Source organism: Echeneis naucrates, chromosome 10 (assembly GCF_900963305.1).
Source record: "Echeneis naucrates chromosome 10, fEcheNa1.1, whole genome shotgun sequence".
In the NCBI taxonomy this organism is placed as follows: Eukaryota; Metazoa; Chordata; class Actinopteri; order Carangiformes; family Echeneidae; genus Echeneis; species Echeneis naucrates.
The window spans coordinates 14,530,361-14,792,392 of record NC_042520.1 but is presented as its reverse complement, the minus strand read 5'-3'; the positions used below and the strand labels follow the sequence as shown (position 1 = coordinate 14,792,392).

Here is a 262,032-nt window from a genome sequence, read left to right as displayed (position 1 = left end):
CAATGTAGGGGAATTCTACTAATGAGTTTATCATCTCAGTCTCTTTTGAGTCTTCATCAATAAAACAATGTTGGTTTATAAGATAAAATAAGGGACGTATTAAGGTGCGGCAAGCACGACAGTCTCTACCAGCCTGACAATCAGATTAGAGCTCTGGACAGGTCACATTCACCCCTTCCCCTCCTCAGCGCCGTCTGAAATTCCAAATTTAGTGTTTCAAAATACCAGCATATGCTGCCGAGGGGATCCCTCCATTACCAGTGAGACACTAGTCATTTTCCCATCTCCATGTCTCTATACAGAAAGATCAAGTAGCTTTTTGAAAATCCAGATGCAATTTCTGTGTCTGGGGCTGTGGTGACTTTTTTGGGGGGTTCAGCAGCTAGAGCATCAAGATGGTAACCTACACAAAAAAACAACCCCAAAATGAAACATTCATAGACAACAGAGGTGAATGTGCAGGACACATACCACCAGTGAAGGTCAATTGTGCCAGAGCTAATATCCCAAGTTAGCACAGAGTTTCTCAAACTTTCAGGAAGATTAAACCCTGTATTATCAAATGAAGCTTGTTTTATCTTACTTGTCACTGTTATTCTTTAAAAATCTATTCTCCACTCTTGCTGTAATATGTCATTTCAGTGTATTCACTACGATGCCCATATCATATCCTTCATGTTCCAAATATTATGTAGGCCAATCAAAGTGTAAAGAGGGGGAGATCCAAGATGATACGAAAGTATTAAAAGAAAACTTAATTGTTAGAAGTATTTTGTCATGATAACCTCAGTTCAGAACTTGCAAAAAAAGTTTCTCATCCAAGGACTGCCTCTGCATTTAGTTTTTTTTTTTTTCCTTGGGGTAAACTACTCTCCATTACATTACTTTACAGACACTTTTATTTGCTTTTTTCACTTCATGTCAAACCATACCTTCTTTCTGTCACACTATGGACTCTGCGATGAATGCTGTGACAGCTGCAGCAATGTTTTTTAATTTTTTTTCAGTACAAACAAGAAAACTCCCGACAACCGTATCAAATTGTGCTGCTGTTTTTGGTCTGAACGCATTTCCACCTTGGTCCACACAGCAGAGTGTCATTTTTCTCTTGTGTTTTCCTCATTTATAAATTCTATTGCTAAAACTGGAGCAGAAAAGGCAACCCCTGTAACGCTTTGGGGCTTCATGCTTTATGGTAATTAAGTCTCAAATAACTCTACAGGTACTTTTCTTCAAGCTCAAACAAGTTCAAAATAGGAAAGTTTTCATAAATCAGCCAAAAAATAGAGATGCAGCAAAATCGTATAAAAAATGTGAAGTGAGGCTTTAAGGTCCGGGTTAGTAGTTTTAGTGTACACAGTATTTGTTATGAAAAGAACACTTCGAAAAAAGTGAACATCTCAAGACTTTTAAATAAAAAGGGGATAAACTTTTGTTTTTTTCTGTCATATGTTTAGTAGGTATATATAGACCATATATTGGGTGAATGGGGGTAACAATATTGATGTTGCAATGAAATATCTTATTGTATAATTTTGATGAAGATCATATAATCTTTAAAAATAGAGTAGTCTTTAATGTTGAGGATCTCTCTTGTCGCATGGAACAGGGAGTAGAGAAGTAGCTTTGTGGGCCAATGTAAAATCCATCAAAATAATTCAATTGATGTCAAAGAAAAACCTTGAGGAGTTTTTATGCTTCATCATATCAAATCAGAAAACCCAAACATCGATTTGTTGTTTGGACTGTGATACCGCAAAAAGGAAAGCAATCACAAACAAATTCAGTGTTCAGTTTTGGCTTTTCAAAACCTGCATAAATAATTCAAATTTAAGGGTATCAAACAAAGAATCTCAAAAATAGTTTATTGCTTTTTCAGCATAATTACTCTGTAATTAAGTGATGTTTGTTTTTTGTTATCAAGAATTCAGGTTAAGATATGGTATTAATATAGTTAATAGTATAATTACGGCACAAAACCAGTACAATCTGCAAAGAAAATATACTATGTGTATATTCATTCATATAAAAAATGAAGTGGTTTGCTAACTCCTCCTGATATCCTTATGATCCATAATGGTATTTCAAGTCATTTAGGTTACTGAGGATTGGTGCAATAATTTGCCAAAACATTAAAGCAGATTTTAAGATATATATTTTCTCGTATTTCTTTTCCATACAATTTTTTATTTGGTCCCTTATTATGACATAAATATTGTGAAAGGAAAAACAGACTCTGGCTGCTGCCATCTGTGTATCACTTCAATGATTTTACACTTAGGCATCATTTCCCCTATAAACACGTTTCCGGCAAATTTTTTACATGTCTTTCTGTGTATCTAGCAGTTAATCTGCCAGTGGTTCAAGAACAAGATCTTTACATTGTAATTTTCAGGCTGTAGCTTGAAATTTTGTGTTATTGTTTTTGTGGTTGATGTATAAATAACCACTGAAAAAAAATCCAAACCTGATCTTGGTTGTGAATTTACATGCAACCATGGCTTCACCATGACAACTGTGGATTAAAAAAAGCAAAAAACATTTTGTGCTATTGGAAATGCCTTGATGCTCATGAGATCTCAGAATGTGTTTGCTTTCTTGCACACTAACACTGGTCTAAGACACGGATACACACAGATACACAAACCTTGACAAATCCAAAGTTGTGTCAGTGTTGACCTTGCCAGAGAGGATCAAGCAGCGTCTCACTTGGGGAAAGTGTTGATTTTGATCGTAAGTCTTGGAAGGTCTTTGATCTCTGCAGCATGAGGGCTAACCACTCAATTAACCATTTGAGCCCTTCTGATCCCTGAGCTTTACAATGCTGTGCAGCTGATATAATGTATGCTGTACATCGTATACAATACATCCACGCCTCACTGCAAGATAGTGGCTCCATCATCATCTTCATTGGTCATATTTGCCCTGCAGATTTATGTATACAGAGGGTGATCTTCATCCTCATTATTTTCTGAGGTCAGGTGTTATACAGCCTGGCAAAGACAGTTCAGTGCATTTATTGGATTTCATGAGTGGCTGAGTGATGAAAAAAAAAAAAAAGCTGAAATAAGACACTTGCTGAGCTGACATGACACCCAACTGCATATGCGAATGGAACACTGAATGACAGCTTTGATTATGTGTAGACAAATGCATAAGTCAGCATATACAAAACACATGTATTTTTCCCACCATAGATGTAAAGGGGAACATTTGTTAGATAAAAAACTACATTTGAAAGGCTTGCTGATTTTCACCTAATTATGTAATTCTGTACATCAAAAAGCTCCTTTATTTTCCTCTCATTTCTAAAGGAAGTTTTGCGCTTTGCTTGTTAAATGTGAGGTTCCGCTCCTACATTTCTACAGTAAATGTGTGACGGGCGCTGCCTTTAAACCTTGTTAATAACTGCAGTAACAAAATAAATCATCCAGTAAAACTGGTGATTTATTACATATACACTACCAGACAAACCTTTGACTGGTAGTGTATTACTTAAGATTAAAAAAGAAGAAAGCAAAGAAAGCTGGGGATGTCGTTGTAAATGTTCGTTCATCTAGTACCGCTTTTCCAATTCAAGGTTGTGGGGGTGCCGGAGCCAATCCCAGCCCACCCTGGGAGAGGGCAGGGTACATCCTGGACAGGTCGCCAGTCCATCACAGGACCAACACAGAGACAGACAAAGACCAACAACCAGGGGTGCCACTAGGAATTTTTTGCATCATGAAATGAATTTATATAAATTATAATTTAATTAGCGGCCTCTCTGGGCCCCTCTTAATCATGGGCCCATAGATTTTTTGTCAGTACTGGGGGGGCAGAACGCGGTGAGCGTGTTGCGGGTGGGACCCAGATGCAGGAGCCTGAAAACCAGGTAGGTGGAAAAAAGGACTTTACTCACGAACTGACAGAGCAAAAAATCTACAGGGCATGGGCAAGACAACTAGGCAGGGCATGGACAAGGCATGGACAAAATGACACTTGGCAAGGCATGGGCAATGCAACAACACGGCGACGCGACAACCGACAACGACAATGATCCAACAAGGACAAGACTGAAAACAGGACTTAAATACACAGTGGTAAACAAGACACAGGTGATCCACATCAGGGGAGGGAAGACAATCAACATGGGACACAACCAGGAAGTAACATAACCGGGAAGTAACATGGACAGAACACTAACACCAGATTTAACCCAAAACCTGACAGCATGTCTTTAGATGACAGGAGGAAATTGGAGTAACTTTCTTATTATGGGGCAGCAGCACTAACCACTATGCCACTGTGCTGCCCTGTTGTACATGTTCTCCTTTATAAAGAGCAACTGTGGGATTTCAGTTGAGTTGGGTGCCAACCTGTGATCTCAAGTTGTTTTCACCAGACAATAACACTCTATTGGTTATTTAGGGTGAGGGTACAGAAAGTTTACAAAGGGAGAAAAATTATATGCTGTGCTGAGGCAAGCTGTATCTAACTGGGTTTGATACAGTTTTACACTTACACTACCCACCAAATCTCAACATGTCCGAAAGAACAACCATATTGTGGTTTCTGTGTGTGTGCACCAGTTTTAGGTTAACCAAGTATGTTGCAGTGGAGCAGCATACCTAAAAGAAAGACTCCCTCCTTGCTGCCCACTTTAACATACAACACATGAAATCTCTTCCTATAGGTCTTGTACCAGCACAACAAAGACTCGGCTGTTTTTATGTCATGGGAATGAGTCTAAAATTGCATCTGGGGCTCCAAATAACAAGGGAGCAACAAATTACACAGAAAAAAGACAAAGCAGGAATCCATGTTAGTACAGAACTTTGGGCTCCGGGCTCCGGACCTGTATGAGTCCCCGATCAATTTGAGCGTATCTTATGAATCTACACCAAATAAGCCACCAGCCTTCCCTTTTGTGAAGACAACATGAGGTCTGTTTATTACTGATTACAACTGGCACTCATGTAGAGTTGCAAGCTCTCTTGGTAGCCTGACAAATGAAAGCTAAACATCCTGTTGGAGGATGAATGAACAGCAGGAGTGTGACAAATGATGATTCACAGTTTGACAGACCATAGGAGGAGCTGTGCCCCCCCGATAGTGGCCCAGCGAAAATTACTCCTCTGATTACTGTACGTGATAAGAAAGATGATCCTTTTTTAATGTGAAGTCACTTTTTTATGTTTATATTCCTTCTCTTTAAGCTTAGCTTTCATTGGCCGCAATTTCCATTTTAAATTGTACTTTCTTTTTTTTTTTTTTTTACAAAATGCAATGTTGTTGCTAAAAATAAATTCTGATGGTTTTCCTGAAGATCAAAAATTAAAAAATTTAATCTGACGGGGGAAAAAATCCTCTCGGTGAAATCACAAATTGTGATTCTGTTTCACAAAACTACTGCTTAAACATCCAGTTAACAGACATCCAAGTCATGTTTCAGTAAGATAGCAATGACCTCAGCAAAGCCATTGTTCCACATGCTTTTTCAATCTTCTAATCTCAAGATCCTGCCTTAATTATCTAGTTATCTCCTGATAAAAAATTAATGGCTTTTCAAGGTCACACCTTCAGCCTAATTGTTGTTACTTTCATGAAAGCCAAGTGTAGAAGACCTGATAGTGGAACCACACTGTCGTCAAATTGTAGTGCAAATGTCACAGTGACAAATCAGGATCGTGATAATTGCATTATATTTTCCATTAATTAATTTTTGATAATTAGATTGACGCGACAATTAATTAAAAATTAACTGATGGGCTCAAGAAAAACATTTTGTTTCATAAAGGTAGCAGTATAATTAAAATATGGTCACAAGTATGCAAAATTTGACTTCATGAAATGGGGAGTCTGGTGACCCAGTCCCTGTATTTTGCAGGCTTCTTAATTGAGTTCAAAGCAATGCACATACACTTGGCAGTAACCTGACATGTACATGACAATGCAGTAAATGTATGAAAAAACACAGAAAGGCTGTGCAGATGACTTCAAAAATGCAGTATATTCATCTCCTTAATGTAAAAATGCCAGAGGAAGCCTTCAATTTAAAGTGTCAATAGCACAGGATCAAATAAGTACAGGTAATGACAGCATTTAGTGCCTTTAGTTCACAGAAATTGTCTAATAATATCTAAAAAAAAATCAAATAATTTAAAAGGCTGAAGGCAAACTTGAAAATAGTCACCACATAGGGCTTTGAACACAATTCTAAATTCTAAATGAACAGGACTCCCTCGTTTTGTCAAAAATAATACAGGAGCTTCATTTTTCTGGTTCTATTTTATTATTAGTTTAAACGCTGATAACATTTTTACAGTTTTACAACACCATTTGTTTCAGGTACAATGTTTGCTATAATGTGAATTTCAAATGTTTGTGTTGACCCATCCTGCCGAGACAAAAAAAACAAAGCACTCTAGGTAAGAGTACAACAGGCACAGTCACAGTTCTTCAGCCTCCAGCACCTTCAGTCAGTCTAAGCCCCTATGTGTTGAACCATCTGTCTGGGTTAGCTGGGACCATCACTGTTTACGCCAGGGCTCTACGCTCTACGCCAGGGTTATGTCACTTGATCTTTATTACTGTGTAAGAATCTGAATGTAAAAAAATGGGAATAACTTTTTAATGAGGAGGTTTTTGTTCTGGGAAGATACATTATTATTATTATTATTATAACAACAACAACACAGTTGCCAAGACACAATCTTCTCCATTCTCCATTTATTTTTTTTTAATAAATCATTGAGATGTCTTATGGGATCTCTTAGGACTGTGTAAGCTAATGTTCCAATTGCTTTATTAAAAATAAATGCCTGGCATTAGTTTTTTACAGCCTCCGTACGTCATCACTCGCCACCAGAGTCGCGTCGCTGTTACGTGTGACGTACCTCGTAGGCCTCGTCCGTGATGGCGGACATTTTGGATGGCGGTCTGATCACACTGAAAAAATCCAGACCGGCTTCGGGCGTCCAGTGAACACCGACACTGTATTTGTAACACAACTACGACATAACGGAAATGCCCCGGACAAAGTGGGGAAGCTCAACTCAACGGATAAAATGGCGGCGCTGTTTACCCGAGTTTGAGTTAGCTAATGCTATGATCGAATCAACTCTCCCAGGAAAGTTAGCCAGCTAGCTTAGCAGGTACACCTTTGACTCGGCCGTTTCCAAAGTGGACTACATGAACTGGATGAGTTATTTTATCTGTGTGAGGAGCGTGTGATGTGTGCGTCTATGCAGAGGAACACCTGATCTAAGGTAAGACCCCTACCTGACCAGGAAATAAGTATCCTGAGTTATTGTAGTCAGGTTTCTGTAAAAATCCGCGCAGGTGTATGTTCCAGAACCGACTCTGTGGTGACGTCAGGACGTCCCGCATACAAAATGGAGGCAGACAGCCTGCAGATTTGTTTATGTTTTAAATTGATTTTGGGACCTTTAAAATCGATTGTGAATCGTAGCAAATGAGAATCGCCACTCTGATATGAACCTTTTTGGGCACACCCCTAGTATTTATGTGTATCATCTATTGCTATTTGAAAAGCTGAGTTTTTTATTCATTAACCAGGTGAAGAAACCTGTTTATTATTTATTCATTTGATTTTGCAACTGTTCACTGAAGTAGCTGGTTTCAATAAAACTATTTGTGGCATGTCATATTTGGCTTTGACTGAACATTTGCTCTGAATTAGCGAAAAAATATAGGGGTATATATCGTATATCGATATTCAGCCTAAATATATCAGGATATATGACCCAGCCCTACCATCGCCTGATATTTCATGGTGGACAGATGAGGTGGGAGGAAGTGTATTGTCATCTGTTCCAATCCTGGAACAATTACACTCCTTTCACTTCTGCGTTTTTTTTTTTTTCTTACAGTATTTTCACTCCACTCACAATTATCCTGTTGTATCCTCACATCCTCTTCCTCTTCTCTACTCATTAGCTGTAGAGACGGCAGTAATTAAGTGTAAGAAGTTAAACATTTTGTGTACATGTTATTAAAACTGAGTTTGTTTGTGTGTGTCTGATTACATGCATGTGTTATTCCCTAGTGCCTGGGTCTGTTTGCCAGTATCTTGAGAAGCAACTCATTAGTGTGTCCACAGCTGGTTCAGGGCACATTAGGCCAATGATGCTCTCCCCCTCTAATGGAGCAGAATGACCAGGCCAGTACTGAGCTTCTACTGTTTGCTCTCTGATTAATTATCGTTCCCCAAGTTAACTTATGGATGCCAAGGCTTTGTAAAACTTTCTTTAACATTTGCAACAGTGCCTATGCAATCCTCTGACTGTTGAACTATTTCTACTGATGTTTTCAGTGGAAGTTACCTTGTGAGGCTACATGATGTGCACAGAATGAGTGTGGACTGTTGTGTGCGGCAGGGTTGAGACATGTTCTGTGGTTTAATTTCTAAAAATTTCTTATTCATTCTGCTGAGCTATTTGAGTGTCCATTTTTGTGGTAAACATTTGTCATAGTCAAACAATTTTTGTCTTGAATTTTGCATATAAAATCTGTTTAATTGATCTGAAAATGACATATTTGAGATATCAGCTTGGAACAAACTATCATATTGGCACCTGAAGATCCTAGTCAGTTCCCTCTACCACCACCAGGCAGGTAGGTTTGCTTGACAACTGGATTACTTGAGATAAGATGAGACAGTACTTTATTTATCCTACGGATAGGAAATTTGTCATTACAGCAGCAACCACGGGTACAGAAAATAAAGAAATAAAGAATAGAAACAAGGAGTAGAAGTATGAGAAAAATATTAAGATTAAAAAAATAAAGTGGCAGTGACAATAAGAAAAACATTCAAGTAGTGCAAAAAAAATAATGTAAATGCAGTTGTTCTAGCATTAGTATTAGATAGGAAACCAATGCGTGAGCTTGGCACTACATTTACGCAAAGTCTATTGTCTACCAGTTGTGAAAATGTCATAAGGCCTTAATTCAGTGACATGAAAGAGTGTCAATTGAAAAGATTAATTTACAGTCCTTGATGCCCTTCAGTAACTTCTGACTTTGGATAGGTTTGAGGTATTTCACCAGATCCCTCTCCTTCTCCAAGGCCAGATCTTCAATAGACTCAACCCCGAGCTCATCAAGCATGGTGGTAAGAAGGTCCTCAGGGAGACTAGGCCTAAGTATGACCATACTGCCTCCTTGACCTAGTCTCATTAAGTAGTGAATCATGAAACACCATTAGTGATGTTAACAGTTAATCCATGCACAGGATTTGCACCATTTTAGAGCCTATTAAATATTGTCAGTTAACGGACAATTAACCAATTAATGCTGCCAGTTTAACAAAATTAAAAATTTTTGCCATCCATACACTGTATGCACACTTCCTATGATAGTCTGTTCAATCAACAAAGCAAATTAAACACAAAATCAGCTTTCTTCAAGGCTACCAAAAATTTACTTTGTTTGCTATGACTACATAGCCTGCTCTACTACTCATGTCTTTCCTCACGTATCCTGTATCCCCACTTTCCTCCCTGCTTATGCTACCTCTGGAAAAGAATGGTGTAGAGCAATAAGGGACTGATCAAACAAGAGGATAGTAGTCCAGTAGGTCTTCCTGCTTAATGCACACGTAATTGTCTTGGGCCACTCCTAGGTCACAGTGCACACCTATGTCAATTGACTTTACAAAAGTATGTTTCTCCGAAACAAAATAGACCGAATTATGAACAAAAAGAATTAACATAATCTTCCCCATGAGAAACCCTTCATTACTGTTCTCTAGTAAAATGTACACCCCCCTTCTGTAATCTGTGCCTTTGACTGTAACATAGTTACAAGCCACTTCTGGACTGGGCGCGCTCGCTGATGGGGCAAATCCAATTAACTATCTGCCAGTCATTACAAGGAGCGGCACCAAGAAGGTGGGGTCTATTGATGACAGTAGGCTAGTCAGTCAATCACTGAGAAGTGCGGAAATAGCCCGCCCGGGAAACGGCAATGTTTTCCGAGAACCGCAAATATTTTGGTGATTGGTTATATACAATTGACGAACATTTCCGAATTCACAAGTGTTGTTATTAAATTCCTGAAAGTTTTTGTGAACACTTGTTCAATTGTAGCTTGTAAACATGGCAAAATACCCTTCTGAAATATTTCACCAAGCTGTCAACCAGTAAAGAAGACAACGCGGAAACAGTTGATCCTACTGCAAGTCTTGGCAAGGGAAAGGACAAGGGGCAGCGGCGGAGTCTGACGCGGACACCGGGGAAATGGTGTCGCTGGACTCTGAGGACCCACCCAAAGCCATGCGCAAGCTGTATATAAATATGTTAAAGAAGAATGGTGCAAGAATCGGCCGTGTCCGTGGCTGGAACAAGTTGTTGAAAGTGGAACTGGCGACAGCAACAGGACAAGAGGAATCCTGCAGACTCAAAAATCTGCAGTTTGTGATGTTTCTGAAGTTTCTGCTGTACATCATTAAATACGTGTCATCTCTCAGTAGCTGCTTCCAGCAGCGGGAAGTCACTATGGAGATAGTGGAGAAAAGTGCAGAATGTGAAGGCAAAGATGGAGGAGCTAACTGAGGACAAGAGGAAGCTGAGGAAGATTATGACTAAAGGAATACAGACTGATGATGATGATGAGAAACCTGCAATATACCAAACAGTGTGTTTGACACATCTAAGGGGAAGGGGAAAGGAAGAGTCTTTTATAGACGTGGCAGAGTCCGTTCCGTCGTCTGTTATCTTTCATCTGGCTGGTAGATTCAAAGACACACTACTTAACAAAACAGTCCTACATGCAGCGGGGTATTTGACCCCACACAGTGGCCACCAGCTGGTAAAGAGTTAGAAGGGTATGGAGAGGAAGAAGTAGCCACCATTTTTGCCCGAAGCCCTGGAGGGGAAAGGACACTCCCTGGAAAACTGTCTTCTGCAGTGGGTTGAGTTAAAGAGGGTGGTGAAGAGGCCTCTAGACATATCAAGTACCTTGACCTGTGGCAAGAAGTCATGACGGACCACATGGAATTGGACAGGTTCAAGGACATCTTTGTGCTTGTACAGATAATCTTGCTCTTCCCACCGTCAACTGCAAAATGTGAAAGAGGGTTCAGTCTGATGAAGGTAACCAAGTCTGACTGGTGGCACAGCCTTAGGTCAGACACTCTCTCTGCCTTAATGGCAATATCACTGTAACTTGTGACGTTTGACAACTTTTGCCCAGACAATGCCATTGCCCGGTGGTTGTCTGCTGGTAAGACAACCAGAAGACCAAGGACCAGACCATACGGAAGGAGGGCCAGGGACAGGCCTGCTGAGTCTGAGTGGAGAAGCAGTAGTTATTCAGGCTCAGAGTCTGAAGAGATGTGAAGGTAGCATTTTTGAATAAAAGATGCTGTTTGAGAGCTTTTCTGTTTACTACATTATGACATAAGTAGTTAATTAGAAGAAAAGATAATGGTTAATAGTATTGATTTGAAGAAATCGATAACTTGGAAGTGGGGCAACCTGGCTGAAAAAAGTATTTCGAGCACTGAGCAATCGCTCCCTCAAATAGTCATGGCCTAGACATGGCGGTAGGCCAGATGGGCAAACTTGTGTTACTTGCGTATGATTGAGCTGTTCTTGTGTTACCACACGATAGAAGATTAGTGTGCTTTTTTTTTTTTTCCCTGAGCCCAAGGGGTTGACAACCTCAAATGACTCCTGGTACAATATCAAACCAAGTGAGGAAGGGTCAGCTTTCAACATTGGATTACTTTGAAATCCTTCTCCATCCTTGACATCCTGATAGACAGCATCAGTAGATGGCTGCAAACGTATGGAGGTATACTGTTTACGTAGAGACTCATTTTTGAACAGTCACCAATGTGTGATGTATAGGCACATACTGAGCAAAACATTCTTTGTCATTTTCATCATTGCCCAAGAACAAAGGTATGGGATGAACTTAGTTAAAACACTGTAAAAGTAGCCTTCCTCTTTGCATCTGTACTGAGCCTTACCGTTATAAAGTGAGAGTAGATCATCTCTGTTGCTTATAGTGGTCTGAGGGATTCCGAGTTCCTTCAATTTCTCACCCAGAAGGTTAAGTGAATTAGACAGGCCAAGTTCATGAATACCTTGAAAGCCATCAATAACACTTTGTATCGTGCTTGCCGGTAAGAGTGACTTAGATTGCAATTTCAAGTAGAAAAATGTGTCAGGTTCTGTAAAAACAGGTTTTCGTCTACAGCTAGTGGCATTCCTGGTTCATCACCACCACCAGCAGCTTCTGAATATGACTGATTGGGTCCTGGAAATGGCTCTGTACTAATAGGCTTGTCTAGAACAAAGTCATTTAAAACTGAATCCTCTGCATACATATGTTTCCTGGTGTGTGTGATACGTGTGTGAACCTGCAATCACAACCTCTAAATGGACATCTAGTTTCCATTCCTCCCCTGATGTGTGTTTTTTAAATGCTTAATAAGAGAGGCTAAAGTGTCATTTAAATGCACAAGCCTCTCAAGCACACATTTTAAAGATGTGTCCAGTGGTGGAGCTGATAGGACCTATGCAACCTATTCATATGAATTTGTAGTCCTGTGTGTTTTCTGTACCTCCGTGAGCAGTCAGGAACTCCACTCTGGTAATGATAACTGGGGGCATTACTATGCAGCTTTGTGTGCTGAACAAAGTTAAAACTAAAAATTCTCAGACACATGCTCACATCCAACCATTTTACAGTGGAACATTGTGGTGGTTTTTACCTAGTCACCTACCCAGACTATTTCTCCTCACTCTTAGCCTGACACTGAACAGGATGATTAGCCTGCCTCATACTGAACAGGATGGTTAGCCTCGTCCTATGATGACCTAGAAAGAAAAGAAAAAAGGAAAAATCACACAAAGGCAACCAACAGTACAAATTTCAGTTTGAATGCAGATTATGATCATGAGCGTATTGTAAAAAACATTAAATCTGTACATATTTGCTGTCTATCGCTTGGTAGCTACCATTCACCAATTAATCCTACATACAGTACTCAAGGCCTTGTCGCATCTCCAGTAGCTAGCTAGCTAGGCTAGTTGATTGGATAGCTAAAAAAGACAGCTATCACTATTAGCAAATGCTGTGAAAGAACGTTCGACAATTTCGGGCACTTGCTAACAAAATATGAACTGTTCCATGCGATAAATGTTCATTTGAAAGTAAATATTAATATCATTTAAAATAACATGGGTGTAATCTTTGTATCAACCAGGTGTGTTCCCACTTCCTCTTACATGCGCTTTCAATTAATGTCATGTCATGTCTGCATAATAAGAAAATATAAAGCCTGGATCCTGTCCATTCCTTCTGACTGCAATAATCCGACAATTTACATGATCCCGAAATCAAAAATAAAAAGAGCTATATGGAGAATTTTTTATTTTAGCATTCATTTCCTTTGGAGCAGACTCCCTGAAGGGATAAAAGGGGGAGTAGTTTGTCGGGGTTTGTGTCATCTTCCCCCAGTTTTTTTTTTTTTTTTCTTTTTTTCTTTTTTTCTTTCTCATAACTGTATGTGTTTGTTTTGAGTGGGTACAACTACTTTGTGTAAGAGTGCTTTTCCAACTCTTTCATATTTCACATTCTATGTGTAGCTAAGTAGCATCATCATCCTTTGTGACTCTGACTCTTTATCTTCATCTCTGGTTATTGGTTAGAGTTTGTTTTATGCCGTTTTTCTGTCATTTTCATAATCATCTTGATGAAAATGACATTGGCAATGGGGGTCATGTTCGCATCCCATCAGCTCTTTTGAAAAATGTTTTAAATGAAATAGTCATTTTATGCTGTTTCATTTTGCTGTAATCTCCCCGCACCTCCATTCAGTCACAAGTTTCTCTTAAGCTTTGCAAATTTTTCTGTCAACAAAGTGCAGTAATATGATCGGAATCTGAAAAATATGCAACACATGCGCACAAGGTTAAATTGCATTCAGACTCTGGGGTCTGTTATGAATGAAAATAAGCCTACTGTTTGGAGAGTGGTACGACTGGTCTGTCATATGCCTAACTGACTGAAAACAAGCTGCAGATTCATCTGTGACTGTACAGATTAAAAAAGAGCTCAATACTTTTAGCATATAACTCTTAACCTTAGCCTTAACCATCTTAAGAGATGCAAACCAACAAAGGGGCCTTTCGTCATCTATATGGAGATATTGTGAGACTGTTACAAACAATTTTGTAATTTTTTTTTTTCCCCTTTAATTTTTTTCTGAATTTTCCTTATCAGTGGATTTTTGGGCAATCAGCTGCCAATAAGGACCCATGCAAAACTCAATTTCAAATGAGGATACTTTTCCCCACGCAAACTAATTCTTGTTTTTTTTTTCTTTCTTTCTTATTGTTCATGATGTCATGCATCGCTTGATTGATTCATTAACTGTTAATCTTGAATGGAGGACAAAAATGTCTTTCCCAGTTACAGTTCAGTTTGGTGTAGCACAGTATGGTTCAGAATGGTACAACCTGAACTGGCTTTTTTTCCCCAGCTCCTAACAGTACCCTTACTTGGTAGGTGGGGTGCATGCTGGATGGCAATAGCTGCATCAGTAGCAGAATGACATATCTGTGTGACAACAAATTCGACAACAACAATGGCGAGACATCATGCGGCTTATTTGGTTTCTGCTTGGCTATGGATGTTAATTTCAACAAGATGTCAAGCTTTGTTTGAGAAAAGACAGCAGGCTGCTCACTGGCATGATTCCTCTTTTCTTTGCATAGTATAAATATTTTTAGAGTCTGTTGACCAATCAACGAACTGCAAGGGTCCAGCTCCACCCATACTGTACCATTATGCAGAAAACGGTATGCTATGGGTTAGTTGTTCTTGTACTGTTGTTGTACATTCACAACTTGCTGTACTAAGCAGAACTGTACCAATTAGTGAAAACATGTTTTATGATAATTACTACATAAGCTTCTTTTTTTACAAAAGGCCCACATAATTACTGTTGTATCAAAGTTTATTAGATACAATATATAAAAATAAAAAACAGCAGCGCTTTTGATAGCTTAATGTGTGTTTCTTAATCAGGGAATAGATCCTCCTCTCTGTGTTCTTCTAGCGGGAGAAGGAGACATTGATTCATTTTTCATGTAGCTATTTGATTTGCCTTTCAAGGATTCTCTGACATGTGAAAACCCAGAGTATATTGCAGCAAGGGAAAGCTGAGCATGAATAAGTCAACAGTGTCAAAATATTTATTCATTTATGAAGCTCTCCTCCCCAGTGTGTCTGAGTAGCATCCCTCAGTGGCTCAGCAACATATTGTGACCTTCCTAAAATTATGGCGGAAGTCATTTTTTGACATGATTTTTTTGCCTATAACATTTCATGATGCTGGCCACCTATGGTAAAATTGCCTACATCATCAGTTGAACAGATCATGTGATTCTACCCCTGTAGTATAATGGTCTATGTCAAGAGTGTCATTTAGGCCATTTTATTTTGCTGAAGTCAAAAGACAGTATGACTTACGCAATTTAAACTTTTCAAGATGGCGGCTGCTTCAAAGCAAACGAAAGTCCACCTAACGACTGAAGTTATTTTCAATGATTCAGGCTCAGTCCCTTACTAATAAGTGATGAGGCTTACAGTCAGGCAAAAGTGGGGGGTATAAAACAATGAGTCAGTGAAGGTGGGGGTGTCGCATAGCCCCATCCCCCAAGGGTTTGATGTACCTGCAACCACTCACACTCAGACCTAATTTAGAGTCGCCATTTAACTCAAACATGATGTCTTTGGACGTTCAGAAGACACGCACACAGACATGGGGAGAACATGCAAACTTCGCACAGAAAGGGCCTTCCTATTGTGGGGCAACAGCTCTAACCACTATGCCATATTGCTGCCTGATTTGATTTAAATCTTCTGTAAATAAACAGCAATGGATATCTATAGCTATTTCTATAATGGTCCAATGACTCTGCAGGACCCAGACTCACTATTGTTATTCTTCAAGTTTCTATTTTTTATTATTAATCCTCTTCTGATAAGATTAGTCACTTATCCTAGGGCTTTGGAAAAAAAGAAACAGCAAATTATAAAAAACATAAACATTTCCATTTAAAATTTTGAAACAACATCTTGACTATTCGTCACAGTTTCAGCTATTTCATATCTTTTATACTTTTTGAGCAGCAAATGTTGAAGTATCATGCTAATTTCTGACAGGTTTTAAGAGTGTGTATGGCACAGAATGTTCAGCGTTAGAGTGGTGTGTAGTTTGGCTTGAGTAGAGTCGAGGTGAAAATTATCTGAAAAAATATCCTCACGGGCACATAGTTTGGCCTAACTACAGCATTTTTTCCTGCCTCAGACAATGTGTCTACTTCAACTGTTAGTCAAATAGATTTTGATCTGTGAGCCTCCGAAGGGCCTCCGTCTGTTTCTCCAATTCGCTCCAATACAATTTTTCAGGAGAAAAGCAGAACTCTCTGTTTTTTACATTGCTGTCTAGAAACAACAAAAACCACACACTGCTTCAGGAAATTGTTGTAGCGGTCACTGTCCGGTCAGTTCTCTAATAGGAGTTACCATTTTGTCGTTTGAAGGCTTCAATGAGCCAAGAATCAGCTTGCTTTGGGTTCTCTGCCTCTGCTCTTAGACACACACACACACACAGACATACAATAAAAGAGAGATGCATATATACACAGATACGCAGATGTTCATACACAGACAGACAGACAGACACACATACGCAAAGGGTTAAATTCAATGTTGTTGACTTTATTCAGAGATGACTGAAAAGACTTGAAACACACATATTTATAGAGAGAGAGAATGACAGAATGCTTTAAAGTCCACGTTGTTCACTTTGTTCATATATTACTGTGGGAGAGAGACACACAGACACAGCCTATCCCTGACAACAGCCCCCCTGAGATGCTGTCTAATTTTCTGTGAAGAAATTTTCTACTATTGAAATTTTGTGCAGTGTAATGTTTGCTTATGTGTTTATGCTTGTGCCAGCATCAAGTGTGTGTTTCTGTTGTAAACAGGGAGAGGCTCTGTGACTCTGTGCTTTCTTTCTGCCAACACAACTGTTTACAGCGCTGTGCTGATAATTGGATCAAACTATGCTTATTAGCGCTGGATTGCAAGTGGTGACATATTTCCAAAGACATTCAGCATGATATATAAAAAAACAAGTCAATGTTTTGTTTGCCATCATGAGCTGAGTCCTGGGTCTAAAATGCTGTTGTGTTGCCATGAATGAACAGAGATATACTTATATACTTATGTTTCTGAGACACAGATTTGGAGGGGAAAAAACTTTGAGAAGCCTGAACCTCAGAGACCAATATCTATCACATTATCTCTTTTCTGCTCTCCCTGCAGGCAGTACCCAGTAGCTCTGCTTTTAGTGTCTTGGCAGCTTAATCAAAGACATCAAGTCCACAGTGGGTTTAGAAATGTGCAGGCGGGAACAGACAGCACAGCACACTTATTCTTACACTTGACTGTTGTGCCTGACTTGATGAACCAAACTTTTGTCAAAACCCCCTCCCCTAAACATCAATTTTAGTTTTTACTTTACCACAAAGACAAACAAAACCCACATAAAATCGCCAATCATAACATCTGAGAGGCAACATCTTAAGGCCTTGTGGATAAAGCCAGTGAAGGTGGATGATATGCTGAATGTCTCTCATGGCAAAGCTGGAGGCTTTCTTTTTTCAAGGCAGGGCAATGTGCCATTCTAAGGAATGGCTATGAAGTGAAAGGCAGTGGTGTCTGTATAGTATGAGGCAGCTGTTCGTCCCAGCTGAGTGCCAACATCACACCCATTCTTGCTTGAACTCAAACTGATGGGCCAAGCTCATTCTCGATCAAGATACCAATTTCCCTGGTACTTGCAAAAAGAAAATATACTAATATTCCCATGATAAGCCACTGCACATGTAAGCATTTAAGTTTGGCTGGTCTACCTAATGAGGCGCAAGTTGTCAAGAATAGTTCACCTTGTTATTTATTGTGGGGATGTTGACATTCTAGCAGTTCACGCTTGAAGTTGGAAAGATTAATCATGTGGCTTAATTTAAATAAAAGTTACAAGTTCATTTTAATTTTAGCCTGGTTTGTGTACCGGTTATGAAACAGCTGCAAGTTCACACTTGTTAAAATCTTACACGACTGAATAGCTCTTCTTTTATGTGTGATCCTCAATGAACAGCAGGTGGGTAAAGTATCCTATGTAGTCTGCAAACAGCTTACCATGAAGATATTTGAATTTCTATTCCTTCACCTTCCATTGATGGCTACAATTCCCCCTTTTTTCCAAACAGTCCAGTTTTCTACATCTGAACAAATTAGATTGAAGGCGCTTGCTCACAGAGGCCTTTTTTTAAAAAAGCAGTGTAAAACGAATTATGTGTTGGCTAATGGATAATTGTGATATTTGCCAGCAGCACCACAATTTTGCAGCATCCTTTTAGTATTTCATTCTTGCATTTATCATCTAAATAATTCAGGGTCTTACAGCATAGATGAAAGGATACAGGATATTACTTGAAAGGTGAGCCCTTCATTTTAACAGAGTGCAGATACTTCCATGGTAATGATTACAGGTGTTTGTTTCATTTAACCCACAGGTCTACTTTAGGAAACAAGGGAATACTACACAACGACATCCAAATTAAATCTCTTGCACTAGTTAATTACAGAATGTATTTTCCATTCTTCCAAACCCTCCTTGAACTTAATCACTGTTTTTTCTTTTTTTTCCTCCACTGGGAATAGTGCTACTTTCTGGGAAATTCAATTATCTGTAAATGGAAGATACAGTTCTTTAACTACATATGTGGCTGTGCCCGATTCAATTTATTCATACCTTTCTCTGCACCAAGATATTTCTATATTTCCCCTCCTTCTAGGCTGTCTCATATGAATTAAATCCTGATATTAAACAATACAATTAACTGGAACTGGAAGATAATTTGATATCAGCATATGTCTCAGAAAAAAATACATTAAATATAACAATAAAATACGTATATATAACAATGATATGGTTTTGAAACACATTTCCAAGATGTTGATATACATTATTTACAGCATCTGTCAGCATATGTCAAGAGCAGAACATAACAGGCTGCACTGGTGTGTCATAATGTCACCACAGGCACGCAGCCATGCTATTCTCTGAACTGCAAAACATCGGCTGCTAAATGTGTACCTCTGATCCCAATACAAGTGTGACTGAACATCCTTTCACAGTTCACAAAAAAGCTGATATAATAGCTGCCAGCAGAGAAGAGACTAATTCAGCGGTGCAGAAGAAATTCGGCTATCAAAGATCAGATAAATGCCATGTCTCAGTGTGCTGCTAAATGCCCAGATGAGGAGCTGTGTAGGAGCGGGAACACATCAAATCTGTCCGAGGTCTGAAGCAGTTTTCTTCCATAGAATATTTGGAGAGCCTGACGATGAGGCACCACATAGGCGTTTATGCCAGCTTGTCCCTAAAACATCACCACCCCACCTGTATTTTTATTGTTGCTCACCTTTTCTCTGAGTTGTGTAGAAACTCAGAGCACTTTCATATTGTTTGTTGTAGCTGAAGCAGTTTTGTTAAAATCTATTAGCACGAGAAGGGGTTAGAAAAGAGAAGACAGTATTTTCTTGTTTAAACTTAAAGATATTGACATTGACAAAGCTGAGTTTTTGTTTATTTGACAGTGATGTTATGTTTCTCATTTGTATATGATGGCTGAATACAAATGAAAGATGAACACTTTATTTACTATCTAAGGTGTATAGACACATGCAAGCATGGCATGACAGTTTATTTTGTGACTTTTATCATGTCCATATCAGTATCAGAATTATATTCTGTTGACTGAAAATATTAATAATATTGCAATATAAATTTTGGCCCTTTCATAAATAACCTTTAGCCATTTCATAATATCATATTTCTCATAGTGTTTGTCTTGTAAACAGTAATTGAAAAAATGCTGTCTTTTGAAATGAAGCAGAATCTGAGATGGGCTGGTGGAAAGAGCCTTTTGCAGGCTTGGGCAAGGGAGAAAGGAAGCTTTAGAGAAAACCACTTAGAGCTAAAAAGACAGAAACAGAGATTATAAGAGTCTCCTTTGCCTTTAATCTTGAAACTCATAAAGAGGAAGAAACAGTACAGTTCCATACTTCTGCATCGATCCTTTATGATCCAAAACAGAAACCTGCCCACACAAACATAAATGCAAATACGGACATGTTGATTGCATAAAACACAAGAAGGGCTCCAAACCAAAGCAAACCTGTCATCATCTAATATCTATATCTAATTTTCACTATACAATACTTCTGGGTTTAGGCTAAGAGGCAAAATGATACAGGAAACAATCTGGAGCGACAAAAACAAATGTAGTAAATGATGATGGTAATCCTTATAAATGCTTGCGTTGTAGCTTGTGTTATTATTGTAGTTTATATTTATCAATTTGATTAACATCAGTCTTCTTTTCAGTGATTTGGAATTACCACACCACTGCAATTATTTTGATCACTAGTCAAGTTGTGCTCAATATAATAATCTTCCAAATAGGAAAGATGAAGGGAAAATCATCAAATACATTTTTTGGAACCAAATGCCAAGATATTGAATGAACTGCATCACACACAGCACAGGAGCTGTAAATTTGAAAAGTAAAGGTTGGTGTTTTGTTTTTTTTGCTTCAAAAAACATGTTTTCTTACGGTTTCTAGAGAGAAGCATCCTGACAATGTCAAAGTACAGTGTATGAGATACTTCAAATACAATACACACTGTAGGTACTTAAGCCATCAGTCTTCCTCCCTGAATGTAACAGAACACCAGCTTCATCACCGGCAAATAAAAGCTGCCAGGCAGTGTAATGGCATAATAAAGTTTCCTTCTAACAGCTTCCCTTGCTGCTATGATCTTTGATGCTTTTGACCTTCCTCATAACTCAGATAATGGCTTTTGATTGAATAACCCTGGGAATGTGTAGGCAGGTATTTCTGTATGTGTGCATATGTGTGAATGTTTGTGTGTGTGCATGTATGCATGCACTGGGGAGTGTGATGTAAAAAGTATGTTACAGACTTTGACATTCACTCTATCAGCTGTGAATTGTGGAACTACATAGATCGTTGCAACAACTTTATTGTGTCCTGCCAGGCATAGCTGGGGAGGAAAATAACAGAGATAACATTGCTCGTTTCTCATGAGAGCGTACTTCTGTCTGTTTCCCTGCCTCCGCTTTAGGCTGTGCATATGAACTGTCGTGTGTGCATGTGCACGGGATGTGCTGTTTGTGTTGATTGGACGTATGCTAATAGCCATTGGTTCAGAAGCAATAACAGACAGATAACACACAGATGAAGCTGGTGTGTCTGTTTGCAGGAGATTTAGCATGTTGAATATGTTTTCAACTGTAAACATCTGATTACTGTCAGGTATGAAGGGTGTGAAATGTGACATTAGCACACATGTAACCACACACACTTACCAAAGGCTTTTACTGTACTGCAGTGTGAGAAGGTAATGGTGCAATATGTTAACAAAAGAGATCCTCAAGGTTAAGTGTTTGCATTTCTGTGCGCTTTACCCAATCAGCCCAGGCTGATGAGAACTGAAGATTTCCCACACTATTAGCCTTTTTTCTGTGCAGACCTTTGGAAGATTGTGAAGTAGTACTGACCACGTGCAAGCTTCAGGGGAGTGAGTGATTAGAAAATGTCTTATATAAACTAACAGACTGTAGAGTACCTGGTGTTGGAGCTTTGAGCTGACAATATATTTTGAGTAATGTGGAGCCCTGGCACAAAAGAGGCTCAATAAACCTTTGCAATTGGCTGAATGAAAATGAATGTTTTCATAGAAATGGGAATTGTAATGAATGAACACCGACACATTTATTCCCCAGCCTGACTTACAATGCCTGAACCTCTCTTGCCTGTTTCTCTTTTGTTTGTTCTTATTCCTATTTAATGTTGTACTTCCAGTTTCAACTTTCTGCAACCTTCCATTTTCTTCACACTGCCTTTCAAGGCAAAGCTCTCATCTTTCAGTGCTCCTTTCTTATTTTAACTTCTGCTCTCATTGTTCTATTGTTCCCTCCATGTTTTTCTTCTCGTCTCGACAACTGCTCTTCAGCCTTCCCTCCTGAGCCTAAAAGGAGGCTAATTTCACTGCAGGCTCATTTGTCAGGTGAGAACACAAGACAGTGAAGGACACATGGCAGGCTTTTGACACTAATGGGATTATGAGGTGATGATTGAATATTAAAACAACAGAGGGAAGATACAAAATGTCAGTGGACATCTGAATAAAAGACAAGCAACACTTTACCTGAGCTAGGAGTCTTGTCTACACATCGCAGACACAGACACCTACTGTGATTGATGCATGAAAAGATGGAGAAAATGTTCTTGTTCTCACATGCAGGTCGACAAAAATAGCCATTACATTTTCCTAAATTTTCTGTCTCGACTTTAATGTAGATTGCTCCTAATACGGGCCTCTACACAGTTTCATTTAAAAGTTTACACACTTGCCCGTGAACTATTGGCAGAGGGAAGTTTAGATTCAATGTTTTCTGCAATGTAGAAAGTTGGAAGGTGTGTTGAGCACATCAAAGCCTTTGTGACAAACATTGGGTGAGACTCTGTTATGGTAAATGGACAGCACATGTGTAGCTCTGATCTAGGCCTATGGTTCACTCAAAGTGTTTTTCAGTGGAAGCCACATTTTCTTCATTAAAAGACAATATAATATTTCCCTACCCTGAACCTAACTTTGAGTGCTCGAGGCAGTTATATACTTTACTTGCTGTCCATTCCAACCACCTCCCAAAGCCTGCAATATCCTGAATAAATGTCTTGTTTCATTCAAAAATACATTGCCTCTGCATGATGAAATGTCACACGAAGTGGTCTTGACCACACAACTTGGAAACCTGAGCATGTTGTAGATGCATTGGACAACACTTTTCATCAAAAACAAGCTTTCTGTATGAACATGAACATAAATTACTGCTGTAATGCCAGCCATGTGTTCCTGTGTTTGTGAATTTGAAGCATGCTGGCATGTTTACTCAGCAAGGCTTGATCTGAAACAAGCAGGCCTGTTAGTTTAACCTTGTGCCCTGCATGCATGCCCAGCAGATAATAGGCTCGGCTGGCAGGAGCAAGTTAAAGTCCTCTGACTTTGCAGTTGCCATGTGGTCTGGTTAAGCATTATACCAATTTCTGGAGAGGCAGGCTGAGTCATCTTCAAAGTGATTTAATTGACACTTCTGCATCTCTGTTTTAACACCTTGCCAGTTGTCCTGCATGTGTTGGTTGATGTGGTCTTGATTGTGATTGCCTTACTCTTATTGCAGTTTTTACAGGATCAGATAATACCTTTTAGGTATTGGTGCCACCCTGCAGCAGCAGGGTGGCACCATGAACAGCAAGCGGCTGTTGTTTAATCAAAGGCACCAGGCTCAAGCTGCTGTCGGGTCCTTTAGTAAGACACAGAATCCCTAATCCCTGAGGGGAAGGTATCTGACTGACTTCTTGGTTTCTCCAGGTGACTGCTATGATGAGATCCCTGGTATCACTGTAGATAAAATATTCTTTGGAAATGACAATGTCTGCCCTTGCTATGTGTTATGGGTTACTCATAGAGCAGTAATATCTTACTTACATGTGAACCGTCTTTTGCAGTAAGAATAGATTCACAGAAACACAATAGAAGCATATGGGAGCAATAAATTAATAAATAAATAACCGTATAAGATGGCTGCCAAAAAAACCTTAGTAGGTTTCATGTAGTGGTGATATATTTATTTTGTTTTGTAAAAGTCTAAATGAATAATTTCTTGCAATATCTGATTTTAAGTAAATTGTGTTCAATGAATCGTTGAAACTGATCATTTTATGGGTGGTTTTCAAACATTTCTTCTTACTTTTGCATGTGATGTAAGAGTGACAATTTTGAAGCAACAACAATGGTTGCAGGAGTACGGGCATCCAGAGCCGTTTTTCCCCTATAATTTATTTTCTTTACAAGGACATATAAAGCAACAGAGATGTATTTTTTCCCCAGTAAATACCCTGAAAAGACATTGCACTGTTAAGTTTTAATTTAAGTCAGAAAGGTGGCATTTTTCAATGCTATGTTTTTCTGGTGTTGACGTGAGTATGAAACCGAGGTCAGGGAGGTTGACAATTAGTGAAAGAACCAACACACAAGTCCAAGTTCGATTCCAATTAGTCGAACAAAGTTAGTCCGCTATGATCTTAATCCAGTGTTAGCTAGTATAGATTACATTTTATTGATCGTTCAAACAAATCCCAATTCAGGTTGAGATGCTGTTTCAGTTACAAACAATGCTTAGTCATTAATACTTTATTAGCCCTGCATTTTGTAGTGAGATTCCTAACTGCGCTCGCGCGCACACACACTTTCACTTACTTCACTGAGCCTATGCTGGAGGCTGACTTGCAGGGCTCTATGATGTGAAATAATAAAAAGACATTTTCAGTGATTAATACGCTTCCCTTTCAGCCTGTGGAAAAGTGATGGCTATGCTCAATCATGTACTGAATCTATTAGAAGTTATTGATTTTTTTTTTTTGAGGCAAGACAGGGAAGACAGAGAAGAAGTGAGAGAGAGGTAAAGATAGAAATGACAGATATCGGTTATTACTGACCGATAAAGACAAACAAGACATCTTCAATTAGGGCTGGATGATAGGGTAAAAATATATATAGCAATATAGTTCTTAATTTGGATTAATAAGATATAATTACTATATAGATATGAACACTTAGAATGTCCTAAATGGATGTCTGTACCTACAAACATCTGAAAAGTGAAGTCTGTGAAACCTTCTCATATAAAACTATGTAATATTTTAGATCTAAAAACAGTACAAGTAAATCAGTGTTAACATTTTATTTGTATTCACCCTTCATATGCGAACAAGACACCAAACATCACCAATCAAAAATACAAAACACCTCAGCTTTGTCAATATTAATATATTTAATCTAATTTTAAACAAAAAAAATGTCAGTTTTATTCTTGTGCTAATATACTGTAGCAAAAGTTCTTCAGGCTACAACAAACAATATGAAAACAGAACACAGAGAAAGACTGAGAAAAAATAAAAATACAGATGCGGTGGTGATGTTTTAGGGACAGAATCCCTTAAACTCCAATGGCTCTCTTCAGGCTCTCTGAATATTGCATGGAGGTGACCTGCTTCAGATGGTGGACAGATTTAATTTGTTTCCACTTCTAGTCGGCTCCACACCAGCCGATAACCGAATTTTATCTGATCTTTGATAGGTGAACCATTTCCACTTCACTGAATTAGTATTTTCTCTCTTATCAACTGTTTCATCTGCTATGATGTATGACTTGCAGATGCTCGTTCAGTCACATTAGCAGCTAAAAATCACACCATTGGAGCTGAGCTTACTACTCCTGAGCAGTGGCTGTGTGCGTGTGATGCTATCATGACGTACTGACAGCCTGAAGTGTTCACCCATTTTTTCCTGCCCTGAATGCAATGACGTGATGGCAGCACCTGGTAATGAACCAGTGCTGTAAATAATGAAAATTGAAATATTCGAGATGTTTTTAAAAACCATATCAACACTATTCAGTCATTTTTATCACAATATTTATTGGTGTATAATTATTGTTCAGCCCTAAGTTATAATTTTTCATTGGTAATTTGAAAATAGAATAGTGGCGGAAAATATGTGTCTACCTTTTTTTTTTTTTTTTTTTTTTAAAGGTTTTTTAATTACACTGACAAGTTTGGAAGAAGTTTGAGAAGAAATGCAGTGTAGTTCTCACAGTGCATCTGGCCACATCTCTGTGACCCTTTATCGTTAGTTGTCGACTCTGCCCTGTCTGTTGTGACAGTGACTGATGTGTAGAAACGAGCGCACAGTGGTGAGAGTTTCAAGGCAATGCCATTCAGTGAACCTAACGACAAAAGGATTAGTCAGAAGCCATTGTGTTCAAAGCCTGACAGATCTTTCTTTAGAAAGTCAGACCATGTCCGAAATGTTTTTTTTTTTTTGTAGGGAGGGCTGAACCATATATATAGAGTATAGCATAGTGGTGCCTGCATGGGTTTCCTCCCACCAACCAAAGACATCATGTTTAGGTTGATTGGTGACTCTGAATTGTCAGCAGGTCTGAGTGTGAGGCTGAGTGGTTGTTTGTCTCTGTGTGTTGGCCTGCGATGGGCTAGTTACCTGTCCTGATCACACAGTTCACTTTTACTCATTAATTATTACTAGCTAATTGGGATTTTTATTTATTTATTTTGTTACATGACCGGCTTAAGAGGGACCAGTAGACAGCACATACCTTATATAGAGTTAGTGTGCTCATCTTGATGGAAACTGAATGATTTTCTCATTTGATCACATTAAACACACGCCTGACCTGTTCAAAAGTAAATGTTGAATAAATGTAAACAAAATAATTTTGCACACATCTTTGTAACAGCCAAGGTAATTGCACACTGATTCAGGGTACATCAGAACATTGTTTTTTGATCATGCTTTATTAGGTTTTTAAAAATGTTTGTATCTTTAATATTTTTGTTGAAAATAATTAAATGAGAATTAAATGAGAATTAAATGATAATGATAGCTTGGCTCCTCAATAAAATGTAAAATCTACTTTTGAGAAATATTTTAGACCGAGAGACATTTGACCAAGAACTATTCAAATTCTCTATATAATGCGATGCACTGAGTCTAAGTGAAGTAACTGGCTTGTTTGATATCTCCTACAGGGGTGCAAACCTCTCACCTTTTTGCAAAAATCGCTGTTTTCTTCTTGAAATCAGTCATTCACATGAATGGTGGGGGTTGGACTGTAAGTACCGTATAATGCATGTACCATTGTTCGTACCGTGGTGTGGTTGCTTGGTTGTCAACTTTTCACCCTTGACATAGTTGTACCCCTGCTCGAAGGCATATTTGCAAAGCAGAGAAATAACTCTCTGCAATCCCTGTGTCAAGAGGAACAGGAAGATAATAGCTGAAAATCTGACTGTATTTAACCTGAGGCCAATACCAACAATGTGGATGAGCTAACATCAACCTAATCAATACCATTTAGATTATAATAATACATTGTAGTTCTGCTCTTCATCATTCAATTAAGTACAGTCTCATTATAAGTGTTCCCAATAAGTCTATTCAGACGTACTCTTAAAATTAGTAAACAAATATATCAAAAATATCACAAAAAATTCCTAATCAAAGATGATGAGTCTATAGAACCAATTGCAGCCAATTGAGAAATAATGGTCAGTGTATTTTTCCTAAGTATGTCTTTTAAGTGAAGTCAAGGCAGTAACACCTTTTAGCTTTCATTAAGAGAGGATTGCAATGAACACAGATGCCATGCTCCATTCTCCCTCTTTTTGGTTTAATGTCATCTACTTTAATTAGCCTCCCGGGTTGGAATCAGCTAACTGTTTTGTGCCATCTAACCTGGTGTCTAGAACAGAGACCAGATGTTTCCCACAGTATGATTGCATAACTGATTTCTCAGTCTACAGGTGGAGTTTACAGTTACACAGTAAACAATTTAGTTCAGTTAAACTCTCATAATTGGAAATTTTGAAAAATAGCTCCAATTTTATTTAATTATGCTCATGGTATAATTTTAGACCATTTGGATATATTGTGGTTAACCGTTGGTCTTCCAGTGACTACAATTCCTAATTTTAATGTCCAGCAAGGCGGCAGGTTATCATCCTGGACATACAGAGCCTGGATCTGTACGCTTGTATATGTGTATATATATATATATATATATATATATATATTCTCCTTCATCATCCCTTGATCTGTTCTCTACAGAAGTAGATACAGATATACTTGTTTTTCTGTTTTTCCCTTTGAGGGAATTTTGTACAGTACAATAGGATTAATGCATGCCTGAAGGGACACTCACTCTTTTCCTCTCTGTTCGTTAGATTGTAGTTTATATTGTAGTTGATGGTTTGAATGTTGGATGTGGTTTATGCTTATGCAGAGATAATCCCATATATTTGTTATTCCAGTGTGTGGACAGGTCATAATCACTGACATTTATTTATTAGCATTCAAAAACATCTGAGCGTAGGGTCACATAACATATTTATTATGGGTGGGAATCTTTTACTATCTCACGATTCTATTTGATTCAGATTTTTGGGGCTACAATTCAGTTAAAAAATTGTTTTTCGATTCGAAACGATTTGATTCATAATGATTTCTGCTTCAACCTATAGGTGTGCAAAGGATCCTCATGATCTACTCCAGTCTGCTTTGCACGACAGCATGACAAATGGAGACATTAAAGTGTCTTTTTCACATTTATTAAGTTTTAAACACTTATCCATGCTTAAATGGAATTGTTGCAACTGACTAACTGACTGTTTCATAGTGATGAAATTGCATCTAATGTGTTCTTGTTGCATAAAAGTAATAAAAAAAGCATTGCTTTAGGTAACAAAAATAGTGTCTCTTTAGAAAAAAAAAAGTGCGGTTAAACATGGGTTCTTAATTCATTTTGCAAACCTTGCACGCTGTGAAGCTCAAGTCAAGCTCGGTCTTCTTGGGCATTCGGTGAAAAGGGCCCTGTAAAATACACGATCATGGATTAATTAGACATTAAAAACGGAATTCATTATAAACATGGAATAACACAGAACTGGCCGATATTTTCCATAAAATTTTTTTTTTTGTTGTAGTAGTTTTTTTTTGTTTTTTTTTTCCCGGAATAACAAGGAGTGTATCTGTAGGGAAAATGCTCCAAGAGGGGTCACTAATAATGCACGCCCCGCTACCCATGAATGAATGTGGCAACTTGAGCATAGTGGCTGCAGTTCGATTCCCAGTGACCTGAGCGGCATGGTGGCCTAGTGGTTAACGCTGTCGCCCCGCAATAAGAAGCGTGCGGTCCGATTCCCAGTTGGGGTCCTGAACATGTCTAGGTTAATTGGTAATGAGTGATGGACTGGGCTACAGCAAGGAATGGTAACCAGACTAGGCGAGAGACCAGACCCCTGCAGAGAGTTAGAGAATAGACCAGATTAGACAAGGCACTGGACCCCCCAGAGACTAGACCAGACCAGAGAACGGACCAGACTAGACTACACAAGACGCCAGACCTCGCCTCCATAGAACCTCCAAAAATTTAAACGGAATTTGGGTAAAGAAAAACGATTTTATAGGGCTCTAGGTAAATACCAAAATGAGTCCAAATCTTTGCCTTCAAAGAGTACGGGGCCGGTTGAATCCTTTCCTCTTTCCTTTATTATAGTTTCCTCCTTGTTTTGGTGCTTACTGCAAATGTATGTTCCAGAACCGGCTCCCTGGTGACATCAGGACGTCCTACATACAAAATGGAGGTAGACAGATTTGCAGATTTACTGCAGATTTGTTTTATTTTTAAATTGATTTTGGGACATTTTAAATCAATTCTGAATCATAGGAAATGAGAATCGCGATTCTTATATGAATTGATTTTTTTGGCATACTCCTAATATTTATAAATAAATATTTTCATAGTATTTATTTATAGAGAAATCCCTAAATTTAAAATTACATTCACTGCTAAAGGTTAAGTTGTAAAAGTTCTCACAATATGAAGGAGATCTTTGCAGAGTATAATTTTTGCCACAGGGTGTAAACTATAAGAAACCATAACATCTTCAGTATTTGATACCAATTACTGCGATTGATTTCAATTACTGTCTGCATCAAAATGATATCTTCCTCACACTCAGATGTGCTTGACACTGAAGAGCTGTGAAGATGATGTTGGTGATCTGTTCAAAACAAATATCAAGACTTTTCAGTCCTTTTAGATCTATATTCCTCCATGGCCCTTGTGTTGTGTTTGATGGATTTTTCAGAAGAGTAACTGTCAGAGCCAAACGGTGTGTGTGGGCTTGTATGTGATTATGTTTGACTGCATTGTTGTATGTTTTAAGCAGAATAAAACAGGTGTGCCTGCGAATTAACAGTCATCAACATGTATATGAAAGTCACATTTAAAAGGAGTGAACCGCTCTAAAATGCTCTTCTTCCTTCGCATCCCCTCCCTTTCTTTTCTCTTTGTTAACAGCTCTCCTGGTGTGTAAATACCAGCTTGATGATTAATGATAGGATGTAAGTCCTGTTGTTACTACGCCATATCATCTATCATACAGCCCACGATGACCAATAGAAATGACAAGATGAATGGGCCTGATAAGACAGGTCTGCTGGCCTGTTGCATAGCTGGCTAAAACTGTTCACCTCAATGACTGCGTCTCTTCAGCTAGTGGTAGATTACTGCACAACTCCAGCTAGAAAACATGTGACTCCCAACCACAACGGATGGGCTCTGTTTTTTAACACACTATTCCTCATACATTCAATTCGTAATACGTTGTTTGTTGTCCTTTACTGACAGGGTTAACTTCAATACCTTGATACAGTTATTACACCTTTGCTTCGGTACGTAGTGTATTTAGGCAGGTGTTGATTTGTTCCAATGGTATTGATTGGACCTGTCAAACTGAACAAACCTAGAGAAGTAAGCATTCAGTGGTGTGATTAACCGTTGTGAATGTGGCCTCAGGGCAACCAAGCACAGTGTAATCAGAGCCAGCACATCACATCTGGAGCTGAATCCAGAGTTCAGGGTTATACCTTGCCCTTTTTAAGAGGCTGCACTTTGCCTTTTCCGCATAATGGGGCTCTTGGTGTTCACCTCCACAGGTCAAGCCTGGTCATCACCTGGATTCTAGGGACAGACTGCCAATTATACATCAATTTCTATTGTGTGCAATATACTTTCATTTATTCATCCATTTATTATGTGCAATAACAATTTCATCTCTGGTATATTAATCAGTACCAACATTTCTTGCATAAATAATCAGTCAGTTATTCCTTTTATTTTTATTTTTTATTTTATCAATCATGGATATTTGTAGTACCTATCATTTATTGTACATATTCTTCTTTTTATTCTGCTATTCTATTAGCTGTGCACTCTCTGCTGAAACAATGTAAATTTCCCTATTGTAGGACAAATAAAGGAATATCTTATCTTATCACTAGTCAGAGAGCAGGGTTGCATCCTTTTCTGAATCCTCCCATCAGCTGCCTAACTGACTGTTTCATAGTGATGAAATTGCATCTAATGTGTTCTTGTACTGAATCTAAGCAAAATTACAGTATTATTTACTGTTTACAGATACATTTTTTAAATCTCAATGATCTGATTTACTTTCTATAACCCCTTGTTATAGGACTTGTTCATTTCAGGATTAGTCAAATAATATACTGTGATCTAATATGTTACATGCCTTCATATAAATGGATTATATTGTTATTGATTTGCTTACCTAAGTACAGTCTACTGTTGGACTCACTGTCACTCTCTCAGGTAAACCCACATAAGGTAAATTCATTTCCCTCATTTCTAATACATTAAGCAATTTAATTGGAGAAGCCTGTATGGTATAGTGTGTGAGGAAAATTGCCAGTGCCAGGAGCATTGAGTGTCATCCCACAGCTTAGAGATTTATATCAAAATATCCTACTCAAATTGGACTTGTATTACCTTCTTCTTCCTCTGAGTTTTAATAATGTGTGGTCTTAACCTCTTGTAACTTGCTATGTTTTAAAATTATTAAAAAAGCATTCTGTAGGAAGCACACAACATATTTAACAAAACACAGCTTTCCCCAGAACTTGAAAGGCTCTTGTGAAAATCATTAATGAGGGCGCTGAAAGGATTTTCATTTCGAATTCAGGATTCACAGCAGATCCTCAGGTAATTCTGGTCAAATCTGAACATCAGAATCCACTGCTTCAAGGTATCTCCAAGGGTTTTCCAAGGGTGGAAATTATAGCTCTGTGCTTCTGTGCTTGACATAAAAAAAAGTATCTTTCCATTTACACTTTAGAACACCAGGACAAATTTTCTTAATTTAGGATGATGAATTTCCTGTTTAATCAAAATGGCGTTTTCATGGTTCAAATTTAATATGTGGATAGAATCAGTCATAGCTTATGAGTCATGTGCTGCTCTTCGCAATGCATCTTCTAAAAAAATGCTGCTTGTCTACACACAGCACACACTTTTTATATACACACTCTTTTTACATACACACTCTATGGCTTTCTTTGCTGTTTACTTAATCAGTTGAGTCATGTCTCTGTCTTAGAGAGCCACCCTGCCAATTTCCTTCTCATTTCATAATAATCTCTGCAATTATACCTTTCCATTTGCACACACAAAAACCCCTGAACCTTTCACTGAAGCCCCCCCAACATACACACACACACACACACACTCAGACTAAAACACAGAGTAGAACCCCATTTCCACTGAGATGTTAGCTTGCACAAAGCTTGACCATTCTTGCTATTACCTCAATGCCGAAATAATTTGAGTGCCACATGTTTCGTCAGTAAGCGTAGATTAGTCACTCAAAGTCATAGGCCACAGAGTTCAGACAGGTGTTGCAGTAGGATTGTTAAATATAGGCCCTGTATGAAAATGACAGTGGTGATGGGGGAGATCTGGCCTGGAAAATGAGGCCTGTGACTTATGATTGTACAGATCAGCTTTTTACAATGTGATGTGTTATTTTAAGATTACAGCAAAGTCCTATTATCCCTGCTAATGACCTAATCATTCAATGTGAACAAGTTTTATTATCTTCCCTCCAGATTCACAGAACAAAGAACTAAACTAGGAAAAAAGCTGAGTGTTTTGTTAGTTTTCTGTCGGCTCCGTATAAACAAAAATATTGAGCATGCCCCGATCCTCCACAGGTGCTATTGAACAGGTGTTCTTTCTCAGTTTGCCTGAGCTGTTATATAGGAGTGGAAAGGAAGCTTCATGAATGGGAACATAAGAAAATTGCTACTTTGGCAAAAGCTCCTTTTGGGCAAAATTTCTTGACAAGAAGCATAAAAATTTGGATTTAAAAATGGAAACTATTGTGCTAGCATTCTTTCTTGTGATTGCAGTTAGTTTGCCAGATGGGTAACACTACTGGGGCAAGTGGTTTGGAACCAAAGATTTAATTAATCAAATGAATAATGGATTCTAACCCTGGTTTGGTATAAAGGAAACAATACAGAAATTTACAATATCGTTCTAGACAGGATACATTTTTAGTAAAATCAACAGTTGTGCACATTTACAATCTTTTTCACTGACAAGTGCATTAAGCACTCAGCAATCCAACAACAGGCTCCATCAGCTGTTGGCTCAGCATGATGTAAAGGAGGAAAAAAAAGCCTACAGTATCTGATTAGAGTGACTGACACCACAACACAGGTTAGCCAACACACCAGGGACAGCTTGTTTACAAAACTCCAGCTGCAGCAGTGTATCCTCACTATAGCAACATTACAGTCAGCCAGAACAATGATCTCAGGCAGCTTGGAGGGTATCAATATTTAACCAAGTACGCTGGCTGACAAAAAGCTTGCCCTGGTTTATCTCTCCCAAGGGGTCAGGCACTCCAGCAGACTAATTGCATTACACTACCATGCAAGGGTATAATTTACACCTTATTCCTTTGATAGTACCCACAGAATATGGAGGAAAGGGCGTATGTGCCCAGACATGCCTTTTGAACCATCAGAGGTGGCAAAGTGAACTCTACTTAGTTAACACCAAACTCCCAAGTGTGTATTATAAAAAGTATGTAAAGCTCTGTAATTGCTGATGGATTGTGGATGAATAGTCTATGGATTCACAGTGCTGCGCAGTGTTCACGGACCTTGAAATCAGGATGCAGAAGAAGTGTGTAATAGACACAATTTGCACCTGTAATATTTTATGATCAATAGCTGAAATGTTTACTTTTCAAATGGATTTTAAAATGCAAAATCATTGATTGTGCTAAGATGCTGACTCTTGGTGTTTGCTGAGATGAACTACTCAAAAGCGGATCTCTGGTAAATGTCAGTGAAAAAGACTGGAACAATGTAATCGCTGTTAGTCTTTTTTCCACTTGCATCACAGAGGAGCTTAATTGACAACGCACTGGCTGGTAGATATAAATATGACAGTGGAATGAATTTGTGCATGTACTTTTTCTGTAATTGGATTTCCTTTGGTGTGTAAAGGAAAATGGTCTGCATAAAAAACGTGAGGCATGTTCAGTGTTCAGACGCATCCTGACATATTCAAGTGAGCTCACAGATTTGAAGTAGGGCCGGGTGACAAATCGATTTAAGTGATTCATTTGAATTTGTAGTGTAGGATGATTTGCTGTGAATGAAAATCACTTTTCTTTTTAACCTCCACCACTGATGCTCTTCTCTGGCTCCTGTAATTAAGAATGAGTTGAGCTTGTCGTTATGCAGTGATGCACAGTCAGGCTCGCCATCTTGGACAGCTATGTGCCGCAGCTCCACTTGGACAAAAATGGCACCAGACTCAATCGTGATATGTGAAAAAACACGGATTAAGAAATCCCAAAAGGGAAAATTCAAACAAATAATGAAGCCAATACTCCCAATCCAACCATAAACCCCTCCAAACTGGCGCTCCCTTTGTACATCATTTTCATTCTAAATGTTCTACCTTTTTTCCAAATAACTGCTTTAATTTTGAATTGCTCTTATTGTGCACTACAACCTGCTTTCTGATTTTGAGAGTTAGGAAGAAAATACCAAATACCACCTGCTGTATGTCAGGTTATTTTGAAAAAAAAAAAAAAAGCTGTGGGTGGATCTATTTATCTATTTAAGTCTCAGCAAGAAAAGCAGTGTCCTCATCCATCAAGAATATCTGTTTTGTTATCCAGTCACATTTCTGTAGTTTGCAGAGACTTGTACATCTATTGGAGCGAATTTAAACAGTTTCCTCCAGTGATACAGAAAGTTGAGGAAATATAGCAGAGGACCAGACTGGCTATCAGTACTGAGGCTGACATGAGAGAACATCACCTGAAATACAATACTTTATAATAACTCCAGTTGGCACAGAATGAGGTGCATGTTCAGAGGGATAGAGCAGAATGAGTCAGACAGATGACAAACGCACAGAGGAAGAGATTATTCAATGAGAGAAACTGTGACCAAAAATGTAAACAACCATGCTGTCTGTTTTCTGCCTCATTCTGAATGCAGACATAGACCCAAGCCATCTGTGTTTATATGCAGACGCTGTATTTAGGGAGATGCCAGAAGGGAAGTCACACAGTTTCAGATTCCGGTTGTGCAGAGGAAGTCTTAGATAGGCTTAAATGGGCCGGTAGGACCACGGCCATAGGTCAGTCCCCCTATTAATAAAACAGTAGGTGGGATTCATACTAACAGTGTGCATGTCCAGTAATACTGCATGTGGGAATAAAAGTGTATGCAAACATACTGACAGGCAATGGTCCCTATTCATCACATTCAACTTGAACGTTGACACATGACTCAACCTCACATCCTCCCTCTCCATATCCCCACTTTTAAGTATAAATGGTCGTGCCAAATAGGGGTGAACAATTAATCGAATTTTAATCAAAATCAAAGTTTAATTTACAAATTGTAAAAGGCTGCAATGCAGAAAATAATTTACACAGAAAGTCAGACCCAGAGATAAACTGGCTTTCCCCCTTGTGAGACATTCATACTAAGTAATGGAGTGAGCATACCTCCGTGCTCCCCAATCAGAAGGGGCCTCAGCAAACTGATATGTGCTCTGTTGGGAGGTGATGATGGCTTGCATGTGTTCATGACACCAACATGAAGACAGGTTGATGTGGAGATTGAGGAAGTGTAGCTTTGAAGCTTTGAAGTGAAAGTTCCTGCAGCTTTCTTTGAAGTATTACAATGATTTGGCCAAACCTCCCAGAGGAAATGAATGGTCTCATTGTCTGTTGGGCACACTTTTTTGTTCACTATGAATTTAGTGGCCCATGTAGTGTCTAACAGGCTACACAGATGGGTGAGATGTCATTTTATCTCTGCCTACCCTTATGATTGTATAGCCATCAAACCTGATGTCCATGCTGTTCTCATGGTGCCATGTCTCAGTAAAGCAGATATGGTGAAGCTTTTGAAAATCCACCTTATGTCTGAGATGCGCTACAAACTTGTCCACTTCATTATTCATTGATCTGATGTTTGCACAACATTGGGGGAAAAACAGCAAACCAAGCACTTGGAAATGTATACATTTATTAAAAACTGTTCATTAATTGTTTCAAATGTAATAAAAACCTGCACACATAATTTTGTTTTTGCAAAATACTTGTAGTAAGAAGTGTGACCCCATCGTCACTCAAAATATACCACATGATGTCATGAGGAGTCAAATCGTGGGGAAACCAAATGGACCAAATACATCAAAACCTCCACCAGTGGTTGGAAAAGCACACAATTAAATCCCAAATCAAATTGTGTGATGCATATAAAGAAGGTTGAGTATATGTATTCAATGTATAGCATACCATGTTGATCGATGGGTTTTTTGGTTAAATCATGGGAACTAGCAAGAGGAACTATATTTTCACAGAAATCAATGTGCTTTTGCCACAAAATAGAATAAGTGGAAAAAACATGGATTCCAAGAATTGGGGGCATTATTTTTTATGATCAATAGTTAAAGAGCAGGTAGGACATCATGTCAAGTCAAGAAAAACGGTGGCATGAAATAATGAATTGCCCCATTTTGGCAATTCAATCTAAAGTCTTAGCTGGCTGTGACTTCAAAATCACCACTGAGTTAAAAGGAAATGCACGGAGCAGTGTTTGTGTGCGGTGAAAACACAAAATACTTCAGGTCCACTTTGTGTAATACAACTTTGAGTTTACCGGCTTATCAGATGCTAAAACATACCAGAGTTATTTACAATATGAGACAGCATTTCATAACTCTCCAAAGGAACAACAGTTTTATAGTGTTATGGATGGTGTGGAAAACAGAAAAGGTGCATGTTACTAATCTGTTGATCATCCAATAATCACAGAGAACTGCCATATGGAGGAATGCATTGCTATTTGTCTGACTCCCATCTCAGAGTGGATGTAAAAGCACTATCTAATGCTCAACCAGGATAGGAAGAGTTTCTGTTATATCAGGGGAATGGGTCACCCAGCCCTGCCCATGACCACAAAGCCTTGTGGTGGCCTCAGCTCAGACAGTGAGGGGGAACTGGGATGGAAGACAGTTGTCTTGAGAAAAGATTCCTCCTCTTCAAGCATCCTTCTACACCCCAGCGTCAGCCCAGGCGCTCATCAAGGCTCTTGTCACTCATCACTTGGGCCAAGGAGATCTCCCACTTGCACATCTTTCATCAATAGTTCAGAATGCCATTTCCCTTCTGATGTTTTACATACACCAATCTTGCACCTGCTGCATTTTGCCTTTTGTGTGTGTGTGTGTGTGTGTGTTTGTCTTTTTTCTGGCCTACAGGCAGTTTGAGGAGCTGATCCTTAAGCCATGGTGAAACCCTATCCATCAGCCTGATGATTTCGTTCCTCTGCTTCTGGTTATGTAGCTGTCCTGTCACTCAGTGGACCATATAGTTGCTCATCTGAGTCAAGGCTCTCTCCTATTCTGGCTCCACAGTGGTGATATGGACTTTCCACCTCAGTCAGGACACCAGAGCCATTCTCCTAATCACAGCAGGCTCAAAATCAACTAGAATCTCATTGATAGTATATACTTGTGTCTCAGAAAATTCAAGCACTTCTCCTGTTGCACTGAGCACACTCCAAACTTTAGAAGATCTATAAATCTTGTTTCTCCATTGTTGTCAAAGCACCTTGGTTTTCTACAGATATAACATGATAGTTAATGAATTTTGAGGCATAGGTAATTGGTTTTTGTTATTTCTTTGTTATCCTGACTAGTTTCGTATTGAATTTACCTCAAATATATTCCAAGTCAACCTATACACATCATACAATAAACACTATTGTAAGGTTCAATTCATTGTTTACATTTGCAATGGCACACATTGTTGATACCAACCAATGAAATCTTCGTCTAGTATATTGACTCATTGTCTACGAACATAAACCCAAAATTTAGTTAGACTCCACCTCCCCCCACACTTGTCCTCATTCTTCTATCACTATTACAGGAAAGCATATGGATATACAGCAGTCTGTTGGAAGATAACATCTCCTTTCTTAATCCTGCCTGCAGAGCTCTGATTGGTTAATTGTTCTCTCCAACCAGGGAGAACACCCTCTGTGGGCACAGCAACAGAACAATTTGAATCACAGAACAAATCTGAGATCTAGGCAGCAATTCAAAGGTCTGGAATCACGTTATGTATTTTCAGAAATCTAGCAGAATATTATGCTTTTATTTGTGTTTTGCACCAGCACTGCTTCGTTAGAGGGTGTTGAATCAGGTTGAGTTGAATGCAAAAATTGAACTTGGCTCAGCTCAGCTTTGCTGTGCCAATGCATGAGCATCTTTGAAATTATTAAGGACATAGTGTTTTTGAAAGTGTTTCTCTCAGTCTGAACGCAGCTTTTAGTTCTGTCTGTGTACTATGTGTTGAACCAGCCAAAGGGAGGAAAAGAAGCTTTAGCATCAAAGGGGTGTATATTCTTTGAAAATCCACATAGAACAACAGTACTGCTTGCACTTGTCATACTTTTGTCTGGAATCTTTTGGCAGTGTTTTGGTAGTTTCTTTCAGACAGGTTGAACACAGGGCCCAAGTATCCTGCATGGAGAATGATTCAGTGAAAGTAAAAAAAAATCTTCTTTCCAAACTGGACACAGATTGTCTTTGCACTGATACTTTCATCTTTTTACATGGTGCCCAAAGCTTTTCCTGGAATACAGGGTACAGTGCATTCTCTCACAAACACACACATTTATACCCCCATTCACAGTTACTATATTTTTCTACTTATAAAATTGTAGAACTAAACCAAGCTACTATTCAACTAGTAATAAAATAACACAACACAGCCCAACAAAAATTCTTGATTTATTTCCTCCTATGACTGTAAATAATCAGGCCTTCATATGTGTTTGTCAATAAGTTATCATAATTTAAAATTTGGGAAATGCGCTATTTGGATTTTGTATTTTAAATCAGTTGTCAGTATTTAGAGTTTGTAACATTTTTGCAATTGGAAAATTGACAGTAAATGAAAAGTCCTCACCTCACCTCCTTTCGTATCCAAAAAATTTCCTCTAAGCAAGCACTGACTGAACAAGACAATGATTCAAGAAATAAAGTCAACTTGGTGTTTTAATTAATGGATGAGTGAAATTTGGGCAGTCATTTTTAATACCAATCCAATCAACATACTCCCCTGTGAGGCTTCAAGTAGGCTACATTAAGTGGAACATGGAATTAATACACCTCAATGACTAATTTAGTCTGCACTACAGGACTGTGTCAATAAAAAAAAAAATCTCACATCTTACTTTTTGTTTACTTCTTTTCTACGAAGTGGTAACAGTTGGTCCATGACCCTCTTTTTTGGTCTGAAATAAGTTTGTCACATCAAAACAAATTGAGTAGTAGGATAGAAAAACATTTTAAGTTCAGCCAGCGTTCTGTATACTTAGGTGTTAATTCAGCTCTACTAAGCAGCACTGCTTAGGAGGAGAAAATCTGCATGTACACATTAGTGTGAGAGAATGGATTCCAAGAAGAACGACTTTCCATCACTTACTGAAGCAGTCTTTTCCCAGTGAGATGGTTTCCAAGGTGAATGGTCACGTTAAGACTGTCATCACTCCACCCAAGACATGCAGTGTAGTGAGAGGTCTCTTCTCAGCTGTCACTCCAGTCCAGACTGCCATAGGGGCTGCAGTCATAAATTAGCAACTGCACACAGTCCAAGCTTAGCTGGAGAACTGACTAATTCATTGGATGATAATGAAAAAGGTCAGTATAATGTCGTCATCAAAAGAAAGCTGTTTTCATTCATTGTCCCCAATATTGCTCATGATGGTTAGCCATATTTTTTAATCAAGATGTAATGGGTGCATTTGGATTTTATGATGCTATTTTTTCAACACTGCAAGGAAAAGCAGGTATACATAAAAATCAGCCAGGCGTGTGTGCACGTATGTGTGTGTGTAGTTATTATACCAATGTGCAGTTGTGCAATTGACTCTCATCTGCTTGTTGATTACGTTTTAACACGGGTCCTTTGGCTTTTGTACATTCCATGTTATTACATGTGATTTAATGCTGCTGCAGTGTCTTCCAGCTGTGTGTGTAGTGGGTTTATCAGGCTGTGCAGTGCTTACTGCCATGCATTATAACATTGTTTGTTTTTATGCCTCTGCACTAGTGAAATTATCAGCAGAAGGCAATATGATCTCAGCCTTCTTTCCAATTTTGTGATTGGGTCAAGGGTCACAGAGACAGGGCAGGGTGGGCACCCTTTATCCATAACTCTTTATACATACATATATTATACATATTATGTCTGCATAATCCGGTTGGGAACCTGAACCTAGTAGAGTGGTGGAAGCATATACTGTATTTATGAAATCATATTTCAAGTTTTAAGTTGTTCTGGCTGCAGGTGCAAGGTTATATCTGCTGTTTTAGGTCAATAGCAATATTAGTATTGCGTATTGAGTCCTCAAATCCCATAAAGAACCATAATTGCTTAGAATGTGTTATTGACTGGTCAACGTATAAAAGTCTATACCAATGAGGCTTTAATATCGCTGATTATAAGAATTGTGCATATTTTATTTGTATCCCGCAAATTAAGAATCCACTGAAGGACTTTCCCACCGGTAATCACTGCAGTGCTCATGGTGAAACGACTGGCCAGAGTCCAGTTTGAAGGACCGTCGTTCATAGAGCACACTCATCTCCCAGGCTCATCAGGCTCCAACAAGGCTCCTCCCCTTCCTTTCTCCTCCAGTCCATGCAAACCTAGCTTCTTTGCAGTTGTGCACCATGGCAAAAAAGTTAATGATGCTAACTCAACAAAAGTATTTAAATGGACTGTTGGCTGAAACCTAAGCTGAGCCCATTGAGAGGGGACCTGCTCATAGACAGACATTGGGTTCTTGGTTGAGCTGTTCCACTGCCAATAATAATCGTAATGGAACATCTGGTTCTATAAATAGATGACAACAAAACCGACTTGTGAGATGTTTTTGTTGTCAATATTAGCAATGTTGGCTATCCGCCGGCTCCTCAAACAGACAGTTCAAAATTAATATAGTATTAATATTTATTATAATATTATATTTTTTAATGAGTGAGAAGTCTAAATTGGACTGGAGGTGATAGTTGTTTTGTATTTCCTTTCATATGTACTTAGGCAGTAAGCAGGACAGGCATGACAGGAGGACACTTATTCAGCTCAAAGAGATGACCAGAAGGAGACACTGTGGCAATAACTGGGCAGTATATATAGTTTAAACTATGTCAAGTGCTGAGCATGTCATGTCAGCAGTTATTTTCCATATTAAATGTTCTATGCAGGCATTATCCAGTGTGCTGAACCAATTTTATTGTTTTGCAAAAAGTTGAATTGAAGTAAATACAAGACACTGCAAGTAAAAACATCTAGACAAGGATGTCACATAAGAGAGACTATAGTCCAATGTTAGTATCTTGTCTATAATATGCATGAGAAAGAAAAAGCTAGGACAAAGTTAGAACCCCTTAAAATGGTCCAGAGTGACAAAATACAATGTGAAATGGGAATCAAATGATGTAAGAGTTGGGTTAGGGTCCCCCACAAGAGGCATGTAAGTGGGGAATTCACCCTCATTTTAATTTCAAGGCCTGATCAATAAAAAGAAATTCAAAATTTGGTCTGACCTCATTTATGATCAATTTATCAATATAATACCATATTATATCAATAAAATGTACTGCAAGGAATGTGTGTATGACACAAAACCACAATTCATTAGTTTGGCTGGTAAAAAATATTCTTGGCCAGTGGGTTTTTTCATCTACTTAGCCGCTTTGGCTGGAGTGTCAGTTTTGGACCCTGTGTGAACATTAACTGAAACTAGGAATGTATTTATTGTACTTCTGCGACGTTCTGATCATTTGATCAGACACCTCAATGAATAAGTTGACGGGGCTGAGTTGGATGACTTCAGGCTGCAGCAGTGACTCACCCAACATGATATTTGATACAGTACAGACAGTGATTACCTGAGGTATGAGTGTGCACTCTCCTCTGTGAATCTCTTGATTTGTGTAATTTAAATTTATCTGATTCAGCCAACAGCATGAACAATTATTCATAACTTTATTTTTGAAGGCAGCCTAAAAAGTTGCTCTTGCCTCTAACTGCACCCATAAATCAAAGAAAAGCTTTTAAGTTTCATTATGGGATGGAGGCATGATCCATCTTTAAAGTGCTTTCTTTCTCTCTCAAAGTGTTAAGTAATGATAATGAAGCATTTTTACTTTTAAATTCCTCTAGGGTGGATCAACAAGTTCTCATTTGTCGCAGAAATTATTTTAACATAAATTTTGTATGCAGTTCATTTAAGTTAAATATTCATACAATTCAAATACAAATACAAGTAAATACAATTCTGTCATCACTAAGTAAGGCAGTGGGGAAATAATTCCCACTCTGTACATGGCACTAGATCACTGGGCTAAAAAGCAACTCTATGGTCAGATGTCATCCAAAGGTACTTTTGCACTAAACGTGTTTGGTCCCTTGGTTTGGTACGTTTGTGTTGGTGTGAATGTGCACCAAATCAGCCAGACAGCTCCATCCCCCTAACTTTGGTGCGGTGCCTCTGGTGTGAAAGCAACTGAAACAAACTGGACCAAAATGGTCTAGTTTTAATGCATTTTGGGTAAAAGTATTCATTTTATTTCACGTTGACCCATTTGTTTATTCATTGCCAGCTAATGGTGAAATTGTCATTCAGGAGGAGGGCACATCTCTTCTCACTTAAGTGGCGTTGTTTTCAAGTTGCAGCTGAGATTCTTGTTCGAACTGAATTGTTTGCAGAAAATTACCGACACATACAATGTAATAGGCGACGATCAGCCCAAGGAGCACAACACAAAGCTGTTACTCCAGATTAACTTATTAAAAGTGGCACGTTTTTCCTTTGAGGAAGTTGTCTTGGCAGTCTATTTTGGTTCATTTAGAAGTATGCATACATGAGACTGAACCGTAACATTGTCTGTTTGCTACATTGTAAAATTTTTCTGCCTGGTGCGGACCAAAGCAATCGAACTATATGTCTGACAGCACCCTATGTCAGGTCTTATACTCATTAATTCCTTTTGCTGTCTAAAAAGTGATCAGACCTGTAAAATGGTCCAAAATAAATGTTTAATTCATTATAAGATCTTGAGCTTTGTTCGAGGTTTTAATGGTACCTTCAGACTCTGCTAGGGTTTTTCTTTCGCTTTGATCTTTATCTCTCCAGGTACTAAGTAGCATGTTCAAAAATCCTTGTCCTTCACAGAGAGTTTCCAGTAAAAGTGCTTTGTTTATAATATATCAAAGGTAGCTTAACACGCCATCAATCATTCATTCAAAGCGTTAATCATCCAAGCCCACAAGTCCATTAAGGTTTAAATTACTTTTCAACTTCACTGGTATTGTAGATCTGACAAGCCGTAACGCTTGGCTCTGCTTTACAGTTTAGTCATGAGGAGCAAACAATCTTTTCAGAGCTTCCGTTTTACACAAAATAGTATCCTATTTAGATACTTATAGATTTTTCATATCTATACATCGTATTTGCTTCTTTGAGGTTAAAGTTTTGTTTTTCTCTTTGTCATTTTGTAATTGGGTCTTAGCACAAATGCAACCAATAGATAGATAGCTTCAGTCGATCAACTTCTACCTTTACCTACTACCTTTAATCTTTATATAATGTACAATAACCATTTAAAAGCTCTCAAGTTATGTTAGTAGATATATGTCTGCTACAAGTGAAACTGTGCATAATTTAAGGCATGAAAACATTAATTTTGATTGTTTTCACACATGGCAGCAATTCTCTGGTTTTCCTGTTGTGCTCTGATAACACACATTGCCATTAATCAGCCAGGCAGGAATTAAAAATTGAGCTTTACAATAATTAACAAGTGTTTTTTTTTTTTTTTCAATACAGACTTTGTTAGCTTGTTTTAATGACCCTAAATGCATCATTAACATTAATATCTGTTTAGTATGAATCTGTCATTAAGCTTAATTGATTGCTAACATCAGTAAACTCATAGAGTGATAAATGTTAGCCACACATGTAGTAATGTACCTCCTTCTCCAGACCCCATCAATGAGTTATAATGCTCTTTTAATGGAGGTGAAAGAGTCTGACACTGAGGACCATTATCAGACATTATCAGAGACACCAGTTTCTTTCTGAAACCAAGTAAAAGGAGCACAAAAAAGTGACAGGGTGCTGAGAGAAGATAAGGTGCATTCTCACTCTCACTCCAATTTACAGGCCTTTGAAATCAAAGGGAGGCTGTGGCTGTGATATTGAAGGTTTAAAAATGGAGTGGGGGTTTTTTTTTCTTTTCCCCCAGACCTCATTTTATCTCCTCTCATCCTGATGGTGCAATTGGTTTCAAGTAAAAACGTGTCCTTGCCCTCACTCCACTGCATTTCTTTTGTCAAATTATGCATGTGTGTATGCCTTTTTGTATTTCTAGTGCTCAAAGTGTGTGTATGTAGGCATAATATCAGTATCTTTGTAACTAAGCTTTTTGTGTGTTGTTTATTAGTCCTAGAAGCCCCTTATAAGGTTTGATACAAGAATAATCACTGTAACACTATAGGGTCAAATGGGATGCTTTCTTTCAGCGAGGTCACTGAAGTATAAAGTGTATAGGAGAATGAGAACATTGGGTTGGATCTGCTAATGCTTTAAAGGGAAAGAAAGTTAGAGATTGGAGACAGAACGGTTGTCATAAATATGTCTGGTGGTTGAGCTAAAGACACTCTATCTTCAGGTTTAGTATGAGAGAGCATGCTTCTGGTGAGAGGTGACATTTTATTGATCTGCTAAGCAGGACATGAGTGAGGTAGCATTACGTGATTGGATGCCTAAATTGTGACAGTGATGGACTTTTTCCCCTTGGATCTTCATCCCTTCTTAAATAACTGCCTAACTTTTCCCTTGTTCTCTCCTTTCTTGCCTTCCTTTATCATAATAATTGGAGCAGATGTCTCAAAATCTCCAAAGTCCAAATGAGGCAGGAGACAAAATTGAGCAGCATTAGGCAATTTAATGGAATCCTTGAATACTCTGGATCACTTCTGAGCCCACAGGTCCACTGTATTAGTTTCATTCAGATGTAATGTTGTCTCTTTCTCTTTCTCTCTCTCACACACGCACGCATGCATAGACACACAGAAAAGAAGAAAGGTGTCCTCTTCTCACTCAGAGGCAGGGACCTTGAGACAGCCACTGTAATTGGCAGAAAAACAATGAAGCACTTTTCGTCCCCTATTGAAGAGGCGTTGCCAGGCAGCAGGAGCATGACGTCGTTATCCAGCGGTAGTAGCTGCAGGGGGCGTGTCGATGGAGAGAGAAGATGTGTGTTGGCGTGTATACAGTATGAGAGGAAATGCATGTTAGGGATTTGGTGGTCATGTTCATAGGAGGATCTCTCTCAGAGTCGCTGTGCATGAGAGTGTGTTGTGGCTAATACTTGGATTTTTGTCCTCCCTGGAGTCTGGCATCATTGCTTTTAATAAGCACTTGAGTCCCAACCTGGATTCCATTCTAGAAATGGCTATTGATTTCAGACTGCAGACAGTGAGAGTAAGGGCAAATAATATACTTTTTATAAATAAGGATATGTTGAATGGTGTGCAAAGGATCCTCATGATCTACTCCAGTCTGCTTTGCAAGACAGAATGACAAATGGAGACATTAAAGTGTCTTTTTCACATTTATTAAGTTTTAAACATTTATCCATATGGAATTGTTGCAACTGTTTCATATCACATAATGCTTAAGGAGCAAAAATAAAAGTGTCTCTTTATAAAAGAAAATAGTGCAGTTAAACACAAGTTCTTAATCCTCATTTTGCAAATCTTGCACACTGTGAAGTTCATGTCAAACTCGGTCTTCCTGGGCATTCGGAAAATAGGGCCCTATAAAATACATGATCATGGAATCACAGAATTAGACATTAAAAATGGAATTAATTCTAAACACGGAATAACACGTAACTGACCGACATTTTACAGAAAAGTTTTGAGGTTTTTTTCCGGAATAAAAAGGAACGTATCTGTTGAGAAAATGCTCTGAGGGGGTCACAAATAATACACACCCCCTACCCATGAATGAATTAGTGAATAAATAAATGAATGAACGAATGAATGTGGTGACTGGAGCATAGTAGGCACAGTTCGATTCCCGATGGGGGCACCTGAGCATGTCTAGGTTAATTGGTAAATGTATGTGGTGATCTAAGCAGCATGGTGGTGTAGTGGTTCGTGATGTTGCCCTGGAATAAGAAGGGTGAGGTTTGATTCCCGGTGGGGACTTAAATAGCATGAAAGTAAAAAACATGTTATTGTAGCTAATATTTTCTCTGAAACAATACCAATTAATTTTACAGGGTTTTTTTTTTATAGATCAAAGGATTAAATAGAGAAAGACATCCCATTTTAAATCTGAGTGTAAAAGGCCCGGGAAAATGAGCAAGAGATTACAGTTCATCCTGAGGACGATACGATCATCCATCAAATATCATAATGAGACGTCTGTGCAATATTGGACCAAAAACTGGCTAACATAGACATCAGTAGAGAAACCTTTAAGGATAGCTAAAATATGTTGGTTTGTTGTTAATGTCAAATTGAACATTTTTATCAGTTATGCACAGCTATACTTAAACATATAGATCAGGGTTTGGTAACCTTAAACACTCAAAGAGGCACTTACGGCCATTATAGACAAATGCTGAGCTTTTGTAAACACATAGCAACACATGACCACACACCATCCTAATCTCATCATCAATAATCCAGTCTGTTTTTCAGGTTTTATGTGTTTATTGGTGCAGTTGATAATTGTATTGGGGCTGTCAGATACTCAATAAGGGTCTGTGACTCACCTCTAAGTGGAGTAACAGCAGCAGTAACACTTCAATAATCCTTCAACTCCTCATTGGCTTCCTTACTCTTTAATAAATCTCCTGTATATTTATTACATATAGCTTTTATCACTCACATCACTAATTCCATATAGCAGTTATTGGCCTGTGGAGCAAAACCAATTTTGTAGATTTGGAGTTATTGCCTTTTAGCTACAGTTCACTATGGAAGGAAAGGCTGACAATGACACTGGACTGCAGTAATAAGAAGACTAAACGAGAATTGAGAGAAACGAAGACCGACAGAAATCATAAAGAAATGATGGAAGGAAAGGATTAACATAATAAATACAAGTTTTACGTAAATTCTTATTCTGAAAACTGTATACCTCCAGTGACAGTGCAATTATAGCTGCCTCAATCTTATACGCTCAACATTCTCATCTTGTTTGGTGTCTTACAAATCATACAATTTGTGTTCCTTCTTCCTTGAAAATTGGCTATGAGCCATCGAAAGTAAAATTTGCAGTGCAGTGTGATATTCCTTTTTTCTTTAATTCACATTATTTTTCATAGATGATAACATTTGCATTGCATTATTGAAATGTGCATAATTTTTGAAATTCCTGTATACATCAAGTTACTCATACAATCATTCACCCCCCCCCCCCCCCCCCCCAACCACCATGTTCTGTATCCCATGAGGTAGTTCTACTGGAATATGGCTGTAAAGTGCAGCGTAATTAAGCTCCCAAAACTGGCACAATAACATCAACCATAAATGTCACATGCCAATGGCTGATTTGATCAACTGCAACCATTTTTCAGGTTTCATGATCACTGCATTGCTGATCTATACAAAGTTAAGTATAGGCAGGGGGAATTTAGACTTGTAGTGTGCCATTCAGTGATGAGTGCTCTTTAGTTATGTGCTTTTATTAAGGTATTGGATCGATGTTTTAGGAAAAGGCATCTTGTATTATGAGCTTATACATTGAGTGAGAATAATTACAACAGATGCTTAGTGATTCACAGGTGTGCCCAGAGTCTATGTTCCCCTGCAGCTTTGCCTTATGTCACTGAGAATTTCTACTTTGTTGTTGTTCATGGTTTATGGTTCAGGATTCATTTCCACATTTTTGACTTGTTCTGCTAGTAAATATATTTTAGTCTGTGCAGCTTAATCTGAGACATGAAAATATGTCATATGTGCATATGTTTTACATAAGGGTGATAAGTGTTCTGTCAAAAATTTATTATAGAATGCTGATTGTATTTGTTCAGTTTCAAGTGACTGGAGAGATTTGTTTGAGATGAGTGTGAATGCAAACTGTAAGCGGAACACTCTCTTTATTTTTAAGAAATACCACCTTCTAAAGCTGTAATTTGGTTATTTTAGGTTTCCCACACAATTTGGTTGTTTTAGGATTTCCTCAAAGTTGATATCTGTGTCCTCCAGAAAAAGCTTTTGCATGGTGGACATATAACATTTTTGTACATTTATAGGCCGCACTTGTTTAAAAGCCACAGGTGTCGGAAATATGGGAGGAATTATGTTGCACAGATCAATTGACTTTAACTTGAATGCTGCATCATATGCATTGCTTCGTGTGTTTTCATGATAAGGGTGTGTGCATGAAGCGCAAAAGATGAGTGAAAACTTAGTGTGGGTGCGTTTAATTTAATTCCAACAGTTTCATTGGTCCACTGTGACCTGTTGGGTAATTTCATTGGTCTGATGTGTCGCTAAATGTTTTGGCGGCATGAAGCTTGTTACCCATAAATATCCATAAATTAGCCGCATAGTTGTTTAAGCTGCAGGGTTCAAAGCGTGTGAAAAAAGCAGCGGTTTATAATCCGGAAATTACGGTATATGTTTCCCTACCTTACTCCAACTAACACATTTACATATTGTAAGCCTGTATGTTTGAGGACTCACTCCAATCTGACCATTGTCACCCTTTTTGCCTAATTATTTGTATATGTGTATTTTCCTTCCCTTTACTTAGTTTATCCTTGACTAGAATTCAATTTCGGCAGTATTCTCTAAGTCTCTGCTTTTCTCACAAGACCTTGGTTTCCCTAGCAACAGAAGATAAAAGTGTCTCTAGATCAGTCATAAGTGTCTTCAGATCAGTCATAGAAACAACTTAATAATAAACTATAATATAACGCTCTGGAAATCTTTTTGACCTGAACTGTAGGCATAAGTGAGGCCTAGTAAAACTGAGAAGAACACTGGATATAAGGAATGTTGGGGAAAAGCTCTCTGTAAAAAAAAATAGGGCCAAGTCATCTCCAATTTGTTTAGAACTTCCTCTGTTGGTGGAACCTGTGGTACCAGACTCATCTCTTTCGTGTAAAGAGGTGCTACGGAATAGACATGGACTGATAGTAGATTTTAAAAGGCTGATACAATAATGATGCTTTGGATCACAGACACCCAATTAATAATGTCATACTATAACCAACTCATACTTTATGAATAAAGCTGTCTAACAAGTTCTTTTAATTTAAATGCAAACATATTTTTTCATTTGCATATAAATGATCTCACTGATGCAGCATAGTAATTTATGCCCATGTCTACCTAGTAGGGGCAGTGAAGCCATAGGCAAAAATTTGGGCACTCTGTTGGCACAGATTAATCAGCCAACTGATTAATTTGGCTGAAATTCAGTACAAAGATATATCGTCTGTCTTCCGATGTGTGCTCTTGACTGTCACATTCCATGAGCAGTAATAGGGAAACTCCATAAACATGAGGGTTTTCATTTAATATCTACATTCCCCTTGGTGAACTATTTGACAATCGTGGGCTTCACCTCATTAGAAGGAAGATTCATCTCTGATTCATCCATGTGAAAGCTTCTCTAGGACTGATGTTTCCTCAGTGCAGGTGCTCTTTTTTATCTCAAGAAATGTAAAATAGTTTTTGATTACTATAGCTTGGAAAAATAGTTTTATTGGAAACCACCTTGCAAGGAAAAATCTCAGCTGAAGAAAATACTGGTAATAAATCTACTAAAACCCACTCAGACAGGTTTAGTTAGTGGTGACTCTTGCAGAATATAAATGTCTTGGATGAGAGGGCAAACTGCTTTTTTTTTTCTTTTCTTTCCTTTGTCTTTTCTTTTTTTTTTTTTTGAGTAAACAAAGGTAATTCATCCTCTTTTGTTGAGTGTCTGTAAAAACTGCAGTGTTCCGGAGTCACTGATACACAATAACATTGTTAATCAAAGTAAGTATAATCTTAATGAGTCAGTCATATTGAGCAGTTCCTCTTCATCCAGTATAAAAGCTGTCATTTAATAATCCTAATTCGATAAAATGTTCTTGATCCAAAGGAATTACTAAATTATCATTTAGAATTACTTTCAAGTTCATGAAGATTCAACACTTAAATGTAGAAGTGGTGTTGTAGTGTGCAACCAAAATGGTCTTGGATACTTTTTGAATCACCTTTTGAAAAAGCTTTTAGAAAGCTGGTGTCATGTTCTTCCCCCTGTGACTGAGAAACCTTGACTCAAAGCTGTTCCTCTCTGCAGCACATCACAGACTCCCTCTGGTCGCTCCCACCACTCCGCTGTAACCACATGCTCTACTGCCCCCCAAATGTGAATACTCTCAATCCCTTTGTACTGCTGATAAGTGTTTGTGTCTATGTGTGTTTAGTTGATACATCTGTGTCCTTGTCGTCTGAGCCTGTCTACATGAATGGACAGATGTGTTTATGTACTGTTTTCTCTCTTTCCCCTTCAAGTAGATATGTTCTCACAGAATTTCATTAGGACCAATTTCCCTGGAAATTTTACTGTTTCTGACATCTTTCCAAATTCTAGGGGTGTGTGTGCGTGCATGTGTGTGTCTCTCTCATTAGGACAGCACAGGGGACAGCGGGACTGATTATCAGACAATTTGGATTGCTTCCAATCCGATTTATAGCAATACCTTGCTTCTTCCCCTCTAGGCTTGGTTGACATTTAATTTCTCTATCCTGGTGACCAATGCATAAAAGAAAAGGTCCTGTTCCAATTACTGCCAAGGTCGGTGCGGTAGACTGTAGTGTACTGTGATGTTAAGATGTTGAATGGGAGCTTTTACGGCATAACTACTCTGTTGTGCATATACACACATGCTAGTATGCTCAGTATGCGCTAAAAGCAAAAAGCTTTCTTCATATTCTTCTTCAAACAAAGACATTAATATCTCACAGAAATATATTGCAGAGGCCAGAATGCTCGTAGAAATTATAAATGTAATTCAGCATTTCCTCTATATCACTCAGGATGTTGGGATATTTAATTTAATCCTTTTATAGCTATTTCAGTCAACTGGCATGGAAGCCATGCATGTCATGAATTGAAACTAATGGTTTTAACATTATGATTTGGTTTTACTCTGTCAGCATGATAAATATGTTGGACTCCATGTTCATTAATATACTTGTCAGTCAAGGAAGAATGGCACCACTGTGGTCCCTGAAGTATACATTCAAGTCCACCAAAAATGGCCTAAACACACGAAACCCAAGACATGCAGTTAATCTACACAGACGTAGTCATGTGCAGATATGAAGACAATCACACATATCTGTGCAGTCATTGTTCCATCTATCTCCAGCATGGTCATCAGCACAATCTCTCTTGGTGTGCAGATGCTGTTTCAGTCTCTAATCCTACCAAAGAGTTGCATACTAGCTTAACACCTCAACACCTGTCCAAGTGAAGCAGTAGCACAACGCCTCATTGTAACTATAACTGTAGTTCTGTCCAGCCAATATCATTTCAATCTTTGTCTTCCCTTCCAACTCCTCTTATCTTCTTCTCCTCTCCTTTCAATTTGTTCCCTGCTAGAAGCTCATTTAGTACTTAGATTGGACCCATGTCTAGCCAAAGACATGTTGCTGGTCAAACTGAAAGTGATCAAAGCAATGAGGTGTAGTGGCATTGAAAGGCCACTGTGGGGTGTTAGTGTGCTACAAAGTATTCACCGTCCAAACTTGAATTCTAAGCATTGCTCCATTGCTCAAAATGCCCCCTAAACTGTATCATCTGACTCCGATTTCAGGAATTGAAAAATCCTATCTGAAAAGCATATTATAAGGTATTTTCTTGCACAAACATGTTTTACCTGACCTGACAGTCAACCTCGCGCACCACGCACCTGAAACGTGACAGTAAGTGAGAGAGGAGAAATGCAATAATAAAATCTATGTGATATAACATAGGGAGTAAGGAAGTTGGAGGAATTGAGCAGATAGTAGACAGATGGAGGCGGGAGGGCAGAGAAGAGAGACAGGAGAAAGGTCAGGAACGTGGGTGAATCCATCAGTGTCTTTCCAGTGTGGCATGAGTGAGCGCTGGACAGCTCGATGGATGTCTGTAAGTGTGCTCGCTGAGGGGGCAGAGCAGCTGGCTGTTTAGGGCTGTCTTTTGTTGGATTCACCTGGTTGCCCCATTGACACACAACACTGACACAGTGGAGGTACTACATACACACACGCACATACATATTCATCAACCCACGTACTTGTACTTAATATTCACAGTAGTCCTACAAATAGAAAATAAAGTGAGAGCACAGAAAAGCAGACTATCACAGCCTTGTTTACAATTGGGCTAATATCAATGCAGTGCCAGGTAGTTTCAGGATCTCAAATGGGAGTTATTATCATCTGGAGCTTTTTCATAGCAGTAGTCACTCTGGAAGAAAGCCCATTGGGTGGAACCTGGGTGAATACACAATGATAATAACACTCTGGTGGGTGGCAGAGTGGATGAAGAGCCAGAGGGAGATAAGTTGGTGAAGTAGTCAAATGCTGAACAGGTCCCGCCTGAGGCTTGTGAGCCAATATCCGTCACTGTGGCATTAATTATTTTCTTTATTCATTACAACACACACGAGGGACCGTGGTTATTAGACACAGCCCAATTAGGCCTGCAGTGAGCTAATGATGCCGGGAAGGGACGAGGGACACTGGGATGAACAAGGAAAGCAAGAGGGTTGCAGCAGAGCCTCCATCACCCTCATTTCTGGGAGTGGGAGGACACAGAGCAGATGAAAAGGGATGATGTAAGAGGAAATGTAATCTTACAACCCATATCCTGAAGGACATCTGTTTTTTGTGTTACTGTCTTTGAGTGTACGATGGAAGAAATCAGTAGGGTTTATCTTCTGGAGAATGTTCCAGTGAAATAAGGCCTGCTTCATAGGATAAGAAGAAACTAAATCAGGGAGAATCAGTTTCCCATGCTGACACTGGTATTTGTACCAGGAATGAGACAATAGCATAGCAACATATTGTGAAAGCAGGTTCGGTGATTTTCATAGGTTTTCCTTGTACTGAGTCCCTGTGACCCACAGGTAGTGATTTGAGTGGGTCCCTGAGAGATGAAATGGGTTCAGCATGAATCTTTTATTTCTGATCTGTCAATTGATATATTTATTTATGTTCAAAGTGTATCTGAAATTAAATAAACGAGATTCCATGCCTGAAAAGTTGGTGGGAAAATCAGCAGTCACAGCAGCATGACAAACAAAATTTAAAAAAAGTAGATTTGAAGCAATATAAATAGCTCTAAAAGAAATGATAAAAATTTAAATGAAACCAAAATTATGTCTGTAGTAACAAAAAAAAAAAAAAAAAAAGTGTGAACAAAACAGCTATGGCTAAAAACATCTATTGAATGGTGGCCACCAGTCTCCAAGTACACTGTCTTTATTTCACAGCAGCACGTACCCTGTACACTAACACTTCCACATGAGTGAACAGGATAATGAGTGGTTACGTCATTGACAGCTTTGAAGTTCATATTGTTAATCGTAGACATGAAATTTACTGTAGCAGCTCAACTAGCATGTCATGAGATTGTACACACGGGATTTTGTCTGCGTTGAGAGTTGAAATAGTGCTTTAATGGTCTCTACGTTAACGTAATCAGTCAACATTCATTGACCTGTACAGAAAGGTAATGACTCATAATGGCTCAACCTACAATAAGCGAAGAGGAAGCCAATAAGTAAAGTGAAAACATCTATAATAACTGATAAATACACAAAGTAACTCTTATTGTGACATGGGTAGCTTAAATAAGCACTGGGCTCTGTAAGTCTTGTAGCATGTCTATGTAACACATTACACTACACAAAGGAGTCCCTCCAATGGCCACTAGCTCCTCTTTCTGTTATGTCAGTTGTAGAGCTTATGTTAGTTGCCCTTATGTTTCTTTTTTCCCCCCATCTTGCTGAATGGCCTCAGTGCCATCAGCTGGTCTCTGGTGTCAGCAATGTGACCCTGGAGTTTCTGCTCGGTGGCATTCTTGACAAATGCAAAAACACACCAGTACGTTCACTTCAAACTAATGCCACGTTGAGAAAAACAGACTAGAATGCTTCAGAAATTGCTTTTACTGCAAAAAGGAAGCTGATTTGGAAAAGTTACTGTCCCATGAAAGACAATGACATCTTCTATTGCTCATTTTTACAGTTGAGACTGTAAATGAAGTAGAAGTGAGACAGAACCCAAGTATGAAGGAGATAATACTTCATCTTTATGATTTGGTGAGGAACTTCCAAATCTAGATGGGCATTAGTAGATGGAGGGAAGTTTATAGTCAGCACTGCTGCCTGGCAGTGAAACTTTTTTAACTACAGTATTACGGCATATTTTATGAAAACGGTACACATTCAGGCACCAGATTGAATGGGAGATTTGGATCTATTCTATTCTGTTTTGATTTCAGAACATAGTACTGTTCAAACATATTGCTTTTCCAGTACTGGCTATCTTCCATTTGCTGCTCAATATCTTTTCCTTCTGAGGTGTTCTTTTTCTCTGTCATGAGGACGTTTGCCTGCATGTGACTGCTCTTTATCAGGTAAAGCAGATAGCTGGAGGTGAGGCGAATCAGCGTATCAGCACTTTTTTGATGCAGGGCCTGTTTCCCTATAGTGTGTCTTTGGTTGATTAAACGCATCGACTGGCCTGTCAGCAGGGTGGAGGGATGGCCTGCTGCACTCTGAGTGCTCCACAATCCTTAAGCCTTAGCTGGAGGCTAAGACAGAGAAGCAACCATGGGTTTTTTTTGATGATGTCAGTACAATTCTTTTGACAACTCAGGAAACTATGTCTTCATCTTTACTATTGTTTTTCCATCTTCTCAGGAAACTTTAATCCTTCTCATCAAGATCCTAAGCAACAACAGTCTCACTAACAGTGGCAATAACAGTCTATTTGAATGTTAAATAGATGATCTTACTCTGTAATTGCTTCAGCCTGCTTTCTGTCCATTACTGTCTGAATCATTTCAGACTTACGTCTTTCACTCTCCTTTTCTTCCCATCTCTGAGTGTCACTCCTTCAGAGTTTCTCTCCTTCTCTCTCCTTCTAACTATTTCTGCCTCTCTTTAGGGCGAGCTGATGAGATGATATCAATGTCTCCCTGACTATGGTGCATCCATGGGCTGATTATGCACTTTTCCATCCAATCTAATCCAGCTAATGATCCAGAGATCTCATATTTATTATGCAGCACACCACCATTTATCATTTCCCGGCTCTCAACATAAATAGTCATATTGGCTTTGAGTAGATGAGAAGCAGGCCAAGGCAGAAACTGGCTGCCTGGAACCAGGGCAGGATAATACCCCCATTTACTACAGTATAAAAGGACCGAAGAAGGTGTTTGTGTCACAGAAACATTTTCTGATTCCCTGCTGAAAAGAACCAAGTTTAAAGTTTTGAGGTATCACTCAAAGAACCATGGTGCAGGTCTATGTGCATCTCTAGCAAACACGTGTAAGTGACTTGAAAATGTTGTCAACTCCTCTGCTCCTCCTGGAAACATCAAGTGCTGAAAGACAGCACTTTTAGCATTTTATTGGTAAGGCAAATATAAACCAAATTATTTGTCCAAGGGTTCTTTGCTCAGCCTTTGGAAACAGTTACACAATTCTTCCTCAAGAGCTTTGTCATGTGTGAGAAAATAACCTCTAATGATTTAATCCTGGTGATGGCGGATTAGTTTTCAAGACTACAGTTTTATATGAAAAGGACATGAACAAAGCTTTGAAAGATGTCCTAAAGAAAAATCCTATTAAAGTTGCATTAAAGAAAAATTTAGGATTCAATGTGGTAGTTGGAAAGTTTTTGAAATGTTCCTAAATGGATTAAATGACCTGGAAGTATCTAAACAGCATCCAAACCAGGAGATGTTAGGGTTTTTAAAATAAGTATGGGAGCATTTATACGTATACAACAGCATTTAAACCCAGTCTAAAACTTGGTAATGGTGTAGGAGCCTATCTAAGTAGCTACCATAATGTATTTCATCAAACATACCACAAGGTATCATGCTTTAGATTTTTGTTCCTGCTCACAGTCTGGTCTCTTTTTTGAGCACAAATCGAGCAAAGCCATTTCCACTGCAAACTTCATGGTTGCCGCAATGCCCACTCTCAGCACAAATGAAAGAGTGTAAAGACTGTAGCTGCATGGCATTTTTAATCTAAGGTGGCCTGAACAGTCATTGGTCTACATTGTTCAGAAAATGGAAAAAAACAAAAACAAAACACAATTATTGTGGGGACATATAATTAAAGCTTGATAGCACATTCATCATGCGTGCAATAGATTAATCTAGTACTACAGTGCTACTATGGCTGGATGGTACATGACCTATAAATCCAATAGCACTGCTGAACTGATAAATAAGGGTATTTCTATTCAGACATATTCAATTTCAATCTGTTGATTACAAATTTGCCCACCATACAGAATTACGACATTAGCTCTCAACTGAAAATAAAAACTAATGAATTATGAATTGAGCATTCTGTTGCCATTGACCATATGATTTTTAGAAGCTGGCATTTGTACTATTAACCAGTTCAGACAATTTTTTTTTTTTTTTTTTTTTGGGGGGGGGGTTTAGGGTTAGGGTTAGGCCAGTAATGGGAAATAATTTTCCTTTTTCACTCTGCACACCAGATGCTGATCTTCAAAATACTCCCATGTGCCTTTCCAAACACACACACACATTGAAGAAACACACTGGATTAAAGATGGTTTTGATATAGTGTTTAGTTTCAGTTGGGCCCTATGTTAATTGATTTTATTGATTCTGTCAGGCTGATCCAGAGCCTGCAGACTCACAGCTATCCCACCCCTTTCAGCACACATCCCACAGACCTCAGTTTATATTTCTTAGCCAACACACACGGATACATAGACCTTTCCAATAATGCAAGGTGCAGTTTACAACTACATCTTACACACGTCATGGAACTTCTACTTTCTTACTCATACCCCATAATGACCACAGACTGACCTCAAACGACCGAAAATGGGAATTTCTGTCATCCCAGCAATTATGAATTGTTCTGTGTGTTTAATTCAGTAAATATGGCATGTCATATTAGCAACCTTACACTGCTGCTGGAGACATTACCTCTACAGAAACAGAACAATAAGTTAAGGGAGTGTTTATTGACATGGCCAGTGAGAAGAAGCCAGCAGCTCTTCAGGATCAATCAGCCTGGTTGTTCATCAAGTCACCTCCAGTGATCAGCACGCTGACTGACTGCCTCTTGGCTGATCAGGGCTTGAAAATAATTTTTCAAAATGAGGGAGAATCCCCCCTTTATATGCCTCTCATGGGGATAAATGGATGGATTAGAATTTAAGGGCAGGGTAATATTAACTGTGAGTTTAACTAAGTCTTTTTTCATCTGATTCTAATCTCAGATTGCTTTTTTTCACTCTGCACCAATTTATAGGGTTTTAACTTCGCTCTGCAGTCGCTGTCTCTTTCTCTTTCTTGCATTAACGTTTGACTTCCAACCAACGTTGGACTACAGTCTTTCTTTTGTGCTGTCCTCGTTTGGATGATCTTGGCTTGTAAATTCTTGTCTTTTCTACTTAATTTTAACATTGTACAGAAAAATAAAGTTAGTTTAGCACACTGGTTAATGCCTCCATAGAACATTTAATATAGAAAATAACATGCTCAGCACTTGGCAATATTGTACACTGATGTACTTCTATACACACAATACAGAACTCAAAAATTCAATATATTCAGACTTTCATTCCATACATTCTGTAAACTTCATAATGTATATAAATTGTTTCCCAAATGGCAAGCTATTTTTATATTTATACATTCATTCATCTTCTACTGCTTATCTTTTCCTCGGTCACGGGGGTTGCTGGAGCCAATCCCAGCTCACACTGGTTGAGGGCGGGGGAAAACCTGGACAGGTCACCAGCCCATCACAGAGCCAATACGGAGACAGACAGAGACCAACAACCACTCACACCTACAGACAGTTTAGTCACCAATTAACCCAAACATGATGTGTTTGAATGGCGGGAGGAAACCCATGCAGGCACAGGGAGAATGTGCAAACCCTACACAGGAACCGAACCCATGACCTTATTGTTGTGGGGTGACAGGATTAACCATTATGCAACCATGCTGTCCGCTATTTATAGATATATATAATATACTATTATTATTAATTAGTTATTATTAATATATACTATTATTTGCAAATGCAACTGCAAAAATAACAATTAATTTGTATCGATACCGAAGAGCATTACATCCAGATACAGTGTTTTAGTATCAATACTAATTTGTATATGGATACTGTTGTTAACCCTGAGGCGGTTACCTGTGTGGTGGGTTTGACATTACATTTCATCTAGTGGCCCATTTTAACACTTTGGTAGTGTTAGCATCATTAACTTTATTCTCAAACCATGTTAACTGAAAGCTACGTTTACATGGAGCGGAGAAGGCTTCTAGGAGCCAGAGCTAGGAGAGGAGAGTGCTCTACGAAAGGCAGACTCAAACAGTGCTCCAGCCCGTCGTTTTGGCATTAACACTGATTACAGTATAACATCTCAGTAATTCCTGGTGGGAAAGTTCTGCTTTATGGCTGCTTAATTTGTGGCATGCAAATAAAATATGCGGATTATCGCCTGACGGTAGTTTACATTCAAACAGTCAATACCAGATGGCAGCTCAGTTCACTGTGCCAAGGATGAACCTCAAACATGTTGTTCAAACTAAAGGCTGAAATTACAGTGTGGTGTCATGTATAAATGTGCAACATTGTGTGGGCATATTAGAATGTGTGAATATATTAGAAACATGTCAGCAGAGCAAACATGTTTTGCAGTATGTGAAGAGTGAATAGGGTGAAATATACAGCATGGGACTAAATACTAAATGGCCAACAGTTCATTTTTAACCCGGCCTTTGCTATGACATGTAACCAGGAACTCATATGGTTTGCATGTTCCTTACAATCCATCTGTCTCTCCCAAAAGGCGACTCTGGATCAAAGACGATGCACAGATTAGGGTGGAGGCAGATGTGGGAAATTAAATCTTTCAGATGCAGCCTGCTGTGATATTACATTGGCTGCCCTCACAGTTACACCCATACCCTTTTGTCATAAACACACTACACATTTATGTGTTGATGGATGTTTGTGTGCCTTTGGACCATAGTCCCTCTGCATCTTCTTATCAGTGTGATGGGCAGAGCTCAGCACCATACTCCAATTAAATGAAAAGAGACGCACTATTTCACTGTAATTCTCAAGTTGCACTGTAATTGCAATTCACAGTGCAAGAGGAAGAGCGTGGTGCTGCTCTCTCTTATGGTCGCTTTTACTTTCTACAGCTGATGAATAAGGGTCATAACCTCCCAGTAATGGTTCAGGGCAGATATGCAAAGTGTTTGGCATTCATCCTTCTTTCCCAATGGAGAAATTGAAAAGAAGGAGGGAAGGACAAAAAAAGGGCAGAAGACGGCAATGAAAGAAGAATGGCATGATTGATGAAAGGGAACGGAGGACATGTAGATTGAAGTAAACCTGAGATTTAGATTACACACAGAGATGGTGATGAGCCTGGCTAAACTACAGATTTAAATTAACCAGATTAGATTTACTCATCAATATAACAATATAATGGAGACAGTGAACTGAAGCTTTGATGCACTTTATTGTGTCATGGCCTGGAAGAGAAGAGCCATGTTCAAAGATTGTCTCTAATGAGCTCACCCATGTTGAAGTGCAAAGTAGGGTGACATTAATTCTTAATGGGAGCATTAAAAGCTTAGTTAATGGAGAAGAGTGAGCATTTGTGATTAACTGGTCAAATTAATTGCAAGTGTCAGAGTAAAACTTCGCTGAACCGACTGTCTGCTGATTTGCAACACAGGGCTTCTAATATTGAATTAGCAGAGAATCATTGTAAAAAAAAAAAAAAAAACAGAAGAACACAGGCCAAACGCAAAGGCCTTACAGGATAAAGCTGCTTTTCTTCCACTTTTTTGCTATGTCAGCATTAAAATTCATACAGCAGGCTTACTCAATACTTTCTGTGGGGCCTTTCCCCAAGCTCCTATTATCCCAACCGGTCAAACAGGTCGCAAATATGTGATTTTATTTCTGAGGTAATACTTAATCAAAATAGTTGCACATGGTAGTTTTTAGCAGTTTTTTCTCAAATGGGAATAAAGCCTAAGACTCACAATCAGAAGGTTCAACAAAGAAAAAAAAATCCATTTAGCAGAACCTGACATATTATTTTTTTTACTCTACACTGTCAATCCTGTGAATCAAAACTTGACGCCTACATTACGCACAACCACCAAAATTTCTTAGATAGAGCATCGTGTTTGCAGCGCCCTCTGGAGCCATCAAAGTCTAAGTACATTTATTTTTCCCATACAGTATGCATTAGTACTCCCTAACGCCATTTGAATTAGTTCCCCTTCAAGCCTCGTATATCATTCATGTCTCTGTTTACTTTAATACTGGATCGGTAGTTGAGCCCTGAAGTTATCATGTTAATAAGTAGTGAAGCCATAGCTGATCCCTTTTTGTTGCCCTTGTGTCCACCAGCATGTCAAGACTTAAAGCTTTCTCTGTAACTGTCTCTTTGTCATTTTCACATCTATAAATCCAAAGTGTATGAATCTTGTGCTGCGGCCAAGCTTTTTAAAAGATGTGAGCTGCATCTCATTGTAGGTGATCAATATCAATTTAGAAGGTTTGTATTCTTTCTCTGTACTATTTTCTATCTTTGTATGACCTTGCCCACTATTTCTTCTGCTGTTACTGCTTCCAAGTGTAGAAAATTTTCATGAAACAATGCTGAGGATCCCTCACCTTACACATGAAAATATCAAAGCAGGTAAATTCTGTTCGCTGTTCATGAGCTTCTATCTTCATAAAAACAGGACAAGGTTGTTACATTGTGTAAATCTCTGTGTGTATGTGAAGGTTTGGCTTGAACAATCTGGCCAAATGATCATTTGACAATCTTTACAGGCAAAATCTCAAACCACGATCTGAATCACAGGTGTTATGACTGGTGTATGATAAGTTATGCATTTCAGCTCAAGAATAACAAGGATCAACTCACAAAACTCTGCATGTTCATTTCTCTCTGATATTATGCAGAAAGCCTGGACTGGAGATTGTCATTCTTATCTTTCGATTACTTTGGCATAACGTTGTGGCGTTTTACTGATTTGTTTTCCTGCTTACAAATTGTCACACTTTTGGCCTTGTTCACAGGAAATACTTGTTTGGACAGTGATCATCCCACCTTGTGTTTCCATTTAATTGTCCCCTCTTGTCCTGTCGACAGACTGTCTCTTCTGTCCTGGACTGCAGGTGGTGACAGAGGCTCTGGTTCTGCTCCAGTGGAAAAGTGATACCTGTGCTAGTAAGGCAGCAAACCAGAACAAGGACTGGTGATCCCAGCTAACTAGCAGCTTAGCAGCTAACGGGCTGGTAACAGGGAGATTGAACTACGACAATTAAATAGCTAACCATACGCGATCATTGTGTTCACCTGAGAAGTGGAACATATGCCGAAGAAAGACCATCCATGTTGATATCTAAACTGTCCAACCGTAGTGTAAGTGAATCTAACTTTGGATTCATGCTCCTCTCCATAGGTGTCACTTCCCTTTGTGGTAAGCCATGGTAACAATGGGCACTGTTGAGCTTTAACAAAAATTCTCTGGCCAACACTTCCACCCTCACGCTCACCCACAGTCACACAGTCCAGGCAAATATTCACCACTGGACTTTTCTTTTTTTTTTTTTCATACTTTTCAGTCGGAACAAACAAAGATAAACTAAACACAGATGCCAAACTTTGAATAGTTAGTTAAATTCAATCATCAAACCCGCTGAGTCAGCTAAACTGTTGCTGCTGGGTGACTAGGCAGGTGAAACAATTGTTTTAGTTATTGAGTCTACAGACAGCTCAGCTGTTAAATAGGCTTATTTGGTGCAGTTTCCGAGCTATTGAAGAGTTTCTGTATGTTCAGGAACATAGAGCAGCAGTACTCCTTTTTGTGGGACACCCTATTCTGCTCCGGTATCTCCTGTTTGACTAAAAATCAATCCCCCCATAGAGCAGCAGCCCATTTGTCCTTGACTTCGACAGAAGCACGGGTCAATAAAGGCACTGCATCGCTACTTCCTTGCTGGGCCTCCCAGCAAAGCCTCTGCTTGGCACAGCAATACACTGACTGGCGTCCATGATAGATGGCACAGTCATGTGAATGCAATCACTGGACCAGATCAGACCTGCTGGGCATCGTTAACACATTTTGTTGCCTCTTTTGCTTTTATCTCATGGTGGTGCATGAGATAGCAAAATGACAGCAACTTGGACTTCGCCCTCTGGATACCACAGTACATAACATCACTCCATTCAAACCCCTGATTTATTTTTTGCACTTGTCTAAAATCTGTTTTCAATGATGTGATGTCTAAGTTGAATAGTGCCATGGTCAGTAATATAAAAGGTGAAGAGTGTTTATTCCCATCCATCCACCCATCTTCTACCACTTTTCAGTTTCCAGGTTGGGGGGTGCTGGAGCCAATCCCAGCTCAGACTGGGTTAGGGCGGGGTCACCCTGGACAGGTCACCAGTCCATCACAGGGCAGACAGACGAGCCACCACTCACACCTCAGACAGTTTAGTCACCAGTTAACCTAGACATGCATGTCTTTGGATGGTGGGAGGAAACCCACGCACACACGGGGAGAAGAAAGAAAGAGAGATGAAAACTCTGCCCCAATCCCAGGAATCAAACCCACAACAGCACTAACCACTACACCTCTGTGCTACCTGTGTTTATTCCCATGTTGTGCAAAACATTGTCGTGTCATGTCTATTAAACTCCAAGTCTATTAAATTCTAAATCCTTTGATTACAAACCAAAAATAAAACATTGGGTATGACGTTACTCAAACTGAATACGCGTATACTAATGTCAGCTGAACTCTTCACAATGACACTGACCACTGTGCTAATGAGGAGTATGTTGTCATGTTCTTACTTTAGTCTTCTTTTCCCATTGTGTAGGTATCTCATTTTTCAGGACAGGCTATATTATCATTTTCAGTGTTAGAATGTACAACAGTATATATATTTTTATATACTGCAGCTTTTGTCTTTTTCAGACATGAGCCAAAGTGGCCTTGAATCTATTGAACTCAGTCGGTGGAGGAGAACGTGTAGAGAACGAAATTGGCAAATTAATTCTCTACGGTTAATAAAAGATATCCTGGCCTCACTAAGGGGAACATAATTAACAAAAATCCTTTCATTTACTTGATTGTCCCTTGGATGAACATGTGATTTACTAATTAACCTGTTGCTGCCCACTTCCCTCAGTCACAGTAATGAGCTGAACAGTGAATACAATCAGCTTGACCCTTTCATTATTTGTCATGAATAAATGTATGTGCTGCCGTTATTATCAACTACACATCCTGCAATATATAATCAGGTGGAAATTATGCACAACTATTCAGCTCCCCTCCTCTCAGAGCTTTCCTGAGTTGCTCATTTAAAAAGAGAAGACACAATAACTTTGCTAACAGGAAACAGTTTCCAAGTACACAGCCATAAACACACACTCATACAGACCTTTATTACCCCTGAATGGAGTTTCCCAGACTCTCCAAATTATGTCAAAACTAAACACCATAACCCCTCAGTATTAATTACTGTATCGCAGTTTAAGATACAGTAGTTTAAACAACTCACCTCAGAGGGACAGGCCCTCTTTAACATAAAGCTGAAACAGATTGATTGTGTCACTTCCTATTCTCTAAATGTCGCATCATGTGGCTCGTGGTCTTGGCAACTTCCTCTTTTGCTACGTATCAGAGCAGACGACAGTATTTACACCACATGCTTAGTAGAGGATTTCTGACAACCCGCTTCAGCTGCTGTGTACAGTGGAGCCTTCATTTTGCCCCAATCTGAATGAAGATTTGATCAATCATGGATGGAGAAGTCCTGTCTTTGTCATCTTCCTCATCATTATCATCCTCACCAGCGGCAGCAGAAACACAGAAAGATACTTCAACCAAGATTGAAAGCAGCCTCCCTCAGAGCCAACAGAAGCACAAATCAGCTGAAGAGTTATGGTATGTATGTTGTCATTTCTATAAATAAACAGGGCACAAAAACAGGAACACCTGATATTATAATGTGCACTAATATGATGTAAAATGCTGCCAAGTCAATACCTCTCTGTGACAACACATACTGTACAGTAATTATAGTAAGTTTAGCTTGATTGTAGAAATATTGCTTCCTATAATGAAATCTAGCCCATGTTACCTGGATATACAGTTTGAGATTACTCATTATTTGTAGTTTGGGAAAACATTTGAAATTTCTGGCATTGCTAAAAATGTATTTTTTACTAAGTTTCTTTAGGAAGTAATAAAGTGAGAGGAAGCATAAAAAGTTGCTGCGGAGTTTCCAGTGAGGTCATAAAGATGTAGGCTTCAGTTCCAAATTTCGCAGAACTGATGTGCCATTGAGTTGACAACAATAAGTTATTTCTATTGTGTACTGTAACTTATCGCATATTTAGGTGACGAATAGTAACAGTTTTTAAATGTGAGAACACTTACACTGCACAATCCCCACAAACAATTGGGATTGGTGTGCCTTAAAATATCCTTGTTGAATAGTGAAACTCCAAACTTCCCTTCTGTGGAGGTGGATCTGACTGTTGCTATCAACAGTCTCACACAAATCTATCCAGAGTGAAATTTGTCAGAGTTGCAAATCAACAAGAAGGAAAGATAGTATCTCTGTCTCTATCATATGCTATGACAGTGAATTAGCATACTGCTGAGGAAGTGGCATTTTGGTGTCCTTCCAAGACGGCCTAAATTGAAAAGTTTGTGAAACTGGGTCACTCACTGTATATCGGCTGTCAGAGGAGCCTAGAGAGAAGAAGCTTTGGATCGGACATTGAGCATGGTTTGGTCCCAACAGGATGGCTGAATACATAGTCCTGACCTGCCAAGATGGTATTGGACATGAGTATGTTCACAGTTTGTGTTCATACTGGCCACAAGCGTTAGACTCTATTTCATTTTAGCTTGTGCCTTCCTCCTACACCGCAGACCCTGTTGGTTCAGCGTGGATGATTTACTCAGAAACAACCTTCATTAATGCCTTGCTGAATCCAGAGGGATGACATATGGTTCAGACTGTTTATATGGACAAATATTTGGACCCTGGATCAGCTCTTCAGCTCTTCTGTGTAATGAACCTTTTTGCTGATGTTAGTTTCACACAAACAGATATAATTCATGCTGAACATATGTTCTAGGAAGATGTAGTTTATGAAAATGTCCATTTTGATCTTGGAAACACATTTTAAATTAAATGGTTCAACATTCTATGAGAAGTTTTTGAGAATTTTTTCAATGTCTTTCTGAGAAAACAGAAGATTGATACCGCTCAAGTTTGTAGGCTATTCAAATATTAAGCTTTAGTGAACACCTGGTGAGATTAGTTCAACAAGGAGACAAGGAACACTCTCTGCTAGTACTCTTAACATGAATAAAAGGAAAACAAGAAGTCACATTTTTACAAGGGGGTCATCAATGTGACACTGTTGGGCACCCAGTGGAAACTCCAGAAAGTTACAGGGCCCAGTCAAGAATTAATCCCAAACGCAGCCCCCTGTAAAACTGAAACTAGTTGGGGTTTTTTTTTTTATTCTTTTTCTTATAATTGCTATCTCTGGACCGAAAAAGTCAAGGTGTCTCCCCGTTTCCTGTCTCTTTTCTAAGATAAGATAACCGACTGTTAGCTATAAATGTGGCGCATAGAATGACCGAATACCTTTAAATTTAAGATTAAACATTTCTTATCTCATATACAAGCTTCTGAAGAATATGTGTTATAAAACTGTAAAATAAATAAATGTCATGTAGCCTGAAATAGAACTACAGCTGAATATATCTCTTAAATGATTGTGTAACACCAGTTTTCACATAGAAGGACACTACGTGAGTGGATGAAAGCATGTGTTTGCTGGGGAGTTTCGCTTTAGGGATTGATTCTTTGTGGCACTTTGCTCTCTGAGGTTACAGCAGTCCTACGGTGTGTGTGTGTGCAGCTTTGTGAGTTCCTCTCTGATTACATTCCCCCTGGATTCTCTGCTGCCTTTCTGTCAACTATTCCTTTTGGATAAGACCTCACAGCAGGGCTTGTAGAGAGGAAACTGGTTCGACTGATTAATCTTTGCAATTAAGTTTCCTTTTCCCCAAGTTATTCATTCACTTCTATCGCTTATCTGTTTCCATATCCCAGCTCACATTGGGCGAAGGGGGGTACACCCTGAACAGGTCGGCAACATACAGAGACAGACAGAAACTAACAACCACTCACACTCACAGTCAGACCTACAGGCAATTTAGAGTCATCAATTGACATGCATGTCTTTGGACGGTGGGAGGAAACCCACGCAGGCATGAGGAGAACGTGCAAACCAGGCCCGGGAACCCAATCTGTGACCTTCTTGTCATGGGACAACAGTGCCAACCACTATGCCGCCGTGCTGCCCCTTTTCTGCGAGTATTTAATATATATACACAATTCCCAGGTTTAATTTCACTTTTTTTCTAGAGGCTATCAATATGCAGAAAACTTTTAGCATTTAACAAAAATTTGGATTGACTGGTAGACCAAATGTAGAAAAATGCTCCCACTCTGTGTGAGTGTCTTGAGTATATTATGTGACTGTGCATGCACGCGTGTGTGTGTGGGAGTGCATAATAACGCCAATTGTATTATCAGTGAGTGCACTCCATGTGAGTGGGTGTTCAAAAGTACCCTGACATCCTTGTGTGCATACATGTGTTTGCTTATTATTGGAAACCCATTGCTAATGTTCACCGTCATTACTTTATTTATGGCACATCCTTGTATCTGTATATAAATTTTGCCGGTGTGTGTGTGTGTGTGTGTAGGACAGAGGATGTGACTCCCGTGGGAGACAGGCTGCTGTCCACAGAGGAGCAGGTCACTCTGATCACAGAGAGTATGTCTGTCACGTCCACTGACCAGGAGAAACTGCTGCTGCTGAACAAGAACACTGAGCTCCGCAGAGTCAACAAAGAGGTACATCACCTAAATACCAATGCTGGCTATGAATACCAGATGAGGGCTCTGGGCGTTGTGTGAAAACTGCTGCTAAACATGTACATATGTTGACACCATTAGACAGACTTGGATTCCTGTTTAAATTAGCTGCTTTTTCACATAATAGAAGCAACTGAAACCAATTTTATCATCTGATGTAAACTGTCAAAGCTTTAGCGAGTGTAGACTCTTGCCATGGTTGCACTTCAGTGACCTGAATTCACTTCCTGATGCACACGCTGAGAGGGCAGACTGACACTGACGTCAGTAATGAAGGAATTAACAATGCTTTGAGTGTCTGAAGTGGTGGTGATGATGATGATGACGGTGGTGTGTTACAGCTGATGAAACTGAATGAGGACTGGGATCAGGTGTACCGCAGTGCCACACTGGGCCTCCAACACAGACTGGAGGCTTTAGAGCTGGAGAACACTGCTGTCAAACAGCTCAACAGCAGACTGCTGCTCAGGGTAGAGCACCAACAGGTAAGCACACACCCCTGCAGTGGGGCGCTGATGTATCATATGTGGGGGAATTCAAATGAGATATGATCTATTGGACTGAGGTTGTGTTAGGTTTGTGACCTGCAGGTGTGCTATTTACTATTTCCCTTTGGACTGCAGAGTGCAAAGGAGTACTACGAGCAGGCTCTGATGCAGGAGCTGAAGAAGAACCAGGAGCTGCAGGAATATATCAGGCTGCTGGAGAGCAGGATGCAGGACCCAGAGAGACCCTGCACAGCTGCTAAACAGGTATTAGAGCTTGTAGGTCTCTACACTTGATCAGTGTGTGCATTTAAATTTCTACCATCATTTGCTTATCATTACTCTATTGTTTGTTTTGACTAAAGGGCAACTTCAGCTCAGGGGTAAGCAGTCCTGTGTTGTGCCCAAACAGCAGTTCACTATCCAGAGATTCTGACCTGCCAAACAGCCACTTATCTGGATACAACCCTTCATCCTCCTTTTCCCAAACCTCCTCAAGCCCAGAGGCAGGCTGGCGAGGAAAAAGCCAGAGCAGCAGTAACGCAGTTGGAGCACTGGGAGACTCCCAGCAAGAAATGCAGGATCTAAAAGAGCAGCTGGAGGCACTAAGATGTCAGGTGGGCTGTCTCTCCAGCACAGCTTTGAAAAATGTTCCCATTTCTGTTGAGACGAGAGCAGACCTGATGTCAACTCACTGTTGCCAGGGAGAGATCTGCCTATAGCTAAGGAAGAGCAATCAGACGGCAAACTGCGCCACCAAGTGGCAGCTCTGTACTGCTTGGAAGCGTGCCAACAAATATCTGCAGCTCACAATCAAAGCCTTATCCTTTGGTACTGTCTCACTGCCACATTCATGTCATGTATCAACAGACCCAGATTTATGAGGCAGAATATCAGACGGAGCATAATGACCACAAACACACACTGCAGGAGAACCACAGGCTGAGGAGGAAGAGGGAGGAGATGCGTCAACAGGTGGCACTACTGCAAGAGCAGGTAGGTTTTTCATTGTCCTGTGCATGCACTGATAGTACACATGCATTTACACAAACATAATTGTGACAAATTAGAGTCTACCATGTTGAACTGATTAACTATAGCTAAATATGTGGCATATAGAAAGTGCAGTGGCTGTTGAAGCAGTATATTAATCATATTGTCTAAAAAAAGCTTACACAAAAAAAAACCCCACTTAAAAACCATTTACATATTTTCACGGCTCCATAACTCATAATGAGAATTCACAATGTGTTTTAGCTGTTATTTTACTGATTCGGTCTGGTGTTGTGACATCGGTGCAGCTCAAGATTTATGAGGATGACTTCCGCCGGGAGCGGTCTGACAAACAGATGCTGCAGCGGCTGCTGCTAAAGAAAACCCCTCCAAACAGGGACCCTGTCCTTATCCACCGCTGCAACAACGAGGAGCAGCCACAAGGGGGGGACAAGAGGACACAAAGCCGAGAGAAAAGAAAACACCACCACCCACTCTGCCCCAAGCACAGGAACAGGGAGAAAGAGTCAGACTGAGCCCCAGAGGGAGAGAAAGTGATGGCCATGCACACACAGTACTTTAAGTTTAACAGCGTGAGTTTGAATCTTGAAAATGAAAATTGTGAATATGTCAACATTTGTACTGACTCTTATATGGAAAAGCAGCACAGTGATATAAAAAATGCAGCAGTAAGGCTACTCCATTAGGAGGACTGTGCTGCATTTTCAAAGGGAATATGAATGTCTGATTAATGCTGATTGTAAAGAACTAAGTCAAGGTTTATGGACCTAATTTACTCGTTCCTCAAGGTTTCTCTTTGGAGGGTTTCGTGAAAATAATGCAACATTTAAGTTCAATTGTCGTTTACAATTTACTAGTTTATTTCATCGTGTTTAGGTGCCTATATATATATATATAGGCTATTTAATGTATCTAATACAATGTCTTACTAATATATATATTTTATTCAGAACTTGGATTTATGTATTTACTCCATTGTTTATATTAAGTTTTTATATTTTCAAAACTGTACCAAAATATGAAAATATATGGTCAAATATTTCTAATTGTGCTTGTAGTTTGTTTCTTCCTTCAACAGGAATACGCTCCCCATTTTTATCTTACTTTATAATGTTTGCTTTATTACTTTGACTTCTGTGAAATATTTTCCTCTCAGGTTCCTTGTCTCATTAAAACACACAACAAATGTGTTGACAGCAGAAACAGATGTGGGTTAGGGTTAGGGTTAGAGTTAATGATTATTCTTTCACAGAAGGAAGCTTAAAAGCTTAAAACCCTCTTGATGACCCATTCAGTGAAATTACTGACACACATCATCACACAGCTGAATAACTGTGTGATCAGGGGTTTCCCACTGTCATTCCTCAGCGTTCTTGTAAACCTCAGAGACCGTAAAGGAAAAAAAAAAGAAAAAGAAAAAAAAACTTTAACCTGTACTTTCCCTTCGCTGTTCCCGCTGACATGCTGTGCCTATTAAACACTTCTAGTAATATTTAGTTATCGTTTTTATTAATTTGGTTGATTTGAACATTTATTGCCTCAGTATAGAGAATAGCAAGATTTGGACACAGCTGAATGTCTGAATGAACAAAAGAGCTCCAGGATTAATAATATTTGTGTTTTGTTTTGGGTTTTTTTTGTAGGAAAATTAAAATGTGGAGGCTTCTGTTTTTTGCCACTCTAGTATCTGTTTTAGGAAAAACCTTTTCTTTTTTCTCGTTTGTAACGTGAAAGAAATACACAAAGTGAGCAAATAAGAGGCAGGCACATTGTTCATTCAAAATAAAACATTCTTACCCCAAAAACGGAGTATAAAACAAAAGATAAGTGTAATAAGTGAAAGCCCACTAATAGGAAAGGGGACCATTAGAATTTTACCCTCCCCGAGAGACTCAGCCATCCTCTCACACTCATCACAGAATATGAAACTGTCTTAGCCCTGTGATCAGTCATCGTTCCTTCACTAAAGCTGAATATGAGGCTGTAATGACTGCGTAAGTTCATCTGACAGAATAATGAGTTTCTCTTTGAACAAAGGTATCAGTCAAATCAGACTGGACCAATGTAAAAATAAAGGGCATCACCAGAAATAGCCACCCTGTCCATGAATTTGTCTCTTTCAGGTGGGGAAATGTGGCATGAGTCATGTGTGGAAGTTACAGCAGCCCTGAATGTGACATCCAACCCCTTTTCATTTGAATTTAACTATTCAATGCCTTGGAATGCCTCACAATGCCTACAGCATTATTACTGTACGTCATGCACTCATACGTTCCTTGTTATACCGTGAATTTCTTCAACATATGCGTTACAGGTATGTTTCAACTTGAATTACGAGTTCAGTGACATCTTTTCTTAGGAAAAACATGGGGGCAGTCAAGTGGGTGTTCTGTGCAGTATATAATCCCAACTGCACAATGAGAGAGAGTGTGCAAGTGAAGCTGATCAGCGGACAGGTAGACCAGCAACTCTTACTCTGATTCTTCTCAGACAAATTGACTTGGCACAGATGGGTGTTGGTGTTGTCAGAGGGTTATATTTGGTGTTTGCTGTGTTTGGATGTTTTTCTCACCAGGCTTGCTGGATAGGGCATGCTTTCTTTAAATGTCTCTATAATTATCTAAAGTTAAAATTTTCTCAAAAACAAGATGGAAAACAGGATAAATATTCAGTTCTTTTTCTTACCTAAACTTCTCTTACCCTTTCTGCCCACCCTTACCTTTCCTACCAACTCCAAAGAGTTTCTGCCTTCTACATTTTGGAAGCAGCTGAGGCATCAGAAGAGCAACAGTCTAATAACAATGGCATCTAAACTGCAAGAGACCTACAAACAGCAGGGCTTTCTCACAGACCTGCCTGTGTTAGACGAGGTGGAGCTGAGGGCAGCCAGAAATGCCTTCGCTGAACTGGAGAAAGAATTTGGTAAGTATCATTGGAAGATCTAGAGGTCGGTCAAATAAAAGAGCCATTATTTTCAGTAATTGTCTCTGTAATCCGATCATTTTCGACAGAAGAAAGCTATGATTGGACTTGAGTGTTATACTATATATGTGCTCATCCTCAGGGGAGGACTACACCCAGTACAGCCTCCACAATGTCCACCTTCAGTACCCGTGGGTGATGGGCCTGACCAAACACCCTAAACTCATGGAAGTGATCAAAACCATCCTTGGCCCTCATGTCATCCTGCTGGACTCCCGCTTCATCTGCAAATACCCAGCGCTCAGGCCAGCCAACATCCAGGAGAATGAAGGAGAAACCAAACCTGAAAAGAAAACTGGCCAGAGTGGACTGCCATACGTGGCCTGGCATCAGGATATGAGGTAGATATCAGATACTACAAAAACACTGAACGCTTTTGTGTCATTTTATTTTGTCTCACCAATAACGTTGTGTTGACAGGTACTGGGGAATCACTGGTGGCCCTGTTGTCTCTGTTTGGCTCGCTTTAGATGATTCACTGAAGGAGAATGGAGCCCTTCGCGTCATCCCAGGTACCCCAGCTGCTTCTGCCTTTTCACCCGTTACCACTGACCTGACCAGCTAAAACAATGAATTAATCAACTTTTCTCAACTTTCATCAGAAATGATAAAGACAACATTTACTCCAAATAAAATGTATTCTATAAAATCTGCATCCTGATCACATAACTTAACTTCTCTCCTCCTGTAGGCAGCCACTGTTCAGGTATGTTTCCCCATCGTCAGGCCACCCAATCTGGAAACATGCTGTCAGTCAACCAGGAAATCCCAGACGAGTTGGTGCAAGTCGATGAAGCTGTTCTTTGCCCTCTGTTGGCAGGAAGCATGTCTGTGAGTTCATTTTGTTAATAATTACATCATTACAGTTATAAATAGGTTTGAGTATTTTTCAAAATGAATTCATTTGCATTTTGGACTTGTTTAAGATCCATGATGGATTCCTGGTCCATGCCAGTGATCCCAACACATCCCAGAGAAGACGCTGTGGGTTTGTAATCCGTTATGTTCCCACGTGTGCGTACCCCATACAGGTGAGACAAACACAGGTGTTCTTGCATCCCATGCAGGTTATCATTTCACAGACTTGCACTGTTTATTTACCCTGACTCTCTCTGTTGTTCCTGATAGGATCCTGATCGTCCCAGGAAATTTCCTGCTGCAAAGTTGATCTCTGGAACAGATCAATTCAACCATTTCTCAGACAAAAGCACATGAATGCCTCCTGGATTCCTGCTCTTACAAGAAACTTAGCCTCTACTCACTGGCAATATTTAATAGTTAAAGCAAATTTCTATTGCAGCATATATCAGGAAATCTTATTTCTATGGTTAGCTTACTGTGTAGTATGTGTCAACTGTGAAGAGACTTTGAAGTAATTGTTCTATTATTCAGAGAAATATATATTTTGTTGTACCACATAGGAATTTAACTTGGGTGTTGACTACCATAAAATAAAAGTGAAAATAACCTAAAATGATTATGTTTTAGTTGTGCTCTTTTTTTAACAATCATAAATTGTGTTTTCATTGAAAACCCTAAGACCCTGTCAGGGTATATTCCTGTCATTCCATTTGGTGATATAAAATGGAGAACACTTGACTGCATCAATTCACAAAAACAGAAATCCCTGAAATATCCACAGATGAAGCCAAAGTTTCTTATTGCTCACCAATGTCATGTAATTTTAACCTCAGTCTTACAAAACGTTATTTTATTGTCTGAAACCTTAAACCTTCTACATTAACATCATTAATGCATCAAATTAGAAAATGGAAGACTGTGTGCTGTTGATATTCAAGAATTCCATGCTTCCATCATAGCAGCCCAAAACAAAAAAAGTTATGATCAATCGGTGTGGACAAAACACCTCAACCACAAAATATATACCACATTGTTTCATTTGTCATCTATGTGTAATACATTTGTATTTGTGGAGTATAATATTTTATACTCAAGATATAATATTGAATTGAATTGTTCAATGCCAGGTTTCCCCCTGGGATCTTTCAGTGGTTAAATTCAAAATGGTGCTGGAACCATCCTCTCCTATCAGACGTTGGACTTCTTTGCACAAACAGAATAGGATAACCTGGTTGCTGATTCCTGCTTTGCTGAAGTTCTGGTTTGATTAGAGATGTTGAAATGAAGAGGAAGGACAGAATATCTTTTCATGCAGCCATCACGTTCTCTTTCACATTCAGTCTGATCATGTTGGGTTCCTCAGAGAACAGAGCAGAGTCAGCATGTGATTCTGTTTGCTGCTCCACTCTACCTGTTGCCTACGTGCCTCCTTTCCTGCTCACCTGATCTTTAGCTAATGGTCTCCATAGGGATTGTCCTTAGTTACCTGGTTAAAACAGGGAGTCTGGTGAGAAACACCTCTCACCACCACCTCTCTTCTTGGTAATCAAAGAAGTTAACCTGTATGAAGGTGGCACCCCTGAATACGCTGATCCAAAGTTTCTCTTTGCTGCGTACTTGTGTCTGTCTTTCCTCAGGCCCTCAGGGTTTTGTAGTGGATTGTATTCACATGTTCATGTTCAAATTGACTGGTAGTCTGAAGACCAATGCTGTTCCAACGTATAAAGCACATAAACATTAAAACATTAAAACCATGCAGGGATTTGGTGAGGATGGATGTTTTCTACCCCTTCACATACATCTCATGGTTGTTCTATTGTTGACCCCTCACCTCTCTTGTTCAGTCCGTTATTTATATACATACAGATGCTCAATGATTTCCAAAGTTTTATTATTCTGAAGGAAAAATAATCTTACAAGAAACAGGAATTTGTAAAGTAGCTTTTATTATTAACGACACACTGATAACATAAGAGAAATCAGAAGAGAGAGATAGTGCAACAAGTTTATTTTGAACACAGTGCCTGTATAGAAAGCCACAAACATTTGCTTTTAAGTAAATTAAAGCCAGTTAAGCCAGTTTCAGAGTCTCTTTAACTAAGACACCAATTCCATCAAAAATCTGATGAAAGGAGGCATTACACATGAAGGCACAGGTGGTGACCAGTTTGTTTTTGACATCCACATGAGCCTCTCCCACATCCTTGTTCACATGTTTGCAGCCCATCTCCTTCAGCACACCTGCTGTCTTAGCGTACGGGAACCTATAAAAACATCAGAGGGAAAAACGCAGCATTATTATTGTTATTATACTTGATTTTTTGTATGTATATATCCATAAATATCTGGTGACTACAAAGCATTTCTCTCACTTTTCGCACTCTTCGTCCTGTCCCACAGTAACCTCACAGCCAGGCAGCAGTTTGACAGCAAGGATGGGGGAGATGCAGCACATGCCCAGCGGCTTTCCAGCCTTGTGGAAAGCCTTGATGATCTTCTCCAGCTGAGGCAGGACGGTGCAGTCCTTATTTTTCACTGCCCAGTCACTCAGGTTCTTAGCCACACCAAAACCACCTGAAATAGAGAACACACAACATATTAAAAACACAAAAGGTGAAAAATAAAGTATAACTTATTCAAAAATAGTTTACTTAACAATGCGTTCTCACCGGGGATGATGACAGCATCAAATGCTGAAACATCCAACTTGGCCATATCAGCCACGTCACCCCTTGCAATACGGGCACTTTCCTGCAGGATGTTTCTTTTCTCCTCTGTAGGTTTCCCCTCACAGTGATTTACAACATGCATCTGATCGGCATTTGGAGCAAACATCTGCACCTGAAATGGAGTAATAACATTTTATATCAGATCTTTTTAGAGTTGGTATTAAAGCCAACTATATCTCCAGTGGTCAAGATTGTGACAGGTCTTGGAAAACTAGATAAAGTAATCCATTGCCACTTTAGGTGGGACAGAAGTCTAAAATAAAATTAAAAAAATGCAGTAATAATAAGTATTCTCTCTTCTTGCGTTGCCCTTACTTTTGCTCCAGCACGGCTCAGGTGGACGAGGACAGCGGAGGCCTCATGGATCTCTGTCCCATCATAAACGCCACAGCCTGAGAGAATAACTGCCACACGCTTTGCCATGATTCCTGCAAAACAGACGCATAGAGCACATATAGACTCATATAGAAAATATATCGTCTATCCTCACTTTATAACTTTGCATTCATCAAGTATTTATCCCCCCTTTTTTTATTCCCTGAATACAAGAACCGAAAAACATTTGATTCATTCATCATTGTGCCCCAACTACCTGTTGCGCATGTTTACATAAAAATTTCAACACACCAGGTGAGTAAAGAGCCTCAGGGTGTGTTGCTGGTGCTAGGCAACACACCTGACACCAGTAAACTAGAGTTACAGGATCTCTGCCGTAGGAAATACACACAATACGTTGTAAAGATACATATGTAGGAGACACATTTCACCGTTTCTCTGAATCAACTCCAATCAACCTGTTGTTCACATATTATTCTGTGGAAAGCAGGAGGATTTTACAGCAGAGAGCAGCCCAGATACAGCAGATCTCACCTTCTGTGCAGAGTCTGTCCTGTCGCTGAGAGCTGGATCTGTTGGCTGCACACTGGAGCTGACCTTTTATAGCCAGCCTCTGCTGGCTCCTCCCACACCAATAAATGCTGACATCATGCACCTTTCAGCAGACCAGGAACACTTTCTGCTTTTCTAACCGTGGGAAGGAAATGCTGAATCATTCCCCACGATGCTTTAAGTCAAGGACAGGGATGATGAGCAGTTCTTTTTCAGGGTTCGGTTGACAGCTTTTGTTCAAGTAACCTTATAAATTGAACCGATCGCGGGATGCTGGAGTCAATCAACACACAATTTATCATTAATTATAACTTTTGAGTAGACTCATCATTATTATTCATATTATTGTTATTCTAAAGAAATGATCAAACCGCTGGTTGAAATGTTATCACTTCGCAGTTACTTTAACCCTGATGGGTTTTTATGCTTTACTTTGTTCATTTCTTTGTGGTTAATGTATCATGCCACAGTAAACAGTCTGTCAGCGTCGGCTTCAGCCACTCGGGCCATGACGTCACTCACGTACGTATAAAGCGCAGATTCACGCGCCCGCGGATATCAGTCCCACTATGGCTCAGCGCGGCTCCCTTCACGTGTCCGTGGGAATCCTGGGAATCTCCGCAGGTAAGACTTTGCCATTGTTAGTCAGTCAGGGTTTGTTTCTGTCTTTCGTTATCAATTCTCTCTCTGCGGTTATATTTACATTAAGAAGAGTTTCAGTCACTTATGTTCAACATCCTACTGCTTTTTGGAATCAACATGTTGTATAAAGTTAGAATTTTTAGTTTAAAGTTGAAAATAATGAAGTATGTTGGCACGATATGCCAAAAAATTAGATACATTAGTTAGTTAGTGTAACATCGAATTAAAAGGCAGGGATCTCAAGTTGGGGACTACATTGTCAGCTTTATTCTTGACAACAGTCCACCCAATGGGGATAATAATTGTTGTCAGTATTAATTGCTACCATAAAATAGAACTATGATAGAAAATTAAAAAGAATAAAACCCCCTGTAATCACATCTGTTTTAACTAACATCTAAAAGTATATACATAAAACATTGTTGTCACTTATATTTAATTTTTGAAGAAAGAAAGACATTTTCTTGGATATTCTGGATAATGGCTTCTGTTAAAACCTTCAGGGTCTCTCCTGCTCTTGGTGAACGACTATGGCAGCTCTCCAGAAAATAACTTGATCCCCCAAACAGCTCTGGGGATTCTGCTCCTCATCATTTCGGCCCTCTTAGCTTATGCAGGTTGGTTTTCATGACTGAATATCAGAAACCCTATTTTTGCATTCTTGTGTAATAATGTAAATCCTCTTCCTGGTCCCTCTGTTCCCTCTCTGTCTCTCAGGTGTCCGTCGCAGTCTGTCCCACGCCCAGCTGTTTTCATCTGTGTGTCTGACTGTCTCTGCTCTGTGGTGTGGTTCAGGTCTAGTGTACATCCTGGTGGGGCAGGGAGTTGTTCAGCCCACAGAGCTGAGAGCCGCCCTGGTCCCCGGTCTGGCAGCGTTCACTTTAGCTCTGTTCATCATCGGCAGTGTTGCCCTCATTTTGAGGAAAGCAGTTCTGGCTTTCCTGGCTATTGGTATTAGTTTAGCGTGCGCCCATCAGATTGCAGGTCTGTCAGCTGGCGGTTTCGGTCAGTCTGCCACGGCGGCTAACTACCTCCTCGTCTCTCTGGTGGGCGGTTACTTTAGTGTTGGCCGTCTGCTGTCCGTTATCACTGACGGTAAACTTCAACCTCCAGGAACAGGCATTCAGAAAAAATCAGAGCTGCAGACAGAGCAGAATCAGGGATGCAGTGATGCGCTGTCAGTGGGTTTGGTGATGAACCTGTTGTCTGCCTCAGTGTTGGCCTGTCCCCTGTTAGGTGTCGTCCCCCAGCTCTTCACTGGTCATGTCCCCTGGCTGTGGACCGCTGGAGTCTTCCAGCTTGGCATGTGTGTTCTGTTTTACCGAGCGATGGACACACTAGCTGCCACTTTTTCTGGCTTCACTGCTCTGTTGAAATTTGCAGAAGGTTACAGTGCTCTGTTATCGTTTTACTCAATCCAGCCTTTCTCCCCGGTCCCCTTCCCGGTCGTCTTCTCTGTGCTTTTCTTCATCTTGGCTGTGTTCAGTTTTCAGAAGAGTTTGCTGGAGGGGCTCTACCAGTTCTTCTTTGTGGCCTACTGTATTGCCATTGCAGCTCAGCCTCAGGGTTTCTTCCAAGGCGGCACTCAGGGCGTACAGGCAGCTATCTTCATAGTCTCTGCGTTCATGCTTTTAATTGCCACATTCAATATGGTTTCCAGCACCATGATTCCCACAGGGCAGGGCCATTTCAAGGCTTTAGTAACGAAGATGCAGGGACTCGCCCTCAGAGCGCACGATAAAGAGTTTCATACTCCTCACCTGGGCTACTCCAAATATGCAGATGCAGAGGTTTTAGGCCATGCCTGCAATGTGTTGGCTGCTTTTGCTTTGACAGCCACAATTGGTGACAGAAATCCTCTTCATGTGCTGGTTTTGCCCTGGGTGGTGGTGGCTGGTGGGGCACTCCAGCTGCTCTGTGGCTCAGTGGCTTTCGCTCGGGGGAAAACATTTGAGAGCACAGTTTTCATTTTCTATGGCATGATGTGGACAATGTGGGGGCTGACACGATATGGCGGCTTGTACGGTGAAACGAGAAGCTTTCATTTGTCTGTGGGGATCATTAGCTTCATGCTGTTTAACGTTTTAGTGACAGCCGCGGCACTGTTTCTAAATGTCGCCTGGTTTGTCTACGCCTTCACTTTCCAACTGATCCTCATTAGCTTCCTACTGGATGCAGTCGGTGCTCTGCCTTTTGGTTATGACATCGGAGTCACCATAATCTTTGGGCTTGTCAGTTTTTATTTTTTCCTGAGCCACATTTTCAACAGCACCTTCCAGTCCCCTCAGATCCCCTTAGGGAACCCTTTAGTCAAGCTGAGTGGTGTTGGGGGAGGTGCACATGTTTGTCCACATGTGACAGCCCGCAAAGCCTCATCAGTCCAGCAGATAGCAGGTGAGATATCAAAGGCAACAGGGTCAGTTTCTAAAATATACATCTGTTTTTGTACTTTGATGTAAGAATATTTTATTTTCTGTTCTGCAGAAATCATGAAAAACGGCGGCATATGTGGAATGCCTACTGACACCGTCTATGTGCTGGTGGCAGCTTGCAATCGACCTGATGCAATAGTTAAAGCTTATAAGTGAGTTTTCACGAGCGGATCCTTATCCGTATTCACTGATGCTTTCGCTCTCATTACTCTCTGATTGTTTTGTTGGATTTCAGGGTGAAGAAGAAGGCGGAGGACAGACCCATGTCCATGTGGGTCTCCTCCATCAAGCAGCTGGAGCCGGTGCGTCACCTGCTGAGTCCTCTGCTGCTGGACTTCATGGAGGCTGCGTGGCCCTCCTCCATTAGCATGGTTATACCCAGAGGTGGGTGTGTGTTTGTGGATGTTTGTTCAAATGAAAATGTATGATTGTGTGTGTAGGAACCTCATGTGGGTCTCGCCTGAGCATCACATTAGTTCCTGCTCTCTCACAGGCCCATGGTTGGACTTCTACGGTTTGGGAGATGCTGCCAAACACATCGGGACCCCACAAAGCATAGCCATCAGAAACCCGGACTGTGCTGTGGCCACCCACCTGATTAGTCTGGTAAGTGCATGAGAAACACTTGAGGTTCTCGAGTGAAACTTGGGGCAGAGCTTGCAGGGAATGAAACTCCATCTTATCCCTGTAGGTGGGGCCCATTGCAGTAACGTCAGCCAACCCTACAGGCGAAGCAGACACAACTCACCACAACCAGGTTTATGCCAAACTATTAGACAAGGTGATGAGTTACTGATTTTATTTTATTCATTTTTTTCAAAGAGTACACAAGTTTTTACTCTTTTGCTGTAAGCTATCTGTACATTTCATTTGGCTCGGTTAGGTGGAAGGCGTTCTGTGTGATGGCCCCTCCCCAGAAAATATTGCATCTACTGTGGTTGACTGTACTAAGATTGAAACAGGACACATTGGTTTCTTCAGAGTGGGGCTCATTCCGAAATCCAAGGTAATGTAGATATATTGTTGTGTTCTGTCTGAGTACACATTGTACTGCACACTCACTCTAATGCTGGCTGCTGTGAAGGTTCTTCAGATCTTTGAGGAGGTTCAAAGACGACACAGACACGGACAGACCAATCCAGTTTTTGAGCCCGATCTGCATCCAACAGAGACACAACCAGACCTAAGTTCAGACGAAGACAGCACAATAGAGTCACAAAGAGAGACTGAAAACTCAACACCACCCACAGCTTCACCTGAGCAAAGCCCAGTCCTGGGAGATCGGTCTTAGGAGCAATACAGAGAAGAGGATTCTGTCAGCGGTGTCATGAATGTTATATTGTAACCTGATGAACAGTATTGTCTCATCAGTTGTGATTGTTAAACTATCTCAGAAACATACACAAACAGCTGCAGCTACACGAAAACGTTCAACACACTGATGTCAGGCATGTCTGTCAATGTTTCATGCAGGGCTCGATATACATGCTTGTGAAATTAGGATAGAAAGTGTACATATATATAATATTATATGACTTAATTTTTTATATATTCCACTGTGTGTACCTAAACGATCACTCTCTCACTCATCTTCATCTGCTTCATCCGTATCCGGGTCGCGGGGCTGCTGGAGCCAATCCCAGCTCACATTGGGCGAGGTCCACCCTGGACAGGTCGCCAGTCCATCGCAGGGCCAACGCACAAGGATAAACAGAGACAAACAACCAGTCACGCTCGCATTCACACCTACAGTCAATGTAACTTCGCCAGTTAACCTAGACATGCATGTCTTTGGACGGTGGGAGGAAACCCACGCAGACACGGGGAGAACATGCAAACTCTGCACAGAAAGGCCCCGGGCCGGAACCGAACCCGCAACCTTCTTATTGTGGGGGAATAGCATTGTGCCGCCCCCTAAACAATCAACTGCCCCCTGCCCCCTAATGAATTCTTAATTAAAGGAATTTCAATTATTTTTACAATGTTGTTTCAATATTTCATTGATCATATGTTTAATTTTATTGAATCATATTTACAGTTTTAGATCACTGTCCAATGCCACAATTACCTCATTGCACATTAATTGCACAATATCAAAATAATGTAGTTATGGTTAAAGAACCATTAGCACATAAAGTATGTATATGTATACATCATAGATTATAGAGTACATTAACACTATCCCTGCGCTATTTTTAGCATGTAAGATTTTTTTGGTTATAAAAAATATCTTTGTGGTATCTATATGATAAAATAAAAGTGTTTGGAGTTGCACATTATTACATTATGTCTGGTAATGATGGATGCATATGAAAAGTTCTTAACATTGACAAATATCATCAGTTCTGTTCTTTCTCTCAAAACTGATTCGTAGGCAACTGGACTTGTATTTGTCTATGAAGACATTTTGCCTCTCATCCAAGGGTCTTCATCATTTTGTGCTTGTTGGTCTATTAGTCCGCACTAGTCTGACCAAGACAGTGGAGAACGGCCCAGGTATTTAACCTCTGTGAGTGTGTTCATCAAAAGTACCTGTGAAAGTACTAATTTCACTTGACCATTGTTGTGGTCACACAAAAAGCAGTCACAATAACTGACCTCTAGGAGCACTTTAAGAAGCTTAAAGTGAAAGCCCCTGGAGAAGACACAGTGCATAACAGGCTTATCAAAGAAGCATCAGTCGAGTTTTTAACTATTCTTGCAGACCTCTATACCCTTTGCCTCAGTCAGCCCTGGTGTCTATGGTCCCCAAACCGCACAAAGACCCCCACCTGCCTGTCACTTACAGACTCATTAGCCTCCTAAGTAACCTTGGCAAACTTTTTGAGACAGTGCTGGCTGACAGGCTGCAAAAGACACTTTGATGCCCTAGGAGTGTTGGGGGTACACCATATCAGTGACATCTATTACCCGCCCAGAGGACAGGGTCAAGTTTCCCAGTGTGAGCCATGTGACCCACCCAGATCCCTCTGCAGCACCCCCCCGTCTGTACTGAGATCACACACATTGTATTTTATACAATGGTTTTAGGTACTATGACTATTTATTTGACTTATTTATTTGACTTTTTTAACTTTTAAAACTTTTTTTAAATTAAGAAAATTATGAGATTGGTGAGCGGTGATGGAGAACTAATGGCATAATAATGGTGAACTCGGTAACCTCTTTCCCCACCCCCTCCTCCAGCCCAGACCCACTACAACTGCAGAACAGGGACTGAAGAGGACTGTCAGTCCTGAGCTGTCCCCTAAAGAACCTGACTTTCTGCACTGCACTGCGCTGTCTTGGTCAGACAAGCATGAACTGATATTCATAGACAATATGTTCTGTCGTTCTCCAAAAATCTTTTAAATCACTGCTAAGATGCTCAGTACAATCTGAGATCAACAATCAGTATGTGATTATTGCAGTTAAATGAATCGTGGAAACACTTTTTTTTTTTTTTGATGTGCTGTTTCATATTCATTTTAAAGCCCTAACCCAACCAAATTCTGCACAGCCTTTACGAGCATTCATTTGAAGATCTTGACTTCATAAGGAATAATTCCGATGGCTTTGCCACCCAAAATGACTTAACATCTGTACAGTTTAACGTTCTGATCAGTTTTAATCACATGCTGTCCACTTCTTTTCTTCATGGACAGTTCATTAGATTTCTACTATTCAAAGCTGATTTTAAGTCCATCCTAGAGTCAAGTGAAGATTTAATTAAAAGCTTCTTATTGAATCATGTCATTACCCAACTAAAACAGAGACCAGCATTTGGTTTCCTCATTATATTGAATGACATTTGCTGAGAGCATTCATGTTTTTATTTAGTTAAATGCATTGTTCATTTGCTGTGCAGTATTACTTTTATGATCAGCATGAAACATGCATTCCAAATAAAACCTGATTGGACGTGGTCGGTAGAAAACCCAATAAAATACAAGGGGAGTTTTGTCCTTTGATAATCCACTGCTCCCAACTTCAGGAAAGACTTAGAATAAATACTGCTGTTTCCTGATTCTCTGTAAGTGCCGAGAACAATTTCCCCAATAATACTTCCTTATTGTTGATTGACTTAGTGAGTAACAAATGATTTATTGCCTAAAAAATAAGAAACTTTTCCCTGAAACCGGATTGAGAGAGTCATACCGGTAAAGGAAGGTCAGTGAATAAGGCTATCTGGATCCAAAACAGCAGCACTGTGTATTTTCCAGACACTGTTACCCACAGTGACTAATGACCTGTGCAGCAGGGCGAGATGGCATCCGCACCCAGAACCTCTGAGTATAAACTCCCAAAACAGAGATCCTTTCAAACTGTGTTTACATGTTGTTGTGTACATGTGTGAGCTTTTGTGTCTGTATCTTTTTTTAGTGTCTTAAATTTTTAGGCTGTGCAACAGTCTAAATAGCATGTTTGTGCCTGCAGCATCATTCCGTCAGAGAGCAGACAAAAAAGTTTCCTGACCTGAAATAGGGATGCTTCATGGACGTTTATGACATTGCTCTTTCAAAGTAATATGTTCTCTTGTACATCCTGATGATTCAATATGTCACCACGCCAATTCTAAATTGCTCTAAAGTTCATTCATTTGTAAAGTGTTTCCTGGTCATGAGTTACTGTCTAAGTCATTACAATTAGTTACTCCAACAGAAATGACTTATTATGAAAGCCATCACTGTAAGACACTGTTTAACTGTTTAAGTGACATAAATTAATGAGGAAAAGCCAGAGATAGGTTGCTTGATTTAAAATTGATGTGCTTTGAAACTAACATACAAAGAAAGATTTTCATTCCAATCAGAGAGTGCAAAAGCAAACTCCAGGGATAGTCCCTTCAACAGTACAAATCAAAAGTTTGGAAACACGTTCCCTTTTATTTAAATAGGAACATGTGTCCCAACCTTTGACTGGTACAATATATTATTCAAGTCTAAGTGACATATCAAAAAAATATAAATCTGCATGATTACAGCAAAGCAGCCTAATGAACATAATAACATCACACAGAAATCAAATAAAATAAGTGTATTAAAAGTTAAGTCCATTTTCATCAAGGTTGTCATGTAACAGGGATTGTATACATGTTGTGTACAGTGTAATTTTGGCAACTTGTGGAGATATGTTCCATCATTTTGTCCAGTTTGAGATGAAATGAAATGAAATTTGTTTCAACTATCCACAATGAATTTGAACAACTTTGGCAAACTTTTTATCTGGTGCCCCTGACTGGTTGAAGTTTGCATCAATGTGAAATATCTGTGTGATTGTGCAAGTTAGTTAGTTAGTAGAATTCATGTTCTAGTTAGCTTGAAAAGTAACACAATATGCTGGCTGATCATTTTCATCAAGCGTCATTTTCATTAAAATGTCAATCTTATTTGACAGTTGATGACCAAATATCTACAATGACATCTCAAGAGCTATAAATATTAGCATACAAACATGCAAAGAATAAGGAGGAAGGGCATGGTAAACTTTACACAAACTAAATATCAGTATATCAGCATTGGCTGTGGACGTGCTAAATATATCATTCAGCTTAAAGCATTGAGTCACTGAGCACAGCTTCCTCGCTGCTCTCATTGTAGTTTCTTCGAGATCACGCTGTGGTCCTGCTCATGTTACTCTGTGTCTCATAGCCTTGTGCCATTGTAATTATTTCTTGCTTTGCTTTACAAACGTCCTATCAAAGGAATAGTCCAAACACTTGGACAGTGTACTTCTTAGTGCCTGTTTGTAGTGTAATGTATTTTGCTGTTGGGACCCACAAATATTAAATAACAAGAGTCAAATTCACTGTTTATTATGACGGAATAATACAGTACAACACTGTGAGTTTTCTCTTCCAATGAAAATATATACATATGTAAAATTCATATCACCAGAGTATAATATAAATGTTAAAATAGATATTTACATAATTATCACAGTCCTTTCATGAAAACATTTTGACTTCGTGCTGGAATGACACAGTTGAGGAACTTTATCTTTCTCCACTCATGGTATACCAGCTGAGATTATGCTGAGAAAAATATATGCATATTTACATTGGATTATATTATAAATAATACATACATATATATATATTAAGCAGCTATACTCTATATACTCTCCCAAGGAATGTGGAATTCATATCAGGTGAAAAAAAACAGACTTAGTTGAGACTGAGGTGGAGTCTTTTGGAAAGGAGAGAAATTAAGTATTTTATCATTACACCATAATGCTTTTCACTCTGTCAAAGATCTGTCGAACCTTTACAGCAGGGACACAGCCTTCCCTCACAATGGTGATGGTCCCTGGGGAAGCAGTAAACCACAAGGGAGTTAGAAAAGGTCTGTCAAAGCCCACAAAGAAGACAAAGTAATGAGGATGCAATTACCTTCATCAACTCTCAGGCAGTTGACCACAGTAGAAGCAACAACTTCATTAGAGTTGCCATCACACAGAACTCCCTGGATCTTGTGTCCCAGTCGACTGTGGCAGAATAAAAGGCAGCAGATGTGGTAACTGTGCATGTGGTATCACATTGGTCAAATAATTAGTCTGCAGTACGAGCAGCCTATGAACTCTACAAACTGAAACATGGCAGGATGTGTATTGGGTCAGTGGAATAATAGACAAAGTATACATGAAACCCAAAGTTCTGTGTAAAAACACTGACTTGATGACCATGCTGTGGTGGGTGCTGTCTGCTTCTCCACTGGGGTTGGCTGAGGTAATGGCAAGAGGTCCAGTGATGTTACAGAGGTGGGCAGTGACAGTGTGGTCGGGGACGCGGATCATGATGCTGTCACGGGTACCAACGCGGTCATAAGCTGCTCCCACTCCTACATGAGATGATTTAAAAAGCGAGGCAAATATATCTTTCATTTATTGAAGCTGAATTAAGGGACAGGAGTTTATCTGCAGTCGCCAAGGGCAATTTACCGAGATTCAACAGCCAGTCCCCTTTGTTTACGATGCAGCTGATGCCTCCGGGATACACGTTCCTCATAAACTCCCAGAGCAGAGGACTGAAGGGAGGCTTGGCTAATACCAGCTGCTCCACACTAGAGATACAGATACAGATGGGCTTCTCTGCTGGTCTGTCCTGGAGCAAGTCACAGATAGAAGGTTGATGAGTTTAGCACAGTGAGGAAATATGATTCCACCAGATAGCACCTTATTTATCAGTCTTACTTTAATGTTGTAGATTTTCTCTATGGCCTCAGGATTCTTGCAGGAGGCAGCCAGGGCATAGACTGTGTCTGTGGGAATACCACAGACCCCACCTCTCTCCAGAAGGCCTGCAATCTTCAGGAGACCACTGGTATGTCGTGACGTTGCCAATGGACAGGGGGCCTCTGAAGAGGCTTCCTGTGTTACCTTCTCCTAAAAAAGGCCACAGAAGGAGGGACGCGTTGATAAAACGAACACAACAAATGCCACTGGAGCGTTAGAGGAGGAATTCAATGCAAGGGTCTGGTTAGGTACCTTTATTAATGCAGGGCCCAAAGGCAGCAGTCTCTGTGAGAAGACACAGTTGACCAGTGATGCCAGAACTCCATAAATGCAAATTATTGAAAACAGAGCAAGCATGGCCACTGTGAAGAGAAGGTTGTCGTGGTGTTTAGTTAACTACATGAATAGTTTTCGTAGGCAACACAGAGAGAAGACTCATCTTTTAAGATCTTATAAATGACTCTTACTTTCTAGTTGGTATGGCAGCCGCTGGAGTGTGGACAGCAGGAGACAGACCAGAACAACCTCCATGACTGTTGTTAGAAACAGCAAAACCAGGTTCTTGTAGGCAGCTGATATAAAGAATGAAAGGAATTAAAACTAGGAATGACGGTAACAATTCTTCTTCAGAAAAAAGCAATGATGTACCTCACCTATCAGCATGAGGAATGCATTAATGACAAGAAAAGCAATGGCTCCTGCTGCAAAGCCAAAGGAGGCTTCTGTGGAAATTTGCAGGAGCTCACCTGAAAAAAAGATTAGTGGTTAAAGTTTTGGGTTATTCACACACAACAAATCTCCATCTAATCACACATCTGTAGCAACATACCAGCAAACCTAAACCAGGTCCAGGTTGCCCACACTGCTACATAGAAGGACGAGATGACGGATCCGAAACGTCCCCCTCCTGTAACCTGCAGGCGGCTGACATAGATCTGGATGATGGCTCCAGAGATTAGGACCCAAGGGACAGTCAGATGGAGGAAGGAAGGATTTGTGCTCGAGACTTGCGCATGGAGGGCTGAGAGAGCTGCAACCCCATTCATAAGGTAGAACAGCGCATCTGTAGTCGGAAGCGCCTCCTGGTCTCCCTGATTAGACCTGTTGCACTTGAAAGCTTTCTGCAGCTGCTCAGTGGAGATGGGCTGTGGCCCAACAGGGATGAGAGACTTCTCTGCTATCGTGTTGATGAGCGATGAGAAGGTAGCATACAGGGAGGCTGCAGTGAACACCGAACAAGCCACACCAAAGAAGATGTAGTAACCCTGGAGGGGGATCTGGGGGACTGTTGAGACGGTGAGCAACACGAAGAGCATGTTGTGGATCAGTTCCAGGACGTTCATGTTCAGGCTTCCCACACAGAGCACCAAGGCTGCCGCCACAAAGAACCAGTCCCCCACCATTGGTTCCCTCCCTGAGGCCACTGCGCTCTCCTCTGCAATCAGAACCGAGACCACAAACTCTTCCCAAGCCTTGATCAGCCAATACGCAGCATGAAGACCAAACTTGGTGGTGTAGTAGCAATCTTGGCGCAGATGGGCATAGTAGCTGGAGAACAGCTGGGCAACTGAGACAATTGAAACCCACGCAACTCCCACACCGAAGGACTTCATATACCCAAAGCTGTAGAAAGCAAAGATAAATGGAGCAATGGTGTCAGAGAAGAAGCCCAAAGCCATGGGCTCAGCATATTTTGTGTTTTTCTTCTTCTCTTGGCCGATGCTTTGTGCACGTGCTGAGTTGGGGGTCCCCAGCAGCAGAACGTTAAAGAGAGGGGTACCAAAGCCTTTGAGCGCAAGACGTTGAGTCAGTCCTTTGACAAGCAGTGCAGCCGAGCCGTAGATGGCAAAAAGAAGAATGAGCAACTCGAGAACCCCAGAGACCACCAGAGCCCAGGAGCCCACTATGACGGCCACTGCTTCAAAAATTAAGGTGGCCGTGATGGCCCCGAAAACAAAAGGCATGATGTAGTTGACTGTGGCAGAGCAGAAGGCGAAGAGGAAGGACAGAAGGATGAAAGGGACCAGACCAGCAATCGCCGACTCTTTTACAGACAGAAATAATTGGCAAGTGTCTGAGGTGGAATTCTGACATGTGCTGTTTGTCACGTTGATGGACAAGGACATGTTGTTCATTGTTCTTAGAGCACTGTCTGAGGCACCAAAGTAGATTCGAGTGGCTCCAAAACTGCTCCAAAGAGCAGCATAGCCAATGAAGGCGGTGCCACTTAGATGATCATATTTTCTGAAGGAAAGCAGTCCAGCCACCAGTTGGCACAAACCACCGATTAGGATAAGATGGACACCTGTGAAAACCATGAAATTGAAATTAGATGAGCAATATACACCAATACATATATATACACATATATATATACCTTATTTTTGCTTAAATTTAATTAAATTTTCTTTTTACCTGCAAGTATGTTTTCCACTCCAACTGGGGCAATGCCAGTATGTGCTGTACTGAAGTTCTGCAGAAGTACAAGGAAGGCACTGATCCCATTGGACAGCATCCCCAACACACCTGGTTCACCATAGAAACTGGCTGGAAACCCATCTACGGTTGCCATAGCTTCAACCTGCAGCTTTACTGAAACAATAAAACGTGACTAAGAAAACATGTCCATGTATATAAATAGTATACGTGCTCTGAACATTTAATATATATAAAACAGTCTTTAATACTGAATGCGCAGGTTGAGAACACTGTCTTAATCTAGTTTGATTTGTTGGTTCATTTTATTCATCGATTTCTGATCATTTCATTGTGTTGTCTGAATATAGTACAGGCCAAAGGTTTGGACACACCTTCTCATTCAAATTAATGCAAACTTTTGGCCTGTACTGTATAGAAAGCAATACTTCCTTCAAATTACATGCAGCAACAGAAAGGTCACTGTTCTGTGCGATATGAAAGACAAATGAATTGAAAATACTCACAAACCTTCAGTGTAAAATAAAGAAAAAAATTGCACCGCTGGCAAACTCTTAATTCAGTTATGATAAATAATGCACTTCATTTAATTTTAAGTCAAACTTGAGCATTCTTCTCCTTCAGACTCTTTCCTGTCTTATCGCACCAAAGATTTTCAGAGATCTAAAAGTCCCTGGCTCAGCCCAGAGTGTTGACTCACTGTTTCAACATGACAGCAGCAAAAGACACAGAAGGGCCACTTTATTCACCTTCCCTGCTCTAATGACTGGAAAACCAAAAGTGTCCACATAAGTAATATCTTTAACACACTAATGTTTACCCCAAAGACAAGCACACCATGTATTCAAACACAGTTTTTTTTTTGTTACCGTTTAAAACCCCTGCTAAATAATAACTTTAATTTGTAATATTTTTTGTGCATGTAGCATCTGAAGAGTTATATATAATAAAGTCAAGAAAAGGAAAATGTAAAAGAAATCTCACCTGGTGATGATGCATAGACAGATGAACTGCTGAGTTGTTAGCAAGCAGGGATGAAGGTTTGTGATAAATAAGACTTTCTCATGTGGAGGAGGAGTTCCTGAAAATTCCCCTACACTATCCTATAGCCTTGTTGCTTGGCAGGTGACATCACTGTCTTACATCTTTGACAATATGATACCACACCTCTCCCCCTCTTCTTAGTGCTGGTTATGACGACGGAGGTAATGATTACTTTGGAAATTCCTCTTTTAAATCTGATAATGTTTTAATATATACTCGTCCTTCCCTGTTCCTCCTTGCCTGGTTTCAGGATCCATTGTGAGAAGTGGCCTATATAAGGCAGGTGCCCTCTCAGTCCAAAAAAGCATCAGCACCTGTTGACTTCAAAAAGCTACTGCGTCAGTACAGAAGGAAGAAATAAGTGGGAGAAACAGCTGGAACAATGATGTCAACACTGCAGGTAAAGCTTTGAAGATATTTTTCAAATATATTTTATAACATTTGTAGTAATGTTTGTTGTGTGTTGTATGTACAGCTACATTCAGTGTAGTGGAAGAGTTAAGGTAAAAGTTTCACAGAACTCTTTTAGCTTTCAGGGATAATATAACTGGGTTCTGCCGAATATTCAGCATATGCTGCTCCACACCTGTTACAACACCACCTCTCCACAGCAGCTCTTTCAAAAGAGGCACAGACATGATTTAATTACATCTGAGTTAGACAAAGAAAAGGCTTGAACACATTGCACATGTCATCAGCCTGTAATAGATCTGAGGTGTTAAAAAGATTATTACGTATTCATACAATTTTTGCTCTCCTTAGTGGTTTAGGGTTGTCTGTAAAGATATTGCATTTCTTGTTTTTATCCCACAGAGAACCATAAGACCAATGTGGGCAGTCAGTTTAATGCATAAGTCTGCAGTGGATGGTAATTTTTTTATACTTCACCACACCACACAATCTTTACAACTATCCCTTTGTTCATTTTCACTTATCTGAACTTAACATTCCTTGCTCTGGCCCTTCTGCAGTTTTGAAGCGTCCGGTCCCTGAGGAGACAGTCACTGGCAGCTTTGGGAAGTTCATCAGTGAAATAAAACCCCAGCAACTGTCCTCTGTTGTCCTCCACCGCAGCAAAAGGATGGTTCTGGACAGCATCGGGGTCGGTCTGATTGGGAGTACAACGGACGTGTTTGAACTGGCCCTGCAGCACTGTCAGGTAAAGCAGAGACCGGAGGGAAATTAAATTGAGACAAAGTAGCTTTTATCTGTTATGAGGCAATAACACAGATAAATCAAATGTTAATCTTATAAAACCAAACTTCCTTAGTCAGAACAAATGCTGTGAAATAAGATTTATTTACTTTGATAAAGATCATATAATGTCCTCGTCTGTGTGATGGCTGTAAAGTACAGTATTAAAAATACCCCAGTGACAACTTGGCATGTTTACCTGTCCCTGTCTTTTCCCCTCAGGACATGTATGCAGCTGATGACATCAGCTCTGTATACGGACGTAAGAATGCCAAACTTTCCCCAACACTGGCAGCTTTTGTTAATGGAGTGGCAGTGAGTATAAATAACTGGAACAGTTGCTAGAGTTGCAGTAGTGTGGCTGAAATTTTCCTGTTGATTAAACAGGAACATTTCAGACACACTACTGCAACTCAACTTTGGCTTTTTGTTTTGTTTTTGTACTCAGCTATGGTGCAATCTGGGCAGCTGGTCAGAGGACAGAATTATGACAATCCTAAATATACCTTTCAAATTCAATTTCCATCATTATGTCTGCAAACATAGCTTTGGCCAGTGTTCCTAAAAACTCCACCCGAATGCATTGCTCAATTTTGCATCCTGCATTTGTTTCTGATGGTTGAAGCATGTCACAGCATTACAGGAGATTTTCTAATTATAAAACACACTGTCCATGGAGAGCAGTTAGGGAGTGAATGTTGACCAAGAAATGTATTATCAAAGAAACTTTTATGTACAAGCATTTGATTATTAAAATCTTCTTCCTTCAGACTCACTCCATGGACTTTGATGATACATGGCACCCTGCCACTCATCCCTCAGGAGCAGTCCTTCCTGCTGTGTTAGCACTCGGTGACATGATGCCCACTAACAGAAAACCCAGTGGCTTGGACTTCCTGCTTGCTTTCAATGTCGGCATCGAGATCCAGGGACGTCTGATGAGGTTCTCTAATGAGGCCCACAACATCCCCAAGAGGTGAGAGAAAAGGTCCCATTGAAAATAGACATCCAAATTCATAGCAGCATGTGTTTTACTTACCTGAAGCGATCCAAGTTGAGGATTTTTTATCTACGTTCCACTGATTCAGACATTCATATACTCTGCTGACATCTGTGGTGTTGTTGACAAGGAGGCTGGTGCAGTATACTGTTCAGTCCCTTAGTCTGGTCAATGAGCTGTGAAGACGTTAGTGGCACAGCAGAGCCTCTGTGGGTCGCAGTTCCACAATTAGCCATGTGGAGGAGAATCGCACAGGACTTCGTTTGTTAAGCGCTCCCCTCAAGTCAAATGACCAGCCACATTATTTGCTTACTAAACAAGCACTGAAATGACAAAAATCACATCATTTCATGTCCCTAAAATATGCATTCTCAGCATGTGGAGAGGAGAGTCAGGCAAAAGAGAAGCTGTTTGTCCTAATAGACCCCTCGACTCTCGAGGAGTCTAAAGGAGCTCACAGCTCCTTTAGGCACAAAGCTGAATTGTTCCTAATAAACTTACCAAAGGCTCCTTTCTTTCTGTCACCAGGTTTCACCCTCCCACTGTAGTCGGGACAATGGGAAGTGCAGCTGCCTGTGCTCGCCTCTTGTCCTTGGATCACTCCCAGTGCAGTCATGCCTTAGCTATTGCTGCCTCTCTGTCTGGAGCTCCAATGGCTAATGCTGCCACTCAATCTAAACCGCTCCATATTGCCAATGCTGCACGCTTCGGGCTGGAGGCTGCTTTGCTGGCCTCACGAGGCCTCAAGGCAAGTCCTCAGGTCCTAGACACTGTCCCAGGAGTGGCCGGCTTCAATGCTTTTTATGAAGATTATGTGTCACGGCCTTTAGGGTCACCGAGTGATGACGGGCACATGTTCCTGCTGGAGGAGCAGGACATGGCTTTCAAGCGTTTCCCTGCCCATCTGGGGATGCACTGGGTGGCAGATGCTGCAGCCTCAGTCCATAAGCACCTTGTGGGCTTTGGCCACAGCACATTTTCCCCAGCTCAAATTCAGGACATCCAGCTCAGAGTCCCCAAATCAAAGTACATTAACAGGCCTTTCCCTGAGTCCGAGCATGAGGCCCGCCACTCCTTCCAATTCAATGCTTGCAGTGCTCTGTTGGATGGTGAGGTGACGGTGCAGTCCTTCACACCTGCTGCCATGAGCCGCCCGGAGCTGCTGGCTCTACTGAGCCGTGTTCACGTGGAGCATCCTGATGACAACCCAGCCAATTTCAACCGTATGTATGGCGAAGTCCAAGTGACACTTCTTGGAGGAGACATTCTGAGAGGACGCTGCGATACCTTCTACGGTCACTGGCGCAACCCACTGACTGATGACAGCCTGAGGAAGAAGTTCAGAAACAATGCCGGGATGGTGCTTTCTTCAGAAAAGATTGACAGGGTGATCGATGTGGTGGACCAGTTGGACAGAATTGAAAATTGCTCCTCTCTTCTGTCAGAGCTACAATGAACAATCTGCATGACACATTTGTGCTCCATGCTGAAGAACATCCAAATTAAAACACCTTTTACATTTACTAAATGTGTTGTAAATGAGGCAGCTGCAGGCCATTTCAAAGCACTTATTTTTTCTTACACTGGTCTCATTTAATAGTGTTGTATGTGATCAAAACATCTATTGAGCCAGTTCAGAACATATATATCTAATGTATATTGCAAAATTATTTTAGTGTATTGTTTTATTCTATGAAGAAAAGGATATTGTGGGCTATAAAATCTATTTACTTCACAAAAGGGTAATGATGGAAAGCTTGCATAGTCGCAAATAACCTTGTATATAGATTACTTTGCTTTATAACCTGTCGTCAGGGTAAACCTTTGAATGTCAACATTGTTGTTTCACATTAAAACATTTTATCACTTAAGTGTCATGTTGTGCAGTGTTCTTGTTTTCATAAATCTACTGAGTGCTTTCTTTGTATCACACAGAGAAGAATGTTTTGAGCACGTTTTAATCATTCTTTCTGGCTTATAAAAAAAAGCCCCTCCTATATCGTCTTTTAAGTGTTCAATGTTACTGTCAAGAAATCAACAAATGGTGAACCACATTAGAAAAAAAATGGTTACTCACTGAGACTGAATCATTTCGTGGATGTCTATTTTTTGTCCTTCAGTTGAAATAAGTAGGCAAATTTGCAAAAATTTGAGTATGAAAAGTTAATACATCATTGCCCTGCACTGCTGAGTGTATTTGGATTACAAACAAAAATAAACATCCGTTTTTGAAATGAAATAAGAGCTGTGGAAACAGTTAACCTCATTCATACCTCAAAAATCAAAGCATAATGTATAAGGCCAGATTTTGTAAACAAAGAACAAAGAACCTGGGCCCTTTTTTCAGCACATTTGGCACATACCCCATTTTGGCCAGTCATTTGAATTTGTTATCTCCATTTTCTATTTCCTGACGGTAAATGAGGGAATTTTCCAGGCATGGAAACTCTGTGTGTAAGTCACATCTTATCTTAAGGTTCTTGTCTTAAACATCTGATACCACTGAGAAAATGGATATACAATGGCAGTAGAGTAGCTTGCATCCCTTTTGTATTGTGGGAGTGCGGCAGTGGGTGGAGAGCATAGCTGAATCCCCATTTTCCTTTTTATTGACTGTGCCATAATACAAAAGAAGTGGTTATGTTACAGCAGAACATCTCAGCTGCAAAGGCTCTTTCCTCCTCATTTACCGGAACACAAAGATAAAAGAAGCAGTTTTCAGTGCAGGAAAATCCTTCCAGTAGTTTCAGTGTTAATGCGCCATTTCAACAATCTGTCATATCAATTATTTTTTCAATTTCCAGGTCTCAGGGGATGCTGGAGCTAATCTCAGCTCACACTGGGTGAGGGTGGGGTCACCCTCGACAGGTCACCAGTCCATCACAGAGCCAACGCACAGAGACAGATAGAGCAACAACCACTCACACTCACACTCAGACCTACGCACAGTTTAGAGTCAGCAGTTAACCCAAACATGATGTCTTTGGATGGTGGAAGGAAACCCACACAGGCACGGGGAGAACATGCCTTACCTTTGTACTCCTGAGGATTTTCTTTCTGTTGTTCTTTTTACTATATCAAACAATAGCCTAAGTATGCATAAATAAACACAACTGATGGTCAACCACTGCAGCTGAGATTTCCATGTGATATTCATTTAACCTGTATGAACGAAGATCTTCACATATTTGCTCTGAACCTCAATGTTCTTGCAACCCAACCCAGTGCACTACAGTACTTTGGACTCCTGCGGGAATCTATCAGTAGCTTTTACCCAAGATGAATAATGTGATCAAATTGAATGTAAATGACTTAATTGGACAGCTTAAGTTATTTTTGCCTGCCTCAGCTGTGCTAGTTTTCCCAGCAAGTAGAATATCTGCTAATATGTAGTTCAGTCAGAAAACTCGTTTCAATACAATAAATGCAAACATATATTGTATACATTATAAAACTTTATTTATTTTACTTCTCTGTGGGTGCGAAGGCCCTATCACACCTTCTGGGCTCCATCTGCCCTTAAAGCAGTGACTGTGCATCTGTGAGGAAGAACATAAAAACCAGACTGACTCAGTGTTCTCCAGCTCACCCTGGACCTCTGAGCATCTGGCTCCCCCTGGTTGTGGTTGAATTGCTTTATTTTGTTTTTGCATGATTCAACAGTTTCGCAAACGTGGCTCTCAATACATTCCTCACCTTCACAACACACAGCTGATAATTTCACAACCAAGGAGATAAATTGCTGTCATCATCCACATGAAAATAATAATTTGATAAAAGCTTACTGTGAGGTCCAACTTATTTGTAATGGCCTGAAGTGGGCAAAGATTATTCTACTTTGGTGTCTTATGATTATTGTATAAAAACATGATATAAACTGTCATTAAATAAACTGAGGCCAGTGATGAACACTGTGGTCTCTCTGTAGATCAACCTTTGTATAAGATCTATGGGATATACAAAAGTAGCAGAGAACATTAATATTGTTTGGAGCCCAAATACTTTCATAATTTTGTAATGTCAAATTTTGAAAATAATCGCCATGGACAAAACATTTTAGTTAAGCATATGGTTTTGTGTGTTACTAATCCCATATTTAGCTGTAAGCCAAAAGCAAATGGAAATATATCATTTGGTTTTTAGTGTGTATGTGTCAATGGATAAGTCATCAAATTCCCACTAGTAGGATACGTAATTTTTCAGATGAACACACACCCAGAGTTCTTCTGTGATTGTCATCTTAATAATAATTGTGTGCGTGGATGTATAGCTGTTACGATGTGTTTAGGCCTGTAGGGTTCTTCATATTTTACATGCTGCTCACTGAACAGACTCCAGGCAATCACTATGTGTTCCTGTGAATGTTTCTTCTGACATGAATCATACTCCAAAGTGTTTAATAGGAAATGTAAGCGAGAAATGTAACCCATAAGATCACCTGCCAAGCATTACCTCCCTCAGGTCTGCGCCATCTCCTCGACTTGGTCAGCTGCTTTCTGCTCCCAAGCCGGCCTCCCTTTCTACCACCACATGATCTAAACACCCGTATACTCTCATGGCTGCCAAAATGTGTATATGAAAGTTTCTGCTTAGAATGCATTTTTCTGGTGAAAATCTTAATCTTACCATCAGACTTGATGTTGAATCAAGTATGACAAGTTGAGTATGACTTGGTTTTTTGCCTGCAGCTATGAGAGGTATAGACAGTATGCAATTGCATTGACACACCCAAGTTCTACAGAAAAACGTGTGAGAATGGAACAACTGCAATAATACATATCAATGAATAATGCTAGTCTTCATATAATTTTTCATTAACATTTCAATGTTATGACTTTCTAACTGTGATTGTAAATTCTTTCTCCTCGTCATCCTCCTCCTCTTCTTCTTCTTCTTTTTTCCTTGTTATTATTATGATTATTACCAGAATATTAAACACACTATGGGGTCACACTGGACAGGTCACCAGTCCATCACAGGGCTATATTCATTATTGTTAGTGGTTTAATAATAACAGTAATCATTAGCAAAAAGAATAATTATTACAGTGATGACCATTTGATCATAACTGGGAAAATAGATCTTACAGAAATCCCAGACGAGTGGATGCAGGCTGATGAAGCTGTACTGTGGCCTCTGCTGGCTGGGGGGATGTTTGTGAGTCCATCTGTTTGCTAAAGAGCAGAAATACCAATATGCACATACAATTACACACATTGAGCATAAAACAATATGAATGACTTTTTCTTTTCTTTTCATGGTCCATGATGGATTCCTGGTCCATGCCAGTGATACTAACACGTCCCAGAGGAGACACTATGGGTTTCTGACCCATTATGTTCCCACATGTGCGAACTCCATACAGGTGAGACAAACACAGTTGTTCTTATATTCCACAAAAGAACATGAATACTGCATACAGGTGAGACAACCATGGGTACACATTGCTTCCTGCAGCTCAACAGGTTATAACTTAAAGTATCTAACTTGTGTAACCTGTTGATCCTGACCATCTTTCTCTTCCTGAGAGGATCCTGCCTGACCCAGAAAATTTCTTGTCACAATGTTGGTCTGTGGAACATTCAAGCGTTTCTCTGACAAGTAAAATATTGCCAGATGTGTTCTTCCTGCACCATCTTCCACATTTTAAAGCAAATTATTTCTATATGTTTCTATGTTCAACACATAGTGAAGACATATAATTCATTCAAATTTGACTTCATCCAAAGGTTTTTTTACATTAAAAATTTCATGACAGATGATGAACATTGAGGCAAAAGACGCAGTTTTTATAAACTGAGAATCCTAACCGATACAATTCAGTTTTCAAGTGACGTCACACCATTGAGGGAACGCCCCCCTGGAGGGCAAAACACACTACTTCCTCTGCCTGTCCTGCAGGCAGCTACTTTTTTTTTTTTTTTTTTTTTTTAACTAGTTTTGGCTAAACTTTGACCAAAACGCCGGATAGTTGCTGTGCAATTGGCTGCACAAATCGACAAGGAGACAAGCCTTGGTTGTGCTTTTACAGAATCCCATTTCCCCGGAACCTGCCATGCAGGTGCAGTGGCCAAATCTCACCAATCCAAGCTGTCAACTGTAGGAATGGTTTACCTGACATTAGGGAGGGAGAGCGTTTGGATCAGATTCACGTTATAAGGGACCGTGTCAACCTGACCAAAACATTAGCTAACGTTAGCTAACGTTAGCACTCACCTTTGCTTTGACAGTGGAGAGTTTCTTTTCCATCACTGTTGACCCATCCAGACTGAAAATCCGTACAGCTGTCCGTACTTTTGCTCTCATCCTGGCGGCAGTGTAAGAGGAGGGATTCTCCACCAGATACATGGAAACATCGCCAGCAGGGACTGAAATACGGCGGCGGGTACCGTGTATGGGTCGCAAGTGCCCAAACCGTAAAGTTTAATCTCATATCTTGTGTTTTCCTTTTTAGAGACATGATCTAAATATTTGTGTCTTGAAACTGTATGGAAATTGACGGGTTTGTGTCGTTGTTCTCTGGCATTTCCAGCGTTAGCCGCCATCTTGACCCGGTTTTTTTTTTGCCCTCCAGGTGTCAGCGCGAGTCACGTGACTGAAAACTGCATTCCAGGGAACAGTTAAAAGGACTGCCTCAAACTCAACAAACACCTGCAGGTACCGTTCCTGAATCTTAAAAACTGAGAAATAGTCTCTCTCCCCATATATATATATATATACATATATATGTATACTACAATAATTGAGGCATAATAAAGAATGTTCAGAATCTCTGAGAAGCCTATCTGAATTTCTGTCTTGGAGAGATATTATTTTGTAATATAACAAAATATTCTATCCATACATATCAACTTTAAATATATTAAAATTATAAGGAATCTTTGAGTAAACTGTGAATATAATTTAAGTAGGCTAGCTCATGGTTGGGGAGAGTGTCCTCTTTTTTGGAAATCAAAATATGGTCACCCTATTATAAATACAACCTGTAAGACAGTGAACCACAACATCCTCCTAGCTGTATATTGGGAAAAACCTTTCTTGGTTTGATTCCTACCCGCTGTCAGTGCATTTTGGCAAACAGAAATGTTGTTTTCTTATTTCCTTCCAAGAGAAATCTGGAGTGGTACTGGGACCCATCTTTGCAAAGAACTCAGCCTGACTTTCTAATTATTGCATGATTTTTGATATCACTGCAATGCTGGTGATCCTCAGCTATACTTGGGGTTGGTCCCAAGAGATGACCCCACTTTCTCTGTAAAGACCTCAGTCTGTCTCTCCAACATATTATTACTCAGATTTGAATAATGATATCCACATTTTGTTGGATATTGCAGCTGGTGTGATTTCATCAAAAGAGGGTTTCTAATGTTTTAATATTTAAATTTATTTGATATCATATTAAACAAAATAATTCTCCCTTGCAAACATAGATATCAAAATCACCAATCAATAAATGTTATAACTTTAAGAAACAAAAGAAATAAAATCAAAGACTATAACTAACAAAGGAGCAAGTGCATATGTGTTAGCGCAGTGCAGAGTTGAGCCTACAATCTAAAGACCTATGATCATTGATGTTTTAAATGTAAACCACTTAATGCAAAATTTGGTTACATGCTGCTTTGGTTTCCAATTTGTCTTGCCTCTCTGCACAAAGGCACTCCTGGCATACATGGATATATCAGCCACTTTAGAAATCTGCCAGCAGAATAAGCTTTTCATATTAGGTCCAAACAGAAAAACATGTCATGTGACAAGCCATTTCTACCATGTTTGTATTAGAGTTTATTTTGGTTCAATTTTAGTTCTTGTAAAACCAAAACAAACAAACAAACAAACAAAACAACAAACCAGAGTATAGTGCAGTACATTTGTTCACTGACTTTTATTAAACAATGACATTGGCAGTTTTACATCAGTGGAATGCTCAGTGAAGGTGAGTATCACCTAAATTTACATGATACCACAAATTTGTATTTAGTACATCTAAGATAGAATCAGAGAAATTTGGTTTTGAGGTCATTAAATACAAACCTCCTCCATGCAGTTAGGCTTTTTAAGCCAGTATCAGAGTCTCTTTAACTAAGACACCAATTCCATCAAAAATCTGATGAAAGGAGGCATTACACATGAAGGCACAGGTGGTGACCAGTTTGTTTTTGACATCCACATGAGCCTCTCCCACATCCTTGTTCACATGTTTGCAGCCCATCTCCTTCAGCACACCTGCTGTCTTAGCGTACGGGAACCTATAAAAACATCAGAGGGAAAAAACGCAGCATTATTATTGTTATTATACTTGATTTTTTGTATGTATATATCCATAAATATCTGGTGACTACAAAGCATTTCTCTCACTTTTCGCACTCTTCGTCCTGTCCCACAGTAACCTCACAGCCAGGCAGCAGTTTGACAGCAAGGATGGGGGAGATGCAGCACATGCCCAGCGGCTTTCCAGCCTTGTGGAAAGCCTTGATGATCTTCTCCAGCTGAGGCAGGACGGTGCAGTCCTTATTTTTCACTGCCCAGTCACTCAGGTTCTTAGCCACACCAAAACCACCTGAAATAGAGAACACACAACATATTAAGAACACAAAAGGTGAAAAATAAAGTATAACTTATTCAAAAATAGTTTACTTAACAATGCGTTCTCACCGGGGATGATGACAGCATCAAATGCTGAAACATCCAACTTGGCCATATCAGCCACGTCACCCCTTGCAATACGGGCACTTTCCTGCAGGATGTTTCTTTTCTCCTCTGTAGAAACACAGAAACAACATGCAGTGCTATATCCTGCATCAAAACGTCATGTATACATCAACAATTTAAACAGATAACCTGTAGCTGAGGCTCTGCGTCGCCCAACACGCCTCCCCCTGGGCTTGCTGTGCCCTTGCCTTGTCCTCCTAGACTTTGATAGAGTCTCTTCCAGAGCATGCCCGTTTCCTCATCTGAGCTGCTTTCGAAGCGTTGATAAAGGTTTTGTCAAACTGATGTGGTTAAAGGTACAAGAAGCAAAAACAGGTGACAAATCAAAGCAAACCCCAACATCTACTGAATTGAGGGATTTATTCACTATCTGACCCTTACCAAAAAATCCCCATTTGTAGTTAAGTACACTTACGTTGGAAAACCTGCTCTCCAATGTTTTGCATACATATTTCACAACTGCAGAAGCACTACAGTCATGAAAGGTCTGCCTGTGGCCTCAGTTTCTTCATTTGTTTACTGAAGTCTTCTCTCACTGCTGATATAAGCATTGTCAGTGTCAGCATCATCTGGGCCAACATTTCTAGACATGCCACAGAGCATGATTGGATGTTAAATACTTAACTGCCTTGTTTGATAAAACGGTATAAAATCTTCAGCACTTATATTTCCACACACAGTCAATAAGGTATATTGTCACCCACATGTATAGTCAAGTAAAGTATGATGTAATTACAAACCCTGGCTTCAGCAAGAATGCGGTCACACTTCAGGTCAATACTGTGAGGATTCTGGGGGGTCAAGGGTGTATCTGTTGTCCATTGCTATACAGATACAGACAAAAAAAACAGACAAACTGAAGAAACAGACAAGCAGGCGGACTAACAAACAGTCCCACAGATAGCTACCAAGCTGAGAGAGATATATAGAGAAAAAGAGAGACAGACAGATAGCAGATGGCTCTGAAAAGTGCCTTTGGGTTTATATGGATAGATGCAGGGTCAGTGTTCAGGAATGGAAACTAAAAAGAGAACAGAGACAAATATTTGTGTTGTAGGCTAGTTATAGTCTAACTGTGTTTCCATTTATACAGAAAGGCTTTAAAAAGTGTATGGAACTGCTTGAACCAAGATTGAACCATGAAGGCCAATTTAGATAAACTATATGAAATATGAAATACGAATATAAGAAGATAAGATAAGATAAGATACGATTAGCTGATGATTAATATTAAATTAAAAGGTTCAGAAGTGAAATAAAATCTAACCCCTTCTGTGCGCCGTGGCATATGACTATCGTGCTTGCACGCACGGAATGAACTTCCAATTGAAATACATTAGTTTGAAAAACGTTATGGCTAGCACGAAAAAACAAACAAACCGATGAAACAGATTAAAAAACGCGACAGTTTCACGATGTCCCGTGACACTGGGTTGTCCTCTCCTCTTCACGCGCAGCCAGATGTTTTCCCTCCTTCAAAATCTCCATCAGAAGCCACAAAAACACAAGAGAAGAGCTGCAGTCATTCAGCATTTAGAGACCACATGGACAGGAAATGCAAACAAAAACAAAGGGAACGAGGAAGTAAACGCTGCACTGCGAGGGATCGGGCGACAGTACTGTAGTTCTACAAAGTATTTCAGCCTGGAATCCCTTTTATTATTATTGTGTAGTTAAAAATATATTTCTGTACGAATCAAAATCCACAGAAAGTCTTGCAGATTTGGGAGGGATTGTAAAGTTCACATTTAACGTAATTAAAAGTTGCTATTTAGAAGCATAACATTAGTGAGGTCTTTTTCTACTCGTCTTTCAGTCTGATGGTTTGTCCGACCCGTCATCCTCCGGGAAGTCTCTTGCGTGATGACGTCACACGCAGCCGTATAAAGAGCAGCTGTGCGCTCAGAAGTTCAGTCCCACTATGGCGCACCTCAGTTCTCTACATTCCTCTGTGGGCGTACTGGGCATCTCTGCCGGTAAGCTGTTTCATATTTACTTGACTAACTCCAAGCATTAACAATCGTTAATCATAAAATCAAACTGAATTATTATGAAAACATACATTGTGCGTTATATACATGATACATGATACATGATATTTAAATTTAGGTTAATTCTACATTTAGGCAGGAAGTACAATCATATCTCCTTCTTCAGTAAGTTTTTAGAAATGACTTCTGTTAAAACCTTCAGGGTCTCTCCTGCTCTTGGTGAACGACTATGGCAGCTCTCCAGAAAATAACTTGATCCCCCAAACAGCTCTGGGGATTCTGCTCCTCATCATTTCGGCCCTCTTAGCTTATGCAGGTTGGTTTTCATGACTGAATATCAGAAACCCTATTTTTGCATTCTTGTGTAATAATGTAAATCCTCTTCCTGGTCCCTCTGTTCCCTCTCTGTCTCTCAGGTGTCCGTCGCAGTCTGTCCCACGCCCAGCTGTTTTCATCTGTGTGTCTGACTGTCTCTGCTCTGTGGTGTGGTTCAGGTCTAGTGTACATCCTGGTGGGGCAGGGAGTTGTTCAGCCCACAGAGCTGAGAGCCGCCCTGGTCCCCGGTCTGGCAGCGTTCACTTTAGCTCTGTTCATCATCGGCAGTGTTGCCCTCATTTTGAGGAAAGCAGTTCTGGCTTTCTTGGCTATTGGTATTAGTTTAGCGTGCGCCCATCAGATTGCAGGTCTGTCAGCTGGCGGTTTCGGTCAGTCTGCCACGGCGGCTAACTACCTCCTCGTCTCTCTGGTGGGCTTTTACTTTAGTGTTGGCCGTCTGCTGTCCGTTATCACTGACGGTAAACTTCAACCTCCAGGAACAGGCATTCAGAAAAAATCAGAGCTGCAGACAGAGCAGAATCAGGGATGCAGTGATGCGCTGTCAGTGGGTTTGGTGATGAACCTGTTGTCTGCCTCAGTGTTGGCCTGTCCCCTGTTAGGTGTCGTCCCCCAGCTCTTCACTGGTCATGTCCCCTGGCTGTGGACCGCTGGAGTCTTCCAGCTTGGCATGTGTGTTCTGTTTTACCGAGCGATGGACACACTAGCTGCCACTTTTTCTGGCTTCACTGCTCTGTTGAAATTTGCAGAAGGTTACAGTGCTCTGTTATCGTTTTACTCAATCCAGCCTTTCTCCCCGGTCCCCTTCCCGGTCGTCTTCTCTGTGCTTTTCTTCATCTTGGCTGTGTTCAGTTTTCAGAAGAGTTTGCTGGAGGGGCTCTACCAGTTCTTCTTTGTGGCCTACTGTATTGCCATTGCAGCTCAGCCTCAGGGTTTCTTCCAAGGCGGCACTCAGGGCGTACAGGCAGCAATCTTCATAGTCTCTGCGTTCATGCTTTTAATTGCCACATTCAATATGGTTTCCAGCACCATGATTCCCACAGGGCAGGGCCATTTCAAGGCTTTAGTAACGAAGATGCAGGGACTCGCCCTCAGAGCGCACGATAAAGAGTTTCATACTCCTCACCTGGGCTACTCCAAATATGCAGATGCAGAGGTTTTAGGCCATGCCTGCAATGTGTTGGCTGCTTTTGCTGTCACAGCCACAATTGGTGACAGAAATCCTCTTCATGTGCTGGTTTTGCCCTGGGTGGTGGTGGCTGGTGGGGCACTCCAGCTGCTCTGTGGCTCAGTGGCTTTCGCTCGGGGGAAAACATTTGAGAGCACAGTTTTCATTTTCTATGGCATGATGTGGACAATGTGGGGGCTGACACGATATGGCGGCTTGTACGGTGAAACGAGAAGCTTTCATTTGTCTGTGGGGATCATTAGCTTCATGCTGTTTAACGTTTTAGTGACAGCCGCGGCACTGTTTCTAAATGTCGCCTGGTTTGTCTACGCCTTCACTTTCCAACTGATCCTCATTAGCTTCCTACTGGATGCAGTCGGTGCTCTGCCTTTTGGTTATGACATCGGAGTCACCATAATCTTTGGGCTTGTCAGTTTTTATTTTTTCCTGAGCCACATTTTCAACAGCACCTTCCAGTCCCCTCAGATCCCCTTAGGGAACCCTTTAGTCAAGCTGAGTGGTGTTGGGGGAGGTGCACATGTTTGTCCACATGTGACAGCCCGCAAAGCCTCATCAGTCCAGCAGATAGCAGGTGAGATATCAAAGGCAACAGGGTCAGTTTCTAAAATATACATCTGTTTTTGTACTTTGATGTAAGAATATTTTATTTTCTGTTCTGCAGAAATCATGAAAAACGGCGGCATATGTGGAATGCCTACTGACACCGTCTATGTGCTGGTGGCAGCTTGCAATCGACCTGATGCAATAGTTAAAGCTTATAAGTGAGTTTTCACGAGCGGATCCTTATCCGTATTCACTGATGCTTTCGCTCTCATTACTCTCTGATTGTTTTGTTGGATTTCAGGGTGAAGAAGAAGGCGGAGGACAGACCCATGTCCATGTGGGTCTCCTCCATCAAGCAGCTGGAGCCGGTGCGTCACCTGCTGAGTCCTCTGCTGCTGGACTTCATGGAGGCTGCGTGGCCCTCCTCCATTAGCATGGTTATACCCAGAGGTGGGTGTGTGTTTGTGGATGTTTGTTCAAATGAAAATGTATGATTGTGTGTGTAGGAACCTCATGTGGGTCTAGCCTGAGCATCACATTAGTTCCTGCTCTCTCACAGGCCCATGGTTGGACTTCTACGGTTTGGGAGATGCTGCCAAACACATCGGGACCCCACAAAGCATAGCCATCAGAAACCCGGACTGTGCTGTGGCCACCCACCTGATTAGTCTGGTAAGTGCATGAGAAACACTTGAGGTTCTCGAGTGAAACTTGGGGCAGAGCTTGCAGGGAATGAAACTCCATCTTATCCCTGTAGGTGGGGCCCATTGCAGTAACGTCAGCCAACCCTACAGGCGAAGCAGACACAACTCACCACAACCAGGTTTATGCCAAACTATTAGACAAGGTGATGAGTTACTGATTTTATTTTATTCATTTTTTTCAAAGAGTACACAAGTTTTTACTCTTTTGCTGTAAGCTATCTGCGCATTTCATTTGGCTCGGTTAGGTGGAAGGCGTTCTGTGTGATGGCCCCTCCCCAGAAAATATTGCATCTACTGTGGTTGACTGTACTAAGATTGAAACAGGACACATTGGTTTCTTCAGAGTGGGGCTCATTCCGAAATCCAAGGTAATGTAGATATATTGTTGTGTTCTGTCTGAGTACACATTGTACTGCACACTCACTCTAATGCTGGCTGCTGTGAAGGTTCTTCAGATCTTTGAGGAGGTTCAAAGACGACACAGACACGGACAGACCAATCCAGTTTTTGAGCCCGATCTGCATCCAACAGAGACACAACCAGACCTAAGTTCAGACGAAGACAGCACAATAGAGTCACAAAGAGAGACTGAAAACTCAACACCACCCACAGCTTCACCTGAGCAAAGCCCAGTCCTGGGAGATCGGTCTTAGGAGCAATACAGAGAAGAGGATTCTGTCAGCGGTGTCATGAATGTTATATTGTAACCTGATGAACAGTATTGTCTCATCAGTTGTGATTGTTAAGCAAACTTTGCTAATGCACAAGTTCAGGTGCACAATCATTTGCTGTTGGAATGTATGTAGGAATTAATGTTTGTTATGTTAACTGATGTTAATATTGTAGCACCAAACAGCAAAAGTGCACTGTGTCAACTATTAGAGTACTGCATTAAAATACATCACATCAATACTCATAAAGTACACAAAAAATAAAATAAATAAATAAATAAATAAATAAAAATAAAAGACAGAGATAAGCTATATTAATGAGTTTAAATGATTAGTAAACAGGTTTACATACTAAGCTGTTTCAGCTGTTGTCATGAAATTGAGCTCATTGTCTCTTGAGCAATTATTTATTTCATATTTATATTGTTTTTTGTTATTTTTCTATGTCTGATTATGATTGAAAAAAGTGGCTAAAAGGTATTTTGTAATAAAATACGCCATTTTGAGACACATATGGATTATTCAGTCGTTCATTCATCTTCAACCACTTACCCGTTTCCGGGTCACGGGGTGCTGGAGCCAATCCCAGCTCACAGTGGGTGAGAGTCAGGTCCACCTTGGACAGGTCACCAGTCCATCACAGGGCCAACACACAGAGACAGACAGAGACCAACAACCACTCACGCTCACACAGACCTACAGACAGTTTGAATTCACCAGTTAACCTAAACATGATGTCTTTGGACTGTGAGAGGAAACATGTGCACAGAAAGGCCCCAGGCCATGAACCAAACCTGTGACCTTATTGTGGTGAAACAGCTCTAATCACTATGCCACCATGCTGCCCATATGAATTAATTCTGCATAATTTTATTTATATTGTTCTCACAGAAATCCAAACAAAAGTGCTTTGGGTTCATGTGATTTTTCAGAATATCTATGAATATGTTCAGTCTAGCTTTTTTCTATTACTTCAGGTGTCTGAGTATATGGGATTCATTTTAATCAAGACCATTTAATTTGAATGGTGACAACAAGGGAAAACACAGATGGCGGGTACTCATGAACTCAATATTTTGTCTTCTTTTGAAGAAATCAAGGAAATCATTCTTGACTGCACTAACTTGGAGTAAAAAGGTGTTTTTAGAGAGGTGATGAAGATGGAAGGAAATGGACGAAAGCCATTTATGCACTTACTTACATGGTTGTCCTTGATGGAGTTTTCAGATCCAAAAGGGAATGCACAGAATCTCTGTTAGTTATGCAGAAATAATGCCCCCTGACAACAGAGCAGACAGACAAGCTAGCTGCCATCAGGATACTGTGCGACAAGGGGGCACAGGCTTGATCCTGTTTTACAATAATAGCCAACCTGGAAATGATCTGATCAGCCATTCTCTTTTCATTTCTGAGAAAGGCACTTTTGTTCCTTGGTACTAATTGCGTTAAGGTGTGACTGGCATGCACTGAAACTCAGCATCATCCTATGTGAGTGTTGTCTCGTCATTTCTTCTTGTGTTTGGACATTCCTAAACTCTTAGCCGATGTAGAAACCAGCAGAGTCACCGTCCGTCCCCAAGATGGCCGTTTGTCTTGCGCCATTTGTTTCTGATTCTTTCGAAGCATTTGCTTGTGTCTTTTCTTCTACTTTTGCAATTCAGTTTGTTTCCCCGAAGAGTGACTTTGAGTTGAACCTTGTAACAATGCTCTGAAGCATTTGGGTTCAGAGTTTCCCGACTTGTAGCATTCCTTGTTCAGACTGTTTGTGACATTTTACATTGTAAAGTTTGAGTATTCCAGGAATGTTCACAAGAAATTTCCCGTACTATTGTGTCATTGATTGACATTTCCAATGATAAAGCAGGAAAGCTAAAATATAAAACCAACTCACCACATTTGCCTCCAGGTATTCTTTTCATCATCCAAACCCCCATTTATCATTACAGTAATTTCAAATTGTGTGCTTTGAAACGGATCCCATGTAGCAAAATTTATGTATTACCGTAATTTCCGGACTATAGAGCGCAGCTGAAAATAAGCCTCAGCAGCTAAACCTAAAGAGAAAAACAGTTTTGCACATATAGCCACCTAATTTTTCACGGAAGCACGGAGGCAAGACAGAACGCAGACAGCTTCCGGTTTTCTGTGCGACACTTCTGGTCCAGCACTCTTCACCACTGTGTAGCCATTAGGTAAATTGTGTCTACCACAGCTACAGAGAGATATTTGTGTGTTTGGTTTTTTTTTGTTAAGTAATGGCTTCAAGGACAACCCAGGTCTCTTGTGTAGTTAGGGGCTATAATAATAACTGGTATAAATGCAAAGTTTACCTAGAGGGGGAGTGTTTTGAACATCAGCCGCGTACAAGAGCTGATCTGATATGATCTGCATCCTCCGCCGAGACGATAAATCCCTTTGCCTGTGGTTCATCTATGAACTCCAAGGTTTCTAACAGTGGAGCTGGAAGCCAAACTAATGCCATCCAGACTGATTAAATAGAGTTTCTCTGAGGTGCAAGGGTTAAGTACAATAACTTCAGTTTTGTCTGAATGTAGAAGTAGAAAGTTACGGGTCATCCAGACTTTTATGTCTTCAAGACGTGTCTGCAGTCCGACTATCTGAGTAACTTCATTTGGCGTCATTGACAAATACAGTGTTGTCGGCGTAACAGTGAAAATTGATGCTGTGTTTCCTGATTATGTTGCCCAAAGAAAGCAGATATAAAGTGAAGAGGACTGGTCCAAGTATCAAGCCCTGTGGGGCCCCATAATTGGCTATAGTGTGTGATGAAAAGCTATTGTTAACATGAACAAACTGATGTATGTCTGATAAATAGGATTTGAACCAGCTTAGCTCAGTTCCTTTAATTCCAATTTCATGTTCCAGTCTCTGTAATAAAATGCTTTGGTCACTGGTGTCAAATACAGCACTGCATTATGGAGTCTGATTTCTTGTCTGAAGCCATTAGAATATCACTGGAGACTTTCACCAGTGCTGTTCTGTGCTATTATGAGCTCTAAATCCTGACTGAAACTCTTCGAGTAAATTATTCCTATGCAGATGGTCATACATTTGGTTTGCAACTGCTTTATGACACTTAATTTGATTCGATTTATGTGGATTTTGTACCTGATAGTAACCCTGATGAGAAACAAAAAAACAAAAACAGACAGCACAGATTACAAATAACAGATGTGCCAACAGCAGTGTGGAAGGAATGTTCCCCACACGGTAACCAGGGGATTTCCATAACCATACACTAACTTGATTAACTTCTCTTACAGCTCCGAGCTCAAAAACCCCACCAGAATGGTATTAATAGCCACCCTTCAATGTTGAGATGACAGCTGATTCATGATTAGTAAGGCTACACATGCAGGAGTGTGTGTATGTGATGATGGATGAATGATGAATGTATTCATTTTAGTTGGCCTTTTAATAAATCCTTTTCTTCCTGCTCTTGATAATAGTAATTCAAGTTTCTCTTTCTTCAAATGTGTCATGGTATTTTAAACATCATAAGACATTGACATAAGATATTGTTCAAACATCATCATGCTTTATTCACGCTCAAAAAGAAACTAGGATGTATCAGCACATGCATTCCACAGACCTGACCTGAAGTTGACATCCAGTAGCATCTTTTTCATCAAACAGATGAAAGATGACAAATCAATGCATGTTTCAGGATCAAAACAGAACCATACTGACATGTTCCTGTTTTCATTTGATGCTTTTCTAAAGCTGTGTTTTATTCTGACTATTCTAGAAATCCGTTCTAGCTCATCACACATCATCACTAAGTTTCTGCTTCATTTTGTCTCTTCACTGTTCCAAGAAAAATGCCTGAGATATTTTTTACCGTGTGTCACTGTTGATTCAGAAGTCAAAAGATAATCTCTTCTAAGTAGAAGACAATACGTCTTTTTTTTTTTCAAGTCATCTGTTGAATGTAATGACTTGAGGCTCTTCTCTGGGAGTACTGTGGCTATTCATTTGGGTTTATTTCACAATGCTAAATTTAAACAAAGCTGTTCGGGTGTGTCTTTGATAGAGGTCCAACTGCTTTTTTACTGTACTGTTGAGATTGACAGAGATCAATCAATCAATTATAATATTCATATTCTAGATAATGTCAAAATTTTTGCTTTGAAGAGTACCAAAAATATGACAATATATTCAACTAAATGTTTTCAGTTGAGGTGTTGGTGAATTACAGAGACATAAACAGCCAACTCTGGGCTATTGCAACTTACTGAATTATACGGTTAAATTGATTAGTAAACAAATATAAAAATTTGATGAATGTCTTTGTAATAATGTTTTAGGAATATAAGGGTGGGCTTTCACCCTTGAAATCATTGTTTGTTCAATGTTAACATAGTAATAAGAGCATTCTTCACATTACTGGAGGAATAATTGAACTCAGAAGGAAGTAACAGTGAATCAAATCAAGTTTCACCCTGTTTCTCCTGTCATTTTGCTGAGTAATGAACACCTGATTTTGTCTTATAACTGGCCATTTGTGACGATGAGTTCAATGCACTTTTGTTCCTTGGTACTAATTGCGTTAAGGTGTGACTGGCATGCACTGAAACTCAGCATCATCCTGTGTGAGTGTTGTCTCGTCATTTCTTCTTGTGTTTGGACATTCCTAAACTCTTAGCCGATGTAGAAACCAGCAGAGTCACCGTCCGTCCCCAAGATGGCCGTTTGTCTTGCGCCTTTTGTTTCTGATTCTTTCGAAGCATTTGCTTGTGTCTTTTCTTCTACTTTTGCGATTCAGTTTGTTTCCCCGAAGAGTGACTTTGAGTTGAACCTTGTAACAAACTTCTATTCATTTGCTACTTTGTCCTGCGAGTCGTGCACTTGGGTTCAGATTCGTACCGCTCTGTCAGTGACGAAATGCTGAATTAAAGAATGTGTTAAAATGACAGTAGCCGCAAAATTTAGTCAGTCAGTTTAATCAGTCCATCAGTTTGTATGCACGAGTTTCCCGACTTGTAGCATTCCTTGTTCAGACTGTTTGTGACATTTTACATTGTAAAGTTTGAGTATTCCAGGAATGTTCACAAGAAATTTCCCGTACTATTGTGTCATTGATTGACATTTCCAATGATAAAGCAGGATAAAATCTAAAATATGAAACCAACTCACCACATTTGCCTCCAGGTATTCTTTTCATCATCCAAACCCCCATTTATTACCCACGACCCTCTTGTAGGTCTGAGAGTGAGTGGTTGTTGGTCTCTGTCTGTCTCTGTGTGTTGGCCCTTTGATGGACTGCTGACCTGTCCCTTACCCAGTGTGAGCTGGGATTGGCTCCAGCATTTCCCACGCCTTGGACACAGAGAAGCAGTAGAAGATAAGCGATGTAACTCAGGTCTTTTCAAATTACTTGAATACAGTTTTTCTTAGTTTTTCTCTTAATTCCTCTTCATTTCATTTTAATGACCGCCCGGGGACGTAGCTCAGTGGTACAGCGCATGCCTTGTATCGAAGGTCAAACCTCAGCCACAGCCAGTGCTGGTGCTGATACCAAGCCTGGGCAAATGGGGAGGATTGCTGCAGGAAAGGCATCAACTGTACCAAGTAGCCTAATCAATGATGCAAGTCACAGAGATGACTTAGTGTGGCAACCCCGAACAGGGGAAAGCAAAAATAGAAAAAAGAGTTAATTTCTACTTTAATTTATATGTTTTTAACAATGCTCTGTGTCCTCCATTTTGTGAGGTAATTCTTTTGTCTTGCAGTATCATCATATTATCTATATGTATTTTACACGATATACTGAAAATGGTGTGCTGTGACATACAACAGTTCTGGCATATTATCTTTATTAATCAAGCCAAACAGGAAAATGCACATCATTTAAAATAATATATTTGAAGATTTATGCAACACAACAACAAAGATACCAGCTTTGCATTATTTGACACAATGTTTTACATTCTAATTGTCCCATCCCAAGATACTTCAAACCAAAACTTTTTTGGTTTCTCGATTTCATACTCATGTACAAAATACACCATTTGCTTTTTAGAGTAGTTTTTGTTTTGTTTTTGTAAAACACTCCTTGGAAGTACAGAGGCTGAAGAAGCAGAACTGGCAAGAAACCATTCATGATCCATCACACCATGGTGCTTTTTACTCTTTCAAAGATCTGCTGAACCTTTCCTGCAGGGACACAGCCTTCTCTTACGATGGTGATGGTCCCTGTAGAAAGAGTAAAGCAGGTTTGAATAAGAACAAACTAATGAGAGGAAAAATATTCAGAGGAATCAATTTAAGGGAGTTTCCATTCATACCTTCATCAATATTCAGACAGTTGACCACAGTAGAAGCAATGACTTCATTTGATTTCCCATCACACAAAACTCCTTGGATCTTGTGTCCCAGTCGACTGTGGAAAAAACATGGAGTCATCACTAAAAACAGTGAATCAAATTAAAGAAACAATGAGTGAACTTTGTGCTCTCCCAGTTCTATTCAGCAATTAGACATAAGTGATCTGGAGAAGTTGGTAATACTCTGGAAACTGAAACATGACATGATGTCGGTACACATGGGGACTTGAGTATGCAGAGCTATGTAAAAACACTGACTTGATGACCATGCTGTGGTGGGTGCTGTCTGCTTCTCCACTGGGGTTGGCTGAGGTAATGGCAAGAGGTCCAGTGATGTTACAGAGGTGGGCAGTGACAGTGTGGTCGGGGACGCGGATCATGATGCTGTCACGGGTACCAACGCGGTCATAAGCTGCTCCCACTCCTACATGAGATGATTTAAAAAGCGAGGTAAATATATCTTTCATTTATTGAAGCTGAATTAAGGGACAGGAGTTTATCTGCAGTCGCCAAGGGCAATTTACCGAGATTCAACAGCCAGTCCCCTTTGTTTACGATGCAGCTGATGCCTCCGGGATACACGTTCCTCATAAACTCCCAGAGCAGAGGACTGAAGGGAGGCTTGGCTAATACCAGCTGCTCCACACTAGAGATACAGATACAGATGGGCTTCTCTGCTGGTCTGTCCTGGAGCAAGTCACAGATAGAAGGTTGATGAGTTTAGCACAGTGAGGAAATATGATTCCACCAGATAGCACCTTATTTATCAGTCTTACTTTAATGTTGTAGATTTTCTCTATGGCCTCAGGATTCTTGCAGGAGGCAGCCAGGGCATAGACTGTGTCTGTGGGAATACCACAGACCCCACCTCTCTCCAGAAGGCCTGCAATCTTCAGGAGACCACTGGTATGTCGTGACGTTGCCAATGGACAGGGGGCCTCTGAAGAGGCTTCCTGTGTTACCTTCTCCTAAAAAAGGCCACAGAAGGAGGGACGCGTTGATAAAACGAACACAACAAATGCCACTGGAGGGTTAGAGGAGGAATTCAATGCAAGGGTCTGGTTAGGTACCTTTATTAATGCAGGGCCCAAAGGCAGCAGTCTCTGTGAGAAGACACAGTTGACCAGTGATGCCAGAACTCCATAAATGCAAATTATTGAAAGCAGAGCAAGCATGGCCACTGTGAAGAGAAGGTTGTCGTGGTGTTTAGTTAACTACATGAATAGTTTTCGTAGGCAACACAGAGAGAAGACTCATCTTTTAAGATCTTATAAATGACTCTTACTTTCTAGTTGGTATGGCAGCCGCTGGAGTGTGGACAGCAGGAGACAGACCAGAACAACCTCCATGACTGTTGTTAGAAACAGCAAAACCAGGTTCTTGTAGGCAGCTGATATAAAGAATGAAAGGAATTAAAACTAGGAATGACGGTAACAATTCTTCTTCAGAAAAAAGCAATGATGTACCTCACCTATCAGCATGAGGAATGCATTCATGACAAGAAAAGCAATGGCTCCTGCTGCAAAGCCAAAGGAGGCTTCTGTGGAAATTTGCAGGAGCTCACCTGAAAAAAAGATTAATGGTTAAAGTTTTGGGTTATTCACTCACAACAAATCTCCATCTAATCACACATCTGTAGCAACATACCAGCAAACCTAAACCAGGTCCAGGTTGCCCACACTGCTACATAGAAGGACGAGATGACAGATCCGAAACGTCCCCCTCCTGTAACCTGCAGGCGGCTGACATAGATCTGGATGATGGCTCCAGAGATTAGGACCCAAGGGACAGTCAGATGGAGGAAGGAAGGATTTGTGCTCGAGACTTGCGCATGGAGGGCTGAGAGAGCTGCAACCCCATTCATAAGGTAGAACAGCGCATCTGTAGTCGGAAGCGCCTCCTGGTCTCCCTGATTAGACCTGTTGCACTTGAAAGCTTTCTGCAGCTGCTCAGTGGAGATGGGCTGTGGCCCAACAGGGATGAGAGACTTCTCTGCTATCGTGTTGATGAGCGATGAGAAGGTAGCATACAGGGAGGCTGCAGTGAACACCGAACAAGCCACACCAAAGAAGATGTAGTAACCCTGGAGGGGGATCTGGGGGACTGTTGAGACGGTGAGCAACACGAAGAGCATGTTGTGGATCAGTTCCAGGACGTTCATGTTCAGACTTCCCACACAGAGCACCAAGGCTGCCGCCACAAAGAACCAGTCCCCCACCATTGGTTCCCTCCCTGAGGCCACTGCGCTCTCCTCTGCAATCAGAACCGAGACCACAAACTCTTCCCAAGCCTTGATCAGCCAATACGCAGCATGAAGACCAACTTGGTGGTGTAGTAGCAATCTTGGCGCAGATGGGCATAGTAGCTGGAGAACAGCTGGGCAACTGAGACAATTGAAACCCACGCAACTCCCACACCGAAGGACTTCATATACCCAAAGCTGTAGAAAGCAAAGATAAATGGAGCAATGGTGTCAGAGAAGAAGCCCAAAGCCATGGGCTCAGCATATTTTGTGTTTTTCTTCTTCTCTTGGCCGATGCTTTGTGCACGTGCTGAGTTGGGGGTCCCCAGCAGCAGAACGTTAAAGAGAGGGGTACCAAAGCCTTTGAGCGCAAGACGTTGAGTCAGTCCTTTGACAAGCAGTGCAGCCGAGCCGTAGATGGCAAAAAGAAGAATGAGCAACTCGAGAACCCCAGAGACCACCAGAGCCCAGGAGCCCACTATGACGGCCACTGCTTCAAAAATTAAGGTGGCCGTGATGGCCCCGAAAACAAAAGGCATGATGTAGTTGACTGTGGCAGAGCAGAAGGCGAAGAGGAAGGACAGAAGGATGAAAGGGACCAGACCAGCAATCGCCGACTCTTTTACAGACAGAAATAATTGGCAAGTGTCTGAGGTGGAATTCTGACATGTGCTGTTTGTCACGTTGATGGACAAGGACATGTTGTTCATTGTTCTTAGAGCACTGTCTGAGGCACCAAAGTAGATTCGAGTGGCTCCAAAACTGCTCCAAAGAGCAGCATAGCCAATGAAGGCGGTGCCACTTAGATGATCATATTTTCTGAAGGAAAGCAGTCCAGCCACCAGTTGGCACAAACCACCGATTAGGATAAGATGGACACCTGTGAAAGTTATTATAAATTTACATTTACATTTACATTAAAGTACATTTTATCTAGCACTTTTATTGTTATTCTTTTTTAATATGACATGCCAGCATAGTTAACATATCTCTTTGGAGCTTTTACCTGCAAGTATGTTTTCCACTCCAACTGGGGCAATGCCAGTATGTGCTGTACTGAAGTTCTGCAGAAGTACAAGGAAGGCACTGATCCCATTGGACAGCATCCCCAACACACCTGGTTCACCATAGAAACTGGCTGGAAACCCATCTACAGTTGCCATAATGTCTTTGTTGTCCACTAGATGTTTTTTCTGTAACAGCTAGTAAAGAATTAAAAAAGATGAGATATCTCTGAATTTATATTATTATTACCTCTGAGAAATATATTTACTGTACTGTACTGATGTAAAGTGTTTAAATGTATATATAAAAAAAAGAGGTATAGTTTTGTGAGCATCTTAAAAAACATGAAAGGACATGAGTAATAACTTCCAGGTGGGTTTTTCTCAAGAAGAACAGTAATGTAAATGACATAAGCAAGTCTCTCAGTTTATGCCATTGCACAAGACTAAGTTGGAATAGATGTGCTTTAGGGCACAGCCGAGGAGTTGGTCTCACAAATTAACAATCTCACTAGGGTATGGGCTGTAAATTGCAAGAAAAAGCATATTCAAGTAAAAGAAAATAAATAGCCTGAGGTAGATTTTATTTCAAGTCAAAGTCCGAGAGACATAGTCCCCTCATACATACGAAAATATACATATTTAATGCAAAAAGGCAAGGACAGCATATTCTAAAATATTGTGGATTCTTTTTCTATTCCAGTTATTCATGATAATCTCAAAAATGATATACAGTAAATGAGTAGTTTTAAACTAGACTGTGTAAATAAACATTATTATTATTATTATTTATGGAAATTAAGCCTTACTTGGTCAAGATGCTTGGGTAGAGCAGGTGCAGACTTGTCGTGAAGCAGGGATAAAGGTCTGACGCAAATAAGGTGTGCTTTGTGAAAGGAGAAGTTTTAGGAAAGCATCCTAACACAACCCACAATGACTCAAACGTCACCTGTCATATAAAAAAATCCCTTTGTCATCTTTCTCGTCTGACAAGATGATGCTGATAATGTTAATCAGTACAGTGGAAATTCCTTCCTTTGTGTGCCCACCCTTCCTTGCTCATTTTGATTAAGTGGCAACACTCAACTTCCGGCTTGGGCTTTATAAGGTATGCACCTCTCAACCAAGAATCAGCATAACTACTTGACTGCAAGCTATAGCATCCATCTATAAACGGGAGGGGAAACCTTGAACAGAAAGAAGTTTGGGGAAGGAAGGAAAACCTGCCTACTACTGAGACTCTACTGAAATTACACTGAAACTACGATGTTAAAGCTGCAGGTAAATATTCACATTGGTTTTACAGCATGTAAATTTTATTTTTTTCAAGTGTTTAACTTCATTTAGTCTGTTGAAAGATTGAAAAAAATTTTTTAAATAATTAAATAGCAAGCACTATGTACTCACCATCAATGCAAAAGCAGCAAAAGACAGATTAATATACATTGATGACACCAATGACAACTAAAAATTGATTTAAGATCTGTAACATTACCTGAAGTTGTACACTAAATATTCTCCAAAGTGTCTTTCCAGTGTTTTGACCTGTTTATACTTGTTCCACAGAAAATCATTATGCCAGTGTGTGCTGCAAGAGGAATGCATACCTCTGCAGAAGGTAAGACGGTTCCTGGTTGAGTATGGCCATGGGAAAAATAACAAGTTAAATTACAAATGATGTGACTGTGACAGAAAAATGTAGTTACACATCTTAAATGAATCTCCTCAGACCTCTGATACATTGTCACAGAAACACATTGCTTGTTGAGTTCAGGCTGAAACAATGAAAACAACAACAAAAAAAATTTAATTAAATCTAAATCTCTGTTTGAGAATAGCTTGATTATAAAGCTTTTAAAGTTAAAATTGAGTTTTCCTCTTTTAAGTTGTTCCTTTCTTCCCCAATAATGTTTTTTTTTTTTTTTTTCTTCCTACACATTGCTTCCTAGCAGTTTTGAAGCGTCCGGTCCCTGAGGAGACAGTCACTGGCAGCTTTGGGAAGTTCATCAGTGAAATAAAACCCCAGCAACTGTCCTCTGTTGTCCTCCACCGCAGCAAAAGGATGGTTCTGGACAGCATCGGGGTCGGTCTGATTGGGAGTACAACGGACGTGTTTAAACTGGCCCTGCAGCACTGTCAGGTAAAGCAGAGACCGGAGGGAAAAATATGAGAAAATTTGAAACGAAGATGAAGCAAGATGCCGACGTATGCATACTGTATATGTGCTGTTGCCATCAATCACACACTGTTCACTGATTGATGAGTTACTTGGAGATAACTTCAGTAACGGACACATATTTTTGTGTGTAATTCAATGTCCATAATTATGTACCTTTCTTTGATTGAGTAGAGGTGTTGGTAAAAACCTACTTTGAATGGGCATGTATATGTTTGTGTGTAGGTGTGTGACTCTGAATCACATTTTGTATGCTGCCAATGGGGAAAACTTACCTCAGCTACATGCCTGTCACTGTCTTTTCCCCTCAGGACATATATGCTGCTGATGACATCAGCTCTGTATACGGATGTAAAGGCACCAAACTTTCCCCAACACTGGCAGCTTTTGTTAATGGAGTGGCAGTGAGTATAAATAACTGGAAGAGTCACAGATTTCTGCATGCCTTAGCAACACAGACAGTGCCTAAAGCTATTAATGCATCACAGCAGCATATTCTTTCTAACTGCATACAAAACTAAGGAACAGTCAGTATTTTTATTTGAACCTGTTAACCTCAACCATTTGACTTGGTTTATGCTTAATTGCATGCTTTAACCAATATACAAACATGACATTGTTAAAAGATAATCTTCTTCCTTCAGACTCACTCCATGGACTTTGATGATACATGGCACCCTGCCACTCATCCCTCAGGAGCAGTCCTTCCTGCTGTGTTAGCACTCGGTGACATGATGCCCACTAACAGAAAACCCAGTGGCTTGGACTTCCTGCTTGCTTTCAATGTCGGCATCGAGATCCAGGGACGTCTGATGAGGTTCTCTAATGAGGCCCACAACATCCCCAAGAGGTGAGAGAAAAGGTCCCATTGAAAATAGACATCCAAATTCATAGCAGCATGTGTTTTACTTACCTGAAGCGATCCAAGTTGAGGATTTTTTATCTACGTTCCACTGATTCAGACATTCATATACTCTGCTGACATCTGTGGTGTTGTTGACAAGGAGGCTGGTGCAGTATACTGTTCAGTCCCTTAGTCTGGTCAATGAGCTGTGAAGGCGTTAGTGGCACAGCAGAGCCTCTGTGGGTCGCAGTTCCACAATTAGCCATGTGGAGGAGAATCGCACAGGACTTCGTTTGTTAAGCGCTCCCCTCAAGTCAAATGACCAGCCACATTATTTGCTTACTAAACAAGCACTGAAATGACAAAAATCACGTCATTTCATGTCCCTAAAATATGCATTCTCAGCATGTGGAGAGGAGAGTCAGGCAAAAGAGAAGCTGTTTGTCCTAATAGACCCCTCGACTCTCGAGGAGTCTAAAGGAGCTCACAGCTCCTTTAGGCACAAAGCTGAATTGTTCCTAATAAACTTACCAAAGGCTCCTTTCTTTCTGTCACCAGGTTTCACCCTCCCACTGTAGTCGGGACAATGGGAAGTGCAGCTGCCTGTGCTCGCCTCTTGTCCTTGGATCACTCCCAGTGCAGTCATGCCTTAGCTATTGCTGCCTCTCTGTCTGGAGCTCCAATGGCTAATGCTGCCACTCAATCTAAACCGCTCCATATTGCCAATGCTGCACGCTTCGGGCTGGAGGCTGCTTTGCTGGCCTCACGAGGCCTCAAGGCAAGTCCTCAGGTCCTAGACACTGTCCCAGGAGTGGCCGGCTTCAATGCTTTTTATGAAGATTATGTGTCACGGCCTTTAGGGTCACCCAGTGATGACGGGCACGTGTTCCTGCTGGAGGAGCAGGACATGGCTTTCAAGCGTTTCCCTGCCCATCTGGGGATGCACTGGGTGGCAGATGCTGCAGCCTCAGTCCATAAGCACCTTGTGGGCTTTGGCCACAGCACATTTTCCCCAGCTCAAATTCAGGACATCCAGCTCAGAGTCCCCAAATCAAAGTACATTAACAGGCCTTTCCCTGAGTCCGAGCATGAGGCCCGCCACTCCTTCCAATTCAATGCTTGCAGTGCTCTGTTGGATGGTGAGGTGACGGTGCAGTCCTTCACACCTGCTGCCATGAGCCGCCCGGAGCTGCTGGCTCTACTGAGCCGTGTTCACATGGAGCATCCTGATGACAACCCAGCCAATTTCAACCGCATGTATGGCGAAGTCCAAGTGACACTTCTTGGAGGAGACATTCTGAGAGGACGCTGCGATACCTTCTACGGTCACTGGCGCAACCCACTGACCGATGACAGCCTGAGGAAGAAGTTCAGAAACAATGCCGGGATGGTGCTTTCTTCAGAAAAGATTGACAGGGTGATCGATGTGGTGGACCAGTTGGACAGAATTGAAAATTGCTCCTCTCTTCTGTCAGAGCTACAATGAACATTTACATACAACAAGCACAAAAATTGCATTTAGCTACATGGAAATTGAAAGCTATCTGTTATGATCTGTATAAGATATATTTGCTGAAAGTCACTGCATTGGGGGCATTACAGGAAAATGCAGAGATTCAGATTTAGGGAATAAACTATTTATTTTTGTCCACACAGCTGGAAAATATCACATTGAACTTAGTATAACACTTTTATCTAATGGGCTACCCTGTACACTACTAACTACACAACTTCTACTGAATCATACAATACTTATGACTTTTTATTATGCTGTTTTCTCAACATGATTACAAAGTTTGTTTTGTTTGTTCTGACTCATAATAATATGAATCATAATAAAGATTTTTTCTATTTGAACTTATTTGCCTGTTTGTGAAATTATTAGGGTAAATATCACAATTGCCTTTGGTGCCCGAATCAAAATCACCCAATCATCATGAATATATTATAATTCTGAGCTTTTTGTTATAAATGACCAGACATTTACACACATAGTGCAATGAGAAAATACATTTTATGCCATTTTATTTGATTGAGTTTATGGGATTTTGGGACGTCCCACATGCTGTTCTGCTAACTTGATGAGATATTCGGCTATATATATAGAAATATTACATATTTATTTAAAACTATGTATTTGAGAGACAATCATCAAGGCCGGGGACATAGCTCAGTGGTAGAGTGCATGCAGAGGCCCTGGGTTCAAACTCCAGCCATAAGCAGTGCTTGTGACGGTCCCATCGGGGTCGGTCTGATTGGGAGTACAACGGACGTGTTTAAACTGGCCCTGCAGCACTGTCAGGTAAAGCAGAGACCGGAGGGAAAAATACGAGAAAATTTGAAACGAAGATGAAGCAAGATGCCGACGTATGCATACTGTATATGTGCTGTTGCCATCAATCACACGCTGTTCACTGATTGATGAGTTACTTGGAGATAACTTCAGTAACAGACACATATTTTTGTGTGTAATTCAATGTCCATAATTATGTACCTTTCTTTGATTGAGTAGAGGTGTTGGTAAAAACCTACTTTGAATGGGCATGTATATGTTTGTGTGTAGGTGTGTGACTGGTGGTAGATTCTCTGAATCACATTTTGTATGCTGCCAATGGGGAAAACTTACCTCAGCTACATGCCTGTCACTGTCTTTTCCCCTCAGGACATATATGCTGCTGATGACATCAGCTCTGTATACGGATGTAAAGGCACCAAACTTTCCCCAACACTGGCAGCTTTTGTTAATGGAGTGGCAGTGAGTATAAATAACTGGAAGAGAAGTGTTACAGATTTCTGCATGCCTTAGCAACACAGACAGTGCCTATGCATGTAGAGGCCCTGGGTTCAAACTCCAGCCATAAGCAGTGCTTGTGATGGTCCCAAGCCCGGATAAGTGGGGAAGGTTGCAAGAAGAAGGGCATCAAGCACAAAAAACTGTTGCGAAATCAAGCATGTAAGGGTTAGTAAGTCACAGAGCTGGGTTGCTGTGGCGACCCTGAACAGGGAAAAGCTGAAAAAATAAATATTGAAAGACAACCATCAGCTGTTTAACGTAACAGAACAAATATGTTGTGGGCAAGGTGTCAAGGGGAAAGCATTCAAAGGTTTCCCAAGAGAAAAATTAAAAACAGATAGAAATATTGCAGGCACAGCTGGCAAAGAGGAAAATTAAGTCAAATTCTTCAAAATCTAACCACTAACGCTAACTTTATTAGCCATGTTTCCCTGAAGTCTCTGTCTCTCCCAGTTCCTCATCCTGCAGGTGGTGACTCAACGCTATCCCATGTTCCTGCAACGCCTGCTGGTCCCATATCTTCATTAATTCTGTACTACAGCTATTCTCATCTCACCCCCCCGCCCCCCCCCCCAAATGCCTCTCTCACTTTCTCCCTCTCCCTCTCTCTCTCTCTCTCTCTCTCAACCCAACTGGTCGAGGCAGCTGGCTGGCCGCCCCCCCTGACCTTGGTTCTGCCCAAGGTTTCTGCCTCTTAAAGGAAGTTTTTCCTTGCCACTCTTGCCAAGTTCTTGCTCATCGGGGCATCTGTCGGGTCGGGTCTCTTTAAATAATTTTATAAAGAGTTTGGTCTAGACCTGCTCTATATGGCACTGCAGTTCATGATTTTATCTCCTCTAGTGTGTTTTGTTTGTGTATATAAGCAGTGTGTGAAACCTCACCAGGAAATGGCTTCTCTGTTGACTATTGTTGTGGCCTCTGTGTATTTAGCTGTGTGACATTATCAACACTAAGATCATATGTGAAGTAGAAAAGTTCCTTTAAATTTCCTGTTGTCATTCAAACTGTCAAAGCTGTAAAATACCTTAGGGACAAACTAAAAGCTGATAGAGATCTGACACTCATATCTTTCCATTTACGTGTTAACCTCAATAAGAAAAATAATAGCTCAGTATGTCACATGCAACTCAAAACATATTTAAGTTATTTCTAAGGCTTTCTGAGTGGACAGTTATTTTACTAACATCCATCCATCCATCTTCTACTGCCTTTCCATTTCTGGGTTGTGGGGTGCTGGAGCCAAGCCCAGCTAACGTTCCAGACAAGGGTTGGGGTACATTACAGGGCCAACACACAGAGACACACGGAGACAACCACTCACACTCGCAATTTAGAGTCACCTTGCATGTTTTTGGATGGTAGGAGGAAACCCATGCAGAGAACATGCAAACTCCGTACATAAAAGGCCCAGGTCGGGAACCGGACCTGTAACCTTCTCATTGTGGGGCGACAGCGCCAATCACTAGCTGTGCTACCCCTATTTTGCCAACATGACTACTGTAAATCATATAGTCTCAAGTGAACAATGACAGTAAAACAATTGACAGCACACCTGGAGCATTATTTCTAGATGGTGTTTATTGGATAAACATACAACAGTACATACATACTTTTGCTGTGTTACACCCCAGAGTCTTGAGTGGGGGGGGGGGGGGGGGTAGGGGGGGGACGGTATAGAATGAGCTGCTGCTCAATATCAGTCTTGTTTGCTATCCAGAACAGGTGTTCCATCAAGCAGCTTTTAAAAGAAATGTGATTAAAACAGGAAATAAACTGTTGATTTATGGGAATATGTATTCAGTACCCAAGACTAGATTTGAATGAAGGATGAGACACAAATTCACTTTTTTTTTTATCAGGTGCCCACACTTCATGTCTAGGTGGCTGAACAAGTTCTGCACATTACTTTCCTGCATTCCATCAGTAGTTGTAATTAGTTTCGCATATTTCTCCAGGTTTTCCTCCATGTAGTGTTTAACCCTTTGTTGTCTACATTAGGGTTCATTTATCATTTGCCAAGTCTCTTTTGTTCCTGTTCTAGTACTCCTTCCTTTCTTAAAATATATGTTGTAATTTTGCCTCTATGAATCATTCATTCATTCATCTTTTACTGCTTATTTGTTTCTGGGTCATACAGGGTGCTTAGAGCCAATACCAGCTCACACTGGGCAGAAGTACTGAAAGTATATCCAGCGAATGTAGCATAACTGATGCAATTTTCACACTGAGTCATCTTAAGTTGCAATGTGTTTTTATGTGTGATTTCATTATCAATGTGATGCTGCAGTGACAATGCCATTTGAATGTAAAAAACTGCTGAACAATTAGACTTTATGTAATACTGAGCACTGGAGAACTGAAAGTCATGTTGAGGCATGTCAGGCCTCAAATTGGTAAAGAAATAGAAGAGTGGGATAGAGATAGCCCAATTATAAATCAATGAATGCTTGTGGTTTCAAGATAAGCAGTTCAGTCATATTTTGACATGTAACAATTAGATTCCACCATCAAGAGCACAATTACAAGCAATGAAGCCAAACACTAGAGATTTAGTGAAAACTACAAAACTGTACAAAAAAAGGACAACATCTTACATATTCTTACAGCTATACATTCATTTATTACAACTCATATTTAAGATATGTCCATTTAATTAATTTAAACCCCCCCAAAAAACAAAAAAACAACAAAAAACCCTGCACAGTATTTAATAGGAAGAAAATACATTAAATAAAATTTTCTGTACTGCAGTTGTTGAAATGAATCAGTAAACTGCTGCAATAAAGAGTAAATACGAAAACGTACTTTGATTATTAAGTAAAGTGAAATAATTTTTGCTAATTTTTTCACAATTTACGCATTAGTATTTTTCATTATTTATTTTACATCACAAAATATTATTTGATTTGTTTCTGGTTGAACAGAGAATAAAAACTAAATCTTACCCAAGTATCTATTTGATAATATAGCTAAACTTCTGAAGGTTTCAAATTTTCTCACGAAAATACCCACATATTTAAACTACTAACTAATGATCAGCACAGTTAAACAAGAACAGTGTCTTCCCACAATCAAGAGGTGTTATTTTGGCCTGTCTAAATGTAGTGTTTGACTCATTTAGGTCTCAAAGAGTTTAGTTATATCATCAAATGTTTGGAAACAAGGCTGGAGTGGTTTTAGGAAGATTCCTCTGATGTTGTTGGGTGATAGTTTGACACTTCAATAAGATTGTGGTCTGGATCTCTGAAGTATAGTGAACTGATTGTCCCCACAGCCCCAGTCCTATGCACCGGACCATCTTCTATCTCAACTCCACAATCCTGCAGAAGAAGCCGCAAAAACTGAACCTCAACAACCGATGGCATCTTAAGAAATGTGACATACAGACTAGAAATTAAGCCATTTCAAAATGGTAGCCTATTACAGGTGTATATATATATATAATTTATACTAAAACAGTATGTGGAGATCAATTACCTTCAGATGGGCAATTAGTGTCGCCATGGGGGTTTTGGTAATGAGGCAAATATCTATAGAGCCAGAGGTTGGATATCTGGCTTTTGGCTCAAACTCCTTACCCATCTCGTGAAGATTAAATTTCTGACAACCAAAGCTCAGAGCCATACGACCTCCCTGCAAGATGCACAGATAGCATGAGTGGAGGAAAACTTGTTTCATAGGTCTCTCATAAGTGAATGGGTACCTTATTTTTAATCAAACACTGCCACCTGGTGGATCTCTGCTTACCTAAGAGCGCAAGAGTATTTCTTCTTACTTTATTCCTGTATTAGTAAGATGTTTATAATGATCAAAATTGTGCTTTTTTTTCTTAGTAACTCAAGTCTTAAAGTACGGCGTACATCTATATTATTATTTTCTATAGTATCTGTTATGGAGACCCGCTGGCACCTTGTTGATTAAGAACAAAGTTTGTATTAAATTAGCCACTATAATTAAACAAGTCATATATCTGACACAATCAATAAATAAATGTGTCTGGACCTGATGAATGAATACCTTGAAAGTGACAGCCTCCATGCCGAGGACTGTGGTGTAAAAGTGGATGGTGTCTGGAATACTTCTCACAGTGAGGACCAAGTGGTCCAGATGGGTCACTTGGACTGGACAAGTCCTCTTGAATCTGACATCTCCCAGTGTTGGAATGGAGAAAGCCTGAAGGAGGAGGAAAGAGCAAAGTTTGTGATTCACTCGTGAAATGTACCCTGCTGGTACATGTTTGCTGCCTTCTGAAGATCCCCTGGAAGGACAGCGTGGTAATATTTGTATTCTTGCGGATATACAGCAAACGGAAAGTCGAAGGGAAAAGTCAGAAATTAGGTTTGTTGCGGTTTCTCTAAGATCTGAGCTTCTGTCAGTCCTGACAGGCTCACGGGGAATAGTGAAAATTTTTGTGAAGTTATCTGTTGGATAACTTAAAAGAAATACCTTGAAACAGTTCCTGGGAAAATGTGAAAGACGGATACCGACAGCCCGCAGCGCCATCTTCCCGGAGGTTGGACCGTCACTTCCGTGTTTCTCCAGACTCCGCCTCCTGGCGCAGCGGCGCCTCACAGATCCGCTGTTTGTTTGAGTAAAACAAAAATCAGTAGTGCAATGGGCAGTCATGGGTCATTAATGGTGATGATGCTGGAAAACCAGAGGTCTTTTCCTGATACTCTCCCCACTCATGTACCTGAGTAGGACCAAATCAGCAAAGATTTTATATTCAGTGACATAGATTACAATGAGTGAGATCTAATTATACAACACAATATAACAGCAAGAAATAAAAGACTTTCACTAAACAGTCACAACAAAGATACATTTTAAATAAAACCAAATTTATATGACATATAGTTGATAACAGTGCACATCAGGATCACCACAAATTGGCGACACATCTGAGAACAAAATACATGAGAGCAATGCATTTTGTAGCATATTCACTTTAATTCAGCGGTTAGTTTCATTTAACACCCAGTTAACATACTGCACTGGGTGGGTCACGGAACAAGGCCAAGACTAAATCGTGGCCTGAGAGGGAACATACATTTCATTTACATGTTTATGGTTTTCAACAATGACAACATCTTGCATTCACACTTCCCATGAAGGGAGTAATAATTGTGATAAAGACACCAAACAGCGAAACAAGAAACATGACAGGATGGCATTAATAGTGATGCCCTTTTCCTCCCTCAGCCAGTGTTCCTGTTCATCAACAGTGCTATTAAAATCTACAGAACTTCTAAATAAAATAAAATGAACTTCAACACATTTTAAAAACATAAGTCTTCATTTAAGATTTTAACCATAAACAACAGTTTTTAAGAATAGTATACACTTATATCATAGTTTGTATTGCCCTACTTTCACTTTAGCATGTATTGCACACTGATATGGAGGATCTGCTCTTGACACTGAGGGAGAGCAGGGTGGGGGAGCATTCCCACTTTCTTCTTCCTGTATCATTATTAACACAGGAGAACAATGATGTGAAACAAACCTTCGTAATAATAACTTGTTAATTGTACATTGAGCAGGCCACATTTCAGTTTACCTTTTTATTCTGTTCATTTTATTCTAAGTCCATATCAGTTTAGAGAAATTAAATCCTCTATCAATTAATCAAGACAATTCATTATTCAGTGGCAAAACTTCATCAATCAGACCTGTGCCCAATAGATGCCAGCACAAAATGGTTGTTGTACATTAAAAAGTAAATGTCCTCTGACATATAGGGGGTAAAAAACGAAATTTTCCTTATTTAAATGTCATGCCTGTTAGTATAGCATTTTGAGTTTGAGAAATTCTGATGGCAACAACTTGATAATGACTCCAATATCTACAACCATTTTTGAGACATCCTCAGTACCTGGTATGAATACTACTAAATAAAATAATGAGTCCAAAATAAAATTGTGCTTCATATTATTTTACAACATATTTTAACAATTCAGCACACTGCAGATTTCCATGGTATATGCCACTCCAAAACAGTACTTTTGTTTCTTTTTGGTAAACAAAGAAGGCAAGTAAAAGTCACAATTTAAATGGCAAACCAATTAATTGTTGGCATTCTGTGAACATCACAATTTCTCTGCTGTATACACCGATATTTATTCAACGCCAAATTTAGAGATGCTATGACCCAAATTTTCATGACATCATTTACAGTCCAAAACCAATTTAATGATACAAATAGTATGATTCAAAATTATCTTTACAAGCTTATTTACAGCTACTACTTTGAGTTGGTGTGACTAGGAACTGTACCAACTATTAATAGAAAGGCGCCATTTTGGAGCTAATACAAAAGAGCAGATTTGAAGTGTCTGATCTACTTGCAGGTGTGCAGCATTTAAATACCAGGTCATTTTTTAGGAATTTCAGATCTGCTTGTGCACAGGGGTTGGCGCAGTGGGGGAAAAAAAAAACAAAACAAAAAAACAAAAACCTGCTTGGACACTACAAGTTGAATTGAACTGCATGCATTTGCTGTATGTAACTTGGGCAGCATTAATAAAATGTCTTACTAGAGTGAATAAGTCCCAATGTCACTGTATGGAGCACCCCATATTAAACCCCCAACTCCATTATGATCAAACTCACAAATGGTATGAAAAAATACATTTCAACAGTGGAGACAGTTTCCTCAAAAGCCTCTTATGGACTTGGAATATTAGATTATGTAAATTGAGACAAAAGGCCTGCAGTCTGTTAAGAACTACACCACACTTTCTCGATTGGCTGACACCAGGACAGCCCTTCGGCAGATAGGGCAAGTTGAGTTTTCAGAAAGCCAGCGATCAATGCAGTGCACATGGTACTCATGAGAACAGGGTAGTTTACGGAGCTTGTTTCCTTCTGCATATTCTGTTATGCAGACACTGCAAGTCTTCAAGGCATCACTTTCACCAAAGTTGCGCATGGAGAGGTTATCAATTTGCTCTTTTGTCAGCCCTTGGGGTTGGTCCTCGTCATCATCATTTAAAAGGAAGAAGTGGGCAAGCCGCAGGAAGGGCAATGAGCTGGGCTCCTCTAAACTGATTGGTGGTCTAGATCGAGCCCTTCCACCAGACGCAGGTGTACCAGTGGCAAGGCCCTCCACCATTTCAGTCTCAATTGTCCTCGCTCTCACTCCAGTGGCCACAGGTGGTTCATCAACATCAGCAGAAGGAGCAGGCGCAGGAGCAGGAGCAGCAGGAGTAACGTCTGGGTTGTTGAGGGCTTCATTTAGATCTGAAGGTGTGTTGGCTCCACGGTTTGAATCTGAAGAATCAGAGTCTGAATCCATGAGGTAGCCAAGTTCGCCAAAACCAGTCATAATCTGTCTAATCATAGATTGGAGAGCCATTGAGGTTGCCTCTCCCAAACCTGCATCAGAGATTCTTCGTATAGGGATGCGGATAGTGCTGACGTAGGTCCTCACACCAGCACGCTCAGAGCGTGAAAAAGTCCTACGAAATCCAGCACGCTCACTTTCATAAAGAAATGTGTTATTTGAGTTCTGGGAGCGTGAGCGGGTACGACTAGCAATGCTGTCTCTTTGCCGATATTCACCTGGACGCACACGACGCACCTGAAGATCTAGCATAATTGTAGGTGGACGGCGTCCGGCTGCCCCACCTTCTCCTCCCTCTCCACCTGCAGCTTCTCCTTCCTGAGATTCAACATTTTGGGCCTCTGGAGCTGTTTCTGCACCAGCCCTTGATGGCTGAACATCATTGTCAGGAGCGCTTTGCCTAGGTAGAACATGTTGTCGAGTTCGTGAACTGCCCTCCACTTGAGGAATGGGTGGAGCACTGGTGGCAGAGTTAGGATCTTGAGAACTGTGAGCTTCATGTGGATTGGCAAGACCATCTAGCTGATCCAAGCTGAGAGGGGAGCGACTTCTGGCTGTACGGGCCCTGGTCCTTCGCAACTCGGGACTACGACTCCGGGGCCTCCTTTGTCCTCTGCGTGGAGAAGGAGAAAGTCTGGGTTGCACTGGCAGGGCCACAGGAGAGCTGGGGGGTTCTCCTAAAATCTCCTGTGAAACAACCTCTTCTAATTCTTGCTCTGGTTCAACTATGACAGCTAATTCCTCTACAACTGGTTCTTCAACCACTTCTGTCTCCATGGGGACTTGTGGTTCAGCATTTGCCCCTGCTTCTTGACCCTCTGGAGACTCCTGTGGAGGCTCCTGCTCTCCTTCAGCAGTTGCCTGCTGCTCAGCCAGGTTCCGGTTCACACTGATTTCAAGGCTGAAGCGAAAATCCCCACTATTAGGGTTGGTCTGGCTGACAGCCCGCCATGACTGGTTTCCCCGATGACCAGTTCTGGTTGTGTTGCCTGTGCGTCTCACAGTGTTCAGCCAATCCAGGAGACTATCTCCGCCGGCAGGGTCTTCAGAGTTTTCTGGTTGTACTGAAAATCAGCAGAGTTAAAAAAGTTACAAATCATATAGAATTTTGACCATTAATGTTACAGTCCAAAAAGCAAATTGCAAACTTACCAACTGGATCTTCTCCAGTTTCAGCACTAGGTGTGGTATTCAGCTGTTCAGGACCATCTTTAATTTGCTGAAGTCTATTAAAGAGCTCATCCTCTGTTACTTCACCTGAGAGAAAAATTACAAAACACAAAAAGTTTGATATTAAAAAAAGGAAAACTCTTTGGTAATGAACACATGTCTTTCCTGAAGGCTATTAGGTGTTTACTTCCTCTCCCCAAGTCTGATAACCAGCATAACCGGTGAGAAAGATTTTGCAGGTGGTCGAGAGGAACTGACAAGTTTAAATTCTTACAAGAAAACTGTGATGTAAAAATGTGTCAGGAAAAAAAATAAAAAAATAAAAATAGAGAGAACTGGTGTTGAATGGTTATACTCTATTGGCCCAAACATTTGTTTGATTGTCTTTTAACACATCAACAGGACAATACTGAAAACCTCCAGACTTACCAGGGCATGTCAATCTCCATTCAATGCCCTCTCCTCGCAGGATGCTCCACTAAAGGACGTTCCAAACCTACATTCCCCCTCCCACTGTCCTGGGACAGAAACGGATTGGTGTCTTCAGTAGTCCGTAGGCTGTTGCATTTTGAGCAGATTGACAATTCCAAAACTAGAGGTGCTAGAAGCTTAACTTTTAGCATACCATCTCAGTCCAACAGGTAAGTAAGAAACTTGTGAGGATTGAGGAGAACATACATTTTTACCAACAAGTTCTCAGGTAATATGATGTTAATATCAAAACTGAAAACTTTCCTGCTCACTTTCTTTGAGGACAAAGAGCCACTAGCACTTTGAAGCACAATCAACACCAAATAAATACTTGCATATTTGGAAGTAATCTACAACATAAATATATTTTCTAATTTATCAGCCTACAACACTTGAACTGATAGGTTACAGTGTTGTTAACATGACACAACAAAGAATAACTGGTTTAATTAGTCATTAAGAATAATGAGCTTGTTGACTTTTTCCAGACCAGAGGAGCCTTAGCTGAAGGACAGCTTTTTTTAAATAGCCACTGTAGCCAAAATTTTAGCCCTTTAAATGTGCATTTAATTAGATGCACCACACATACAGCGCAAAAAAAAAAAACAAAAAAAAAAAAAAACACCACAGGTTGATGACCTAATAATAAATTAAATGTCAGTGTTAGGGTTAGACTAACCTTAACCTTAAACGCTTGCACACATCACTTTGTTTCACTTTAATTCACGGTAAATACCTGTAGCATATCAAGTATGCATACACAAACAAACCTGTTTTATAGTGTAGCTAATTCCACTCTGAAGTATTTAGAAATAAAACACATTTTGCCAGATTCAGTTTATTATAGTTATTTTTAGAAAAATAACGACTGGTGTAATTGAAGAACAAATGGATTACCTGGGGTGCCTAACAGGTTGTTGTCTCTCATGAGACGATAGTCCTCATCACTGAGATTGTTGACAAACTGGTAGAAGGCCTCCTCCCTGTCCAGTCGGTCCAGCTGCCTCCTGCGTTGAGACTCTGGCTGATCACTGCCACTCTGCTCTTGGCTGTCGGACCCTTCCATGCTTCAGAAGGGAGAGGTTTGAGGGGCGTTCTCCAATCTTTAGCAAGATCCAGTTGTGCTTCGAAAAAAAAAAAAAAAAGAAAAAAGTTAAGTTGTATATCCACAACAGATGGTGATACCCCGGAATTTACATTATGCCTACTTAAAAAGGGTCACGGTTATAAGTCTCCTCAGAGGCAGCCTAAATCTAATCTTACCACAGCACAGGGCTACTACTGAGACACCTTAATTTATTTCACACTGATCTATTTCCACTGTCATGAATACAATGGCTGGATTCGTCTATTACAATGATATAGGCCTCAGGAGAAAACCCTGGCCAAAACACAACATCACAACGAAACTCATTCAACATGTGAGACTGATTAAGCAGCTCATGTTAAAACTGTTTAAATCCACTGGCTGCAAAACAAACCCACAACCTATTATCCGCTCTTTGTAGTTCAGTAGCTTAGTTTAACATACATCGGACTTTTACTGAACATTTTAGCAAATGTGGGTGCTTGGGAACAGCAAATGAAATACGCATCTTGACGGTTTATCTGTTTCTAATTCTCACGGCAAAGCAGTATGTCAACCGAAGTCGGGCTAAAAACAAAATGGCATCATGTAACTTGGCTAACGCTGGTCAGGCTATTAGCTTTGGATACGGTTGCTAACACTGTCAACTTCAACCGCTGTTACACACTACAGAGACGCCGCACCGTCCCTGAAAATTTACAATAATGGAAAAATCGAAGGGCTACTGACTACATTCTGGGTGTGATATCTTTTGTAGAGAGGGCTAACATGCTAAAAACAAGCCTCTTAGACGGCCAAACAACTCTCACTACGTAAACGTTTGTTAGCTTTCGAGTTGGCTAGCTAAGCGGCTCGCAGCATTCACAAGTGCAAATCTATAAGGAGCTAATGCTAACTTAGCTAGTAACTTCGTGATACGTGTCCCCCCGTTACATTAACTTGACGCAAATACGGATTAAGTACATTTTTTTTTACTTATTTCAGCAAACACACAAAGAATTGGACATTTGTGATATTTCGGGATATTGAAATTTTACAAACATAGCAAGAGCGTGTCATCAAAAATACATTGACGCGAATGTTAGCATTAGCGCTAAGCTAACTAAGTAAACGATGTCAATCCTTGACGTTCTCAAACATCATCTAACCGGAGGAAACAAGCTAAAATTAACTAGCTGCTAAAAAAATAACACCAATCCCAATCCACAGACATTTGTGACATAAAATCGTGAGAACAGTACCTGTTCACTGACGGTAGTATCACAGGAATCGCAGAGGTCAGTTCTTCGGTCTTCTGGTACTCTCTGGAAAAAGCTCGGCTCTGTAGCTGAGTGAGATCTCAGGATTCCATTTTCTTTCTTTTGGGAAACCGACTCTGATGTTCCGGAAACTGAAGAAGCTGCCACCGTTTCCCCCGAGTTTAACCTTCCAGGCAGCCTCGGGCACCGCACTAACAGTGGGCCATAACACGGTCTAAACGGAGGAGGCGGGCGATCCTCGGCCGGCCCACTAAGTGTGGCTGCCTGGCAGACGGCGCTGAGGGCCACAGCCGCTCCGATGGCAGGACCAGAAACAGGATGTTTGTTTTGGACGCCGAGTCGCTGCTCAGCTGTAGCGTCACGATGCGGCTGTAAACGTAAATGCTCCTACCTTCTGCAAAATCCAGACTGGAGGAGAAATATCTGTGAACACACAACTGTCTTCAATGACCACTAGGATGTATAGCACCACTTGGAGTTTTGTTTTGTTTTAAATAAAAACAAAAAACATCTGTTTTTAATACATGTTTGGGATTGTTCCCGTAGCATTCAGGGATCTATGTTCCACTGTAATGTTTTAGCAAATAGCACATTCTTAAGGTACTCTAACTATTGTGTTGCTCTTACATTGACATTTTGAGTGTTTGTTTCTGCATGACGCTAAAATGGTAAAACATTCTCTTGTCGCCTAAAAAAAAGGGCCAAACAAATGGTCAAATTTTACTAAACGGGAATTACAAAGAAAAAAATAAAGAAATAATATTTGTTATCAAAAGGAAATTTAAACTATTAGAATTCTGCGTTCTTTTCTCTCTCTCTCTCTCTCTCTCTCTCTCTCTCGCTCTTTTTTTTTATTTTTTTAATCCCACAGTCTCCTGTGCTGTGATACAGCTGGCCCTGATGAGTGCATTTTTTCTGCTCTGTCATCAAAACAGATCCACATTCATGGTAGAGCATACTCACACTTATGGTCCCAACATAAACACAGAAAATAAACAAACGATCATTTATCAAGGCACATCCAAATATGAAAAAATAACAAAAATAACAGTAAGGTACTAACCTAAAAGGTTTGACTGAAATTCATTAGACAACCCAAAACCATGTATAAGATTTGCAGTGGCATTTGTGGATATAGAACATGGCAAAGCTAGTTATTTTATGTGGAGGAAATATTATGCTTTTAATTATATATCGCCATAAAATGAACAAAATTTGGCTATTGATGTGAATCTGCAAACAGCATTCCATATGTTTTATATAATTTTTAAACACATGAAACTACAAGGCAATAACATCCATCTTGTCTGTGGAATTCAAAACAAATATTGTACCAAATAAAACACAGAAACTGCTGTGTTGAATCATTAAATCATCTTGGAAAAAAATTAGGAGAAATATAGAATTGTATTTATTTATTTATTTGAGGAAGAAGCACCACAGGGCTATGGTAGACCCTAGACTTTTGTGTGGGTGGAGGTGGGACAGTATTGATACATCATCATACCAGTAGAGACACTTTGGTGACCCCTTGGCTGTGGGTGGCATCTACTTACAGGCCATTTTTAAACCAATGTGCAAAAAACTATCTATCACCCACAGTTGCAGCTACCATGGATACATCTTTAAGAAAATGCTATTATTCCGATTCTATTTGCATTTTCTCTAACACCCAGAAATATACAACTAACAGTGAAAGTAAAAAGGTTATCGGGCAATGGCTGAAAGCCTGAGTGTTCTGCTGGTGTTTGAACACACAAATGGATTTACCCATGATTAGGGCTTACTGAATTTAATACATCAGATTAATCTCTGAGGCTTTGTATGAAAATATGTTTCTTTCTCTCAGAAGAAATCTGCCAGATGTCTTTTAGGAGGCTAATCGCACTTTGTGTTGACTAAGTAACAAAGCATTGCCAAAATATAGGTATGAACTTATGCCTTTCCAATGTCACCTAATAATCTTCTCCATGAAGATAAAGAATCAAACACACCAACAATTGTCCTAATGAGAGAGCCACCTATGGCTGTCTATGTAATGTGAGCACACATTGACAAAACACAGAGGGTCTAATTTAATTACCACAGGTATATCTCAGCCATTGCATTAGATGATCCTTCTTATAATTTGTTTGCTCCCTTATCTGCTATGGGTGACTAAAGAACAAAAACACTGCTAATACAACCTGACAATTTTAGAGGCATACATCACAGGATCTGTTTACGGTCTGAGACACCATCTCCAGCTCCAATTAAGCATGCCAGAATGAGTTGCAGTGTGGACCACTCCAGCCCAGCACAGAGTTATGGATGAGCAGTCACTCTAGCAATGCCTGACCCTGACTGCTAATTAGATATGACATTAAAATAACATAAGACAAAGCCGGATTGTGCAGAAATTAAAATGCCTTTCACCTGAGGATCATCTAATGTAACAAATACGGACAGACTAATTGGAATTGTTAAGGCTTTATTTATATTTTTTCTTTTTTGGCAAAGACTACTGGGTCTGAAGGATTATATTCTTTGCTATTGCTATTATTGTAGTAGTACCACTTATGTGGGTGTTGCTACTTCACTCCTGACATCTCATTAGCTGTCTGTAATACTAACTGGGTTTTAATATAACCTTTTATAATTACTCTTTTTGATAGACTGAATTTGTTTGTAGAGAAGTTAATGGTATCAAGATTTTTTGTCTACTGTTTACACTGCAGTTACTGACTATAGCAAAGGGTGGGTGGTAAAAAATACAACCCAACTCTCTTCAGAAAGCAGCATTCAAAATCTTATTTTAATTTGTATATTTACTCCATAAACATTATTACAAAACTCAGCAAGTTACCAATATTACATTATCACCATACAGGCTTGATCACAAATATTTAAAACCTTTGCAACAGTTACAACAAAACAAAAAACAAAATAATACTCAAATAATTTACATGAAAATCTATAAAACAGCAAATTGTTCACAAATTATATTTTTTTCCAAGTTTTCATTTTTTTTCTTTGCTTATTTGTGTTTTGCACAGTAACACAACACTCTCACAACAAGATCATGGTCTTATTACAAAACTCCCAACAAAATGTAAATATTTCTAGTTTTCTGTTGATACTTTCATATTTTGGTTTTTAAAACCAGAAACTTGTCATTGTATATCCTTTCCACTGCCCATAGAGGCGCATAAAAGGTTACTCACACACACAAATACTTCACAGCACTTTCTAAGAAAAATATACACTTACAAAATATGTTACAAATTGGCACACAAAAAATATACAAGATTTTGTAGTGTCAAGAGTTCATTAAGATTCCTTCTGGTAACAACTCTAGACAGTATATATAAAGCTCGGTAATCTTTTAATGAAAAGAGCAAAAGTAATTCCAATCATTGTCAAAGAATCATGAAGTGAATACATCAAACATAACATTATAATATACATTCATAAAGAGGGTTAGGTACCTAATCTATTTTGCATTTCTTTTTTTGTTAACTCTGGGAAAACAAAGAAAAACAAAACCGAAAAAAGAAAAACTAAGAAAAGAAAACGACTGACAGCTTTCTTAGCACCATTAACATGAGGCAGCTCAACAGTGGCACATTTTAAAAACAAAAAGAAGAGAGAAAATGCAAAAAAGAAACATTAAAAAATAAAATAAAATAAAAAATGAACTCAGAGAAGTACATTCAATTTGACAATAGGCAGAAATGAGAGAAGGCAGACTAAATGGGCTTGGAGCCCATGTGGAGCTTCCCATCAGCAGCTTGTCTTGGTCCTAACCCTGATACACTGGAGAAAAGAAACAAAGGATCATGGCAGAGAGGAGAGAAAGAAGAGACAGAGAAAGATTGATTATGAATCTTGCCATATGCAAGCAGTCTATTACTATCACCTGTGTGTCAGAATTACCATATCCAGTGTGACAAGGTCTGTTTTTACATCAAGCTTCAATTTGTCCGCACATCTCCATGCAGTCTCACATAATTACTGCTGTGTTTAGAAATAAGATTAAATATCAAAAGGGATAAAATATAGGCCTATTGTTTGAATATATATACCTGTAAAAAATACTTGTGTAACCACATGATGGGGCTCTGCTTTCTGCTGAAATTCATTAATTTAATAAAAAAAAATATAATCAAGTTTTATAGCCAATTAAACATGATTGTAAGATCCATATTAAGGTGGGTTTATGTAAGATGGTGAATGATCCCAAAGTGATTGATATAAATGGCCTGGAACTACACTGGATTAGATTCTCGTGACAAATTTGTTTTTTCAATTTGTGGGCATAGTTGGCCTTGGTTTTGACTTTGTTTTCCACCAAAGTATTGACCCATTTCAACCGAGATGAAGAACATATAAAAGAAAGTGCCTTCATAAGAAAGAAGGTAAATGACGGCATTATGCAAACAATGACTAAACTAATTAAAGACTGAATACACCAGTGGTGCAACTTATGAAATATGGCAGTATGAAGAAATAAATTACATGAATGTGACAAGAAAAATTACTCTTTTACCATTTCAGGTAAGATAGAAGTAAGATTCCCATATACCTTAATTTACAAGATTACTGATTCCATTTGCACTTAAGACTGCTGTCCTGTTCACATTTATTCTAAACTGCAAAAATGTCCATTGACAACTGGTGCGTGCATCAGAATCTCGATGGTAATAAACCACCTTGAATTTCCAGTACCAACCAGCTATTCAGTGAGGCACAGCCTCTGACAAATGACAAATAATTTCCTTGCTTACCCTCAAACATCTGCACTACACTCTCCTTGGTCCAGAGAAAGCTCATTTGAACATATCTTTTTTTCATCTTCTTCCTCTACAGTAGCCTTCAGAGCAGATCTCCCCTTTGCCTCTCTTTCGTTGCTTCTCAGTGCTAGGCGATGTTGAGGTAAATTGAATTTGGCAAACAAAGTGGGGGAAACGAGGAGAATTCAGAGTCTTTCTGATTTGGTTTAGTGAGTGGTAGTGTACCACTGCCAGCTGTTGGTGCCTTTCATGAGAAGAGAGAGAAAAGTCCCAAATAAAGAATTCCTGTGGTGGCAAGTCTCTGTAAGTAGTCTCCAACCCGAGCAGCCAATATTCCAATGGATAGAAAAGAGGAACAGCCAATATTCACACATATATAAGAGGTCATTTACACAGCATTGTTACTTTTGGCACATTGATTTTAAGATTATAATTATCTTTTTTTTTGCAAATATTGCATGTCCCTGTACAACAACATTGACAAAAATACTCTGAGGGTGGAGCTTTTATGAATTTGCAAGGCGTAAAAATGTAAATTTAGATAATCAGTTCTCTACACTCCAGAAGAAAAAAAAAAAAAAAAGCTTGATAAAAGGAAATGGGTAGTCATTCCAACTTTGAGGGGAAAAAAAGACAATGTCTGATATGTCATCAATACAAAATGGTCCCATCTTGTGTTTTCAAGATGTCTTGGGCTTAAATAGGGCTCATTAACTGTAGGTTTCCCTCTTGAAATGAGCCAGGCAGTGTATGGAGGACAGCAACAACAGGACATCCACATTCTGCATACAAAAACAGATGAGGAGGAGGGGTGCGTAGATGTCACTCAATGCATTTGTGTATATAGCTACATCTTTAGGGAAAGAAGGGAATAAATACATAATTCAAGGGAGTTAGTTCTGTTGAGAAAATACAAAAACAAAGTTCCTCAAAAAGGCGACAGAACTGTTTTCAAGGCTTATTCTTTTTTTTTTCAGACAAAAGTAAAAGAAAAACGACTATAAGAAGAACAAACAAAGCAGAAACAACAGAAGCAAGAAAAATGCAGCCATGGTCGTTTCAAATCTCAATCAAGCTTGACACAATCACTCAATAGGTAGTTTGCAAAGTACAAGAAGTTTTTCATGCAGATATTAATTTCCTCTTCGGGGGGTTGGGGGTGGATGGGGGTTAAAAGGAAGTGGGAGTAGTCAGGGGGAACGTAGTACTCATGCAGCTCTGGCATAGCGTCAGTGTAGGTATGCTTGGGAGGGAGGGCTGAGCAAGTAGTGGGGGAAAGTGAGAAAGGGGTGCAACAGCAGCTGATAACAAAATATTACCTCAGTTTCTCAAAAGAGGTCATCAGTGCTATGTCCTTATTTTGGTCCCTCTCACCTCGCTTCCCCTTCAGTGTCTCAATCCGAGGGAACTTTGCACTGGTCTTGTGGCGGTACAGCTTTTTGTGTGCAGGACCGGGGTTAATAAAGTTGGGTTTATCAAACATGTTACAGCCCAGAGCTAGTTGAGGGAATAAGGGGTGAGAAGGGTTGAATTTGGCCTGGTTTTTTCCTCCCTTTCCCCCAGCCTTTCTGCCTCTCCCAGCCCCTGTTAACACGGCTCCTTTTTTCTTCAGGTCGGCCTCAGTGCCTGCCAAGATTTTGAGAGTCTTTAGGTTGAGGCTGTTGGCCTCTGAGGGCATACAGGACTCCGACATGGGATTCCACAGTGGCTCAATGGAGGCCATCATGAACCTTTGGACCTCAGCCATGCCAGAGACAATGTTGGACAGAATATTTGAGGGCTCCTCGAATTCTCTCTGGTCGTCCCCTACCAGACTGTTGCTCTCTGACCAGCCAATGCCAGACCAGTCCCCAGTGCTGCTACTGTCAGTCAGGCCTGCGCCACAACCACCTGCTTGGTTCTTTGCTGCCTTACCTTCTAACATGGCCTTTATCTTTTTGGTGGAACGCGAGTTCTGTTTAGGAGTCTTCACCTTTTCTGACTTAGGGGCTCTGGGAGCTCTGACTTTCTTTGGGCTCTGTCCTGTAGCTGTCTGTTTGCAATTGCCTTTCCTTTTTGACTTTATGCTTTTTCCACCAGGCAGTATCTCACCAGTCTGTTCATCAAATTCTGTAACTCCCAGCTCCTTTTTCTCCAAACCTAACACATCCTGACTGTTGAAGTTGTGCAGTGGAAACTGGCTTTCTTCCACCGTGTATGCATTTGCTGTGTGCTCTTGTTGCTGGATAACGTCACAGTTCCACTTCACCTCTCTATTGCAGTCCATCGTCATATCATTCACATCCTGGAATTCTCCAACATTGCCCGCTATCTTCATATCACGCCCCACCACCTGGGGGGAAAGGTTGGGAGTCTCAGGAGGGGAAAGCTCTGACAGTGATGAGTGTCTAAACTTGTCAGGGGTGAAGTTGGATATATCCAGCAGGTCTGAGGACTCCCTGAGAGGGGTAAGAGCATCTACACTCTGCTGAATCACCACTTTAGGACTGCAATGAGCTAAGAAGCTGTCTCGGCCCTCCTCCTCGCCCTCCCGCTCACAAGACTTGAGGCTAAGGGAGCTGTAATTGCTGGAGGAGGCTGACAGAGAGCCCACTGAGTCATAGCTGATGAGCCTGCCATTGTCTGTGCACAGGGACCCTCTCTGGTATTGCACCTGGCCCTCCACACAGACAGACTGACACACTTGCAGATCTGCCCCAGGCTGCAGCCCCGCCTCAGTCAGGTAGCTCTTCTCATAAAGCAGCCTATCAGCCTCAGGGCTCAGCTGGCTGTAAGTAGACACTGGCAGGCTGTCATTCAGGGGCACAGTACCTGGGAAGTTGTTGGGTAAGATGGGAGTCTCAGGGGTTTCTGGCCCAAAGCTCTGGGTGTGACTTGCGCAAAGCTGCGGGTGCCACATCTGGGGGAAGCTGGGGCAGTTCTGGGGAGACTGCTGGAGCTCGGACTCAGAGGGAGGTGAGAGGACGCAACTCTGGGCGAGTTGCAGGGAGGAAAACTGTTTCTCTTCTAGGGACAGCCCCAGAGGATACTGCTGTCTAGAGGGCTGCTGAGGGAAATAAGAGATAGTTGCTCCAGCAGAAGAATCTGTAGCATCTAACAGGGTCTGCAGGTAGCCCCCCGGGATGACGGGGACACCTGCCTCCACCTCCTCTGAGGAAGATGCTTTGTCAGGAGAGCAGGTGGACGAAACAAAGGGGAATTTATCCCCAGTTGTGTGAGCACTGGCGGCATTGTCAGAAAAATGGGGTTTGACTGTAGTTGAGCTCAGGCCTGCCTCTTCCAACCCAGCAGTTTGGTCTTCAATCTGTGCTGCAGCAACACAGGCATCCGTTTCATTTGTCACGCTCCTCCCCTCCTCTCCCTCTGCCGCTTTCATTTTCTTGCTCCTCAGCCTGGCTTCACTTTTGAATTTCCTTATCCTGACTGTTTTATTTCCTCCCAATCTCCTCCCCTCCCTCTCTTCCCTCTCCTGGGAGCGGCTCTTGGCTGTGACTGTGTGCGTGATGGAGTTTGTGTCTAATGTGACTGAGAGGCCTGGGGCTGCTATTATTCCCCCTACCAACGGAGTGGCCTCCTCTTTAGAGGCACCTCCCTGGCCCTGATCAGAGAGAGGGGAGCCCTGTGCTGTTGCTGATTGCTCCACAGCATGAATCCTCTGAACCTTAAGCCTGTTTGCAATCTTGTATTTCCTTTTGGGATGACTAGAATTAAAAGGGCGATGATGGCGACCGTTTAGATGAAAACCTCGTTGTTGTTTATCTCTGGCAGCCAGCTTAAGCTGTTCCTGTCTCTCTCTTTGCCTCTCCTGCCAGAAATCCTTCAAAGGAGCCAGTGTCTCATATTTGCTTACTGAGTCAGTGGTTAAGCTCACAGTAGCATCCACAGGGTCTAACTTGCCCAGTTTCACTGACATGAGTCTCTCTCCTTTAAACCTGTTGATGATGATGTACTTGATGACCACGGGTGGCTCTTTGCGACAAGATTTCCGACGTTTTTTGGGGCACCAGTCTACATCCTCCTCCTCTTTCTGACCAGCAGGAGCTTTCTCTTTTTTCTCCGCATTCTTCTCACTCTCGAGCGAGTCAACATCATATAAGTAATCATCACTATATCGAACCTTTCTCTTGGAACGTAAGCCATAGTTGAGAGGGTTGGAGGGACTTAGGAATCTCTTTGAGTGGCCCTTTTTAAATTTGCCCTCCTGCAGGGTGTCCGAGGAGGATCCCGTGCAGGAGCTGTCATCACTGAACTCTCCTGATTCTTCTGTGGAATTGAAGTCCATTAGGTAATTAACTTTGGGAGTGGACATGGGGGAGCCTTGGGAACCATCAAGGGGGCTCCTACTACTGCAGTCCCCAGCCTTTCCTTCCTGTCCCATCTCCAGGATGAGCTCATCAGCTTTAGGCTGAAGCTCATCAGCACTCCTCCTCAAAACTCCCACACCTTCCTCTTTCTTGGCACAGTTGGCCAGAACACTAGGGAAGAAGTTGAACTGTGTCTCCTCCTGGAGCACGTTTGTCTTTTCCCTCATGTTGTCCTGGAAAGATTCATAACGAATCTTCAGGGAACAGACATCGCTGCTTAAAGTTGAATCATCGTCTTCATCATCAAATAGATTGTCAACATCTTCTTCAGAGAAGAGGTTGACTGACAGTTCATTCTTCGAACAAAGGTCCAGCAGTTCCATTTTACTCTCGCTGATGAAAGACTCGAAATAGCCCCAATCCTGACCAGCATTGGCCAGCAGAACCTCCTCTCCGCTCACCTTGTCCAGTAACAGTCCTTCATACAAGTTCTTAGCTGTTGCATCATCTTCTGGGTCATCACAGTCCTCTGTTGCTTTGTTTCCGTCCACTCTTTTGCCCTCACCTGGGGCTTTTGGCAGAGGAAAGTTAAGTAGCTGGTCTGAGAGGAGTTGCTCTCCGTAGTGATTTACTGCCTCCCCTGCATGGCTCAGGCACTGGATGCTGATGTTGTTGATATCAGAAAAGTCCTCTCGGCTCACATCCCCAATCCTTACACTTAGCCCAGACTCTGTGTCTGGGTTGGTGTTAGGATCATGGGACGGGTTCTGGATGGAGTTAGGGTCAGTAGCATCGCGTGTTTCTATGAAGCAGCCAAGGCAGGTCCGTGAAGGCTGAAGAAGACACTCCTCAGTCAGGGCAGATACCGTGCCAGGCTCCATGATTGAAGCTGACAGAGGGAGGGCAATGGGTAGCGGAAGGGGAGTCTTCTGTGTGTCTCCTGTAGAACCCCAGGAGCTTAAAGATGGGGTGGGAAGTGATGTAGGGGTGTGATGAAGGTGGGGTACTACAGTTGGAGAGTCATCAGAGGGAGGGCAGGGGGCAGCTGTTAGGCCCAGAGAGGGATCGGTGCCAATGGGCAGGGAGAGGGATGGGGATGTCGGTGTGGTCCTCTGGAGCGTTGCAGTCGCTGCAGCAGGAGCAGGAGTAGGTGAGGATGGAGGAAGAGCAGCATCAACGAGCCCGCACAGACTCAGCTCACCACCCGGCTCACATACCCCTAAGAGAGAGAGAAAAAAAAGACGATTTCAGCTCTCTGAACCATAAGTCTGGAGTTAAATTACATTGTTCTTGCTCTGTAGTTACACTGACATTTCATCTGGGCTGCTGAAATGCAATTAGTGTCAATTAACCCCCTAGAGCTCAAAATGTCATTTGTGATGGCAGCCTTAAACATTAATTTTCAGTTTCAGCACTGGCTTCAGTAAGAAGCATTGGCAATGTTAGGTACCGCATTACTGCTTGACATTCAGATGTAAATGTCTAGACCAGACAAGACCTAACAAAACCCAACTACGTGTATAACTAATTCTCAGAATACAGACAGAAAAAGTAAAGAAAAAAAAAAAACCCTAGCAAACTCCTGGAGCCTGTTAAATTAACATGTGAACATAAAAGTGATAAGGAGCTACTAGAATCGCTGCTTACAGGAAATAGGTCCTCAGAAACAACTCTCTGAATGTCCTCTAAGTGGGTGTTGGTGATCAGTGGAATGAATTTTATATTTATGCAATTGTTTGTTGTTTGTAGATAATAGTGACTAACTTGTTTGCATTCGGTGTTAAGTATAGCCTTCATTTATAGGCAGAGTGGGAAAATTTTACATAAAATGTTGTAGAAAATAATCAAAAAAATCCTCCACTTTTGTGAAAACAGTGACAGTATTGCATGTCTTCCCTTTGCCATTCCCAGAGCAATGAACAAAACTGAAATAATGCAGGCATCTATACCTCCCCCTCCTTTTAGCATTTCATCTGAATAGATGCAGACTCAGTTTTACTCTGGAGTAACATGATACAACAAGATTACTCAAAAACAATTGCAGTAATGACTAAATAGAAAACAGAATTTGGTGATTTTCTACTGGTTGATTGTGACAATGTCTTAATCAGTTGAAGACATCCTTCTGATGAGTAACAATCAAAACCCACAGAAGCAGGATTGTAGCAGCAGGCGGATAGCTTCGCTTGCTCTGCATAATTAGATGACAGCAGAGGAGGCAGGTATGTACACGACAGTCCCATATGTTGGAGACTGTATAACCAGTGTCATTTACACCTGCCGCATTCTACAAGCCCAAGATGCTGCTCTACACACATATTCTTTAAAACTATGCTAGAAAAAAATGAAAATTGAAAAACATACCAGAGCAATTAATGTGTTTGCAGAGGTTAACTAGCAGCATCCCCCATTTTAGGATGGATGCACCTAATCATTATTGAGGTAGTGATAAATGCTTGAGGGGAAGACTGCTTAACAAATAGCATTCAACATGGCTGTAGTGGTGGTGAGTAAATCTTTGAATATGGATATGATTTGAGAGTGATTTAACGAGGTAATGAATTTTCTGAGAGATGGTCTCTCTGGGTCTGCGGCCTGCAGACACATTGGAGCAAGCAGAACGCCTACTAAAAGCATACAACTGTGCTACTGTCATCCTTAATGAAGAAAACCTCAGGAGAAATATGCATCTTCCATCTTCCTCTCAGAGTCAGAAAACTGTTATAGCAGCAACTTGTCCGAGGCTGCAGAAGCAACACAGCGAGGCGTTTGCCATCAGTTCCTTTCAATCTGTGAGCCAAAATGACCCCTGAGCAAAAGCATGTTACTGACACATCACCAGCCACATGGTATCATATGGCACTTATTATAGAGATGGGCGCAAGACTACAATTACATTTTTACAGGCGTGAACACAATTTGTTTGGATTTATTTGGTATTACATGCAGTCCCAGCACTTGAAATCCATAAACAAATTTTTCCACCATTAATAAAAATAGATACATAAAAAGTAGATGATTATTTATCTCTTTGATTAAACTCAAAAAAGCAAGGCCAAAGAAAGAAGGGAAATTACATAAAAGGGGACAAATGAACTACCTCACTTCCCCATGCTCCCATGCCACCTAATATCGCCAAAAGATTGTTCAGAATTGCTTTGAAACATTAAACTCATTTTGAGAAATGTGTTTCCTTGGGGTTCATAATCGATTAACAATCTATCCTATCCAATGTGTGCGTGGATGTGATTTTCTGGTGTGTGTGTGTGAGAGCGAGAGAAAGATAGCAAGAGTGTGTGTGCATGCATGGATGCATGTCTGTGTGATAGAGTGAGTATTGGCTTGGGGGTATAGTGTTATCGAGAGGCCATCTGTCTCCAGCTGGACCATTAGTTCTTCAGCTGTTCAGAATGTGCCACAGATCAGTCAGACAGACAGGTACACACACACACACACACACACACACAAGCTTACAAATATCACTGTAGCTGACAAATTGAGTTTGACATTGGAGGTCAAAAGGGGATCAGTAGCCTCATATTCACTGATATGATACAGTGTAACGTTAGTGTGCATCGAGACTGGCAAATGTAAACAAGATAAACATCCAAAATGCTCACTGCTGCCAGAATTCAATATCTAGCTTACAAAAAGAGCAGCTCATATCCTAATAAAAAACAAGCTTTGTGCACTCCGAGATCATTCTGACACAGTTGCAGTTTTATTACTCTGTTATTAGGAGAAGCGCTCCTTGAATAGAAGCTGAGGCTGGATGTGACACAGCTCATGCAAGCTGGCATTGACATTCACCACGGAACATATGGAAGAGCCCCGGCTGCTGGCAGGTGGCGGTGATCTTCTGATCCCAGCCTTGCCAATCCCAGCCATGCTAGACAGCGCAACCACCGCCAAACCAGCCCAGTCCAGTTACTCCAGATTCTCCCCCCTCACTTTCTCGCCATTGCAATTCAGGGCTTTATCCACCTGAGGTAAGGCCGAGCTAGCATTTGCCAGCATTTGCTCTTTGGAGAGACAAGCCCGTAGAGAGAGAGAGACATGGTAATGAACATGAGGAGAGAAACAAGTTGGCGTCTGTGGCTTCATCTATTAGTGTGTCAGATGCCACACATGCACTAACAGTCACACATAGACACATATGTACATCTTTTCCCCTCATTCCATAAACACTTTATTAACAATACAAATAAATTTCAATGTAATTAATATGATTAAGGGAATTATTATGATTTAATTCGTACAGCAAGTGCATTACAGTGCAAATGAAAATAGCTTTCTCCTTTTAATGGCCCTTTAAAATCATTCCACAGTCCCATCCCCCCGTTCCACCTCATCTTTCTCTCTTTTCTGCTCACTCTCTCCTTCCCTTCCAGCTTCGCTGCTCCTTATTCCTGTTATGTGTAGGCTTTTACAGCAGTAAAATGCCGAGTTAGCCGTTCTGCAGCTCAGCCACCTGGGGCGTTCTCTCATCCAGCTGGTAGGCCAGCCACACAAGCCGCTTTGCTACCTTTTGCTCCATCTCCACTAAATGACATTTTGTGAATGGTGGGGGGAAATCAATCCAGCCAGTACAGGATGTTCATAACAAGTGGTGAGTAACTGCAGCATGATTCATGGCCATCCTCCTAAGAGAGCTGCCCTACTCCTGCTCAATGGAGCAGCTTTCACCCTTTCCTCTACTACTCTTTTCCGACTCTCATTCTCCATCCTTTCTCCCTCTCTTTCTCTCTCGTACTCTCAGTGCCTCTCTAGGAACACACTGGTGCTGGGGATAATCTGTATGATTCTCACAGTGGGAACCGGTCAGTCCCTTGTGAGTCTCACCTGAACTGAAACACTCAGATAAACCTCATCAAAGGATCAGTGATTCTTGGTAGAGGTAAACTATAGGGGGCAGTAGGTGGCAGCTAAACGTGTTCTGGAAAATGCAGAACAATAGTAGGGCTCTTGGTTCATTGAGGGGGACAGACTGTACCTCAAATATAATTGGATGAACTTGAATTAAGTTTTTATAAAGCAGCTACACGGTGTAAGAATTATAATGATGCTTGGCTCATAAGAATTCACAGATAGCCAGAGGGTGAAACCTAAACACAACAACTAAACAAATAAATATATAAAACCTTTTTTTTTTTATCCTGGAACCTTAAGTTTTCCATGCTAATGAATGTGAATGAGTGTGAAAGAATGAATGTCTTCTCATTTTTCACATTTGCACTGTTTTATGCCAAAAGGTAGATGTCATATTTCTGAGCTGTGGAAGCATCAAGCGAGAGAGGATTAACAATAGTTTATGTCGCTTTGTTCAATGTTTCTTTTCCCCTTTTCATTTAAAAAAGGCAGGATGTGTTTCACCTTCCACATATCTTGTCAAACAGCTTAAAATTGAGGGTGAAAAGGTAATTCAAGAAAGTGAGTTCCATGGTATGTAGTAATACTAATTGTCTTTTCAAAGTTTTCAACTTGCTGTGAGAGAAACTATTATCATTAAACCTTCATTTATTCTACCAAATACTTGATTATTCTCAGGAAGATTAAAATTTCTTCTAGCATTTCAACAACCAAGTTTCTCAAAATGTTAAAAGCAAATTTTCCAAAACTCAAAAGGCAAAATTAACATTTTCATTTTCATTGCTCAGTTTAACAATATTTCACAAATAGTAACTGAATATTGTTTACAAGTAATAAATAAATAAATAACTAGTGAGTAGTATTCACCTGTATTCTCCAGTATGTTTGCATTCTCAGGTTCTGAAGTCTTCACAATCAATGTGAGACTGTTGTCTGTTAACACATCCATCAATACGACCCAATGCTGCACCTCCTACGCATCATTTTGACTGTCCCACCTGTTGAAAGGGAAAGCCAGAGAGAAACAGAGAAGACAGAGAGAAATAGAAAGAGTACAGAGAGAATCAATAAAGGGTGACTGCCACATCTGAAATGCAGAATAACGTGAACAGCAAAATATCAGATTTCATCACACACAAAAAAAAGACTGGCACAAGAAACTAGCAAGCACACATGATAGAGACATCAAAGAAGCCCTCAGGGCACCAAACAATCAGGCAATTCTTCTCCATATCACAGATTTGTGTCTAAAATTAATTTAAACTTTGCCAACCAAGAAAGTACACAAAGAATCACTGCTGGGATCACTATGGCAACTGTATGTCATACTATCCTATTTTAAGCTTCATTTAACATTTATAGCAGAGTTGTTAACCTATGCGAACCTTACATAGGCGGCTCTGAGCATATTTGTTTATTGTAATTAGCTGACTCTCTCTCTTATGTATGCCTCAGCATCAAGAAAACCAGCCCACCTCAGAGAGGAGAGACTAAAGAGATGTGACTGAGGTGGTGATGGGCAAACAGTGAGCGCTAACAATACTTTATACTGTAGCAAGAAATTGCAAGAGTGGGGGTGGGGATGGCTGAGTATATTTGTGGCTACACACAATATAATACAAAACAATACCTTAAAGGTGAAAAGACAGAAGAGAGGATGAAGTTTGTCAGCCTCTTGAAATTGGGTGGGGTGGAACGGAGAAGAAAAAGCATGTTAATAATCTAAAAAGAATAATGACAGCACAAGAGACTATGGACCAGTAAATGATGAGCGTTTGATGCTGTGGCCTCCTGCCTGGTTATATTGTATTTTTTCCAGTTGCTGCAGTCCTCCTCTAGAGGAGTGGTGCTGCAGGATGACAAATGAGCCAGGGGAGGGGATCTAATAACATGATCTCCTTGTGGTGTGAAAAGGGTGGCTGGGAGATTAAGACAGACGGCAGACAATAAGACAAAGGTACTGTGCAGCTGACTACAAACAACTGCCATCTCTTTCATCCTATTGCTTCTAAATGTCATTAGCTGTTCACTGACCTGAGCAGCGCAGTTACCTGAAGGGAACCCCCACTTCAGCTTATACTAGCAGACACACCGGCTCAGTGGGTAATTACTTCATGAGCCATCACATTTGCTCATGTGTGCAGCAGGTACAGGGACCCCGTAGGTCAACCCAGCCAGAACATTTGTCTCTTCATGGAGAAGTGCTATTACTGCTTAAGCTGAAGCTCAGCCAAAAGAAGGTTTTGACAGCAAATCAAAGCAAATAAATGCATCTTCTTTAACAAAGTGAAAAACAAAATGAATTGGAACTACTTAGCCCCTCCTGTACTGTCTGACCCACATCAACTAAGCCTAGCCCTATCAATGCAACAATCTCATGAACATTAAAAAAGGGAAGTCACAGAAGAAGTTTATTTTAAATAGGCTCTAGCCACCATGCAGCCTGTCTCTGAGTTGCAGTAACACAACATACAGCTGTGATGCTGGTCAGGCTACTTGCCAGAGTGCAGCACCTAGAGCTGCTTGTGAATGTGTAGCAAGGTCTCTACAAGTGTGTGTGTGTGTGTCTGTGTGTGTGTGTGTGTGTGTTTATGCACAATTCCTTGTGTGTTAGACAAAGCCCCAAGGCCAAGGATCCACAGCATCAGCATCCACTGGCAGAGGCTGCACATACAATAACACAAGGAGAGAAACAGAGAGAGAGAGAGAGACCCGGAGACAACACTCCCAACAACCCTTCTGGTAGAGCAGCTTCAGCGCCTCAGATGTGTTTATTTTCCACATTATTCATGATTCTCCTGTATGCTCCCTCTCTCTCCCTCCCCCTACCATCTCCACCACTCTGTCAAGACCTGACGAGAGGCCATTTCAATAATGAAGATGGACTAACTGCAATACGGAGTGCACATAAATTGGAGCTACAGCCAACAAGCATGTCCAATTTGCCAAGCGGTTAAGTCTGATGTCTGGGTGCAGCTTTAAGAGAGCGCCACGGCTACTGTCAACAGGTTTGAGCCAACCTGATTCATCCATCCACGTCATTAATACTTCACAGAGGGCACAACCATTTAACTCTGCAGTAGGAAACCGCTCTTTAAACACCACACATTAGGACACATAATAACTGTGCACTCATTTCTTGAGCATTCAGCAGCTGCAGGAAAATGGCTAGTGCTTCTGACCTCTCCATTGTTCTTGCGTGTGCGCCAGGGTTTTTGCATTGTGCAAAACAGAAATAGAGACAAAGAGCAGAAAGTAGGGAAAGCCACAGAGCATGATTAGGATTTGATTTATTCTTTTAAACCCTCCTCCACCTCCTCCACACACCATGTGTTAATGTGCAAGCTGGATAACAAGATAAGAACATGTTTACTTGTGCTATATAGAACTTATCAGCACCAAAATCAAGATCCTGCAAGCCTCTTCCCGTCTGCTTGTTTCAATGCATTTCTCCCTGATTTCATTGCATTCTCTCCAATGAAGCAGCAACAAGAGGAATGGCTGCAGTAGGATTGTGTATAATTGCCAAAAATACGAAGCAATATCCCACAGCAGTAGTACATGTCAGTACAAAGGGCTCGTTGTATCAACAAAGGGAGAGAGTCAGAGGCCAAGGAATAGATCCCCAACAGAGGAGCTCTCAAAGAGGGCACAGCGCCACAGGGAACACTGATCCAAACGGACAGCACTGAAATGGCGACTCCTCTTTTCAGCAAAGGTATACGGTTTCAGAACAGGTTCACCGGCTGGCTGCAGACAGGCTAAGTAACCTGCTTCACACGCAACTCACAGTAATACTCTCAAGTTTGAGATCTTGCAGCAGTATGCAGTTTTATAGAGAAAAGCAAAAATCCAGTAAAGGTACACGGTAAAAAGCAGATGTGCAGGTTAAAAATTGTACTCAAAGACACAAAGTTCCTCTAACAAGGCAGAAGTTTTATATCTGGGAAAAAACTAAATTCATTGAAAACGGACGTGTGGGAGTGTCTGTAGTGAGCATGTAGGCTCCTTTTTTATATGCGTAGACTCTTAAACACAGAGTACATTTTTTCACATGTCCAGGTCTCTGAACCTGCTGTCCAACTGTTGACTGTTGTGACGAGGACAACTACTCATCAAAACCCAGAGACAAGCTGCTGATTTTCCTTACTGAGGGAGAACGTGCAAACTCCACACAAACGGGCTTCTGTTGTGAGATCAGGTGACCTTGCTACCTCTGTCCTCTACCAAGTCGCAGGTGGACTGCCGATCCTGCATAGTCCTCTCCAGTTAATGTCTCTGTTCCTTTTGTTTCAGATGAGGCTGTGACTCTCCCTCCCGTTGCCGTGTCTCTCTGTCACATACAAGAGAATTGTTCTGTCAAAGGTCACATTTATCCTCACAACTGATATGTCAGAGCTCTCCAAGGGTCCTGACACACTAAGCCGATCTCAAAGAAGCAGCACTGCGAATGGCCATCAGATCAAACACTTTGCATCACCTCGCGTCAGTTTATCCACTACGCTAAACGCTTTGCTTGAACCCATTGAAAAGATCAGTTGTTTTTCTCCTTCAATATGCTATCACAATAAGGTATCTGTGAATACAGCAGAAGAACCAGACAGAATGCTACACATGGAAAAAGCTTAAAACTTCTTTAATGTGAAATCTTATCAATCAACTTGTGGAGCTGAAATGCTTTTAGCAAACAGTTGCATATTCATATCTCAAGCAGATACACACCAAGGGTAATATTTGTTTATTTTTGCTCTGTTTTGTTCTCTTTCTGACCCTTCTGCTGATTAATGCTCCACCAGCTATTCACTTTGACCTGACCACTTTCACTTTGACACTGTTTGATGCTGGGCAGGTAGCATACAGTGCAGTTTTTAGAGTTTTTTTTTTTTTTCTTTGCTGAATATAGACCTGCCTGCTGGATCGGGGAAACAGCAGAGACGAGGTTGTGAGACTGAATCAAAACATTAAAGATGCAGCCGCAAAACAAAAACAAGTTAATAAAGACTAGTGTATAAACTGCATGGAGGTGAGGGGAAATACAGAGTAGATTCATCATCATCACACACCCCTTTCAATTGACAAGTATTTCTTTATTCATTGTTTATACACAAATATTGATTATAGCAGCTTTAAATTTTTGTTTTCTAATTACAGTTTGCTCAGACACATAATCAATAATTTGCAATGGAATTAAATACAATTCCACCAACACAAAACAATGACTATAAATGAACAAAAATATTATATTGTATTATTTATAACCCTCTTTGTAATCCAGACACATTACAGAATCAGATGTAGAACAGAGCAACGCAGCAGCTACTGAATCTGGTGGCTTAGTGCGTCAGGCCATGACAAATCTACAGTACGGGGTGTAGGTGTCCTGAATCATGCCTGTTTTTTTTTTGTTTTTGTTTTTGTTTTTGTTTTTGTTTTAGTTGCCTCTCACCACAAAGCTTCAGTTGGATTACTGTCATGAAGATTGTTTGTCGGGTAATATCTGCGCCGAAGACAAATCTCAATGATTTTTTCTGCGACACATGTAGAGGGTGGGTGAGAAAAAAATCCCACTGTCTTGTCTTAATTCAGCTGTGCCAATTACATATGTCTCTGCCACCGGACGGCTTCTCTTCCAGGTGTTTGGTGCTGTATTTGATCAGACATCCAAACCTAAAAACCCCAGACATGGCCACGGCGATGGCAAAGATACAGTATCTGCTTGAGATAATCATCACCAATCACAGGCAGCTGAAGAGATCAGGAAGCGCCTGAGAGGTAGAGATTCAGTATGAATCAGGATTATAGAGCTGGATCTTTATCAGCACAGCACAACCTGCAGGGCCAGACCTGGACAATTGTGGCCACTCTTACCTCTAAGGGGTCTACCTGACTGAGAATAAAGGCGCAGATATGTAAGAATGTCACATTTTCTCTGGAGACTGCTCAGCCCATTCGTTTTTTTTTCTCCTCTTAATGAGATTGCAGGACTGCTGAGATATAGCGTGTGAGTGACACTTCTAGCAGGATTTAATCCTAGCTCAATATGTGGCTTCAGACAAAAGTGGATTTTAACTCTCTCATTTACTTTTAGCCTAAATTGCCTGAAATTTTAAGCTTAAAAGACCATTTCACATGGGAGCAATTCATTTGTGGAAGTCTTGTTGTGGCTATTGAACGAATAATAATAGTAAATATACACAATGCAAATATAGAATTTAGTTAATGTAATAACAAGAAAACAACCACAAAATGTTTATTTCCAAGGTAATAAAGGCTCAACCTCGATAATTCTATAGCACCTATGACTAAAGCCTATAAGAAAATTGAGATTGTAACCAAACTAAAATCCAGCTGTGATTGCTTTGAGGTTCTTTTACAGATACAGGTTGTTAAGTATTTTAAGGTAATATTTCCAAGTGCTAATTGGAATTTGCTATAACCTAATGTTAACTTAAGTTGCACCAGAAAGTCAAAGTTAGCCTCAGGGTGGACATAAAAACATGAACTCCTGTAAAATACGAGCCAACACAACACAGATTTCCGGAGAAAAGATTTCCTTTGCTATGCATACGATGCTGGAGACGTCTGTGGGGTTGACTACGTAATATAGTTCCATTTTCATTTAATTCTATCCACCCTGCATGAAATATTTGAACATTTTATTGTTTTGTATTGTATTTGTCTTTTATCCCACCCATTTATACAGTTACCACTGCATTAAAATTAATGATTTTATAATGCTATTCAGGTTTTCGTGTCATTGTGCCAATCATTATGTATTTTAATGGAGGAAAGTCATACATGGTAGTCTTTAAATTTTTGGGTTTGTTGTCTATTGAATATTTAACTCAATTTCCATTGCATACTGAATTTCTTCTTAATATAAGTATTATAATACATATTAATATATGATTTATTATTCTCAAAGTTAGCTTTACATGTACAATATTTGATGAATAATAATCTACTTAATTAGGGTTTGTATCCAGTGCCAAAAACAAGCACAGTGTATGCATGTAACCTTTGCAATGGCTATATTTTAACTTATATTAATTATGTCTTTTTTTATGCTTATTATTTGCATAACCTGAGCATTTCAACAATGAAAAGAATAAAGAGAGGACAGTTAAGAGATAAGGAGAGGAGAGAAATATGTGGAGATAGGAGCAAGTGTGAAGAGAGATCAGGGCATGCCTCCAGAGTCTGCTGCTGCATGTTTGTACAGTACTGGTTCATTCATACATATACCAATCATCAGTCAAAACAAAGCTCTCACTCAATATATACATATAAAAAAAAGCGATGGAGTCTAAATGTGGATGGGGCCCTGCCACCAAAGAAGAATGGCAATAAGGCAGTCAGTAGGCAAGGTGTTAAAAGTTGATTAGGTTGTTAAAGGTCACATAGTCAGGCCTCATCAGCTGTCCCACCGGAGCACAAGCAGCAGCACACAGCTGCTAATGAGACAGAGTCAATGCCCTCTTCAGTAACATATGGATATATCCTGCTACCATGTACAGCAATCTCCTTACGGTACATGAGAGTACACACCAGTAACCAGTTAATGTGATGACATTAACAAAAGCACATTTCAAAGTCTGAGGCTAATATAACCAGGCCTGCACAAGAACACACAGAAAAGAGGAAAACCAGATGAGGCATGTGAAAGGAAATTATTTGATCACAGAAATTGGAAATGCACTGCAGGTTTATCGCACATTCACATAAACACACATACACAGACTGACACACCATAAACTTTTGCATCAAAGATTCATTTGCTCATTTAAACAGATCTATGTTTGGTCCACCCACTGCTCGTGAAGGGTCAGCCTTATGAAGCGATTGCGTATTTAATGAGGCTCTGAATACAAGCAGCACCACACACAAGTTCACACACGCATTCACACGCACACACACACACACACATACATACACTTGCCCGTACACACTCACTTCATACACAGTGCTCCCACTCGATACAGTTAAAAAGATGCTGATGTATGACTAAGTGCTGATAAATACAGAAGATGCAGCCACCCCCCAGTTACTCTGTGCCAAAACTACTGATCATGACCAATCCTATGAACTCCTGACTGAAAGCTACACAGGTCTGCAGTACATGCACCAAGCAATTTTACTGCAATCATGGAAAAAAAAAAAAAACAAGATCAGCCATCAGAGATGCAATTATCATTTTCCAACAGGTGCATTTATCAGATCTACGGTTGGTTTCCTTTGCTGAATCTAAATCTGACCAGGAAGGGCTGGGGGCCATAAGAGCGCAGTGATCAGTGCTAATGCAGTGACATAATGTCCTGTAGGTTTACATGCTTGCAAAGGCACTCTGTCAATGCCTGTTTCTCCCACAACAATGCACGACGCATTACAGGTTGAAGTGATCAATATTTTTTTATTACCACCACTTTGTTCTACCTCGCTCACATACGCTTCAGAATAATTGACATTTATGCAATTTAGGACCACTGCCTTTCTTTTCTTCTTGTGTGTGGTGATAACTATAAATGAACATATGGCAGCGTTTGGCTCTGTGCTTGGCTGTTGATCTTTGTGTGTTTCTGTTTTCATTAAATGCCGTGCATATACTGTGTGTGTGTTGTTGGTGGAAGAACTTGAAGTTAGAGTCACTCAAAATGAGAAGCCCTTGAATGTGAGGCTGGATCACAGGGAAAGGGCATAAGAACAAGACGTGATGGTGGTCGCTATGGTGCCTGCTTCCAAGGTACCCTAATCACAGCTGAGAAAAGAAAGAGCACATGTGACCACACAGCCATACTGTATTCATTTTAATTCAACCACCGAAGGTAAAGTCCTGCCTAGGGCGGTGATGCTGGAAAAACAGCAAAATCACACTCGATATCAGTGTTGGCTACAACTGCTATCAATGGCTAATCAATGGAGCAGTGCACCTATGGGAGACATGTTCCATTAAGTTTGTGGGTCAATGTGTTTGCCAGCAGATAGCACTGGTTTATTTTCCCTAACGCCTGTCCCCAACCCTATACCCCACATGCTTGATTAGCTGCCCTGCTTGACTCCATTGATGTGTATTAGAGTCACCCGTGGAGCCTTATCAGCCAGGGACTCTTAGGATGAAAACATACGACCTCTGCCCCCTGACCCAGGGTGACCCCCAGCTAATTAGCTGTGTGGGTTTACCAAATATCTGCTCCGATTGCACCATTACTCTACTGTCTAAAATACTGAATTCCATTCAAAACACAGACACAAACAGTATTACTGTGTTATGACGCAGGGGTGGGCTAAATATCAAGTCAGATTAAAAAAAAAAAAAAAAAAAAAAAAAAGCAGACAAATACTGCAGCCAAGTTTCAACTATTCAGTATGTTACAGTATTGGCTGGTTTAAAGTAACTGTGAGAATGTGGGTTTAATTATTACATCAGTGGTCATTCGTCCTTCTTTCATCAGCAGAAAGCTCTTTTGTCAGCACGCACATGTCATCCCTTCACACACGGACAAACAGAATGTGAGAACACTCACGAAACACAAGAACTAGTAATTAATGAAATGACCTCTGAATGCAGCACCTACAGCAGCCACCTCTCATCACAGCTACACACACAGACACAGACCCCCCCCCCCCCCCCCCCCCCCCCAAACAGACACACAGGCGCACACACCAGAATGGCACGGCTGTCTGTAGCTGCTGGAACCTGCCAATTATTCTGTACTTTACTGGACCCTCGCTCCATCGGAGGTGTGATTGGAATAACAACCATCCTCTGAACAACGCAATTCTCCATTCCCTGTGGAGCAGCATTGAACCAGCAGGGAAGAAGGAAGGGAGCACGACGAGATTGTAGGAAGCGGATGTATAAGAGACGGAGGAAGTGGAGAGGGAAAGAAGGCAAAAAGCTCAGGATTACACGATGTGAGGGAGAAGAAGGGGAGGAGAGGGGAAGAAGTCAGAGCTGGGGCTCCTTGGCAACATGCAGAGGCAGAGGCAATGTGAGAGTGAGTGGTGCCTGAGTGACACTCACTCTCATATCCCCCCCTCTGGGGAAATAACCCCCTTAATCCAGCATGCTCTTTCAGATAGACAAGATCCCCCTTCTACTCCCAGCAAGGATATGTGACGCTCCCCCTTGTGATTCAAATACCAGAGATGAGGGCTGGAAATCGAATAGACAACAATGTGACGTGGCACAGTGAGAGAAAGACATCAATGTCCTTGTCTCCTCCTCTCTGGCAGCTGACTTGCTGCCACAGATGAAGGTACAAAGTCATTGGTTCACACCAAAGGAGGTGGCCTGCCATTGGCTCATTTGTTGGGAGGTGGCAAAACAGTGGTAGTAAGAGCCACAATAATAGATTGCCAGGTACCTTTTACAACCAGTGTCTTTTTTCCTCAGGAGAAAAAAAAAACCTCTCATTTGAACTTTTTTTTTTTTTCACATAAAAATTTGTATTTATGTTATGATACATTGTGCTCTTTGGTTTTAGCCTATTCGCCCACTAAATTCTTTGAGCTATTTTAATGCCTTGTCTCTCTTAGTTATGCGCTGTTTCATAAGCATACACAATGTGACAGTGTTAATTAACAGTTCACAGCAAAGGATGGACCAGGGAATCAGTAAAGTCAAGGCGGGCCCAGTCGCAGCAGGATCCACCAACCACGCAGCCTTTTCAATGTGAACCGAGGGAGGTCTTTTTCTCTCCATACTGGTAAATCACTCCACAGCCACCCTGCTTGGTGCACAGAGCAAACTGCAGAGCTAGGCCGACACAGTGTGATATTATATTAGCATTACAAAGGCTTTCCCACCATCTGTGACACACAGTGGAGAAAAAAAAATCACTTTTCTGTGTCCAAGCCCTGAGTGCTGATGTTTCCATAGGTTTCTGTGAGGAAGGGAGTGTGGCTGTGGATGACAAACAAAACACACAATCTATTGCAGCTTCTCTGACACACATGATTCACCTCCACTACAGTATATACAGTACACATCTCATGCTCAAAGCCCTGTGGTTTTTCTAAGTCTTTTAACTTCAGCTCAGAGTTAACAAATATGGCTATTACCAGCGATTATAAACCAACTAATGTAACAATACTGTACTTCTGCACTGTACTGTATTTCTACCCTGATTTCTAGCATAGACCATCATAAATAAACTCATGAAGTCCTATCCTCCTGTTCTACAGTGAAAGCAGACAGAGTTCTGTGCTTCACTCAGCGGCCTAAGGGAATGAATAGACTTGGCTCATCCACACAACTCTCCTTGCTTTCCACTGTAGCCTGTTGTCACTAGCCCCTGGTCGTAAGCCAGTCGCCTACTTGGCAGGGAGAGGTGCTGTACAAAGCAACTGGCAGGTCTGGTAAATAATGCTGATGGAGTGTGATAGAGAGAGAAGCATCTCCTTTATTCTGCATAGCTACTCTATCTGTTTCAGCGGGTGAGAGGAGAGAGGAGAGACAAATGCCGCCTGCTTTTTTTTTTTTTTTCCAATCTATTCCACTGAAGAAGCAGGGAAAAAAACCTGACCTACCTAGCTCCTCTTTGTGTTATCTTTCATGATGTTTGCCAGCTTAAGAAAAACCACTAGCCCTTAGCCAATGGCTTACCAGAATACCCAGCACTGCAGGAGCAGACAACCTGCCAACAGCTGGGATTTACAGTCGAAACTTCATGCATACAATTACACAGATGAAGGAGGGACAAGTGGACAATAGCAATGTAGCGTTGAGGGGAAACACTCATCCAAGCAATCATGCAAAGCCCTCTACTTAGTCAGTGAAACAGGAAAGAGGGAGAGTGAAAGAGAGATGTGATTATTACACACTGTATGACTGACTTCATAGTTCAAGTTTCAGCTTCAACTCAGAAAAATGATCACCCTCCTGTGGGAATGCATATTCTTCAACAATGCAGTCTGGATTGCAGGTACATAAATGAAAAAGGAACTTTAAAGTCTAGTTGCTGTTTAAAAAAGCTCTACACTTTGCTTATGTGATTTTAAGCATGCTGGAGTTTTTCAGGGCTGAAGCAGGACCAAAAACAGACCATTGTTCATTAGTCCCCTTTCACTAAATGTCCCTGTGACTATTGGTATCTCCTGTGTAAAGCCATGCAGAAAATACACAGCTTATCTGGGGATTTGTCTAATAGTCCACAGATTCAGCTTCAGGCAAAAGATGTACGAACACTTATCAGTGGAAAGAAAAAGCCAATAAATGACGACTCATGATCCCCTATAAAGGCTCTGTGACAACAGGCAATTCATATGTTGAATGAATACACTGGGACTCTGTCATCTGATGTGGATATTAACTGTGAATATTACTGCACATAAAGCCTGTATATTGCTCAGTGGCAGTATACAGAATCCCTCTCATCCCTGGGGAAGTGTAAAGGGTCAATGGGGTTTCCAGCCTGGTGTAATATTCCTGTCACTGAGCCTCATCCTGAAAACACCTGTAGATGTATTCAGCATCCTCCCTTTCACTAAGTGTAATATTGCATTAGCATATGGTTCACAATATCCAGCCTGGCAAGGCAGTCATGAAGACAGCCTGAGAGTGAGAGTGAAGGTAGCAGGGTTAGCTCTCTTGTCAAAACCAATATCCACCTCTTGAAGACTGGACTGGGGAGAGGCAGCCAAAATCATCTGCATAAAGGAGAGGCACTAAAATCACCTCTCATAAAATACGACAGGGGAGCCAGCTCACACTGGTTAAAGCATGATGAAAGGAATGGAATCCAGCACAGCTCCCTGTCTGTGGATAATCAAACAACCCTGGCGCTAAAAGCATGGCATTCAAATTCAATTGTGAAAGCTACTGCTGTCTGAGAAAAGAAAAAGACGTGAGAGAAAAATACATTCCTGTTGTTTTGAACTCTGTGGGAGCTTAAAAGACGTGTTTTATAATGCCTCCCATTAGAGGTAAACACACAAACCTTAAAACCAGACAAATAGTTGTAACAGTAGAATTGGCATACACTGAATAAAAAAATTTTTAAAAAAGAAAGAAAAAATGCAACAATAATTGCGTGAAATGATGATTGATTGGCAATACAATGAAAACAATAAAGATTCATTAAAGTGCAGGCAGCAGCGTGATCTCATGATATCTTCAAGCTGGAACATGACAGCCACATCTAATCCCCAAGGAAATAGCAGTACATATTAACCAGTAGATGACAATATATCACATGGATTATCACAACATGTCAACATGCCTGTGATGTCCTTGATGCTACAAACCAAATCACCTTGTACAGCTGCTGTGTCAGAGAACAGACAAAGGAATAAAAAAAAAATAAAATAAATAAGCAAAATAAATGCACGACAGTAGCAACTTTTAAAGGCAGCTGGTTAATATATAGTATGTATATTTCTACAGATGTAGATACATATCTGAAAGTACAGTATATCTATAGGGTAATGTAACATCAGCACACATTAAAGAGCTGCACACGTTCACTGATACAACAGCAGGCTTTTACACTTGGACTGCAATGTAGCGGTGCAGCAAAACAGCCGAGGCAACAGAGAGAGAGAGAGAGAGAGCGAGAGTATGAATGCCTTATTACAGTGTGCAAAGTGGAGCTGGGAGCTGGGAGGGAGAAGGGAATGTCTCAGTGACAGAGGCAGAGGCTGATGAAAGCCCTGCAGAGAGCAGTCGAAAGCGCAGACACATGACACAGCTCATAACTGCTCACCATCCAGAACAGGATCGCATTCATGTAGCCCTCTCCTTCATGTATATTTAAACACTCGCAAGTCCAGTTCAATTTCAGCTGAAAATGTTTGCTTCTTCAACACATATATAAGAAGAATCAGGGCGAGCCTCACATAGCAGTGAGCCACAGATGACCCCAAAATGGAAATATTTCTCTTGACGTCATTGTTTCATTTTAATAAACAGCAAAAATCGAGCAGGCTGTGGTGGCTCTGACACATTAAGGCTATGTGATCTTCACACATTGGTGTATCTTCAAGGCCCTCGCTGTGTTTGTGTATGGTTGTCAATGTGAGAAAGTGCGTGGGCGTACTTGACTATATCTTTGTGTAAAAGAAAAAGGGAATGACGTGATGATGAGGGTGACTGAGTGAGAGGAAGAGAAAGAATATGGACATGAGGTCTGGGAGTAAATTGGAGGCTGAGAAAACATGGTGGTTGAGACAGAGAGAGAGAGCGCGAAAGAGAAGCTGCATGCATGAGGTGGATGGGGGTGTCTTGTGTGACACCAGGGGGTTCCTAAGATTACACATGTACACACAATGTTCTGGAGCACAGGCCAAGGGCTGAATAGGAGTGTTGCTGTTTCTGCTTGCTGCAGCTCATTCAGTGCCTCCTTTTGCTCAGCACCCAGAGCAGCCATTCAGAGACGCTCCCCCAGCAGCAGCACACACAGACGCTCATATCCCAAATAACACAGATCCTGCAACATAACACTGTTGCTGATGAGTCCTTGGGAAAAAAAAAACAAAACTAAAAACACCCAGAGTAGAAAAAAAAAAAAAATTAAAGAAGAAGCCTCGTATTTTCCTTTAACGCGACATTATTTGTCATTAGCAGCAGGCCCTTCTGATCGCATTCCCAGCTGACTTTTCCTGTGGTTACATGTTTTTGTTATTACTACTATCTCTAATGTTAAAATGTAGGGCAGTAGGTAATTGCTCCTCCTTGGCCTCATTGTATTATAACCAAATTAAGGCACTGCTACAATTACCTCACCTGTCATGTAGACATCCAGGCTCATTCTCGTCAATTTACTGTAGAAATAATCCGATTAACCTGGATAACTTGCCAATCTTGTAAATTACTGTCACTTGTACAGATCTTAGTCTCACTTCTATTGCTGTTGTGATTCTGTACATGATCTTAAAGTGACTTTCTATACATGAGGACTGGCACGTGTATTGGCAGTTCTGTTTTGGGTTTTATTTGCTTGTTTTTCTGAGAAACACAGAAGAAAACCCTCAATTTACTGTCTCATAACGTCCAGCAATTCCTTGACCAAAGCTCATTGTCCCAAATAAAATTCTTGAGTAAACCTTACGATGTGGTGAAAAGTTTGAACTGATGAATAACCTTGGTTATTATGTGCGTGTAAATAGAGAAAATTTTCCTACTACTATTTGTATTTTGAAGAAATTCAGGAAATAGCAGCAGTGGTACGGTGTCAGACAGGTGCAACTGGGGTTGTGTCAGTTTGACAGTAATGTACTGTGTGGTGACAAAAAGACACAAATTCTGTGCAGTGTATTTTCAGGGAAGCAGCAGAAGGGGTGATAAAAATGTTTTATCTATGTTGCACTTGTAGAAACACTGCTGAAATATATCAAGCTGTTAATCTTTGTTAATTTCCTTTTATGAAACCTTTCATTCTTCTTTCTCCAACATCCATTTTGTTTACAATTTATCTGCCAAAAAGCTGTGGGAAAATGTTCACTGTTTCTTGAGCGCTGGCTCACTGACAGACATAAAAAAAAAAAAAAAAAAGAAAACGAAAAAAGAATGCTGCAAACTCATTACCCCAATGCAAATATCAACAGGTGAGAAAAAGTTGAAAACTACAGTAAAAAGGTCAAACAAAAAAACCTAACTAATTTCGTTGAAATGTTCAGTTGAAGCTTTATACAGTAAAAGTTTGGACACACTTTCCTATTAATTTGAATGAGAAGGTGTGTCCAAACTTTTGGCCTGTACTGTATGTCCCAATTGAGAATTGTATTTTGCACATTCCTTACTATTTTGGATTTGACCCCCTTTTTTTGTGTTTGTCAGTTTCCTAATTTACAAGCAAGTTTTTTTGCTTTTTCCTGTGACGTTTTGTGACACCTGTACTAGTTTATCTTCCCCAAAGCATCAATCTTAATATGTTGAAAGAAGTAACTGCATCATCAGCCGTGAGCTAGTGGATGAATAACGATGTCTATGGCGTTGTCAGTCACCTGTTATACTCAAAAATGGCAACTTACATTTTAAAGTTGCGTCTGGGAGGGGTTGTGTCAAATCAGACACAAAACATGGAGTTACAAACACAAACGCTATCATCAATTGCTTTGAAAAATAACAGATCCAGAGAAACGTCAGCACCCAGCTGTTAGCTTTACCCTGACTGACATCACAGGTCAGTGCTGAACAGAAAACATCAAGTCAGAGCTTTGATCAGTTAGCCTTAGCCCTGATGCCTAAAGCCCTTTTTGAGATCTTTTATTAAAGTGACTCATCTTCAGTGTGCAATATTGGTCACTATTCTGTCATTAAATCTTTTTTTGACCATTTTATTATGCTAACACACGGCTAAGGGCAATTTGGCATGAACTGGTGGATTGTTAGGGGAAGAACAAAAATGTTACCATGTTAACGGGCTTGCTTTCTTACAGGAAAAAGGTTCTATGAGTCAGCGAATGTTGTACTGTTAATGCCATTATGTAATTGTGTGTAAGTGTTGTTGATTTGCATTGTCACTATCTATGACTTGATCTGAGGAGTGGCTTCTGTAACCCTGCAGCCCTATAAGGAAATTAACACTCAAACAGGCAAAATATTAGGTATTTATATATATTAGTAATGACTGAATGCAGATTGGTTATAAATAATTTTACGTATCAAAAGTTACAAATGCATAATGCAAAATACATCATTATACATGGAAGGACATATCCTCTGTCTTCTGGTTTACATATTTTTAACAGGAAAAGCAAACCTGGGCTTTTCACAGGCCTTAAAGGAAAGTTATCATGTGCTTTTGAAAGAAATGAGAGGAGCTGATTTGATTGGGGGCAGAACGGCGGTGTAGTGTGGTTATTGCTGTTGCCCCACAATCAGATGGTCGCAGGTTCGGTGCCCTTTTGTGCAGAGTTTGCATGTTCTCCCTGTGTCTGTGTGGGTTTCCTCCGGGTTGGATGGTTTCCTGCCACCATCCAAAGACATCATGTTTTGGTTAATTGGTGACTCTAAATTGTCTGTAGGTCTGAGTGAGTGTGAGTGGTTGTTGGTCTCTGTCTGTCTCTGTGTGTTGGCCCTGTGATGGACAGGTAACCTGTCCAGGGTGACCCCGCCCTCGCCAGGAGTGAGCTGGGATCGGCTCCAGCACCCCATGACCCAGAAACGGAAAAGCGGTAGAAGATGGATTGATGGATGGATAAATTGATTGGCTTTTACTGAAACTACATCACTTATCACTTATTTCTAACACCAATGTATTCATCCTGTGGCAGTCCCTCTTCTTCAGACTGTGCAGTACTGGCCTCTGGTCACTAATGCTGTTAATATATTTGGGCCACATCCATAGACAGGCTTGCAGGGATGAATGTAGAGATTTCAGCACTCCTAGTTAGGTGTCTTTATGTTGTAGAGATGCTTGATTGTATGTTACAGTCGTTGGCATTTTCCATCTGCTGTGATGGACAGAAGAACCTCATAGACTGTGCTGACCTGTCATTCATCATTAATATTTATGAGAAATTGAAGAGAAAAGGCATCCATAATAATATCACACAAAACATTGGTGACCCTCAATTTAGTGTTTCAAAGCAGGAAACCTTGACCCAAATCCTCCCAGGTCAACGCACTGATGTTCATGTCAGCATGTCTATCTAAATTCACCTTTAGTCTTTAGAGACAAGCATAGTAAAACAGAAACAGCTTATTACAATAGTTCATGAAGCTATAAACTATGTGTGTAAGATGCGGTCATCAAAGAAAAAATTGGCTTTACATGTATGTACAACCGTCATATTTTATTTGGCATATAGCACAGTTCACAACTCTGCAGATGATCAAACTGCTCTGCCACCACCGCTGCTCTTTTAATTCAATAACGTTTATGGATTATTGTATGTTTCGTGTGTGAAATAAACTTTTCACATGTTCATGTTGAATTTGGACATTTACAGCTCAAACTTTTAGTAAAAGTCAACAACTGGGATTATTTAAAATAATGGTGGAATCATCAGGTTGAAGACCTGAGAATCCAAACAACCAGTCAAGACACCAGCAGGCTGAAGAAGTCAAGCATGTGTTCAATATTTTTTGATAACTTCTGCATGAAAATACCTCAAACAAGAAGAAATGACCACATTTTTAAACTGCCACCATTGAATTTGTGAATTTTTGAGGAAAAAAGGAAAGAATAATACCTCCTTCTTTCTTTAATGGTTTATGGGACACTAAAATAATAAAACTATAAAATCCATTCCAGTGTACTTGACTTGACAATAAAATCTGTGCATGAGCAATTAGAAATAATATAAGTATGTAAGAAAGTATGATAATAATTTATGGTAATAATTTGCAGGTGATTGCTGGAGCAGAAAACAACAATATTCCTGTTGATAAATACATTAAATATATTCTTTTGTTTCTATTAAGTGGCTGCAACTAACCTGTTTCCTGAGAACAAAAGTATATAACTGACAGCTGTTTATAAATAATCAAGTAATTATTTTAACTATTTCATGATTAATGGATTGATGGATTATAAGTTATCAGGAAATCCATCCATCTTCTACCTGTTATCATTTTCCGGGTCATGGGGCTGCTGGAGCCAATCCCAGCCAACGTTCTGGGTGAGGGGCAGGTACACCCTGGATCACAGGGCCAACACACAAAGACAAACAGAGACGAACAACCATTCACACTCAGACCCACGGTCAATTTAGAGTCACCAGTTAACCTAGACATGCATGTCTTTGGACGGTGGGAGGAAACTGGAGAACCTGGAGAAAACGGGGAGAACATGCACAGAAAGGCCCCAGGCCGGGAACCAAACCTGTGACCTTCTTATTGTGGGGCAACAGCGCTCACCACTACACCGCTGTGCTGCCAGTTATCAGGAAATAGTGAAAAAATATCAGTGATATCTTCTAAAAACCAAACAATATTCAGTTCTGTATCACAGACAGTGTCCTGATAGAAGGGGTTAAATTATAGAAGAACAAAAACTACAAAGGACAAAAAACAGCTGCTGGTAGTTTTTTAAAGGACAAAACTGATAATCTAATGTGTTGCAAAGGTTTGACAAATCAATGAATTTAATAAAAAGACATTTGATTCCAATAGTCCTATAAAATGTAAAATATAACGTATTGAAGAACCTGGTGGAAGACTTTAAGTATCAACATACTAATTTCTTGACCAGTTTCTTGACTAATTTTACACCCAGCTAACAGTTTTAATATCATGAATCAAATTTCTCCAACCTCACTTGGATGTAATGGGTGTGTAAATAAAATAATGGGGCTACATGCAAATAGTTTACTTCAAATTTATGAACACATCAAACACACAGCTAATAACCATCGCAACAGGACTAAGTCATTATTGCTCTGATGTTGAATTCTAAACACAGCTGATTTTGTTAGTTTTAAATCATTTTGTTAAGCAACTGAAACACAACGTTTCTATTAAATGTATAAAATTCAACGTGTCGTGAGGTAGGTGACCCAAACCCACCGTCATTTAGCTAACAGTAAGTTTGATGTCAACCGCTTTTTAATTTAATCCTGGCAATGCAATGTCTTTCGGACATCCAGAGCCAGCTGGGAAACACACAGTACAGCCATCTGATGTGATGGATTGAAGATTATTATCAGCATTTCTTTGGAAATGCATTTGTTGACCAAAAATCAAGGTTCAGATACTGTTTCATCATTGAGGCAGTGCATTAACTTCATCTAATTTCCTCTCTGACCCTTGTTAGATGCCATTTTTCCCCGACAATTACAGTCCAGTGTGAGGCCTTTGTCCTGTGGCATGTCGTGGTGGCCTTGCTGCCTGTATCCAGCTTCTCCTGTGTGAAAGACAGCTGATAAAAGCCTTGGGCTTTTGCTGGCATCATTGCCACTATGTAATTCCACTGCAGGGGAGCATGCTTTTAGCTATGAAGCCCACTGCCACAAGAGCACTAAAGACACAGGCAACAAACACTCGCCAAATTGCCCTTAAGCTCCAGAGACATTCCGTCTGACATTTTATTGACAGAGACAATTGTCACTACTCTACCCATGTGTTATTGCATCAGTAGCCCTGCATATACCACCACCAACACTGACACACAACAGAGATAAGGCTGGTAGCTGCATCAAAAACAGTCACCCTAATTATGAGGGTTCGCATTAAAATTTCATAACAAAAAACAAGATGACAATAAAGCCTCTCAAGTCAATAATGCACCAAGGCGGCACAATGCACAATTATTTTCACCAACCCAGAAACCTCAAGTAAAACACTGAACCCAGCCTATTTATGCTTGCAAAAGTGTGTGTGTGCATGTGTGAGAGTGTGTGTATGTGTGTATGTGTGTACAAGAGAGAAAGAGTGAGAGAGAGAGACCTTGAGTGCATTGGGAGGAGAACATACTGCAGAATTCAGGGAGGGAAAGCAAAGCTAACTGTGAGTCAGACTCTCTTTCTCTCTCTTTGGCCCTTACCTCACTCCTTCCACTTCCACTCTCCCCTTCTCCTCCCTCTCTCAGCACTTAAGCAGCTGCCTCCACTTATGCATGGCACATTTTAGATGACGGGGGGAGGGAGAAGTAGGGGAGGGAGGGAGTGATGGAGGTTGCGGGGGGGGGGGGGGGTTAGCAGGAGGAGTATTAGGGGATGGAAACAAAAGGTTGCACAATGATTGCACAGCGATTCAAAAGCTGCTGAAGGGGACATTCCAGCCTAGGTGAGGATGCTCCCCCTCATCTCCCCCCTCCCCTTCCCTCTCTAAATACCCACGCAGCTATACATCAAAGAGGAGAAGGTTAACCGCTAGACACAGTAACCTCTGTAATAGAACTGTTTTCTAATGACCATCAAACAGTGTTTACTATCTCTGGGCTTGTGATCAATGGCTGCATGCATGGGCATCATCCTATTTCACACCCTCTTTCCTCATGCTGAGACAGAGAGGGAGATGTGGAGGAAATGACAGCTGGGATGCAGGAACATCCCACACCTTTCAGGACATGAACAGCCTAATCTCTTGACCACCTTCTAATATTTACTACCTGTGCAATTGTGGATTAGCTTGGTTTTAAATAAATGTCCTGCCATAGGTTAAAACTGAGCTGTCCCATGTTAACCATGATTCTCCATTTCGACCTTTCAGTGTACATATTTTTAATGTTTAGTTCAATGGAGACTGCTGAGCCCATTGGCCAGCTGTGTAAGCAGGTTATTACTACATTTTGCTTTTAGGGAACATGACGCATCAAGAGCGAAGAGCATGCATCAGGAGATGAAGGTTGTGTCACATGAATGCTCTACAAACTAAAGGACAGAAACAAAGATGCTGTTTGTTTCCTCTGTAGAACTCATGATCAAGTTTGTTTTCCTTCACCATGACCTTAACCTTACTCCATGCATCTGTATCACTGTAACCATGACAACGAAGGTCCTCTAACCTAAAGAAAGTACTTGACCCTAACTACGATGTTTTGCAGAACCTAACAGAGTTGTTTTTGTGCCCACACGTAACCATGACATGTGTTCAGGTTTATCCAAGTTTATCAGGGTAACCATGACAATGAGGGTTGTGTATCTGTGCCACTGGTTCACTTCCATGGACAAGCAATCTGCATAGGTGGCCAGGTTGGGGGTTTAAAACTGTTTATAAAACATTTAGGGAATTTTTGCAGGTTCAGTTATTTTGAGAAATCTAAATTATTATTATTTTTATTGGGTTTTACAGGACGGCAGTGATTTGCTGATTTATTTTTTTTAATTCCCACTCCTCCAAAATTTCCCATACCCTGTTCCACAAAATCATTTTCCATCAAATGAAACTGAATTTTTGTCATTAGAAAAAATAAAGACATTAAATTAAGGAATCAAAATTTTCTCTTCAACTCTACTATTCCTTCAAAGTACCATGTCTGCGCCCTCTATAATGAGACATATGAGTATTAAAATTTCTACTGTTCAGATGTGGTTAGAGTTAGGCCCTAAATTAGGGTGGGTGTATCTAAATTACAAACATGTTGACTGACAAAATATCAGAAAAAAGGCAGTATACAGCACTTTTGTTAACCCATCTGTAACAACGTCATCCTCCTTTGTCCTTTGCTCTTGTCATAAATAATACAGCCACTTGCCTTGTCACTTGAACGGCAATTCATTAGAGGTTCTGCTTTGCCAAGAAAAATCTAACAGACAAGAAGTGATGTGTTTTACATCGAGATCTGTGTGAGAAAGCACGCAGCTGACATCAACGCTGAATTCCTTTACAACTACCATGTGGTTATCATTGGTTGCAAAAGTAAGCGCACACTTTTGCAGGTTTAATGCAAGTTTCACGCTTCAGTGTAAACATAGATTGCAGCTGTCTTGCTAATTGATTATGATATCACATGTTAATTGTACTTAAGATATTCTGCAGGCTCAATATAATAGTCTAAGATTCTTGGACTCACTTTATTTCAGCGTTAAATACCACAAACACGAACAAGCACTTGAAAAATGGAGACATTTCTATAGTTCTCTCCCTTGTCTGTACAATGAGAAGTTAGTTGCATCCACATTTGTGTAGTACGCGTTTAAATTGGAGGCAATTCATAACATTAAGGAACTCAAAATAACAAAGCTCTGCCTATCTGTGAAGGCCATATTCATTTGGTTCAGTCAGGGGCAATGGAACTGATATTATTGTTATTATTATTATTATTATTATTAGTATTATTATTATTATTATTGAGGTATAATGAAACTTTAAGTAAAACTGAACACCTAGAAAATATGGAGTCAGTTTGACCATGATAAACTCATAGCCTGACCATAACCATTAGCAACTAGTGGGGGTTTCCCAGGAGACCAAACTAAAGCACTAGAAAAGTTAAGCGCTCCTATGTGTCAAGGTTAGATTAATTTTGCATAATAATAATAATAATAATAACAACAATATTCTTTGTTTTCCCAGACTGAGTGTAAACTTGGTCCTTAAGTGTCAGAAACTGTTAATTCCTAAAACATGTTGTGCAAACACGTTCATTTTCTTTGGAAATAAATTTCCTATTTTTCAACAGTTTCAATGATTTCACAACACAGTTTCAAGTTACTTTGACAATCACGAGTCACAATGATGTATTCATAAGAGAGCTGGAGGCAAATTTTAAAAGCTGCTAAATTTATGTTGGAAAAATGCTTTTCAATGAGTGGTATTCAGTACGTAAAAAAAAAAAAAAAAAAACCTGGCACATTGGCTTTCTGAAGTTCCATCATATAGATAACCTTTGCTGAAAGAAAAACAAACCAAAAAAACTTTTCGAGATAATGGGCAAAAAAGAAATCTCTAGTGTGAGACATCAAGGAATAGAAAATTCCTCCCATTTGTACAGACTAAGGAATAAATGTTCAGCAGACAGATCAACTGCATCTTTGGCTCCTTAATTTTTTCTTTTCTAGCACAGTAAATGTCTTGCTAATACGTCCACAGTCTCTTGAGCCAAGACAAAAGCAGCTCATTGATAACAGCTCAATAAGTGAGCATGGAGCTCTGTCGAGGGCTTTGAGGAATTTCCAGTCTATACGCAACCATAATGGATCACACATGGCACTTTTAAAACCTGTATCTTACTCCCAAAATTGCAGTGGCTGCAATTTGGATGCAGACTTCCCCATCAAAACACAATAACAATGACAAACAGTCGACAAAGTTATAAATAATAAGCAGCTGATAAATAGTTAACACTTTTCTGGGATAATTAATCTCTCACAGTTCAATCTATAAATGTATTAATGATGATCCTGTCAAAGAGATATATTTTATCCATCCGATAGTGTGTTACACCTTATTATTGTTCACCTTAAAATTACAATCTTTTAACAGTATTTTGTTTTTCAAAATGAGACTCTAAAATGAAGCCATGTTTTTCATCCACATCACAAAATCCATTCCATTACTCTCACAGTAAAGATTTCCCTTTGTTCTCAGAGCCACAAATTATTTCCCGGTTGCTTCAGAAGGCTACTCCTTTACTTGGCTTCAAAACCAAAGGACAGGGGCAGGCGGGGTGGAAGGAGGGGGGCAGTAGAAGACAGAAGCAGAAGAAAGGAGGAACACAGGGAAATTGAAAGAGAGAGAGAGAGAGAGACGCACAAAACGATGGGAAGGGAAATGGAGGACGGAGGCAAAAAAGAAAAAGCTGCGACAAGACAGAGGGTTGTCAGTCAGAGTAGGAGCGTGAGTACTATGTGTTTGTATATTAAGGAGGTAATAATGATGAGGGCACAGGACGGAACAACAGCCTTATTCTGCCCTTCAGACCGTCTACAAACTCAAATCTCAATATTCACCCACCATCTCCACTTGCTAATACACCGCCTTCCTTTGATATTTGTTTTCCCTTTTAAAGTCATTGATGTTATTAGTTTTTGAAACCCGGCTTAGAAGCTTATTGATAGGCTGTGCACATGGAAATACAAATGGCCTCAGAATCTCTGATGAGAGAGAACAATAATTCTTGTCTATTTCTCTTGTGAAGCTTCAGCACATCTACAACGCACAAACCACCCCAGGAGGGAGTTTCTGTGTTTTCCTACATCTAGACTCTCTGGTATGTTGCAGATTTGGCCTCTTTGCTACTGGTGGCCTTCGACAATAATAAATGAAAACCCAGCTTTCATGTGAAACACTTAATCAGGAGGTACAGAATGAGTGAGAGCAGTGAAAGGAGCACACTGTCACGGCTTTAATGTGTGTCTCTCTGTGTTCAGAGATGGGGGTTAGCCTCACTCATGTGCCACAGCTGAAATTGGCAGGCTAACAGTCAGAACCCTGTAACACAATGTACAGCATTTCTAAACAGTATAAAGAGATATGACAGCCAAGCAGGCAGAGAGACAGATTTGAGGGAGGGAGAGATAGCGGAGAGCGAGACTGAGAACAGAGAGAGAGAGAAATATCATTTTTAGAAGCCTGGTGTGTATGTCTAAACATTTTCTTTACAACTAGGTCAGAACAGCACAATTATTCTGGACTCACAGAACAAGCGTTTAGCTGTTTGATAGTGGCAGATCTGCGTCTAGACGCAGCAGGTCAAATTTCACAGTCAAAGTCGTTAAACGTTACCGTATTGCGTGTAAACGAAAGGAGAAGTTGGTAAGTTGCTTTGGGAAGGGGTGCAAGCTTTTCTACGGGCAAATGAGAACAAAGCCCAGTCTGGCTCCTCGTAGGTAATCAGGCCTATTGATTAGTGTCCATGTGGATCTGTGAGGGGCTGCAGAAGCCTGGGAGCCAGTGGCTGTGTGCATATGCACAGGGGTATTAGCGGCGCATATTCTTTGGGCCTGTGGGACAATGAAGCCTCAGAGCGAGGTGATTAAAAGGCCTCAGCTATTGAGCTCCTCCAATCAATGCCCTTATGTGCTTCTGTACAGAGCCAGAGGCCACTTCCTAAACAACAGACTCACACACATGCTGACACACTATCACCCCCACACCCCCAATTCTTAAACCTACTTCGTTAAGTGTTGGGGCCAAAGGGGGCCAAATCCCAATTGGCCTGCTGTATAGCTTGCCATGGCCGCACCACATTGAAGAGGGGCTTGCTATTTTCATCATGTGCAATGGCCAATTAAACAAATCTAATACTGAAGAGAAATGGGATAAAAGTAGAAGCTTTTCATTTAAATGGATAAGGTTAATGAGTTATTTGTATGGTTGACGTATTCCAGTGGTATAAAAGGTTAGGCGTATCTACGCAGCTGCCCTTTGGAGTGATCTCCTCTGTTTCACGCTCCCTCAAGCAGTAGTAATGAGAGGTCACTGTGCACCATGAGGACCCTGAGAGCCAACAGCTCCAGCCAGACAACCACACAGCCACCATCATATTACTATTTCCTCCAAAATAAGCAGACCTTGAAGAGAGGAACAGGTCATTTCAGACCTTTCTCTTAACCTGCCTCTCTCTTTCAATATCCTGACAAGTGGTCTGCTCTCAGCTTGCTGTGACCAGAGAACACTCCTCCTTCTTGTTTTTGGAACATCCACTTTCATATTTTCAATAACCGCAGAGTCCTATTTTTGTTTCCTAATGGAACCTCTCTCTCTCGCTCTCTCTCGCTCTCTCTCTCTCACACACACACAGGCTATCTCTCTTTTTCTCTGTGTCTCTTGTTTCTTGTCTCTAAATTCCTTTTCAGAGAACTGGCTGAGAACTGGTTTTCTTTACATCCTTTGCCATAATCAGAAATGCTATTTTTTGTCGTCCCATGTCTCATCAACACCTCACCTAATCCAGTCTAAAATATCCCATTCTGCTGACATATAATCAGTGTTGGAAAATATAACTCAATCACAACATGATTACAGAGTAACACACAGGTGAGCAAATACGTATCATGTCAGTTTCTATACAGGCAGGTTCTAGATGTAAACTTGGACTTGTGTTGTTGAAAATCATGAGAAAAGTCCTTGCTGTGCTTAATTCAAAGCTATTGATTTGGTATTTATTTCATAAGCCAGTATGTCCAAATACTCACAGGCACAGAAAAGCTCATATCACAGGCTACCAGGCAGCCTGGGGTGTGTTGCTGTCAGGTTTGCCGGTGTGAGCGGACAGAGGCGGTGGGCTTTGCTTAAGACAGAGTATTGGACAAACACAAACAAACGAGGCAGCGGCCACTGTGACTCAGTGCTCTAATGAACCAGCGTATTGACTTGCTGGCTTTCTCTTTCTCCCTGCCTCCATGTCTCTCTCTCTTTCTATCCTGCACACACACTCTGCCTCGCTTAGTCTCTCCCTCTGTCTGCTGTGTTTGTATGGATCCCAGCTGCCACTCGGAATACCAATTACTGAAGGCCCAGTAGTGGGGGAAGGAGAGGGTGAGAGATAGAGGGAAAAGGTAGACAGGGAAAGAAGGAGGGATAGTGGGGAAGGAATGAAGCCGCAAAGCGGAGGGAGGAAAATTGTTGTGTCTCCAGCAGGCGATCCAGGGGGCTTGTCCTCGCTTGGTGGCCGGCTCAAAGTCATGGGCGATGGCGGGGAGGATGAGGAGGGGGGTCGTCATCCCTGATGCTGTAGCAGATCAAAAGGAGGGAAAATCAAAAAGTGTCTCCATGTGAGACACTTACATCCCTGATGCGTTGACATTCTTGCAGCTGATGCACGAGGAGGGAAAATCAAAGGCGAACTTTCTGTGGTCTGCCACAAATAGGTGCACCCCCTTAGCTCCCCCACGAGCGGGCAGAAGGAGGAGGGGTGTTCAGTGTTTCACAGGCAAAAGAAGCATTTTTCCTTGTGAATTCCTGGGACGAAGCTGGGCACTACATCTCCTATTACAAGATATTTGTATTTGATGAAGGGATTTGGGCCGTGGAGAGCTTTTGGTTCCAGTGACACTCCTTCTCTACCGCTCCCCTTCTCTTCTCCAACTACCGCAACAATTCTCATGACAACCATAATGAGCATGCTCACATTCTGCACGATACCACTAATTTGAGAAATTTCCAGCACAAAGACATAATTATACAAACTAATTAGACGAAGACTTCGCTGCACAGAGATCCTCCGCAGTTCAACTCATCCGCCTACCTGCCAATGACTAAAATAGGAAGCAGCCGTCAAACCCATCCATGCTTACATCCCTCAGTTAGTGTGGTGAGATGTTTGAGAGATGGTGCACAAGGGAGAATAATATGATCTCTCCCAAGGGCTGCAATCGCTCCCCAGCAGCAGTACAGCAGGGTCTTTGTTGGGGCTTTAGTGTCGCATAGGGCCAACAGAGCTTACCTAGCCGCTGGCAGAGAACAATCTGGGAAAGTCCTACGGCTATATAAGACATAATAAATCAGAGAGAGGCACTCAGATGTGCCATGGACACTTAAAAATGCAGAGTTCCAGTTGAGGTGTTCGTAGTGAGCTATAGGTGAAGTGGTGGGTTTTCTCATGAAGAATATGAGGAGAGTACTTAGAGAGAGTTGGAGAGGCGAGGGAGGTAGAAAGGTAATTGATTTTAAGAGTGATGGGAAAACCCACAGGTCTCAAGAGGGAGCAGCAAACCGTCTCGACGGATACAGAAGTCCCAGCTGCCTCCTAGAATAATGGAATTAATTCTTAGACTGACTTAAATACATTTTATAATGGGAACTAAATTAACATTTCCTAAAGCCCCCAGAGAGGGAGTCAACGTGTAAATTGTTACCAATTTTTACTTTCTCTCAACAATGGTGCCTTTGTCCTTTGAATATGTGTTCCCAGTAAGTTCTTGCCATTATCCAAAAGAGTGTTCTCTTATCATTTCTGTCCAGTATAACATGAGAAAAATAATCATGTTAGCACTATTATTATATAAACGTGGATTGACTTGTGTGTACACAAAAACAAACTTTTGTGCCCACATAGACGCTCAGGGGGCCAAATAAGCATGTGCACATTCGTACATACACATTCATATTTCCAAGCGCTTGGCAGACTGTCACTGCATTCACTGTGGAGCCTCAATAGTTGTGGGCAGACTTGTTAGAATATGAGAGAGAGACACAGACGGGTGTTTGTTATTGCTAATTTTTTGTCAGGTCACTAAATCCAGGTAGACCTACTATGCCTTGGGATTAGCAGTCAGTACAGAGGGCTTCTCTATGCACTGACTGCCCCTCAAACAGATACTTCATATGTACAACCACACACACACACACAAACAATGCACATAGATATCTTATCACCTCTCTAGAGGCCTCATCACTGTAGCAAAAACACTGCAGCTGCATACATCTTTGATAGTGAGGTTTAAACCTATTAGATCATATGGCAACAAAGTATAGAAGGAGACCGGCTCTCCCCTCTCAATGGAATTACCTGCATAAATAAATCATAAGCAAATCCCAAATACTGCACACAAAAGGCAAAAAGGTACCCTCACATACAAGAATATATCTATATGTGTGTGTGTGTTCATATGTACACACACACCTCAGATACAGATCTCAGAGGAGCAGGTTATACACAATGTCATTTGAATAGGACATAACTATAACCTGTATAAAAGGAAAATACATGGTGTTACTATGTTCCCAAAGTATTTAATGCAATGTGACGGAAACCTGGAGGTATCATCACAGATTGAGCAACAGCAATGCTCACAATGGATATAAGTTTACTGGACGCAGATTATACGTAGCTTCTGCTGCTTATCACAGTGCAGATGAATGTAACTCTTAATGCTACACTTGTACCAAAATGTCTTAATAGCAATTCCTTATTTAACCAGGTTACTATTCCTGAAGTCAGTTCCCAATACTAGTTAGTCCAGAGACACCTGTGTCAGTAAAAGTAAGCAGATGCATCATAAAACAGTTCACATAATATAGCATGTCCTTAGAATTTGTTTTGGTTGGCCGTAGTCTGACAGATTTCTTTTGGCTTCCATGCCAAAGTTTAATTTTGTTTATTATTATTATTTAGGGTTTAACTAAGTATTATTTTCATTACCAATTAATATGCAAATTATTTTCTCCACTGATAAATTAGCTGTGGTTGATAGAATGTCACAATGTTACAACTTCCCACAATCACAAATAACATATTTTCTCCTGTTTTAACAGTCAAACAGCCAACAGCTGGGGTCGACGCAAAATATTCAGTTTAGTGTTGAATCGGATGTTTCTGCTGGAAAAAAGGGAATTTTGATTGAAAAAATAAACCTAGCAATTCTGAAACTATTCATGGGTTATTTATTGTCAGTCAAGTAAATGATTAACCAAGTACGTGTGAGTGTGAGTGGTTGTTGGTCTCTGTCTGTCTCTGTGTGTTGGCCCTGTGATGGACTGGTGACCTGTCCAGGGTGACCCCGCCCTCACCCAGTCTGAGCTGGGAGTGACTCCAGTATCCCCCGCAACCCAGAAACGGAAAAGCGGTAGAAGATGAATGAATGATTCTAATCACGAAACAGGTGCATGATGAAAAAAAAGTACCAGGGATCTAACCAAGCATCCAAGTCCAGCTTTTAATACTTTTGACACAAGAGTGTAAAATAATACTTTCCTTTGTCTTTGTTTTTGGCAGGGCTGAAGACAAATACAACACACATAAAGTGGAAAATAACTGTGGCACTTCATTCAGAAACAAAGCTGAATACTCTAACTGATCACCTCTGGCATTACCCAGCTGAAAACCAAGAAAATATTCAGCAAATTCAGATCTCCTGAATTCCACTACGCAAAAGAAACTCTGAGGCTTTCTGTGACTAAATGATAAATTAGTTCTTTTAACAGTGGGTGCTACACTAAGGTGCATATTTAACTCCTACTGGAGAGCATTTTACTGTCTCAATTGTGATATATATGGGCTGTGTGCTGACAGTGTTGCTGAATGATGACTTGGGGAAATAGGTTAGAAGAGCAGTGAGAGATAGGGAGTTGAAAAATGTCTATTTGCGCATGACAGAGCTTCAGCACGTCACTGAGGGTTGCTGTCAGGGGTGAGCCCAGAATAAATGCGAAGCTGATGTCTGGGCCCTTCATGTCTCTTTAAGCTACAATTAGCTGCTTGTTTATGACAACAAAGACTGGGTCACTGTCATGATGCTCAAATATATGCATGTGTGTTTGAGAGGGAGAGAGCTAGAGCGAGAGAGATAACGGGAGCTACTAAGCTCAAGAAAACCCAGAGCCAGCAGAAATTCCTAGTGAACTGGAGAAGCAGCGCACACAGAGAAATGGGGAAGTATACAGACAGGTGTACATCCTATAGTTAAAGAGCTACAGAACACACTCAAGACCCATGAAACGCATATGAAATGAGAAGACCTAATTATTATTTCCATTGTGCGCCACTCCTGTGACAAGGACCACTAGCTGTGAATGATTATAATTATTACCCGTAGTAGAATAGCAGTCATGCTGTTGTATCATCAGCAACATCATCCAACAGATCAGGGTCAAATCCAACTTGAAATTCATGTATGCGATTCAATTCACATTCTCTGTGCTAAGATATTCAAAAACATTTCTCATTTGACTTCTGCTTAGATGCGTCACACATGGATTATGTTTTGCCTCTGGCACACGATGGTAAATGGAAAGTAAAGCGAGAGTCGTCGGCTGACTGCATCTGACAGGAAAACTATTGAATCTGTTCAACAGGCTTTTGTCATTCTTCTCTCCACACCAACCTAACATATCATACAGTTGCTATTCGATTCGGTTACCACTGATGTTTGATTGGGGCACAAATTACACAGTCTCCACAAGTAGTTGCACAATCAAATCGAAATGAATTACAAGTGAATTGAAAATGAATTACAAATCTGAGACCAAAACGCCAGCAGAGAATTGTAAATGCTCAACTCTTGTATGCCATGAGAAGATTTACAGCAAAATAAAGTCTGTCTCATATTTTTACATAAATTCACAACATCATTTAGAGTAGCAAACAAGACTGTTTTGAATGGCTGGTAATTATATAGAGCAGCAAATAAAGCATGGCTCTTTTCTGAGGCACTGGTGGCTTGTTAAGTGGTGCACAGACAAAACAGCATTTAGAAAATGAAAGGTGCAGGGAAACATCCAGGGCACAGCGAGCTTCGCTCCTATTAGAAACAACACTGTCTGTCTCACGGCCGTGTGCTTGTTCCAACTGGCTGTGCTGGAAGGACGCACCCAGTACCCCCATCACCAGTAGTAACTATTATGTCTCTTGGCTGTATTTTTCCGTCCCTTCTTTCTCTCTGTCCATTCACGCTTTCCTCTAATCTTCTCGCCACGTCCGCCCATCCTCTCCTCCACAGCTCCACTGTTTATCCTTTCTCACACTACAATTTCCCCAATGTTTTGTTCCCTTACTTGTCATCAACCCCTTTTCTCATCCCCATCCCCCCTACTTCTCCAACCACCAAATCAAACATAAGCTTAATGATGGCTTATTACTGCGGTTTTCAGGAACCTGGCTGTATACGCATCCAGTGTAACGTGTACATGTGGCTCCCCCCAGCTCTGACATAAAGATTAACAAAAGAAAACATACTCAAATTAGACAAAGGGCAATGAATGTATTAGTGTTATTATATAACAAAAAACAGGGCTGGAATGGCCACTGTGTGTGCCATTACAAATGAAACAATACATGGGAGCCCACTGTGTGAAACCAATTAAAATCCAGCCGTCATATAGCTTCCTCCCTCCCAAATCACGTTGTGAATATGCCGCTTTCACACCATTCATATCAGTGCACCTGTGTCCATTGCATTAAATCTTCACCTCCTCAAATATCCCAGTATCACATCTCACTATCAGTTTCAAAAGTCCCATGGGTGGAAATACAAAGGGCCCCAGAGAGAGTGAGTAGAACAGTAGAAAATTCACATTATCTATCCATCTGTAATATACAGGTCTGGTGCAGAAGCAAGAAATGAGCAGTGAACGTCAAGCCTACATGCTTTTGGTCTCCCTTGCCTCTACTCTACGCACTGTGATCTAGTAGTCAGCCTGAAAAGTGGTTTGATTGTACTTTTATTTGTTAATGGCAGAAATCCTGATGCATTACTTTAATCATCCTGGCAGAACTAATTCATGAACATGACGCAAAAAAACATGGCTTGACTTGGCATTCAAATAGCATCCACCTGCTTTGTTACCTCTCTCTCTCTCTCTCTCTCTTTCTCGCTCCATTTTTCTTTAAACTTCCTATCCTCAGAGTACTCCTGCTTCGGCCTTTCACAGGATTTTCTCTGATAGGACTTGTAAGTCATGCGAAGGTTTAAAACCTCAGTGTGGCTTCTTCTGGTGAGTTGTCATGAATGAACCCACACAAAGAATGGAGAAGACCACTGTGACCATTTTCTCCTCAAAAACTATGGGGCCCACCCAGATCCTATATGCGAGCATGGCTATGTTTGCCTAGGCTCTCAGTGTGCAGAGCAGCCCTCAGAGCTAGCTGCTGCTGGGGGTGGGAGGAAGACAGAGAGAAGAGGAGGGAAAAGGAGGAGGGGTTCACAGCTTCCCCCTGCAGAGCACTGGTCCAAAACAACCACAGGCAGCCTCTACTCACATCTATCCTCAGCCCAATCACACATCAGCTGCTCTGTCAATGCTGACCAGCAGCCAATCGAGGGACAGATCCTTCATGTCTTTCTGACTGTGCCGCTTTTAATTCATGACATGACTACACTGTAACAGTTTTGCCACATACTGACACATATTTCTAGAAGAGCGCACTCTTTAAAGTAGAGCATAGTTAGTTTAGCATAGTTTGACCAGTTTTTTGCCTCTCTCAGCCTGTGTATGTGTGCTTGTCTATGTTTTTGTATGTGTCTGTGTGTATGTTTGTGTGCGTGCCTGTGTGTGTGTGCAGCAGGATGTGTTGGATTATGTTTATGTGTATTTGCATGAGCATGTCAGTAGTGTGTTTGTGTGTCTCCTCCTGGAACAGCTCACGTCTGGGGGGCAGAGCAGACAGTAAAGAGCTCAGCAGCGCCTCAGTCCCTTAGGACACGCTGCAGCTCTCTCCTCGCGGCCATGAAAAGCAATCAGAGCCAAGCCTTCTCCCCTGGACTTACCTCTGCCTTTAATTACAGACCTAAGCAGCAGCAGCGCAGAAGACAGCCTGCGCTGGGCCAAAGCCAGCATGTCACAGCCCAAACACAGCGCTGGGGTCGACGCAGCAGGCCTCTGCATACAGTAGCCTGTCATAAACACTGAGTACTTAAACATAAGGCTCCTCCTAATGGCCTCAGCATGTTTCTACATAAAATTGGACAGAGCCAAGGTGCTTCTGTTCTGTAACAACACAATATGCAGAGACAAATACAGACATATTAAATAGGAAAAGGGTCTATATAGGCAAGAAAAGCTTTTTCTGCGTGCTTCATAAGATGATCTCATAACTATCCTGCTATGTGGTAATGCCTAATGGCAAAAGAAAGTGTCAGAGACACAAAATAAATCTATATTCTGGTTTATAGTGATCAGAAGACACAAGGTGTAAAGTATGAATCCGAAGCATCATCGTTACATGTGAATGATATGTCCACTGGCACAAAAAAGGATGACTGATTAGGATCTGTTCATTCTGTGTAACTGAGATTCTCTTGCATTCGACAAACGGCGTGGTAGATGACCAACACGTGCCTAAGGCTGAAGCAAAGGAGAAGCCACAGTGCACACATTGGCAGGGGAAGATAAGAGGCTATGTACACAAGCCACTGGTTTTATTGCTGCAAAATAATGCTGGGATAGCATTTTAAACACATTTTCAGAAAACCTGACAGCACTGTCCTTACAGCTACAGTGGAACAGTGGAACAGCCATGGTGTTAAAATGTATCATTGGGCTCAATTTCCCACCCAATTGAAATTGAAGGGAAAATGACACTTTACTGATGGGAATGAGACTGATCAGGAAGTAGATGTGGATAGCAAATGCTGTAAAGACAGTCTCCTGTACCCGCTCCGTGGCACACCACAGAAAGGAGGCACAGTTTTATATGATAGCTCCTGTTAGTTTCCGCATCTGTGATCTTCAAACAAGGCCGGGTGACCAGAGCAAGGAGGCCCGCTCCCCTTCCAAACGTCATATAGCCTCAGGCCCAATGGTACACTGTACCGTCACATATGATAATGACACCAACATCAATGTGTCAACTCAATTTGGCCCTCTTTTAGGCTCCCTTTGACTCAATCAATGCACGGCCCTCCATCTGGTTTCCACTGCTGTCTTCACATTAGACAGGGAGAAGGCGGCGACAGACTTTCTAACAGCTCACTGTAACTGCACCCTGGACCTGTCAGTTTAACATTGCATTTTATTTTGAAAGCAAATCTTCCAACAAGTATCCAGTGCCTGCTAGAGAGTAAAAAAAACAAAAAAAACACCCTGTTAAATACACTACAAATGCTTCAAAACTTAAATCAAAGCAAGTCATTCCAGGTCAATAACTGTGCCTCGCAGATCATTAATTGTGGCAATAAATTCACCAAGTTCTTATTTGAAAATCCCATCTTGAGAGGCTTTCCAATAAACATCAGCTGGGCAAATTTCTAGCTCTTTAAAATTTAAGCCAATTAAAATCCTATTTAAAATAAAGTTAACAAGTAATTCTAACACCTCCACAAAAGCACAGCACTGAGGCTGTTATTATGGGCTGCAGCTCATTATTTTCTACATGGCTTGTCTGGCTTACAGTGTGGCTGACTGGGACATCCAGTAAACATCTGTCATGAGGCATCCTTAAGGGGAGCACAGACACAGTAAGCTACTGATCTAGTGACCCCACAGTGCAGGCATTCACACGCCTTGGTGCACCTGTGCGTGCCCCTTCCATGGTGATGTTTAAGCCAATTTTAGGAATTTGCGCCAATAACCCATTTATGAATAATTTATTCGCCATATCACAGAAGAGGGGCCTAGCCTGTAAGATGATGTGTTATCCCATCGGGTTTCAATAGCCATTCATGAATCATTCATTAGTTTGGACTATAGATTATTCCACCTTCATTCATTTCTTATTCATTTCGGGGCAGCTCTGCTCGGGATGCATAGCGTTGATTCAAAATGACGTCCACAGGCCACTGTTTGTCTCCAAAACATACACAGTGCAGGGCAACTGGCTTCGATATTCACAACCACACGTGGCATCTGGATTCATGTTGCATTTGGAAATCAACAGCAAATAGCCACAACCTGTGCGGTGCAGAAGTGGGGGTATTTTTCGCAGGGAAAAGGTAATCGATGGAGCAGAGACGAATGAATGTAGGCTTCGACAGCTGTCCCAAGGAGGCAGGGCTGCTACTACACCGCATGCTTGGTGTGTTCTCCCTTTGAATAAAATGTCCGATCAGATCAGATCAGGGAAAGCAATGGATATAAATCAGTGTGTGTGTGCATCAAGCTGTCATGTGCATACCTAATAGAGCTGTCTCCCTTTTCAAATACAACACGGCACATTGAATAGCAGCATAATAACGTTTCCACTGCCTACCTCCAGAGCGTATGCGCCCAAACTGCGTTTTTTTTTCCCTCTCCCCCGTCGCAATGGGATCCTTCTCCGCTCGCTTTGGACAGTATCACAGATGCGTCTTTTCCCCGAAATGCAAGCACTTCCCCTGCATGTTCCCCCACCCGCCCTCCCCGCCACTACCAGGAGCAGCAGCAGCAGCGGCGGCGGCGGCGGCGGCGGTAGCGGCAGCGGCAGCCCGGGCCTCCGGTGGTAGCAGGTGGACGCGCCTCTCAGTGATGGAGACAGCGCGACTCTCCTCTTCCCCGCCGCTCCATCTTCACTTACGGAAGAATTGGTATTCCAGGAAACGCTACAGGGCAGCCAGCATGTCCCGATGTCGGCGCCTTTCTCGGGACAAACGCGGCCCGTCGCTTCTCAAACTCCCGATCCGCGGCGCCTCCCCCCACTCCCCCCCACCCCCAACGCCGGTTATCTACCTTTTACGAGATGCTTAATGATGCCATTGTCACGGCTTTTTTTTTTTTTTTTTTTTTTTTTTTGCAGCCGGACCTCTCCCCCTCCTTGCGGCGCGCAGTCTCGTAGGCGCGTACTTCTGCTGCTCCCCCTCCGATTCTTCTAGGGCCGACCTATGAGCGCGCACAGCCAGCCGACGCAGGGCCACGCACCGCTTTGACGGACGCGCTGAGCAAATCAGGTAGCCCTCTCCAAATAGGACTGTATCATTACAGGGCAACTGCAATGACATGAATAATGAATAGGCTACTCGTGTATGCCTATGTTTGATGATATACCCACTCATAACACTTACCGGACTGGAAGTAATATTTGGATAGACTTGAGGGGGTCTCTCTGTCTCTCTCTCTCTCTCTCTCTCTCTCTCTCTCTCTCTCTCACCATGAATTGGATATGAAAACTGTAGAAAGAGAAGAAATCATTAAGAAAGCACTGAATAACCAATTAAATGAAAAAAGTCAGTTGTGCTGTGACTTCGGTCATATTTTTGAAGTTACAATGCAGCAGCTCTGTCAGATGAAGAAAAGTGATAAAACGGTGTTATAGTCAGTGGAGGGTGGGGCTTTCCCTTCATATGGTATATTACATGTAATGATGATAATAATAATATCTGCTCTGATGTGTCCAACAGTTCAAATAGATGAATACGTTTACATTTTACATTTTGATTTATGGAAAGGAAAAGCATCAGATTGTCACACAGAGGAAGCTGGAAGCAGCATTTCTGCCCAAAAATGACTGAATAATTTATGGTTACAAGAATAGACACACATAGTCTGTCAATTGTCTCATTGTTTCCATCCTACAAATTGAATATAGGGTCTAAAGCTATTTGTTAACTGGTTTAATTTAATTTAAATGTTAAAAGTTTCAAACATTTAGTTGAGAGATTAGTCGCTTATGTCTTAAAAAAAAATGCTTTTATATGTTGGTTTCACCTCTTAACACTTGATGTCGTTCATGTAATTGTGTCATTGTGCTTCTGTCATTTTGGGGTTTCAGAAAGTTTGTCCGACAAAGCAAAACATTCAAAGACATCACTTTGGTCTCTGAGAGCTTTGACTGGCATTTATTGCCTGTTTTTATTTAGTTTACCGCCAAAGCTCTACACTAACTAACTCTAATTGCGATTATTGATTACTCTAAATATTATTTTCACCACCAAGTATTTTAATAGTATAAATATATTATTTGCATCGACATAATTGTTTTTCACCAACAGTCTAAAAGATAAAAACCATCAATTGAATATAATAATTTAAAACTTCTTAATATAGTCACAACTATGATCAGGTGTTAACAGATGTAACAACTACAAGTTGATAGTAAAAGTCAAAGTTGACAAGAGACCAACATTTTCATGCTGCTCTAATTACTGACCTTCTTCAAGTCTCCCCTTTAAACAGAGATAATCAATACTGCGGCATGAATGTAATGTAAAACAATAAGCACAACTATATTAAGTAGCACCAAAGTTTCAAAGTTCCACATGTAATGAAAAGATCTGTTGAAAAGTTAGAAATAAGAGTTTAAATTGTTTGCTAATCTGTAAAATTGGCAGAAATATGTTTGTATAATATAAAGCATTCATCACAAATGCAAGCGTGCACGTGTGGGGAGTCAGAATATTTATTGGATGTACAATCTACAGTACAATACAAAACACCCTGTTATCTCTAATTTGTGTGCAATCCAGAGCAATGAATGTGACCTGATAAACATATTAGCAGCCTTATAAATGGAAATAATAAATACTCTCTTTTAAATGAAACGGGTTATATGTGAGAACAATGGAACGGAATGGTGAAGGGCTTAAGTATGTAGATGTTACACTATAAAAACAGTTTATGCAAAATCTGCTATTTCTTTTCAAGCATGGTCTGTGCGCTTTTTATGAAGTGTAAATCAATAACATACAAACCGAGGGGTAAATTGACAGAACAAAAAAAGCATGATATAATGTCAACTGGGAAAGGGATTTGCAGTGTTAAAAAAGTACTTTTATAATTACATTCAAAACAAAAAGTCCTGTGTAATATGTTTTAATGTGTCATTATTTTTAAATCCTGTCTCGTTAACTATGTGTAAAACAAGTGTTCATTGCGGCACAGATAACTGATCAATGCTTAACCAAGCTTCAGTCAAATGTTTAGATGCAATAAGACTTAAAATTTTGGTGACCAGGTGTAACAAAGTGTTGCGAAAGAGTTGGTGTTGATGCGCTGTATGCGCTTTAAAGTATTACAAGTCAGTGTAGAATGACAGCAGCTGGCAGATATGGCATGGTAATAAAATGTTTTACATGATAATGAGATGAGAGTTTTTCAGGCTGTGCAGTTGAAAAAGTTGCTCTGAATAAAAGGTGGGCACATTCTCCAAACCACAGTTTAAAGTTTAAATAAATCAAAAGGGATGACTCTGACATTCAAGTCCATGTAGGATTAAAGGTGGTGGGGCTGATAGCAGAATGTAAATGCCAAAATTTCCAGCTTTTATGCTCACCATTTCTGACAGTGAGTGTGAAGTCTCCAATAAGATTATGACAGTTGTAACCTGCATGCATCCGTCTGTGTATTACCGTCACTGTGCCTGACCAAACAGTCTGCAGAGAGGCCATTTGATCTAATTTATCAGCTCTGCATGAGATGTGGTGAAACTGATTTAAAAAGCAGACCTGAAATATACATACAGGCTCACACTGATTCACGCGGACCCATAGAAAAGCCTGAAGACACGACTGAATGACATGGCAGGACCAGTATAGCCATTTTAACTCTCCCTACCAGTGCCTTACACTGGGACATCTGGTCCAGCCTCCATCTTCAGAGTTTTTTTTTTTTTTAATGAATGACCTCTTATATTAAATAGACTTAACAGTCCTGTAGACGACAGTCAGCACCACAGAAAACAGAAAGAAAACCCACCCCTGCTCTGCCCTTACTCTTTCTGTTCTCAGTTGGAAAGGTGTTACAAGGTCCGGTGAAAGCAATAACTAAACAGAACAAAGTTATTTTACCCTGTGTGCATAAAGAGCCAGCAAAAAAATGTATCTGTACCCAACCATTTGCCCATTATTACATTGTACCAATAACGACATTTTCCAAAGAACTTCATATGGGTATTCATACTCAGTAGCTGGTTGAACACAGTCACATGATATTATGTAGCATTCAGTTACTTACACATGAAGAAGAAAGGCCTCTTGTCTCAGTGTTGGAAAAGCCCGGGCAGCAGGAGTGACACTGATGGAGCAGGTCAAAACCGTCATGTCCAGTCCACGAGTGTTCTGCCTTTCCAGACGAAACATGACTTCTTCTATGGAGTAAACTCTGGAGGGCTGCTTTCACCTGAACACATTTCCTGCAATGTCACACGAGGTAGGTACCTGTGCGAGTATATGCCTGGGGAGGACCAGAGGATTAAAGGTGTTCCAGTAATGTTGGGGGTAGGATTCAGGATACTTGTGATGGTGAAGTCATCGAAGCAACCTCGCTGCTGCTCTGTAAACAGTGTGTAACTTCTTGATTGCAGCCATAATGATTTTATTACGACATTTTCTGAGTCCCTTCTGGCAAATTGGCATTTCAAGACTTTTATTTGCAAACAAATGCAGTTGACTTATGTGATAAAATGACTAATACAATGACTATGAACTCTCAGGTTGTTTGATCGATGCAGACGCTCTGACTCGGACCGATAACACTCACAGTTTGAAATCGTTTCCCCTGAGGCCTTCACCAACCTGTTCCCAAACCTACATCCAATATGACCTTCGAAAAGGATTTTTTAAAGAGTCTTATTTTTTAATACTATGATTTAAGCCACTTTTCATAGGCTCTGTGGCCTCAGCTTTTTAAAGAGCCATTATTAAATCGCTGCTTGAAAAATCTTGGGGAAAAAAATGTGCAAGTTTATAGACTGATTTTCAACCTTCCTGTTACTGATAAACTCACTGCATCTGAATGCAATCTGAATAAATAAATATATATATCTATTTCACACATTTATGAAGTAAACTTTGGTGTAGCTCATGGAACAGGTCTCAGCCCCATGTTTTTTTCTATGATATGCTTCTCTGTGATGACATCTTTTCCGATGCGTTGGGTTTCGGTTTTTTTTTTTTTCCCCTTTTCATTGCTACACTGATTCCCTAGTTATGTTTTCCTGCAAAGCCAATAATGACCTTTCCCAATCCTTAGATTTAGAGGGATGTCCTGACAAACTGTTGTTTGAACTGGTGTTCATATGATTTCTGAAAGCTTTACTACAAAAAACCTTTGAATAATTTATAATTCTTGTCTGCCATTCTTCTCTTATATCAGGACTTTTAACAAAGTGGAATGCATTTAAGATTTAGATTTTCTCAAAATCAAATGAAATGTATTTAGATTTGGTGGGGGAGCGGGGTGGGAATGAGAACAGGATGAAAAATAATAAAATAAAAATGCAGGCAAAAATATACAGATATAAAGAGATCAATGCCTGGTGCCACTAATTGTGCATTGGTAAATATTTGCGTTAAGTAAAAATAGCAGAAGTGATAATGAATTAGTGGTTTAATGATAACTAACAACTATTCCAGCAGCAGGTATTGAGTATTGAGGGGGAACAAGAGATGGTTCAGACCCTGAAGAATGAGAACAGAAAGAAATTGGACATGAGGGAAAAACATGAGTGACATGTTGATACATACATGGGGGAGAGATCGCGGTGGTCAGTGCATCCCCCAGCAGTCTAGGCCTAAAGCGTGAATAATTACATTTTTTAACTATAGGTTGTCATAGAGGAAGGTTTTAAGTCTCACCTTAAAGTTACGACAGAGTCCGCTCCCTGAACTCATACTGGGAGTTGGTTCTGTAGATAGCTGAAAGATCTGCCTCCCGATTTACTCTTGATTTTAGGAACCACAAGTAAATCTCCATTCAGAGGGCAACGTGACCTCCTGGGACAATAAGGAACTATGAACTTTCTGAAATATGTGGAGCTTGGTCAAATCAAATCAAATCAGATTTATTTGTATAGCGCCAAATCATAACAAAGTTACATCAAGGCACTTTACATATAGAGCAGGTCGAGACCAAACTCTTTATGAAATGATTTAAAGATACCCAACAGATCCCCTGATGAGCAAGAACTTGGCAACAGTGGCAAGGAAAAACTTCCTTTAAGAGGCAGAAACCTTGGGCAGAACCAGGCTCGGGGGGGGGGGCGCATCTGCCTTGACCGGTTGGGTTGAGAGAGAGAGAGAGAGAGAGAGAGAGGCAGGTCTGGTCATTAAGAGTTTTGTATGTTTTATATGAAAGACAAAGGACATGTCCTGGTCCTGGTCAAAAATGATTCCAAGATTCCTAACAATGGAGTGGGAGGCCAAGATAATGGCACACAGAATGGTTGGATGATCAGATAATGCTTGTCTAAGGTGCTTAGGGACAAGTACAAAACCATGAGTTTTTGTCAGTAAAAGGTTCCAGGTCATTCAGGCCTCTATGTCCGTAAGAGAGACCTGAAGCCTGACATTGCTAAGTATACATAAATATATAAATATGTTTTCTACAGATGTGCGACTACACCGGACACCCCGATGTTTCCTGCTCCAACACACCTGATTCAAATGAGTGACTGTTGATCAGACTTCAGCAGAGCTTGATGACGAGCTGATCATTGATCATCAGGTGTGTTGGAGCAGGAAACATCTAAAACCTGCAGAACAGTGGCCCTCCAGGACCGGAGCTGGAGACCTCTGGACCGGACCAAACCCCCCCAGGACCGGAGCTGGAGACCTCTGGACCGGACCAAACCCCCCCAGGACCGGAGCTGGAGACCTCTGGACCGGACCAAACCCCCCCAGGACCGGAGCTGGAGACCTCTGGACTGGACCAAACCCCTCCAGGACCGGAGCTGGAGACCTCTGGACCGGACCAAACCCCCCCAGGACCGGAGCTGGAGACCTCTGGACTGGACCAAACCCCTCCAGGACCGAGGCTGGAGACCTCTGGACCAGACCAAACCCCTCCAGGACCGGAGCTGCAGACCTCTGGACCAGACCAAACCCCTCCAGGACCGGAGCTGGAGACCTCTGGACCGGACCAAACCCCTCCAGGACCGGAGCTGGAGACCTCTGGACCAGACCAAACCCCTCCAGGACCGGACCAAACCCCCCCAGGACCGGAGCTGGAGACCTCTGGACTGGACCGAACCCCTCCAGGACCGGAGCTGGAGACCTCTGGACCAGACCAAACCCCTCCAGGACCGGAGCTGGAGACCTCTGGACCGGACCAAACCCCTCCAGGACCGGAGCTGGAGACCTCTGGACTGGACCAAACCCCTCCAGAGACTGGAGGCTGGACCGGATCCCTCCACAGACCGGTTCTTGTAGGGTCTCTTTAACTGAAGGTATTTTTGAGCTATAATCATGTCTGTGCAGAATCAAATCAGTGTGTTGTATAATGACAATAAAGCTACTTTCCTTTCCTGCATTTCCTCAGGTATATTTTTTTTATACTTTTACTTACATAATATTTTGACAAAGCTACTTTTACTTGTATTAGAGTAATAATTGACAAGGAGTATCTGTACTTTTACTCGAGTAGTGAAGTTGTGTACTCTGTCCACCTCATTTCTGCAGCAAAATACAACCTTTTTTTTTTTTAATTACAGGATGCAAAAATTTGACATTTGCATCTCCCCTGGACTTTTATATATTTGTAGCCACAGACAGACTCTTGAAATAAAATGAAAACATTTGAGCATGTAACATCCTCTCGGGTATCTCTTCACCTCACTTCCTGTGCAAGCCATATGTGATTTTAAGGTTCTTCTTTCCATTTATTAGACCTTTTTATTTGCTTACTGGGCTCTCAAATGAACTATTGCATGCCAAAGATGTATGCCCAGTTATAATCTTAAAACTAAAAGTGAAAACCTACTTTTGTCCAGTTTGTTGGTTCAAATTCAACAACTTTAACCAGATCCATCACTCTTTCAAACATACCATTAACCCTGATCTTCTTAATGTTATTGTTTTGCTTTTAATTGTCATTCTTCGTTTGCAATCAGTTTTGTCCCATAATGTATGCATGTCTATATATTTACACCTTTAGTACTCCATACAGTTGCATTTTACAGATTTTTCTCTGCCAGCCTGTTAGATTTCAAACTAAATACCAGAAAATTAAAAAAATTATCTGAAAAAATGAGCTCACAACTTTTAAAAAAATTAAGCCTTTACTTTTTAAAGCTGTTTGTATTGTGAATTTGAAAAGCAGCAATGGTGCGTGATCAGATGTAGAACATTTCTGCGGTACAAAAGTTCTTCTTTACCTTCGGATACAAGATCAGTTGCCCAGAGATTTGCAAGTTTAGCCAGTTTTATTATAAACGTGTAGCTTGGATTATCATTGCTCTGCCTAGAGGTGGTGTCGTGCTGTGTACCATTTGCACAGAAATGTTAATACCAACTACACCTGTGTGTGTTGACTTTAAAAGGATCTGCCGTGTGTGTAAGTGCATTTATCTTTGAATATTCATTCCCATTTTGACCAGGAGCATTGATAGAATACACAGGGATTACGCACATAAATTTACACTCCCACACAAAACGGTGGAAATAACTACACCTTCTCTGAGGCATCAATGCATATTTATCAAGGCATAGACGCCCTTGGCCACATACTAGTTTCACTGTAGTGGGATGGGAGTGATCTGATTGTCTGCTGCAGAGGGATTGCCTCGAGTCTCAGCCGAGTCTGCATGTTATCTTGATGAAAAAGAGCATGGCGTACATGAGCAACAGGCCATGGGAGGGTCAGTGGGGATTCGACGTGTGTGGCTCAATCACCTCTCATCACCTGTGTCTAGAGTTTTCATGGGACTGGAAACCCAGTTCTTTAGAAGTACTCCATATTAGAACTGTGTCTAAATCAACCACCAAGCAGAACAATTAAGATATAGCTACTTACAGATGGAAACAGGCGGTGCAGAAAGAAGACACCATCCTGAATGTTCTTTGAAAATCTCTCCTTCAGGAGAAGGTCGTGGTTTGCATTTGGGGCTGACTCTCCTGCTGTGGTCCATATTAAGGATGTTGTTAGAGGCCTTTGTGTGCCTGTCTGCCTTTGCCTGCAGAATGCTGCACGGTAAACAGGGAGATGGCTTCCTCATTACCTCCTGAGGACATGCAGACAAACAGCTCACAACAGCACTAATCACATGCATGCCATACAGAACAATTAGGGGTCATCGAACAACAGATTCTGTGATTCCGTTTTTAAAACATAGCACCACCCTCCCTGTGTGGGTCCATATCACATTGCTCTGTAACTTCAAATACTTGATGGTTACATCCTTGACCGTATCGAACACAAAGAGAAAAAAAATAAATTCTCCTGTAGAATATGTTTATACCACTTACAGAACCTGAGCAGATCATAGTGAATGGCATTCATGGAATAATTACTGAATAACCTGTAAGGGGGGCCGCAGTTGAACATTGCTGGGAGTCGCTAATAAATAGTCTCATAATCGCTTCCTAGGTTAGATTAGAAGGACGCCATTAACATCAACTCATCTGCCTGGACATCAGACGCATGAAAGGAGACACATCCAACCAGTAATCATCCAGTTGGTTCTCTTTTAAGCAGGGCTTCTTTCATGTATAATGTGTGTGACTTCCTCAGGCGGTGGATGTTTCACTATGAACCACAGCAGGGCTTGGTCCGTCACGTTAGTCAATGTTTATGCTATTGTCTGTATGAATTCTAATTGGGCCGTAAGGCTCCACAGACAGATGTGTCTAACGTGTCTGCTCCCAGAGCAGAGTTCCTGAGAGCTGCAGGGATCCACCGTCATTCTATCCACCAGTCAATGAACACAGTGAGCGATTGTGAGGATGTTGACTGCATTCATGGGTGCAACACTTCAGCTTCTGTCACCTGTGAGGCAGGCCAGGTTAGCTACTTCCCTGTTCCAGTGCTGATGCTGAGCACAATTAAAAAGCTACCAGCAGCTTTGAATTTAAGATACTAATCACACACAGAAACTCATGACCCCTGAAATGTATTCAATGAATTGGTGACCACCAGCCTATTACAACCACAGACAATAAAGATATGGTTAATTAAAAGTCTACCAAAATTAGAATTTATACCATCATGTTGCTCAACCCTGTTCAACACAGCAGCATCTGGAAACCTCGTTATTTAGATGGAAAAAGGCAACATTTAATTGTCTGGAGTTGGACTTACACAGTCAGTATAACACTATGACAAAGGCTTTACATTGTGTGTATAGTACATGACTTGACTACATACATATAGCAAGATTCCTAAAAATGCATATGAAAATGAGGACAAGCTCACAAGTAACTTTCAAGCAGAAGGCTTTGTTTTCTGATCATACAATCCAAAAAGATTTCTTAGTACTGGTGAAATCTCACCGATAACTATTTATTGGAAGATACCCATCAATCAAAGCAAAATGATATGACTATGAAATTTTCCCAGAGGAGGCTTTCAAATTATTACCTCTTAATGTGGCTCCAGTGTGGTGAAACCTATTTGTGATTTATTAGACACAAGTCTGATTATTCACAGCATTATTTTAACATGAATGTGACTTTGCCATGCTGCTAACTCACTGGGGAGCTATTCAGAAGTCCACACATCCATATTATTACCATTTGTCTGGGAGACTTGATTATCTGCCAAACATGATATTTTTAGAACACTGTTATGGGCAATGTGCATTATGAGTGAATCGGACTGAAGTATCAGTTTTATGAAATAGCGTTATTCAAACAAACACATACTCCAACACAATCTTTGCGTTCTGTATTCTAACTGTCTTCACTGCAGAATGAATTGCAAAATGTCCACGTCCCCAAGATATAAAAACATAAACAAGAGATTCAGTTTATTTGGAAAATAATTTAAAAATGTAATCAATATAAATTTTGTGTCAACATCAAGGCATATGTAATTCATTATGCACACTCTTATGTACTCTCATCCATTTCCAGAGTAATGGAAGATGTCATTAAACCTGATGTCAAAAATGAGGAGGAGGGGGCCAACCATGTTGACTAACAGATGTCTTACACACACGTATGTGATATACAAGGTCTCTTAACGCTTGGCTTCAGCTGTGGCAACTGGCATAAAAGCTCTATATCTGGACACCAGCCAGTGCTCAACACACTTGCTCCCTGTTCTGCTCCTCCTCCTTCACTTTGCCGAGCAGTGGCCTCCACTGACGTGAGGAGAAGGAGGGACAGTCACATGGGTGGAGGCTTGACTGGAGAGGGAGTAGGTAGTGGGGATGTATGCCACGGCCGGCCATGCCCCGCCCCGCCCCACCCCACCCTTTTCATACCACACAGACAAGAGATTCCAGTGTAGTCCATCTTCGAGAGATGAAGAGACATGGAGGTAGCAGCTCCTCTCAACAGGAGCAGTTCCCACAACCCTTCACGCTGTTGAGGATCTCTTCCTGCAATTTCTTCCTCTCCTCCTCCTTCTGGGAGAGGCGCTCAGCTGGCGGTTCATCTGAAATGTTGGTGTTGTTCAAGATTTTGCTGTTCTGTGTGTTCCACAGGTCTGCATACAAGCTGTTAGGGGTGCTGAGGAGAGTGTGGTGGTTGCCACGTTCAGCCACTTTACCCTGGCAGAGAAAAGGAGCAACATCAAGGACATAAAGAAAGGTAAATCATCAACATAAACACAAAGCATGTGAAGTTTGAATTCAGAGGCCATGCTCAGAGAGTCCTATAGTTAGCATCTCTGCGTGACCAAGGAACACTGACCACACTCTGCAGAGAGCCCCCCTCCTTCCTTTAGATCCCTGCCGCCTCCCCAACAACTGTTGCATTCCTCTCACAAAAACATGGGCTCATAGACACATAAACGCATTCACACACAAACACACACACCTCCCACACAGCCAAACACAAATGTAGGCACCCCCTTCCCCCACCTCCCATGAGCTTGCAGAGGTGTTGGCATCATCTTTAGTGCACCCAAGACGGGCACGTGACTGCTTCCGCTCGTTATTTTAATGAGCACCCCAGGCAGTCCTCTGTTGGTGACACCACCAAACGCCGTGGTGACATCACACGCAAACACGTCTCATCACCACAAACCTCTGATATCTGCCATCTGACTCTGGAAACACGGAACAACACATACTCACTCGCCACAGTTCAAAGGAAGCGCTCTCATTTTATCCTTCTGAATTGAATGCTGGTGGAAAATGTCATTTAACCCATGTTACATTGCATATTAACTCTTCATTTCCAGACAAAAAGTGACTTCACTCTGTCTCTTTTTGTGCTGTACAGATTCTCAGCCCAACCCTTTATATGCTGCAGTGTTTTTCTCTTGGAGATTTCTCTGATGCATAATACAATGATAATGCGCTATCAAAAAATAAAATAAAATAAAATAAAATAAATCCTTCATCTATGGCACTTCCAACCTGACTAAAACACATCTGTTGAAAAAGTGAAATTTGATGGACAATTTCAAAAGCAATCTTGAAAGATATGTTTAGTCGTGGATGAGGCCTCATCGGTGTCTGGGAAGCTGGCCCATACATTATTAGTCACCAAGACAAACAAGACACGCCATCTGACCAAAACAGCCAGTCGAGTCTGACTGCTTTAATGAGCCCTTATGGAGAAAATAATACACTCACTTCTACTAACAGTGTGCTGTTGTTGTTGAAGTTAATGAGAAAAGCTAAACAAAGCATGTTTTTATCACGCACATTGAAGTAAGGTAACGGAAAATAATTGCAAAGCAAAAACAGACTACTTGCTAAATTCTTCTTGCTGGCAGACACAGTGTGCTGAGGGTCATGCAGAGTGTAGGTCAGCATCTTTCCCTTCAATGCAAAATCGTCTAATTGGACTGGCAATTAACACACCGCATGTTTATACTCGGAAACTCTGAACCTTCATGTAATTTGCTTTTATGGAACTGACATTAGAACTACAAATGTTAATTGGGGAAAGTACAAGATCAGTAAAAAAAAAAAAAAATAGGTGGATGAGTTCTTACCTCACTGAGCACTATAATCTCATCTGCGTCTACAATTGTGGAGAGCCTGTGAGCAATGAACACTGATGTCCTGTCCTTCACCATCTTCTTCATTGAACTCAGTATGTTCTGGAAGCCCAGAGACAAATCATATTATCAGTGTGTTAACAAGAGTATACCCTAATCCAAAGGAAAATAGTTTCCAGGTTTGCAATAATGCTGGTCTACAAAAGTAATGAAAAAACAAAGGTGAATGAATGACAGGATATATATGAAATGTACTTCCAAATTTTGATTTGACGAAGAGACTAAGTCAACACAACGCTGCTCAGCAACATTCACCTTTATATGTTTTTCTTTCTGGTGTTTAGAGATGATGGTTTTGAAGCACAATCGTGATTAAATGCAATGAAAAATTTCAATTAATAATCACTTCACTGCTTTTCTTCATAAGTTCAGAGAGGACAGGCTGAACTTACTCATTAACCTTAACATTTGCGAAGACTGCAGCATTTAGGATGATCTGGAGATTAAGTAGACAAAAACAGTGGCAGGTGGAAAAGAGGAACATGGATGTGCAGCTGTGTGTGTATGTGTGTGTGAGATTGGTGAAAGGAGGTATGTGACACAGGACTGAGCTGAATTATGACATACCTGCAGTTTGTTCTGCTAAACTGATATGCAGACAAAGTGAGTTGTCATCCCAAATGTTGTCCAAATGTGCACATAAATGTTATGGATATGTAGGCATGTTGGTGTTTATCAGTGTGTCTACCTCTTCTGTTATAGAGTCGAGAGAAGATGTGGCTTCATCATACAGCAGAATGGGTGGATTCTTTAGTATTGCACGAGCGATGGCAACACGTTGCTTCTCCCCTCCTGAAAGAACAAACCTCATCAATAAAAGCAAACCTCTGTCTCGCCCCTTCTCATCTGACAATTACTTTAAGGACAGACACTCAACAATACCAATGCTACAAGCTTGATACCGGTACAACACACTTTAATTTGATAGTGAGGAAAAATCAGCAGGATGCAAAGAGTTCTCCCACTGTGTCGGACTCGGCCTTTATTACACATGAGCTGTTTGTGGCCTTTTGAAAGCAAGCTGCGTTCAGCAGATATAAATATTGCTGGCAGTGGAGAACAGCAATGAAGGAAGTTAGGAGCATAACAGCCAGACTGCACCCCTCCCTGAACACCCCCTCGTCTCACAAACTCAGTGGCAGCTGTCACGTAGAGCAGCAGTAAAATTAATGAGAAGTTAGTCATGTCTTTATTTTGTCCGTTCACTCACTCAGTCAACTCCACATAAAGAAATCAGTGCTGCCAATAATTGCGTCTCAAGTGTTGAGTGAAAGTGCTCACATACTGTGTGTTTACGTGGGATAAATGAGCTGTAGTGTGATGCTAGGAGCCAAATACTACAGTATTGTGATATTGCTGCAGATCAAATACAGATAACTATAACTGTAAGGCAATATGCCGAGTCGACACACCACACAGAAGATGATGGTGGCATTGGCGCTAGGGATTAGCCTCCAGCCTTATTATGATGTCACGTCATAAAAGGATGTGAAATTTAATTATTAAATACATATTAATTATTATCTTCAGAAGACTATATATATATATCCAGAAATTCTAAACATGAAACTTGCATTTGTCACAAGTGAAAACTTCCATAGCTGTATCTTGAATCTTACTTAAATATACTCATTCACAGCCTTTTCTTAAAACATCTACCTTGCAACGATATACAGCGGATTCTGTGAAACACTTACCCCACCACCTTTATAAAATAATCAGGCATACAAAATCTGTAGTTGAGTTTAGCTGTGCAAAACTGACATACTTACCTATCAAGGAATTTTAAACTTAAAACCTTTCAATCAATGCTAATGTAATAACATTCTGCTTTCATAAGATAATGAGCAACACGCTGAAAATATCATTAATGTAATGAAGATGAGCAGCTAACACTGTTTGATTAATTCTGAATTTTTTATAATTTTGCCATCGCGTGACCTCAGAGAACTGAAAAACAAAATAATTAGCAACCACTGTGATAAAAAGGATTTAATAATTTCTTAAAAAGAAAAAACTAAACTTACTAGTGGTGACTAGTGATTTTCTGATTTAGCATTTTTGTATTTCTTTCATGATAGAAATTTGTTACATTTTTTAGCACAATTTGAATATGCTCAGTTAAGTTTGGGACATTTCAGACATTAAATCCATTTACAGTTGTTTCTATAGTTTTGGAGAAATTTTTAGGCTGTTAAATTTTTAATGAATATAATAACCAAATCAAAATTCTGGATCTTTCTGAATTTTCTTATTAGAATTAAGCTATTAACAGCCAGTTGGGTTCTTTTATTATTATTTCTTTCATTTTCACTCTACCATCCAGGGAAATACATATAAAAAACAACTCTTTTTCACTCTTGTTGAGAGACCATGTTTAAACAGTATAGTAATAATGGTGCAGCAAACCTGACAGCTTGAGGCCCCGCTCCCCAACCTGGGTGTCATAGCCATGGGGCATCCTGAGGATAGCGTCATGGATGCCTGCTAAGCGTGCCACTTGGTACACATCCTCTGGTGTAGCGTTGATGTTCCCATACTGCAGGTTGTAGAAGATAGTGTTGTGGAACAGAACAGCATCCTGACAAAAACAGTTAGATGAAAAAAAATTATGCTTCAGAGAGTGTTTTTATTGCAACAGAGATGGAAACAGAGCACTGCAGAGATGGAGACAGGGGTAGGAGGGAGATAGAGAAAGAACACAAATGACAAAAATACTGTTCATGTACCATCTGTTCAGATCAGCCTCTGAGCTCACTGCAGTGAAAACATATCTGAATTCAGCTTATTTCTAAGGCGTGTTGGTAACTTCACATTGTTCTATGCTGCCCCCTTGTTGCTTATAACCATCAATATTAACTCCCAAAAACATTACATTTAATACTGACAAGAAGCATGTACATGTGATTTGTGGTGAGGACACTCAAAAGTCAGAAAAACATTATATAGTGTGTTGCTATGTTGTTGATGAAACTACTTTTTCATTGTTTATTCTATTTAATGACGTTATTGTGTAGGTTTGTGCCAGACCTGTGGTACGACACCTAAAGCCCTCCTCAAGCTGTCAAGGCTGACGTCTCTGAGATTCTGCCCCGCTATGTAGATGTTCCCTTTCTGGGGTTCATAGAAGCGGAACAACAGCCGCACAATGGTGCTCTTCCTGCAACCACACATGAAATCACTCGTCAGCATCACTCACACTGTGTCTGAGCCCCAGCAGCCAACTGATGAGAGCAAATACACATACAAATGAGAGGAAACATTCCTGGCTAAACATCTGACAGTAAGTGTATTTCTATGAGAGCTGACCTACCCTGACCCGCTGCCACCAACTATGGCCACCTTCTTCCCAGCAGGCACTTCGAAGGACAGTCCATTTAAGACTTTCTGGCCCTCCAAATACTCAAAATACACATCCTCGAAGCGGATGGTGGCCTCCTGTGGTGTGATGGCTAATGGTGGTGCGAGATCCCTCTCCTTGAGCAATCCGTTAGAGGTTTGAGAGAGAAGAAATGGAAAGAGAGGAGTTGGATACAGAACAGCTACTTGCAGAGAAGGCCAATGATGATGCAACATTACTCCAACACCTTGTAAAGAGGAATAATGCTTGAGCATGGAACCTACACAGACAGCATAAAGCAGACACATCGACACCAAATGCAAGAGATTGTTTCAAAAGACTGTCTGAACCCTCACAAGCTGCCCTTCAAAATGACTGAGGGATCAATAGGTGTGAAAACCTTCAGTACATACTGAGCTCAGCCGTAGTGCTGAAATACAGACAAGGTCAGCAATGAATAAAGCTCATTCTTATGGTGAGAGCAAAAGCTTTTTCTGCTCTGTTTCTATCCTACCTAATAACAACACATTCATACACAATCCACCTCAGCCAATTAATACAAATAACTCACAGTCCATTAGCATAAACAGATGATCATTTCCAACATCCCCCCTCCACATGGCAAAAAGCCAAAACAATATTTTTTTTATTTCATTTTGAGAAGCAGTTTCAAGTGAGGGGGAGTTTTAAATTATTTTACATCTTCAAACAAAATTACATTCAGACAGTAATGGCCTGCTGGGCAGTAGTTTTCCACAGGGAATCACAATAAAGGGGCATATTACTGATCACCAGAAACTAACTGGACAGATTAATTTCTCCTACTGTAATTACAGGCTGGCGATGCGAATGGCATTCACATTGTTAGGCAGCAGGCGCACATTTGCACTTAAGTGTTCTCTTCTGATGCAAGTTGAGCTGTCAGCCACCCCCCCCCCCCCCCAAAAAAGAAAACCTATAAATGCAATGAAATGTCTCAAAAAAGGAAAAAACAAAAACAAACTAAAAAATGGTTCCTCTTACAAAAGAGAAACACCAGTCTTTACAGTTTGATCTAAACTGTGTTGGCAATTTTTTACTGGCTCAATTAAACCTGAGGAGATATGTTTATGTATTTGAATTCCAGGTTGCATTTTTGAATAAACAGGGGTGAGTGTCGCATGTTAATGTTATTAGAGCTAATGATTGATTAATAAACAAAATAAATAAATAATCATTCATTCATCCATCTTCTATCGCTTATCCGTTTCCTGGTCGTGGGGCTGCTGCAGCCAATCCCAGCTCACACTGGACAGGCCGCCAGTGCATCACAGGGCCAACACACAGCGACAGACAGAGACCAACAACCACTCACACTCAGACTCAGACTTATGGAAAATTTAGAGTCACCAATTAACCCACAGGGAGAATATGCAAACTCTGCATAGAAAAGCCCCAGGCCCTAGAACCAAACCCATAACCTTCTTATTGTGGGGCAACAGCACTAATCACTATGCCGCCGTGCTGCCCTAAATAAATAATAGGAATTCCAAAATCAGTTTTGATAAATTGTCTACAAATAGCTGCAAATGAAATGGCCTGGACAAATCACCAAAAATTTGACGCAGCTCAGCTGCAGCGCGTCATATCTTGGTAAAGACCACACTAATGCAGCAACAGATGAGCACTTAAAGCACCTGAGTCACATCAAGCATGCAATTACACATTTCGACTACAACCTATAATTTTTACAGCTCAACAGCTCATGTGGATCGGTTAGCCATGCCACGCAGCCAGACACATATCCCAGCCCAGTGTAAGTATCGCCCCCCCCCAAATCACTGGATACTGTTGTTGGTCAGTCTCAATAAAGAGTGATCTATTGAGCACATCTCTGCTTTATTTCTTTATATTGAACACTCTCTTTTTTGTTAGAAAAAGAATAGAAAAACAAAATGCATTTTGTGTCTGAGTCAACATCAGGCCACAAAGTTACCTTGATACTGGTGTCGACACTGAGCAATGTGAAAAGAGTGTTCATGTCGATTAGGGCCTGCCTTGTCTCTCTGTACACTGTACCCAGGAAGTTGAGAGGTAGGGAGAGCTGGAAAAGCAAGCCATTCACCATCACCAGGTCGCCAACAGTCATCGTACCTACATGACAGCAACAGACCAACTCATAGAAATGCTCGTTCTGGCTCTTTCATATCAGATATATCAAGATTAACTCAACAACTTCTTCTATGTTATATAAACAGATAAACTATGCTACTGTCTGAATACATCTAACTTGTGATTTAGTTTTCTACATCAAGGCTTATGAATTTTATTGGTGCCACTTTTCTTACGTTTTGTTCTCATTTGTTTCAGATTTTGTTATGTTTTTTTCAAAATATATAATCTTTTCCCAGTTGTGCTACGAGCCAAGGTGTTTTACAGATTGTGATAAAATGTATAATTTGGAAACCCCTCCCCAAACCTAACTCCACATTCACTCACCTGCTGAAATGCCTTTGCTGGCCAGCATCATGATAGCAGTGAGGCCAACACTGAAGATGACACTCTGGCCAAAGTTGAGCATGGCAAGAGTAGTTGTGGTTTTTAAAGAGGATGACTCATAAATCTTGAGGAATCCATCATATCTTTCAGCTTCATACTTCTCATTGTTGAAGTACTGCATCAGAGATGGGGAACATAAACAGAGGGAGAAGACAGAGCACAGGGCATGGAGACATGCAAGGATAAAAAAAAGAAAAGAAAAAAAGAGAGAGATGGTGTAAGTTTAGAGAGAACGAGGGAGACAAAAAATATGGTTTAAGGTTAAAGGTTAAGGAAGCATGGAGAGTAGTGTCAGGCAGATGGGCACTTTAGCACAGCCTGCCTCAAGGCGTCATTTGTTCTCAATGACCACTCTGGCTATAATCTGGGTCTCAGTTTGGCTCCAAAGTACTTTTTCATGTCTCTGCATCTTCATCTCTTTCCCACTGATCTTAAAGGACATGGAGGGTGATAGAACAAAATCCAAAGACTGCTTTGCTTAGGAGGCTGTGGATCTGAAGCTTTAGCATAATGGCAAAAGAAAAGTTTACAAAATATAAGGTAGTTGTCAATGTAGGAATAGCTTAAAAAATATCAGATCTAGAGCAGCTTAAATAGACACCTACCACACAAGGCAACTTGTACAACTTTTGATTAAGGTATGCAGCCATCATTTAGAGAAAAAACCCATCATGAATCAACCACAAATACATCTCTAAATTGAGCACATAAAAACACAGCATAATCAGAACAACGACCCTCTTTCTCTCTGCTGCCAATTACTTAATATTACTGTTTGTTTAGTTTGCACTATTGTTTCCTGGCTCTGGTTAAGTGGGCGATTTGCTTCTCTAGCTAACGGCAGTGAAGCTGAGCTCCTACTGCCTTACTGCTGATTTGCATATAGAGAAATGCAAGGAATCTGTGAAAGAAGGGAAGAAAGTAGCACATGGAGGACAAACCAAATAAGTGCAAGGCACCATGTTCAGGTTCTCATCCAGCCCTTTTGTGAAAGTGGAACGGATTTCTGAGTGGGTGGAGATCTAATTACATATGCACACTCACAGCTCAGAGTGATGCTAAATCCGGCCGCATTGACACAGATGACATAAAATAACACAGAACAAAACGTTAAGAAAAACAGGACGCAAAATAACACAGCAAATAAAATAACACAGGCACCAAAATATATCTGGAACAGCCAGCAAACCAACCAAAACTGTATGCTGATTATTTTTGTATGTGTTTTGTGTACAATGAAGTTACCTAGAAAGAGCCTTGAAATAACATATGATAAAGATATAGGATAATCATGCAGTGAGAAAAGTGTAAGGCACTATTTACATTATCACCTCAAAAACATCAGACAAGTTCCTGAGTGAGAAACCATCCTGGTACTCACAAGACAATTTCCATTCAATGTAAAACATTGTATCAGGAACCTTCAGTTTTAAGATATAAATTCGGATACAATGGGGGGGTCACTAACTGAAGAAGGAAAATAGTCCTGATTTGTCCTGGGATAAGTGTCTCATTGTTCTTAGCAAATCGAAGAGAGTTGACCATTTCACACAGTACCGATGGATACACAGAAACAGCAATCACTTTTGTTATATTTTCTTATGTCCCAGCCTTGAGCTAAAAAAATTATTTATCACGTCAATATATCTCAGCACTCAGTGTCAATACTACTGATACTTCAAAACAATACTTTTCTAAAATATGTTTTTAATGTTAATGTTTAATGTGTAGGTTTATATTAATAGAAAAAGGATGGCAAGAAGGAGCAAAAAATAATAATTGTAATAAAAAAAAATGGCATCGGGAGGGATGGATGAGGAGGAGGAGGAATTGGGAAAAGGAGCAGATGAAAGGGGTGTGTGTTTACATATTGGGGTAGGAGCTCACCTTGACAGTCTCGTAATTGAGAAGGGAGTCAATAGCTGCGTTCCCTGCTTCATTATCTGCTTTGTTCATTTCTATCCGGAAACGAGTCCTGCATGCAGAAATAAATGCCAAATTGTATGAGCATTTGCTCAAGCATATATTTTAGGCCATGTGTGAACTTATGTCAAGTGATACCCAAAAAAAGAAGCAAGAATTACAGACATAGAAAAAGTACAAATGTTCATGTCGTTACCTCCATTGTGTGACAAGAATGGTGAAAAATGTGTACGCTGACAAGGTCCCCAAAGCCACTCCTGCAAACTGTCCACCACACTTGTAATACTGCAGAGGAGAAAAGCAGTCAAGACAAAGGGTCTTTTACAAGATGGGACTCAACAGCTTTGTGATAATAATAATAATAATAAAAAAAGGTAATATGGAACTACACATCAGACCATCACTAACCCTGGCGTCAGGGTATCTAGAGAGTGTACTGTTTTTGACCATTCCACTATGAAATTGAGTGTTACAAATGGAGGGGAAACTATAAGGAATAATCATGCTAATGCTTTAGCTATGTGGGCAATTAAGTCTGCCCTCATTATAGGCAAGCAGACATTATGGTCCAGAGTGGAACAATGGCAAGAAACTATAGAGGGGCTTTTCTTTTAGTTATGGCCAGGATGGGGGCATCTGTTCAAGAGGTAATTAAGTTCTTACAAAGCTTTGGGATTCATCATGGACACTAATGGACTCCATGTTGCCACCAAAAGTTCATGGGGATTAATTTTCCATTTAGAATGTAAATGAAACATCCTTAAAATTGATTTCCAAACAATCTGTTCTAAAGAGTTTCAAGTTGATGGAAGGGCCCTGAGCTGACATTAAGGACTCAAAACTCGTAAAACAAAAAATAAGCATTTCTGGCTATATCCTACAATGACTACAGTAATCTGAGCTTCAGTTTCACATTACAACTCACCAAAATAGCACTGACGAGACCCATCTCAAAGACTGTAGGTCCGAGATTGAAGACAAGCGCACTGAGGACAAAAGAGATGCCCCTTGTGCCGCGGTCAATGGCCTTGGACAGAGCTCCTGTCTGGCGGCTGAGATGAAAACCCAGATCAAGATTGTGCAAGTGCAGGAATACGTTCTTGGCAATGCGTCGGATAGAACTCTGGGCCACCTTGCCAAACACAGTGTTCCTCAGCTCATTGAAGAGGGCTGAACAAGCCCGTGAAACGCCATCTGGGATAGAGGAGGAGACACAGTTTAGCACACCTACTGTGAAACCCAGGGAGGTTCAATCTGCATCATCTCCATCACAATCACCGTAATAGTTTTGAAGCAGTAGACAAGAAACTGGCCCCTGCCCTACCTTTGCTAAGATGTAGTGCTGTATATTGAAACTGGTGAGACCTGATATGGATTTTCACCTGGGCAAAGGTAAAGGTTTGCATGAGGTGGCAGGGCCAGTTTATCACATCATTGCTGGTCTGAAAGCCCTGCAATGATACAGCAGCAGCCTCCCTGAGCCTCTGTAATTACAGAGCAGGCTGCTGTCTGAAGTCTCACTACTCTGGCAGGCCAGTACACAGCAGACTGAGGGAAGGGAGGGTATCTGAGCATACACAAGGTTTTGAGTGTGTGAGTAGAGGAAGCAGGCTATGTGTTCCAGCAGAATACTAGGAGAAGGGGAGGAGGTTTTAATAAGTGTGCCATGAAAAGATTAGACTTTGAGCTGTTAATGAAAAGCCTTAATTTTATCACTGTGTGAGTCTAGACCTGTTTTGTCTGATCTGGGGTGATGAAGGTGGATGGAAGCCTTTCTTGAGGATGTTTTTATTACTTCAAAATTGGACTTTTACAAATGAATCTATACCTTTTCTTCGTAATAAATTCAACTCTAATCCAAGAAACATCTGCTACTGATTCCTTACATTTCTCAAAAACGGATTAAAAAAGCAGATGGCTAGCATGACTGTCACAAATTAACATTTGTGTTTGAATGACACAAGGCCATCCTTTGGTGATTTCACCAAGCTGTACAAATACATGACTTGTCTCATAAGACCAAAGTCAGGGAAATAATTGCTCTGTCTCCCGGTCTTCATGGGCCTATAATGTGGCGTTAAATAGGAAAGCTCTTCTAATGAACAATGTGTCCACATCTGACAAGGTAGGATGAGCACTGTGCAACCTTTTCTGCCAAATTACACCTAGTAATAGTGTAAGGCGCCACGTGTCGTGAAGAAGGAACAAAAAAAAAAAAAATGCATTTCCATTCTTAAAGAGTATCCCCTTCATTCTTTCTTGTCATCCTAATTCGTCCTGTCTGGAGTCGTGTTCATATGCTGTGGTTATTCAAGGAGCAGCATTAGTGCGCAAGACCTAAGTGGGCTCATTACAATAAGTGGCTACAGGGCTCAGTGTATATTGCATCCAAGCTGATCTCACTCAAGGCCAAAGTGACTTGCAGTGGGTGTCACATTTATAAAATGTATTTATTCACACTTTTCATCAGGGGTTCAGAAAAAAACGCTAATCAGGAAGGAACTTCACATTCCCACTACATCTTAGCCCTGACCCCTCTCTGATTCATTGCACCCATTTGGACAGAGAAGGGAAAAAGGGAACTGCTCTCAAAGGACCAAGTGAAAGAAACATCCCTGGCCTCTGTGGTACTCTAAAATATATCCAGCCACTTTGAAAGGACATTAGCAATTTCTTCCCTACTGCTTTGAAAATGTATCCTGCTCTGTTTGCTTTGGGGGCACATAGGTATCATACTGAAAAGTCCTCAGCACTCAAGAGAGGGCCATGTGGATTAATAGAAGTGAACTCAGACACAGAACAGAGCACATAATGTAAATAATGCGAGGGGGAAGTGGAGGTTGTGGAGCGGCATTGATATGAATGTGTTGGGAAAGGTCATCCTGTTGATAACAGGCAGTCCCAAAGTCCCCTCTGATGAGCGCAGCACCTGCCAGTGCAATACAAGTCTGGGACTCACAGCCAATCAGCACGGCAGTTGCCATGGTAGCCACAGTGTTTGGCGCGTCATTCAGGTTCAGCATGTGTCCCGACATCTGGTTAAGCTCGTCCACTGCATACTTAAACATGAAGGGCACCATCACATTGGTCATCTGGGAAGGCAGAGAAACAGGGAGGAAGGAAATATTCAGAGAGCAGGAGAAAGAAAAGAGAGTGGAAATAGTTTCAAATAGCATATTAGACAAACATATGTTCAGAAAAGTCCAGTGACAATTGTGTGCATGTGCACTCCAGATGTATTCAAAAGTACTGTTATTAGGGATGTAATCCAACACAACAAATTCGGGTATAGCTGAAGGATATGTATGAATGTATAAATGTATGGCATGGCTTCATTGTATGGCTGTGTGAGTGTATATTCTTGACTGGCTGTGCTGGTGCTTCCTGCTAATGGAACTGAAATGGTTATTAGGGCTAATTAAAAGCACAGGGACAGCTGTGTGACTCAGGCTAGGCGGTCCGCAGCACATTAGGACAGCCAGAGAACACAGCAGCACAAGGCTTAGCATTTTCATTTGAAACCCATTTCATTTGAACCTCTCAACCTCTAAGGGGGAGGGCTTTCTTTTTGTTTTATTACCCCTGTCTGATTCTGGATGATATAATTCTGACTGAATAATGGCAACAACAATTACACAAAAACAGTGAAAAAAAAACATGTCAACCCTGCTAATACAAAACAACACCTAAAATGCACCATTTAAACTGCAAAATCTACATCTCCAGGGATCTCGTTTTATACACATGGGTATTATAGTCAGACAATAGAGAGTCCCTCAAGGAAAAAAAAAAATTTTTTGTTGCTACCAAGACAACAGAACATGACAAAATTGGGTTCAGGCTATTATCAAGGCCCATAATACATGTTATTGCCAAAAGTATTTGCTCACCTGCCTTGACTTGCATTTGAATTTAAGTGACATCACATTCTTAATCCATAAGGTTTAATATGACGTCAGTCCACCCTTTGCAGCTATAATAACTTCAACTCTTCTGTGTCAGGTGAGCGAATACTTTTGGCAATATTGTGTATGTCTCCAATTTTACCACTGGTGTACGACATGGTTGGCTGTGCTGTTTTAATCCATTAACAAACACCAGAGGATATTATAGCATATCAATCTGTACCTAGTGATAAGTCATCTCATAACAGTGACATTGTGTCAAGTAATTTATAAGAATTATCTTAAACCTATAGCATGACTCACAGACAGAGGGCTTAATTTAAAGCCATAATATTGAAATAAAATGCCGTGTGGTGTGTGGAGGAGTGATGTAGTGTAACCGCATAATTATTCAGCTGATTTAAAAATGCCTCAACACCACTGTTGGTTTCAGTTAAAACAGATGAACTGGAGAATTGAAGGCTTTCTCATTTCTCTCCTCAGGATATATTAGCAGGAACCACGCTGGGCAGTACCAGGACAGCCTTATTTAGGGAGCAAATTTGTGACTATTTTCCAGGGTGTAAATTGGATACCATCGACTAAGAGAAACTATATCATGCACTTTATTAAAGGTGCTTGTTGTTATTTTTAAGCTCTCTTTTATTTACAGTATTATTAACACCACCTATTTACTCAGTGTAACAATTTGAAGATTTATGGGGCTTGAGAAAGGGTGGACAGAGTTAATGCGATTATTTATTTTAACAATAATGTATGCTCAATTTCAAATGTCTTACCAAAAAAATGGCACAAAGCATGGGACAGTTCTCACTTAAACAACACTGTCAATATAGGTAATAAATCAAAATGATTAACATTCTTGGTATCAACAGTGATGTAGACATTGTGTAAGCAATTATTAGAACAAACCATCCTCACCTAGATGCATCAAGAAGATAGCAACATTAATGATGTTACAAAAGATTACATCCATGCAACCAAAGCCAAAATGGAAAAAAAATAATAGATGTAGATACAATTTCTCTGATGGTAATATACAGGAATTACACTTGCAGAGATGTATTTCTTTTTTCAGTTTGTGTTTCTTTATAAATTGCTCCTGTATGAGAATTCCCACTCAGTACTACTAATTAGCATCCCAAATTTTTGTCATACTCAATGTGAATTGAGTATTGGACGACCACAGAGGCAGTTTTGACTACAGGTAGATCATTTTGGCAGGTGACATGTTTGTCATGGCAATAGTGTGAAAATCATGTACCACCTTTTGATACTTCAATTTCTACCATGAATGTAATATTTAATGCATGATCAGACTGAGACAGTGAACAAGTATACAATGTGGTCTGGAGCAAAAATGGGTCAGTGTGCTATAAAATAAAAGATCCCACAATTACAGAAATCAGCTTGAGTTTGAGAAAAATGTAGAAAAGTTTTAAACATTGGTGAAAGTTTCTTTAAAAAAAAAAAAAAACTAATTTCATGTTGTCATAGGGAGCAAGTGGTCAGAATGTCAACATGTCAGGACACACAGTATGAACTTCTTCTCTGTTTCTCTTTACAAACATAATCGTTTTGTCATTGTATTGTAGAAGACATTTTCCTACCATACAAAAAAGCAACTTTGTGTAAAGCAGCCAACTCTTGGAAATTGGACTCCAAAGCATCTTAGCAGAACACAAATGCATCACATGACCAGGCTTTTCATATCATCCCTGACCTCCAACTGCACCGGTGCAACAATGGCATGCCACTCATAAATAACATAACTAGAGAGGCTAAAGCTGTACCATTTTGCTATGAAATGAAAACTGTAACACTGGTTATTGTTAGTATTTTAAGAATGTCTCCTCACACTTTTTGGTTTAATACTGGCATTAGTCTCTATTGACAAGTCTTTCCAAGGCAGTTTTATCTTAAAATATAGATTTTTGACAGATAAAAGCAGCATCCAACAATGACCTCTTACTCTTAGTAGCACTGCGCTTGCTGTATATTTACAACCCAGATGAGGTCAACTGATAATGATTATAAAACATTTCAATAACTGATTTAACAGATGAATGATCACCGATTCCAGCTGTCATTTTGTATATTATGCATCACTTTATGAAAACAAATTAAAATTAACAGAAACATGCGAGAGGGATTCTAACATTGTGGGACTAGATAATGAGTGAAAATTGCAGGTGTTTATTCAAGTTGGAATTAAGCTACAGATAATAGCAGCACTGCCTACAATCATTTCACACATTCCAGTTTTTTGTTACTTGTGACACTGTCAAAACCATCAGGGGCATCATCAGTTGCATAAACACAGATGTAAGCAATATTTGTTTGTGTCCTAAAATACAATTTTAGGATAATAAAGATTCTTAAATAAAGTTAATTCAAATATCATCAGCATAACTATTAAAGCTCAACCAATTGAACAGCAAGTTCTCTAATACAGTTTTTCTGTTTGGTCAAGTTGTACCTGAGAAAAATGGCTCTTATATAATCAGAAAGACCATTAGCTACAGTCAGAAACCAATAGAGCAGAAAGAAAATGTAATACTCAGTGGTACTGGAGATAAACATGAAAGAAGAACTTGAGACTCAATATTACGTTGCTGGACTATCAGTTTCAGGGTATGCAATAACACTGCTGTGGGCTGATCAGATAGAACTAGCTTTATATTGCTAAAAACATAACAAATTAACCTGTAGGAGCCCCCTTTAATACCGATGAGATTGTCTATAAACTTACTTTGGCTCCAGCAAGCAGACCCAGAGAAATGGCAACACGGGCCCGCAGGTCTGGTCTGTCCTTTGGCCAAACATATGACAGCATTGCAGCAAGGATCTTCGTTGAATTTACCTCTGTTAGCTGTGGAGTAGGAAAAAAAGAAAAGAAAAGCTTGTCCTGAAATCATAGTGTCTCCAGTTTATTAGCCTGACCTGTGAAGTACACAATCACAGAAGTTTGAAATTTACAACCATGTTTACTTTCTAATTTAGATACGTTTGCCAATTTTGCATTCAGCTATGATGTAAACGTGGGTCTCTGGTTGGACACACGGAACATCAAATGTCAGTTGTAATCCCTCTGGAGATCAGAGAGAGGCTACATCAGCAGAGACTCCAGGTGGACCTGGGGATCCAGCCTAACACGACAAGTCCTTGGAGAAACCTGGGCTGTCATCCCAGCTGAGGTTCAGAGCCCACTGGTGCCAGCATGGCTGTTTACCCACACTCCACCACACACCTGCCACAGGGATTCACTGCAGGCCAAGGAATATGCAGTAATTCCTCTAATCCACTCAATATGGTGGCCCCATGTTACAGTACTGCTGTATGGCAGCGCCTCCAAGCAAATTACACTGAAACTGTGCCCAACACCTGCCTTTAATCAAACACAATCAAGCTATTGGTATTACTGCAAAGAGAAGATTAACACTAACATTGGGATGGGTAACTGAAAGTTTCTGGCTTATGCAGAGTCCAGTTAATGGGTTGAATTACTTTTCTATGCAACAGATTTCAGATTATAACTGTTATTTTGTCATTACAGATTTTTGAGTATAGACTGATGGACAAAAACAGCAATGCCATTTCTAAAGCTAATTGAGTCTAAGTCTAATTGAGTAAAGAATGGTTATGAATGAATGGTATAGAATTTGAAGAGTATTAAGTTAGAAATAATAATGCATCACTGTATGTTATATGTCAACATACATAAATCAATAAATTAGCCCTTATATGGTTCCCTTGGACAGAGAGGGGGAAAAATGAAAAAGAATCAATCCTTAATGTCAATCCCAACTGCACAGCTGAAAAACAGCAAATTGTTTAATGTGGGTACTTTGCATTTAGATTTGGTCACTTGGGACTTACAATGGTCAGCGTTTTCCAAACTTTTAGGCAAATTATACTAAAATTATTCAGTGGTTTCAACCTGACCCCCTCCCCCATATTCACCTGTACATTATCTTCAGTTTATATGTGCTCTTTATTCAAAATGCTTGGCCCTTAAACAGAGTATAACACTTTTCAATCATCACAGACTAAAGGTAGTACTGTACTCACCACATTTTTCGGATCTGCGCTCAGCCCTCCACCTGCGTGTCCATGCCAACATGTTCGTGTAGTGGTCTCCTGCAAATGCTTCCAAAAAACATATTTTGTTATTCTGGATTGGATTTTCATAGCCAACACTTACTATTTCTTGTAAATACTTACCTTTGTTGCCTTCAAAATCAGACGACCGCTTTCGCTCCTGTTTGTACTCCATGTAGTCTTTAGTAAGTGTGGAGGGTAGCCCAACTGAAACACATGATATGTTTGCAATTGATGGGTGTCAACATTTACAATAAAATACAATTAGACGATCGTCACCCCCCCCCCACCACCCCCCCAAAAAAAAAACAAAAAAACAACTACAAATACAATGGATCAAACATTTTCAACTGGATATTCAGTTTTAAGTAGCAAAGTCAGGATGTGTACAGGTTAGGGACATGATGATCAAACATATAAATGGTGAAAAAGTTGACTGGCAGCTGTTTCTTCACCATTAACATTAACAGAAATCATTTCACTTCACATTCACTTCATATCACACACTCGCAAAACTTGTGTGGCATCATGTTCAGACACAATTTAAAAACAGACATTTGAAATTATATTTTTAAGGCTACGAAAATGGTAATGGACTGGACAATATCAGCTACTTTTATCTCTAAGTAGACATATGATATGAATGCAGCCCTTCTTCTTATTTATAATGACCAAACACATTATGAAGACAGGTACTTTACACATAACATAAATGAAAAGTATCATTTTACTTAGATTGTTGTCATAAATAATATTATTCAACTGTGTGATTCTTTTGCAAACTCAATTTACTTCACAAAAATTCTAACTAATTTTGAATTTAGCTGCGCAAATAAAAGTTACATCATTTATTGCTTAATTAGTTAAGTCCAGTGATTTTAAAATTGCTCACCTGTTCTCTCAATAAATGAACACCACACTTCTACCAACACAAGCCTTCAAATGTCTTGATGAATTTTCTCAGAGCCCCATAAAATATAAATTTACAATGACTAAAATATTTGAGCTCTTATAACGCAGATGCCTAACTTTAAAAAACTGGAGAGGATGAAAATGTTGTCACCATCACTTATTAACGCAAAACAGCTCAATGGCAAAACGAAAGCACAGCCGTAGAATGACCATGAGTAAAAAGTAACCTGATTTAGAAATTACAGCTGTTTAAAACGTAATGTGGGGTCTGCTGTGGACGATGTATCGTAGACTGAGTGAGATAATCAGTAACAGACAGTGAACACGTGATGACACTTACATCAGTAAGTTTTGGTCCCGGAGGGACAGCCTGTCTTATCTAACCCTGGGGGGCTGCAGTCCGTCCACACCACCGGCACGTGACTGAGACAGATGACCGGCTGGCTGTCATAACGGACCCCGCCGTGTTTACGACAGAACCAATTTTTGCACAGATAAGGAGAGAGGTTCATATCACTGACACACAGACAGACTATCGTCCACCGCGTTAGCTTACCCTTCACCGACATTATATTTATTGTTAATGGTGTCTATATAACATCGATCGTCACCTCAAACAGAGAGAGAAACTATCCGCAGAGCACCACATCAGACTTCCCGTAAACTTAGTTGGGAACACTTCGGTTCTCTGTCCTTGTGTCCCGCCTGTCGCACCAAAACACAGTCCCCGGTGTCCGCCCGGCTCTCCGGGTCCTCACTCACCGTGAAGGGGCTTTGACCTCTGGGCCCGGTCCTGGTCTCACTGCGGTTTTTACTCCATGTGTAATACGAACTCGTCGGTCGAATGAGCAGCGATAATTTTCGTCTTTGGAAGTGAAAGCCACACTTCAGCGGTGCCAACATCGGCGCCATGTTGACGAAGGAGGAAGGCGCTTAGGCAAGACGCCAGTGACGTCACATCCGTCCCAGGAGTCACTGTAATGCTAACAGGCGAGCACGGCGGCAGATTAACGGGACACGGGAGCTATAGTTTCATTTTTATCACGACTTGACCGAGTGTCCGGAGGTGTGTCAGCGCCGTTTTAATGGCCCGTCTGCGCATGTCGGCTGCTTGAAGCCGGAGACTTCACAACAAGAGTCGAGGCTAAAGGAGGGACACGTTGTCTGGCTGCTCGTCTTTGTCAGGCAGGGTTAGGGGAACCAGAAGGAAGTGGGCCGATCAGTTTTTAATTTTAAAGGCAGTCCCCCCTGCTGTCCTCGCTCCGACGATGCTGTGTCACGATCAGCAAATGAACGGACAGGAGCACCTCATGAAGCAAGTGCGGTTTGCAAACAGCAGCAGCAGCAGCAGCAGCAGCAGCAGCAGCAGCGTCCCTGTGCTGCTGACCAGCTTTGAGCCCAGTGATGCACCAACACTGCCCACCGGCCACGACAGTCTGGGCCCGCAGCTCAAACTGCTTCCTCTGAACGACCAGATCCGTGAATTACAGACCATAATCAGAGACAAGTGAGTCCTCACGACTTCATCCTGAAATGCAGGCCCTAACGGGAGGCCAGAGGAAGTCTCGCTGCAAACGAATAAATTATTACATTTAAAACTTAATACCTCCAACTCAACCTTACTTGCTCACATAGAATAGTTTCTACAGTATGATCAGTCATTTGAGCCCAACAGAAGAGCAGAGAAATGTTTAATTTTTCCCCAACTAGAACGGTCAGGTGACTTCTGATTGTATGAAAAGTGAACATTCAGGCCATGACTATAATATCATTCTGTCAAATCTCACTGCTGTGTAGTGATAGGTTAGATCTCAGAAGCAGCCCTAATTTTGAAGGGTGTGTGTGATGTGGTAACGCTCCAGTCAGATTGGTATCTGTGCAGATTCTCTCCGAGTGAATCATCAATATTCATCAACATCTTTAATCTCACTCTTCTGCCTGTAGGAGGGCCTGTGCAATAAAGGGAATGACATTGTCATAAAATTAAAATAGCACTGGATAAGTTCCTCCATGAGCTCGGCTGCACTGTTCCTTCACCCTGCTGATATACAGTAGGTGTCCTCACTGGGAGGAAGGGTGCTGCAGGTGATCTTCTGGGCAGTTATCACCGCCCTGTGTAGTGCTCTCCTGTCACCAGTAGAGCAGTTCCCATACTAAGCGGTGATGGAGGAGCCGAGTTTCATTCCCACCACACATGTTGAAAGCTGCCAGCACTAACGTACTGAGACTCCTCCTGAGATGATAGGAACATTGGTGGGCCTTCTTTATGGTGGTGTTTATGGTGTACTTCAGGTCCCTGGAAATGTGGATTCCAAAGACATTAAAACTGTGGACCATTTCCACAGCTGCTCCACTGCTCCTAAAATCAGCAATCAGGTCCTTTGTCTTCCCTACATTGATACAGAGGTTGTTCTTTCCACACCTTCTGTGACGTCATCAATACGTTTACTGACGTAACCACAGACAGCTGATGCATTGTCACGAAACAAAACAAAACAAAACAAAACAAAGCAATTGATCTGATCAAGCCCCTATTTATAATTTCAGGACAACCAGTAGAGGAGATTTCGTGTTTTGTGCTGACCGACTGGTAAGATCATAAATGATTTCCATTTCGTGCAAGTGTTTTTATTTACATTTTCTAATGATGTATACCCCTTTTTTCAACAATAGATCAGACTAGTAGTTGAAGAGGGTTTGAATCAGCTCCCCTACTCAGAATGCACTGTGACCACACCAACAGGTGAGAAAGTTCTTCCTTAAGAATCAGTGGTCAGGTTTAAAGGTTTGGACACTGAATCTAAGCTCTAACATATCCAATCCACCTGCAGGACAGAGTCAGCCAATTAAGATACCCTAAATAAATGCAGGACTACGATCTTCACATGTTTTACCTCTAGCACACTACATGACTGACTGGGCTACAGCTACTTTTGCGAGTGATCATATTTAATATTTTCCTGCAGGATACAAGTATGAAGGTGTCAAGTTTGAAAGAGGCAACTGTGGAGTCAGTATTATGAGGAGTGGTAAGTTAAACCACATACCATAAAAGAAAAACAAATATAAGGGCACAATGTAGGTTTATGTGTTGCATATGTGATTTGTTCATACAGTGCCCTAATTATTCATCAGAACAGGCTGTTGGGTGGTGTATACTAGAGGCATTTTATCTGCAGTTCTTTTCTTTCAGTGAAATTTATTGATCATACCAGTACTAATTGATGAAACATCAGAAAATGTTACATGAGGTATGTGGCAGGTACAGTCCTGCATTTTGCAGAGCATGCTCTCTGAAGACATTCCAGTCAGCTGAATTGACTCACTCTTGTACTTATCTTTCAGACTTAATCAGATCAGTTATGCAAAATGTAACATTATTCTGTGACACCAATGCCAGGCCATAAAATGTAAAAATTTGGCCTGTTTGATGCACAGTATATCTGAAATATTCAGGAAGTAAGTAAATCTGGACATCACTGTCACCTGAAACCTGTAGACTGTGTTCAAAGGCATACAGGATTTACGTAAGTTATTTTTATGAGTGTGTTTTATTACCTCTGCAAAAGATATTTTCTTACTTGTCGCTTGTTGGAGCGAGGGGCGGAGCATTGGTCAGAAAAGTCCCATTTATATTGTGTGTAGTGCTGACCTATTTACTATGAGTTAGATTTTTCTCTTTTAAGTCTGGCCATTTTGACATAACATCTTTGCACTGTATTGAGCACAGTTTCTACCTGTCTGTCTGTCTGTACGTTCACATTAGCAGGATAAGATGAATGAAATGAAATCTACAATGCTTCATCAGATTTAACGTAACAATTATAACAATTTGAAATAATTATTAAAAAAAAAGATTAAATTAAAACTTTTGTTGGGATAAGAGTTACTACGTGCCTCAGAGCCATCAGTATTCATTCTTTTATTTAGATGGATACGCTTTTGATCGCAGTTGTAACTTGTGTATTACCACAGGTGAGGCCATGGAGCAGGGTCTGCGAGACTGCTGCCGTTCAATCCGCATTGGCAAGATCCTCATCCAGAGTGATGAGGAGACACAGAAAGCTAAGGTCTACTATGCCAAGTTCCCCCCAGATGTGTACAGAAGAAAAGTGCTGCTCATGTACCCTATCCTTAGTAAGTACAGTTTATTCTGTTAATAACTTCTGTTCACCACCTTCAGTAACTTGGAAATGTCAAGAGATGTCCAACAGTTCCATGCATTTAATCATTTTTGAGATATCTCACTTGAGCTGACCTTAACACCAAGTCTACATTTCCACATCATGCTGGCCCATTCATATTAGTCTGATAATTATAGCTCTCATGGTGGAAATTATACACTGCCATAGGACAGGGGTCGGCAACTCGCAGCTCCGGAGCCACATGTGGCTCTTGAATCCTTCAGCCTTGGCTCTCTTTGGCTTTGAGAAAATAATGGAAATAAATAATGGCTATTTAATTTAAATTATTTTTATTCTATTTCGTTATTATTTTTTTCAATGGAAGAGTTATGATTTAGGTGATCTAGTAACATTGAAATAAAATGTTTTTTTAATATTCCGTTGATCAAAATATGATTCAGACCTTGTTTGTGTAACTTGTTGCCGACAGGCTGTTGACTTATTTTGATCCCCAATAAGCTAACCATGGATACATCCAAAAAAGTTTGAGGAAAATAGAATGTAGTTCTTTTATTTATACTTTTATTTCATAAATGCAACACACTGCAGTTCTTACATACATAGCATATCTGTAATGAAACTATCTTGATTATAGCGGTCAAATAGGTTTTGTGACTCCAGGTGGGTAATGCTGAAGGTTGCTGACTTCTGGCCTAGGATAGCCACCAAGCTAAATGAGAGCTAGCATAGAATAGTATCTTAATAGCGCTGGTTTTCTAATATAAATTTTCTGCTCCATTTCTAAGGGGCCTGGTTGAAAGTATGTTTTATTATGTCAGAATGATGGAACACAGGGTCAGAAATTGAAGCCAGCTAAATTCCCAGACTCATGGGCAAATCAGTCAGCACAACACTCAGTATGTTCTCTGCTCCCAGCCTAATGCATCTTTATGCAGATTGATATTTAATTTACCTGATTTGTTCTAAGAGCCAAAGTTCTTTGTCATGTACATTTAAAAGCTGAAACTGTGAACCACAGTTGAACCTTGAATTTTTCTGTCTGCAGGTACAGGGAACACAGTTATTGAGGCAGTGAGGGTGCTGATAGAGCATGGAGTCCAGCCCAAACACATCATCCTCCTCAGTCTCTTCTCCACGCCTCATGGTATACCAACGCAGCCAGCTCACTGTGACCGCAGCTCATTGCCAATTTATTTTTATTTACCCACCCGACCACACTCTTGAGCCTCAGAATTCCATCCATTAAGAGGATTTACATTAGTAAATATGAATTTTTAACTTGTTTTTGCTCAACCTTAAGCAAGGTAGTAATGCTCAGCTATTGTACGGTACAGTTACAGCTGACAAAATCGAGGTCACTAGTTTTGAGGGTAGCCTGTCAAGAGCTTCAGTGTTGGGCAGGTTCAAAACATTTGGCAGTTTAGTGCAGCCTTCAGTCAAGAAATTTACCAAAGTAACTAACAATAACAGTAAAACCTCATATTATAACAACCTATTCTTTTCTTCTAGGAGCTAAATCTATAATCCAGGAGTTCCCAGATATTACCATCCTGACCACAGAGGTTCACCCAGTGGCTCCAACACATTTTGGGCAGAGGTACTTTGGCACAGACTAAACCAAGGACAACCTGAGGAACATGAAGGGCAATCTGTTTTAAGTGTATTTTGTTGTTTCTTTAAATGCATTTCATGTTCTCCTTGTTGTGCCAAAGTTAAATTGCAACATTATCTCAAGAAGCTCTTAGACAGCATTTTTGTGTATACCAATGCAATAGAAAGAGGGATCACTAAGCTATAGAAAGACTTCAACATGGAGCATTTTATTTTGCATGTTACAACTGATGGATCAATAAAGAATTTATATTTGTTAACAGACAAAACAGCAGATGAATTGGTCTGTATTTTTGGTGGTTAAGAGGCATTTAAAAAAAAAAGGGAAGAGCCACAGTCGCATACTCCAAAGACGCTTTAAAAAGGTTCAAAAATGAATGTGTGCTTGAGCAATGCTGAACTCCTGTTCTCTGCTTGCAAAACGGGTACAATTTGTCCGTTTAATAAAAGCACATTGCTTCAATAGTTTAAGTGTCACTTGGAGTATAGTAAACAGACACTGCCTGCAGCAGTTATGAATCAGTTAACCTAATACACAAGAAAAAAGCTGAACATTATAACAATAAATAGACACAAGACAACATGAAACACCCAACATCCACATCTTGCCTAATATTTTGTACATGCTTTCAAATGTGGAATGATACCCAAGATAAAAACAATGAAGCTTTTAATCAATAAATGACTGTAGTCTTCAGACATGAGCAGCATTTGATTTGCATTACCTAACACAGTTTAAAAAAAAAAAGATCTGTGTGCAAGATAAAGTGTCAATATACAGCATTGAGGTTTGATCAGAGCCTGACATTTTATTCCTAATGAATAAATGGGTGAACTCAGCGAAATAGAAATGGTTTTCAATGAAGTACAGTGGCTAAATATCATATGCCAAACAGGAAATCTGATTAAATTATCATCGAAATTTCAAAATACACGAACACATGTAGTAAAAAATCTAAACATCACATTGCAGAAGACAACTGACCTCTACCAACCAGTGGATGAGGAAGAGTAATTTATCTGCATATTTAAAAAGAACAAAAGTGAAAATCAGACAGACAAAGCTATGTCCTCACCTGTACATGACTTTGTGCTTATGATGAAAGCACTTTATCACTTAGCATCCACACAGCAGTGATATTTTACCTGGCCTTTATGGTATAAAATACGTTTGTGATGATTAAAGTCACAGTATTTTGTATACTTAAAAGTAAAAGCTGAACAGTGCATTTTTATTTTAATTAGCTCTGTCATGATATACATTATATTAGGGATATGAACCCTGTGAAATACAATGATCATAATAAGTTTGCCATAATACTCTGGTCAAGGTCAACTTTAATTATCAAATAAGGTGTAGCTGAAAACCAAAGTTATAAATGCATGGTAGTTCTGATTACTTTTCTGACCATACATTGGTAATGGTCTAACTCAAATGTTAATGATTAAATACTCTGTTTAAAGATATGATAGATTGTTTCGTAAATATGTGCCTTAAATCTTGGCACAATCTACTCACAAGCTGGATGCTGGATACATTCTTAGGAGAAGTACACTCCCAAAATACACATAAATATATTAATAAGGCGGAGGTTAAGTCAGGTGTTTGAATAGGCTTATGTTAATCAAAAAATATGACATTATGTTAATATGTTTAACGTTTCAAACTGGCAGAGGCCAGATAGCTGAATCGATACAAGAGACCTCTGGAGCATTACATATGAGGTCACACTAGATACCACCCTGTACCGACCCAGCTCTAAGGTGCAACACAATAAACTCAACCCAACACTGACAGAGGGGCAGATAAAACACACGGTGCCAGACATATGCTTCCCAATTAACAGTAATCCATAATCCCACAGAGGACCGTGACTTGAGATGAATAACAAGAAGCAAATAAACAACTTGCGGTAAATAACAGTTTTGTATGTGAGGTAATATTTGACAAGTTGTTTTTGTTTTGTTTTTTTCACCCCCGGATCAAAGTGTTGTTTATCCATCCATGAGAGGAAAGGCGATGCTGCTGCTGGTTGTCCAATGAGTTTTTCTATTCATCACTATGTAATATGCCATGGTAAAAGTCGCAAAGCCAATCCAAATGCAGGTTTAAATCCACTCATTTGGCCCCCTAATATTTCTTTTTTTTTTTTTTTTTTTTGAGCATCCATATGATTTGGAATGCATTTGCCTCATGGTACACAGTGTGTGCAATATAAATCTCGAGCCTCTGTACCACTGTAAATTGTCCAAACATTAAATTATTATTCCTCCATCTCTATTGTCACAGAGGGGTCTTGGTCCTCAACTGGTATAAAAAAAAAGAGAGAAGAAACAGTCAGAATGTAAATAGAACATTTTTAACTGATTCAGCTGATACAGTAGTTAAAATCATGCTGCGTATGACCACCAGGTGGGAGCAGAGTGGAGTCCAAACACAGCAAACTGCTTAACATGCTAAACATTTGTTAAACATAATGACGCCTCCAGTTCACTGAAACTAAACTAACACTGTACAACTCCATAGCTGTTGTGATTAGAGTAGCCAAGAATATTTATCATCACAGCCAAATTGTGCCCTCCTGCCAGGTGCAGAAGGTGTACAAAGTTGTGTGTCTATGCAAATTAATATTTTTAGTGTTTTTAACATGAACCCTATATGTTAAATAAGGTAAAGTGGTTAAATTTTATTGTGACAGTAAATAGTTATTTGTGCTAATAACTGTTTCTGTGGATGTAGCCATTCACTTCAAACTACTTTATTAATTAGTTCTTACATTCGACCAATATCTTGTTTTCTTGGTTTTACTAAGAAAACAAGAAAACCAAAGGCTTTGCTGAAGTGTCAAATTAAGCTAAAAACTGAAAGCTGGTTGATAATTACTAAGTATGACAGACACAGTACCTTCAGCGGAGTCATACTAAATTTACATATTAGTGATGTAACTTAATTATATTTTAACAAGTATAGTAATGCCTTCAAAGTTTTTCAAAGTAAGTATGCTTGTGTGATAAGATATTATTTAACTGAATAATATACACTATAGACTATTTCACATTCAAATAGCATTGCAGTAAACCTTGCAGTTACTGTCTTTTAAAAAAAATGATCTAAATTGTTACTTAATTTCTTAGTGACAGACAAATCAGTTAATTCATTTTCTGAGCCCTGGATTTAGTACTTTATAGTACTCCATGATCAAGATGACTTAATGTTTTAAGCAGTTTCCCTGACGTAAAAAGTGAAGACAAACGGGAAACTGGAGCTAGAAGCACATCTACTCTTGCTTCTGCTGAAGAAAAAAACCAATCTGAGTCTAGTTCCAGGTTGGCTGAGGTGGTGTGAGTTTATTGAAGTTCCAGGTCATGGTGAGCCTACCGACACAGAGTGGGTCCGGTAACAGAGATTGACCGACAGACTGACCGACAGAGACCGCCCCCCCAATGTAGGGCCAGTGAACAGATATACCCTGTCCCCGGGTGTGGTCACAGACAGTTCATGCATGGATCGTATATTGGGATGTGTATTACCGATAAACACAAGAGGGTGAACTCAGTAGGGGGCAGGGATGGTTCCCAGACAAGGCCACAGACAAAGGAACAAAAGTTTGTAAATTCTTCTTCACTTCCTAATTGAGAACTCTGCATTAAACACTTCCCATACCCATTTCTTGCTGGGTTAAGAGGTTGAGCAGTGCATATCAAAATACTTAGGGGGAGAGGCTCAGACCCAGACTGAACCTTGCTGCAACTGAGAAATGTTCTGGTTTATCAAGTGGCACATGATATTGCCAATACAGTCAGATTTTTCAACTTGTAACAAACAATTCTTGATAAATCAATGAAAAACAGATTTACTAAAGCTTTAACAATACTGGAAAGCCTTTGTAGGTACTGACACTAGAATGTGGAAATATGACAAAATTAAAGTGACTCACCAAGGCTTCCTTCCTCAGAGCCATCATCTGATTCTTCCCACATGTCCTCATTAGCTAATAAAGGGTTCTGGGACTCAGAACTCCGATTCTTCAAGGGGAAGTAGTGTCCGTTTCCTTGGCTGACATGTATATTGCAGAAAAGAAGATGGAACCTGGTGAAGTAACCTTGCCCATTATCCAGTCCCATCCACTGATTCAATCCCTGGTTCTATATTTTGTTCATTAGCTCCAAAGCTGCTGTAATTATTTTAATTATTATGCTCACACTTATCGTATGATTTTTTTCTCCTCTAGTTCATTATTTTGATTCTGTCTTGCTTTAATAGAGCTCAAGCTAAAATTTAAGAGAGCGTAACACAAGTACAAAATGAACAGCAGAAAGAGAATTGCCTAATTATGCATTTTAGCTTGTCTGTTTTGTGACAGACCTTGTGAACACAGGAATGAACCACAATCTCCGATCCTCTCCAAATACTTGCTGCAGGTTTTTGCGTATTCCAACATTAAAACCATTTCTGTCTGGTCCACTGACAAAAACTGGAGCAGAGAAGGCCTCTAGAAAAGGAAAAACTGTGAGTCAGAATAGGTTTCCTCGAACTCTCCTCATAACAAGAAAGAGCAAACAATTGAGTTTGAGAATATTTCCAAAATATATTCACACCCTTACCTAAAGTGGATCTGTTCTTGGCCACCAACCAACAGTGATAGCCGAACAGGAACATGAGACTGACAAAGAACATGAGCGCCACAAACATGAGGAAGAGGACATGGAACTTTGCAGGCCTATTTGGCAAGTCCCCCTGGAAGAGCGAAAGAGAATTAGAAACTTGACAGAGGTTTCAGTACCCTGGCTTTGTGCAGGTGCCATATGCAAACTCACAACTAAAACTCTTCATGTAACTGCATCATCTCATGTTGAGAATGAATAATAATTTATACAAATGATACTCACCACCCAGAATTTAAGGAAATACTGAAATACTGTTGCTGCAATAAATACACAGTACAGCATGGAGTAGGAAAGGAAAAGCAGGAAAAACTTGTAGTTGGAAAAACCCACACAGTTGTTCACCCTAAAAGAAAAATAAATTAAAAATACATTTCTTAAATAAAAATGTATACACAGAGTTATTCTATCAAGAAATACAGGCAATTCAACTCACCAAGGACAATGATGGTCCATCTTCAGCACACATCTTTAGAAGAAAAACAAAAAACTCTCCAGATCATTTGACAGCATGGGAACTATAATAAGCAGTCAATACCCTACTATACTATTTCAGGTATGATAAAACTATTCTTCTTCCAGATGTTAATGAATACTGTGTATTCTAACAAGGGTCTGCTGACTCCATTTGGTAAACCGCTGTTCTGATTGATCATTAGGGTTATCTTTCCTCGAGCCAGTGTGCCAACAAAGCAACACCTTCTAATTATCACAACAGTCCCTGGTCTTCAAATATCTCCTCGCTGAGGGCAATCTCTAGATGAATAGATTGTAGAGGAAAGGGTGACTTACGTTTCACAAACTGAGCAGTGGTGACAGCGGTCAGGCTTCAGTATCTGGCACCGATCACAGAATCTGATAGCTGGAGACAGGAGGATGACCACTTGAATGAACGACATTTGAGCTGAGCTTACCCTTCACTTACTTCCTGCAGCTTTCAACTTAGTCTTAGCAATCAGCACTAATGAAAAAGATACATTGGCTGATTACTTTGGATGGGGGTGCTCTGGAACACACACAATGGTAATTGGCCTTTCCTACTTGTTTTCAACATATATGTATTATGTGCAAGATGATAGGCTGTGGTTAATGTGCCTGCCTTGTTACATTTCTTGAAGAATGTACCTCCAGATTGAGCTCGAGTGAAGATGGGCAGTTTCTTTGCAATCTCAACCAGAATTAGCTTCTGTGCGTCTGGCCTCTCCTCCAACTCATATCTTTGCTTGTCTGAGTATGACAGCTGAAACTACACCAACAAACAAGCATCGTGGTCAGTCTCACATTTCCTTTACATTGCTGACTGATTATACGTAATAAAAGTAAATGAAATGAAGTCCAGCCTATACTTTCAGTCTCAGATCTTTCAGGATACCTTCTTGCATGGTGATGCAGGCGGGGTGAAGATGGACTTCCAGTAGGTCCAGGAGAACATCACAAAGCAAACATGAAATATGAGTAGATAGACCACTGAAAACGCAAAACACCAGCTTCAGTTATAAACATGAAAACTGCAATGGCATAAACATTTGTTTACTTTTAGGCGAAGGACAGACATTGTAGCATTAAATAAAAAGGATAACTAACCTTTTTCAAATGTGTTGGTGAGTGTAACTGTAAAATAAACACGACAAAATAGCATAAAAACACTTTCCTGGTTTTTGGTGAAAAAAAACTTCCTAGTTTCCTGACAACAGTTTGACAATTTAGAAGAGGAGCAACACTTAATGGCTAACACGACAAGCTAGGCTGATAGATGTGTTTAATGGTCAGCCGGTCTTTTAATCACGTAACGCTTCACCTCTCAGCAGCAATCAGAGTTTAAATGAAGATTCATTTTTGAGAAGCCGTGTTTTTGGTAAAACCAAAGACAAACACACACCCTAAAACACTTCCGCCTGTTTCGCTAGCCCCTTCTCTCTTTATCTGTTTCTGTCAACGCTGCGGTGCGCTAATCTGCGATGTGCTCACTTCAACACAAATCAACAGAGTTCGTGCTACTTACAAAGGCAGAGTTCAAAAACGTAGGCGTAGTACGACCACAACACCACGGAGGTTATAATGAGCACAGGTATCCAGGAGAAAACCCTCTGACAGCATCTCAAACCTCTGGAGAGAGCCATGTTTCATCTCACTGCTGCCCGGATCTGCGATCGACTCCCTTTCCTGGCCTTTACCCATCGGTGTCATCGGGGAGCGATTCACCGCACTGCAGCGACCAGAGCAGCATCATGACACCTCTCAGTTTAGATTACATTTACACAGTAACACAACTTTAATCTGTGTTCACACGGGGAAGACAAAAGCTGATGTTTCATAGTCAAAGCAAAGCATGACCTCTAAACTTCCTCCAAAATAAACGTAAAGTTCACAGCAGACATTATGTAAATACAGACTTTCCATTATTGTCTCTGTTATAAATGTATATTTTCATTTAAGCTCAGAAATATAAAGCATATAATAGAAAGTAACAAATAAAACATATGTCAGAGGGTAAGGCACACACAAAAAAAATCATCCAATTGACAGTGGTTAAATTAAACATTTAATGATACTTAATGAGCAAGCAAAGTGGGAAGTCAATGTGCTGAATCTTCAACAGCAGGTTTGATCCCACCTTCATACTTGGAACCTTTTTCAAACAACCAGAGAGGTTTTTGGTAGGTTAAATCATGCCCATTACTTTTTGAACGTGTGGAGCTACACTGTATGTACAGAGGTATTTATATTACTTATGCAGCTGTTTGACTCTAATTTAGGCTTTTTTCACAAAACCTTTTTTTTTTTTATAAATAAATACATAGGCTACTTTAGTTGGCAGTAATTATGGGTCTAGTGTCTTCTCAAAGACACTTTACCATGTGGACTGAGGGAGTCTGAATGGAGCCACAAATCACAAAAAAAAAAAAAAAAAAAAAAAAAACGCTAATGAGCAACACACTCAAAGCTTTAGCCTTTACACCCCATTCACACTAATCCTGCAGGCACCAGGAGGAGCACAACTAAACCACAACCGTTGCATCGTTTTGTATGACTCTGTTTAAATGGACTCACAACCTGAGCTAACATAGTGATTTCTAGGACTGTAGTCCCGCCAATACTAATTTACTGAAACTGATATTAAGGTCATTTAAGTGTCACAGAAGCTTAAAAAAAACAATACATAGCATATATTTTCAATATGAATCCAAAATATATGACCAACACGAACTGTCATAGGAAATTTTACAGTTAAAAAACACAATATTTCAAACTCCTTTCCTTTGGACAAAATGAACCACCAACAGTGTCTCTAAATGCCAATGAGCATATCATTGGTATATATGTGTTGCAATGTCTTGTGACTTATTCTCTATAAACAAGCACACATGCATATACCATATCATTAGTCATACTCCATGATATCTAAATTTCTAAGTAAAGAAGTGTTTTTTTTCTTCTGGACAGTAGACAGCTGACTGTAAATCTGCATGTGTCGCCAACTGGACCTGAACCAGGGATTGATTTAACTTTATCACAGTACTTTCTCAATTAAGTGCTCTTATTTAGTTCCACGGGCCTGATTTATAGGTCACACAAACAGCTGGATTTCACCCTGCAAAACCTCAGGCTGCACGCACACAAACAAGAAATCCCTTAATTGTTTTGACCTCCCAAGAGCTAAAATGGATCAGAATTCTTTGAAAGTAAGTCCTGAACACCCCTGCAGTTAAATAGCTTTTTAACATAAAGAATCATGTCTACCCTCATCCAAAGTGAATTACATCATCACAAGTTGTTTTGTATTTAAGCTTAATGTGATAATTCTGTGCTGACTTTCATCATAACCCTCCTCAGTTTACACAGCTAGCTGGCAAAACTTTTTGATTTGAGTGGATTCAATTAAACTTTAATGATGCTATGGGGTCGTTATAGTGTATGTATTGCACTGCAAGAGTAGTAATTTGCAGCATAGTGGTTAGCGCCAGCGTGAGCTGGGAAAAATAGCAAAATAAAGAGAGAAAAAAAATGTCCCAAACGAGTAAAAAACAACCCAAAAAAAAAAAATTATAAAATAATCTTATACCTGGGCATTTACTCATTCATCTTCTACTGTTTATCCATTCCTGGGTCATGGGGGCCTGCTGGAGCCAATCCCAGCTCACACTGGGTGAGGGCAGGGCACACCCTGGACAGGTCACCAGTCCATCACAGGGCCAACACACAAACAGACAAACAGAGACAAACAGAGACCAACAACCACTCACACTCACACTCAGACCTACGGACAGTTTAGAGTCAGCAGTTAGCCCAAACATGATGTCTTTGGATGGTGGGAGGAAACCAAATGTAGAAATATGTAATCCATACACCACTTAGATTGCTCTCCAGAGTCATATTACATTAATAGATGAAATGCGCCACATGAAACTTGCATAATGGCTTTCTGTCACGCCTTAAAGGTCTAAGGCAATACCTGTTGATGCTTCATGCATCAGCTCATCACAGCGGCGGTAAAGAAGGAGGTATTATCCTCAGGTTGTCAGGTTCGGCCCAATGCAGGACACTCTTTTCAACGGCCTGCTAGCCTGCTCTGTCTTAATGCTGCCTCCTCTGAGCAACAAAGTTAATGATGCTCAAAGAACAACTGATCGCCATGTGCTGCCGCATTATCAAAGGCCAGGGACTTAGCAAGAAGAACAGTTTGCTGTGATTTCTTCTGCTTGATGCCTCTGTGCTTTTATTTTATTTAATGTGCAGTTGTGTAGTGTCTCAACCTCTGAGTGTAGTATCTACTCTCCTCTGGGGCCAAGAAAGGGGGCAGTCTGTTTGTTAGGGCATCTCTCACTAATGGGTCAGGGGACCAAGCTTGTGCTTCCTAATCTCACTTACTTTTAACACCTGCAAGGCTAAAAAATCTTAATACTTTTATTTGGAACATCAAGTTAAAAACCATGTCAAAATACTTCTGACCCTCTATTATCCTTTTATTGCCACAGTTTTTTTCCCTGCTTAAAATGAACTTGAAGACATTTTGTGTGCAATGTGCAGGAGTTACCGATGGGAGGCACTGTGAGACTGTTTTAATTCTAATGAGCATGAGTATATCTATGAGCATAATAACCACGAACAAAATCATAGGAAGAGCTTAAAACAGCTTGCTTTTTAGACAATCAAGTCGAACACGAATGTGGCTAAAATCGAGTTTTAATTGGATGTGAACAAATTAGCATTGTTCATCCCGCTATTTAAGTTTCAATATCTGCAGCAAAGCAGACTGAGGCTGCATGAAGATCAGTGCATCCAATTACACTAATAATTAGATGTGACCAAAGATAGACTTGCATTTTTGGCTCACAGTTATCAGTATAAGACAATAAAAGGAGAGAAAGTGATCTTACTGAGAGAAAGATAGTTGACGTCACTATTTGCACCAAATTGAGGTTCAGAGGGAGTAACTCTCATCTTTAATATACCACATTAATTCTCCTCCATCCCTTCGTAGAGATGCTCCTTCCCCAGTTTATTCCTTTTGTTCTGAAGATTTATGGTGCGTCGTCATCCTCTGATGTGGCCATCCAACACAATATGAAAAAAACTAGTGCAATAGTCTCCCCATTACTGAATGCTGTGAAACTTTTCATTATGTCATGGGACCCCAGAGTCACAGGAGCATTTAACCATGGACTCTAACAGCCCAGCAGGACTGTTGATCACAGGCTTTGTGTGCTTCACAATACCACCTGCCTCCCTCCTCCCTCCCTTTACGTAATGCAGACTCCCTCTCTGCAGTGCCTTCTGGGATAGGGGTGTGAGGTGAGCTGCACCCATTACTGACCTCCACTATTCCATCACACATGTTCTCTCCCCTGTCTCTAAAGGCCTACTCCTTTCCCCGATATCTTCTCCGACTTCCACACACCATCCAAATTCTACTCTCTTAGCGCCCCACACCCCCCGCGCTTTCCTCTCTCTTTAGGCAACGGTGTCGGCAGCTGAGTGATGACAGCTCCTCTCTCACTGGAGGCAGGGAGCGGCCCTCCGTCCATCAGCACGGCAGCAAACCCCTCCACTACAAAGCCATTGTGACTAGCAAAATAGTAACGGCCTTTTAATCAAAACATTTAGCCCCATGTAAAAGTAAAACACAAACATCTCATACCAGCAGGTTGAGACAGACTCCTTGCCTCAGAGATATGTGTGAGCCGAGTGTGGTGAAGGTGCATTCCATGCTGCCCTGGTGGTAGTCTACATAAACAGACAGTAGGGGCTGGAGGAGAAGTCATGCGTGGCTGCAGAAAAGTGCAAGAAGGCCTGGGCTTATAATGAACCACCATGCAGTCCTTTCAACTGGCAAGAGGAGAACAATGGGCAATACAATCCAGCGTTATTTGAGTTTGCACTTGAGCTGCTGCTCACTGTTATGCCTTGAAGATAAAGTGGCACTTTGAGTGTGCATTTCATTTGACCCTTGAGACTCTCATGTCATGCAGTTGTGCTCTGCAGTCATGGCTGATTCAGGGATTGTTGATGATGCTAAGCACTTGGGAGGGTGATTCATTTGGGAGACGTATGTGTGTGTGTCTTGGGGAGGGGGGGGGGGTTATGCATGTTGGAGGCCTGGGCCAACAGGTTTCCTATGTGTATGTGTGTGAGGCAAGGGAACAGAGGTATGACTGTGTGTTTGCAGACTGCATGGCTCTCTGTGTTTGTTTGCAACACCAGACAATGATGCTGCATTCAGTTTGATAGGACTTCAATTTAATTCCCAGCATATATCAGCGTCTGGACAGGGGATTCATCATGTGTACATCCATTTGAAGTATACATAGGGCACATACTGGAAAGTCTGGATCCATCGCAATGTATTGTCATTGGTGTGTGTCCAAGTGATCAAAGGGTTTCTGTACTGTGGTGCAGCACATTTAGAGAAAACTGTGTGCACAAAAATCAGACATGAGTACAGGAGTAATTAGAGAGACAGACCAGTACAAGAACGCACAGCTATGACTTCACAGAACATATTCACACACGCCATTTACAATTTAGCTTAACACAACACAGAAAGAGATTTAATGTTTTCTACATTAACCTATTAACATCAATGCACTGCACTATGAAATGTCTAGAAATCTGCAGTGGTGCATTATAAATGTATGAATAAGTAATGATGGAACCAGGGAGAATAACGCAAGTCATTTCTGGATTTTTACATCATACACCTAAAAGTTGGGCCTTAAGGTCTGGTTCTCACCACAACAATGGACACGACGAACTACAGACGTCTGGAAAGCTGTTGGGTCGGTGTGACATCAGCAAACTACACTCAGCGGAGCAGGAGACGTCCTCAAATAAGACACTATTTCTGCCTGGCTTCTGCTCATATTCACACTTAACAGCAGTACAAACAATAACAGGGTGGGGAGGAATTGCAGACACCTCACCCAGCATGTGTGAAAATAAATCTTCTCAAGGGTGGAGACCTGTGTGTCTTCCACAATCATGGAAATGTTTTTAATAAAGGCATTTCATTACAATGTGTGCATGTCATGTACTAGTGGGTGATTTCTCTATCGTAAACATCCTTGAAAATCTGCATGGAGCTATTTTCATTGCCACGATGCTGACAGGATCTACAGCGAAAACATATTTCATCACTATCATTGTTCTTGATCTTTGTGCTTGTCATTAAACAGATTAATTGCATTTTGCCAAGGGATATTCTACACTGTGTATGACGACATAATATTTGGTGCAGAACATCAAAGGGCATGCAGCATAGTGGTTAGCACGTCACCCCACAATAAGAAGGTCGCTGGTTCGGTTCCCTTGGTCCTTTCTGTGCGGATTTTACATCTTCTCCCCATGTCTGCGTGGATTTCCCACTTTCCAAAAACATGCATGTCTACGTTAACTGGTGACTCTACCTCTTGACTGTAGGTGATAGTAGTTGTTCATCTCTGTTTGTCTTTGTGTGCTGGCCCTGTGATGGACTGGTGACCTGTCCAGGATGTTCCTCACCCGGAACGTTGGCTGGGATGCTCCAGCAGGCCTGCGACCCGGAAATGGACAAAGGGCAATTGTAACAGCTTTTTTGCCTTCAAGAGTCCCTTTAAAAGCTGGAGCACTGCCTGTGTTCTGTCCTAACTTAGCCACCTCACTGCCACTGAAAATACCTTATGGAAAATCTGATCTGGAGATAACCCTTTTCTAATCAGAGACAATGAGAACAAGAGGAAATGTTCTCAAACTCATTTCTAACTTTCCAGAAATACAATTGGCATCAATATATTTTATTTGAGTGAAAAAGAAGTGGTTGTTAAGAGCCGCTGGTGAGATACAAACAGAGACTGTGAAGAGTAAAGACTGGATACAGATGGCAGCTGGAAAGTCTATCATCTCAGAGGTGTACACGTTGTTTGCTGTGTATGCTCTGTATCCAGCCCTGTTTCCCCCAAGGACGTTTATCTGCTGTGGTGCACTCTTTCCATGAAACACAGAAGCAGTCACAACATACATACGACAAACAAGGAAAAGGCACCAAGGTACACCCCTTCATTTTAAAGTTTGCTGCATGATATGAATTTAAATAGGTAAAATGGAAAATTTCCCTTCTTTTCGCTTGTATCTTGTAACAAGTGAGAAAACATTACTAATAACCAGAGCAGAAATATGTGAACATCCCTTTTTCCCATACTGCCTCAGAAAACAGATTACTCAGTGATGGCACTGCAGGGAATAGACCGAGGTAGACAATAGAAGGCCTCATTTGGTTCTGATGATCCAGTCCTACTGACGTAACCATGTCTGCTTCATATGGGACCAAATCAGTCTTCTTCCACCATGGGTGTCTGCCCCTTATCTTCATGAATACACACCACCGTGCCTATATACACACACATAATGGCCTCAATATATCAGTCAGTTGCTCTCAAGATTAACTGATGTGGAACTATTCAAGCATAAACAGAGTTATTGCCTACTGTGCGAAAGGCAATAATGAAAAATACAGGTGGCACTTAATAATTAAAAAAATGTTACTCTCTACCTGTTTTTGGATTTGCCACGATGATTCTTTTATATTCACCTGAGGACATGGCCCTGGCCTCTGAGAGGGCAGAGCTAAACTCCAGTGTTGGCAAAACAAATTCTGTGACCAGATGTGTGCAACTGTATCCGAGCCAGATCACACCAAGAAATGAGCTCTGACAGAGCAGTAATGTAGCATAAAGAAAATCTGGGTGACAACAGCTCATCTGTCTCTTACTACGGCTCTTACAGTAATTTATGAGCACCCCATTTGAACCATACACAAATGAATGCCTTCCAAAATTACATGCCCATAAATATTCTGACGAATGCTTTGAGTGAAGAGTTGACACCATCAATGACAATAATTTACATTTCAAAGGTTGCAAGAAAACACTTTAATGGCTTGTTTTTTTCTTTCCCCCTCTCAAAATTTTGAGTTTGGATTGACTCCTTTACCAGTTCTGTATGGAAAGGGTCTGGAGTTATCATTGTAGAGGAGAGTCTAAAACAGGTACTTCAGGGAATGTGTTTCCATGCTCCAGCTTAACACAGAGAGAGTCAGACTGCAAGAGTGAAATAAATAAAACAGAGAGATGAATGTGGGAGGAAGATGAAGGAAAAGGTGTAATGGCTGAGGAGAAATGAGAGCAAGGAGAAGATGGGGCTATGCAAAAAATAGGTAAAGAAGATTAAAAGGCAGTAAATAGAACATCTGCATCAGGGGAATCAGCTTATTGAGTTTATAATGCAGCTCTCAGGACTGTGAGAGAGGGCAGCCAAAGCTAACTACATAAAATAATCCCAACCTTTACATTTAAAGCCCCCTAATGTGGGCACCATTGTGTTTTCATGCTCCAGGTTACCAAAACAAACAGGGTGAGCAGGTTTTCGTTCTGTTTTGCAAGGAATGTGACAGATGCAGTCTGGAGCCACAGGAGGTTAGTTGGTAGTCATAGCACATATTGTTGACCTTGTCCGCATCCCGAAGAAACCTGGACCTGTCGCTGTAGCTGATACATAGATGCCTTTGCATTGCAGACAGGCAGGCAACCGCACAGCCAGAGTACATGGCCATTTTAAATCACTGCCAATGCAAGTTGAAGCACCTGATTAACTAATATTGCTTATAGAAACACAAATTTATACATCAACTATGTGTCTTGCAAGTTGTTACTCAAATTGTAAAGAAATTTCATTCCAATTTGTACAATAATGCCTCAAGCCTGAGGGAAGACATGGTGTAATCAGTTGTGATAATAGAGATGAATACTGACAGAAAAACCTGCCTGTTGCCAATGTAAACAGCAATGTGGTTAGTTCCTGAATTCAGGGACTTTCTGCTACTCTGGAAAAAAAAAAGGTGCCTTCAGGTAGATGGGTAGGGTTAGTCAGAAACAGAGAGATCAAATGAAACTAAGAACTTATAGCCAAGCTGCAGCCTTGAGAGTCTTTACTTTGGCACAGTGGTTCACATCAACATGCCCATCAAGACAATAGCAGTATAAACTTGTATCAGACTTTGGCATCAGCATTCATGCCTAAATTAGCTAACATGCTAGCATTCTAAAAATGAGCTTAGTAACTCTACACAAGTATAATACAATTTTTACGTTTTTATTTGTTGAAAAGTAGATCTCAACATATTCTAATGGTTCTGTCTGAGGAAACTAAGTCATCACTTCAACCAGGACTATTACAATTCTTCATCTAGCAATAGAAAACCTGGAACACATTTAAGCCATTTTGTGGCTTAAATGTTAAGATATTTCACTTGAAAATTGTTTGTGCCTATAGCCATGATGAATAATTTGTGAATCCAGATATTAAACTAAGATTTGTCGTCTGGGTATGATGAACTTCATGACAATGTATTAAATAGTTGTTAAGCTATTTCAGTGAAAATGAAAGCGGTGAACTGGCTTTGCAAGCCACTAGGCTAAAAATGTTTAAAGATAAAAGGGTTTATTAAAATGTAAATGATTGTTATTGCTTTGATTAATTTAACTGAGTGAAAACTTTTTCTTATATAAATTATGCACTAAATAGGTTAGTCCAATTTTTGAAAGAAATTCCTTTTGTCAACAGCTTCTTTTATCAGTCGATGAAAGCTGGTTTTATTGAAGGTCTTTTCGCTGATGTATTTTAAACACTCCATCTTTCCATTGGCAATGTCACATAAACCCTGGCAGATGACTTTGTCTCCCCTGCATTGGATCCAATGTTACAATCCCACTGCTGTCAGGAGCCACCGGCAAAGCCGACAGCTGCCTGGAAAGAGATCTCATGGGCCCAAACAGAATCTTAGTTGGGGTCCTTTGGGTCTCAGCATGACTGTAAATCCTTATCCAGTCTATGATATCCCAAATGTTCCCTGAGCACAGAGATACATTTACTCCCACAGACTGCAGACTACACCTGCAGAACCTAACGCCTACTATTGCATGCCATTCCAGCAACCATTATAAGTTTGACAACATAAGTAATCACTGTCGAGGGAGCACAAACACAAATACTTCTTAATAAGTGTGTGATTCATTGATGGGAAACAGCAACAGAACGGGTAGGAACATGTTTCTCTTGGAGAGTCATGTAAATTTAATATGATGATCAACTGTTGGGAAGAACAGTACTACTGTTCTTATACTTCAGTTAATTTTGAGAAGATTTTTGTTTTTAATGATATTAGTTTTACGTTTCCTGATGTAGAATTAATACATCTGTGCAAAATCCATGTTAGCAGAGTTGTATGAATGTTAATAGCACTGCCAGGGGATGTTGCTCTGCAGACAGAGACAGTTATGCATTGTATATACAGCCGTGTTTCTGTCTCCATGACAACAACTTCAACTTGCCTACATTCATCAGGTGGCTGATAATGGACATGTCTCGTGGTGATGATGTCACTACCTCTGTACAAAGGAGACCTCAAGCATTAAATAGAGTGTGGAAGAGACTTCTCATTCGCAAAAGAGCTCTGTGTTGAGTTAGGGATTAGGGGGGAATTAGAGTGCCAGTGTCACCTCTAAATAGTTCCTCCATCATTTAGAGTCACATAAAATGTTAAATCTATGCACTTGGGCAGCAATAAGAACTTTGTTACATTGTATTTTCCATTTGGTTTCAATAGCCAAGAAAAATATGGCATAACCAGCAGTGCGACATCAAAGTCGGGGACTCAAAGGGAGGGGAGGGAAAGAGAAAGCGACTAAAAGGGAGGAGGGGTATGGTTCATACTGCTCCTGTGTACCTCACTCATTCCTCCCACCCTCTGGCAAGTATCAGGCACGCACTGCCTCAGTGCACCAGTGCTGCAGCTATGAGCTGGGACATCAGCCTAACTATTTATCCTGCGCAGCCATACACCCTTCACTCTTGACACTACTCCCTGCAGTCCCTCAACACATTAGCATAACAAACTTTCCACTTGCAGTGGTTTTCTCACAGGGCTCTTTGGTTGAGCGGGGTCTTTGAGGAATGTCTGTTGTCTGGTAAATGGATGGGTCGGCCACTGTGGTCCACAGAGTATGTGTCACTGGAAACCAGGCTTCCTTTCTGGTCTAATGGGTTCTCATAAAATCCCAACGGCTTGTGAAAGAGCCTTTCATGTTACCTGGTTCAGAGCAGTGTTCAGAGGAGCTGTCATGTTCATGACGTTTGCTTATTTTATTTTATTTTTTCTTACACCCATGCCATGGTCTAAAACATGACTTAGTATTTCACTATTTAGAAACTTAGCTTGTAAACAATGAAACATCTTTACTATCAATGTCAGAGTTTAAATTAACAAAAATTTGTAAAATTACAACTCATGACTTCCTTACATCAAAGGGGTTGTCAGTATCATCACTGCCTGCAGTTTTCCTCAGGTCCAGAGACCTGAGGAAAACCATTTTTGCTGCCATAGCTCAGTTTTCCCAGCAATGGTGCTCATTGAAAAAGCTTTGATAAACACTTTTTGTTTACCACAGAACCAGGATTTGAGAACAGACAGAATATTTATATAAGGAACTGGTGGAGACCAAAGCTGCACCTAAAATTTAGGGTAAATATTTTGAATATAAATTAAAAATGTAATGATATCTTTGTTATGTCTCCACAGAAGTGGGTTTAAAAATGCAAGTGTGATTGAAGTGTTAGTTGCCAGATGTAATATTCAATGATAACTGTCTAGACATCCTTGCTCAAAGGATGACAATGCATGTTTTGAATCTGATAGACATTCATATCATCTGCCCTTCAAAGACAGCACAGCTGCTGTGTCTAAAGCACAAGAGGGTCTACATACACAGAAATACTCCTGATACATAAATCTTGCCTCTCTCAAGTTCTCTTACTGGCGTCCTTATTTTTGCAGTGGCACCTGCATGTGTGTGTTGAATCATCCACCATAACCTTGACAGATAGAGATGAGACTGTGCTGTTTTTTTCCATGGGCGCTGTGAACTCTGCTGCACATTCTGCTGTAAACTTTGTTGTCTGTTCATGCCGAGGACAGCTGGGGTCATAGCACCGGCCAGATAATCCCTAGCCTTGTGCACGTCTAACGTCTGTGTTCAACTTGTAATAGAAAACAGACACCATTAATAGCAGATTCCTGCCCATGATTAATGATATTGATTCAGTTTTCCAAGGCTGTGTTTTTCTCCTTCTCTCCTCCTGAAATGTTTCATCAGTGTTGCCATGGCCAATTAGTCTGATTGCTCTGCGCTGGCATCAAAGACCGGCTGGGAGAACGAGCCTGATGGGTCCTGGGCAGAATGTTCAACATGGACTTAAAGGACTGGAAAACAAGCCCGATGTCTCTCATTAGAACCTTTCTCACGTAATCAAACAAGACTTGTGTCAGCTATTTCAGCTATGCCTTTATGTCTGCTTGCATAAATGGTTACAAGGACTAAAATCTGCCCTAAATGGCCACCAGGGTGTCGAGATAAGGAAGATCTCCCAGTGCAGAGGTGCAGCAGCGGCAGGAAGGGGAAACTGTCAATGCAGGTTTCCGCACAATTATGCAAATTCAAATCTACTATGGTTGATTGGTAGACACTCAAATGGAAGGAGAGATGAAAATAGAAAATGGACATATTTTCATCATTAAATCACTCATAAGGAAATGTCATTCAAGATGGGATTTACAGTGCCACAAAAATAGGACAAGTGGAAACTATCAGTGTCTGAACCAGGAAAAGACCATCAACAAAACACGCACACCTACAGCATTCACTTTTGCAGATTTCACAGTGTCCTGAGCCAGTCGTCCAGTTGCACATTGGGACACTTGATACAGGTACATCCTCTCTTCCATGCATCATCTTTCCATAGCAGTACGTTCATAATGCATCATGTATATGAATGTTGAAAGAACAATGATGGGGAAGACCCAACATGATTTGATGTCTGATTATATCACTGATTTTTGCCACAGTAACAGTTTTTATGGTCATACAGATTTCTCTTTCCACTAAATTAGGATCCATTCTTTTCTTCACCCTATAGCAAATAATATACATAAACTCACTTGAATAAAGTGAGTACCAATCAAACACATTCAGAAAGAATGTAAGTGCATCTCTATGAACTGTCGGGCAGTCATGGTTAGACAGTGACATAACATGCATTTTGTAGTTTGTTGGGATTTTGCAGGGCCAAGGCACAGCAGGTAAACAAAACAAATCAGATTTTTTTTCCATCTTCTTCATTTAGGTCTACAGTTACCAAATCTTTCCTATACTGACGTGATTATATTTGGCATATTTCATGGAAAAGTGCGTTTCAATCTCACTGTCACTTGTTATGCTGTGACCACGTATTCTTTCCTCCTTTGATCACTTCCAATTTCTTTCTCCCTCCCTAATATTTTGTTTACTGATCTCTGTTGCTTTTCATTACTTGATATGACTTCACAGAGACTCTCATCAGAAACGGTGCTGCTGTAATGTGCAATCAATTAGGCTGAATTACCTTTGAACACAAGCTGCAGCACATGGCTCATGAGCTCGTTCTATTGGATCTGTTTAATCAAGGGAAGATGTTTGGTGTGAAAACAGGGGAGGTCAGGACTAGATGAAGGAAAGTGTTTCTGTAGAGTTCCAAGGCTGAATCTAGTTTGTGTCTGTTTTTTGTTTTTTATTTGATCAATTTTGTATTATTTTGTGCTAATTTATTTGCAATTAAGCAAATTGATTCAATTAGTTTTGGGAGGAGCTGAAAATCAATCACAGATATATATTAGCATCCACCAAGTTCGGGGTGGTGTCTCTTTTGTCCCACAACTTACTAAATACTGGAGACAACCAAAGCTGCTGGTTTGTGCCAGAATGATCTGCGCTTACAAGTCGTAACAGAGAGCACTTTAATGGTGCCGAAATTTGTGCAACATGTGGTTCACAAGTAACATACCAGAAACAGGAGTGCGGGTGGTGGGGGTGGGATCCATACTCAAAAGCAAAATGGTGCACCGTCATGGTACAGCGGCTCCCTGTGAACACAGTAACAATGTTTGTAGCACACTGTGAGCCCCAACATGCTAACGAGGCTTTATCGATTCAGTAATGACATTCCTGTCCACCCTATCTCCACAGGGTGCCCCACCCAAACTCAATCCAGATGAGCTCCATCATGTCATACTTGGAGGGGACCCAATCTTACATGACAGAAATGGGTGGGTATTTCTATACTTCTGATAAAAATGAGCAGAGTAGGAAAAACATTTCTAAGGGGACACTCTATTAAAGAAAAGACATGAGGTCTTTTCCACAGATGTTTTGCGCATTGGCCTGAGTCAAGTGGTGCGGCTGGTAATGGAGTGATAGGCAGTGTGGAGGCTTGCTCCACTGAGGGCCATTTTACGCTTTTCAGGGTGTTGAAGAGGTGCACTAGCAGGACCGCACACACACAGTTTTATCTGTTCGTATGACACAACACAGACACAGACGTCCAATCACCAGAAGGAGAAGATGGCAAGGCACTGATACATAAAATTGCACTGCACACTCAAATTCAAAATGAAATACGACCCTTCCCCTTGCAATGATGCACAGGTGCACTTCGGGACACAGTGACATTGCTGTTGGTTGCAGTTATTACCATAGGTAGTTTTGTCAGAGTTTTTCTGTATGAGAGCTACTCCTCAACCCTTAAACTAGTGAGTTTGGGTTATACATGGTCTGCAGCAGAACTATCTCTTGACACCTCTTAAGCTAACCTGGCAATAGTATTATCCAACAGTTTTTGTCAACTCATATGGCAGCATCAGTTATCTGGCGTCACGTTTATGTATGTCCAATCCCTGAGAACAATCCACTGTTGGATTTGGATTCTGAAACAATGGCTGGCCACTAGATTCATTCACCTTCTACCCAATCCCAGCTCACACTGGGTGAGGGCAGGGTCACCCTGGACAGGTCACCAGTCCATCACAGGGCCAACACAGAGACAGACAGAGACAACCAACCACTCACACTCAAACCTACGGACAGTTTAGAGTCACCACTTAGCCCAAATATGTCGTCTTTGGACGGTGGGAGGAAACCGGAGCACCCAGAGGTAACCCATGCAGGCACGGGGAGAACGGGGATGCAAACTCTGCACATAAAGACCCAAGGCTGGGGAATGGGACCTGTTCTTCTTATTGTGGCACAACAACATATTATGTACAATATAACACATTATATGAAAAACCTGTATTCAAGTAAATGTGAGTAACGCTGCAGCAAGCAGTTTTTTTACATCAATTGATTAGTAACAAATGTAGAAATATGTAATCCATACACCACTTAGCTTGCTCTCCAGATCCATATTACATTAATAGACAAAATACACCACATCAGCTGTTGTATATGAACTTTGAAAGAAGACTTTGTTTCAGCATTGTCGTCGTAAGTTTAAGGCCAAATGGTCAGAAAAAACTGGAGCTGTAAGTGAAACTTGCATAATGGCTTTCTGTCACGCCTTAAAGGTCTAAGGCAATACCTGTTGATGCTTCATGCATCAGCTCATCACAGCGGTGGTAAAGAAGGAGGTATTATCCTCAGGTTGTCAGGTTCAGCCCAATGCAGGACACTCTTTTCAACGGCCTGCTAGCCTGCTCTGTCTTGATGCTGCCTCCTCTGAGCAACAAAGTTAATGATGCTCAAAGAACAACTGATCGCCATGTGCTGCCGCATTATCAAAGGCCAGGGACTTAGCAAGAAGAACAGTTTGCTGTGATTTCTTCTGCTTGATGCCTCTGTGCTTTTATTTTATTTAATGTGCAGCTGTGTAGTGTCTCCAGCCACTCATTCAGTGGATTCTTTCACTCTGCTCAAAATTAATAGCATTTCAACTGCATTACATCTCCAGTTGTAATTCTGTGTTGGATATTTGCACACACATGCACACCTTGGTTGGTAGTATACACAGAGACAGACAGAGACAAACAACCACTTACACTCAATTTAGAGTCACCAATTAACCCAAACATGATGTCTTTGAATGGTGGGAGGAAACCAGTGTACGCAGAGAAAACCCAAGCAAGCATGGGGAGAACATGCAGAAAGGCCCCAGGCCAGGAATCAAACCCACAACCCTCTTGTGGGGCAACAGCACTAACCACTACCCGCCGTGCTGCCCACAACCAGCAGATATATTAATTTCCAGTGCACAGAGCGGAACTATGACACACTTGCAACAGCTCCAGTTCATGCAACAGCAGTCAGGTCCAAGCAGCAGCGAGCTCTTAACAACTCGGCCTACAAACACCTCTAACATCTCAATAGGCTGCATAGACTTGTTCTGTCCACTGCTTCCCACAATTTAACTGCCTGGCGTGCAAGAAAACTCATTACACAAATGTGCACTTCAAAGTTCATTTGGATTCCTTAGCTTCACACAGGCTGGTTGCCTCACTCATGCATTAGAGTCATGAGCAATACTAAAACAGGCTGTAAAATTACAACGTTACTGTGATGTTTAATGCAGTTTCTGGTGTTTGCTCTGCAGTGCAACACTTAATGTTTCCTTTCCCCACAGCCAAGCCTTATTTCAGTGCATGCTCCAGTGATCATTTCACATTTACACTAGGCAGCGCTTTGTTCCAAATAAAGGCACATCCAGATTGATCTGTGTCATCAGCGATTGTGTGCGCAGGATGGGGGATAGGTAGAGAAAAGCAGCAACAGGAAGTCAACATCAAACAAACTGGCCAAAGTTTAAGCAACGGAGAGTTGCGGTGCTGGCCCAAACGCCCAATCCTAAAGATGTTAAAATTTTAGAAAATACAAATTTTCCAAATAATAATCATGCTTTTTTTCATTGGAGAGTAGAGAGTAGAGTATGAGAATGGTTTTTGTTAGCTCTGTATGTATTAACTAAATTAAATAAATTAGTTGGAATAAGTTGTTAATAAAAAGATTAAAGTGGTCAAATAGTTCATTGGAAGAGAGTTTTCTGATGGAGTTAGTCTGTGTCATGTAATAGTGTCTTAAGAGTGACATTTATGCTGTATGCTGGATTCTAAATAATGAATAAAGAAATTATTATGAATAAAATAATTTGTTGCAATTTATAAATCATTGTTTGAAAGTCGTAGCAGAAACAGATTTGGTTGAAGTTGAGTTAAGCAGAATATCCAATATATTCAACTTCCAACAAGTGTGTCATCCCTCAGAGAGCTCTGAAATCTTTCTACCAAATCTCAGGTGTAAAAATCACATCAACTGAATACAGTATACGTGGTTTTCACAGTCACACACCTCTGCCTGCCTCACAAACCAAACAAAGAGAATAACATCAATCTGCAGTTTTCTCATTTTATCTTATTGTATTCACTTTATTATGGAGGATTTATTCAACTGTGGATGTTTTTTTTTTTTTACTTCATTCAGCCTATGGGAGCACTCAAAGTCAATTAATATACTGAAGAATAAACAGCTTCACACAGACATTCAAAAGAAGACAACGCCAAGGACTTTCATCAGCCCACCATGTGAAACACCTAAACAATGGGATTTATAAGCCATTCTGAGTGCTCTATGTAAAGGCTAAATAAGACGGTTATCTGCTATGGCTTGTCAAGGTCCAAGGATTCATGTCGAGTTTTCCCTGCTGCCAGACACTACGACTCTATTAGTTCACACCTTGTAGTGCAATGAAACATGCTTGTGCTAGTTTTATGGGTTTTGGCCAATGGTGCACTGCATCCACACTGACCAGTAAAACTTTCAAAGTGCACAGTGGAAAGTCAAAGTAGTTGGTCCCAGTGCGCAATCAGACAAAGACAGTCAGGATAGGAGAGATACAGGTCTTCACAGCTCACCAGGCGCACAATAATGTCACAGAGCAAAGAATGAATCCATGGAAAAGTCACATAATCCTCATTACAAAAGGGTTGGCGTATGTTTTTATGACACATGTGACTGCTGAACAATTATGTATTCTATCTCCCCATCAAAACAGGAACATGTCAGGTTCCTCTCACGCCTTTCCGACTCACTGTCCTCATTGCATTACAAGCACCAATCTGCCAAATTAGTTAGCTCATGTTTAGACCAGAGCAATTCTTTTGTCTCATTTAAATGCACTTGAACAAGATAATGATGGTGGGGGTTGCCTTTTTTCATATTGTTTTGCAGGGTTCAATTTGCTCACAGCCTTTTCCTTTCACTATTTTTTGTTTCCATGGACACAGATTATTCTAGACATTTTCTGTCAGACTATCAGTGAGTGTGTTGCTTTGTTTTAAGGTGGAATGAACCAGACAGAACTAAGTGGAGAAGCTGGCAGCAATGGTGGAAAGAGGACAACATCAACATTGACCACCTGATCGGATTTATAAAAAAAATGAGGATATGAAACATACAGTACAGGCCAAAGGTTTGGACACACTTCCATATTCATTTGAATGAGACGGTGTGTCCAAACTTTTGGCATGTGCTGTCTCATGTGTGCATCCAATAATCTGCATGCAGATTGCGTGCATGTGTGTGCATATGTGTACTGTCTTCCGTAGTTGCAGAGGATGGGGTTCACTCAGTGACCCTGTGCAGGTTTCCTCCAGCAGCTTGTCAGGATTGCCGGCTCCTTCCCTGGGACCTCTGGCTTTCTTGTCCAAATTGCAGTCAAGCTTCAGAAATAAAGAGCCCCAGAGACCCATTCGCCTGAGCAGGCAAACCGTGCACCGACAATGCGTCACAAACTCCACATTGACACTTTCATGGCCGATTCCATTCCATTTTCTTTTTCTTCATTCTTCTCTTATATATATATATATATATATATATATATATATATATAAAAACAGTGTTTTGACAATTGAATAATATTCACAATAGTTTGCTGCCTCAGTCCCTGTTTTCTTCTTTTACATTTTTCCCAATAAGTCTTTTTTCTCCTCCCTGTCTGTTGTTTTGTTTTTCTGTTTCTCACTCTTGATTTCTATGGTGACAGTGCGTTTCCCAGGAATAAAGGAGGCTGGGGGATTGGAAGGCGTGAAAGCAAATGGATGGCTTTCTCATAAATAGGTAGGAAACTCCTTTAGCTGGGCAGATGGGATCAGCAGATGTGTGACATGGGCTAGGGTTCTAATTGGAGACTTTTCTATCACTCAGGGGTAGAGGGAACATTCAGAACGGAGAAAAACCTACCCTCCAACCTTAATGCCATCTCATCTGAACTGTAGGTCCACTCAAGTAAAACACCATTTAATCATTGTTATAACGAAAAACAAGGAACACACACACAACTCACAAGTATGCAGCTGCAGACCCATCGACACACTAAATCATTGACACACCTCAGCTCCTATAGGTAACAGCATCATCAGATGACACTTGTAATCTTCGTCACAGCCAGGCTTCATGCCGATAGGACTGCAGCTCCAAATGTCATGGGAACCACTTACACCACACAAGCCTCAAGTCAAAACACATCAAAACACTCAGCACACATTCACAGGCAGCAGAAGAGGAGTTCAGTGTGTTTATACTTTGATTTGACTTGTTTGGAAGATAAGTTTGGGCCATTGGGGAGTTCACGGTAATGTTTCTCTGCAGTGTGCAGTAATTCTAACACAGTGTAATGAAGGATTTGGATTTCAACAAGTGGTTTTGTCCAAGGAAATGCCAACCTCTGTGTTACAGCACTCCTGGCCTTTATAGCGAGTATGTAGTTGCAATGTGTGTATTTCTTCGAGAGCATTTGTGTGTTTGAGAGTTTGAAACATTCGGTGGCTGCTGTTCTCCATAGTTGCCTGACCGCGGTAACCACAGGCGAGCCACAGCTAAGCCTCCAAAGCCAATTAAAATGTTATGAAGTAGAGTTCCCTTTATTTATTTATTTATTCCTCTGTCGAGTTTTAGCCAGACAGTTACTGTAACTTCACAAAATTGGCTGTGAGTGTCAGGCCCCCCTTCCTCCTCCTCACACTGCTGCTGCTTGTGGGAAATGTGTGAGTGGAGGGTCCCTCTGAGGCTTGGCAGGGCAGATCAAACCTCCAGATTTGAGAACAAGTGCTGTGACAGCCTGACAGCAGAGGAGGAGGCCTATGAGTCTGGCTGCCGCAAAGCAGACATCAGACGGAGGCTACAGGAAAGACCCGGCTGCTGCACTGAGACCGACCTACGCACCACATACCAAACATATTGCACAGTGACGCATGGTGCACTGACCACGTAACCCTGGGCCGTCAGAGCTAAAGTCTGTAAGCACCTGTGTGTGTGTATGGGGATCACCTCCCTTATAAAAACATCCTGCAGGTACAGCTGAGCACACACAATGGACTCCCCAGCAATACACAGCTCCACACACTGGCCTGTATGGCAAACACCCGAGGAACGCACACTTCTTCAGGCCTCACACGTGTCTCCACCCTCATCCCCCCAACTTCCTCATGGGAGTCACAACTATGCTTTTCCCAGGCTTTGCTCATATCGTGTGTCACAGGTGTTTAAGTACAGAAACAGCGACAAGACTTTGGAAATACTCCATCTGCCAGCCGCAGGCGTGAAAGAACTTGCTTGATATCACCTTGACAACATGTTTATTTCTTTGCTGTTTTTGCCTTTGCCTCTGCAAAATGCCTCTTGCTGGAGTATGTCCATTTGCAACACCAACACCCTACAGATGGCAAGGCATCACCTGTAGTAATACCAAAGTCCTGATGTAATTCACCTGGTCTGTGTGACCGGGGGTGTGTGCGTGTGTCAAGAGCTTTCTTATTTCATCCCATACGCCTGATGGTTAGTCTGTGCATGTGTATTAGTGTCTTCTACTGGATGGATTACTGTTGATTGTGCTTGCTGCCTTGTCAAAGAAAACTGCTGAGAAGTGACTCCTTTGTTTTTTCTACTCTGTCTCAAATTGTCACACAGTCACACAGTCTGTCACACACACACACACACACACACACACACACACACACACACACACACACACACACACACACACACACACACACACACACACACACACACACACACACACACTCCTTCAGGGCACCTCCATCTCCTGACTTAGGAATGTTTTTCTCGCTTACCCATCAACATGGGGGAAATTGTTTGTGCACGTATATGTGTCTGTGTGTCAGTGTGTGTGTAGTTCTAGGAGACAGCTAGAATACCTGTGACTTGGAAGACAATATCTCATGTCTTAGCAGGCTGAGAAGACAAAGTAAATAGCAAGCAAGCGTAGCAAGAACAAGACAACCTGTTCCTTAATCAGATGAAAAGTTGCACTGCTCACATGGTTTCCAACAATGAATCCACATTTACTTATCAGATTATGGTCATTACTACTTCCCTTGATATGAAAGATGCATACTATGGATGAATTGGCTGCTCACTAATCTACAATACAATGTAACCTCAAGAAAAAAATTTTATAATATGCATCTTACTTCACCTTTTCAGGCACACAGTTTCTCTTCTAGTATTCAGTAGAGGCTGTGATTTTTCTCCGAAACACAAACAATCAAAAACCACACACCCAAGGACAAGGTTACGAGAGGGATGCTCCTAAAGAAAGGAATTCAGATTGCATATTCAGTGAGAGAAATCCAGCTTGAGCAAGATGGTTTTGTGTTTTTGTGCTCAGCTCAGTGAGGAATGACAGCGGTAATGGTGCTCTTGTGGTATGATGGATGTGTGAATGCTTGTGCTTCTCCAGCACCCAAGAGGTACGCTTCTTCAATCTCCAAATCCTCCCCAGCTCTTTGATATCATGTCTTCTCTGCAGCATGTTTGACCCTGGCAAGAAGACCAGCAGTCATCCTCCCCTCTGGAGGGAGTGGGAATACTTGTATTTGTCAAAATGCTGGAAAGATGGAAGCCAGGGCGTAAGAATAACTCTCACAAATCGGCAACACAACCTCGATGAAACCCGCCAAAAACAGTTAAAGGAGGGCTGAGTTGTATGGACATATGTATGTTTGTGAGTCAATAAAGATAATACAGATGTGAAGTGTCTGAAGAAAGAGGGAGTTCTTTGGGCTTTGGGAGGAATTAAAAGGGAATCAAGTCCTCCAAAAACAGCTAACTGTGCAATCCAGGAAATACCACAAAGACATAAAAGTGAGGAGCTGAGAGACTTCATGTATAATTTGCTCTGCCTGTCCATGTCCCACTTTTGATTTAAAGGTCTTGGATATATACTGATTTTCAAACAGCAAGCAGCTTTTTTATCCGAATATAAAACTAAACCTTACATCTGTACTTTGTCTTTTTTTTTTTCACAGACTTGAAGACAGATCGCCGCAGCAAAGCAGATATAGCAACTCACATATTTTTACAATCTTCAAAGGGGGCTGCCGACTGCACCGAGGGAACGCAAAGTGTAATTCACATTGAAGCAGTGCGTGCAGACCATCTCATATCACAAAACCTCTTGCAAGTCAAATGGTAAAAGAGGAGAGGTTTTTCCTTAGCTTGAGAAAACAAACAGTGGCATTCTTTCCAATCGAGTCTACCGTATGTGCAGGCGCATATTTGTTTTCCCTTTTTCCCCTTTTTCCCAATCCCAATCAATTCCTGATGGAATTACTGCATTATTCCATGGAAGCTGCCTAACATGAGCAGGTGTTTCACTCTTGAGCTGATTGCCAGAGAGAGCAGGCCAGGGTGCAGCTGACTGTTCGTGCTAATGTGAAGTGACAGGACCTCTAAAGCTGAGGGAAAGAATAGAGGATCGTTCTACTTTCCAGAGCCTCTCCAGGAGTTATCAGATTAACCGCAGGTTAAACATAAATCAGAGAAAACACTTATGTTCAACATTAATTGTTTTTGTACTTGACAAGTTCAATTGTAACTGATTAAATAGTGGAACACCTTCCATTATAATAATGATATCATGGAGGTACTCTCCCGTGAAAGCAAATCATTTTTCTTCAATGCAGAGGCTCAGCTGTACTGTATCTTTCCTTCATTAACTCAACACTCAACACCAACTACCAACTTCACGTACTTCTAAATCATCGGCACATGAAAGTACAACATTCTGAGATGAAGCTGCCATAATAAAGCAACAAGATTAGCAATATTTCAACTTTGACTATACTCTGGCGAAGATAGCATAATTTGTCAAGACAATATTTTTTATAGAATATAAATTCATGATGAATGCTGCTCCTCCTTCAATTTTAATGTAGCATTTGTGCCACATGTTTTTCTGTTTTATGAGTATAGCAACATATTCACAAACTGCTTGTCAAACAGAGGACTTTTTCACTCTCCTTTGTGCAGCAATGGTGAAGACATAAGAGTATCAACATTGATTTGACATCTACCCCAGCACAGCAGGTGTCTTGAAAGCTAAGAGACACTCCATAAATCCAATGAAGAACATGTTCACAGGCAAACAAAATGTCATCAATCCAACCATCTACCAGGCTTTTCAATCGAAAACAGAAACCAACAGGAATCTTGCACACATCTGTTTCTTGTGACGCCAATGGACAAAAGTCATGAAATCACTCACTAGAGAGGCAGGGATAGATGGAAGGAGAGAGTCAAGCTGGTTCCAATTACAGAGCTATAGATAACCCTTCATTTATTTGAGACTTGGCCTCAAAGAAAAATGTAAAATTCACACCATTGGCTAATAGAGTCTTCCTTAATGAAAGCAGATACTCCTATCAGTCCTGAACATCATCAGCTGCTGGCTGTTTTCAGTCACTATCCAGCTATGCTGACAGAATGAAGGGTAAATACTGAGGAGGGCACACGCAAGGCCCAAACCTGTATTTGCTGTGCTGAACCTCTGAAAGAATAACTGAACAACTGCCATGGCAGCCTGGACGAGGAACAGAGAGATGGCCACATCTGTTAGGCTCATGACTGAGCTGAACCACTGAGTCTACATTGAACGAGCAGAGACTGAAAGTAAAAATCAGAGCCACCATCAGATTTCTTTCCCACCTCACCCACTCATCCCGACACATCCATTTCAAATAATCCTGTATTCATCCCTCAAAACATGATATCCCCCAATATAGACCATGCTGTTTTTTAAATCTGACTGACTGGTCGGCTTGTCCTGACAACAGCACCTAATATTGCACTAGACGGAGCAGTCGGCAAAAAAGACGACAGCATCCCTCCATTTAAGTTTTTGCCAGTTTTTTAATATTCCAAGGTGGAGTACGTATGAGTAAAACCTTATGGGCCAGGTGCATCCGCAGAGCAACATCAGGGTCTCTGATTGAGACACAGAGAGGGGAGGCAGACAATAGATGGGCTTTGTGAGAACAATGAAAAATCCATGTGTCCATGGGGGCATTTTCAGACCCTGGGGTCAAAGATGTAAAGTTTCATAATGCAATGATCACTCACTAAAACCTAAACAAGTCTGTGATTTTATCATGGCTACTCTCCACCTTCTCTGGGAAATGGCTTATGTCTGGACTTCAGGAATGTGTTTATGGGCGGCTGTCCACCTGACAAAACCATCGCCAAATATATGAACTACTGTCACAAGTCACTTCAAAGGTTGCGTTCATATCTTCCAAAGAAGCTGCCGCTGTGTGTGTTCTGTCTCCATCATCCTATTACTGAATTCAACAGAAGGAAATGTACTTATTACCACAGGGGCCACCAGGCCAATTTTTTCCATTTCCCACAACATGTTAAAGTCACCCACTATCAGTGCTTGTCTTCGGTGCATAGTGCTGCGTCTCTCTGTTATAACCTATTCAGAAACTAAAAGAAATAAATTCTAACCCTGCTCCCACCACACAACTTTCATAAATCATTAGCAATAATAGGGGAAGCAACTAATGAAAAATCCATGCCCCTCCTTCCCCAGCCCCAAGGCGCCTGTAGGAGGGGCCGTCCCCTCAGTTAGAGAACCACTGCTTTCCCATTCAATGAAGCCCCAACCACACAGTCATTGTGCAACATTAGCTTAGCAACTCTGACTGGGTAGACTATCAAGATTTGGATTTGATGTAAGTCCATTGCTCAACATCTAAAGGGTTTATAAGGTTTGTAAGGTTATTCAACATGGTATCCATTATGATGTAAAATGCATATTCAGCCAACTGGCTAACTGCTAATGTTGAGTCAACATGCATCTATTGGTTATTTAAAAAAAAAAAAAAAAAGTAGTTAACTTGGGTAACAGATAATAGTTTCCCATTGTATCAGTGCTAGTGGTTTCATATCCGGCTCTTTATTGGGTTAGGGTTAGGGAGATATTATAACTCACTAAGCTGAACAAATACTTCCTGATCAAGTTACATTTGCCAAATACTATGGTGAGTGAAACTTGATCACTTATATTCATACACTTAAAATTATATCAGCTCCTGTGAGCATTTTGTGAGCAAGGATGGACCCTCATGGCTGCACATCACTCAGCTTCTGGGTTGGTGTTGCTATTCTACACTTACAGCACAGTGCAGGTAATACACTAACTATAGATAATTCCCACAACCCCATGTCAACTAATCTCAACGGTTACTCACATCAAGTGTGATGTCATGGATATAGTCATCATGTGCGTGTTTAAGGTCCCACTTACAGCGTTTTCAACAAACTTCTGGAGCTAATGTGTTATTTTAAGAGTGATAAAACATGAATGAAACAGGTGCAAAATTCAAATGATCCTTTTCTTTTAATCACTTCAGCTCTTGCAGGAAACAGCACTTTGTGAGTAATCGTCCCTCTTAAGCACAAAGGTCTATTTCTGTCCATCTCTTTCCCGCAAGTCCTCCATGAAATGCAGCTGTGGCCTTTACAAGAGCTGAGAGACCATAATAATTAATAACCTCACTTGTGCTCCACACGCAAAAGGCAATAATAATATGTTTAAAGTCAAATTACACACAATACCAGGGCAAATAGCGTCATCTTTTCTGCATGAAAATGCTATTGTGGCATGCAGTGTCCAGCAGAATTGCATACTGAGCATGCTGTGGCTGACAGCAAATTAATGTTGTGTACAGTGATATATTGATTTGTTAAAACTTAGAAACATAGAATGAAGCTGATGGTGTCAGGAGATGATTTAAGAGGGATGTTGTCAGAATTTCCGATCATGAAAAGGGCAGAGAAACATCAGGGCTGTTGTGAACTTCAGTGTCCAATTCAAGTTTTGAAAAACAAATACTAACGCACAAGAACAGCAAAAGCAGAAGATATTCACGTTAAGTTCATTTCTGTAATTTAAATCGTGGTTTTTCTCAAAGAAACCGGCTGCCATCTTTTCCCACTGACACATTTGAACCCTCGCATCCAATTCGATTTCCACGTGACGTCACGCCATTGGAGTAACGCCCCTGCAAAAGACGTCACTCCCTCCGCCTGTCCGCCGCACGCCAGCTGCTTTCTCAGAGTCCCGTCCGAGAGAGAAATCCTATTTCCCCGGAACCTGCCATGCAGGTGCAGTGGCCAAATCTCACCAATCCAAGCTGTCAACTGTAGGAATGGTTTACCTGACATTAGGGAGGGAGAGCGTTTGGATCAGATTCACGTTATAAGGGACCGTGTCAACCTGACCAAAACATTAGCTAACGTTAGCTAACGTTAGCACTCACCTTTGCTTTGACAGTGGAGAGTTTCTTGTCCATCACTGTTGACCCATCCAGACTGAAAATCCGTACAGCTGTCCGTACTTTTGCTCTCATCCTGGCGGCAGTGTAAGAGGAGGGATTCTCCACCAGATACATGGAAACATCGCCAGCAGGGACTGAAATACGGCGGCGGGTACCGTGTATGGGTCGCAAGTGCCCAAACCGTAAAGTTTAATCTCACATCTTGTGTTTTCCTTTTTAGAGACATGATCTAAATATTCGTGTCTTGAAACTGTATGGAAATTGACGGGTTTGTGTCGTTGTTCTCCGGCGTTTCCAGCGTTAGCCGCCATCTTAGACCCGGTTTTTTTGCCCTCCAGGTGTCAGTGCGAGTCACGTGACTGAAAACTGTGACCGGCAAAGAGTCCTAATGAGACAGAAGTTGGTTAGCTTAGCTTAGCATAGCATGAAGCCTGGAAGCAGGCTTTTTTTTTTTTTTTTTTTTTTTTTTTTTTGGGTTGAAGGTAAGATGAAATCTATGTTCTCTAGGTTAACCACAGCAGTGACTGGTGACAGAGGAAGTAGCTAACTTGGCTCTGCAAATTAATAAGAAAGATGTAGATTTCAAAAACAATTGTTTTTGATCAACTCAACATTTTTGCTGTGAAAATGTTGAGTTGATCTTAACTTGGTGATTTATTAAGACTACACTTAAGGAAAGCATAATGTGTTGGGTTTCAGTTCATTCATGCTTAAGCATTGTTCTTTAGATGCAAAGTCTTCTCGCCCATTGAAATACCCAAACACGAAAATAATATATAATTAACCACTGACATGTGAGTGTTTTATGTAATAGTAGAGGTGGAAGTACTTCTACAGTAGAAGATTTTATATTCACTCTTGGCATCCAAATTGCTAATCCTGACAAAGCAATTGGTATATTCCATTTGCTTGATAGTGTTTAAATTTTGGCTTTTGTTAATTTCTTTTCTGGATTTTTTTGGGACTTTTTAAGCAACCCATTTTTCTAAACTCTATGGCACATACATGTGATCTTTTCAACCAACCAGAAATGCATCATGAGGACATCAGAAGACAACCAGCAGATAACCAAAGAGCCTTTTGTTCCTCCACTGTGTGTCTGATAACTACTTTTATCTTTGCCCACATTTTTCCTCCTTCTAATCCCCTGCATGTCGACTCAAACAAGGAAAGGAAAACTTCTGTTTGATTCCATAAATCCATTTGGCACATAAACAAAGCCTCCTCTCAGTGGGTTATCCCGAAGAGAGGTAGTGTCTCATCAAATTACCACAGCTACTCATATTTGCCTCCCCTCTACTGGAAAGGTTTAGGTAGAAACCAATCCCATCTTTCCTCAGCAATATCCAGTCTTTCTTAATTGTTCCCTCTTTAACTACTGGATTAAATAGCATCAACAATATAGCCAGAATGAGTAAAATTAGTCTGATTCTTGATGTGTCATAAGTCATTCATAAAAATAACAGCAAAATGCAAAATCCTCCTTCTACCTGTTTACTCTCAGGGAACAAGCTTGTGCTTTATATTTTACAGTTGGTTTTGTCTCACACATTTTGTGTGTTTTGTTCTTTAATTCTCTACTCCCCATTGCTTTTTTGTTCACATCAGCCAGGTTAGGGGAAACAGATTTGGACCACAGCACACAGTTTAATTGTACATTGCAGCCCCCTGTTTATTATGATAAATGTCTGTAATGGAAGTAGAAGAAAGACGCTCTTGGCAGTAGTACAAACCAAACAATTTTTTGAACAGTTCGAACAAATTACAGATCTTCAATGCTCAACAAACTTTTACAAGATGCTACAAACTGTTGGTGGTGTTTGACTATTACATTTTAAAACCAAACAATGTGAAATTCTGCTTCAGCTTTTCACCAGATTGTTGAATAAAAATTTTATTTCTACTCTCGAGCCCCAAAGCCCAGAGAAAAAACACAATCAAGACATGTTCGCCAAAAATAATCAATGAAATTACTTTGCATGCCATTTCTCATAACAAGTAGGAATTTAGGGAAAGGTAGCCATGAACTAAGCCTCAGCTTGTCCTTGCAATAATAACAAGCAAACATCATCTTAGCTTGGCTTTTGTTCCTGATTCAATTTGTTAAAAGGAAAAGAAAACAAAACCTTGTTTGTGACAATCTGAGTGTAAGTGGTCAAATAGGTGTTTTCAGCATGAATTAGTGGATATGTTTTTCAGGAGGTGTCATTCATAAATTTGACACATACACATACACAGCTAATCCATTCTGGTCTACAGTGAAGAAGAAGCCAGAAGATTTTAGAAGAATCCTTTCTGTGGGAGTTGCACAATTTTTGAGACTATATATATATATCCTAATGTCCTGCAGGGCTAAAGTTTCCCCTTTTGCTCAGAAAGTGTATTACTTTAGTACAAGCCATCCACAACCCAGTACTGCATTACTGACAGTAAATGAAAAATCTTATCTAGTTCACAGGTCTCCACAACAAATCAGTGTTTTGGTATCCAGTTGCTTTTTCTGGCCAAATGCTGAATACTTTTTATATAACACAAAATTTACAAGATACAATGTGGCATTCATGTTTGTTTAGCTGCAAACACCTAGATTGATTAAACCTTTGTATGAGAGCTGAACAACAGGTGTCTTTGTGCACGTAAGGCTGCAGCAGGCAGAGAGTGGCCAGTGCTTATGGTTTCATTCTTTGAAACTGATATGGGTGAGCTGCTTTTCTCAGGCCTAACCCCAAATCTGCCGTTGATGGACAGACCACCCAACTCTCAGCTCTTATGGGCACACAGTGGGGCCGCTCGCTGCAAAGGCAGGCCCCTGTCATTCTCCTTTGGGACAGAAATGGATCAGCCAACTGTTTGTCAAGTACTCTGTCAGGGTCTCCTTCAGAATCAAACAGCCAGAATTACACTAATGGATACCACTGGAAGACACGCAGTGCTTTACAAACTCTTACATTAGACTCTTGAAATGGCTGAAAATGTAACAGCAGTAGCGCTTACAGAAAAACTGTTAAATTCTTGCTCACCATTGAAACACAGAAAAGTATGCTGTAGGAAAAATAGGACAGCGTGATGAGTAAAAGTAGAATCCCCAGAGAAAAATGACATTTTTATGATGATCCGTCCCCATTCGCCTATCCAAGGCAATTCTTTATTTAACTCTTGTGTTGTGGGACTGTATATGAGTTTTTCTGCCTTGTGTTCTGATCAGTAAAGATTCCCTCAGGATCTCACAGTGCCAGAGCCATTGGTCAGAGGTGGAGGGCTGGGGGTTAGCCTCGCCTGGCGGCTCAACTGACACTGTGTCAGGGCCAAGAGTGGACTCAGACTCAGACAAAAGATTCACACCCAACCTCTTCTCTCCAGGAGGATCCCCTCTCTAAAGTCTTCCTGAGCAGTCGCAGGAAAAACAGAGTCCTCAAGTGCACAGACTCTTTTGTGCTTTCTTTGTAAATTATCTATTGCATTTGTATTTTTACACAGAATAATCACACATATTGGAGCAAGAAATATTAGGAATAAGCCCCCCCCCCAAAAAAAAAAATCTTCTATATAAAAATGCTTGAATCTGAGCTAAAATGATCTCCTCTGCTGTGTTCTGGCATATCAGACCCACTATCCTCTGGTATTTGGACACAACTCCTCCATCTATCTTCAACCTAGATCTTTTTCTGTCAAAAGACATGTTGCTACATGCAGACTTTGCCCAGTTAAAGAAAAGATCCAAGTTGTGTTTGATTGGTGAAGGGGGCAACCATGTGTAAGTCCAAATCCTAAACATATGTTCACCCCCTCACTGGATGAGATCTGAGATACTGATAATTACTTTCATGGCCTTTCTGGGGAGGGCTCTTATGAGGGAACCCCTCCCCAATTACACTGGGGCCCCATGTGTCTCTCCAATCAATAAAATGGGAACAGGATCGAATGGCACTAGCTCAGCCAACAAACAACACTCTGTGAGCCACCCAAATTAAAATCCACCCCTGGGAAGAAAAAAAAACAATAGCTGGTCTCTAATTAATGTGTTTTATGTCAAAATAAGTATATAATCCATATGCTTATGTAAGTGTGAAATGCTGCAAATATTTCTGAGCTTTTGTTGGTGCGTTTCTTTCAATAATCCCGCATCTCTTGCCTGAAATAAATAGCCACGTAAATTATAGAGCATATTAAATTAGACAATAGAGTTGGGAAGAAATTAAGCCCGTGATTAATATTTCTCTGGACAGTTTTGTCAAAACGCTTACTTCATCCTGCACTTTGTTCATTACTCAAACACATCTGGCTGACAGGTGCCCTGTGTGTTAAACGTTGAGTAACTTAACTCCAGCAAAGAGGAGCAAATGGAGAGGAGTGCAGGATAAGGTCCTCTATCTTCTATCTGTGATGACATCAGGGCTGAGAGCTTGTTAGAGATTGAGAGTAAGGGCTGCATTGCTGGGTTTCTACAGACAGTAATCCAGCCCTCCGCTGTCACTGCCCTTTCAAAGCACTGATTATTCCATTTCCAAGGGCCTAATCTCTGTAAACAATCTCTGTTTTCATTATCTTTTAAACTGATTAGCCCTATGAATATAACTTTCCAGTGCTGGACTAGGCAGAAAAAAAAGGCCCGCTATATTAATGCCAGCTGTAGCTGCATGACCTTACAAGAGAAATAAAGCTGTGATACAAACACAGATAGTGGAGCGGAATGGGGAAGAACATATGTGACCAAGACATGCCTGAAAAATGTGAGACGTCAGATGAAAAAAGATTTCCTGAACGAAAATCCTTAACCTGCTTGTGGTTTTGCACAATTTACAGCTGCATATTATAGTCAAAACCTGAAAATAAACAAAGTCTTAACCATTTTTTATCAGACTAAATTGACAGTCACAGCAAGCAGCGGTACATACAGCAGTTTTCTACTGACTCATACATCTATATATTATCATCACTTGTAAAATATTAAAATGAATAACTCTTCTCTTGAGCTTTCTTTATATCTCAGTGTCTGCCATGCCATTGGAAATTAAATTTTGCTTTCCACCCAATCCCTTTTCTCTCCCCTATTTCTTGACAAAGTGAGGTAACGTTTGCCAGCACGTCTCCATCTGTTAACAAACACTTCCAATATGTTGAGAACATCATCTTGGCCCTCAATCTCCTCCATCAGGATGTGATGAACGCAGTGCACCTGTCTCAGCCTCCAGCCTTGTTTCTGGCAGCAGAGAGACTCTCTCAACCAAACAACTATTCACCCCCTTAACATCAAAGCTGAGGGTTTCTGTGCTTTCTTTTCCATTTTAACCTCCCAATACAAGTCATCAAGAATGAACCCTCTGGCCCCGATAGTTTGTTTGGCATTTACTCATTTGCCAAAAATCACTTTAAGTCATTTCAAATGTATCTGGTAGAAGAGCTGTTTAATGTCAAAGAGCACACGAAAGGCACAACTTCTGTAAATCCTATTTGGTAAACAAACTTTGAGCATTCTCATGCACAAGCCCGCAAAATCACCCCAACTCTAAATCACTTTGGACAGTAAATTACCTCTACTAATACTCAGAATTTAAGCATTCACTTAAGTCAACAACAGAGGGGAGAATAACAGCGAAACTATGTCAGAAGTGGCCTTGATTGCAGAAACTGAGAAAGAACTCATCCAATCGCGCCAGGAGAGTCAGCAAGTTGGACTGAGCTCTGCTTTTGCATCGTGACAAGGTGGAATGTTTAAGAATGAAAGCAAAAAAAGGACATCCTGCGTCACCCCACTTTGAACCCCTCACTTTAATTAACTAATATATCTCCATTTGTCATAGCGTGACATTTCATGATTCTGAGGCAATCTGAGCTGCTGGCTGGGCTCTGAGAGGGGAAAACTTCAGCACCTCTGCTGATGAGCCGGCCAGCTTCAGGGCCCCAGCAGACTTTGATTTCATTTCCTTTCATTTACATGAAGGTTGTTTGTCTAATTATCATCTTATGATAATGCTGCCACTGATCTGCCTGCTAATGAGGACCAGCTCCATCTTCTGAGCTAGAAAATTATCTGCTCTACTTTGCATCGTTTAACTCATTGTGACTGTTATTAAACCTAAAGGACGATGATAACAACAATAATGAAATGTCACAGAGGGGCTCCATGCTAAACAATTGCTCATAAATATAAACTATAAAAATAAATAACTGTCTGATTTATGCCAATAATGAAAAAGATCAATGAAAATCATCAAAAAATTGATGATTTGTGTGTGACAAAAACCATATACACTACTGTTTGGCCATATGATCACCTTTTTAAACTGTGGGCTAAATAGAAATTGCCGTTACCTTCAAATAAGATGTTGTATGTACATTTTCTCTGGCAGGTCACTTCTTAAGACTGTCAGCCATCATTGTGTTTCCAAGACAAGAAGTTATAATGTACCTCCTGACCAGCACTGTTGCTTCGTTCTCCCACTTTGAACTGAAAGTAGAATGAACAGACACAGAACGGGCAGAGGCTGGCTGGTTAGCGTGCTGATTTCATCAGACAAATTGAAAAAGTAGAAGTAGAAGCAAAACAAAAGTTAAAATTGGCATCACTTTGCAAAGTTAGACAGAGATCTAGACAAGTAAAGGAGAGAAGTTTAATGTTGAACTGCTGTTTGTGTTGCCTATGAAGCACAAACACATAATACACATGTTACACATTAAAAGGGGAACTCATAGTGAAATTACATATTGTATTTGAAAACTTTCTAGCAAATTTTCTTGTACTCAAAGAGTAAGAGAGAGTGAGAGTTTAATGGCACTGGGCCTTACTTTAGTGTACAAGGTTCAGCCCCAACTCCTATTTGTGTATAGGCTCTTAAATACTCTGAACTTGACTGTTGAGTTAGATAAAATGAAATAACTGACTTTATGAATCATTTTACTTTTGCAACGTTTTTCCTCAGAGCTAAAATATAAGTCCAAAATAATTTACTTCACCTTGCACGATTAGTGAGAAAGCAAACATAAATTCCAATACAAGGCATAGTTATCTTTAGAAATCCTGCCCCCCCCATGACTAAATAAAGTATGGGGTAGGGGTTTGCGTCAGCACAGAGATATTCTCAGAAAGGGGATGCCTGGACTTTTTCATGTCAGTGTAACTGAACCTGCATCAGTATGTCACTGTCTCCTCAACTAAACAAATTAGTATGTTTGATTGATCAAAGTTTATATGTAAGTGAGGATTTGATTTCAAACGGAGAGAGGGGGAAAAACGGGGGGGGCAAAAGCAAGGGAGTGCTGAAAGAAAAAAGGAAAAGAAAAAGAGAGACTGAGCAGCTGGATTGCCATGTAAATAGCTGTGCAGATAGGTAGGGTTGGGCTCAGTGCCAAAAGCTCTACAAAGGGCTCCTAACATCTGTTTGAGGGTAGATTCCTGCTCTGTGTTGTAGAATAATAGTCTCGCTCTAAGGGCCTGTTCCCTCGTCAGAGAGGATCATGATCACGCATATACACTCTAACCACAGACCACAGCAAGTCGAGCTGTTATTACACTGCACCTCAGTCATCAGCACGGACGGACAGGTGGAACATTGCTCACATATTGAGAGCTCATTCGTGAAGCAACAGTAGATTCATGTGAGGCTGCAATTAATTAGACTTATTATCCTGAGAAGATGCACAAAAACCAAAAACTCACTGTTGAATCCCAAATCATGTCAATGGTCAATGAAAAGAATCAGGAATGTTTAAGAATTTATTTATTTATTTATTTATTTTAAAAACCTACTTACCGCATGTCATGGATAAGTACAATGTTTACACCATAAAATACAGCAGTTCGGGTTCCAGTTTGTATAAGTTAGCTGTCTGATGAAAACAGCAAAACCACAAGTTTGGAGTAAAGATAATTAACTGCCAAACCAAAATGTGAAGACAAAGTTAAAATATTCCTACCAAGGTTTTCCCTTCAAGTAAAAAAAAAAAAAAAAAAAAAATAGAGGGACATCTCTGTTGGTGTGTCATGACAAGGATCTTTTTTCCTCTCTCAAGAACATATGCAAGCAATTTGTACAACAAATGTTGGTTTTAGACTGTGTTCCTTGCGTACTGGTGGCTTCTCAAAACCTGGAGGGCTCCATTTGTTAGTGCTTAAAAGCAAAGCAAACAAATTAATTAACACTATCTTTACACGGGGTGGCCAAGGAAAACAGGCGCTGAAATGTTACACCATTACCTAAATTCGCATGCATCTGTCTGTGTTGTCCCCCTCATGCCCCCCTCCTCTGCACCAGCGCCCTTGAACAAGACCGAAGGACCACCTGTGTGAAAGAGGAGACCCTCTCTGTTATGTCTCTGCTAGGGAATGAAATAACATGGAATCCAGCTCTGCAAATAACTCACAGTGAAGATCATTTTCCACATGCTGCTTGACAAAAGGTAAAATAAGAACAGATGATATCCCTTCTCTCATCTCTCTCTGGGAATTTGAATCTCTGCTCTGCAGCTACACTCTACAGTCCTCATACTTTGTTGTGTTACATGCAGACTCGGGGGTTTGACCTCTTTAGTGTCCTTGTTAACTGGGTGGTATAAGATACAAGCCCTCGTTGCTAACAGCCCCTGATATTGAGTCAGCCATTTTTTTTCACGCCCTCCCATGGTTGAGGTTAAGAGGGTTTTGAGGAACCTGATCCCAGATCTGATGATGACGTGTGAGCCATCAGGAGCAGCAGGAGGCCTCCTTCTAAACTAGGCCCCCATCACCGGACAGGAAAGCTGCGACTGGCTCCAGTATTAACAGTATGGTTATATGCAGAAGACAAGAATGAGCAATTCATACAAACTACATTACACATTTTACGTTTTTGTGACTGTGTGTCATATGTGAAGCTATAAAAGCCAAAGTGCAACACTGGTAGGTGGTTTTCCTCACCTTTAGGACCGATCCGGGCTGATCCTCCCACACCCACCACACACCAATTTACTGTTGTTATGCTAAACTGGGCTTCCCAGCTGCTTTGTGCTTCCTGTACAGGCTTAGAAAAGGAATCTAAGCCTCAAGAAGAAAGCAGAAATCTCACAAAGTGGTGAACTTCATCACCTACAATGACTCTGCAGAATACAGACAAGCTCAGCATGCTTCATAACTGGCTCATACACATTTCAGTCTGTACAACATGCCGGTTTAATTTGTCTAAGCGGACCTTTGCTCAACCCTCCGAAGAGGACACATATGAAGTTTGTCTAATCCAAATAAACAGGTGAGGCACTTATTAGCCCCAAATTCCCACTGCAAGTGTAACTTCATTTTCAATTTCATCTCTCTCACTTTGAGTCATGGGAGGGCGACTTCAAAGCTGCAGCCATGCACTTGAGGTCATTATCTTCATTTCTATATTCTCCGCAGGTTCTCAGCATATGGGAACATTTTAACTCTGGATTTTTTATTTTTTTTTTCCATCTACAGCCATAAATCTGCCTTGTCAACTATAAAATATGGCTGACAAGCAACAGATGTAGCCGTAATAGCTACAAAAAAATTAAATAAAAATCTAGCTCCTTTAGACTTTTATTCGAACACTTAATAACCATTTAGAATGATTTGAGTTTGAAGCGGAGATGAGCAGTGAGCGAAAATCAGGTCCTATGCATGAGGAGGAATGAAAGGACTGTGTTTCCTTTTAATTTTCTATTATTCTGCGTTGCTTGCTGAAACTCTTCCTCTCTCTTTTTCTCTCATTTCTTTAATCCCTTTCCTGCCCCATTTTAGCTGAGGCAAATCGTCTTTTCATCCTGTTCTGCAGCAAGGGCCCTGGCGTCTGTTCACACAAAGCCTGACCATCTCTGACTCCTCGTCAACCCCTTTGCCCAATTCATCAAGCAGAGGCCCATGGGCATTCATCACCTCCACCACTTTTCATATCCTGCACCAGCTGAAAGCCACTGTCCCTCTTCTGACTTCAATGCAGCCATGACACACCCAAAAGATTTATAGTGGCATAATTAGTAGCAGTGAAAAAGGCCTGCGTGCTTTGGAGGGTCAATCATACTGTATCCCAGTCAAAGCCGGTCACATCTGCTTCGAAATGGATTGCAATGCCACCCCATAAGTTGATAAATTGGCCAAAAAAACAAGAAGGAAAGAAATTTATCAAAGGCTGACAGTGACATCAAGACAATCAAACACGCTTTGGGTAATTTTAACACACTGCTTGTCACTATTCATTGGAAGCAAGACACCATCATAAATTCAATTTCTTTACGGGGAAGCTGCGGCTGCCTGTGATGAGCTGCTCTGAGGTGAGAACTCCCCCTCAGGACAGGGGTTTCCAAAAACAGCGCGAGGGAGGTCTAAAATAACATGTCTAATAGTTAAAGTGTGTTATTGATGTAATCATGCCCTCCCCTCTCACTTTGCCCCGCTGTCACTGATATCTCAAGAACAGTGAACTAATTAAAACACTCCTGGAATTTGTTTTCATTTCAATCCTCATTGAAATAAAGTCTTCATTGAGCAGTTGCATTTTGCTTTTTTTCCTCCTTGCTCCAGCTACATGTTGGGACCTGTTGCCTCATTGTGCACAGAGGAGATGCAAAATCCCCATTCAATCATAAATTACACCCGTTATTCATCATTCCTGCTGCCGCATCCCCTGTGCTCTCTTTCATGCGCATGATGGCACACGGTGCATCGAAAATATCCAAATGTTTGACATCCCTGACATTTTTTTTTTTTTTTTTACATTAACAGCAATAGTTACTTCTTCACTTCTCAGATTGGGAAAACACAAGACGTGAAATCTTAAAATACATGAAATAAAAAATGACACTGACTGTAATGCTTCAGTGATATATAAAAATATAATGCTCACATGTGGCTTTTTAACATTCATTTATATCTTTTTTCATGACTCAAACTGAAAATCCAGGGCTCCTCCAAAAGTACAGAGGACCTGGATACTTCACTGTACTTAACTCTGTTTCATGCAGTTACATAATTACTAAGTAGCAGATTATAGATGTAGAACCAGCAACTAGTTATAAACTTGGCACAAAATCCAGAAGGAAAAGAAGAAACTGATTGGAAGGTAAATAATGGAGTTTTGTTGTTGTTGTTGTTGT

The 262,032-nt window shown here is 40.6% G+C and overlaps 16 protein-coding genes across 23 annotated transcripts; 7 read left to right on the top strand and 9 right to left on the bottom strand.

Moving 5' to 3' along the window:
- Window positions 1-64,289: 64,289 nt before the first annotated feature.
- Window positions 64,290-70,304, top strand: LOC115050330 (uncharacterized). Of its 2 annotated transcripts, none has more exons than XM_029513169.1 (7): window positions 64,290-64,507; window positions 67,361-67,511; window positions 67,874-68,017; window positions 68,156-68,284; window positions 68,383-68,634; window positions 68,888-69,013; window positions 69,319-70,304. In XM_029513169.1, the coding sequence occupies exons 1-7, from the start codon at window positions 64,362-64,364 to the stop codon at window positions 69,544-69,546; spliced, it is 1,176 nt and encodes a 391-aa protein (XP_029369029.1). In that variant the 5' UTR covers window positions 64,290-64,361; the 3' UTR covers window positions 69,547-70,304. The 2 variants fall into 2 exon arrangements, with proteins under 2 accessions (XP_029369029.1, XP_029369030.1); XM_029513170.1 differs by having other exon boundaries at window positions 69,275-69,395.
- Window positions 70,305-71,436: 1,132 nt separating this feature from the next.
- LOC115050331 (probable alpha-ketoglutarate-dependent hypophosphite dioxygenase) lies at window positions 71,437-73,475 on the top strand. The gene is made up of 7 exons (XM_029513171.1): window positions 71,437-71,487; window positions 71,771-71,953; window positions 72,096-72,354; window positions 72,434-72,525; window positions 72,705-72,844; window positions 72,940-73,044; window positions 73,142-73,475. The coding sequence occupies exons 2-7, from the start codon at window positions 71,833-71,835 to the stop codon at window positions 73,226-73,228; spliced, it is 804 nt and encodes a 267-aa protein (XP_029369031.1). The 5' UTR covers window positions 71,437-71,487; window positions 71,771-71,832; the 3' UTR covers window positions 73,229-73,475.
- Window positions 73,476-74,865: 1,390 nt separating this feature from the next.
- On the bottom strand, window positions 74,866-76,520 carry LOC115050333 (glutamine amidotransferase-like class 1 domain-containing protein 3A, mitochondrial). Its single transcript, XM_029513172.1, has 5 exons — window positions 76,474-76,520; window positions 75,919-76,031; window positions 75,544-75,715; window positions 75,247-75,448; window positions 74,866-75,138 (listed from the first exon to the last, which is right to left on the bottom strand). The coding sequence occupies exons 2-5, from the start codon at window positions 76,024-76,026 to the stop codon at window positions 74,946-74,948; spliced, it is 675 nt and encodes a 224-aa protein (XP_029369032.1). The 5' UTR covers window positions 76,027-76,031; window positions 76,474-76,520; the 3' UTR covers window positions 74,866-74,945.
- A 168-nt stretch (window positions 76,521-76,688) lies between these two features.
- On the top strand, window positions 76,689-81,255 carry LOC115050326 (uncharacterized). The gene is made up of 9 exons (XM_029513167.1): window positions 76,689-77,115; window positions 77,637-77,750; window positions 77,851-79,527; window positions 79,618-79,717; window positions 79,801-79,949; window positions 80,059-80,171; window positions 80,257-80,346; window positions 80,449-80,571; window positions 80,650-81,255. Exons 1-9 carry the CDS (start codon window positions 77,061-77,063, stop codon window positions 80,854-80,856), a joined length of 2,628 nt encoding a protein of 875 aa, XP_029369027.1. The 5' UTR covers window positions 76,689-77,060; the 3' UTR covers window positions 80,857-81,255.
- A 4,105-nt stretch (window positions 81,256-85,360) lies between these two features.
- LOC115049828 (uncharacterized) lies at window positions 85,361-92,585 on the bottom strand. The gene is made up of 13 exons (XM_029512381.1): window positions 92,491-92,585; window positions 92,228-92,399; window positions 90,198-91,409; window positions 89,193-89,369; window positions 87,607-89,082; window positions 87,431-87,523; window positions 87,245-87,349; window positions 87,030-87,139; window positions 86,736-86,927; window positions 86,484-86,646; window positions 86,218-86,383; window positions 85,936-86,030; window positions 85,361-85,852 (listed from the first exon to the last, which is right to left on the bottom strand). The coding sequence occupies exons 4-13, from the start codon at window positions 89,347-89,349 to the stop codon at window positions 85,767-85,769; spliced, it is 2,643 nt and encodes an 880-aa protein (XP_029368241.1). The 5' UTR covers window positions 89,350-89,369; window positions 90,198-91,409; window positions 92,228-92,399; window positions 92,491-92,585; the 3' UTR covers window positions 85,361-85,766.
- LOC115049829 (cis-aconitate decarboxylase-like) lies at window positions 90,512-94,287 on the top strand. The gene is made up of 6 exons (XM_029512383.1): window positions 90,512-90,657; window positions 91,071-91,125; window positions 91,229-91,416; window positions 91,674-91,766; window positions 92,222-92,427; window positions 92,980-94,287. The coding sequence occupies exons 1-6, from the start codon at window positions 90,640-90,642 to the stop codon at window positions 93,905-93,907; spliced, it is 1,488 nt and encodes a 495-aa protein (XP_029368243.1). The 5' UTR covers window positions 90,512-90,639; the 3' UTR covers window positions 93,908-94,287.
- A 6,028-nt stretch (window positions 94,288-100,315) lies between these two features.
- Window positions 100,316-102,742, bottom strand: LOC115050225 (glutamine amidotransferase-like class 1 domain-containing protein 3A, mitochondrial). 4 transcript variants are annotated; one of them, XM_029513028.1, is made up of 7 exons: window positions 102,431-102,742; window positions 101,904-101,987; window positions 101,579-101,701; window positions 101,352-101,410; window positions 101,107-101,211; window positions 100,810-101,011; window positions 100,316-100,700 (listed from the first exon to the last, which is right to left on the bottom strand). In XM_029513028.1, exons 3-7 carry the CDS (start codon window positions 101,611-101,613, stop codon window positions 100,508-100,510), a joined length of 594 nt encoding a protein of 197 aa, XP_029368888.1. In that variant the 5' UTR covers window positions 101,614-101,701; window positions 101,904-101,987; window positions 102,431-102,742; the 3' UTR covers window positions 100,316-100,507. The 4 variants fall into 4 exon arrangements, with proteins under 4 accessions (XP_029368888.1, XP_029368889.1, XP_029368887.1 ...); XM_029513029.1 differs by having other exon boundaries at window positions 102,544-102,742; XM_029513027.1 differs by having other exon boundaries at window positions 101,579-102,742.
- Window positions 102,743-103,008: 266 nt separating this feature from the next.
- LOC115050224 (uncharacterized) lies at window positions 103,009-107,098 on the top strand. The gene is made up of 9 exons (XM_029513026.1): window positions 103,009-103,139; window positions 103,357-103,470; window positions 103,571-105,247; window positions 105,338-105,437; window positions 105,521-105,669; window positions 105,779-105,891; window positions 105,977-106,066; window positions 106,169-106,291; window positions 106,370-107,098. Exons 1-9 carry the CDS (start codon window positions 103,085-103,087, stop codon window positions 106,574-106,576), a joined length of 2,628 nt encoding a protein of 875 aa, XP_029368886.1. The 5' UTR covers window positions 103,009-103,084; the 3' UTR covers window positions 106,577-107,098.
- Window positions 107,099-112,420: 5,322 nt separating this feature from the next.
- Window positions 112,421-115,893, bottom strand: LOC115050470 (uncharacterized). The gene is made up of 10 exons (XM_029513304.1): window positions 115,376-115,893; window positions 114,589-115,283; window positions 114,413-114,505; window positions 114,227-114,331; window positions 114,012-114,121; window positions 113,718-113,909; window positions 113,466-113,628; window positions 113,200-113,365; window positions 112,903-112,997; window positions 112,421-112,810 (listed from the first exon to the last, which is right to left on the bottom strand). The coding sequence occupies exons 1-10, from the start codon at window positions 115,891-115,893 to the stop codon at window positions 112,725-112,727; spliced, it is 2,223 nt and encodes a 740-aa protein (XP_029369164.1). The 3' UTR covers window positions 112,421-112,724.
- Window positions 115,894-117,334: 1,441 nt separating this feature from the next.
- Window positions 117,335-121,068, top strand: LOC115049838 (cis-aconitate decarboxylase-like). Of its 2 annotated transcripts, none has more exons than XM_029512398.1 (6): window positions 117,335-117,468; window positions 117,754-117,805; window positions 118,140-118,327; window positions 118,675-118,767; window positions 119,008-119,213; window positions 119,766-121,068. In XM_029512398.1, the coding sequence occupies exons 1-6, from the start codon at window positions 117,454-117,456 to the stop codon at window positions 120,691-120,693; spliced, it is 1,482 nt and encodes a 493-aa protein (XP_029368258.1). In that variant the 5' UTR covers window positions 117,335-117,453; the 3' UTR covers window positions 120,694-121,068. The 2 variants fall into 2 exon arrangements, with proteins under 2 accessions (XP_029368258.1, XP_029368257.1); XM_029512397.1 differs by having other exon boundaries at window positions 118,137-118,327.
- A 3,462-nt stretch (window positions 121,069-124,530) lies between these two features.
- Window positions 124,531-126,528, bottom strand: glod5 (glyoxalase domain containing 5). The gene is made up of 4 exons (XM_029512809.1): window positions 126,448-126,528; window positions 126,019-126,174; window positions 125,479-125,634; window positions 124,531-125,321 (listed from the first exon to the last, which is right to left on the bottom strand). The coding sequence occupies exons 1-4, from the start codon at window positions 126,502-126,504 to the stop codon at window positions 125,178-125,180; spliced, it is 513 nt and encodes a 170-aa protein (XP_029368669.1). The 5' UTR covers window positions 126,505-126,528; the 3' UTR covers window positions 124,531-125,177.
- A 410-nt stretch (window positions 126,529-126,938) lies between these two features.
- On the bottom strand, window positions 126,939-133,598 carry rlim (ring finger protein, LIM domain interacting). The gene is made up of 4 exons (XM_029513133.1): window positions 133,316-133,598; window positions 131,885-132,111; window positions 130,499-130,603; window positions 126,939-130,410 (listed from the first exon to the last, which is right to left on the bottom strand). Exons 2-4 carry the CDS (start codon window positions 132,051-132,053, stop codon window positions 128,729-128,731), a joined length of 1,956 nt encoding a protein of 651 aa, XP_029368993.1. The 5' UTR covers window positions 132,054-132,111; window positions 133,316-133,598; the 3' UTR covers window positions 126,939-128,728.
- A 5,822-nt stretch (window positions 133,599-139,420) lies between these two features.
- Window positions 139,421-183,263, bottom strand: nexmifb (neurite extension and migration factor b). Its single transcript, XM_029513093.1, has 3 exons — window positions 183,173-183,263; window positions 148,146-148,276; window positions 139,421-143,628 (listed from the first exon to the last, which is right to left on the bottom strand). Exons 2-3 carry the CDS (start codon window positions 148,225-148,227, stop codon window positions 139,421-139,423), a joined length of 4,290 nt encoding a protein of 1,429 aa, XP_029368953.1. The 5' UTR covers window positions 148,228-148,276; window positions 183,173-183,263.
- A 7,745-nt stretch (window positions 183,264-191,008) lies between these two features.
- Window positions 191,009-213,447, bottom strand: abcb7 (ATP-binding cassette, sub-family B (MDR/TAP), member 7). 3 transcript variants are annotated; one of them, XM_029513333.1, is made up of 16 exons: window positions 213,241-213,447; window positions 211,714-211,770; window positions 211,561-211,638; window positions 210,242-210,361; window positions 206,544-206,676; window positions 204,510-204,778; window positions 203,781-203,869; window positions 203,549-203,636; window positions 201,602-201,776; window positions 201,099-201,256; window positions 199,097-199,260; window positions 198,814-198,943; window positions 198,193-198,364; window positions 196,472-196,575; window positions 195,718-195,825; window positions 191,009-194,320 (listed from the first exon to the last, which is right to left on the bottom strand). In XM_029513333.1, exons 1-16 carry the CDS (start codon window positions 213,412-213,414, stop codon window positions 194,102-194,104), a joined length of 2,238 nt encoding a protein of 745 aa, XP_029369193.1. In that variant the 5' UTR covers window positions 213,415-213,447; the 3' UTR covers window positions 191,009-194,101. The 3 variants fall into 3 exon arrangements, with proteins under 3 accessions (XP_029369193.1, XP_029369194.1, XP_029369192.1); XM_029513334.1 differs by lacking the exon at window positions 213,241-213,447 and adding an exon at window positions 212,483-212,708 and having other exon boundaries at window positions 191,010-194,320; window positions 211,714-211,797; XM_029513332.1 differs by having other exon boundaries at window positions 191,011-194,320; window positions 211,714-211,797; window positions 213,265-213,447.
- A 27-nt stretch (window positions 213,448-213,474) lies between these two features.
- Window positions 213,475-218,918, top strand: uprt (uracil phosphoribosyltransferase (FUR1) homolog (S. cerevisiae)). The gene is made up of 7 exons (XM_029513336.1): window positions 213,475-214,009; window positions 215,050-215,092; window positions 215,176-215,245; window positions 215,469-215,531; window positions 216,478-216,639; window positions 217,693-217,791; window positions 218,157-218,918. Exons 1-7 carry the CDS (start codon window positions 213,771-213,773, stop codon window positions 218,261-218,263), a joined length of 783 nt encoding a protein of 260 aa, XP_029369196.1. The 5' UTR covers window positions 213,475-213,770; the 3' UTR covers window positions 218,264-218,918.
- zdhhc15b (zDHHC palmitoyltransferase 15b) lies at window positions 218,452-225,066 on the bottom strand. Its single transcript, XM_029513335.1, has 11 exons — window positions 224,926-225,066; window positions 224,508-224,534; window positions 224,296-224,390; window positions 224,049-224,169; window positions 223,716-223,785; window positions 223,360-223,392; window positions 223,149-223,269; window positions 222,864-222,996; window positions 222,625-222,751; window positions 222,197-222,315; window positions 218,452-220,566 (listed from the first exon to the last, which is right to left on the bottom strand). The coding sequence occupies exons 1-11, from the start codon at window positions 225,041-225,043 to the stop codon at window positions 220,523-220,525; spliced, it is 1,008 nt and encodes a 335-aa protein (XP_029369195.1). The 5' UTR covers window positions 225,044-225,066; the 3' UTR covers window positions 218,452-220,522.
- Between the last annotated feature and the right edge of the window lie 36,966 nt (window positions 225,067-262,032).

What these genes read in the sequence shown, in the direction of transcription:
- LOC115050330 (XM_029513169.1), top strand. Translation starts at nt 64,362, where the DNA reads ATGGATGGAGAAGTCCTGTCTTTGTCATCTTCCTCATCATTATCATCC. An exon ending in TCAGGGTAGAGCACCAACAG is followed by an intron (nt 68,018 to 68,155) that starts GTAAGCACACAC and finishes TTTGGACTGCAG; the next exon opens with AGTGCAAAGGAGTACTACGA. An exon ending in TGGAGGCACTAAGATGTCAG is followed by an intron (nt 68,635 to 68,887) that starts GTGGGCTGTCTC and finishes ATGTATCAACAG; the next exon opens with ACCCAGATTTATGAGGCAGA.
- LOC115050331 (XM_029513171.1), top strand. Translation starts at nt 71,833, where the DNA reads ATGGCATCTAAACTGCAAGAGACCTACAAACAGCAGGGCTTTCTCACA. An exon ending in GCCTGGCATCAGGATATGAG is followed by an intron (nt 72,355 to 72,433) that starts GTAGATATCAGA and finishes TTGTGTTGACAG; the next exon opens with GTACTGGGGAATCACTGGTG. An exon ending in CGTGTGCGTACCCCATACAG is followed by an intron (nt 73,045 to 73,141) that starts GTGAGACAAACA and finishes TGTTCCTGATAG; the next exon opens with GATCCTGATCGTCCCAGGAA.
- LOC115050333 (XM_029513172.1), bottom strand. Translation starts at nt 76,026, where the DNA reads ATGGCAAAGCGTGTGGCAGTTATTCTCTCAGGCTGTGGCGTTTATGAT. An exon ending in TGAGCCGTGCTGGAGCAAAA is followed by an intron (nt 75,716 to 75,918) that starts GTAAGGGCAACG and finishes ACTCCATTTCAG; the next exon opens with GTGCAGATGTTTGCTCCAAA. An exon ending in TGATGCTGTCATCATCCCCG is followed by an intron (nt 75,449 to 75,543) that starts GTGAGAACGCAT and finishes TCTCTATTTCAG; the next exon opens with GTGGTTTTGGTGTGGCTAAG.
- LOC115050326 (XM_029513167.1), top strand. Translation starts at nt 77,061, where the DNA reads ATGGCTCAGCGCGGCTCCCTTCACGTGTCCGTGGGAATCCTGGGAATC. An exon ending in GGCCCTCTTAGCTTATGCAG is followed by an intron (nt 77,751 to 77,850) that starts GTTGGTTTTCAT and finishes TCTGTCTCTCAG; the next exon opens with GTGTCCGTCGCAGTCTGTCC. An exon ending in ATGCCAAACTATTAGACAAG is followed by an intron (nt 80,347 to 80,448) that starts GTGATGAGTTAC and finishes TGGCTCGGTTAG; the next exon opens with GTGGAAGGCGTTCTGTGTGA.
- LOC115049828 (XM_029512381.1), bottom strand. Translation starts at nt 89,349, where the DNA reads ATGGCAACCGTAGATGGGTTTCCAGCCAGTTTCTATGGTGAACCAGGT. An exon ending in AGTGGAAAACATACTTGCAG is followed by an intron (nt 89,083 to 89,192) that starts GTAAAAAGAAAA and finishes TGGTTTTCACAG; the next exon opens with GTGTCCATCTTATCCTAATC. An exon ending in TGGGCCCTGCATTAATAAAG is followed by an intron (nt 86,928 to 87,029) that starts GTACCTAACCAG and finishes GGCCTTTTTTAG; the next exon opens with GAGAAGGTAACACAGGAAGC.
- LOC115049829 (XM_029512383.1), top strand. An exon ending in CTTTTGTTAATGGAGTGGCA is followed by an intron (nt 91,767 to 92,221) that starts GTGAGTATAAAT and finishes TTCTTCCTTCAG; the next exon opens with ACTCACTCCATGGACTTTGA. An exon ending in GCCCACAACATCCCCAAGAG is followed by an intron (nt 92,428 to 92,979) that starts GTGAGAGAAAAG and finishes TTCTGTCACCAG; the next exon opens with GTTTCACCCTCCCACTGTAG.
- LOC115050225 (XM_029513027.1), bottom strand. Translation starts at nt 101,613, where the DNA reads ATGTATGCAAAACATTGGAGAGCAGGTTTTCCAAC. An exon ending in TCAAAGTCTAGGAGGACAAG is followed by an intron (nt 101,212 to 101,351) that starts GCAAGGGCACAG and finishes GTGTTTCTACAG; the next exon opens with AGGAGAAAAGAAACATCCTG. An exon ending in CAGGACGAAGAGTGCGAAAA is followed by an intron (nt 100,701 to 100,809) that starts GTGAGAGAAATG and finishes ATGTTTTTATAG; the next exon opens with GTTCCCGTACGCTAAGACAG.
- LOC115050224 (XM_029513026.1), top strand. Translation starts at nt 103,085, where the DNA reads ATGGCGCACCTCAGTTCTCTACATTCCTCTGTGGGCGTACTGGGCATC. An exon ending in TAGCATGGTTATACCCAGAG is followed by an intron (nt 105,670 to 105,778) that starts GTGGGTGTGTGT and finishes GCTCTCTCACAG; the next exon opens with GCCCATGGTTGGACTTCTAC. An exon ending in ATGCCAAACTATTAGACAAG is followed by an intron (nt 106,067 to 106,168) that starts GTGATGAGTTAC and finishes TGGCTCGGTTAG; the next exon opens with GTGGAAGGCGTTCTGTGTGA.
- LOC115050470 (XM_029513304.1), bottom strand. Translation starts at nt 115,893, where the DNA reads ATGAACAACATGTCCTTGTCCATCAACGTGACAAACAGCACATGTCAG. An exon ending in GACCTGGTTTAGGTTTGCTG is followed by an intron (nt 114,506 to 114,588) that starts GTATGTTGCTAC and finishes TCTTTTTTTCAG; the next exon opens with GTGAGCTCCTGCAAATTTCC. An exon ending in GGACTGGCTGTTGAATCTCG is followed by an intron (nt 113,366 to 113,465) that starts GTAAATTGCCCT and finishes CATCTCATGTAG; the next exon opens with GAGTGGGAGCAGCTTATGAC.
- LOC115049838 (XM_029512397.1), top strand. An exon ending in AATGCATACCTCTGCAGAAG is followed by an intron (nt 117,806 to 118,136) that starts GTAAGACGGTTC and finishes ATTGCTTCCTAG; the next exon opens with CAGTTTTGAAGCGTCCGGTC. An exon ending in GCCCACAACATCCCCAAGAG is followed by an intron (nt 119,214 to 119,765) that starts GTGAGAGAAAAG and finishes TTCTGTCACCAG; the next exon opens with GTTTCACCCTCCCACTGTAG.
- glod5 (XM_029512809.1), bottom strand. Translation starts at nt 126,504, where the DNA reads ATGGCGCTGCGGGCTGTCGGTATCCGTCTTTCACATTTTCCCAGGAAC. An exon ending in TGGAGGCTGTCACTTTCAAG is followed by an intron (nt 125,635 to 126,018) that starts GTATTCATTCAT and finishes TGCATCTTGCAG; the next exon opens with GGAGGTCGTATGGCTCTGAG. An exon ending in CACTAATTGCCCATCTGAAG is followed by an intron (nt 125,322 to 125,478) that starts GTAATTGATCTC and finishes CTTCTTCTGCAG; the next exon opens with GATTGTGGAGTTGAGATAGA.
- rlim (XM_029513133.1), bottom strand. Translation starts at nt 132,053, where the DNA reads ATGGAAGGGTCCGACAGCCAAGAGCAGAGTGGCAGTGATCAGCCAGAG. An exon ending in CAACCTGTTAGGCACCCCAG is followed by an intron (nt 130,604 to 131,884) that starts GTAATCCATTTG and finishes TTTTTCTCTCAG; the next exon opens with GTGAAGTAACAGAGGATGAG. An exon ending in AACTGGAGAAGATCCAGTTG is followed by an intron (nt 130,411 to 130,498) that starts GTAAGTTTGCAA and finishes GCTGATTTTCAG; the next exon opens with TACAACCAGAAAACTCTGAA.
- nexmifb (XM_029513093.1), bottom strand. Translation starts at nt 148,227, where the DNA reads ATGGATGTGTTAACAGACAACAGTCTCACATTGATTGTGAAGACTTCA. An exon ending in AAACATACTGGAGAATACAG is followed by an intron (nt 143,629 to 148,145) that starts GTGAATACTACT and finishes TCTCTCTCTTAG; the next exon opens with GGGTATGTGAGCCGGGTGGT.
- abcb7 (XM_029513332.1), bottom strand. Translation starts at nt 213,414, where the DNA reads ATGGCGCCGATGTTGGCACCGCTGAAGTGTGGCTTTCACTTCCAAAGA. An exon ending in GCGCAGATCCGAAAAATGTG is followed by an intron (nt 210,362 to 211,560) that starts GTGAGTACAGTA and finishes CCTACTCCACAG; the next exon opens with CTAACAGAGGTAAATTCAAC. An exon ending in CTTTAGGTGTCGTACCACAG is followed by an intron (nt 198,365 to 198,813) that starts GTCTGGCACAAA and finishes TGTTTTTGTCAG; the next exon opens with GATGCTGTTCTGTTCCACAA.
- uprt (XM_029513336.1), top strand. Translation starts at nt 213,771, where the DNA reads ATGCTGTGTCACGATCAGCAAATGAACGGACAGGAGCACCTCATGAAG. An exon ending in CACTGTGACCACACCAACAG is followed by an intron (nt 215,246 to 215,468) that starts GTGAGAAAGTTC and finishes ATTTTCCTGCAG; the next exon opens with GATACAAGTATGAAGGTGTC. An exon ending in AGTCAGTATTATGAGGAGTG is followed by an intron (nt 215,532 to 216,477) that starts GTAAGTTAAACC and finishes GTATTACCACAG; the next exon opens with GTGAGGCCATGGAGCAGGGT.
- zdhhc15b (XM_029513335.1), bottom strand. Translation starts at nt 225,043, where the DNA reads ATGGCTCTCTCCAGAGGTTTGAGATGCTGTCAGAGGGTTTTCTCCTGG. An exon ending in ATGGACCATCATTGTCCTTG is followed by an intron (nt 223,270 to 223,359) that starts GTGAGTTGAATT and finishes TTTTTCTTTTAG; the next exon opens with GGTGAACAACTGTGTGGGTT. An exon ending in CTCTGAGGAAGGAAGCCTTG is followed by an intron (nt 220,567 to 222,196) that starts GTGAGTCACTTT and finishes TTTTTATACCAG; the next exon opens with TTGAGGACCAAGACCCCTCT.